This window comes from Drosophila serrata, unplaced genomic scaffold, assembly GCF_035046125.1.
Source record: "Drosophila serrata isolate PLE 108 unplaced genomic scaffold, ASM3504612v1 contig_240, whole genome shotgun sequence".
Classification (NCBI taxonomy): domain Eukaryota; kingdom Metazoa; phylum Arthropoda; class Insecta; order Diptera; family Drosophilidae; genus Drosophila; species Drosophila serrata.
In genome coordinates this window covers 5,225,540-5,467,934 of record NW_028257138.1, presented here as the reverse complement: position 1 = coordinate 5,467,934, position 242,395 = coordinate 5,225,540, and the positions used below count along the sequence as shown (strand labels likewise).

The window sequence follows — 242,395 nt, the reverse complement described above, 5'->3', positions numbered from 1 at the left end:
CACTTTTTATACATAAAGCGTATAAACTATTTTCTCTGGTTTTACAGACCAAACAATCTCTTAATTTAATTTACAATTTACAATTTAAATGTAAACTATAAATGGTTAAAAAAATGTATTACTTACAATTTTTTAAAGCTAAACATCTTATTTAATAAAAATGTATGATCCCTATTATACAGAACACATCAATGTTAACTATATATATTTTGATCCTAATCCAATGAAAATGTAAAATGGTACAATTATTTTTCTGACAAATGATTCTAAAACAGAACATTATTCCATTAAAAAAAGTATAAAAACCCCGAGTTAATTTATTTATATTTCCTTGTCATAAGTTTTCATAATACTTTTGCGTTTCTCTCATGTTGTTTTGAATAATTCAATAAAAAAGTGTGACGTCAATCGATTTATTTTGAAGCTCCTAAAAATTGTCTACATTTTGGTTTTCCTATATTTTTTTACGGTAGCTGAGGTTCGACCAGAAACCAGTTCTCTTCTGATAAATTTATAACTTTGATTTTGCTTAAATTATTTGCATATTATTTACATAATTGCCGTCTCGCTAAACAAAACAAAAGCATCTGCTTGATCACAATAATGTGAATCTTTAATCACTTTAGTTCTTTTGCTCTAGAAAGTGGATCAACAGTTTTAAAGTTATAGAAATTTAAATTTAATCAAAGAAAATAGAAATATTACGGTATACAGTTGAGACCGAAGGATAGAATTTGGATTTTGTGTTAACAGATTTAATAATATGTGTTTACATTAAAGAATATAATATTTTGATAGAAACATATTTATACCCATGGAGTCATTTCGGACCATATAAAGTATATATATCTGTAGGTATTAATGAACATTAAGTACCTCTGATCAGTAATTAGGTTGGATTAGTTAGTAACTCTCAACATTAAGTATCTATAAAAAGTAAGTAACTATGATCAGTAATTAACAATTCTAATCAAGTAACTATGGTCAGCAAGTATCAATGAACATTAAGTAACTATGATCAGTAATTAATTATGAACAGTAAGTAGCTATATCTAGTAATTATCAATAACAAGTAAGTATCAATGAACACTAGTAAACAATGACTTGCAACTTTTTTAACACAACACATGTCTGATACTTGGCCGGCAGCAGTCACTTCGTTCTGGGGATGTTAGAACTAGTTGGGAATCATATGCACAGAAGTGCGAGATTTGTTTTGGAACAAAGAGCAAGCTATTTGAATATAACTGTGGAGTTAATCTTTTATATAATTTTACTAGTATATAATTTGGAACATTCCGAATCGGTGGGCTATATATAAACATATATATAGCTGCCATAGGAACAATCGGACGATTTATAGAACTATGAACAGTAATTATTTATGATAAGTAAGTAACTCTGAACATTAAGTATCTATGAGCATTAATTAACTCTGAACAGAAAGTAACTATGATCAGTAATTAACTATTATTAAGTAACTATGATCAGGAAGTATCTATGACCAGTAAGTATGGATGATCAGTTACTAAATTTGAACACTAATAAACAATGACTTGCAAATTTTGTAACACAACACATTTCTGAGACTTGGCCGGCAGCAGTCACTTCGTTCCGGGGATGTTAGAACTAGTTGGGAATCATATGTACAGAAGTGCGAGATTTGTTTTGGAACAAAGAGCAAGCTATTTGAATGAAACTGTGGAGTTAATCTTCTATATAATTTTACTAGTATATAAATCGGAGCATGCCGAATCGGTGGGCTATATATATACATATATATAGCTGCCATAGGAATAATAGGACGATTTATAGAACTAGGACCAGTAATTAATTATGATCAGTAAGTAACTAAGAGCAGTAATTAACTTTGAACATTAAGTATCTATGAACATTAAGTAGCTCAGAACATTAAGTAACTATGATCAGTAATTATCTATTCTTATTAACTCTGAACAGTAAAAATGTATGACCAGTAAGTAGCAATATCTAGTAATTATCAATAACCAGTAAGTATCTATGAACACTAATAAACAATGACTTGCAACTTTTGTAACACAACACATTTCTGATACTTGGCCGGCAGCAGTCACTTCGTTCCGGGGACGTTAGAACTAGTTGGGAATCATATGCAAAGATGTGCGAGATTGGTTTTGGAAGAAATTTAAGAGCAAGCTAATTGAATGAAACTATGGAGGTATTCTTCTAAATAATTTTACTTGTATATAAATCGGAGCATGCCGAATTGGTGGACTATGTTATATATATACATATATATAGCTACAATAGGAACGATCGATAAATTTTTAGAACAACATATTATAACTTTTTTAGTTTTCTACAGATTTTCATTAAATTTGCTATATAGCCATTGAAAATCGGACTACTAGAAATATATATAATTTATATTATATTAATTCCTAGTGATCGAATTTCAATCTGCAAGGCTATACAAACTTTGGCGTGCCTAAGTTAGTTTCTTTATTTATATACACGTTTTATATAGACATTTTGTTGGCAAATCAATGCTTAAAAATGTCATAACTAAGCCAAAAAGGCCCTTATTTTAATTCTGAGAACTGTCCTATGCTAGTTTTTATTAGAATATTTAATCTGCATACTCAATTTGTATTTAAAAGAAATCTAAAATTTTGTCAAATTTTGGCAGTTGTAACAATGTAAATTTTTTTGGAAAAAAAAATGAAAAAAAAAATCGAATTTTTTTTTTTAACCAGAGAAGCTTGATCGACTCGTCCCTTCATCCTGATCAAGAATATATTTGACTTAGAGGGTCGGAAATGCTTCCTTCACTTAGTTTTAAGCTTCCGACTGAAACTATAATACCATTTCTTGAGTGGATATATATCTAAATTTTGTCTATAAATCAAATTTTAAAAATCTTATAACTTAGCCAAAAAGGCCTTAATTTAAATTCTGAAAACAGTCCTATGCTAGTTTTTGTTAGAATATTAAATCTGCATACTGAATTTTAATTTAAAAGGAATCAAAATTTTTGTCAATTTTTGGCAGTTGACAATGTAATTTTTTTTGGGAAAAAAATTGAAAAATAAAATTCGGAATTTTTTTTAACCAGACATAGCTAGATCGAGTCGTATCTTCATCCTGATCAAGAATATATATGATTTATAGGGTCGGAAATGCCTCCTTCAGTTATTTTTATGCTTCTGACTAAAATGATAATAACTTAAATGGGTATAAAAACTAATGAAGTCAATTGTGCTTCGTGAAATTATTACACCGAAAACTATTTACTAAATTCCAATATACTAAATGCTGTACACCAGTTTATTTTTTGTAATTCTGTATAAGCGAATACTTAATTTTAAATGTAAAAGATTTACTTTTAAGTCTTATCTAGGGCAATCAAGGACTACATAAATAAGGCATACATTATTATAATATTTTTAAAACACTCAATCAAATCTTAACAAACAAAATAGAGCTAGTAGATCACGAACTCATGTCGTGACAGATATTCAGCACACCGGTTTTATTGTGACAAAACTGAGATGCATTGATAATGTTTGTTACTAATTTGCAAACATATAATAAAGTTAACTGTTTAATTAACAGAAAATCTTTGTTTGACAGTATTAAATTTACCCGATTTTCAGAGTCAAATATACTTTCTAGTTCTAAAAACACACTAATACTTTGTAAGTTTTAAGTAAAAAGCAAACTAAGAAGGGGAAACAAGACTATAGCTATATTTTTGTATGAAAACGCACTTCATTGTTTCAGTTTTTTTAGTATTTTTTATTAATTATAAATATTAAAAAACTAATTCAGTAAAGAAATTCGCTGTCCTCAGTACTTATTTGCCAAAGGAACTGGAATTAGCAGTGGCACTGGCACTGGCGTTGCTGTTGCCTCCACGGGAGTTGGAACTGGCATTGGCATTAGCGTTGGCATTGGCATTACCACCTCCGAAGCCATTGCCCTGGGCGGTGGCTGCGGCATTAGCATTGGCATTGGAGTTGGAGTTGCCACCGAATCCACCTTGATTGCCTGGACGACCACCGAAGCCTCCTGGGCCACCGAATCCTCCCTGTGGTCCGCCTGGACCACCGAATCCTCCCTGTGGTCCGCCTGGACCACCGAATCCTCCCTGTGGTCCGCCTGGACCACCGAATCCGCCAGGTCCGCCTTGCTTATTGAATCCACCTGGACCGCCGCCGAATCCTTGGTTGCCTCCGAATCCTTGGTTCTGAGCCTGAGCCGAGGCTCCAGCGTTAGCACTGGAACCACCACCGAACTGAGGGGCAGCGGCGGCCACGGCCAGGACAACGGCGAGAACGACAAAGACCTTCATGCTGGATGCTGGATGCTGGATCTGCTACTCCGGACAAGTAACTGAGCTAACTTAGTAGCCATCGCCGCAGGGCCCGGCTTTTATATTAGCCAGACGGCCGGCAGACGCGGCCAGATGCCGAAAAAACAACACACACAGAAACTAGAAACCCGGTAAAAAATTAGCATGCAAACAATAGTCACTGCCGAAAAAATAAGGTTTGTTATATCGGGAGAATCTAGGCGCCAGAAAGAGCCCGATAGTGAGGCAATCAAATGCAATAGTCCGAGGAAAGTTTGCGAATGTCTTTAGACACCAACACGAGCCATATACGTGGTGGTTTCCTCTGAAACCGGTTTGACGCTATCAATATTTAAACGATTATTAATATTTGCGTTTATATTTCATTAAGTCTTTACCATTTTGGCAAAGTCACAGCGCGCTTTTGGCTGGGAAAAGACGATGTGATGGTAGTTAATTATCACAGCATCTTGACGGGGGTACTTTATTATAATATATGTACATATGTATAAATATGTCAATAATTTTCAATGATTCTACAAATAGAAGTACTTAAGGTATGAGTATAGATTGGGAATTCCCAGATAGCCGTTCCGGGTTTAAAAAACTACTAGAAAATCATCAGAAGTAAGCAGTATTAACTTTTAATATACAACAATTACATTTTTGTTATAGTTATACCTGTAATACCTAAAAAATAAAACTTGTATCGCCTCTATATGAATATTACAACTTGATTTCATTAGAACTCACAAACCTTGCCGAAATTAACACTTTTGAAAACGCTTCCTTGTTCTACTATCAATCCCAATTTATTCCATCCCATTTCATATACAAAATTCATATTTATTTTCCTGTAAAGCGTACACAAGCCCCTACAGAAATTAACATAATTTCCAGGCATATAGATAAAGGTTTGTTTTTTTGTTTGTTCCATCCAAACTACATTTGAAATGCAAATTAATTGGGAAATAAAAATGATAATTTAAGATGAGGACGTGCCTGAGGAGAAGTCGGGTCAATTCGATAAAATTCACCACACGTGTTATCACATCAGATCGGCTGACATTAGCTGGTTGCTATAGATATGCCGGTATATAGTGACAAGAGCGACATTATATGTAGTAATAAAATAATAATATATATTATAAACAACGAAAAATATTCTAGGAAAAAGAAGTCAAGAAGTTCTTGGATATTTTCCACACAGAAATAAAGAACAACGAATAAATAACAAGAAAGTATCAATGAACTTTATGTAACCATAATCAGTTATTAACTATGACCAGGAGGTATCTATGAACATAAAGTAACTATGAACATTAAGTATCTATGAGCATTAAGTAACTGTGAACAGTAAGTAATTATGATCAGTAATTAAATATTCTTATTAAGTATATATGATCAGTAATTAGTTATGACCAGTAAGTATGGATGATCAGTTACTACATTTGAACACTATTAAACAATGACTTGCAACTTTTGTAACACAACAAATTTCTGAGACTTGGCCGGCAGCAGTCACTTCGTTCCGGGGATGTTAGAACTAGTTGGGAATCATATGCACAGAAGTGCGAGACTTGTTTTGGAACAAAGAGCAACCTATTTGAATGAAACTGTGGAGTTAATCTTCTATATAATTTTACTAGTATATAAATCGGAGCATGCCGAATCGGTGGGCTATATATATACATATATATAGCTGCCATAGGAATAATAGGACGATTTATAGAACTAGGACCAGCAATTAATTATGATCAGTAAGTAACTAAGAGCAGTAATTTACTTTGCACATTAAGTATCTATGAACATTAAGTAGCTCAGAACATTAAGTAACTATGATCAGTAATTATCTATTCTTATTAACTCTGAACAGTAAAAAATTTATGACCAGTAAGTATCTTGAACAATAATAAACAATGACTTGCAACTTTTGTAACACAACACATTTCTGATACTTGTCCGGCAGCAGTCACATCGTTTTGGGGATGTTAGAACTAGTTGGGAATCATATGCACAGATGTACGACACTTGTTTTGGAACTAATTGAAGAGCAAGCTAATTGAATGAAACTATGGAGATAATCTTCTATATAATTTTAGTAGTATATAAATCGGAGCATGCCGAATCGGTGGGCTTTAGATATACATACATATATAAAGCTGCCATAAAGAAAATTATAAGATAAAAAATTATAACTTTTCCAGTTTTCAACAGATTTTCATCAATTTTTATGCTGAAGTTAGCTTCATTTCTTGTTTTAAATCAAGTTAAATTTGAGCAATGCTACTAGTCTATAATACATAAATCTAACTTCTACTTTTATAACTAAAGTTCTAAAGTTCTATTAATTGTTTAATTTTACAAATCATTGATAGATAACTATAAAAAGTTAATAACTGAGTAATTTAAGAACAATTTATTTTACTTACTTATATAAGAAGAAACCTAACAATTTTTCAACCATAAATTGCATGCACTCCATAAATGAAAACATCATTCAAATAAATGTGTCTTACTACTCTTTTATGGAAATATATTATTCTTTTATATAATAGATAAATATTATAAATAATATATAACCTATCTGTGTGATTATTAAATAACTTTGAATTATTCTATCTACCCCTCCCCGCAATATTAAACTTCTTTTCAGATTTTGTTTATGTTGTTTTTAATTTATTTATGTTTTATTCACAGTCATTTCTTATCGCTTAAATTCCTAATATGTATTTTTGTTTTGGTTTGGCTTAACCGCGGAATCCACCACCACCGCTTGAAGCAGAGGCTGAAGAGGATGCGGATGCTGAGCCACCGCCACCACGTCCACCGCCTCCAGCAGCCGACGCCGAGGACGAGGCCGAAGCAGAAGAGGAACCACCGCCGCCGCCGCCGCCACCGAATCCTGGACGTCCTCCAAAACCGGGTCCAAATCCACCGCCTCCTCCACGATTATAGCCACCAGGGCCGCCAAATCCAGGGCCACCGAATCCTGGACCACCGAATCCTGGACTGCCAAATCCTGGGCCACCGAATCCTGGGCGACCTCCGAATCCTGGACCGCCAAATCCTGGACCACCGAATCCTGGGCGACCTCCAAATCCTGGACCACCGAATCCTTGACGACCTCCACCGAATCCCTGGGCATTGGCATTAGCGTTGGCATTGGCGTTGGCATTGCCGCCGCCGAATTGTGGCAGGGCCGTTGCCACAGCCGCCAGAACGGAGAGCGCGATGAATAGTTTCATTTTGGGTTGTTGTCGCCTCGAGAGTGGTCCGAACACTTTGGTCCCTGCACCGCCGGCCGGCGGCTTTTATTCAGTTCCGCCTCGGGAAAGAGATTCGGTGATCGGCCATTTCGGTGATCCACCCTGAAGCGCGCACTATCTATCTATCTATCTGGCAGCAACAACAACGGATTACATACATATATTTATGGCCGGGCTCATTAGCAGGTTCGGAACGTACGAGATCGGCCGCAGGCCCTATACACTACACCGCCTAGACCCGGTCGGTGCAACCGGTTGATCTCACCTACGATCATCTCGAGCACCTCGGACAATCTACTGCTGCTGCCCGCATTCAGGTAAACAACAAACTATATATAAAATTACATATATATAATTATATAGCCAGACGTAGATGAGGCGCCAGTGATGTCATAGATCAACTAGTTTTGGAAGCACCAAGTCATAATTATTCCCAAAGGTATATTTCGGGTGTAGAAAAATATAAAAAGGAAGTTGTTTAATGGTATACGTTTTATAATGCAAGGTTTCTATAGATATATTTATAATACAAATTTATTTAATAACATTAGCTATTTTTCTGTGTGCCTTATTATCTTATGAGAAAATTAGGACATCGGTGTGCGGAAAAAGTTGGTTATTAATCCCTTAGGTAAAATATATCTTTAGGTTCTGGCAATCTACAATAAATATCCATTGCCTTTCGTTTAAAAATATCCGAATTCAATAAAAGAGTAAGATTACAGATTTATAGATTGATCTAAAATCTTTGGTTTAATTTACACCCAAAAACTCAGTAAATGTTCAATTTAAAAAGTGAATTTAAATCTTTTAATTAAAAATTTCAAGTTAGCTCCGGGAACTAGTTCGCCTTTGAGGCATCTCTGCCAAGCTAATAATTAAATTTCTCTATTGTATCTGAAGCAAATGACTGATTTAACTGTCCGCAAAATAATTTATGCTAAAATCATTTTCGATTGGACCTCAGTATTATAATTTATTTCTTTTTTTTCGCTACTCTCAACTTTTTATATGTTTGTTTGTTTGTTTATGATTTCCATAAAAGCCGCGTATAATTGATAATATTATAAAACGTGTATTTTGTCGAAATGTTAAATATTCTAATTAATACCGAAAGGCATGAAAATATAAAAACAAAAATCCAACAAACGAAATTTGTGATTCAAATTGGTTTGAAATGTGTTTTTACTTTTGAAGTAAGGATCTTTGAGTTGAACAGGTGTCAAGCTTTGAGGGGACTCCCAGTTTAGTGGGGCACATAAATATGCAACAGGGCATTGGAAAGTCTAATATATCCCCAAAGCCCGCATTATTCAAGACAAAATCCAGCCAAAACTGTATGACAAGCTGTATGTGCAACTATTTTTATTATTTCTGCCGACTTATATGCATAATTTAACGGCGTTTTTATACAGCTCAGTCTACATAGATCACGAATATAAACAGTAGCAGATCGGCAACGGTACTGAATGAGAATCTGTTTGTGAATAAAAATAATTATATTTAATAATAAAAGGCATTAAAAAAGTATTATAGTTCCTGAAATATACCGTAATTAAAGTACTGATTATGATAAAAATAAATATAGAGCATAAGAAATACATCCAAATAAATCTCAGGCGATTCCCCTAATGGTCTTGTAATTGTTTGCTAATTAACTAATTACCAAAAGAAGCCTGAGGTAATTACCAGTGGCTTGTCCTGCGACTTAAGCAGGTAAAGCATTGAAAACATAACACTGAGGTACCTAACTATCTTTTACAGGTAGGAATAGGAAATATAACTGATAAAATCGTTGACAGTCCAAAGCTGCTTAAAATTTGATGTGAATATTTTTTGTGCAACCTAAAAAAATCTTAAAATCTTCACATTAAATAGATATTAATTTAAATAAAGAACACTATTTTTTTTATTTTAAATTTTTTCAACAATTTTCTTTTACTTCAGACTTTCTTCAAACAATTACAAAATAACTTAAACTAATCACTAAATTAGGCGTTTATCCGTAGAAACCGCCGCCGCCGCCGGCAGCCGAGGCCGATGAAGAAGCTGAAGAGGATGCTGCTCCGCCGCCACCACTTGAGGCCGAGGAACTCGATGAAGCCGATGCTGCAGCACTTCCGCCGCCTCCACCAATGGGGACACCGCCTCCATACGGATTTCCGCCAAATGCGGCAATGGGACTTGGGCCATAACCACCATATGGGTTGCCTCCGAAGCCACCATAGGGGTTTCCGAATCCACCACCACCCCCATAGGGTCCATAACCTCCGCCTCCAAATCCTCCAGGTCCTCCAAATCCACCCCTAAAACGTCCGTGACCTCTAAATCCACCGGGACCCCTGAATCCGCCACCGAATCCTCCAGGTCCTCCGTAGAATTGAGGCACCGCCGAAGCAACGGCCACCAGCACGGCAAGAACAATGAGGGCCTTCATCACGATTCTCGATCTGGATTCTGTTTGCGATCACTGAGTTGTCTGGATTAGAACTGACGGACTCTCGCCGGACTGGCTATAGTATTTATACCGATTGTGATTGTATTAAATTGTATCCAAAAAAACAACAGAGCCGGAGAGTCAAAAAATGCGACAATTGAGACGAGACGAAACGAGATGATGGTGATAAATGGTTTTGGCAGATCACCTACCGATCACCTACCGGTTTTTACTTTATTATTTCAATCCAGTTGCTTTAAGATCTAATTACACAGAGCAACAAAAAAATGGAATTACACTTTTATAGAGCTTATTAAGAAACCAGAAAAAAATTATTAAAGTATAATAAATATTTTAGGGGAATTTCTCGGAGAATTTATAATTGTAATTTTGCTTTTAAAGGTGTCAGATATTAAGTGGTTTTTGTTAGAAGTTTTGTCTTTTTACATAATTAAACAAGACTTTTATTTATTATTTATATACTTTAAAAAGCAATTACCTTTTGTGAAAATAAATAAATGTATAAGTCAAAAGCCATATTTGATAAGGAAATAAATAGATAGAAAGGGTTCAAATACAACAATTTAAAAAGTTTACATTAAATTATATGTCCAAGTATTTACAAACTAAAATTCATTCATTAATATAAATTATTCAACATTTTAAAGAATACAATTTAAACCATAAATGTTATATTTAACCTTTTTAAAAACACATTAATACACTAATTGATCAATATTATGCTGCCTAGTGTCTTTGCCGGCTAGAATGGTGACTTTGTTTGCCGGGTGATTCCCCAAACTGGCTTCGATATTTGAAAACGCATAATTAACACCATTGGACGACCTACGCCCAGGTGCCCCAAGTGATGCGTGTGTTTATAATTGAGGATCACCGGAGTGTTTACAAAACCCATTCGGGGTCTGTGCTCTTCCTGATCTGCGTAGTTCCCCCTACTTACTCATCGCCATTTGATCTCTTCTAATGCCGATCATCTGACAAGTTCATCTTGAAGAGTTTATTCCCCTCGATCGTGTTTTGTTCGCCCCCAAAAGCGGTTTCAATGGCGTTGTTGTCAAACAAAAGATGCTCGTGTGGAGTGGATGGGGCAGTTTGAGCAGTTGGAGCAGGTGAAGGTGAGATCACTGGGCATTTCTCTGGGTTTCGCGATCTTTCTGCATGGAGAGGTGGCTCAGTTCAACCCAGAAAGTCTTCAGTCTACGATCGCTGAAGCTATATTTGTTGAGAGTCTAAAGTCCTAAGAGTGTTATTGAAATGATCCTTAAAATAGACGACTTTATTTGGCATCCCAATCTTCAGAAAGAAAGATTTTCATTATTGTAAAGTAAAAGAGAAAGCTTCAAGTGAATGTTGAAAATACATTAAAAAAAATACGATTGACATCAAAATCTACCCCATCAATCAATCTATAATCTATAAAAAGTAAAATAAATAATATAAAACCTTTATATCGAAACCATTCAACCTGAACTGGGATTTTTTCACTACTATAGCGAACAGTAGTTCTGTTTACCTCGATCAGTTTCGTTAAAGCAAATAATTCACACACGATTTTGCTAAACCAAGTGAGAGATATAGCCGGGAGAGTGAAATCTCCCATTCATGGCTATTTTAACTTTACACACTCACTCTGTGCATAATGATATGTTTGCATCGATCATTAGCGGGCCAAGAAAAAATCACTAGCCCTAATGATATACCTCTCTCAATTGTATTTGCAAAAACCCCACAATTCGGGGCTCGGGATTGGGTTCCATAACAATAAAGTCTCCCAAGCGCGAAGAACGAGATTTTTTTACAGATTCGTTGTTAATTAAGAAAACAACAAACAAATACAAATAGAAGAGAATATAGAATCTAAAAACCAGTTCTAGTGTCGTCATAGCACACATCGTTCCAGATGATATGTGACGAATTAGCGACTCATATCTGAAAGGGGTTTTCCAGGCCCCTGACTGTAAGTTGTGAAAAGTCAATTATCAATATAGTTCGGTGATTTTTTGTCGATAAAATTAGTCAGGGGAATCCTTAATTCGTAGATATTGCCTGTACTCTGGAACCTGGTGTGTAGTTTTATAAAATAAATTAATGAATTCGCCGGTGATTTGAATTTTGTTTACGTTTTTCGGTTTATGCAAAAAGTCGGTAACATAATCGCCTAATGGAACCGGTCGGTCGCCCTGGGGATCGTTTGTTTAATTTCTATACTCTTTTATTTATTATATTTCTTGCCAAATTAGTGATGATTTTATATAAGCCACCTGGGCTTTATGTAATTCTCCTTTGTGTGGCATGATTAATGGCCTTGAAATGGCGCAGCATCGAATGGGGATTAATAAACAAAAATTTTAATAACAACTTCCTTTATACTATTTCCCTGAATAAATAACCGAGAGTACTAGCTCTTGTAATGAACTGCAATTGCCAATATTTGTTTATTAAAATCCAACCAAATTGAAATAATTTGATGCTGACCAAAAACGAATATTATTCCATTAGCCAGGAGGTGGGAGCGGACCCTGACAACATCAAATATTATTTAAATGCCAACTAATGAACGTCATGTTAATTATGTAAACGCACACACACTCCCTCTGACCTGCAATCAATGCTTTGTAATATTTTTGCAGCATTTATCGTTATTGTTATTACCGTTTTTCCATAGTTTTCCCGCACAAATTGAAAAGCACCCATGCTCGGCGCCGAGGCAAACTTTTCAATTATGCGACCGCGGGGCTAATGAACAAAGCGATACATGACCGGCGTAAACCATCGTATGATATGCAATCTGAATTATTTAATTTTAATTAAAATACTGGGGATCGGACCCTGCATTTATGGTGTCTACTTTCTGGCTTCCATGAAGTGGCGAGGTATCGTTTTCCAGGGCGGCCGGAATGCTGCATACTTTGTGGCACCGCATCCACCTGAGCTGAGCCTGAACTGTGCGCTGAAATATGCACATTGGCACATTGATAAACATTTCACATTTACTTTATTTTATTGCCTAACATAAATTTGCTGCAAACAAAGGGGGGCTTGGTGCCCGGGCAATATTGTCAATCCAACAAAAGGCCAACAACTGTTGCAGCCAGAGAGAGCGACTCGATTCTCTTCTGTGGCAAACCGCCAACCGTCTGTTGGCCCAACTTCCGCTTTTCCGCTTTTATGTTGCAAAACTGCACCACAGGGGTTCATCGTCCTTGTGCAAATTGGTCTCGGAGTTTATTGCCGGGTCCAGACAACGGACTCGAGACTCTAGGAACAGCACTGCAAACAAAAACTATGTTAATTGAAGGAAGTCCAGGGTTCTAGATGATTTTCTACTTGAGTTAACCAATTAATTGAGGGATAATTTAGGCCCAAGTCTTTCCTAACCAATCCTCTTTATTAATATTTCCTTTAAGAAAAATTAAATCATATTAAATGTATATTTTCTCCTGTGCATAGAGCAGCATCTGCTGCTTTCCTTTGGCAATAAAACTGCACTTTCAGCCTCTGGCGAGGTCCTTCGTCCTGCGCTTGCTTAAGATTTCAATTTGTTGCCATTCTGTGTGTGCAACAATTTGCAATAGTAAAACTTTACCTAATGATAAATGTTTGTGGGGGACTCATAAAACTCCAGAAGAGAGCGGAGAGTCTGTCTTGGCCATTTAAGAGATTTATGTGGCCATGAGTGGCATCAATGTCTTCGTGGGGTTTTTGGGGGCTAATACAAGTCGCCCCGTAATAGGCCATTAATTTCGATGAAAAACTTTGCATGCCAGATTTTCCCTTTGAAAAACCACCAAAGTAGTGGAAAGTTTTCATCGCGGAATCTGTCGCGGTCGACAGCTGTTCAAAGGGTAAAGTGTGCACCATCAAGAAGATCACGTGACTTTCACACTTTTCACGTGGTTTCCTTATTAACAGTTTTCCCCGGAAAACTTTTAATGTTTCCCTGTCAAATTTATGGGGTATTTGCATACGATAAATTCAACCGGAAATGATTCTCACATATCTTGTTCTATTTACTTTTCTTTTTCCACAATTAGGGGTCAAAACTTTATTAAAATCTCGGGTAATACTTGGAAGCAATTGAGTGAGTTACAGCGAATGTTGACATCTCTATGGAAACTAGGATTAGCCATGGTAGCCACCGCCACCACCTGCACCTGCCGATGAGGTGGCTGTAGCGGTGGCGCTTGAGTGGGCGCTGCCACCTCCATATCCACCACCACCTCCTGGTCCGCCTCCGTATCCACCACCGCCGCCTCCAGGTCCGCCACCGTATCCGCCTCCATGGCCGCCGTGCTTGTGTCCGTGACCACCGCTGAAGCCGCCACCAAAGTGGCCACCTCCTGCTCCTCCTCCTCCTCCTCCTCCTAAGTGACCACCACCGAAGCCACCTCCAAGTCCGGGGCCTCCACCGATGAGACCGCCTCCTGAGTGACCTCCAAATCCAGGACCGCCTCCAATTCCGCCGCCACCTGAGTGACCTCCAGAATGTGCACCTCCTCCAGAGTGACCTCCACCGATTCCTCCTCCTGGTCCGAAGCCTCCACCGCCACCGCCACTGCCGCCTCCGTAGCCACCTCCCGGCTTGCCACCTCCATGGCCGCCGCCGCCGCCACCGCCACCAATTGCACCGGCCGACGAAGACGCAGAGCTGCCACCGCCTCCGATTCCTCCAAATCCAGGACCACCGGCACCTCCAGAATGACCACCTCCTATTCCACCGCCGCCGGAATGACCACCTCCAATTCCACCGCCTCCAGAATGGCCACCTCCGATTCCGTTGCCACCTAATCCGCCAGAATGACCTCCACCAATGGAGCCACCTCCTAAGAAGCCGCCACCGCCGCCGCCGCCGGAAACTAAGCCGCCACCTCCAGAATGAGCACCGCCTCCTGCATGAGCGCCACCTCCGAAGGGACCTCCTATGGATCCACCAGACAGGCCGCCATCGCCGCCATAGCCGCCTCCGAAATCGCCACCTCCAGCACCTCCATGTCCACCGCCATGTTTACCGGGTACAAGGCCACCGCCATCTATAGCTATAGCACCAGCTGACGCCGAGGACGAGGCTGATGCATGGCCACCACTTCCGCCTCCATAGCCGCCGCCTCCATAGCCTCCGGCAGAGGCCACTGCCACACAAACACTCAGCACTAAGAACAGACGCATCGGAACCTTTGCCACCACTTGGCACACTGACTGTGCTCCCTGGAGCTGCTCAGGCTTTTATAAGAGCAGTCGCAAAAAATAAAAAGTACAAATAATAGCGAAATGTTTGCGAAAATAAATTCGCAGAGCGCGAAAAAAAAAGAATAGCAACGGAGAGACAAGTCACGTTCCCAGTTCTGAGATCCCTTGGGTCAAGATCGGCAAAAAACTCAAAAAGCACTCTACTGCAGGTTAGTAATTAAAAATTAAATGAAAAATTTCAAATAAATATTAATTAAAGATCGTTTATTCCATTTATTCTAACTTTGATTAACTTGCATTAAAAATTAAAACAATAATAAAAGTTAAGTGCTATCAGACCTATTTCATTAAATTTCTCCAGTTCTGCTTAACAAGTTCAAACTATATTAAGGGACCCATTAAAAGTTGGTAATATATTGTAGCAGAGTGTTATTAGCTCCCGTGGGGAACAATAACGAGTTTTAACACATTTTAATGGGTTCGATTGTCTACAAATGCTGAACAAAAAACACACTATCCTCTCTCTAGGTAGAATTTGGTACTTTTGAAGGCAAGTTCTAGCAGCGGGGGATCAAGATACGCATCAAATGAAATGATCGATGGATCCAGTTAATGAAGATCAGGTAGGAAATCCCAAAATATTAAGAATAAAAAAACAAAATTGTATATAAACATGTTTAAAAACCAAATCCAATGAACAAGAGTATCTAGGCCTCGTCATCATCTATTATTTTTAATCACTGAATCTTATGTAAACAAATGTAATCATCATTTTGCTTTAGAATCAACTGCATTGACTCTTGGTTGGGCCAAGATTAGATTGAATTTCATTTAAATGATATGCGGTGGAGGCGTTCAATGGTTACGACAATGACCCTTAGGGTCTACGTCACTCCACAGCTTCTACTGATTAGAAAACAATCGTAACAGACCCACGGGCGATGATGATGATTATATAAAATTACTAAGCCCCTAAACATAAACATTGTAACGATTCATTTGCAAAATTAATTTTGGTTTTTAATAGTTTTAGTTAATAGTTCTATTCATTTAATATTCCAGCTTTTAATTTCTATACAAAGTTTATGACTTAATTGCAGTAATGCAAGTTGAAGCATTTCCGATTGCAATAATAAAAGTTATACTATAAGCTATTCTTTATTGTTTTAATTTATGATGATTTATTTATTTAATTCTCTCTGACATATTAGGTAATATGTATTTATAACCTGGGCTTCACAATACTCTTAAGTTCATAAATGTAAAAAGTAATTTAACCAAGGAATAGTCCTGCTCCTCGGTTAATGGAGCCCCCGATGTGAGCACCGCCGAATCCCAGTCCTGCAGTTCCGGAATTGCCGCTAAGGCTTAAACCATTTCCTCCGAGACTTGCACTACTCTTGTGATATCCATTGGATCCACCAAGGGAAATCGAATCAGCGTTAGATCCTAGAGTTGCAGAAGAACCTCCCAGCGATAGGGTTCCGGAACTAACCGGAGAAACCGGAGACAAAGCGGAGGCACCTGTTTCAGCCGCTTTTATCAATCCACCAGCTACTCCATGGGTCACAGAGACAGCTTCGTGGGCTCCTGTCAAGCCCAAAGATTCAGCCCCGGAGGATTCGATACTCAAATGTCCGGCGCTTATCTTATGAGATCCCATGTTAGAGCCAGAGGTTAAGGATCCTACAGTTCCAGTTGAACCTAGGGCCAAATGAAGCGATCCGGTAGAGGAACTAGAGTCCGTGGAGCCAGAAGATCCAATATTTAGATGACCCACGCCCGAAGATTCTTTCGAAGATCCTTTCGAAGAACCAGAGGTGTGCGATGCTCCGGAAGTGGTGGCCCCGGTAGTAGTTGCTCCGGAAGTAGCTCCGGAAGTCTTAATGTTCAGATGTCCGTGTGCAAGGGATGCAGTGCTGGAAGCAGTATGCAATGAACTGGATCCACTTGTTTCAGAAGCTTTGATATGCGAATGTCCGGCACTAGTCTTGGCAGAGCCAGCCTCCAGGGAGGCCGAAGAAGAACCAAATTTGGAGGATCCAGCACTTGATGCTACTTTGTAGTGCTCCGTCTTGATTTGGGCTGATCCTGATTGTTTGACTGCTTCAAGGGAAGCAGATCCAAAACCAGTGGATCCGCCAGTACTCAGATGTCCGGCAGATCCCGATCCAATGGATAGAGATCCGGAACCCTTTTTCGATGCACCGGAAATAGTACTGCCAGAGGACTCAACATTCAGATGTCCAGCAGTAATTTTGGCAGAGCCAGCCTCCAGGGAGGCCGAAGAAGAACCCATTTTGGAGGAACCAGCATCTCCAGAAGCTCCAATGCTCAGGTGTCCAAGGTTAGTTGATGGTACTTTGGAGTGCTCCGCCTTGATTTGGGCTGATCCAGATTGTTTGACAGCTTCAAGGGAAGCAGATCCGAAACCTATGGATCCGCCAGTACTCAGATGTCCGGCAAATTCCGATCCAATGGATAGAGATCCGGAACCCTTTTTCGATGCACCGGAAATAGTACTGCCAGAGGACTCAACATTTAGATGTCCAGCAGTAATTTTGGCAGAGCCAGCCTCCAGGGAGGCCGAAGAAGAACCAATTTTGGAGGAACCAGCATCTCCAGAAGCTCCAATGCTCAGGTGTCCAAGGTTAGTTGATGCTACTTTGTAGTGCTCCGTCTTAATTTGGGCTGATCCTGATTGTTTGACTGCTTCAAGGGAAGCAGATCCGAAACCTGTGGATCCGCCAGTACTCAGATGTCCGGCAGATCCCGATCCTATAGATGGAGATCCGGAACCCTTTTTCGATGAACCGGAAATAGTACTGCCAGAGGACTCAACATTCAGATGTCCAGCAGTAATTTTGGCAGAACCACCTGGCAGGGCAGCTGACCCGGAGCCAGTAGATAGAGATCCAGTACTAGCATGTCCTGCACTGATCTTGGCAGAGTCTGTCACGGAAGATCCAACGGAAGCTGATGAACTACTACCATGTCCGGCATTGCTCCAGCCCGTTGTGGAGCCAGTCTTTTCAGAGGTTTCAATGTTGAGGTGACCAGCTGTAGAAGCTGATCCTGTATTGTAGTGCAATGAGCCGGTTTCCGTGTTCCCAGTGGCTCCGATACTCAAGAGTCCGACTCCTAGAGAGGCTGAGCCAGAGTTGGTGGCTCCAGCGGTTTCAAGACTCACATGACCAGCTCCGGAGTTGGAATTTCCTGTAGAACCGATGCTTAAATGTCCTGCATGAGTGGATCCAGCTTCCGCTCCGGATGTTGCAGCTCCAATGAGACCGCTGACAACCTTATCTGCCTTCTGTGCACCCAACGAGGCCGCTTCAGCTCCCAGAGAGGCCGCAGTGGATGCTGTGGAGGTCACTGCATTGACTCCAGTACCTGCCACACCCAGGAGACCGTTAGTTGCTTGCTTCACCAACGATCCGGCAGATCCTGAGGAGTGCTAGCCGCTGGCCGAAAGGCCTCCCAATCCAATGGATGCTTCATTGGATCCTGCACCGCTGTAGCTACCGCCCAGATTCAGACCAGGCAGACTTCCTTGAACGCTGGAGGCACCTCCATTGCCTCCAAGTCCAATGCTTCCGCCACCAAAACCAAATCCAAAACCAGCGGAGGCCAGGGACACGCAGCCGGCAGTCAAGAGTAAAAGCAATCCCGTGGGAATCATTGTTTGAATGTCACTAACGGCTTTCCGAGAAAACACCAAGCTTATATAGAACCGAAAATACGCTTGACTAGATATCAAAAGACGTCATAACATTATACAGTTTAGCTTAAAAAATAGAAAGTCTTAAAATAAAATTCAAGGTAATGAAAAGTTACAAAACCTAAGTTGAACTACATCAAGAATTATGAACTCTATAACAAATATATATATTAAATATGACAAATAATAATTAATCTTTTTTGTATCTATACCTTAAATATATAAATAAAAGTTAAGGAGTTTCCACTGTTACCACTAATATTTGGTGACGTTTTTTTGTTAATTAATTCACGGCAAGAAGGAAAAACAAGTTCCTAAGCATTTATCAAACGGTTTTTTGCTTAGGTAAGATGGTTATTGGTTTGGGGGATTCACCTTTGTCTAAAAAAAACACGCGTGCTAAAGGTAGTCTAGCAAAATATTAAAATAAGTATTAAATTAAGGTCAATCAAATCTTGGTTTACCCTTACTTGATAAAAAGAATAAATATAATAAACAAAAAATAAGCTCAAAAATGTATAAATCTTTAAAGAAACTATCACAATTTTTTAACCCATTTTTTTATAAGAATATCATACAATATTTCTAGAAAAAGTTCAATATTATCTATGCTATTTATTATACAAATTTCCAGCTTAAGGTTAGAGTATTTCAAACTCGTTTTTATCATATTTATAATTTCCAAGTCTATAAATACTTTCAGAAATTAATTTGCTTAATCAAAGCTCGATAAAATTAGCAACGTTTTTACAGCTTCACCTTTCCCGTGGATCATTAATGTAACATTATTTAATGCTATGCATTCTCTTATATACTTGAATTATTATTTAGTGACAATAATAGAGATTTATATTTAAGTTCCCTTTGTTTCTTAAGCCCCTCTTAGATCCCAGATATGGATACAAAATTATATTTTCCACTCTCGGTGCAACGTGCACTTTGTTTTCGCCAACTCAGACACAGTTTTTCACTTAACTTGGCTTGCTGGTGTGCAGGAAAAGCGCAGCTCAGCTTCACAGAAATGCAAATACCAAATACCAAGACAATGTGGGCCGAATCCCAAGAAAGTCGAGTCGGATGAGGCAGCATCTAAGGACCGGGTGTCAGCTGGCTTGGCCCACTGGCATCTGCTGGGGGCAGCAAATGGAAAATTGTACTCGCAGGAAAGGAAATCTGCTTACAAATGCATGTATCTGCTGCTGTTGCGAAATCTGTTACGGCTTTTGTGGGGCGAAAGAAACACTTGACTTCCGCTTCCGCTGAAGTTTCGCCATGCATATTTCAAAATGCAAATACTCGCATATTCTCAGCAGTTAAAGCTAAGTACAAAGAAGCGAATAACTAAGTAAATATTGAATTTGGGGCAACTTGAGCTAATGGGATTTTTAATCTTTTGTTCCCCTTGATATGATAAGTGACAATCTCCTTACTTTCTTCGTTCTATATTTATTGTTAAATAAATACTTAAATTAAATTAAATTAAACATGTATTCCCTGCTATCTGAAACGGAAACCTCTCCTAGAACGATTAGATTCCTCTGGCGCATCCTCGGGCAGTTTTCCCAGGACCTGCAGCATCCTGCGGTAGAGCATCTTTCGCACATCTGTGGCCCAAAGGAAGTCCATGTGGTTGAACTCCTTCTGGGGCACCAGATACTTGCCCGTCACGTTGCCCAGGTCATCGCACATGGCTTCCACATCGTGGGGATGACACAGTAGGTCATTGGTGGAGTAGTAAACAAAAGTGGGCACCGTCACCTGGCTGAGGTTGTAACGCGGAGGCAGGTGTTCCCTATACAATTGCATATTCTTGTTGGAACTGTAGCTATATGGAGCAAAGCGACCGCTCTTGATGATCTGAATAAAGTGCTTCACCTGCTTGGCAGCCACTCCGGCGGGATAGTGTCCCAGAATCACAGGGAACATTTTCTGGAATAGATTTCAAAGGATATTCCAGACTGGAAATAAACTTTAAGGAGACTGCTTACCCTGTTAAACTCATTCCAATTACGACCCACGATTCCAAAGACTGCCTCGATGCACAGTCGCTCCGTTTCCTCGGTCATGCGGCACAGGAAACGGAACTCTCCATTGAACATCTCGCGTATGGAACTGCCCACAAGGCTCTAAATATATACAAATATATAAGAAATTAAGTAAAGAATTTAAATCCAAAAACTCACATTAAAATAAAGACTGATGGCTCTTATATAGGGATGATCCTCGGTCTCCTTGGCATACACAGCCGGTGCCATTGCCTGCATGGAGAGCACCTTCTCATTGTAAGCTGGCCGCATGGAGCACATCACAAAGAAGGAGGTGCAACCCTGCGAGTGGCCACCGTAATGCAACTTCGGAAACCCAGTGACCTTCAGCACATGGTCAATCATGGCGGGCAGGTCATACATCCCGATCTCGTGCCAACTAAAATCCCAGAACTTGGACTCGTCCGGATCCAGGGTGGTATGATTCCTCGAGTAGCGATTCCCACGCGCATTGCCCAGCCACACGTCGTAGTTGTGGTCGGCCAGCAAATAGGCTGCCAAGTGAGATCCGGCCGTTAGCACTTGGTCATTAATCACGAGGACAGAAAGAGGGAACTCACCCAGGCTAACATTGGGACCCATTACCACAAATCCCGCCGAGCTGTCCACGAGTCCGTGCTGAAGCAGGAAGGGCTGGGCTCCCTCCTTGCGGATGCGATGCAGGGTGAGTATGTAACCATCCTCGGTGGTCACATGATGCACCTCCGCCTCGTAGCCATACTTGGCGATTAATTTGTCCTGCATGAGATAGTCGATGACAGTAAGAGCACAGAGAAGAAATGGTAACAAGAAAGGTTTATAAGAGGTTTTTATTTCCCATAGTTAAGTTGTCTATCATTTTTAAAGAAAAATCTTGTAAATCAGGGTGTGAAATAATATTTAAAAAATATAATATATGGCAAAACCTCTCCCCTTTTTATGCTCAGTGCAATCATTAATCTTCTTACCACGCTAAGTGTGGAGTCCTGCTTAATGTTCTTGCGCTGCAATCGCTCCTCCAGAGTCTCATCCTCGACGCTCTCCTCCTCCTCTTCCTCCTCCTCCTCGTCCTCCTCATCCTCCTCGCCGCCTATCAACTGACCCTGTGTCCTGCTGATGAGCACACACAGGCCCAGGAGCAGGACCAACCGCATCCTTAGATTTTGGCGCATCTTTATGTGGCGGCTAAATTACGGAAAGTGAAACCACGGCGAGCTCTCTCTCAACCACAAGGCAACGCGACGCGAACTCAACTGAAGACTAATTCGAAAAACCTGTCAAAAACCAACGAACTTCTGCAGGGCTTGCAACAAAAAATAAAAGAAATAATACAAAAAAGAATGCCGAAATACGAAAAAACTTTCGATCAGACAACAACATTGCGCACTGTGACGTGTTACCTGCTTTTGTTTACCTTTTGATTGCGTTTTACGTTTTCGGCCAAGTTAATTAAATATGACCACGAAAAGGGGGAGGGAAGGGAGTGAGCAGGGAAAAGTTTTGTTTTGGGATGCGTTGGGCGTAATAATCAGAAAACCAGAAAACTTATCAAGTGCAAGAAGTACAGTGAAGCAACAATTTCGAGAGACTTTATCAGAGCTCCATTACAACATGTTCTGGTAGTTATCTATCTATCAGCTTTTATTGTCTTTAAATTAAGATTCCATTTCAAAAACCACATAAACTTTCCGCCAGACTGGCTTATAAAAATGTATATTTGGAAAGTTTTTCAATAAATATCAATAAAATATTAAACACAAATTTTAATTAACACATTTTCTTAGATCATAAAAAATAATCCCCATTTAGTAAGTGCGGCACCAAAACAATTCCATTAAGGTAATTATCATTCGTTGTCCTCTTTCAACCATCGAAATGGCTTAATAAGCCAAACCTTTTGTGGCCAAAAAAAAGCAGCGGCCACAAATGAATTTTTTGTTGGCCATCAAAAGAAAGTAAAAGTGTCGAGCCGTTGTTGTGCCGGCTGCCTTTTTGAATAATACATCTATATAATTTATACATATATATATTTTTTTAACGGCTTGGCATTACATAATTGGCACTTTGGCCGGCTGCCAAGGCAAATAAACCATTTCGCTGGCCGATTATTATTTTTTGTTTGATTTCTTTTGCTATCATTTCCATTTTAATGGGAACCTTTGATGACACCTTTTTTTTGTTTATTGTTTGGCGGTCATTCAATTACGTAGGGCAATCGACCCTCCAGAAATTGTTCCATTTGCTCGATTAATTTATCATTGACCAGGGTCTTTACATCACCGGAGATGAGAAAATCAAAGTGGTTGAATTTGGGGGAATTAATGCGCCTCACACCCTTCACAGACTTGAGCATCCGGGAATAGATCCCGTGGACACCTTCGGGAGTGGCAATGGCATCGGTTTCACCAAAATACAATATAATTGGTACCGTGATCTGGCTAATGTTATAGTTTATGGCTTCAATGCCTCGATATATCTGCATATTCTCGACGGGTCCAAAGTCATAGGAAATAAAGTCACCCGATTTCCAGATCTGTTGAAGATGACGTATCTCCCGGGCAGAACCGCCTTGCAGAAGATGTTCATAGTTGAAGGCTTCAAGGAGCTGTGGAAGATTATGTGTTAAATTAAAAATATATATAAGTTTTTAATATATATTTAAGTAAGTACCTTCTTATTGCTCTGGGCACTGCCTGCCAGCTGCTTTGTGTAATATTCACAGATATCCCGCTTACTTTGGCATATTTTTGGTAGATAGCCCGGAGGAAATATCTCCAATTGCTTCCTTTTTTGTCGTTTCTGAAGAAGTTAAAGTTAAAGAAAAGAATAATTACAATTAAAGATAGTTAATAATTACATATAAAAGTTAAATAAAGTTATATTTGGAAAGTGGTTATTTGTACTTCACTTTTCTTTCTTTAGCCCCGATTTGTAACTAAATATTTTCTTTTAAAGCTCTATTTAAAAGCTTCTTATTTTTGCATAGTATTTTTCCACAAGAATACAATCCACTCAGCTGATTTGTCTAGCTTTTCCTAAGCTTCAGATCCACTAAAATTATATTTTTAAATCGCCCCAGGGGGTTATCACCGAGTGAGTGTATTCGTTCTTTCCCCAAATAATCTCTCATACTCTCCAGCTCTCAATAGTTCCTTATCTCTATGTCGATGTCAAGCGATGTCAGCGGCATTATCACTTATACAGAGAAAAATAAATCATGTAACTAATCAAGAAATTGAATTTACAATTTAAATACATGATTATTTAATTATTACAGATATTAATGTTCAATTTAATAACCAAATAAATGTCAGGAAAAATTTTAATTTTCGTTTCCAAAACAAAATCAAAATGCTACATAAATTTTTAAGTATAACGAAGTAAATATTATTTCCAGTGTCTATCCCTGATCTCATCTCCGGAGCGGTCTCAATCCGAGACTCAGTCACCGCGCGATGTTCAGACTAAGCAATCGTTTTCCCGCCTTTCTGGGCGGTCTACGCCACGCCTCCTCCGCCGGCGAGGGTCAGCGGACCGCCCTTTATGACTTCCACGTGCAAAAAGGTGGAAAAATCGTCAACTTTGGAGGCTATGCTCTGCCCGTTCAGTACTCTGACCAGAGCATCATCGCCTCGCATTTATACACCCGCCAGGTGGGTTCCATCTTCGATGTGTCCCACATGCTCCAGACACGAGTCTTCGGCAAGGATGCGGCAGCCTGTTTGGAATCTGTCTGCACGGCGGACATCCTGGGCACTCCCAATGGCAGCGGCACCTTGACCGTTTTCACCAATCCAGCAGGCGGCATCCTGGATGATCTCATCGTGAACAAAGTTAGCGAGAAGGAGCTCTATGTGGTCTCCAATGCGGCAATGAAGCAGCAGGATATGGGCATCATGAGCGCAGCAGTGGTGAGTGGAGAGTGCAGTGTCCCTGGGAGAGCTCTCTTTTTAAATTCTTTTTTTTTTTCAGGACAACTTCAAAGCCCAGGGCAAGGATGTGACCATTGAGTTTCTCACTCCCACCGATCAATCCCTAGTGGCTGCTCAGGGACCCCAAGTGGCAGCCAATCTGGCCAAACTTCTGCCAAAGGATGCATCCCTGGAGCAACTCTACTTCATGACATCCTTCGTCACCACTCTGGCTGGTATTCCCAATGTACGGATCACAAGATGCGGCTATACTGGAGAGGATGGTGTGGAGATCTCCGTGGAATCCAACCAGGTTCGGCACCTCACCGAAGCCCTACTTGAGAGTGGCAATCTGAAGTTAGCTGGCCTGGGTGCCAGAGATTCACTAAGACTGGAGGCAGGTCTCTGTCTCTACGGCAGTGATATCGATGCCAAGACCACACCTGTGGAGGGAGCCCTCGCCTGGTTAGTGGCCAAGCGACGACGTGCTGCTCAAGATTTCCCAGGAGCTCAGGTGATCCTCAGTCAGCTGAAGGAAGGTGTGACACGAAGACGTGTGGGATTAAAAATGCTGGGAACTAAACCCCCACCAGCTCGCTCGGGAGTGGCCATCTTTAGCCAGGGTCAGCAGGTGGGTCAGGTGACCAGTGGCTGCCCCAGTCCCAGTGCGGGATATAATATAGCCATGGGCTATGTGACCGAGAACCTCAAGGCGCCCGGCACCAAAGTGGAGCTCAAGGTGCGGGATAAGCTCTACGAGGCCGAAATTGTGAAAATGCCATTTGTTAAAGCCAATTACTACAATAAGCCCAAGAAATAAATGTGAAGGGATAAATTTAGACCTTATAACTCTCTAAAAAACCCTAATTAACTAATTAATTAAATCATTTTATCTGCATTTACCTTGACAAACTTCATGAGATGCCGCACCTGGTTGGAGTCGAAGCGCACCTGTCGACGCAGTTTTGCCAGTGGTGCCAGGGCCTGCATCAGCCGGATGCGTTGATTGAATCGTGGATGCACCGAGCAGAGCACCAGGAAGGCATTGAAGGCCTAAGAGTAACATTTAGGAGGGAGTTCCTCACCTGTGACCCCTGAACAGCTCACCTGCGAGTGCCCAATTAGTAGGACTTGGCGTGGGTCCCTCTCTGGAGTTGGCTCTGGATCTCCCTCTACCTCTGACTCTGGATCTGTCGCTGTCGTTACCTCTGGCTCTGCCTCTGTTTCCATTTCCGCGGCATTTGGGTCTCCTCCTCCTGTTCGTCCTTTTGGCTGCTCTTCCCCACCTGTCACCACCGCCATGTGGTCAATTATGGCCGGTAAATCGTAGGCGCCGTGCTCGTGAAAGCTAAAGCGCCAGAATGCCGGCATCACGTCGGTCAAGTCGCTGTGCTGCCTTCCATATGGAGCCACGCCGCGCAGATTGGCCAGCCACACATCATAGCCGCGTTGATGCAGCTGAAAAGCTACACGGAAAATAAAAATATGTATCATAATCTTAACAGATAGGAAGGAAAAAATGAGAATCCATATAAACATTAAAATATATATTTTAGTTGAGAGTTTAATTCTTTAATAAGTCCCTAATCTAACAATTATTTTTTTGGTAAATTCAATGAATTCTGTATTTTTCTGAGTGCTTTCTCGCTTACCCAAACTCCGCTCTGGCCCCAGGCAGACCCATCCCAGCGAGGAGCCCAGCAATCCATGGACCAGGAGCACGGATTTAGCTTCCGGGCGTGGAAGCCGGTGTAACTGCAACTGATAGCCATCCGTGGTGGTTATATTGTGAACTTCATGGCTCACATTCAGGACCTCCAGCCAATCCAGCTAATGTTCACCAAAAGAAATTCTTTGTAAAATATTTAACTAATAAATAATATAAAGAATAATATAGAAAATACATCTATAAAGATAGGATTTTCTATTATAATTTCATATTCTATACAAGAATTTAGTGTCCTAAAATAAGGATGAGTGTCTCTTTTCCACTTGATTGACACTTGCCGTGTTCCATTTGAAACGAGACTCCGGCGGAGTGGCTCTACAGGGACACACAATGATTACGACTTGGATGGCGGTGATCCAGCCTAACTCATTCATTTTGGACATTCAACTGAACTGGTCTCATATGAGCACGAATTCACTAATTGCCCAGTTTCCCCCAGATTATCTTTCCACTTGACTAAACGACAGAAAATAAAATTTAAAAAGGGAAATTTGGACAAAGGGTGAGTTTACTTGGTACAAAGTTGCCTGTATTTTGGCTTGGTAAAGGTTATTAAAAAATAAATTCATATTTAAATAAATTCAACTTAAGAAATTACCATTTAATATTGGTTATATTTATATTCTGACTCAAACTCAAATACTTTTAACAATATTTCAGCAACCTCTTCTGGAATTTTTCTTCTCATATTTACAACCAATATAAAAAATACCCGCCAATGCAATTCGTAATTAAATAAAGCTTAACGGAAAGCTTAAATAAAATAGATTGAATAATGCCTGGGCGGCCGTATCCTGGCCAAAATCCTTATGGAAACGCTCACAATTAATTGCATTTCCCCCTTTATCACCCTGTAATATTCATACTCCAGAGGGGGAGGAGAATCCTGTTGCCATTGCAATTCAGGGGCAGACCACTTGCCGGTAGCATCGTTGTTTACTTATCGCTGGAAGAGATAACAATTGACTACGCAGACGGCTGAAGAACAACCAGGGAAAAAATCCCAGCGAACTTTATTAAAATTATGCACAAAAAACAAGAGGGGGAAACACAAAAAATCCGAATGAATAAAAGGGCAAAGAAAGCGAGGTCCAAATTAAATGGGAATCCAAAAACGTGAATGCAAAAAATACCCGCAAGGATTGTGGCAATGCGACTGGCAACAAAGGACACGCAATGCCCATTGGTGCTCCCGCTCCTCATCCTTCTCCTTCCCTTCGGAATAAGGACTCTGGCACCGACGGCATCTGTGTGCAGTCAACAGGATGCGAAAGTGCAGTCGATTAACGGAAGCGCACAAGGGTGCGAGATCCTCTGACGAGGGGGGGGTGTGGCAGGACGGCAGGACCTCAGGGGGGGGCGTGTCATGTCCGGCACTTGCATATGTATGAATTTTTATTAAATTTAATAAAGCTGCAATTATGCAATTTACTCGTGCTCGGTGCATTTGTCACGCCCACTGCTGCCCAGTGATGCCCAGAGAGTTGGAAATTAATTTGGCTGCGGTTACAACAGTCGCTGCGATCCGGGAAATTGGAATAAAAAAAAAACGCATTTGGCAAATTTATGAAACGTAGGCCAGACTTTAATGGGGTGAGCGGAAACTCAGTTTCACTATATACATATATTAATCTGAAGTTAATTTAATTCTTTAGTTTACATTTTATTCAAAAAGCATATTTCCTGTAGGATGTTCCTGAACTTCTGGTTTGAATTGAAAAATTCCTTATACATATTATAATTATTTATTTATTAAAAAGCTTATAAAATAATATTTCCTGGAGGATGTTTTTGAATTTATGGTAGAGAAATAATACCTATACTTTTATGACAAAAATTATTTAATATATAAATCAGGTCCTTTTATTTCTGTTAAAAAGCCCAAGCATTTGCATTAAAAAAATCCCTATACTTATAATAATTCTAAAATAATTAAATAGTTTACACAATATAATATAAATAATATATGTTTATAATTATCTCAATTTGCTCTCAGGCTCTTAGCATCTCACTCTCTCTCTCCCTCTCGTTTTCGTAATGCCTATTGCTAGAGCTACCTCCCTCTCTCCATCACTCTTCGCCGCCTCGACTCTCTAGAGAACTCTCTTTTGCGCTCTCTCTCACTTTCTCTGTTCTCTTCTCTCGGAGACTATAAATACAGAAGCTGCTGCCGCTCTGGCCTCATTCTGTCCGTGGCGTTCGCAGTGTTTACATCTCGAGTGATAGTGATAGTGATTACCTTTCAGCCCCATAAATATGACGTGGCCAAGGCAATACATTTAGATAACAAGGAAGAAGACTACTTTGATGCTTCGATCCCATTATTATGACGTGGCCAATGCAATTCTATACCAATGATTGATATATATTTTTATTTGTTATGATCGATTTAACATTAGAATCCGCAACCCAATTGATAACTGCAGGGGTATACACACGTCCTCTTCTCAAAGTAAGCTTCCTGTCTTGTTTATCTATCTAAAATGAATTAAACAAGAATCTCTTCCCTTTTATTTCCCCTTACAATTTAAGATATTTACAAGACAAATAATAATATTAAGTCTTTTCTCCATTTCATTTCCAATAACTTATCAATGACAAACCAAAGCCCAAACTTATTCCACATAAATACACCTCAAGTATTTAAATACAGGTGAAACACATCATCATTTCAAATTTCCAGCAATAAAATCGAACACAAATTACATGTATTTATCTGGTCTAATGACACTTTTTACGCCTCGTAAAACATGAGCCATAAATGGAAGCGAATCGAGCGAACTCAACGCCACGCATCAATTGACATTTTTGGCATTAAGCATTTTGGCATAAAGGTGGAATGGAGTCAATACAATGGGGCCAAACGACAACAATTCCGATAGAAAAATCATTACGACGAGTAAATAACAACGAGGTAAACAAGTTTGTGGCAAAAAATAAAAATAAATAAAGAAAAACAAGAAAGAACCCAGTACAATGGGACAACGGCAGGAGGTGAAAAATGAAAATAGTAATGAAAATGGCGGCAAACAAAAGTCAATCGTCAGTCGCAGTTGTTGTTGAGGGGAAATTGTCGAAAAATATTGAGAAAGAAATCGGCGGCATGAGACACTTTGTATTATTAAGCGACGACAGGTAGACAAATCAAAATGTGACTGCCTGACTGGTGGGGGGGGGGGTTTCCGTTTCCGCTCCAGTTCTCCGCCTCGGTTTCCGGTGGCTCGTGCCAACGCAAACACAACCGCGCCGAGAAATCAATGTAATTGACGAACTGACAGACTGCGTAAGTGAGTGAATGAATCGTGTCGTTTATTGTGGCAACAGCTTTTCACAAGGAGCTTCCTTTCCCGCGACTTTGTTTGTCTTTCAACTCGATTGCATGGCAACTTTTGGGCCTGCCCCACTCTTCTATATATATCTATTTTCTTTTTTCCCTGGTTTTTATTATTTCCTATGCCTCTGTGAATGTGAATGGCTTTCGAAATGTTTGCGTGCCATTTGTGTTGACAGTAAAAGCCGCTTAATGATTTCATTTTGGTTATAAATAGGATTTTTTCGGTCTGAATATGCAAAGGAGATGGGAGATGGGCCTAATGCTCACTTAGGGTAGGTCATGTTAAAAAAAAAAAGGGGGAAGCATACTTAGGGAAATGGTTAAGTGAAAAACCTAAAGTGCTCAATGGAAACTACAATAGCAAACACCTTAAAAAATAAAGAAATATATAAAAAAAATTAAGGGATTAAAGCCTCCTGAGCAAGTTTCACTTATAAAATCGATTTGAACTTCACTTCAACTTTTAAAAACTTGAAAAACCTTTCAATTCAATTTACGCTCAGCGCCTTGGTTAAAATATGAATAGAGCTAAAGCATCCATTAGTTAGCTTTTTTTGCAACACGGATCCGCCGAATTATGTGCGCCTTTTAAATAAACAAAACGTGAGTTTTCGAGCGGAATTAAAGCAAGTTTTAAAAGCAAATTTCCACCTTGCCAAGTCCGAGAGCTGGCAAAGATTCCACTGGCCTCGCAGCAGCACCAGCAACAAGGGCAAAGTTTTCACATTTTTGTTTAACATTTTCCAAATGCCTTTTTATCATTTTTTCCCCCTTTTTTTTTTTTTTTTTTTTTTTGTAACACTTTTAATGCATAATGGAATTAGTTAAATTTCTCTTTGCAGCGCAAACTTTCGCTGAACTTGCGCCAAAAAGTTAGCTTCCTGTTTTCCCCTTTTTTTTCCGGCAATGTTATGCGTTTCTGATGACGTTGTAGAAAACGTTTCCGTTTTTGGGATCTTGCTTGCAATGAAAACTTTTTAACTTAGAACCGACTCCCGCTCGAATTTTAATTAAAATATTTATGAATTTGTCTTTGAAAAGACAAGCTACATAGAAGAAAGGCAGCCGAGAGACGTGCTCGGGAGTATCTTGATTAGCTGGCAATCACAAAAGACCGGCCAAGGGAGGTAAATATAGGAAAGTCAGCTGCCAGAGATAAAATCCAGGCATCAATTGTAACTCAGAGTCGTTCATGTGGCCAACTTTCTGATTAAGAAAACAATGAAAATCAAGTCGAGCTATAACAATTTTTAATTATATACGCCACGAGGAACGTGCCCCTTTTGAATGAAATACTAGAATAAAGATTTCATTGTGATATCATTTTTGATTATGCTCATATGACACTACGTTGGATTTTATTTATTTTTCAATTTTATTTTATTTATATTTTACATTTATATAAAGAAATAATATTATATTTTACGCTGCTCTTTCATTAATAAAAGCAATAACTGTAGTGTCATACCCCCCTAATCAAGAAGAGAGATTTAATAACTTAACAAACTTGTTTGTAATTAAATTATGGCTAACACGTCACTGTTGAGATTTCTACAGAAACTATCAGTTACAAATATGCAAATTTCATCTCGGGAAATCCCCCTATATTACCAATAAAAGTCTAGACAATTGTGAGCTTACATATATTTCACACAAAATGAATAAAGCAACACCAGCAATTATTTATATTTGCATATTTATCATTGGAAGCCTAATAAATAATAATTATGGCCTTTATCTTGCTTTATTGTCTTGATTACGTTGTCAATCCGGGTTCTCTTACCGGTAAAAAATCAGTGAGTTTTAAGCAATTAGCAAAATGTTTATTGATTTTCATTAGACAAACAAGTGAAGCTTATTCTGAGATATTATTTGAATAAAACTCCTAAAAACAAGATTTATATTCCCGTTGATGTATAAAAGCCACCGCAACGCCATAAAATCAACCTAAAAGCAAATTAGTTGAACAACTGTTGAACGCCAATGGACCTGCTCCGGCATATTGAACATGGCCACCAAACAATTTGCATTTCTTTATGGCCATCGCAAGTATTTTTCAACCGAACTTCCAACGCAGCTTCCAACTACTACTCTGCTGCTGCTCGGTTGCCTGCTTTATGTCTTTCCATTATTGATGACTTAATTCCGGTTGATTTATTGAGGCCACAAACAGCCGGCCAGCGAGCTCAGTGAGCCATGTTTTGCACTGAAGCCACAACCAGGAGTCAGGACCTCGCCATTCTGCCATTTCGTATGCACACGTACGGCACAAATGGAACCACTCGATGTGATGGTGTGAGTACCCAAGCAGCTGTGTTGGCCTGGTCCAGACAAAACGAACGAACGTGTTTAATAAATAAGCCCAGTTAATATGGCGCAAAAGGTTGAATAGGAGCACAACCCATATATTTGCCAGGTTTAATCGTTTTTCTATGCTGGAAAAAAGTACGGAGAAATTATACTTGACAAATTAATATCACATTGATCTTGAATTGATAAATATTTGTATTTTTAAATAACTATATTAAATCGAAGAAATTCGTTTTCATTGAATCTAAATTTATCGATACTTTTATAAGACAATTTATTTTGACAAAAAAAGATTAAAAAACTCATAACTAAGCCTGATCAAGAATATTTATAACTTATAGGGTCGAAAGTGACTCCTACACTTAGTTTTAAGCTTCTGACTGAAACTAAAATACCATTCTTTGAGTCGATATTTGTCTATATTTTATATGACAATTTTGTATATAAATCAAATTTTAAAAATCTCATAACTTAGCCAAAAAGGCCTTAATTTAAATTCTGAAAGCTGTCCTATGCTAGTTTTTATTAGAATATTAAATGTGCATACTCAATTTTTATTTAAAAGAAATCTAAATTTTTGTCAATTTTTGGCAGTTGTGACAATGTAAATTTTTTGCTAAAAAAAATGAAGAAAAAAATCAACATTTTTTTTCTTGCCAGACATGGCTAAATCGACTCGGCTTTTCATCCTGATCAAGAATATATATGATTTATAGGGTCGGAAATGATTCCTTCACTTAGTTTTACACATCTGAATAAAATTTTAGTACCCTTCAAGGGTAGGCAAATAAATCTTCTGTGTAAACTATTAGTAATGCTTATATTTCTATTATTTCGATTTAATCTTCTCCATTTACTTTTGTAAAATATTTTATTTTCACAAAATACTAACTATAAATTAAAACTAACCAACGTTAATGCACATAGAAATTGGTTTTATTTCTTTTAATTTAATCCCATCAAACCATTTTAATTCCTATCCTTATTTTTCCCTCTGTAATCCAACTGCAGATACTTGGCATTGTCTGAGCAGTACTTACTTTTGCGTTACCCATCTCGGAGCATCGACCTCGTTGAATTGGCAACAGTTAATGATGTTAACAGAAGCTCGGAATGGCCAGCGGCACCCCCCCATGCATACTCAGACCGGTATCAGCATTGATCACTTGGCCAGGATGAAAAACGAGCTCCGATGTGGAGATGCGACCACAAAAGTTCCATCAGAATCAAGCTGGCGGCAGGAGGTGTAATCGAAACGAACTCCAACTCGATTTGTGCACGGTAATTAAAATTTAATCATTGGACATTAGTACTCGCATACCCATCGAGGTGGTGGTGGTGGTGCCTGTCTGGAAAAGGGGCGCTAAGCCCATGGAATGAAAGGGGTTCGGTGTAATGAGTGCCTGGCCCCCTTTGAAGGGCTTACACGCTCCGATATCTCCTGCATTCACTTTTGTGCTGCATACTTTCAGGCATGTAAATGCACACCTGCGTTTCCTTTGTGTGTGTGTGTGTGTTTTTGTGGATAAATGTTTGATTTAGAGGTTTGGGTTACTCATTTGTTTATTTGGCCGTTTGTTCCAGGTTACCAAGGTATTTAAGTCGCCACTGCCGCTTCGCTTCGGGCTTTTTAATAGATTTCTGCTAATGACATGCAATTAATTCTGCGGTTTTTCAGCCAGAAAGCATAAACTTTTGCTGAAAAATAATAATAAAAAATTAATGTAATGCATGTATGAGGGAAGTTACATGGGATCCATTAGGGAGATTACAATTATGATGTTTTTTTTCTTCTCAGTTAATTTATTTTGGAAAATTACAATGACTAGGTAGGTTCATTAATTGGAAAGTGAGAAGTGATATATCAGAAACAATTTAGCGATAAATATACAACTTACGATCAAAATATCGATACTAGATAGAAGAAAAGCTATCTATATTTTTCTCTCACATCGCAAACTATAAGCTATTACGATTTTTTAGAACTTTATGAATAGCCTTAATGTTATGTTAAATATTTATTGTCTTTAAAAAACACTGAGTGTTTAATTTGTAATGCATTGATTAATTTAATTCCTTGATTTAATATCTAATTAACTTTCAACTTCAAAAACACCCAATTAATTTCCTAGCTTCCACTTCCGAATCCAAAACCAACTCTTTTGCCACTGAACAGCCATCAGTTTTATCAAGAAATTGCATTTTCCGGGGATTACAAGCCCAATCCTTACAACAAAAAAGAGGGTTCAGCGGGCGGCACATGTGGCATTCATTTTCAACTTTTTTCTAACAACAAAGCTGGCTCAAACCCGATGTTTTGACCCAGGCCACAGAACACCAAACCCAAACACAACCCCAGAGTAGGAGATGAGGACAGTGAAATGGCCAGCGATGGCAATTAACTTTATAACATTTGCATTGCCCATGTGCATTGTCCCCTCTGCTGCACGCCAGTTGATTAATTGGAAATTGCGGTTAATGGTTGGTCAGATCCGAATCGGCATCGACAATGGTAGCATAAAGTTGGCCCCGAGGTCTAGACTTTTAATTAGACCCGGCAACTGCGCCTAGAAGAGTGCTCTACATGCAAAAAGTTTGCTGCCAAAAAAACTTTGTCACTTGTTATTGAATTTTTTTTGTACACTTTTTTGGTGCAAAAAAGTTGACAGATTTGCAGCGGAAAATTAACAACTTCCTTGCTGAGAAAAAAAAAACATATTCTTTTTTTTGGAGAGTAAACTTTATCCTGCGTAAAATCGAGTTAAGAAGTCGGAGAAAGTATGCAAGACTAAAAATGTGCTAGAAACTATGTACACGGAAGAGTTTTCATCGGGTTTTCCCGGCTGTCTCGGGTTACGGGTTACGGAAACTTAAAAAGTCGTAGACTTGTATGTCCTTTTTGACAGGGAAGGGAGACTCCTGTTGTGAGCCTACAAACAAACTGAGTTTGTTGGAAAATTAAGTTGGAAATGATGAGGACTTTCAGTTGTTTGCTTTCTACAAATGTTTTGCGGAGACTCTCAGGAATATGAGTATTGGTTGTATTTCTCAAAAGAATTTATCATATATTTTTGTATTACATAAAAGACAAACAAAAAATCATTGAAAAACCATTTGCTTTCGAATTTTGTGAAGCATAAATTAAATATGGAATATTTTATGTATTATTCAAGGATCTGCAATTTCAGCTTCCTGACTACTGATTACTTTATAATATTGACCCAGTTTCCCAGGCACTCATCACCTCCTCTTCGAGATCCTAATCAACCCATCTAAATGCCACTCATGTTCCAGAAGTGAGCTCAGCTGGCCATAGGCTCGGACCCAATTATCAGTTGTGATTTGAAAAGGCAGCAGAATAAATCGGTTGAATTTTTTATACACAAAAAATAAGGAAAACACATAAAAACCAATTGCCATATGCTCTTGATCTGACCGGACAGTTGACCCCAATAAATTGGAGACCGTAAAACAAGACCAGTTGGCAGGCGGGGAGCAAAGTTCACATGGATGGAGGTGGCGACCCTTTTGCCTTTGCCTTAAAACGCCTGTTGATTTATGCAAAAGGGGATTAGCACAGACCCCCTCCTGGATCGGGTATAAACACAACTTAACCGCAGACATAACATTTCAACTTGTTTTGCCAGAGCAAAGGCGTCTTCTGGAATTTTAAGCCCGAATATGCTTTTGAGCCGGGCATAAAAGAAGACAAATGAGCTAATTTTGCTGGCGGAAAGGATAACAGGATCAGGACATCGCCTTGGCCATAATAAATAGCGCACAAATGTGATATTTATATGCATTTCTTATACAGACGTAAGAGACGACGAAGCGGCGTTCGCCATAAATCTATTGGCGCATTATTACTCATACGCACTGTAGACGCTGTCTACCCTAATATATCAAGGCATTACCAGGGCCTTTATATTTCCAGGTCCTCCCCAGCATTCTTTTCCATCGTTATGGTGTGCCCTTTCATTCGAAATAAATGTACATTTATCTCGGCCCACAATGGCGGTGGAAAGGTTAAGCTATTTAAGTAAACTTAAAGAAATGTTGTCTTGGGATTTATGTCTTAAAATAAACTTTTAAAATAATTGAAATGATTTCGTAAGGTTTATATGTATTCCCATGATATCCTTAACAGTTGTGTGGCATACTAATTACCTGACATCGTTATTCCCCTTTGCCAGCTATTCCATAAGTAGACCGCGTTCGAGTCTCGGGATCTCTGTGTGCCAATTTAAAGTTGATTCCCTCGAACAGAGTCAAGAGCCATCAAAGGCCACTCTAAATTCCCCATTCCCGGTGCGGCATGACTTGGGATTTATGAACTCCATTTCGCATGTTCGCCATTGTGGAGATTAATTGCCTCAGCTCCTCCATATATGAATGTATGTGAAGCGCTTGCATTCGCTTCCCTCTGCGGCTTGTTGTTATCATTCAGCAGCAGCAGGCCATGTCCGGGAGCCGAAGCTTTTTGTTCTGGCCAACTGACAGGATGAAGGAGCCCTGAAGGAGTAGTAGCTGGGAAACAGAGCGATAGAAGCGACATCGACAGCCAGCAAAATGGAAGCTATGTTAAAGTCAAAAGCAGCATTCTACTGCGAATTCTCATTGAACTACAAAAAATATCCAGCACCAGAAAAGTATTTTAATATTCTTATATTAAAAACTAAATTTAAACGAAAAATACCTTACATTTTATCATGCCTTAAACTAAATAAATTTCCCACTTTATTTTCCATTCAATGATGATTTAATTAACTCAACTTTTTACAACTCCCAGACTCGGAAAAAGTTGTTAATATGGTCTCTGGGTGCATTATAGCCAATTAAATGAACCATAATTCCCAACTCCAGACGGGTGAGCAATGCAGGCTGCCTCATCATCGTAAAAAGCTTACCTCCTTCTTTCATCATTCTACTTAAACTTTTCGATGTGGTTTCCGCTCATTGTTGTTGTTGTTTTGAGGTTTTACTGTATTTTAATTGGCTTTTTATTGATTTTCAGCGAGTTAAGAACTGGGGGAAGTAGGGAGTTTCTAGGACCACAAAAGTAGGAAATAAACTTTATAAAAATGACTAAAGTGGGCCAACTTTGGTTGGGAAGCGGAAGTCATTGAACGTTAAATTTTTATAATAATTATTGCAGGTAAAAATAACTGGAAGTTACTTATCAGGGTTCCCCTTTTGATTAGACTAATTGTTAGTCATAATAATTATCTGATAAGCTGGTCTATATTTTTTATATTTAATGACTCTCAATGTTTTTTTTACGGATAAGATATGTACGTAAAGATTGGCCTGATAAAGTCCGGCAAAAGTTGAACGAAATCAGTCAGTAGCTTACCATGGCTTTAACCGCCAAAAGGTTGGTATTCCTCAGCGCTCTGCTCACATTTTCCTTGGCTGTAGGTCAAGTAAAAACCAGTTGTCCTAAGGGTTTTAGTTTCATAGGGGAAAAGTGCTATTATGTGTCTTATGAAAAGGTGGGAAATATATATTTTAGAAAAAAAGAAACCCATTTAATAGAATTTTCGCAGGCCAATTGGTTCAATGCTGATCGCAAGTGCCACAATTTGAACTCTTCACTGGTGATTTTCGACGACGACAAGGACAGGCAGCTGCTGACAGCCACTCTTAAGGTCCTGGGACTCCCCTTTGTCAACGGCTGGCAGGACTCCATTTGGACGGGACTCACATCTCTGGGTACTGATAGTAATTTCGTTCGCAATCGTAATGGCAAAGCCGTTACGTATACGCCCTGGTGTCCCAATCAACCGAACAGGATCAATCGAAAGGATTGCGTGGCCTATGCTAATTACAATGGCTTCGGTTACCACAATATCGAGTGCGAACTGTACGAGTTTCCTTTTGTCTGCGAAGCTAACACATTGGTCACCGAAAAGTATTTGTGTTTGAGGAAGGAACAATTCATAGAGGTTGACATAAATATCCCCTGAGTTGGTTATTTATGTATACGAATGTGTGTGATATAAAAAAGTAAGAAAATAAAAATTAAGTTTAGCTATAAAAAGTGAACTCTTTTCTAGTCGGTATTTCGCACTCCATACACAGGAAAACCATAGAAGGCCATAAACAAAAACCGGCGGCTAAGCCGATAAAAAATGTGTTGACGTTATGGCCAGGAGGAGAAGCGTACTTCGCAACAGGAGAGGCTAGATATCATAAGTCATATTCCCTCCTCTCAAATTTATGGCATTTATCGAGTAGCTCTCAAATTGGCTTGAGTTCTCACGAAAGAAATAAGGCATTTTCCTGGCCAAAGAAGAAGTGCAAGCAACAAAAGCTCATTAAAAGGAAAATGTTTTCGCTGCTACCAAAGTTGGGTAAATTGAGAAAATTCCATTGAAATGAAGAAAAGTTTCACTGCGAAGAAACAAAGCGAAATAAAACTCTTAGTCAAGGAAACTAACAAATATAAATCGCCCTTTTGTCCCCCCAAAAAAGAAACAGAGGACTCATTTAGGGGAATTACAATTGCAATCGCACTAGCACCTGTCCTGGTCATATTCATCCCCTGAGATTGGCGTGTCCCTGGCACTCATCCTGGCAATCAATCATTCAGTACAATTTTTATCCAAGCCAACTCCCAGCGCTTTCCTTTCACACCTGCCGCCCAAGTTAACCCCAGACTATTAATAAATTGTGTTTAATTAAATAAGAGCTGGCTGACTCTGTGCAAAGTACAAAAGTCTGACATTTTCCTTGGCAAATGCAAATCATTTTAATGCGATTAATTAATATGTGTAGCAGAGGCGGAACTTTCTGTGCCGCCTCAAAGAAAAGCGTAAAGCACACAAGTTGGAAATCATATTTCCCACCGCCCGTCGGTTCCGCTAATGGGCCAAAGAGAGAGCACACACACACACAGGCTGGTAAATTGGGTGCTAATTAAATTAAAAACAAAGTAAAAATAGTTTCACAGAGAAGTCAGCTTCCAGTTTTCTACTCCTCCTTCAAGGAGCGTATGCTTTTCGTGCTCCTCTTGTCCTGTAAATGAGCTTCAACTTGCTGTGCAAATAACGCGTGCTGCCAAGTTACCAAAGTGGAAACAGGCTGTAACTACATACAAATGCGTAATGCACACTGCAAGAAATTTTAATAGATATGTTACATTTAAAATAGCATAAAGATTAAAAGGATTTAATGTGCTAAAGTTAAGAATTTTTTCGAATGTTAGGTGTATTTTATAATACAAATTAAATTTATTAAACGAAACATTCCTCATAGCTCCTAATTTTCCCTAACAGTGTCCTTTAAGCTTTGCAAATCCTTAACCAAGGAAAACAATTTCGAATTAGATATGCGCATATGTTTTTGTGCAAATGGCAAGCAACTTAAAAACCAAAAAAAAAAGTAAGGGAAACACGACAAGAACAAACCCAAAAAACAAGCACTTCTGTGCAGTCTTCTCTGTCTCCAATCCTTTTCCTGCTCCCCTTCTTATCCTGTTTAGCTTGGAAGTAACCGCAAGGACCTCGGAGACGGAGTGATTGCAAACAGGATGAAAATGCAGCTAGCAAGACGAGAAAGCCAACAAACTGAAACGCTTGAGTCGAGTGCGATGGGGGGTAACGAGGGGGCACGAGGCAGGGGCAAAGGGCAACCGGAAACGGAAGTGCAAGAAGCTGCATAAGGCCCAGAACCAAGATGGAAACATGGAAGGAATCAGCTGCAGCGCAAGGCTAATGCAGCTGAGCTGCTTCTTAAGACAACCCTACACAATGAAAAAAATTTTAAAAATTTGATAAGCTAAATGACTATCCAAGTATTTAATGTTTTAATAAAATATATATATATATATATATTTTTTTTTTTGCAATATTAGATGTTTAAAGCCATTATTCTTTTGCTAGAATATTTTATTCCTAGTGGACTTTGATCTTCGATCCTTTAAAATGGTCATATAGACTACTAACTTATATTTTTTTAAGATCAACAATTTGTACTAGTATATTTATTTTATATTATTAATTCTTCTTAAAAAAACTTAAACTCTGTTTAGCCAATTTTTCTCTGTTTATAACCGTTTCTGGTTTTGTTTTTGCCTGAAGCATCCTCCAGATGCAAAGTAAATGCAAAACCACAGCAAATTATGTTGAGAGAAAGGTCGGAATCTGTTTTGGAGCGTTAGGTCTGCGATAAGGACGAGGTAGGATCCTTGGGACCTCCGGCGGAGCCTCTCAAGTGATTTTCCCCGAGTGAAGTGGAAGCCCTGAGCAGGTGTCTGTTTAACCATTATGTTTAGTTGCAGGCAATTTGTTCCTTGCCGTGTTTGCCAAGGTAAACTATTTTTACTATCCGGCTGCAGCTCAAAAATTTCACACAGTAGCTTCGGGCTGAAGGACACTAACTTACATAGTTGGGGATTTATTTGTGTTTTGTAACAGCAAATAAATATTTAATAAATAAAAAATGCATGTTTCCTCTTAAAAGGTCTTTCTTTTAAGCAAAAAATTATATTCAATATATAAACAAATATCTAAAAAATTGTTTAAATATGTTCCAACAAAATATTGAAAAACAAATTAAAAAAAATTCCTTTAAAATAATTTTCAACGACTTTAAAATTACTTAAGCATGCCTTAGTTATTTTATTTACTTTACAAGATATTGGAAAATGTCCAAAAATATATACTCATTCCATGCTGTCCAGTGTTGTGCTTATTTTCGAGAGCATTTTCCCAAAATGCTTGGCAGCAGGAGACCAAGCCAAGGAGAACTTTATTAAAATAGCACAAACAGAAACGGAACGAGGAGCCATTGCTCACAGCTCATCATGGAGCAGCGAGTACCGATGCTTGGAGGGACCCAGCTCCTTGAAGGTGGACTTGGCGGGGGTTGAATCCGGTGGCGGACTATCTGTTTTCTTCGTAAACTTGCTGAGAAAGTCATCAAGGAATTGCCTAAGTTTGCCCGGAATATAAAGATCTGAGAACTTGCCAAATGGAAACATAAACTGCAGCGAATCGATGGCTATAATCGGCAGATCCTTGGTGGTCTTGCCCAAGTGGTGCACCGAGTGCCCGAACAGAAGACCGTCCACAGTGGCAAAACTGAACTTGCCCCTCATGTCGGCCAGCTGCATCTGCACGATAGACTTGAAATCCTTGACGGACAGAAGATCATCTGGATGGTGGAAAAGAAGGAGAAGCGGTAGACCCTGCTCGATTAGCTCCTCGACGGTATGAAAGTCAATTTCCCGCACCAAAGGGACACAACGCTCCAGGATCCAGGGCTCCAGCTCATCCTTATTTAAGGCATTTCCCTGGAATGTTTCATCATGACCATGAGTACGGGTCACATCTGGCCGAAAGATCAGACTGGGCAGAACCGTGGGCACTGCCGATGGATTCCTTTCCCACATAATACCGACATGTTGATAGAAATCACAGTCGTTCCTGAAGCGATCCGCCAGACGCTCGAAAATTGCAATCACCGGATCTTCGTATTCCTCAAAATAAGCGATGATAGACCTTCGACTGGGATCAATGATGGCCAGATCCTTGGTTGATTCGAACTCCACAATCGGTGGACGGAGCTGCAACCGGACATAGGCCACCAGGGCCTCACTGGATCTCTTCCCGCGGAACTCGCGACGCAGAGGTTGTCCCCGATAGAAGAGACGCAACGTGGGCAGCTTCCGGATGTCATAGATCTGCGCCAGCATCGGTTCCTTGAAACAATCCACCTTTCCCAGCTGGACCTTACCCGGCTCGGGATACTGCATCTTAAGCATATTTCCTGCCTGTTCGAAAATGGGCGCCAGGCGATTGCTGAAGGGGCACCAATCTGCATAGAAGTTGAGGAACACCACTTCGTTGGACTGCAGCGTGTCATTGAGGTTCGCCTCATCGATCTGGGCCACACTCGAGGTGGCCGCGAGAATGCCCACAGAGTGCTCCAGCAGCAGGAGCAGCAAACTTACACCGAGAGTCAGCATGTCAGCAGCAGAAATTTAAACTTGTACTGACATCGGAAAGTCGGTGAACTTGGATGGGTTTTGGTCGGAAAAGCAATGTAAATGCCTTGATTATACGATTTTTATAAGGTAAATATGACTATGAAATTCAAGAAATATACATATATATGAGTACGGAGCAACTAAGGGGAAACAATTTTTAACTAATATCCGTTCTTTAAATACCTATAACATTTGGCAAAACATTCCTTACAAAGTAAAGTTCTCCTACATATCGATAACCATTTCGTAAATAACATTTTCCAAAGCAAAATCCACAAATATAACAGACAATTTCCAGAGAAAATATCAAACAGCTTTGCAGTCATTAAAGGGTTAAGTGTCGCCATATCGAGCTGCGAAAATGTCTAACGAAAATAAACAAGGCCAGGACATGGCCCGCTTCCTTCACTCCTTCGGGTAATCGTTTGGACCGGGTGCAAAAGGCTAAGCAAATATTTGCAGCGGCAACTTCGCAAATGAGCTTCAAGCCCAAAAGACAGAAGGCACACAGACACGATGAGGAGTTGTCGCCAGGATTTCAAAAGGACCTCAGCTCTGGCGGAAACGGAAACAACAACTTGCCCGCCTTCTCCACAAGCAAGGATGGATTGCCTGGAAAAGGGGAAGAGGAAGGGAATGTGGAAGGACGCCTGTGCCGTGGCTGCCATTTAATGACATTTTTGCGCCCATTTGAGCTTCCGGGCCTGCTGTCTGCCTGTCGATTTCAGCAATAATTTACTTAAGAAAAGTCTAAATATGTTCCACACCCTTCCTCACCCTTCCCCCTGATCATCCTTCTGGCTCTGGCAATTGTTTATTGCGTTTATCTCGTCCGTCTGGAGACGATAAAATGTTGTGAAAATCCAGCGACAATATCCAATAAATCGTTGTCCTTGCAAAAAGGGGTTTGTGGTCTGACCTTCACCGCTCAGAGCTCTCTCTTGTATTTGTGTGGTGCGTTTGTGTTGATTTTTGCCTCCCTGCTTTGCTTTTTTCAAAGGGTTTAATTGTCCTTTTTGTTTCGCTTTTGTGTTGACATACATAGGTGAGGAGCTGTGAGGAGGCTGTGTACAAAATAAAGGACTTACCCATATGCTCTTTGCTATATTATGAATGGCTTCGTTCGGTATTCATTGTATTTTCGGGGGTTAGGCCAACAAAAGTGTTAATTAACTTGTATAAATCAGTCGCCGCCGTTGAACTTGTGGATAGGCAGGACGAAGGTCGTAAATTCAAGTAGCGTTAGATTGAAAAGGGATCGAAAGGACTTGTCCTCTGTTTAATTGAGATGAAAGGATAAAATACTTTAAGCCGGGATGAGCCAATGTAAGAATTTATTATAACAGATTTTAAAGTTTTACACTTTTTTTATTAAGGTTTATTTCTGTTGATCAGTCTGTTTTAATTACTTCTCGACATAGGGATATTCCAACAGAGTTGAGACGCCGCACATGTTGCCTTTATTCCTGGCCAGCCTCATGTAACCATTTTCTCCCCAATTCAGTCCAAAGGAGGTTTTCAGGATCCAGTAGCTGCCATTTTTGCAATCCGTACCATAACCCACCACTAAAACAGGTAAGGTTAGGTTTTCCATATCCGATCTGCAATTCTCCTCATGGTAGATTCCTGATTTATATTCTAAGAAGGACTCGTGTTGGTTGTCTATGTGCGCCACCACGGGTCCAATGTTGTAAACAAGTTCGGTCAGTCGCTTCTCATCGGAATTGAGATAGGTCACAAGGAACTTCATCCTGCCAGCAGTGGAATTGGAATTGTAGCTACAATTTGATTGGACAGCACGATAGGGATATGATGCCTTGGAAGCGATGCCATGATCCCCAATATAATGAAAGGCATCGTTAGTCTTTCCTTAATGGCAACCATTGTTAGGATGCGGTGCACAGTCGATCAATTGCTGAGCTGATAGCTCCACCAGCTCGTGGTTATTAATCGCCGTGTGAGCCTCCAGAGCACCTACCACTGACATGGCCCAGCTGGCTTGGCACTCTCCCTGATTCTGGACAGGTGAGATATAACCATAATGGCGCCAATCTTTTTCATCCGTAATATACTCATAAAACTTGAAGGGGTCCGGGGATCCCAGATCCACCAAGAGCAGCAGGGAGAGTAGCTTTTGCATCCAAACGTAATCCATCGCAGTGATACAATTCGACAACTGATCAGTCTCAGAGAGTCCAAGCTTTTATAGCCCCGAACAGTGATAATGTCTTGTTATCATTTCAAGATGATTTATTTATGGCACTCTTCATTAAAATCAATAAATAATATATTTATTCGTTGATTAAAAATCGAAAAATTCAAACCAAGTCAAGTAATAAATGACAACATGATTGCCTTATCTTGCTAAATCATATTTATATATTTTTCTCAAACGGAGAAAGATTTTAAAATTCGTATCTTATTTAAGTTTTTTTTTTGATGAAGTAATCATTTCCCACCCTAGATATGATAAGATAGATATAGATATATTTTCTTGATCTGATTAAACATATTTTTTTTATGACACGCTTCATTAAAATCAATGTCTAAATAATATATTTTTCTGTCAATTAAAATTCTTAAAATTCAAACCAAGTAATTTATGCAAATTACAATTTTTTCCAATGAAACCTTAAGTTTAATATATTTATTTTTTCATTATATTCAAATGAATGAAACAAAATCTTTAAACTGAAGTGCCATTAAAAAATTCTTATCACCATTTCTGATAGACTTTCGCTTGAATATACATTTCCAATACAAGCCGTCAGTCTTAATCATCCTTCTACCTTTTCCCGCGAAACCTGCAGTAGCCACCACCATAAACCATAAACCATTCCTGGATGGCCAATAAATCGGCAAGCTGTAAATCTCAATAATGCGAGGCGGAGCCATTAAAAGTCAATGGAGAGCCGAGCGGAAAAAGAGCTTGTCAAAGCATCCGCATAATTCAGCCGAGACATTTCACGCCAACGCCCTCCGCGAAACCACCCACTAAAACCACCCCAAAAACCACCCACAAGGACGACCCAGCCTCAAACACCACCTCCTGAAGCCGCTGAGCCCTGGACTGAGCTCATAATTCTCGCGTTTCCTGACATCAGATTGAATTTTCGCCATGGATGCGACTTTCTGCCAAATGATAAATGCATTTTGGCGCCAAAACGATTTGTTGCGCGCACTTTTGCCGCATTGCGAATGCGACAATTTATGCGACTTTGTAATGCAATTCATAAGCTTCTCGTTACACTCTTGCATCTTGCATCCAAAAGTCACAATTTATCGTAGAGCCAAGTGGCCATTGCAATTGCCAATCCCAAACTGAAGAAGAACTCTTTTATATGTTAATCCAAATGTTATTTGCAATAAAAATCGGAATGGTCTGTTTGTCTAAGAGGTTATAGAGATTCATTTTTGCATTGATGATTTCCCGATTATAATTTCAGTAGTGATAAAATGAGCAATTCTTATAAGTTGAAGAAAATATTATTACCTGAAGAATGGTTCTTCAACTGAGTAACCACTTAAAGGATTTTTTAACAATATATTTCACACCATAACAATTTTTAGCAATTATATTTATAATTGTTTTTCTATATATTTTAAGCAAGCAATGATTTTCCAGAGACTAGTGATTTTTTTATTAGTGATCTAATGTGTTAATAATATAATATATGAATTATATGAATTCTGTTCCATTTGGTGATAAAATTTAGTTGGAATTTATTTTTTAAGAGATTTCTTTAACTTTGCGTTTTATTGTTTAATTAAAATGTGCCTAACTCAATGATAACTATAACATAGCTTTTAAAAATATATATTTGAAATAGGCACTAAGTAGAAACCAACATTAAGAGTGTTTAGCTCACAAGGCATCTTTCTGTATGACTTTATCCCTGTGTGCTGCCCATTTGCATCCTTCTTTCCATGTGGCCAGAATCCTTTCGCCGCCAGCATCCTTTGCTCCTTCCTGTGACAAGTTTAATTATTGCCATACTCCAAAACACAGGAGCACAGGCGCACTTCGGTTTTGTTTGCTCAGTCATTTAGCCAGTCGGTCGGTCGGATTGTCGTTCAACCAGTCTGTCAATGTTGACAGCATCGCGTCGCCATTGCCATCACTTCACGCCTCAATTGGCAGCCGGCGGGGCAAAAAGGGGCGGGGCATTAAAACAATTTTGTTAATTAAGTAGGAAAAATTGTTAGTTTATTTACTCGTCAACTTTGCCAGAGCCAAACATCTCACCCAACCCTCGCCCTCTCTCTTTCCCAATGGTGGGATCTTCCCGCTAAGTTTCAGAGTTTGCTCAAAAATTCTCAAGTGCACAATTAATTAGTAAAGTTAGGACAAAGGAGGGAAAGTGGGGAAAGGCTTTCAGCCTGGGCCAAAAACAAAAGCTCAGAGCAATTTTATACTCTCTTTCCTTGGAATTTATGGCCAATTTTGATTAGACTCGCTGAAAAGCATCGCAAGTTGATGCCAAGTTCTAAAACTATCTGTAAGTAGGCAGTAGCTTTTCCGATTATTTTCCAAGGAAATTGCTAGGAATTTACAAAGTGTGTGCATAGGAAAGAAATTGAAAATTGATTGGGACTTGCATAAGTAATAAGGAGGCTACAATGGAACTTTATTCTTGATTTGGTCTTTTGAAGGAGGCTTATTCGATTGTTTGCGAGAATATTAAATTGGGAGAAAATGTGAGCTCAAAGTTATTTTCTGAAATTGTGAAAAGAATTTAGATTAAAATGGAAATTTTTAATCTAGACATTTTTGGGAAAATTAAATATATTTTTGATAGGTAAACAAAAAGGTAATTTTATAGGGGCATACAAAACTCAGCAATATAATTTTAATATATTTAAATATAAAAGGAGGTGGAAAATAATAGGATTATAATATTAAATAGAGAATAGTAGAAGGAAATGTATTTTTATAATGGACCAAACAAAGCTCTTAGAGCTTTGGAAATTCAACAAACTGAATGAGCTTTATGTTAAGGCATTATTTTAACAGTTAGTGAATGTCACCACCATATACTGCTTGCTCAGTGGAGGAATATTACTGTTATTAATGTTTAAATAAAGTTAATTATTAGATTAATTAATTTAGCTTTAATTTCAGGTCCCAGATTAAAGAAGAAAATATTTTGCAGTAATATTATTTAACAACTTATACGTCTCTATGATAGGGTAAAAATAATGTATTTTATAAATCCATAATTCACTTTTATATCGTGTTGCATGTTTCCATATAACATTCTACCTTTAAAGCTATAAATAAATAAATCGAAAAATCATTATTTGAACTTGTATTTTTTAAATGTTTACAGGAAGTATCCGTTATGCTCCATAACTTGCAAATTTTACTCTGCACTCTAGCTACAAAATTGTTAAAAATATTTATTCGGTCATGCTTAATTAATTTGAAATGTGTTTAATTAGCGAAAGAAAAGGCAGCTTAAATCATTTAATTTGTAAACTGATTGATGGTTATTGCAAATGATATGGAAAACTTGTTTTTTTGCAACATTATTCATTCGGTGTGAATACTGAGGTAATTAGCCAGATGCCAATCGTAATTACAAAGCCCAATTAAAGGGCTTGATTTCGGCAGCCAAGACAATGCCTTCCAGGTGTAACAAAAACTAGTTCAGTATCACTGCAGTTTGGGAAAACCTTATGCAATTGCTTGTTGAGACATTAACAACAAAATGAAGTGAAAAACTAATTGGCTGAAACTAGCAACCATGAAAAGCCAAAGGAAAACTTAAAGAAGGGAAGTAATAGTTAACACCGTTGCCAAGAGACTCTTTTTAAATTTATTTACTTTTAACATTATAAAACAAAGTATAGCAGGCATGCTTCCCTTAATAAAATAATTCCAATAATTATGTATTATGTATTTTCCTAAGCAACAATGACAACCTTGGAAGCCACTATCTTGAACCTCTTTTTAAATAGAGCAACAACCTCTTGTTAAAGTTGTGGAAAACAATTGCGGCGACTCAGGTTTTTTGCTACTCACTGCAATGCGGTGTCGTTGTTTCGGTTTTCCTTTTCATTTGCATTCATTTTCCTTTCCACTGAATGGCTTTACTATATCAAAAAGCCATGAAAAGCGTCTTTCCTGCCTGCTACAGTTGACTTTAGCCCCGATTTGCGGTGTTGTAGGCCAACGAGCTCATTACTTTCAATCTATTAAATTAGTCGCCGACCCTACGATGTTTACTTTCGTTTGAGAAAATTGCCGCGGAAAAGTAGTTGATGTTTTCCGCAGTTGTGATCTTTTTCCTGACTTGTCGCTCTTTTTGTGGGCCTATGAACTCCCCTGGGTTCATCTGACCCTTAAATAATAAACCTAACTATTGTAACCTGGCCTTTAATTGACCCACTACATAGTGGAATTATTTATATTTAATTGGAAATGAAATGTGTGTCTTGTAATAACGTTTAACTTTCATAAGATCAATGCCACAACTTTTAACCAAATAATCGATACTTTTCACAATTTATTTCTCTGCTTTTATTGGGTGGAGCTTTTTAATTATTTTTATTTTTTATTGCCGTAGATGATGTTGCAGCCTGCAGGTGTCCTCATGTGGCAATCAATAGTTGTTTACAACTATATAGGCAATTGTGAAATTCCAATTAAAGAAACAAAACTGCAGAACACCTAAAACAAAATTTAAATATAGTTAAAGAAAATGTGAAAAGTTTATTAAATAAAATTAAAATCATCTATTTATAACCTCCTAATTTTATACCCTTCCAGGGTATTATAATTTCAGTCTGAAGCTCCCGAAGCAGTGAAGCAGTCATTTTCAACCCGATAAACTATATATATTCTTAATCAGCATAAACAGACGAATCTGTTTAGGCTTGTAGGAAAGGAAAATATTTTTTTTTTCAATTTTTTCAAAATTTTATAATTATTAAAATGGTCAAAAATTGATCAAAATTGAGTATGCAGATTTATTAACCTAATAAAAACTAACATGTGAAAGCTTTTCAATTTTAAATAAATACATTTTTGGCTTAGTTATGATGATTGAAAAGGGTAATTTTCTTTAAAAACAAAAATCATATAAAAATATTGAATTTAAATTGCTATAATGGACATTTTTAATGTTTTCTTGATGAAGTAATTATTTCCCACCCTATAAACCATATATATTCTTGATCAGAATAAAAAGCAGAATCATTTTAGCTGTGTTTAGAAAAAAAAATTTTTTTTTAATTTTTCCACAGTTTTTTGAAGGGGTTACATTGTTAAAATTGTTTAAAATGTATACAAAATTGATTTTTTTAAAATATCAATTTGAGTATGCAGATTTATTAACCTATTAAAAACTAGCACAGAACTGCTTTTCGTATCAAAAATAATTAATTTTTGGTTCAGTTATGAGTTTCTTAATAAAATTGCCATATAAAAATGTTAAATATTTTATGCTTATTTATAAACAATTTAGGATTCGATGGGTATATAAACTTTGGTTTACCAAAGTAGTTTTCTTTCTTGTTATATTGTTATATTTTTGCTATTATTATTATTATTTCTATTTTTCCAGTGTACTCGATCATATGGAAATCGGGGCTTCGGCTACACGCAATTTCTGTGGACATAAAACCGAAAAAAAAAGATGAAAACAAGTGACTATCTGCCTCGCCACAAAGCAATGTCACCCAATCCACGGCGATGGCGCCGGGTCGTTCGTGTCAATTTTCGGATATTTTCCATTCGTTTTCCATTTTCTTAGGCGGATGCAGCTTTTTGTAAAAGCTCTTTGCTGTCGGTGCGCCCCATAGTTTTATAGTTTTGGCACAAAACGATGCGAGTGTGGCGTTCAATTAGACTTACGCCTTCCATTTAACCCCATGTGGGGTTCGCAGCTCCGTGTTACGAATTTAAATGTGAACTTTATATGGCCAAAATGCTGCCCGGCCTTATCGGACTCTCACTGCTGACCCTACTTTCCCTGAATTCGCTCACGGACGCGTGTAAGTGGCAAAGATCGCGCCGGTGATAAGGAGTAGTGTATGTGATTTGGCTTCCACAATTTTATTTTGTTATAGCAAAAAACCACAGAGAGGCCTTGCAGTTCTTTTTGCGCAACGGAAATTTCGACCTGAATCCCCTCAACTGTCACATACTGTTGAGGGAAACGTGTCCCAAGAGATATATAGGATTTCAGCTATTTACAAGGTAAGTAGGAAAGCGAAAAGTGTGAAGAAATGTATCATAAAAGGTGATGTGATCTATGTTTAAATTGAAGAAAATAAATTAAGATCAGTGAAGTTATATTTAAATAAAAATAAATCTTAATAAAAAGAAAGGAAAATAAACTGAGAGACTGACGAAATTCCTTTTAAATAAATATGCAATTTAACAAGAATAAAAGTTGATTCAATAATTTATTATTACAGAGACAATTTTAGCTTATCTATAAGTACAACCTTCCTTTGTTCTTCACATTGTCAAACAATATCTGACGTAAACAATGATCATATCAACTTTTTATTTATTATACCTAAATATTAAATATTAACTGAGAGGTTGTATCATAAAATAAATTAAGGTTTTTGTGTCCTAATTCTTCCTTCCTAACTTCTATAAATCCTTATAGCTTAAGTTTAAATAAAACTACTTCACAACGTAACAGCTTTAACGTATTAAGCACATCAATTAAATGTAATTTTTCCAACAACTTCAAAGTTTATATCAACTATCAATGATGTAAAATGGAAATGAGTTAATATTTATGTTAAGACTCGCCTTTATTTTTTCCAATTTACAATATAATAAGTATTTATATGGCTAAATGCCTGTATTTTTCGTGCATTCCAATGAAATACTGAATGCATTTCTTAATAGCGCTTATATATATATTAATTTTTTTTAATATATGGGCAATTGCTCCACGCAAGCCTAGAAACACAATCCGATCTTTCACTTTTCTGCGCCCCAGATTGGGCTGATAAATCGTTTTAAAGTCATGCCAACTTCTTTTAGGCCTTTCCATTTCCAACTTGCCTTGAACCCCTCCCTAACGAGGTTATTGCGAAAGCAATTGGGCTTAAGTCAGTTACCAAAGAGAGAAAAATGGTTCAGCAAAAACAAAAGACTTAGGAAACGAACTTGCCGATTGTCGTCAGAGAAAAATTATAAGAATTTGCATTCCTATATAGCAAAAATGTTATGTAAATAACAAAAGCAGACACCATGAAGAAGCCAATGGCATTGAAATGAAAAAAAAAAACCAAACTCCCAACTCTCTGGAAAACTCATAATCAAAATCAGTGCAGCGTTGCGTGTGCCATGAGTTTTCATTTCACAGACGTCGCCTGCGAGGCAGACACAAAAACCGCCACAATGGCTGTTACAGAGCAACTCTATACTTATATATTATTTATTAGCCAAAGCTAATGATCGTTATAGAGTCGAACCGAAGCAAAGTCAAGGCAACAAGGCAACGGAGCTGGGACTGAACGCAATTCTATAGCCAGTTTTTTTGCAGTTGCTGCTGCTTGAGTTGCTAATATTGTTGCTGCTGCTGCTGTTGCTGCTGTTGCTGCTGTTGCTGCTGTTGCTGCTGCTGCTGCTGCTATTTTAGTTGCAATTTCTGCTGCTGCTGCTGCATTTTCTTTTGGTTGCGCATTTCACGCTTTTACAGCACATTTACAACGCGAAGCGCGAGTGTGCCAGACGTTGGTCTCCGCGTACCAAAAAAAAAAATTAAAATTGCTAATTTCAATGCAAAGGATTACGATGAAAGCGTTTAACAAAAACCAATGGATATCAATTAAGAAACATGTGAAGTCAGTGCCAGTTGTCAACTTAAACGCGACGACAAGTGGAGTGGAATCTGGTTTAAGAAACCAAAGAAATGTGAAAGGCAAATGAAAAACGAGAGCAGGAAGCCCGCGAGTCCTGGAAAAACTTAATAATTCAACGAATTGCGATTTCGCAACAATATAATTCGATTGGTGATCCGTAACAATTACTAATATTTTATTAAAGGAAATTCCAAAATGTGGAAATATATATAATAAAATCCCCATTTAATATATGAAAATCAATAATATGCGGCAACTAACTGAATATAAAGTAGTGTTGAAACAAACAAATAAATAAAACTAAAACAAGTTATAAAATGTATAAAAAGAAACGTGTCTAAATAAATAAAAGGAGATTATTTCATTTAGGCTTCCATCTAAAATTTAAACAAATTATATTAAAATATTTTAAAATAATCACAAACAAAAAATGAAATATCTTGTCGTGCTTTGCATATTCACAATATTCGCCAAAGGTACAAGAAAGCAGTGATTCAACACAAGAAAGAAATAAGAAGTCCTTGTTTCCTAATAAATATGGTGAAATTTTCATAGTTTCTGGTATTTCTTAAATTTACATAGACACGGTTAAAACCCATTCCACCTAAAAAATATGTTGTAAATTGTTTACAAAGGATGTTTAAAATTCGTATATACTATAACTAAACACGCCTAATTTTACCATGTTTTATTGGAATAAAGGAATAAATAAATAAACTAACTTCGGAAAGCCTAATTTTTATAACCTTGCAGTTTGAAATATAATTATACGATCAAATAGATAATCGACCATAACCAAGCTTAAAATATTTGCATTCTTTAAAAAGATGTTTAACGATATATTTGTATTAAAGTTTTTTATTAGAGATTTATAGGGCCGGAAATGACTCCTTCACTTAGTTTTTGGCTTCTGACTAAAATTATAATACCATTATTTGAGTCGATATTTATAGATGTTTTTATATGACAATTTCTTTGGAAAATAAAAATTTAAAAAGTTCATATCTCCACCGAAATAGCATTAGTTTTAATTCGAAAAGCTGCCCTATGTTACTTTTTGTTAGGTTAACAAATCTGCATACTCAATTAAAAAGTTAAAAAAATCAATATTTGTATCAATTTTTTATAAAGTTTTCAAAATTTTGAAAAAAAAAATAAATTTTACCCACACATAGCTAGATCGATTCGGATTTTAATGCTGATCAAGAATATATATAGTTTGTAGGGTCGGAAATTACTTCTTCGCTGAGTTTTAAGCTTCTGACTAAAATTAAAATACCCTGCAAGGGTATAAAATTACATAACAAAGGCTACAAGTATTAAGCCATAAAAAACAATACAATTTTAGATGCACAAACCCTGCTGCTAAACCAAAGGGATTGGAAAAATCTGCTCAACAGTGGAGCCCTGGACTTGAATGTCATGCGTTGTTTTTTACGCGACAAGAACTTTTGTCCCAGTCCCCATATCGATCACAGACTGTACACGCCGTAAGTTTGCCGAGAAAAAAGGCTCTTATTAATATTAAATAATTTTTAAACTTTATGCAAATATGTAAAAAGTATCATTAAATGGAGGCAATCAACTTTCTCTGAACGCTTTTGACACTTTCTTATAAACAAGGATAATTTATTACATTTCAAAAGCGATTATTAAAAATTCTTTATGGTTGCCTGCTCCGTGAAGAGAGTTTCCAAATCCCTGGCGATGAAAGTTCCTCCTCAGGTGTTAGGCAACTGGAACTGCTTACTCGGTTAGTGTGTCAACTGCCGGTGTATACTTTGTGCAACCAAAAGGATATATGCCGAAAAATAAGAGTGCATTTAATAGGCGGGCGGGCAACTTGTTTCGCAAAAACCGGCCACTGACCCACTAAGGTGCCAAGATGATGCGCCGAGAAAAGCAGACCGCCTCGGAGGAGAAGCCACATTGACCGCTAAACGTGGTTTAACGATGACATCAATTGGTTATTGCCAATTGGCAAATAAAAACTCTTAACAAATGTCGCCTGGAACAGGTAACCCGACTTGTCTGGGCAAGATCTTCCACCTCCGAGGATGAGCCAACTTTTGCAGCTGGTATTGACCATTTTTGGACTGTAGTCGAGCCATTGTTACGGTTACATGGAGTGTTTAAGATAATTACATGATGTTTGTTAACAGATTGATGGTTGTATAACAGCGGAAAATTACCGGATTGACACCTTCGTTCTGGGAAGAGGCTGATCGGGCTTTCTTTTGCAATTATTTAATGTCATTAAGTAGTACGGGGAAAGCAATTTTAACAAGTAGTATAAATTGTAATTTAATGAAATAATGATGAGGATTTTCTAAGAGGATTCTTCCAAGTTAATTATCTCTTTTTCATGGCAACTCCTTATCATATTTCTTGTTAAGCTAGGTGTATGTAGAAACTCATATATTGGACACCACAGCGAATTTCCCAATATGAAAGCCATCAGATACTGTTCTTTCTTTGGATTATTTGACGCACGAGAGGTTTCTCCGGTTTTATAGCCACTGGGAATGCCGGTTGTGCCATTTTAGCAGCAACAATAAAGTATCTGCTAAGAAATCAACATGAAACTAATTTTAAAGAAGATTAATTAAATTTATAATTCAGAAGACTTTTGTCTAGACTTTTTTTGCTTGTAACTTTTATCAGTTATATTTATAGATACCTTATCTTCCTTATAGCAATGGACCACGTCGAGGGATTGCTTTAAATGTAAAAAATCCATTAACTCTCTATCAGGGTGGTTTCAGCAAGCAGCGAGAAACAGTCTTTATTATCCATGGTTTCAATGGAACATCCATTGATATTCATCTGCAGTTCCTCAGGGACGGTAAGTTGGAAATTAACTTAAAGTTTATACAATAGTGTTACCCTTCTTCAGCCTACTTATCGCGTGACTTCAATGTTATCACCGTGGACTGGCGACCATTGAGTCGATATCCCTGCTACCTGCACTCGCTTATCAATACCCGGTTGACGGCCCAGTGTACTGCCCAGATCTATGCCTTCCTCACGCACTACGGCGCTGTGAGGGAACGGATCACCTGCGTGGGTCACTCACTGGGCGCCCACATCTGTGGGATGATCAGTAATCATCTGACGAAGAAACAATATCGCATTATTGGCCTTGATCCGGCAAGGCCGCTCATTGAGCGCAAGAAGAGCAATACATTCCGGTTATCGCATGATGATGCCAACGTCATCCAGGTGATCCACACCAATGCCGGGTATCTGGGCCAGGAGGACAACACTGGACACCTCAACTACTGCGTCAATGGGGGACGCGTGCAGCCATTCTGCCAGGGAAATACCATTAGTAAGATCTCAATGAATATATGTATAAGAAAACTAATTAGAAAACTAATTTCGATTGCAGGAAGATATCGATGCTCTCACTTTCTGAGTATCTGCTATTTGGCCACGGCCACCTTCAAGCACAAAAAATTCATGGGGGTTCCGTGCCCCAATGGCTGCGTAAATCTTACCGGACCGAAGCGTCTGCCTGTCAGTGGGAAGATCAATCCCTTCGAGTTTGCCTCTCTGCTGAGGGAGTACCACATAGGCAATGATGCCCCCGATGAGTGAGTCTCTAATATAAGAAAAAATAACATATGTAAATTATTTTTAATCAATTCACTTTCAGTGCCCGTGGCTGCATTTGCATCGATGTGCCGTATGCCAAACACTGTCCCTTTGTCAACGCCTAGGAGCCGGGTCTCGATGGGTCGTAATTGTATCATAATAAAAGCAAGAACTAAATACTACTTTAAAATATCTTGAGTATCTACAATGTCATGGTAACCGAAGGGCACACAGTCCTCTTGGGAAGTTCCATTATTTGGTTCCCTAGGCACCCAGTACAGGTAGGTAGTATCACCGCTCTTGGAAAACCGGAAATTGCGTCGATTTCCGTAGAAGTTGATACCAATCTAAAGGGAAAAGCGCCAACTACCAGCGAACGTTAGCCCCAAGCTCTTAAGGTATTCTGTCTTGATCTATTCTACTCATTGTCGAAAATCGCAAAATATCCTCCAAGCTTTCGACAGCACGATCTGCCACGTACCAGTTTTCCCAAAATAATATAATTTTTAGAATAAAAAATAAATAAAATAAATAAAAAAATGTCCAACATTTTTGTTTGTCCTGCGTTAGCTAGATCGATTCAGCTGTTGATGCTAATCAAGAATATATATGATTTAAAAGGTCGAAAATGTCTCCTTCACAGTTTTACAAGCTTTCTACTGAAACTATGATACTATTCATTGAGTCGATATTTATCTATATTTTATATGACAATTTTGTCCATAAATCCAATTTTAAAAATCTCATAACTTAGCCAAAAAAGCACTAATTTTAATTCTGAAAGCTGTCCTATGCTGGTTTTTATTAGAATATTTAATCTGCATACTCAATTTTAATTTAAAAGAAATATAAAATTTTGTCAAATTTTGGCAATTGTGATAATGTAAATTTTTTAGGAAAAAAATTGGAAAAAAAAATTAGAATATTTTTTTTTTAACCAGACATGTCTAGATCGACTCGGCTGTTCATTCTGATCAAGAATATATATGATTTATAGGATCGGAAATGCCTCCTTCACTTAGTTTTAAGCTTCTGACTGAAACTATAATGTAATTTCTTTAGTCGATATTTATCTATATTTTATATGACAATTTTGTCCATATATCAAATTTTAAAAATCTCATAACTTACCCAAAAAAGCACTAATTTTAATTCTGAAAGCTGTCCTATGCTGGTTTTTATTAGAATATTAAATCTGCATACTTAATTTTAATTTAAACGAAATATAAAATTTTGTAAAATTTTGGCAATTGTGATAATGTAAATTTTTTTTTTTTTTTAAATTGGAAAAAAAAATCAAAATTTTTTTGTATCCAGACATGGCTAGACTGACTCGGCTGTTCATCCTGATCAAGAATATATATGATTTATAGGGTCGGAAATGACTCCTTCACTTAGTTTTAAGCTTCTGACTGAAACTATAATATAATTTCTTTAGTCGATATTTATCTATATTTTATATGACAATTTTGTCTATAAATCAAATTTTAAAAATCTCATAACTTAGAAAAAAAGGTCCTAATTTTAAATCTGAAAGCTGTTCTATGCTGGTTTTTATTAGAATATCAAATCTGCATACCCAATTTTTATTTAAAAGAAATCTAAAATTTTGTCAAATTTTGGCAGTGACAATGTAAATTTTTTGAGAGAAAAAAAATGAAAAAAAAAATTGAATATTTTTTTGAACCAGACACGGCTAGATCGACTCGTCTGTTTATGCTGAACAAGAATATATATGATTTATAGGGTCGGAAATGACTCCTTCACTTAGTTTTAAGCTTCCGACTGAAACTATACCATTTTTAAGTCGATATTTATCTATATTTTATATGACAATTTTGTCTATAAATCAAATGTTAAAAATCTCATAACTTAGCCAAAAAGGCCCTAATTTTAAATCTGAAAGCTGTTCTATGCTGGTTTTTATTAGAATATCAAATCTGCATACTCAATTTTAATTTAAAAGAAATATAAAATGTTGTCAAATTTTGGCAATTGTGATAATGTAAATTTTTTTGGAAAAAAATGGGAAAAAAAATTCGAATTTTTTTTTTTATACAGACATGTCTAGATTAACTCGGCTGTTTATCCTGATCAAGAATATATATGATTTATAGGGTCGGAAATGACTCCTTCACTTAGTTTTAAGCTTCCGACTGAAACTATACCATTTTTAAGTCGATATTTATCTATATTTTATATGACAATTTTGTCTATAAATCAAATGTTAAAAATCTCATAACTTAGCCAAAAAGGCCCTAATTTTAAATCTGAAAGCTGTTCTATGCTGGTTTTTATTAGAATATCAAATCTGCATACCCAATTTTTATTAAAAAGAAATCTAAAATTTTATCAAATTTTGGCAATTGTGATAATGTAAATTTTTTGGGAAAAAAATATCGAATTTTTTTTTTTATCCAGACATGGCTCGACTGACTCGGCTGTTCATCCTGATCAAGAATATGTATGATTTATAGAATCGGAAATGACTCCTTCACATTTTTACAAGCTTCTAATCTAGGATCGTGATTAAAATAAATATCTGGTGTTGTGTATGTTTGTTACCCGTTTTCGAATTTATTGAAGGGTATGATTAGGGTAAGAACAACTAAAATAATTAACATTCTTTTATTCGGGTGAATTATTTATTGGCTGCAATACTAATTTAGTATTTAAAAATAATTATTTATATATTTTATTTCTATGAACAAAGAACCTAAGATTACTCTTAAAAGCATCATTATCTGATGGCTATTACCATTCATAGTTTTGTTATTGTGCTGGAAAACAATTTACATTTTCAATGTTTTTCATGTACAAAAACTCTATTTTTAAAAACTTGAATCCACATTTTTCCAGCTAGACTTCTTTTACTGCGGCTTCTTGGCCAGTACTTGGACCCTTTCCAGAAGCTGCGCTCGCTTTTTGCCGCCCTGGGCCAAAATCTTTTGCAGCAACTTGAGCTCCTTGGGGCTACTGCTGCCGGCCTCCTCCTCCAATTGCGTCACATAGCTGACCAGTTGCTTCTCAAACTCCTTTGCAGACGCATTATTATCCTTGAAGGCGGTTTCGAGTCGTCGGAACTGTTCGGCGAGTAGGTTGAGGATTTGTACCCGTCGGAAGCTGCGTGTCTTCTTTACGTTCAAATGGGAGGCCAGAAGAGCGGCCAGGGGAGCTACTCCCCGCCAGTTGTCGGCCTGGAAGAGAGCCTCGAAGCTGACTAGGGAGAGGGTAGTTCGCCGGTTGGCAACCCACAGATCCAAGAGTTTAACCAGCAGAGGCCACACAACACTTTCCTTGGGATTGTCGGCGCCGGACGCCTGGACCACCAGGTAGGCGAAGCATTTATTCCTCCACACGGTGACCTCGCCCTTGGCCTTGCGAGTGGGCTGCTGCTTGCCGGATGCCTCTTGCTTCTCTTCGTCGGGCTGTTCCTCCTCGCCTATGGCCAGCAGCTGTTCAATGTCCTCCAAAATGGGAGTCTTATCCTGGTTGGGTTCGAAGGCAATGTTCTTGGTTAGCAGCTTCTTAAGCAACTTTGTGCTGGCTTCGCGCAGCGACTGCAGTTTGGTATCGGCGCAAGAGTGGCGGTACACCTGGAAGACGCAGATCAGCGCGTCCAAGATAACAGCTTGCGTTGGCTTCTCGTTGGCATAGAGCTCCACGAGGTCTAAAGCACGAATGCGGAAGTGCAGTAGGCTGGTGCTATCGATGCGTTCTGATTTCGTAGGCAATTGCTTGGCCTGCAGCTTGGCCGACTTTGGTCGGCGCAATTGGAAGGCATTCTCCAAGGCTGCGTTAATGCGCTGGCCCTTTTCCTCGCTGACATCGTTCCAATCGACGCTGCTGGCGTCATCCTCATCGGCCTCGCCATTGTCGATCAGAGCTAGGCGAACACGTTCACGGATTTGGTCCAAACGGGACTCCTCATCATCATCATCATCCTCATCTTCATCCTCGTCTTCTTCCTCATCCTCCTCGTCTGATTCATCGCTGGAGTCAGCTTCTGCCTCCTGTTCCTCCTCCATTTCCTCATCGCTGTCCTCTTCGGCTTCGTCCTTCTTGCTCAGCGGATTCATGTTCATGTTGAGCACTTGCAAAATTTGCTCTAGATTACCGTGCTCCAAGTGGGGAATCAACGGAATGGCCACGAGATTGACCAACTCCCGCCAGTAGTGACCTGTTTGGAGCAATAACTGCAGCAGCACGTCTGTCAACACATCCTGCCATTGGAGTTCATCACCATCTTGAGTCTTCTTCTTCTTGTTGCTCTTCTCCAGGGCATTCTTCCGGCAGATGATCAGATCCTCCACTACGGATACCGGCAGCGGACTCTTTGTGCACAACGCCAGTGATACGAACAAGATCAGAGCCTCAAATGTTTGACCTACAATGTCTGTCTCCTCGGCGGGCTTTGCTAGTAGTTTCTCCACCTGCTTCCAAGCCTTTTGCAGCGCCTCTTCTCGTGGTGAACGCAATTTGTTCTCGGTTTCCGGCTTGGTCAATTGCTTGTTGAGAAAGCCCAAATGCTTTTGCAGCAGCTGGCACAGCGCTGTTAGGCTGGAGCATTTGTGCAGCAGGGAACCCATGAAGATCTCCTCACAGCGAGCGGAGCACTGCCGACTGAAGGAGCTGGCCTGGCTGGGCAGACAGGGTTCGTGGCTAGCATCCAAATGGAACAGCCCGGCGAGCATTAGGTGACGCAACTGCTTCTGCCGCCATTTCGTCTCCTGGTCCAGTTTTGTGTGATGCAGAATGAAGTGCATCTGGTTAAGGCAGTGCTCACGGCTCACCCTGTCCTCATCCTCCAGAGTGCCCAACAGATTGCTGTAATGATCGTAGAGCTTCTGCAGACCCTCGGCATCCAATTGATTAATTAACTGCTGAGTGAAGCGTGGCATACTGATAAGAGAGTCAAACTGCAGCCTCTGTTCCAGAAACTTGAGGAGCAGCAGCAGCTTGATGTCTCCATTCTGCAGCTGCTTTTCGTAGCTGATAATCAGGGATCCCTCGAACTTAAAGCAAATCTCACGCAGTTCCTTTTGTGATGGCTTCCGGGCCTCGCTTCTGTCCGCCTTCACGGACGAGAGTTCCTGCAGCAGGAATTTTAGGCAGGTGGGGGTAAATAGATCCAATATTGGCTGTTCGTCCTTGTCCTTATAGCTGAGAAGTATGTTGGCCAGTACTTGAAGGACACATGCCTTAGCTGCATTCAGCTTCAGCGGCTGTTTGGAGTCAGCAAACTGTTGCCACGCGGAGAGCATCTCCTTGCCGCCGGCTGCCAGAAATTTTGCCAATCTTGCATAGACACCATCATTGTGGATTGTCGAGCCCGCGAGATAAAGCTCAAAGAGCTGTCCAAACTGTGGTTTCTTGGGCCACAGACTGGCCAGCAGTTCGTCGCGTCCCAAAATCGAGGGATAGGTTAAATGCACGGTCAACAGAAGGTCACATGTGTTTAATTTGAGGCCGCTGCTCAGAGGCTTGTCCAGTTGCGGCTTCAAGAGCGGCCACACGTACTCCTCAAAGGTGTCAACGGGCAACTAAGGAAATTAGCAGATTAATAAATTTTATGAGGCAGGCAAAGATTATGGTACCCACTTTCTTAAAGGACTCAACCAGAATGTCAACGCACATGGAGACCAAATACTCGCGGCCTTTGAGATGAGCCGCCAGGATTTGGTAGACCGCTGTCACCAGCTTAGGCGAAGACTCGGCAAACTGCGGCGTCTGCAGGATACACACGGCAGTAACCAACTGACCCACAGCGGCTAGAGAGTCCTCCTTGCCCTTTTGCTGGCTTCCAACGGCGAGATCCCTCTTCAGAATATTGAGCACCTCCATTGCATCAAGGCCCGGCACGGCGCTAAGGATGCAAAGGATGTAGCTGGAAGCTAAGGCTACTGCCTCCAGATCATCGGCTCCCGTGGAACGGATCAAGCGCTTCAAAACATAACAACAGGTGGCCGTGCGCTGTGAAAAACAGAAAATTAGCCATAGTCAAATCTATGTAACTATATAGGTACTTGTTGATCATTGGTGTCATCCCGGAGCAGAACCACCAACGAATTTATCGTTTTTTGGGAGAGGGTGCTGTTTTGAAGCCGCTTGAACACTGGAAACACCGCTTTGTTAATATCGGACAACTTGAGGCCATTGTTTGGCGTGTTGTTCTCTTTCTCCACCTCGGGCTCCTCCGTCTTCTTCTTCTTCTGTTCCTTGGACAACTTGGCTATCTTTGCCGGGTGCTCAGCTTCGCCTCCATCGTCTTCGGACTTGACTGTTTTTGGTCTTTTCCGCTCCGCCTTGTCCTTTGTCTTGCCCGCCACACCATTGGTTAGGTTTTTAGCCGCCTTGATCTTCATAGTTTAGTGGCAAATTGAACTTAATTAAAATAATTCTGGAGCTCGGAATCTGCTCTCCCGTTCGAAGAATGGAGCACGTTTTCCGCAGGCAGCGTGTTTTCAAAACACATTAGCGATGGCACACGGTGCTAGTGGTGGGCGATATCTATTGAATGGTGACCAGTTGAACACGATAATTAAATTAATTAAATTTGATTTCTAAGTTTATTCAAAATTGTATGCTGTTTTTGTAGTTCAACCCTAAATAAATAAAATGTCATATTATTAATTACCAAGATCTACAATTAAGATATTATTTTAAATAATTTTAAATTCAATGTGCAGATAAATGCGTCATTAAAACAAACACTAAAAAGAGATTAAAATTTATTTAATTTATTTTTGTCATCTTTAAACGAATTAATTTTCAACAAATTATTAAATAAAAATATAGAATATATCGAAATGAAATATGCGATGTCTTTAAAATATCCTATAGAATGGTATAGAACATAAGCCAGCAATTGCCAAAATCAATATATTTCCAATAAAATTTAAATATATAAAGCAGATTTACTAACATAAAAAAAAGCTAACACTGAACTAAACCTTTTTTTAAATTAAGTTTTTTCTAAACTTAGATTTGCAGAAAAAATTATTTATAAAAGAAACAATAAGTGCCAAGTACAGCATAAACAAGCCAATGTTAACCAAAATATTTACATTTATTTCGATTCAAAAATATTATCAAAATTTCTTAATATAAAATATTCACATAATATTTAATTAAAGTTTACACATTTTAAAAAATGAATTTCCCAATTTTTCGGGATAAAACATTAATGGTGTCGGTGTTTACAAAAACTAGTTTTTTTATAATTAAATTTTATTTTTTATATTAATAGAAAACTTTAACTTTTTTTAAGTGCATAAAATCGATGTTACCGTCGGTAGTAATTACGGATGGTATTTTTTGGACCACTGAAAACGGTCACACTACTTTTCTCATCTGCAAAATATTTATAATTAAGGCCATAAAAACGTTGATTAAATCTTAATATATTGTCATGGGTTGCAAACCTCAGAATCTGTTCTCCCGGTCGAAGAATAGAGCACGTTTACCACAGGCAGCGTGTTTTTGCACACATTAGCGATGGTACACGGTGCTAGTGGTGGTCGATATCTATCGAATGGTGACCAGGTCAACACGATAATTAAATTAATTAAATTTGATTTCTTAGTTTATTTAATATTGTATGCTGTTTTTGTAATTTAACGTTAAATATTTAAAAGGTTATATTATTAATTACCAAGATCTACAATTAAGTTATTTTTCTAAATAATTTTAAGTTCGATGTGCAGATAAATGCAAAATAAAAAACAAACACTAAACAGAGATTAATTCTTATTTAACTTATTTTTGTCATCTTTAAACATTGAATTTTCAACAAATTATTAAATAAAAATATAGAATATATCGAATTGAAATACGCGATGTCTTCAAAATTTCTTGTACAATGGTATAGAACAAAAGCCGTAAATTGTCAAAATCAATATATTTCCAATAAAATTTAAATATATAACGCAGATTTATTAACTTAATAAAAAGCTAACACTTAACTAAACCCTTTTTGAAATTAAGTTTTTTCTAAACTTAGATTGCCGAAAAAATTATTTATAAAAAAACAATAAGTACCTATATACTGCATTTACAGCAAAAACAAGCCAACATATTTACATATATTTCGATTCCAAAATATTATCCAAATTACTTAATAAGAAATATTCACATAATTTTTAAATAAATTTTACACATTTAAAAAAATTAATATTCCGATTTTTCGGGATAAAATATTGATGGCGTCGGCGTTTTCAGAAAAATATTTTTAATTATTTAATAATTTTTTTTTTATATGAATAGAAAACTTTAACTTTTTTTAAGTGCATAAAATCAATGTTACCGTCGGTAATTTTTACTGCAGGTATTTTTTGTACCAATGGAAACGGTCAAACTGCTTTTCTCATCTGCAAAATATTTACAATTAGGACAACAAAAACGTTTATTAAACTTAAAATACTGTCATGGGATGCGATGGTGGAACCATTCCTAGGCGCGATGAGCTGGTGCGCGTAAAGCAGAAGCCTGAGCAGGTACGAAAAATTCCCCTGAAACCCCTTCACACGCCTGACTAATATGCGCACTATGTAGAAAGACAAAGATGCAGAGAGGGAGTTCCGCTGGCGTCACTGTACCTTGACACAGCAGAGCCTCCAGGAGCCAATAGCCATGTGCGGCATGGGCAGACTCTACTCCAAGCAGAGCGTCATCGAGCGGTTGTTGGAAAAGGAGAAGATGCCAGAGACGGCCTCGCACGTAAAGAGCCTGAAAGACATCCGCCAGTTGCAGCTCACTCCTAATCCTGCCTTTACGGAGGAAGACAAGACGGAAGGTCTACTGGATACACGCCATTCGCCGTACATCTGCAAGCTGATCGGCCTGGAAATGTCGGGCAAGTTCAGGTTCGTGGCCCTATGGAGCTGTGGATGCGTGATGTCTGAGCGCGCCCTGAAGCAAATCAAGGGGAATGCGGCCAGTACATGTCCCCTGTGCCAGGCGCCATACAGCGTCGAGGATGTGGTGGTTCTTAACGGCAACGATGAGGATCTCGAGCTGATGAGAGTCAAGATGGAAATGCGTGCCGCCAAACGGAAGTCAAAATCAAAGAAGGACAAGAAGGAGTCTAAGAAGACAGAGATCAAAACAGAGCCCCAAGAGGAGACCGAGGAGCCGGCGCCCTCCACATCCAAGAGCATAGCATTGGAGAAGCCCACTACCAGCTCGAAAATCAAGGCTGTGGCAAATCCCAAGCGACTGGGCGCCGTCAACGCCATGCAAGATCCCGAACTCAAGCGTTTGAAGAGCGATTTCAGCGTGGCCAAAGATCCAAAGGCCAGCGACGTCTACAAATCGTTATTTACCTCCCACAAGACGGAGAAAGAGCAGGAACGTGCTCACTGGGTCACTTACAACCCTTTTTACAATTAGTTTAGTGTCTAGATTGTAGCTTAGGTTTAGATTGCTGTTTCCCTTCAGTCAGTCTAGGGAGTTGTCCTTGTATAGCTGGATCGTATAAAACTAACACAGATTTGAGTAAAATAAAACCCGACAATGTTTCGATCAGCTTACCAAAAGGGATTTCTCACCGTGTTCTACAGCGTGGGTAGCTCTCCCCTGGACAACTGGTCATCCTACGTGAGTATACCAAGCTAGTCTTTACTACCCAGTGTCACTAAAAAGGTTTCCCGGCGATGCAGACCAAAAATGGGTACATTAAACGCATCTATGATGAGGATATTAAGTCCCTGGTGCTCGAGATAATGGGCTCTAACGTGTCCACTACATTTATACACTGTCCTAGCGAGTGCAAGCAGCAGCTGGGTATTAAGCTGCCCTTTCTGGTGCTCCTCATCAAGAATATGCACAAGTATTTTTGCTTCGAAGTCAAGGTAAGCTGACAAGGCACTTATTTTTAGGATTTGGAAGGGTTTATGGTTTTTTTATAATTCTCAGATCCAAGACGATCAGCGCTTCATGCGTCGTTTCCGCGTGTCCAACTTCCAGAGCAAGACTTCCGTGAAGCCATTCTGCACCGCCATGCCGATGGGCATGTCACCGGGCTGGAATCAGATTCAGTTCAATCTGGCTGACTTTACGCGCCGTGCCTACGGGTCCAACTACCTGGAGACAGTCTCCCTGCAGGTGCACGCCAACGTGCGCATCCGACGCATATATTTTGCCGACAAGCTCTACACAGAGGCGGAGCTCCCTAATGATTACCGTCTGTTGGGCAAGCCCAAGGACTTTAAGAAGCCGGAGAAGCAGTTCAAGGTTCAGGCCAGCGCCCGTCCGCCGTCCCCGTTGAATACAGCCCGCGGTGAGTCAGGCCCAGTGAAGGCTGAGAAATCTGACGGCGCTCCTGCATCCGAGCCGGCTACAGAAGCGTACAGCGAGCCGGAGCCAGTGTTGCAGAAGGCGCCCTCACCACCACCGCCAGCCTCAGAGCCAGAGCCTGCTGCCGCACCTGCCGCAGAGGAGCCAGCTCCCCAAACGGAGCCCACTGAGGCAACCGAGGCCTACTACTAAAAGTTATTGTTTCTATGTTATTGTTAATTTTCATTGCGTTGACAGAGACTGGAAGTGGGCAGTGGACGACATGCTTAAAAAATTTCTAGTCAAAGACAATAAAACGTCGAATTAAACCCGCGTGGACTCTGAACCGAAATAGTTGCTTTTGATTTTGTAATCTCCTGGATTCGGGATCCAGGATTTACCGTCACAACAAATCTTTATTTTAACCCTCTTTGACTCTAAACAAAATTGTTTTTGTTACATTGGGAATTTGCTAAAATATCTTAATTACAATAAGCCAGCTCAGTTATTCCGAGCTCTTATCCGTGGCCATCGCCAGCATATCCGCATCGATGTTCTTGAGTGCATTGTGGTACTCGGTTATCTCCAGCGCCTCCCACTCGGCCTTGAAGGCCGCCTTCGGGTCCTGGGGCATGGTCATTGCAGCGCCAGTCATGGCATCTGCCTGGGCCTGGGTCTGATCGGCGTGGTTGTTCTCGCCGAGGACAAGTGTGTAGATGGAGCGCAGACCGAAAACATTAAGGAAGTACCAGGAGGCTGAGGAGACCCAGGCGGCGTCCAGAGAGGCTAGCTCCACACCCCGCTGCAGCATGGGCTTAAAGCGCAGAGTCAGCGGGAAGGGGACCTTGGTGGTGACGAAACCCGAGAACATCCAGTTGATCCAGCCGCCGATGATCACCATGGGCAAGACGTTGATGAAGTTGCCCTTGACCATGTCCGTAAGCATGGCGCTTGAGTTCTGGGCCGCTGGCGCTCGCTTTTGGGTCTTGAAGTAGCCGGTCTCCTCGTTGTTGAAGTAGTTCTTTCGCATGGAGAAGCTTTGGGCGCTCAGATACTTGCCATTCTCGCGCAGCAGTCGCGCCCGGATCATCGCTTGGCTATGGAGGACAGTCATTACTCCAACTGCCCTTTGAACGGCAATCGGTCCACTCACCTGTCCTGGATCTGGGTGATCTCCGCCTTCTTCTGTGTGGATATCAGAATGGAGACATAGTGGCGCACAATGCCCACCAGGAATGTGATCAGCACGATGGGCAGAAACACCCACACGCGGATGTCCGGGTCAATCAGCAGTTCGGTCATATTTTAATTGATTAATAAAATTTTCCAATTTTTTTCACCCCAGTTTCCAGCTGTAATCAATGTGGCCGTCTGCTTTTCCGCCTTAAATGCCGCTTCGCGAATAGTGCGAATCAGCGCTTTCAGGCAGCAAACGCATTATCTAACACTAGCAGAAGAACCAAGTTTGTGCATTTTCAAACACTAGAAACTGAATGTAAATCTTTGAGCGACGCTAGCCGGAAAAAATCTCAAAGGATTTCCTCGTACTACCATAGCCATGGACGCTCCCATCTCGCCGGCGCCCACCCCGAATCCGCCCACAGAGGCTGCCAAGGAGCAGAACTGTTCCAACAACACTCAACAGGCCACCACAGTCGCTACGCCGGGAGCAGCAGCAACCGGAGCCACTGCCGTCCAGTCCGCTACCGTGTCAACACCCGCGGCCCAGCAGCAACAACAGCAGCCGCCCGCCAAAAAGGTCAGCGGGGAGACCAGTTCGCTGCCCACGCGACAGTACCTGGACCAGACTGTGGCCCCCGTCCTGCTCCATGGCCTGCAGGCGCTTGCTCGTGAGCGGCCAACGGATCCCATTCAATTTCTAGCCTCCTACCTGCTGAAGCACAGCAACGGCTGCGAGGAGAACAACGGAACTGTGGCGGAGAACAACCCATAGGCTCTTCATTCCTCTCCCTCCTTTTCTTCATTAGGTGTGTAAGTGATTGTGTGCAGAAATAAACGTTTAAAATTAGTATATAATCGCAAAAACACACACAATCTATGTAAGTAATTCCAGAGTCCCGCCTCCTAGGCGGTTATGGGGTAGCCCCAAGGATCCAGCTTCGAATTGAGCAGCTCCAGCGAGGCGTCCGCAATCTTGGCCATCAAGTCGGCCAGCTTGTGCTTCGTATAGACTTTGTACAATTGCCGTTTTCTGCAGGCTATCTCATCTGCCAGTCGCACGCAGCCGGCATAGTCGCGCGTCTTAAACATTACGTCGTGCAGCAGAAGTGTGACCTCAGGGATGCAGTTGGAACGCAGCTGCTCCATTTGCATCTGTCGTTGCTCCCAGTTTAGTTGCTTGGCGTTCTCCGGCTCCTGAGGAAGGAAGGGATCTACCAGCCATCCCTTTTCCGGGAAGAGCAGGATATTGTACAGAGCTTCCTTGGTTTCTGCAGAGATGAGAAAAAAGATGTAAATGTGTGTAGAGGGTGTTTCTAGAAATGGAACTTACGCTTGGCATGCTCCTGGACCTTGTGTTCCCAGCGCTGGACTTCGGTTCTGTAGGCCTGCTCCTTGCGCTCGTTGGCCATGCGCTCCGTAAAGTTGTCCTGCGCTGAAGAGGGCACCAGCGTCGGCGACTTCTTCGGTTTGTTCAGCTGCATGTGATTCCACTCCATGTAGCTGTCGATGCCCGTCAAGTAGACTTTGTAGCACAGGTACTCCTTCAGGCTGCACTCCTCGCGAGGCGGAACATTGTCCATCGAGCTGTAGATGTTCACCACGTCTTGGACCACATCACCGGGCACTTTACGGAATGTCTGGCGCATGCACTCCACCTTGTTGCATGCCAGATATATGCGCATCATGGCATTGGCCTGCCACAACAGCTCGCCACGCTGCTCTCGCAGCGAGACGAGCCACTCCAGGGCCGAGATCTTGCGCTGATCCTCGACCGAGATCTCGCCAGACGGCGGTTCACCCAATTCCCCGAGCGAGATATGAGTACGTCGAACGTTCTCTACTGTGATTCGTGTGATTTCCTGGACATCGAGGCCGGACTGCAAGGCGGCATCCAGAGCCAACTCCCGCGCCCGCTTTTCCTCCACCTGCTGCAGGTAGCGCGAATATAGCTGAACCTGCAAGGGATTCGAAAGGGTGGCAGCATAGAAGGCTATCAAGTGGGGATCTCCCCGCTCAATCAACGCCTCCACATAGGAGCCGATTATTTTCTCCGCCAGTCTATCCTGATCCACGCGACCGATCTGACGTAAAAAGAGCACGATGTGCGCCATAAAACGCAGCTGGTGCGGCTGCAACTGGCCGGCAGCTTCTTCTAGCCAGCGCACCATGTGCTGCAGCAGCTCGCCACAGGTGTCCAGGATTAAGTGGCGTTGGATGACACCCATTTGACTCTTGGCGAAATCCCTCACGGACGCATCCTTGGCCACGCTCAGCTCCTCGAATATTTGCTCCATGGTCATCTTGCTGTTCCAATAATCATCGGGCATCGGTTGGTAGCGCTTCCCGCAACAGCCCCGGACCTCGGACTCTACACGCAGATCTATCTGCACCTTGAGATGGGCCCATAGCAGGTCGTGCCAGTTGTTGCGCAGCAGGGACTTAAGGGAGCCCAGGTGGCCGCAGAAAGCGCCAGCCGTGGCCCGAGTGTACTCGTCGTATCTGCTGGAATCGGCCATGAGCCAGGCACACCGCTTCCATATATCCCTCCTCGGATTGCCCATGATGGGCAGCTTTTCCCGGACGACCGAGCTACTCTCCTGAAAGTTTGGATCCTCGTGGAGGCGCCAACCCTCCAGAATGGCGACACGCCAAGTCTGACCGTAGTGTTTGCATAGCCTTAGTCCATCGTCCACTCGTCCCGACCGGATGGCCATAAAGATGGCTCGGGAAAGGCGAGCATTGTCCTCCTCGTCGACGGCGTGCAGTGGACGCTTCTCGCGAATGGGTGCGTCTGGATCCAGGTGCTGTACGATCTCATTACCGCGGCCAAAGGCGGCGCCCTGCAGGTTCTTTAGCTCGAAGAGTGTATTCTCCCAGGCCATCATGCGGTGACTGTGTAGCGGGTTTTCCTGCTCCCCGGGCTCATGGCTGGCCTCCAGCCAGTCTACCACCAGCTGGTACTCCCTCAGTGTGGCATTGATCTCGTACAGTTGTTCGACCACCGCTTTCTCGCTGCCGCCAAGGGTGGGGCCGTCCTGCATCTCGTCGTCCGCCTGGTTTTCCGTTTGCAGCAGAACGCGATCTTTGAATAGAGCGAAGAGCAGACGCCATGTATAGATCTCCTGGCGCAGCCATGCCAGGATGGACTGGCGCTGTTTGGCGCCTTGTGTCCCACCCATGCCGCGCTCAATTTCCAGCTCCAGCTGCTCGGCGGCGCCGCCACACGCCATCATCAGTCCCTGGATCACGTCGAAGGTCTCCGGGCCGCCACTGTGCGACAGCAAAACTTCAAAGAATTGTGGGAACAGCACATCAACACGGCCCATGCCACGGTCCATGTCATCTCCGGTATCCTCGATCATCGATCTGTCATCCATGGCCGCATCACTGCGTTCCTGGAGGAGTAGCGAATGCGACAGGTTCTGCATGCCGCTGGAGCTGTTGAGCGTGGTGCGCAACAGGCCGCTGCGGCTGCTTATCGGGAACGGACTGGCCATTGCTCACCTGCAGTACCTTTTGTCTCTCTTTAATCTCTTTAACATGAATTAAAGCAAATAATAAGAAAATTAAGAGGCTGGTAAAATGCCGGGACGCGTGCTAGAGTGCCCGTTGCTTTTTTAGTTTATAATATCAAAGTGTAACGAACAAGGCGCCAGAATATTTGGTCTTGATGTCTTGCGTTGCCAGACTTTTCGGCGTCTTAACCCTCTATTGCATAAGCATAGAAATAATTAAAAAATCATTTTTTGTATGTAAAAAAGTATGTATTTACGCGAAAATGATATAAATTAAACTTGTTATTCTGGGACGTAGTTTGGTGGAAAAAAATTATGGCTTCCTAAGTGTTTTCATATAATAGTCAATATTGTGCCTACCCAGAGCCAAGTTATCCTTGCAATGTAATATAATTTTAGTCCGATATTTGCAATTCCGTGAAAAATGCATTTTCGATAATATAAAGTATATATATTCTTGATCAGCATCAACAGCCGAGTTGATCATCGTCATAATTATATATAATAATTATAACATTTTAGTTTTAACATATTTTCATAAAATTTGATATATAGGCATTTTGTATTGTTCTAGAATTTCGGTTTTAATTTTATGAAAATCGGAAATATCATATTGCTGTAACAGAAACGACAACATATTTTCATCAAATTATATATAGACGTTTTGTATTATTTTAGAATATTGTTTTTAATTTTTTGAAAATCGAACATTAATAGTAACGTTTGAGAATTAATACAAACGAACATTAACCTTTTCAATATATATACATATATATTTTATATTTTTATTTTAGGTAAACTTAAAAAAAAAAAGAAAATTGGAAGACTATATAATAATAGCTCCCATAAAAACTATCCCTTAATGTACAAGAAGATGGAGAAATTATTTTATTTTTTTTTGTATTATAAATAAATTAGAAAATTGTCCAAATAATAAAGGGTTAAGTGATTGAAATGAAAAGCCATAAATGGCTTTGTGTGCGGTAGAGGGTTAATACACCCGATTGTTTTGCATGATACTATGCTGTCATGCAGAAGCACTCGTCTCATCGTGCAAAGACCTCCTGCAACATAAAATATTTTTCTTTTATTTGTTGTAACCAACGCGGGGACGCTTGTAATTGTAATTCTGTAATTGCAATGCGCGGCCCTTATTTAATGCGCAGCACCACATTCGCCCCGAATTCCGGGATTAATTTAAAGCTTAATTTAGGCTCTAATTCACGGAAACAAACAAACTTGTTTATATTTTTATTTTTTGTTTGAACGACGCGCATGAAATGGAAGAAAGTTGAAATGTAGAGAGAAAAACAAACAAATTACAAGAGTACGAAACCTGAGCAACAGAAAAGTGATATAATAACTTATAACAAATAAACTGGAGAATATCCTGTGAAACACTCACCCAAGGTAAGTAAGGACAGGACATTGATTGATTTTTCGCCCCGCACTCTAGCTTTTTATTATAGAGAAAATGTTAATATACTTGTTTCCTTTTTTTTTGTGTATCAGCCTTTTGCCAAGATGGCCGTGCAGCTTACGCAAAGCTACCACCACCTTCCCTTGACGATTACACCGATCCTGGGAGGGCAGGCACAGCAGATCCACCCGCAGCAGCAACATGTCCTGCATCCGGCCCCTAATCCGCCGCAGCCTCAGCCGCCGGATCTTACCTTCCACTGCATGTGCTGTGCCGAGTTCTTTGTCCATCCGGTGGCCCTGTACCAGCACATGAACGCCCTGCATCCGAACGAGCCGTCGAGCGAGGAGCGTCGCCGGCGGGAGCGGGAGGAGGAGGAGGCGGCTGCAGCCGGAGCTGACGAGGGCGAGGACTATAGCTGGATCTTTGAGCCAGTGTGCGAGCTGGCCGAGGAGGGTGGCAGCGACTCCTCTTCGGATGAGGACAGCAGCGATTCGTCCGAGGATGACGACGACGACGATGAGGACAACAACAGCAGCTCGGATGATGACGATGATGACAGCAGCTCCAGTTCAAGTTCGAGCAACTCCAGCTCAACGGGCACCAGTTCGGAGGCCGCCACCAGCAGCAACTCCAACCCGCAAATGCAGCCACAGCAGATGCATCCCATGCATGGCTTAATGGCCGGTCCGGTGCCCAACGAGTTTCACCTGCAAATGGCCGATCCACGGGAGTCCACCTCGATTATCATGCTGCAGCCGTCGCTGAGCATTACGCCGGTGAACCAGCCGCTGCCGATACCACAAATGCCGCCAACGGTGGTACCTTTACAGCCACTGCTGGGACCGGACTCCATCCATACCCCCATAAAGCGAAGGCGTGGACGACGAAGCAAGGCAAACGTGATGACACCGGCATTGGCCATCGATCCAGCGCTGAATGCAACGAATCCTGCGGCCCAGAAATGCTTCCAGTGCACGCACTGCGAGGCAAGCTTTCCGAATGCCGGTGATCTTTCCAAGCACGTCCGGTCGCACATCACCAACAAGCCGTTCCAGTGCTCCATTTGCCAGAAGACCTTTACGCACATCGGTAGCCTGAACACGCACATTCGCATTCACAGCGGCGAGAAGCCATACAAGTGCGAGCTGTGTCCCAAGGCCTTTACGCAGTCCAGCAGCCTGATGGTGCACATGCGCTCCCACTCGGTGCGCAAGCCCCATCAGTGTGTGGAGTGCGACAAGGGATTCATTAACTACAGTTCGCTGCTGCTCCACCAGAAGACGCATGCTGCGCCCACGGAGACGTTCACGTGTCCGGAATGCGAGCGGGAGTTTAAGGCAGAGGCGCTACTCGACGAGCACATGCGCATGCATACTCAGGAGCTGGTGTATCAGTGTGCCATCTGTCGCGAGGCCTTCCGCGCTAGCTCCGAGCTGGTGCAGCACATGAAGAACCACATGGGCGAGAAGCCATTCACCTGCTCCATCTGCGATCGCTCGTTCACGCAGTCGGGCAGCCTGAACATCCACATGCGCATTCACACCGGCGAGAAACCCTTTCAGTGCAAACTATGTGACAAGTGCTTTACGCAGGCCTCCAGTCTGAGCGTCCACATGAAGATCCATGCCGGTGAGAAACCCTATCCCTGTCCGATCTGTGGCAAATCCTACAGCCAGCAGGCGTACCTCAACAAGCACATCCAGGCGCATCAGGCAGCAGCGGCGGCGGCGTCGGCGGCGGCCTCCTCCTCTTCCTCATCACCACCGGGATTGTTGATCGCCAAGCAGGAGCCGCATGAAACCTTGGTCTGCATTGTCTGTGGCTCACTGCATGCAGATGCCACGGCTCTGGCCACTCATGTGACCAGCCAGCATGCAGCTCTACTAGACACGATGAAGCAATGTCCGGGCGGTGAAGCTCTCCAGTCGGAGGGCAAGTTCAGCCAGGAGGAACAACAGGCTTACATGCAGCGGGTCCAAACCGTTTTGTTGCAAATGAATCAGGAGCAGCAGCAACAGCAGCAAACCATATTGCTCACTCCGCAGCAGCAGTTGCCATCTATGGACTCTACAGGCGAGGACGAAGAAGAGCCCGAAGAAGTCGAGGATCCCGAAGAGGAGGAGGAGGAGGAAAACGAGGATGAAGATGTAACTCCAGAGAATGAGGCCGAAGCTGAAGTTAAGGCTGAGGTTGAGGCTGAGGAGGAAGAACAAAAGCCTATAATAAATCTGAGGGACTCCATACTCGGTCCGCAGGAGGAGCCGCTGTTCATGGACTCGGACATGTATTACGAGGACTTTGCCGACATGGACGTGGGCTGCCAGGAGGAGGTGTTCGGCGACTATGTCCTGAAGGAGGAGGAGGTCTATACCCAGGAGCTCATCTAGATTTAAGCACTAAGTTTGGCCATTCAAGCATCTCAAAGGGAAGGTCAAAGGTTTCGTTTAACCTTGTCAAATTAGCCTTCCTTTTTAATTTTATTTAGTTTCTTCACAATGTTCCTGTTATGCACACAATTCCCCGTCACTAGACAACCAAAAGAAGAGTCCGGGGAATGCTCCAAAAAATCTCAAACAGTTTACAAGTTTTAATTTAAGATTGATGTGCACTTCTTTTGGATTGATAAATCCGATAAGTTATACACACTGTAAAGCAAATCCATAGTGTTAACCTGACATAACAACCTGCGATGAAATAGTTTACAAACATTTACTAGAAATATTTACACAAAACAGTTGATATTTTATTGCCTAATGTTAAGATTAAGATGAGATTTCTGGAGCATTCCTCCTCGGTCCCCCCGTTTTATTCCTAAGAATCCCAGCAAAATTCCACATTCGACTCTCATATCACGTTCCCGATTATCTTTTAAAGATATTCTATTTTTTTGCTAGTATTAAGTCCTTTTATCTGCGCTGCTCATTTTACATCCCATAAGGGGAACCCCTAGGCCTTGTTAAAACTCGCAAGGTTCCCTCAATTACACAACGCGTAATTTTTCCAAATGGCCTGAAAAGAGATTACATTAATCGTTATATTAAAAAAAAAAAAAACAAAAGAAGAGTGTTTTATTTGCTAGAGAATGGAAGGACATTTTGTTTTCCTTTAAAGTTCCTCGGAGATCACAAGTCAAGGGATATTTTTGAAATATGATTTAAGATTTAATCTGCAAACACACAAATCATTAAATTCTAGTAAATGTACCAGCTGGCGACGCTGCATTCCGAGTGGGTTCATTGAGGTCCAACGAGGGATCCGTTTCCGCCACGCCAAACATCCCGGACAACAGATAACCGCCTGCCATCATGTCATCTGACTCTAGTTTCTCCGGCGGAGCGATCAGGACATCATCACCCTGGTAGACATACGGCAGCCGGAGGATCCAGTAGGCGCTCTGCGAGAGGCGGGGTGGAACGATGCTGCCCAAGGTGAAGGTGTACTTGCCCTTACCCACGCACACCTTGGGATCCACGATGATATTAACGGGCGCCTTGGGGGTGACCACATGGATGCGCATCAACTGAGCCAGATAGTTGATTTGGGAGCGGCACGGGCAGGGATAGTAGAGCGGCATGTTATTGTGCACCACCTTGCTGCAGGTGTCTCGCTCAATATCCGCTCCACCTCGTAGCACGCGATCCGGGGCGCACATCATGAAGCGATGGCCGCGCGAGCACTCGTACTCCATGCCGACAAAGATCTTGAGGGACAGGCGATCGCCCTGCTTCTTCCAGCGCTGTTGTTTCTTGCCGGGATGCTGATGGTGATGATGTTGCTGCTGCTGCTGTTGCTTGGGAGCATGGACCAGTCTCAGTTGGACATCCCAGGGCAGAAGGAAGTTTGCACCAGACAGGAAGCCACTCTGAAAGTGCTCTTGAAGGCCGGTATTATGACTGTAGATGGAGCTGGGACCCACGCAGGCTAGCGACCAGCTGGGAAACAGTGGCAATAGCCCAAAATTGCTGACCGTGTGTACCAAGCCCGGCAGATATTCTGTGGTGGACGTGGAGCAAGTATTTGGTGGTGGAGCGGTAGACTCCTCGCGCACCTCTTTCTTGGCTGCCGGCTCCTTGAGCTGGAGCACCAGTTCATTCTCCGTATCGCCGCTGGAGGTGCCGCTACTCGTGGATTCCTGCTCCGAGTTTGACAGATCGGCAGAGCTGCCCTGGGATTCGTTTAAAGAGGCTCCAAAGCCGGCAATTGACATGTTTAGATCGGAACCAAAGGTAGGCGAAAGGTTCTGGCCGCAGTCGGAGGCCTTCTTCTCCTCCTCTGGCTTCTCGGAATCCTCCTGTCCGTCCTCCTCCTCCTCATCACCCTCAGCCTCGTCATTTTCATCATCATCGTCATCGTCCTGCTGAGGACCACCACTCTTGCCCGTGAGCAACATGGGAAACGCTGCCTCAAAAGCAGCCGCTCGATAATCGCTGACGGAGGGCTCGAAGATGGGAAACTGATACTGCTTCACCTTTACGCAGAGATTGCACATCTTGGCTATGTGCTCGTAGTACTCGTAGTTGGCCTGTCGCAGAGTGAACGGATCCTCTCGCCGTCCCTGGGTGCGGCCACAGTTGCAGGTGGATATGTGAACCACACCGCTTTTGTGCTTCTCGTGCGCCACATCTTTGGGCAGTGTGCAGGGATTGGAGCGCAGGCTGAGCAGCTCGCACTGCTGCCGCCCGTCCTGCCAGTGCTTCTGGCAGATGGCAGCCAACTTGGCTAGGGCAGCCTTGACCGGCGGTCCTCGTCCTTCCTCGCCGAAGGCTAAGGTAGCGTCTGCCAGGAGTTGCTTGTGCGTGGCGCTGCCGTAGATGCTGGGGGCTGCTTGCTTATAGGCGGCGATGCCTTTCTTAAGGCCCAAATCGCACAGATGAGCCCAGAATTTCTTTTCGAAATTTAAACTGTCCTCGAAGCTGTTGAGAAAGGTTTTGTATTCCTCGTTGCCAGTCTCATGAGTGCTTGGATTCTTGGCATTCTCCACCAGCAACTGGTACAGCATGGCCATGCATTCGTGCCAATCCTTGAAATTAAGCAGCTGGAAATGTCCTTGCTGGGACTGCTGCTTGAAGGAGCCCTCGTCAAAGCAGCCTTGCTGGGCATCCTGTACGTGGCGCTGCAGGAAGTGCCACACTGTGTGCTCTTTTCTGTACTGCTGTTCCTCCAGGGCCTTCTCATCGATAAACCGGCCATAGGGCTTGACAAAGCCGTCAAAGGGCGCCAGATCGAGAATCTCTTGATCTTCCTCTTCCTCCCTTGTGTCCGGCTTGTACATGACCAGATTGAGGCACTCGATGGCCTTGAGCAGCTTGTCCGTATGTTGCTCCTCGTGGGCGTTGAAAAAGACGAACTGCTTGTTGTTGGGCAGCGCCATCAGCGACTTTGTGCTGCTTTTTGTCACGATGTTATGGTGGCGCAACAGCTCATAGATACAGTCCTCCGTCTGGAATTCGAAGGCGGACACACGGTCACGCGTCGTCTCCTCGTCCTGTGGGTAATTCTCGAATAGGAACAGTATCCTCGGTGTGCACAGGCGCGATTTGTCGCCCATCCTAGTTGCCGCAATGCCCTTCAGCATGCTGGGCAAAAACTGCAAGAGATGCTGCTCCCGGGCGAACTTCAGCAGCTGGAACACGGTGACCAAGGAGGGATCAAAGCTCTGACCGGTTTCCACATAGACCACAATGTGACACGCATGCAGGGCCAGTAGCACCATGCGCACAAACTGGCAACGCATCCTCTCGTAGAAGCTGTCAAAGTCAAAGGGGCTATCGGTATCCTCCATGGAGGCATCTATCATCTTGCTTAGGACCGCCTCGTCGTATGTCGTCTCGAAGTGGAGCAGCAAGCTTGAGGTGCCCGGTTTATAGTAGCACTGCACCTGCCCATCCTGGGGTGTGTGCTCCAAAGGTGGTTCCATGCCAAAGGCCTGCATCTTATTAGCTTGATCGCCTTTGGACCGGCCGACGATGCCGACCACAACCAGCGAGTTCCGCAGCTTCTGCAGCTCTTGGCTGAAACGAGTGGAGGGTTAAGTATTGTTTTTTGTGTAATCTTCTTCCTAATCTCGATCTTACGCCACATTTTCAGGTATATCCGGGTAAGTCCAGGTGTAATAGTCCTTCATGCTCGCGTTTGTTTACGTTTTGATTTGTCTGGCGTTAGGGATTTTTCTGCTACAGTGTACATAGTTGGTCATACTGCTTCCATGTTTTGTTTTATCTAATCAGCTGTTTGGAACCATACCCGATCAGCTGTTAAAGTGCTGCCAACTTGCTGTAACTTCATTGTTTGATTCATTTTTGCTATTAATTATTTGTTTTTAATTTTTGAAAATGTTGTTTACATCCGGAAAGTTGTCCGTGCTTCGTGTGGCAAATTTAGCACCGAAGGGCTTACATTACGTGAAAAGAACTCCTACAATTCAAGCCTTTCATATGACTGCAAGAAAGCAGCACAACTACATAGCTGCAGCACAAAAAATACATATTCCAATTAAAGTCGATACTGTAACTGAAACCAGCCGCTTTTTACCCCAGCAGCGTCATCGTGACCAGATATCCACAGCGTTCCTGGCTCCTCTCTCGACCAGAGCCCTTTATAACAGTGCGCCAGCAGAGCAGTTTTTCACATACGATCCAAAGTTCACTATCGAAAGTCAAGACAAGGCCTTTTCCCTTCAACGCCGCAGCTATAGCACAAAATCGGAACCAATGCAACCGGTACCCACATCCGCAACGGCTACGTCTTCAACATCGTCATCATCCCCATCATCTTCATCAGTAGATGCCCAAAATGGTGACAAATTAAGCAAAAAAGAGCAGCTAAAGCGGGCATTTAAGGATTATGGAGCTACCATAGTAGCCTTTCATGTGGGAATATCCTTGATTTCCCTTGGAGGCTTCTATGCACTTGTCTCGAGCGGCATAAACTTTGTGCCTGTTCTGGAAATGCTTGGAATTGCGTCGTCGGCAATCGCAGAGAAAGTGGCCACAGGAAGCACTTTTGTTGTGGCCTATGCCGTTCACAAGGTATTTGCTCCTGTCAGGATAAGCATAACGCTCGGATCCACTCCATTTATAGTCCGCTATCTGCGATCTAAGGGATTCATGAAGCCAAAACCCCAAGGCAAATAGATGGAACTGGGAAATCTTTGATGGTTAATTGATTTAAAATCGATTTTATATATATCAAAATATTGTTTACTTTTTGGTTATCCCAAATAGTATGAACTTAAATTAATTTCGATAACCATTTGTATTTGCTTTAAACAATCCCCTTAATAATTATTTGATACTATTCCAATACCCTTAATTGATTATATCAAGATATCAGATATGTTAATAAAACACTCAACGCAAATATGTTGACTAAAGCAACCAAGATTTTATTATTGTAAACTTTTCATTTGCGATTTATAATTATTTTCCTTAAGCTTTTCATTACAGCTTCTCCGCTTTTTAGCGCGTGTGTGCTTGTTGTGTGTGGATTATCCTTTTTAAATGAGAATTATGTGCATGATTAAATATAAATGCTTAATTTGCTTAATTAATTGTTTTATGCGTTCCTTGTTTATGGTTGTAATAATGGAATAATGCGGTGATTAATTGGTTTTTACTAGTACATGCAAATAGCATTTGATTTGTTTGAAGAAGTTTCTAATACTTGCGTAGTTCCGATAGAGAGTTCTGGAAAGTCTACTGGTGAGTGTGCTAAAACGGTATTACATATCTGATCTGATCTGCCGATCCTTTGATCCTCTATTGAGCACATTTAAAATACTATACGTTTGGGTTTTCGATAGCTAGATGCTTTTAGATACTACTACAAAGAGTTGTAGATTTCGTGGAGTGAAGAAGAAGTTTTGATGCTTTTCCGAAGATATTTACAAATTCTAGTTGGGTTTTTGAGACTCGGCTAATACAATTTTATTTACAACTATTGTGGTGAGATTTGTTGTGTTTTTTAAGATAACGCTGTCGTAGAGCTGGAAAATTATATAGATATATAAAGATTTCAAGTCGTCAATTCACTCTTTTCCAGCTCTAATTATTCATTGATTTCTAATCTCTTGATTATTTCAAGAGACCATCGTGTTGGTTGTGTAATCTGTGTTTAAAATTCCTTTTTTGCCAGGCTTTACTGTATTTCTGTTATCCTTTTTCCATTATTCTCTTTGTACTTGCTAACTGCGCATACAAGTCCTTCCTCCTCCACGTTTTTGGCAGTGAACCTGAGCTTTCATCTTTGTCTGGTGATCGCACACATTTTACTTACAAATTTTGTTTCTTTGTTTTTTTTTTTTTTTTTTTTAACAATTGCTACATGACATTCTCGGGGTTTATATAGTTTAGTTTTGGGTGATTAAATGAAGCACACACAGTTTGCAAAAGAACAACCAGAAAGTCACTAGGGGGAGCTCAAATCTCCTCCTTTAAAAAAATGGAGCTAACTACACAGGATTTTGTATTCCATTTTCCATTCACAAAGGTAGCCATATCATCGTGTGTGTTTGTGTTTTATTATTATTAAAAGGTATCATCACAAAATTGATGAAGTATATTAATGCTTTCTCGATATTATACCATAAGCTTAGGGCTAACGTGTTCAGGGTAGCTTAAATTAGGTTTAACTTCAAATTAGTCGGGCTAACAACTAAAGTCCTTGAAAAAAAAACTCAACATAAGTAGGAGGAAATAGGTTAAGGTCAAAGACTTGCGAACTAAACTCCTTTTGTGTTCCAAGCTAAACTTAATTCTCTAGTTATTATTATGTATATTGTTTATCGGCATATTATATGTAGCTGAATGATCAATGATCTCTTGTATGATGAGGACATTTACAACGTTTTTGCGCGGTCCAGAAGATCGCTGATGAACTTCGATATGTCCGATTGCGGGCGTTTGCAGACTGACAATAATCTCTGTAAAAATATAACAAGATTTTAGTAAAGATATATTAAAAATAGTACTTATAATAAACTTACAATAAGATGAGATCTCCTTATATCATCTGTGTCCATATCCAGTATCTCATCAATGTCCACATCGATGGCCTCGCTCTGTTGTTAATTAATTATTAAATATAATAAATTAATTTTTTCATATATGATAATACTCACTGGTGGATCGAACAGCTTCTGCAGCTCATCGTACAGCCACATCTCCACGGCCAGACGCTTCCGGATGAGGCTCATCTGGTGCGATCCATACTTGGCCGTGAGGAACTTCTCCCGTCGCTCCTTGACCTCGGCACCCTTCTCATTGAAGTTGACCCGCAGGTTCGTCCGGTTGGGCGAACGCTCACAATCGTTCATCTGTTCCAGGCCGCACTGCATCGTTGATTGAACTTTAATTCGCGCTAGCTTTCCTGCCTTTTAATTAATTGGCGTGGCCTGCAATTGAGGGAAAAACAGTTGTGGAAATTGAGACACAAGTGAGCTGGATTGGCCACAGTATTGTGTAATTAAATTAAATTAAATTTAACTTTAACCGCATGTAATGGTGTGGGTTAACTCTGACTGCTGAACTTTCCCAATGTGCGTCACCCGCACTCATTTCTCCAGCTTCAAGACCCGTTTTTGGGCCCTGGAGGCCTACTCCAATCCCGCATCCGTGACTCACCGTCCCTCCCTTCTGCGCTCTGAATCATACATTCCATTGTGTGTATATATCTTATATATAAATGTTAGATGTGTATAGTTTATCTATGTCCAGGAATAACGACGACATGCAAGCCACACACCGAACAGGAATAATTGCTCACGTGTCACTCATCCTGCTCCTATCGCCTCCTCTATCTGCCAACTACACTATATACTATACTATATATATATAATGTATATATTGTCTGTGTGCGGACATTTGCCGCGTTTAACAGTTAATTAAATTAATGTGTAATGGATGCCAGTCGGATTTCTGATTTCTGACATTTGGCTTTTGGCCCATTTCAGTTGCGGGAAATCAGTTTTGACATACGAGCTTTGTAAGTGTGTACTTTTTTTTATTTAGGTAACTGACAGTATAGAGGGTAAGGGTTTATTTAACAGGGAAACTTTCACTGGGTTTTTTGTTATTCCCTTCCAGCGAATTATAATTATAGTCAGAAGCCTGTAACGATGTGAAGGAGTCATTTCCGACCCCATAAATATTATATTCATGATCAGCATAAAAAGCTGAGTCGATTTAGCTATGTCCGACAAAATCTTATTTTTTTCAAATTTTTGAAATTTTAATAAGGGGTTACATCGTTAAAATTGTCAAAATTTGATAAAAATTAAAAAAATTGGTAATATTTATATTGAGTATGCAGATTCATTAACCGAATAAAAACTAACATAAGACAGGTCTCCGATTTAAAATTAAGGCTTTTTTTTTTAGCTTAGTTATGATGGTTGAAAAGGGTGATTTTTTTTAAAAAGAAAATCATATAAAAATATGGAATTTAAATCCCTATTATGGACATTTGTTAGGTTTTATTGATGAAGTAATCGTTTCCGACACTATAAACTTTAAAAATATTTGAAAAAAATTAACTTCTTTTAAATTTAAGATTGAATATGCAGATTTGTTATATTTGAAACTAACATATGACAGGTTTCCAAATTGAAATTAATGCCTTTTTGGCTTATTTATGGGTTTTTTAAACTTTGATTTATCGTAAAAATTGTCATATAAAATATTTAAAAGAATGCGAAGATTTTTAACTTAGTTCTGATTGATTTCCGGTTCAATTCCATAATTCGATTGGAAACAACAAAGGCTTATAAACTTCGAGTTCCCGAAGTTTGTTTACTTTTATAATTTTTAGGCATTCATAGACTAAACAAAAATAATAATATTTTCAACCTTTAAAAACCATTTAATGATAAAATGAAACCAAGTTTTTTTTTAAATATTTCAAGAAACTAATAATATAACATTGGAAATAATATAAATTCCTCTTTGAGAAACTCTGACACATTCCCCGAAAAACACTGAGACCCAAATATTGACTGTACATATTATTTATAAACATATTCCAATCCGAGTGACACTTTTTGGCATTTTCCCCCAACAAAAAAAAAAAGAAATAAATAAAACAAAGGTTATCCTAGACCCATTCCCCTTCGAATGTCAATAGCAACAGGGGCCGTGGTGCCAGGCACCGAGAGGAGGTGGAGAACTTTAACACCTGTCCGCCCCACAGGGAGTTCCCACCCCCCAAAACACACACCCCACACACACCGAGTGTATCCTTGATCCAGTAACACACCGAACCCCAAAAATCTGAACCTTGATTTTTCCAATTTTGCCCCGAAAAAAAGTTAACAAACTCGATTCACTCTCGTTCTCGGTCTGCACTAAAAACGAAATTGAATTGCAAATACCTCTGGCACTCGTCGAGTATTGAAATAGTTTTTGGTTATATATTGTTGTTTTTTCTTCTGTGATTTTCTGCTATATAGTTTTTTGATTTTTTTTGTTGTTGTTCATTTCGAAATCTTGCAGGCCATGTGGCAAGCGGCAGGCAACAATTGCAACCAAAGCACAACACATTAAGGCACTCTCCGGTGGAGAGTTTTCCGCATTCGCGGCTGAAAATACAACAAGAAAAACAATGCACATAATTTTCACACAACAACTGAATTTTTTCTAGCCCGTGCGAAATCTGATACCAGATTTACTCAAGAGCCATAAGCAATTATGAAACCGGCGTTTAACTTGTCACTTGCATGTCGGCCCCGAAGAACTGGAGTCCCAAGAGAGAGAGATTTGTAATATGACCAGAGGAGTCCGAGGAGGGGTTCTTGGGGTTCTATTTCCAAAAGCAGTCAGCTCTTTTCCGAGGGCTTTGGCCCGGAAATTACCCTAAACGAAGTTAATTGTGTGGATCCGTTTGGCCTACAACTAACAATTCACAACTGGCTACTGGCTGCGGGGGACAACACTCCTACGGGCATGGAGATTGCTTTGAGACATGAGATACCATTTATGGAGACCAAAGATACCGGGGAAAAAGAGGTCAAAAAAGACTCTTTTAAACTCTATAAAAGATCTGGAAATATAAATTTTAAACTCTATAGATTATGATATTTTCAGTATATATTTATTGAGATTTATTGAATTATAAAGAGATTTTTTAATACCTTGAATTTATTATTATTTCCTTTAATTTAATTTAATCTAAGAACTCTTTGTTATTTTCAAAATACCCCTTGAAGTTAGGGTAACACCTTGCTTTATAAACAATTTACAACAAAAATTTCCCCACGTTTGTTTATGAAATTGTTTTCGTAGAGCCAACGGTAATTGTGGGATCTAATGAATTATGTTGCCCTCAACAAGAAAGTTATCTTAGGAATTTCCACACAGATTTTCCCAACCAAAAAAAAAAACAAGAAAAACGAGACCAAAAACTATTTGACCGTAGAGTTGCAGGGAGAGGGTGGAAAACTATATACCTTTATATATTGCTTGCCACATCTAACGTTGGCAATTTTGCATAAATATCATGTTGAAATTGCCTACGGCAATGCGGCAACAACATGCAACATGTTGCATGTGCATCGAAGGCCGAAGGTAACTGCGAATAGGCTTAGTGTACTCCCCCTTTTTCAGATGGCAACGTTGCAGAACACCTTCCGGTATCAAGGCAGAATAGTTCCCATCAGAAAATATGGTTAATAATAGTTGGGTTTTCAGTTAATTTTTAGAGATTTCTTTATTTTAAATCGTAAAATAAACCCTTACACTTATTACCATTTCAAAACTATTTTAATCGATTTTTCTCTGTATTTTCCAATGGACTATACAAATTACTAACAATTTGGCTTCACTCTCCTTCACCTTTCGGGTTTGCGAAAGGAAATTAGTGCGACAGTGTGGTCAGTAGGAAAAACCATTAGATAGATACGGATTGGCCTGCATGCAATTGCAATTTTCGGAATAGTTTCATGCATTTCAAATGGCTTCAATGCCGGGACAAAGAAGGCTCTCATCAATTTATATCCCCAGTTCGAATTAAAAATGTAAATTGACATTTCCCTCCTGCAACTAAACCTGCACCTGGACATACTATATATCACTTCTACTATCGAGAATGAAATGTCAATCGTAAATATTTCAGTGAGGACATAGAATGGAAACTCTGCTTGTATCTCTCTCCCCAGAGTTCAAATTGATTCAATGAACTCAATTTAGGAGCCAAAAAAAAAAAAAATCATTTATCCATTAGATGCGGCTAATCAGATTTTTTTTTGTGTTACAAAAAATTCAATTAATAAACGTAAATTTGATGAGCCATAAAACGAAAAAACTCAAGTCAGAGAACGAGAGCAGGCCTAATTTGCTTCACCTTCAGATCAGGCAAACTCAAAAAAACAAATTGATTTTTAAAGACCCTGCCATTTGGTACATTTATGGATAAATGTAAATCGAATGTGTCGCAATTCCCCAAAATGGGGAATAAATACATACATTTATCGCTTTTGGACTGACGCCAAATGCTGAGTGCCGGAGTGCGGAAAGTTCATGTTAATTTTCAAGGTAATTATAGCTTAATTATACATTTTATGTTTCTTCTGCCAATCGCCCTATATGGCCATTGCTATAAAACACTTTTGTCAAGCACTTAAAACTTATTTGAAAAATTAAAAATGCTTTTTGAACGATTGCCAACGAGATGAGAAATGTTTTGGCAAAACTGTTGAAATAGCTATTGAAATAATTCTCTCATTTTGATGACAAATATATTTAGATATACTTAAACTGGGCTAATGGTGATTTCGATTTCTATTTTTATTTTATTTTTTGGTCACTAAAAATCTCCTAATTTACATTCAAGAGAGAGAGAATAAATAATATCCAGACTCAAACCGAAAAATCAAGTTCATTGGGGCCTAAGCATGGCATTAACCTATATTCGAAGAAAGGTGGGATCAGCTTTTGAACATTTCTGAAAAATCTTCCATTCAAGCCCAAAAATTTTCCCAAGCATAGAGGGAAAAAGTGAAATGTGACGCTTTTATGCTAAAAGGCCTAAAAATAAGGCTTACAAAAGGGCCAGCGTTTGTTTATGCAAATGCTTTATGATTCGCGGGCTGTGAAATCCCCCAGAAAAAATATAAAGTCCAAAAGCAGAATTCGAAATTTTATTTTTGGGGAACAAGAAACCACCGAAAACCAGTTTTAGAAAGAAACTTAGGCTCAACATTTCATTGATATATGTAAGAGGGTGAGATCGAAGCTCTTGGTATCAGCTCTGCCCCTATCAATTTACGTTGTAAGTATATTAAATATATTGTTTATTAATCACGTTATTCAACCCTGCTGAGCTTATCAGCCAGACAAAAATCATAAACAATAAATTGTTATTTGAATTGCTGCCTCATTTAAATAAGCCGACGAGGCATTGCATAAGCCAGCTGTCAATGATTCATGCACTTGAAAACTTGAAACCAAATCGAAATATATAATTAATATATATTTTAGAGAGAACTTAGCACTTGGTCTTTGATTGATTGACGGGGATGGATGAGGTCCCAGCCCCCTTTTTGGACACGCGTCGCACATTGATAGCTCGTTAATGCCTCAAGAATTCGTATTGTTAAACAAATTTCTAAAATTTAAGTCTAAGAAATTACCTGAAAGGGGAATTAATCAAAAGCAGGTAGAAGAATTCATAGAATGAACATATAAGCAAGCCACAGCTGGCATTGATAATTAAAATAAATCGGCTAATTAAAGCTAACAATTGTGCTGCAGCCATAAAAATATTTCCAGCTATAAATTTGTTTAGAACATAAACCAAAACTGACATTAATTGAATTTGCTGAACACATTCAGTTCTGGGTAATTCAGTCTAGAAAACCAATGAATACAATGCTTGACTAGCAGTTCAATTGGAAAGAAAAATGTTGAAAAATTTCCAGACTTAAATTAAAAGCAGATACACAGATACTCAGATACTCAGATACATAGATACAGATACGAAACAGAAGTTGTTGACGCGTAAAAAACAAAATGCTGGCCAAGTTGGAGGGCAAACTCTCGGGTTCCCGGATTGAGCAATCAATCCGGAGTTATGTTCGGTGACTCACAAAGGGGAGAGGAGGTAAACTTTTTCTTGCCTGTAATATTCAAAAGTTAATTTGGCTTATTGTTTATTCATTTTGGTCAGCCCCTTTTCAGGTCCGGCAAAAAAATGACCAAATAAATTGTTATGAGGGCCCTCGACTTCGGCTACCTTATGGATAAATAATTACAAGTGAAAACACCTACGATATTCACGAGTGTAGTTTTGGCCATTAGGGTTCGTTGACCTTAAAGCAGGGCAACTTGGAGCCTCATCTCATATTCTCTGGTCAGTTGCCAAAACGGAATTGTCATGGCAAAAATGAAACACAGCATTTATTTTAGACGGGGCAAAAAAGTTTTCCAGCATAAATTACCATTACCTTTGGCAAATGTTTGCACAAAGTATATATATTCGAAGTCCTCGAGTAAAGTCAGTTGGCGGTCTACTTGACATGGTTTCCGAGTCGGGGAAAAAATCAAATAAAAATACAATGGCCTAAACTGTTATTCGCTGGCTAATATATTGTTTACGCAATGTTTTTGTCGTTCTTGGTCGCCAAGAGATTGCGTCACGGCGGCTTTGAGAAAAATTCTTCGGTTCCGGAGGTGAGAAATCTCGGTGAATCTTTATAAATAGATGCCATTTCTCAGGCAGATTGACCGACATTTCGCTAAACAAAAATATATATATATATTGTGGAAATATATCCAAGATATATACATATAAGAAACAAATGACAAATCGCTTGCATTATATCGTTTAGCTTTTAATAGGTCCTAAAACATTATTATTTATAGAAGACGACTCATTTTTATGACAGCAGATAAAAAAACTAATATTTATGGATTAGTTTGGTTTGGGAAAACTTAATAAAATGCAGGAAATATAGCATTTTGCCAGTAGAAATGAATCATAGAAAAACAAGTGGAGAAAATATTTAATTATTTCTGACAGGGTTTCCCTAAACAATACTAAATGAATAAGCAAAAATATAAAAATAAACAAGAACATTAGAGAAATGTTTATTATTTTTAGACTTTTTCTAATCAGTAAATATTTGTAGTAATAAAATTCCTAGAATTTATAAACACAGCAACATTTTTTGTTCCAGAATTTAGTAAACCAACTGAAAAAAAACAATAATTAAAAGTTTATAAATAATTTCCTGGTATTGTTTAAAACAAAAACCCTAAACCCACATCCGTTTTGAGAAAATTCTGGGAAAACCCAATCGCTTATCTGTTTGCTCCCACTAACAGGCATTCGTGTAGTATATGTTATGTATCTTTCGATTTCCTGTTGATGTTAGATGGTAAATCACCCAAATGTTTACCCCATGGATGTGGCTTCAAAGGGACTGGGACCGAGACTGGTTTTTAATATCATAATGCCCCTTTCTCGGGAGCTCGCTCCTCCACTTTTTTGCTGTTATCAGGAGCCACCGAACTCCCAGACAACGCAGAAATCGATAATGTAAGCACACCGCTCGCATTTCAAAGTCACAAAGGCCAAGGGAGATGTGGCGGCTGATGGGTGTGCGGTGTGTGTGTGGGTTGTGTGTGTTGTGGAGGTGTTTCGGGGCAGTGCACTGAAAGCAGAACCAAAAGAGCAATCAACAAATATGTGTACTTGCATATTTACGTCTGACTGCGTGTCAATACAAAAAAAATGTCTATAAATAACAAAGGCAAATAAGTGATAAATCGAGCGATAGAAAGCGGGTGTAAAATGGGGAGGAAGGAGGTGGAAAATCATGGAAATCACACGACTAATGTACATATGTACATCACATATTTATTTATGATTGCCTTGAGCGTTATATGTACATAGAACGGTAATGTTAATGGAAGCAAGTTCTCGGGCAGCGCCAAAGTCATAAAATCATCAGGCACACAAAACTCCATATTGCTCTAGCGAGGCTGCACTGGAAGAAAAAACTATTTAGAGAAAATTTGTATATATTTTTTCTATAAAAAATATTTGTTTCACTTTAAAGTTTTTCATTTTCTAATGCAGTCTTTATTTAAGTAATGTATGATATATATGAGAAGTTCTTATTCCCAAGTGAAGTTTAAAAACTAGCTTTTCATTTTTGTTTTAAGGCTTTTCTAGAGTTTTTTTTATTAAGGCTTATCTTAAATTTATTGTAGATATAAGAACCATTTTGTGTAATATTTTTCTCAGTGAAAACTAGTGCGTTTTTCTGGGCAACTGGCACACACTATCGCTCAGATCCATAAAAGATGCAACGAACTGCGAACATTGGCACAATGGACGCCCTCTATCAATACACACACAACACACACACAACACACACACAACACACACACTGAGTGTGAACGTTTCTATATATAATTGTGTTTACAAGTGGAGTTTTATAGCTGCAATCACATTACACATACGCCGCGTTGGCCCTGTCTATTAACAGCTGTCGGCGGCAGTGGGTTAGAGTTCAATGAATCCATGATTTTACCATGTATTTGCTCAGATTGTGATTATTTTCTAGAGAAGTCATAGAGCTTACATCTAAATAACAAATGCAAGTTAAAGTCACTTCACACTTTATGAATTTATTAGCCTAGAACAATAATTTCTAATTAAAATCACAATCAATATAAGCGGGCATTAAGCGATTTTGTTTATATTTCCGCTTTGAGTTGTCATTTAAATGGCTTTTGAAAATCACTGGCAGTTTTCCCAAGTCAAAGGCACACACAATCATTTATCATTATTTGTATGAATTAGCCATAAATCATTTAAATTGTTCGAAATGCAGTTCATTCAATTGAACGTCTATCGGTGATATATCTTTGTATCTTTCAATCTTTCTTGCTTGATTTTCGCCTTTGGCTGTCGTTACTTTTTAATTTTTTGAACGAGCTTTTAATACATTTCCGTTGCGAGATATAAATTTGGTGTATCTGCAGATAACATTTATGCCAAACACGTAGATATGTCTAGAAGTGACAAAACGGAGAGAAAAACCCAACAGAATATGTCGTGAAATTGCTTATTAATCTTTTTGACGAAATCACGACATTTGAGAAGTTACGTTTCGAGTTTTTCTAACGAATTCGTTTATGCCACAACGAGATAGAGAGATACAAAGATACATAGATACATTGTTTGTTATTCTTTTTGGGTTTATTTTTAGCCAGACCACAGGATGTTTGCAAATGTTCAGTTTCGGTTTTAATTTATGACCATTTGGCATTAAAACATACAGCACTTTGCTCGGGTTCAAGTTCGTGTGTGTTTCGTGTGATGGAAACTCTTGTGGCGACCTTCGCCGGCAAGAAGACAAAGCGCTGCTAATCCCCCTCCATCTGAGCCAGCTGAGAGCCCGGTTTTGGGCCGTAAAGTGAGTAAATAAGCAGGCAGGCACAACAAGTATCTCAAAATTGATTTTCTGCAGGAGAATGTCTCGAGTCATGGCTAAACAATGGAACTAAAGACAGCGTAATGAGTCAAAGATACATTTGCCTATCGGTATCGCTAACTGTATCTGTATCTGTATCTCAGCCATTGCACCCTGTATCTGTATCGATTGAGGAAAGGCGAGAAAAAAGCAAAATATGTAAACATGTCAGAATCAAGCGTCGTCGTCGTCGTGTGTCCAATACTCAATGTATCTTGTATCTGTATCTCGTGGCGTGTTGTTTGTTTTTTTGTGATTAGACACAGGCGGCCGCAGAAATGTTATGACTGCGAATAAAACCAGGTTACAAAACGCAGCAGACACAACATAAAGGAAATTACGAGTCCGACACACATCGAATGCTGCTGCTGCTCTTGGTTTTTTATGCTGCGAAAATGCGGGCTTAACTCGTATAAATAATGTATCCGCAGACACCAGCAAAAGACGCGTTGCAATTGCATCCCATAATAAAAAAACACTGTGGGCTGGGCTGCGACGTCTGCGATTGATAAAAAGTCAATTAAACTGAATTACATTCTCGCACACTTGAAGAAAGTTGTGTCTGTTGGCGAACAAAGGATAAGGATTTTTCATTCAGTAAAAGTTTTGTGAACGAAGAAGCTTTAACTTAATTTTACTAAAATTTAATAGAATTTTTAGAATACTAAGAAATCCCTTATATAGAAACATGTTCAAATGCTTTACCATGTATTATCTCATAACTTTAGAAGCCCACTTTAAATCTCACTTTATTTTCCAGCTTATATATTCCCCTAAAGTGTTTATCACCTAGGAATGCAAATAACTCTGTTTAAATATTGACTCCTACTCATATTACTTGCCACCGAATTGACACAATTTCCTGGCTTTTTCCCTGTGTAACTAGCTCTTGTTAATGCTAATGTTTGCCAACTAATTTGAACGCTCAGACTCAAAGCACCTTCTGTGTTTGTTTGATTTAGCTGCCTAACACGAGATCTCCGTCTGGAGGAATGCTAATCCCAATTCAGGCTCGTCTCGCTGGCTGTGTTCTAGCCCAAAAACCCACCTCCTACCTCCTACCACCACCCACTTCCATATCCATTCCCTCTCCTCCCTGGCCAGTGGAAGCGTGAAGCGCAGTTGCGTTTTTCGTTACGTTCCGCTGGATGCGTGGCAAGTAGCGACCACCCTTCGCTGCCAATAAAAGAGTTTTCATATACATGTACTTATATGAAGTTGTAAAATAGGCGAAATACTCGCACAGATAAAAATAAAAACGCAAACGAGGCAGCAGCAACCACTGCATAAAATTCCACAGCTCGACACGCACACCCAGAGCTGCTGCAGGTTTTCAGCTTCTGCTTCTGTGCCGCAATGTCTGCGGCTGGAAGTGGTAGCCCGGCAATCGGAATGGGAATGGGAATGGGTATGTACGGGATGGGATGGTGGCAGGAGCAGGGACGGACAGGCTCTAGTAACGAAACTGGCACTGGGACTGGGACTGGACAGGTGGCTGCCACGGGCACGCTCCTCCTGGAGGCTTGACCAGCTGAAGTCAATCGACCCGATCGACGGGTATTCAAGCACTTGGAGAAAAAGTAGTGGGAAAGAGGGAATTTGACTAGAAAATATAGAGTATTTCAGCCTAGAACAAAGGAGGCTTTTAACTAGAATCTCTTAGTCCAGAAAATATTATCTAGAACCAGGGAAAACATGGCTTTTAAATTTATTTAAGATGTCAATTGCTTTCTAAACTAAATATAGAATATAAAATATATTATTTCAAATTTTTTATATATAATTAAAAACTTCGATTTCAGTGTAAACCCAAGAAAGAAAAACCAACATAGACCAAAACTATTTTCCGGTTCTCAGCACCAATGAAAGTTCTGTCTGGAAAACAGCTTTTTCTTGCATATTTCTTTTAACAAATTTTCAACTTAATTTGAAAAATGACTAAACATTAATTGAAAACTGATCACATAAATAGTAAACTAAATTTAGTGAATTCCCTAGTTAATTTCTGCAATTAATTTGTGGGTAAGGAAAGGCCTGGAAAATGATAGTTCATTGATAAACATTAAACGTCAGGTGTTTTTTACAGCTCCTAGTAAAAGTCAATGTTTGAGATTCGATAAGAAGTTATTAATGATTGTCCAAGTACATATATAGTTTATAGACCCATTTCACTGACTCATTAAGAGTGTAAATTTAAGTATGTCTATGGGCTTTTTGTTTGTCAATTAAAAAAACGATTCATTGTCTTGAATAACTCACAGAGTTTTAGCTGAAATAACTCTCTAATTAAGAGAGGTATCTATAGTATTAGAGATTGTTTTTAAGCCTTTATTACTTTTACTTATTTTTTTTTTTTATACACATACTCTAAGTTTACTCTATTTCATATTAAATATTTTAATTATATAATATTTAAAGTCACTAAATTCTTATACACTCCATCATATGTAAAGTTTTAATAGAAAGTAAAAAGAATTATTTTCCTGGAAAATCACCAAACTAAAAGCATTTTACCTAATATCTTTACCCTTTGGTATTTAAACAAGTTCCTTTTTAATTTCTTAATATTTAAATAACATTTACTTTTGGCAGATTTCCAGCGATGAACTCGACTTTTTTCCAGCGGTAATTATTTGGCTTAATTGCTCTGTTCCTAGTTCTCGACTGCAAAAATTTCACTTGCCGAGATTTTGAATTTATTTTTTTCTTATTTTGAGGTGGCTGGTGCCGCTTTAGGATTTTCCACTTTTCCGCTGCTGCTGCTGCTGCTGCGACTTTCTGCTCAATGAGATTTTCATTTGCACGAGAGCACAATGAGGGCGAAAAACACTCACACACACACGACGGCAACGACAACGACGACGCTCGAGCGGTTTGTTTAACTGTTTGTTTATCAGGCAGCGGCCGAAACGATTCGCCGGAGTTAGGGGGCCAAGAAGTATCTTCAACACTGAACTGAACTGAACTGAGCTGAACTAGAGCCAAGCACGCGCAGCCGGTGAGCACCAATGTAAGACTGAATCCGCAGACGGAAAAGTATCTGCCGGATACACACAATGCCGGTACGAGCTTAACAGAGTCCACTCAAAGTTCTCTCTCTCGCTGTTAATGCTCTCGGACTGTGTGTGTGTGAGTGTATGTTGATGTGCCCGCTGATTTGTGGAGAACTGGGGTGCGATTAATGATCAGCCGCAGCAGCTGACCAGGCCAATATGTCGAGCTTCGGTGATTCCAGTTACCAGCTACCTGTGAGCACCTTCACCGTGTATTTCCTACATAACATACATATATATTCCTCATCGCTAGATAGGCCCAAGCTGCGATCTGTAAATTTATTGACTTGCCATTCGGCTTTGAACCATCGTAAAATTCTATTTATAGTATCCAAGCTACCTTCTGTCAGATCCGAATCGGTTCTAGATGGGAGCCCGTGGAGTCACGCCTCAATCAAAATTAGTTTTTAGGGTTTTTATACCCTTGCTGGGTATTATGATTTTAGTCAGAAGCTTAAAACTTAGTGAAGGAGTCATTTCCGACCCTATAAATCATATATATTCTTGATCAGCATCAACAGCCGAGTCGATCTAGCCATGTCTGGTTAAAAAGAAAAATTCGATTGTTTTTGTCAATTTTTTTCTCAAAATATTTACATTATCACAATTACCAAAATTTGACAAAATTTTAGGTTTCTTTTAAATTAAAATTGAGTATGCAGATTTATTATTCTAATAAAATCTAGCATAGGACAGCTTTCAGAATTAAAATTAAAGCCTTTTTTTGCTAAGTTATGAGATTTTTAAAATTTGATTTATAGACCAAATTGTCATATAAAATATAGACTCAAAGAATGGTATTATAGTTTCAATCGGAAGCTTAAAACTAAGTGAAGGAGTCATTTCCGACCCTATAAATCATATATATTCTTGATCAGGATGAACAGCCGGTTCGATCTAGCCATGTCTGGTTAAAAAGAAAAATTCGAATTTTTTTTTTCAATTTTTTTCTCAAAATATTTACATTATCACAATTGCCAAAATTTGACAAAATTTTAGATTTCTTTTTAATAAAAATTGAGTATGCAGATTTAATATTCTAATAAAAACTAGCATAGGACAGCTTTCAGAATTAAAATTAAAGCCTTTTTTTGCTAAGTTATGAGATTTTTAAAATTTGATTTATAGACCAAATTGTCATATAAAATATAGACTCAAAGAATGGTATTATAGTTTCAATCGGAAGCTTAAACCTAAGTGAAGGAGTCATTTCCGCCCCTATAAATCATATATATTCTTGATCAGGATAAACAGCCGAGTCGATCTAGTCATGTTTGGTTAAAAAAAAATTTTGAAGATTTTTTTTGAATTTTTTTTTCAAATAATTTACATTATTACAATTGCCAAAATTTGACAAAATTTTAGATTTCTTTTTAATAAAAATTGAGTATGCAGATTTAATATTCTAATAAAAACTAGCATAGGACAGCTTTCACAATTAAAACTAAGGCCTTTTTGGCTAAGTTATGAGATTTTTAACATTTATAGACCAAATTGTCATATAAAATATAGATAAACATCGACTCAAAGAATGGTATTATAAGTCTAGTCAAATGCTTGTACCGCTTGAAGGAGTTATTTCCGACCCTATAAATTATACATATATATTCGTGATCAGCATGTATAGCTTAATCAATCTAGCTATGTCCGGCAAAAATTTTTTTTTAATATTTTAACAATCTTTTTAAGGGGTCAAAAATTGATAAAAATTTTATTTATTTTTAAATGGTATATTAAATATGCAGATTTATTATCCAAATAAATACTAACATTGAACAGCTTTCTGAATTAAATTTAATCATTTTTTGGCTTAGCTATGAGATTTTTAAGCTTTGATTTGTCGAATAAACTGTCATAAAAATATCGAAATGCGAATATTTGAAGATTAGTTCCATTCCATAATTAAATTGCAAACTTGCAAGGGTATATCAACTACGGCTCAACGAAGTTAGGTTCCCTTTTTGCTTTTTTCTACACTTAATTAAATTATCAAAGCTATATAAAAAGAGCTTGTGACCGAAAAGATATCAAGAGAAGATGATGAAAACATATTAAAATAAATGCAGAAAATAGAAAAATAAATGGAAAATGACTTTACAAATTTAAAATTAATTTACAAAATGAATAAAATATAGTTACTATAACATTAGTATCAATAGGTAAATCATACAAATTCCAAAAAATATTACGGGAGTTTCCCAAGGTTTAAAAATAAAATAAAAATCACAACTTAAATATTAAAACCAGCTATAATAAAATAAAAATCATGGCTTAAATATTAAAATCAGCTATAATAGTTTATACTTATATTAGAATATAAATTTCATTCATTATTAATATTATGGCTTCCAAAATAATCCCAAAATAATGAACGCATATCCCAAAAGGTAGGCTATGTTTTTTGTTAACTCTTCTATGGTTTGTGCATTGCACTACTTATTTATGGTTTTTTCCAGTAAAACATGGCAACCTTTCTAAAACTTTATACATCATTTTCAAATGCTAACAGCATGTAATAGAGTGTTCACTGTACACCGGCGGCGACAAATGTCACGCTTTTGAGCACTGACAGCCGCTGAGCTTAGAATGCGCCGCCGACTGCAACGGCAGCAAGCAGAGAGAGAGAGAGAGAGAGACAGAGAGAAAGAGAGAGAAAGAGAGCTAAAGAAAGTAGGCAGCGGCAGGCCAAACTGGTCAGAATTTACAGTTGAAGCGGAGCGGAAAGGAGCTGCATGGAAAGCGGCGATAAAAAGCACAGCAGCCATAGCCATAGCCATTGACCATAAACTTGAAAACCCAACAGAGGGCCAGCTAACAGCGGGTGAGAGCAACAGAGCTGTTAGGGTGACTGAGTTAGACTGTTAGCCGGCTGTTAAGCAACTGCCAATTATGCGCGGACTTAACAAAATGTGACAGACGTCGCTCAAGCGGCCAAGAAGCGAGCACAAAGCATTTAAGAAAATCAATAAATAAATATTTGAGAAGCGGATGTTAAGCCTGATGTCTTAAGTCTTAATTGCACTCGCTCGCTCGGAGACTTTTGGTTGACAACGAAAGGCAATAGATATTTATGTCCCCTGGCGGTTGCTCCCTCACAGCTTCTCTCTGTTCTTCATTTTAAATATTAAAGTTAACCTCTCGTAAGAGTGTGTTGCATAAGATACGACATGAGGCTGGCTAACACTGCGTATGCTTAATTTGGGGAATCCTTAAATATTCAATTGGGCCAAGGGAAAGAATCCAACTTTGACCCTCTGCATGGGGCGGGCGTCTTTGTTTCTGGCCAAATCGTTGAACTCAAAGTTCAAGAGTTCATCTCGTGGCAGCATCTGCCTCTTGCCTTCTTAGCCATGTTTATGGCCCCTTGTTGCGCATTTATTGTGTGGTTAAGCCAGTCTTCCAGTCCAGAAAAAAAATAACCGAAAAAAATTGGCACTCGAGGGTTCCTTGACGTGTCTCCGGGATGAGAGATTCGCCTTTATGCTCTCCATTAATTCCATTTGGCCACCCTGTCTGTCTCCTCACAAAAGCGAAAATTGGTTTAATAGTCGCTGTCTGAGCATTTGAAAGTATTTTCTTTGTTTTTCTTTATTTTCTTGATTTTTTTTAGCATATAATTAATGATTAGTTGGGTCAGTTCATCAAGTCCCTGGCGTTTTCAGGGGCTTGGCTTTACGCATCATTATTTGGCCCGTTCATTACCTCTTTTATGTTTTGTGGAAAGATCGTTAAAGAAGTGTGAGAGAAGTGTGTTTACAGACTTAATGACTCAAAACTTATAAAGGTTTTTATTTAGAGCTATAAATAGAAATTTTAATCAAATATTTTTATATCTTTCATTTACTCACGTAGTTTTCATTACATGTTAACTAGTTTTTAAACTTTTTACACATTTTTTCTATTATTAGAGCTGATTTCATTTTCTCAAGAAGTCTATTCTTTAAGCCCCGTCAAGATTCTTGTTTTTCTTTCACACATTTCGCTGTTATGTGAAACGGTTAATCCAAGGTCTTTTAATGCTTTATTATGTAAACGAGCCAAGCAAGCATTTTATTTTTCTTTTACTTAATGTCACAAGCTCAATAAAATTATCTATGGCTGCTTTAATTAAAGTTACTTTGGCCCAACCAAGTTCTAAGCCATATTTATGCTGAGCTAAAAGGGCAGTGGCTTAGATTATCTTCTTATCAAGGGGGGTTTTGCTTTAACGAAATATTTTGTTAGGTGAAAATATATACAAGTATTCTAAGAACCCCCTTAGCTCCGCCTCTGGCCTTACCACAGCTCGTATATCTTGCTAGCCAAGTTTGCTGTTCAGCTTTTGGTAGGAACTACATGGCCAAGAGATTCATTCACTCATTCATTCATTCCAAATGCTGCTTGTTGAGCTTTTGTGTGTCTAAATGGGAAGGAATTTAAACACAGAATTAAGCTGGAAAAAGGTAACAAATTTTCTAGTAAAAAAAAAGAAATCTAAAACACGTTTTATCACCCGGCAAGGCCGCACAAAATTCGAGCCACCAGACGAAGTCCAGGTCGCAGCACCTGGCAACTGATGAAGACCACGTCTTGTGCGCCTCTCAGTCATTCCCCCCTGGAAAAGCTACCCCCCTATACACAGAAATTAAATTTAAGGATCAAGATAATATCTTTTTTCTTTGGAGAACAATTTCACATTTTATACTGACATTTCTGGGACTTATTAATAAATTTAAAAAATTTTACAATACTTGCTCATCTTCCAAATCTTTCTTAGAGCAAAAGGTATATATTTCTTATATTTTATAGACAACCAAAATTAGTTTTTTAATAAATTTCTACCTCAAATTAATTATCCTTTATTCACTCATCATTTAATACAACATTTTTCGCTGTCTATTCATCTCATTGAGGTCTCTCCCTTCTTTGTGGTTCGTCTGGCGAAATTTCCATTTCGTTAAATGCAGAGAATTTACGAGTTTTCTGGCTGCACGTGCACCACATGTCCTTTCCGTCCGAAATGCTTTACGAGTCTGTGCCATCGTCCTTTCGCCGGCGTGGGTTTGGATTTTTTGGGGGAATTTTCTAAATTTTTCTTTCTCTCCCCGACTTGAATGTTATTGAACTTTGGCGTCTCGACGTCTGTGACAGAAGCGAATAAGTTTTTCGGATAACGCAAATAAATTTTAAGCAGTCCCCAAGGACTATGGCCGAAATAACTAAACAGAAATATACAAATCCAAGGAATATACGTACTACTACTACATTTGTGTCAATAACCCTTATTAGGGGAAAAGCACAAAACTCCCACAAGTCATGCAAGCTCATGCAATTTTCTCGGAAAATTGTCGACAACGACATTCTGCAAATTCCATTTGGCAGACACAAGTTTTTCCCTTGAAAAATAACCTAAAGTTCTCCTTCGATAATTGCTTAAAAAGTGTTGCAATTAGAGGAAAAGAAGCTTCTGCTTCTAATGGTTTTTGTTGTGCTTCTAAAAATAAATGCAAATCACCTTTTAGTGGGATGTTATCACCAGGGGGAAAAAAAACACCCAACCAGATACCCTTTCGGTACCACATGCCACGCCCTCGTCTCCACCAGGATCCCCTTTGTCCTTCATTAAAAGCATTAACATTGCCAGTGGGGGAGAAAAAAAATAGCAAAAAAGTGAACTAAAGATGCAATTTAAACGATGCTGTTGTCCACTTAGTTTAAGGACATGCGAGGAGTGGCTAAGGCTAAGGATTAGTTAAATATTTGTTTATATTTGTTTATATTGCACTAGAAAAACATTTTTTTTTTGTATATTCTTGTACTATTATAAACCTATTTAATGTTTTCTTTGGTTTGGCTTTGAGACTAAACTTTTCGGATGAGAATTCTTTGTACAGCTAAATAATTACAGCGGTTTATGATGGAATTTTAGATTATACACTTAAAGATCGATGTTTCTTCACGTTATTTTATTCTTATATATATAATATTTAAAATTTAATACATAATTAAGACATATATAATATAATTCCTATATTAAATAGGTGCCTGAAATTACAGGCTATCAAATAGTCGACTACATTGATGTTTCTCCATGTTACTTTATACTTATATATATAATATTTAAAATTAAATACATACTTAAGATATAATTCCTATATTTAATAGGTGCCTAAAATTACAGGCTATCAAATAGTCGACTACATATACCCACACACCACATGCACTCCATGGGCGTGTGTTTTTTGCGGGGATGCCTGTGGGTGGTGTGTGTCCTATTCTCCAGCTCACGCTGCCCACTTGACTGGCTTGGGTGACGTGACTCCCTGAAATATGCAATGGGTTTTTGTTATGTTGCTACCAGACTTTCGCATTTCGCCCACTTTACGGCTCCGAATGGCATTTTCCCCCCAACCAACCCCTTCTTGGCCTGAAGGGGTTGCACATTCGCCGCTTTTGTTTGGACTTTTGTGCAGCGTCGTCGCTTGGGTGTTTTAATGGGTAGCTCCCAGTCCGGGGGGCAGCGGGTGCTTAGCGCTTTATTTTCATTAACATTTTGCAAGTCGCCTCTTTGGATTGCTTTAATTTACAGCGGTGGTGTGGGGAGGGGGGGAGGACAAAGCGGCGCATGCGTCGAGGGAGCTGTAAGCTAACAGAGTCCCCTCCTGGAATTAGCACGTTTGGAATTTCCTAGGTGTAATGATAGGTTTTGGCAGAGAGCAGTGCTTGACAATGATATGGTATTGTACATATATATCTAAATGACACTTTCTTTGGGGTGTACAGTTTCGAAAAAAGGTGGCAAAATGCGAATTAAATTCGATTAAGCATCGTGGGAGGGAAAAGGAGAAACACTCCCTCTATGTACCTTTTAGTTCCTTCCTATCCTCCTCCTTCAACCGCTATTAAATTATTAAAGCCACTGTCGACACAAAAAACAAGGAAAAGGTAAAAGCTTTTTATCGATTTTCATAGAAGCACAGAGAGGAAAAATGTTATATATTTAAGATTGGAATTTAAAATATCAAAAAAAGTGTTCTTAATAGAAAATTGTTCATAGTTTTATAAGGTTAATTGTTAAGAATATTATTAGGTATTTATGTAAGGCAAACAAATTGTATTTAAACTAGCAAAATACATAGACATTCATCGATTTCAGCTGTTGATTCTAATCAATAATGATTAGTTTTACAAGCTTCCGACTAAACTTATAATACCATTCTTTGAGTCGATATTTATATATATTTGATATGACAATTTTGTCTATAAATAAAATTTTAAAAAACTCATAACTAAGCTAAAAATGCATTAATTTTAATTCGGAAACCTTCCCTATGCTAGTTTTTATTAGGGCAGCAAAACTGCATACTCAATTTAAATTGTTAAAAAATTAAAATTTTTGATGATTTTTAATTTTTGACGATGTAAACCCAAAAAAAAAATATTCAAAATTTTGAAAAAAATTAAATTTTTATCGGACATGGCTAGATCGACTCGGTTGTTGATGCTGATCAAGAATATATATGGTTTATGGGGTAGGAAATGGCCCCTTTATCAAGAAAATGTGAAAAATGTCCTTTATAGGGACTTTTTATCAATATTTTTATGTGTATATATCTTTTTAAAGAAAATCACCCTCTTTTAAATGTCATAGCTAAGCCAAAAATGCATTAATTTCAAAATCAAAATCGTTCCTATGTTAGTTTTTAATACGTTAACAAATCTGCATACTCAATTTTAAATTTAAGAAAATTGAAATTTTTACCAATTTTTGATAATAAAATTTTGAAAAAATTGTCAAAAAAATTTGTTCTTTTCTATATGCCCAGAAAGATTCGCCTGTTCATGCTGATCAAGAATATATATGATATATAAGGTCGGAAATGACTCCTTCCTTTTAAGCTTTTGACTAGAATTATAATCCACTGCAATATGCAATATTAATATTTTTCTCTCTCTGTACCCCATGTTTGCGGTTTTCCAATGCAAACCCTATTAAAAGAGACCCCAGTGAAAGAGCCGGGTCGACATCCTCGGCTTTTATTGTTGTTCCAAATTGACAATATAGAAACATTACAAGGTTCGCAAGGTTGGGGTTGAAAGCGGCAACATATGGTGGCTTCCAGGCGAGAGAGAGAGAGAGCGCAGAGAGCTTTCACTTTCCAGTGAAAAACATATGGGAGAGTAAAGCCCTTTCGTGGAAAATACACCCCAGAATATAGCCACCTTTATCGATAACAGCCACCCCCATCATCAGCTGATAACAAAAGCTTTCCCGATATCTGTGGGTGAAAAAGCTGTAAGGAGAAAGTTCATAAATTTCCTGAACACTTCCATTGGTTTACATTTTTGGCCAATTTTCTGTCATCTTCTAATATGAATATTAATTAAAAATATAAAACAAAACAACTGCAAATCAGTGAACAATTTTAAGGTAGGGAAAGTCCTAGGCTTTAATTATTTCAAGGCGTTGAAGTGTGAACAAAGGTAAAGTGTGTGTGCGGAAGAGGAAAAGTTCAAAAATCAATAAGCGTGTAAAATTTGTAAACACGACAAGCCCTCGACCAGCCTCTCTGGGTCTCTTTCTCTCTCCCCCGGGAACCACCCCCATTTCCCCCGGTGAACTGTGACCGCCAGCTGCCCAAATATAAAAATCATAAGAAATAAAAGAAAGGCTTCGGGCGTGAACGTAAAAACCACAGAAAAAACCCATTAACTTTCGAGATGATGGCCATTTACGTGCTCCTACTGACAATGATGATCGCTGGAGCAACGGCCACCGCAGAGCAGGTGGAGTATCTGGATACACATCCGCGGCAATCTTCACCAGCGGATCACCGCCTAAGCAAGCGCATGGATCTGGAGGTGTGCATAGGTGAGATATTCCAGCCAATTCTTAAACAATTCTTAACTATAAACCTCCTCCCCCTCTTAGGCCACTTTGATGTCCACAAAAACACCATAATACGCACTGGGGAATCCCAGGCAATTGGCGGCAAGTATCTCCAGGGCCTCGAGCTGGACACCATCGAGGAATGCGAGCGTCTGTGCTGCGAGACGGATGCCTGCGATGTGTACATTTTTGAGCGGAAAACCGGTGGCTACTGCTATCTCTTCGAGTGCGGTCCACCGGAGAACTTCCATTGCAAGTTCACGCGGCACTCGAACTACACGAGCGCCGTGTTGACTCCACAGGCCAGGCAGACCAGCGAGGTGGCCAGCACTCCACGTCCACAGCTGCCGCACATACCCAGCAACAATGTCTCGCAGCAGGAATGGGAGCTGAGCAACCTCAAGTTAAAACCGGAAGCGAGGGACAAGCCCTCGGTGGCCTCGTCAGTGGTGGCTCCCACTGGGTCGGTGGGATCTGGATCTGGAGTGGGTGTGGCCCAGGCCCAAGCAATTAACCCAGTTCAAAGTGGTGAGTTGTGGCTGTGATACTCTGGGATTTGTGGGGTATATAGGGATCTCTTGAAGGGAGTATTAACTTTTATATAAAAAGAGCTGTAAACTCCGGGGTATATCATAGTCGGTTACCTTCTTTGTTGCTAACTTTTCTCGATTTCAGTTCCCATTGCGCATTGTAGCCGCTTCCAGTTTACCTGCCACTCGGGCGAATGCATTGCGGTGTACAATGCCTGTGATGGGATTCCCCAGTGCGAAGATGGCAGCGACGAGGGACCGGAAGTAAGTTCACCCTCCCCTAGAAGCGATCATTGTTTAAATCCACTAACTAACCCAATTTTCAGTGCGATACCGTATCATCAAGTGCCACGAAATCGAGTGGCAGCAGCAACAGCGTGGAGCCCGTGAAGCCAATGGTGCAGCAATATGTACCTGTGCAGAACGTGCAGCAGCAATTGCAGGTTGCCGCCCAACAACAGCAGCAGCAGCAGCAGCAGCAGCAACAGCCGCAACATGTCATTGTTCTGGGACCACCGCCACCGCCGCCACCACCACCGCCCATGGTCAACAATCGCGAAGATGCCGCTGCCTGGGCCAACCGCAAGATGATTACCGAGGGGCAACAGCAGCAGCAACTACAGCCACAGCAGCAATTGCAACAGCAGCAGCAGCAGCAGCAGCAACAAGGAGGAAGCATAAGCACAGGTAAATATATATTAAAAACTCGTTAGTGAATAAAACTTCAAATTAAAATGGGAAGAAGCAAAGACAAACTTAACTGAATTTCAAATTATACATATTCTAGAGTAAAAAAGAACAAACTTAGAACCTAATCTAACCTAATCTAGAAACTAATATGATTTATAAGAAATGATATAAAGCTGTGTCTCCTTGGTTTTAAAATTTAAAATTAGACTAAATTTTAAACCCTCATTTATTTCAACTATATTTCTCAAATGTTCCCTCAAGTTAACGCTATAAATTTTAAAACATATCTGACTCAGATTAAGTGACTATGTCTTTCGCCTTAGACTTTCCTCATTGTACTTTTAACATTTTAATTAAAGTCGATTGGATGTCCACCAGCAATTAGAGCCTGAGCCACTGACAAAACTAAAAAATTAAGTAAATATTTATGAGGGAAAGGAACCGATCCCGGGAGGAGCCTCTGGCGCGACATTAGCACACAAATTGGAGCCATTGGAGCGCACGCAATAATCGCACTGCCTTTCCCTGAGCTCACATAAGCTTTTCTTCTGGGAAAATCGCAAATTGCCCATCAGTTTTCATTGTGAGAAAAGGGGTGGGGCGACAGGGTCTGCCGTCGCTCAAAATTGATTTACGGATGTGGTGTAGGGTGCAGAGTGTAGAGTGTGTAGTATGCGCGTTGTCTACTCGTAATTAATTCAATTAGCTGTGCGTTAAGCTGGGAGACACACTTCTTACTTCCTTGTGTCGCCTTCCAATCTCTTTTGCAGATGAGCAGAGCCACATCTTCAGTCACAAAGGCGGCCTCCAATTGCAGCCACCGTCAGCGAATGTCCAGGTTCAGGGACAGCAGGCACAGGGAGGAGGAGCAGCAACTGTCCAGCAAGTTCAGGGGCAATCAACACCGCTCCAAGTGTCTGCCTATGACAACAATCAAGCCATGTACGGGATGTCGTTACCACGATCCGGTATGTATGTGTCCCAGCAGCAGCAGCAGCAGACACCACAGAATCCCCTGCAGCAACTCCAGGCAGCGTCCTCTGGCCAGCAAATGCCACCAAATGTGGTATGGCCCCAACAGCAGCAGCAGCAGCAGCAGCAACAGCAACAAACGTTGCCGGTGCAACAGCAGCCGCAGCAACAACAGGTCTATGCTGCAGTTGCTCCAGCTCCGTCAGTTCAGCATCAAACGGTGGCCATGCTGCCAGTCCTGAATGCTGCACCAGCTCAGGGCAAAAACCAGGCTCCTTCTGCTGATGGGGATTACGAGGATTACGATGAAGAAACCTACACAGAGGCTCCGAAGAAGGTAGGTAGATAAAACCCTTATCCCCTCAATGTTTTAACCCTTTTAATCAATAGAAGCAACACAAGCACAAGAAAGTCAAGGCCAAAACGGCTAAGGATCCCATTGAACTGGCCTTGGAGCAGAATAAGCAACAGCAGGAGACAGCTGCGGCGGCATCACTGCCATCGGCAGCCCTGCTCGTACCCGTTTCCGCCGTGCACGAGCAGTACAAGATGATACACGAGAACCTGGCGATGGAGTTCCGGGACCATGACGGCCATTCGGAGCGTCCTGGCGGAGCTGTGCTCTCGCTGACACTGGGCCTGCTGGTCACTGCCGCCTTGGCCATTCTCATTGGCTGCCGGATGCGGACGGTTAGCCGGAGGGCACGACGTTTGGGCGGCAAGACGCCCTATTCCCAGGAGGCCGACTTTCTGGTCAATGGCATGTACCTCTAAGGGAGGACACGGGGTCGGGAACGTGGGGGATTGGCCAAGATTTTTGTTGTTCCACAATCTGCGGAGCGGGGAGCGTACATATTATAAATATTTATGATGTATTAAGTGTAATTAAAAACATATTTTATATAAACAAACATACCAATGTATATCGAATAAAATTTAAATTAAATTATTTACGAGGATTTTTAATATGGTTTATAAGAGCATCCTAATATCCTGTCAAGAACATGTAGTTGCATTGGGTAAGCAATCTTAATGCAATTTCTGCTAAACATAAAACATATAAAAAATACCCAGCTTTAAGAATTTTCCATTATTTTTTATTTAAGATCATTTTCCATCCTCGATTTCAGTTTCTTTTTGTTTACGAAAAAACTTACAATTAGTTTTCAGTTTTATTTTTTTGTTATGCAATTTCAGTTTTTCTCTTGGATGTGACAATTTTTTAGTCATTAAAACTACAACATAATAGGAAGTTGGTTTGTTTATATATTTTCGCTTTCTGTTGTTTTCTTTTTATAGATCAGCTCCATACTCTCTGCTTCCATTACAAGCCCAAAATCAATGTTAATGCTCATACACAGTTGATTTCTAAAAATTAATTTGGCCAAAAAAACTAATTTCAAACGCTTACAGATATCACATTAAGAAATTAAACCGAATCAAATTTTAATATATATAAATAACAAAAGCTTGTATATTTTCGATTTGGAATTTGGAATAAGTTTTGTCTTAAGTTTTGTATACATAGATTTATTTCGTTTTCCACTCCACAGTTTTAGTCTTTTGTTGTTGAGAATATTTTTTGTTTTTTGCTGTGGCCAGTTTCCCTTTTTGTTTGTTTTGCGATTGAGAAAATATCGTTTATGAAGTTTGATGCCCTGACGTTGTTGGTTGTGTGTTATCAATATATATATATATAATTTTTTTTTTTTGTTACAAGTATTATGCATTAAAATAGGCTTTCTCTTTACTTGTTAGCTCCATTTTTCACCTAACACTGTACACATATAATGTAAACTAGTTGTATTCTATTTAATTATGCAGTTGAATAGTTTATATTTAAATGTGTCAATATGTGCAATTTACGATGCAATTTCTTGTCGAAAGTGTCTCACCGCCTTCGCTCGTGTCAATGTTTTACGTTTGCTAAGCGATCTAAAAACATAACGCAATTATCTCCAAATATTAGATTTTTTTTACAATTCTTGTGTATAAACTCGATATATAAATATGAACGGGGATCATGATCGACCATTTGCCTGGCTGTTGACTGCTGCTCTTCTGTACGTGTTATGGTAATTGTTACTGTTAATTTAATAGTTAGCGTAGTTTAATATATATTTTTATAAAATAGGCTTCCTCCTTAGCAAGATGCGAATTTTCGTTTCTGTTGTTGCAGTTTTCGGTAGATTGTGGTACATGTACGAAGCCAGATCTTACGCATCATGTTGCGTACCTGTTTAGGCATTTTAAAAAATCTATATTGCTGCAATTGGTTTAATTACAATATGTGCGAGACTCACCTTTTTGTCCAGAGACGCGCAATTCGATCATGCTCCTCTCGATTTTGTAAATATTGCGTGGCAATACTGCCCACCAGCGGATCGGCTGTAAATTATGATGAAATTATGTTTTAAAGATTACGAAATATTGAGTTATATCTATAATTAACATTCCTAAGTAATAAACCCTTCATTTTCCCTTCCTTACCTGGATTACAGTCTGTGAGCAGGGAGCAAATTGACAGCAACACCTTTGATATGGTCAGCGCCGGCGACCAGTTGTCCTTGAGTATGTCCAGGCAGATAACGCCCTGGCTATTGATATTACAGTGATAGATGCGCGTACGGAACGTGACTTTGGGCGGCTTGAAGGGATATTCCGGCGAGAAGTGTATGTCGAGGAAGAACACTCCGCCCTCATAGACGGAGCCCGGTGGTCCCAGGATGGTCGACACCCATTCGTACAGATTGTCACCCTTTGGCCCGGCACTGCAATTGGGAGGCGGGTCTAGTGTGATCTCCGCCAGCTCCTTTTGTATGCGCTTGGCCGAGGTGCCCAAAGCCTTGGATATCCTTGGCGTGGGCTTAGTGTCCTTGCGCGGCTCATCACCGCCGCCAGCGTTGCTGCCAGAGGCACCACCATTGGCATTCGCTCCACGGCCACCACGAGCAGGCGTCGTGGCGGCAGCGGCTGTGGTTTGATTGGTGTTGCTGGCATTGCTGGTCGCTGTGCTGGGTGCGCTGGCATTGGAGCTAGCACTGGAGGTGGCCACCTCGGTGGCACTGCCTGCGGCTGGCGTTGAAGACATGACTATGATATAATTCGGAGTGGCTGTAACGGGAGAGATTTGATCAATTAGTTACAGGGCTTTACTTTTTCAGTGACCTGCCTTGATGGGCAGTGAAAATTGGACTGTAACCATAGATTTCTGTGGCTGCTTTGATTATTTATATACTGAATTATTAAAAAAATCCAGAAGGGAAAATTCCTCTTATAAAAGAACACTCTTTTAGCTCTACAGAACTCGGCTGATTGTAATTGTAAATGTCTGAAACTTTAGATTCTGTAAACTAAAGATCTCTATGATCTCTATTAGATTGGGAGGAAATTGTATAATTACTAATAACTTAGTTATTTTTTTTATAAACAAATGCCAGAAACATGGATTCTACCGTTGTATATTTTTATTTAATGGATAAATTAAATCAAAGTATTATTTCTTTGAGGTCTATATTAGTCCCCATTGTTTACCAATGTAAACTCTAAAGGCCTTCGTTTACATGTGACCCGTTGAGCCCCACAGGGTCCTTGACCTGATTTGCAGCTCAAAAAGAGAGGAGTTCAGAGTGGAGCCTACTCGACTTTGTTTTTGGCATCAGCGGCGCGCAGGGGTTTGCCTTTTTTCGCACTAACGCACACACTTTTTTATTGGCCTGGGGCAGCGGCCATTTTGGCAAAAACCCTTCGACGAAGCGGAAGAGGGGCTATCCGGGGGGGCTACTACGTTGGACCTGGGTATTCCGATGACCCTGGAACGGCTATAAGGTTCCATACATGCGGAAAACTGACTTTCAGCTGCAGACGGAGCTGCATGCGGCAAAAAATCAATCGGCAGTAGACATTTGCAAAACGCGTTGCCGCCGCCGCCGCCGACGATGATGATGCCGCCGCTGCTCCTCGCGCTGTCCCCTGCCTGCAGCTTGATTGCACAATTTCGCGGAACGGAGTGCGGACGATTAATCAGAGCAATGCTCACCGACTTTCCACTGATACACACCTCGTTGTCGCAGTTAATTTCGCTTTTTTCTATCACAACACTTGCGAAAACGTCTCGCTCGCCTTAGTCGCCTGCAGCTGCCCTCTCGCTCGCACTCGTACGCCTTCGGCCTTCGCTGTGGGTGGGCGTGCAGCTCCTATCCTGCTCTGCTCGCGTCTTCCGTGCCGGGCGGTACGTGGGCGTGTGTCGCGACAAAATTGGCACCTTCGAGGGCGTCTTTATTTGCTTAAAATCGGACTTTGCAAATTTGATTTTGGAAAAAGCCGTCTTTATCTTGAATTCAGAGTGACCGCGTCGCGACGGTTTAAATATGCCGTTGAAAATACCACTAAGTGTGCGAAATATACCAAATAGTGTATAAGATAAAACTATCGATAGCGCGGAAACCGGCCTCTACAATCTGGCAACTCATACGACAATTTGTAGCTATTTTACCATTAGAGCCAACGTTTTTCTACTTAATGGAAACTCAGGTGACATTTCTAGAATTTTGACAATATTTTTCAAAATATAATATTCTTGCATTAAGGAGCTCCACCTTAAATCCAAAATTTGGAATCTAATGTAGGTTTTTAGTTAAAAATAATACACAGGTCTTTAAATTTTACAATATTTACTTGAAACTTATCTCGTATTTTCATTTTTTCTAAAAAAAATAGGTTTACTTGATTTCCACGTCCTCCGATACCGCCTTGCGCGACTTGAAAACGCGCACCGAGTTGTCGGCGCCGCCAGAGATGATGTACTTCGGGTTGGACCAGTCAATGTCAAGGACCTTTTCGCCATGGCCCAGCAAATCGTAGAGCGGAGCCTTGGGACTTCTGCAATCCCACAGCTTATTCTGGTTGTCGTAGGCGCCAGAGACAAAGAGGAACTCCTCCGTGGTGGACCACATGACGGTCTGCACCCAGGCATTGTGTCCGAGGTAAGTGTTGCGTACCACAGATCCCTCTGAAAAGGCAAATCAAAATCATTTTACTTCGACTTCATGGATAAGAATGCAGAAAGCTGATCCTACGGTTCGTTCTGGCATCGTAGAGCCTCAGATTCTTGTCCGCGGAGGCCGTCAATATCAGGCGATTCAGCTTGGAGTAGCTGGCATCGAAGATGGACTTGTTGGTGGATATCTCGGTCTTGATGCCCTCGAGGCTCAGGTCCCAGACCTTCAGTGTGTGATCCCAGCTACCGGTGAGCAGCGTAGAGGCATCCATCCACTGGACGGCTGAGATGCTCTCTCGATGTCCCTGCAGAGTCATTTTTGGCGTCTGTAAAGGATATAAAGTTTAGCAAGAACATCAAGATAGAAAATCCCATTCAATACGCACCCTCACACCGCTCTCCTTCATCCGCTTGGACGTGCCCTCGGCGGAGTCTTCCAGCTCGGCGGACCACACCTTAAGCATGGTGTCCCAGGAGCCTGTGGCGAATCGCTGGCCATCAGGACTCACGCTCACACTGTCGACGCCACGCTCGTGACCCTTGCATACGGACACGCACTCGACCGAATTGGCGGCCACGTTCCATTGCCACAGCATGGCCGTCTGATCCTGAGAGGTGGACACAAAGCGACCGTTCTCCTCGTCCAGCGATATCCAGTCCACTGCCTTAATGGGCGCCGTGTGGCCGGGAATGGTGAGGATGTGCTTTCCCTTGTTGGTCCAGATATTCAGTGTGTTATCGTAGCATCCGCTGAGGATCCACTTGCCGCTAGCCTTCACAGCCGACACCCAGTCGTCGTGGAGCAGGCAATCCTGTGGCTCTGGCGCCGGAAAACGCTCCACATACTCGATCTCAATGGCATCCTCGAAGCTGATGGCCTTCTCCCGCAAGTGATCGCAAAGCCGGCCGCGCAGGTACTCGTCGAAAACCAAGAAGTCGAAGTCCACGACGGCGCCATCCTTTTGCTGAAGCAACGCGTTGACAAATGTGTTTAGTTCAACGGTGGCAACGGTTCCATCGATGGCGTACGGCACATCCGGTACCGCATAACTGGAGAGATACTAATGTAGTGACAGTTTCATTCACATATCTGATGGATACCTACTGTTCCTGTTTGGTTTTGAGGTGCACCTGCACCTGCCCCTCGCCGTTTTCCACATCCATCGCCGGGCCCACGTGCGTTTTCCCTAAGCGGCGCTTGTTTTACCCGCAGATCAGCGCTTGAGCCGCAACTGGTACTGCCTCTTGTGCCGTCAGTTCTAAGGATTCCTGAGTGGTTAAACCACGTAGTAACACAGCTTATTTGTAGTTTTTATAAAGTTTACAAAAAGCGTGTGTTTTTAAAAGAGCGAATTAGAGATGCAATAACGTCGATGGTCTCAAGAGATTTTTGGAGTTGCCATGCTTTGATAAAGTGGCCACAACTTGTCTAGTATTATCGATACAATCGATATTTAAAAAATACTATTAAGTATTTCATTACAGCTGGTCACACATAAATGCCACTTCAAAATAGGCAGTTAAATTAAAAAACGCAGTCATCTTCCAAAGTAACCGATTTTGACAATCTTGTATTTGATGTATAATATGTATTATATAAACTTTATTTCTTGCTGAATGTATCTTACATTTAAATTAATCAAGTAATAATACACTTATTTTGAACTATATAAAGAGCTATTATAAAACTTATTAAGTCCTTGCAGGGTATTATAATTTTAGTCAGAAGCTGGTTACGGTGTGAAGGAGTCATTTCCGACCTCATAAATCATATATATTCTTGATCAGCATCAAAAGCCGAGTCGATTTAGCTATGTTCGACGAATTTTTTTTTTTTTTTTTTTAAATTTCGAAAATTTTGTTATAATCGTAAAAAGTTGATTGCATTTTTAATTTTTAAACATTTTTTATTGAGTATGCAGATTTGTTAACCTAATAAAAACTTACATAGAAAAGCTTTCCGATTGGAAATTAATGCTTTTTTGGCTTAGTTATGAGATATTACAATTTTAAAATGTCATAAAAATTTTCAAATAAAAATATCAATAAATATCGATTTAAAGAACGCAAATATTTGTTACTAAGTTATAATTAATTTCCGATTTAATTATATAATTCAGTATAAATAAACTTGCGTTGTCAGAACGTAGTTTCCATTCTTGTTTAGGTTTCAAATTGCCTCAAAATAAAGCTGAACATTTGATCCAAACAATAAAACTGTTCCATTCTGCTGCAACATTAATATAATAGCTAAAACTTATAATAATTAAAAAAACATATGAGCTAAATATTGCATATTTGATAATTAAAGATTTTTTGCAAGCCAACCAGGCGCCGATGGCGATGCCGATGATTTGCTGTAATTTGGTTTCTCGCTCTCGGACTTCCCTCCCGTTTGCTCGTCTTACGCAAAAACGGAAAAATAAAAAACGACCAGCCGTGGCAGCAATTTGTAAATGACTCTTCAAAGACTGGTAATTGTTAATCTGTTATGTTTCTTCTTTTTTGATTTTGGCTATTAATACGTACCAGATGGCACCTGAAAGACCACTTTTGTGGCTAACTGCGCACTGGAAGGTTAAATGCCACTTGACATTTCCGAAGTGGCGCTTAACCTTCGCATTAAAATTGGACAAATGCCCAAGAAATGAATTTCCAATACAAAAAAAAAGAGTAGTTACCTTTATGGGTCGCTGGGATATTAAGCTGGAAGTAATATCGCTGTAAATGTTTTTTTTTTTGTGTTTTTTGCTGAATAAAAACCAGAAACGAGGCGAAATGGAATATGAAAGAGCTAAAGAGCTGAGGCTGAAGCTTTCCAGATTTTCGGGGCTTCCAGCGACAGAGCTACGGCGCAGCGCAGCCCCGAGCTGTCAGCTTATAAAAAAGGCACGGCGCCTGCGCAGCCGAAACATTACAACAAACGCCGCGCGCAAGGTAAGACAGGCTCGATTCGATAGCTCGATAACTCCTAAAGCTGTCTCCTTCGAAAGCAGAGATCATCTCCGTATAAAAAAAAACCCGCTAAACTAATTAAGATGAAAGTGTTCGCGCTGTGCTCTATGCTCGCCCTCCTGCTGGCCGGTGCCCAGTCCCTGCCCCAGGGTCGTGAAGGTGCCGCCTACACAAATGAGGCTATCCGGCAGGCGCAGCAGACGCTGCTCATTCCCAAGGATGCCCAGATCCAGAATGTCCAGGAGGGCATCGAGCTGGGTGCATACGAGCAGATACCCGGCAACCAGCGCATCAATCTCTTCGAGATCCTGGGCGATCAGGTGCCCTCCGAGGTGATAAACAACCTGCAGTCCCAGGTCGATCAGATCGGTCGCAACTGAGGTCATAGGTTAAACTCAATGCATTCTTCATTGCACACACACCACACACTCATTGTTAAGTTTCTCGGTAATAAATGTAAAGAAAAAAGAAATATCACTATCCATATTTAATCGAAGCGTTTCTGTATTTTCGAAAGCGAAAGTGATCCTCCCCCGAGAAACCAGTTGGTTCCTCTGCAAACTCTCCTCGATCGGATTGGATCGCAGTGATTTATTTCGCTTTTTTATTTTGTGGCCTTTTCCTAATGCTCTTTGCCAGACTTTCTCCTCGATGCTGCTGCTGTGCGCATACTGATTAAGCATAAAATCGTTGGTAGGTTGGTTTGTTGTATCCTCAACCTTGTTATGTAAGCTACTGGACAGTGCGCACTGAGCGCACTGCGGTTCATTGCGATGTAACCCGAGTCACTTAGCCCCCGGCAGCTCTTGGCCTGGGTCGTGATGCAACAGTTGTCGTCGTTGAAGCCGTCGATTGTTGGTTGCTTCGTTCGGTTTGTTTATTTAATTTCTTGGTAATTGCCGCCTCATGCACTCGCATGTGTAATGAGGGATACGATCCGGGGGCAGAGGCGTGGCAGATGCTGGTTGCGCAACCAGCGGTTAGGACCGGTGTCCATAGGGCCCAGATTACCTGGATTTTTACACGTATTTAGGCTCCCTTAAATATAATGAAATATCTCTTAAAAACTCACACACAACTTTGCTCTAGAATTACCTCATTTTTATTTCATAATTCATACATTTTAAAATGAGCTTGATACTAAATTAACTCTAGTTAAAGTATTTCCATAATGTAAGTTTAGTTTGTTTCGCAAAAAATCGGTGTGTTTCGTGAGAGTGTGTGCATGATCATCGCCTAAATAAATTATGTTCATAATAGTATTTATTTATTAACTAAAGAATGACTGCTTTTCACTTTTGACACTTTGCTTTTGAAATCCTTCCCTCATTCAATGTCAAGTTTAAATTAGTTAAATTTTATATAAATTACGGTTTTAAATGTAGAAGTAATTGTAATTAGCTTTAAATTAAAACTTTGTCATATTCAGTCTAAACTTCAAAGCTTTTCAAATCAAAGAGGACTAAATAGTAGTTTGCATTTGCATTTTTAAAAATAAATCACCGCCAGAGCGAATAGTTAATGCTTTTCAAATCATCGATCGTAAGAAATAAATTACAAATTAAATAAAATCATGATGAGATAAAACAACATAAAAATTTCTCTTCTTACTCGATGAATTTCGATTGTGGATTTGGATGAATGTCTTGTTGGATGTGCACTTAGATCGATGTATATATAAATATATAGAAATATATAACTAGGCAATACGGATTGCCGGATAATGAAACATTTCGTTATTGCATTTGGGGGGCCCAGCTATGATTATGTTCGTAGGTCGATAAATTCAGATGGTCTTCTATGCAGTCTATGGAAATGATCATCTTCAAAGGATGCTCCTCCTCTCCCCCTTTCTGGCTACTTAACCTAACTCTGTCGCTCGCTTGAATGGTTGGATTTGATTTTTGTTGCGTTTCCAAGTTACTAGGCTTTGCGGCAGGGCTGCTCCCCCAGAGCACCCGGTGACCTCCAGATTGTGAGTCCTCGGTTGCTCTATGTGGGCAGCTCTGCTTTATGGTGTATTTATATACAATAAAGGCTTGATCTTCTCCTGCGGCGTCTTCTGCTCAATATATCCGCTGGAGATAGAGGCGTCCCAGTGGCAAAGCCCTTTCCACGAAACTCTTTTCGGCCCTCGCCGAGGACTTGTCCACCGAACTGGTCCTGGCCACCGACTCTGGACTCTCGTCCAGCTTCAAGCTCTCGGCATCGGCCTTGGGATCCACACCGCCCACCTGACCCGCTCCCGAGCCCAGCTCATCAATATCCAGGGCGGAAACCGGCATGGTCTTGGGCGTAACGGGTTCACGGTCTCGAATCTCGCCACTGCCCAGATCCACCTCTTCGTCTGTTTCATTCCTGGCAATCTTCTCCAGCTGCTGCAGATCACTGCCATTCTGGATGCGTGTCTCGCCGGATATATCCTCGCCACTGTACATCAGTAGCGGCACCAGGACGCTCTTCTCCCGTACGGATGAGGCGGCCACCATCATGTTATCCGTTGTAGAGGATTTCTCCTGGTAGAGATCAAAGTCACCGCCACCGCTACCGCCGCCGCTACCACTGCCATCCAGAGTTGTGTCGGGCGTGAGTTTTACACGGTTGGCATCCATCTCAAAGGGACTGGTTATGCTCCTGGGCTCATCATTCTCGGGCTCGGCAATATCTTCCAGCTCAACCAAGGGAAAGTTGACATCGCGCAGACTAAAGTCATCACCGGGCAGCGAGGGATACGCGGGATTTGACTCCACCTGGGGTACATCATCCTCCACATCCATGTGGTGGGTGGAGCTCAGTGGCGGCATCTCACTGCTCACAGCTGCCGGAGCCTCTGTGCTGATCTCGGTCTCTGTTTTGGTAATGTTGCCAGCGGATGATGAAACCTCCTCCTGGCTGACTTTTGGCGGTGCATCTGTGGTCATCTTATTGGAGCCGGTTCCAGGTCCCTCTGTGGTCGAGATGATGTGATAGATGTTGTCGCTTCCAGCCGTATCTGGTTCCAGTTCCCCATCCGAAGACTCAACTAGGGAATCCCTGAATCCATTTTGGATAAACAGACCGGCATTCAGAGGCACTGCCTCCTCATAGTTCCTGGTGCTCGATACCGAGCCCATTCCTGGTCCCTCTGTGGTGTACTCCCGCTTGATGTTCACCTTGCTGGGATCGCTCTCCGCCAGCGTCTGCAGTCCCTCGGCATTGTAGGTGACCAGTGGCTTCACCTGTTGCTCCACAATGTTGCTGCTGCTCGTGGCCAGCGGTCGTTCGATGTAGCCCACGGAGGCGATAAGCTTTAAGCTCTCACTGCTGCCAGAGCCACCTGGAAGTGCTTTGGGGTTGCTGTCTTGGCTGCTCAGCGTTGGTGTTGCTCCAGTGACCGTTGGAGTTGGAGTTGGAGCTGCTGCAGGTGGCACCGGTGACATGGCTGCTGCGGAAGTTGTACTAACAGCCGGCGGAGTACTCATGGCAGCCGAGGGAGTTGTTGCCGTGGCAGTGGTACTCTCCAAAGATCCTACTGTTGTGGTTGATCCAGGTCCATCGGTAGTTGCCAGCACCTTCCGAGTGGGTATCATCGATGGCTTGGCCTTGTTGTCATCGGTTATCCGGATCTCTGTCGGCTTGGTTATCTCCTTGATGGTGATGTTCCAGTTGAAGCCCGCTGGCTGAGCCTGGGGAGCTGGTCTCTGGGTGGTTGAAGTGCTGCTGCTCATGACTTCGCCTACTAGAGGATTATTGTCCAGAACTGGTAAGAGAAGTTAAGATTAAAGAAAAAAACGAAAGGTCATTTGGTGGCGGAACTCACTGGGACAATTGTCGTACTCCGGACAGCAGCGCCCGGGCACATATTTGGGCATGCAGTCGTCACGCCGGAAACAGGTCACCGAGCTGCAAACAATATCGCCGCCTGCAAAAATAAATTGAGTGTGTTTTTTTAGGTAAAAAGTGTTGGACCAGCAGTGTGGAAAATCAAGGCAAATAGTTGGGAAACAGGTGCAAAAATAATACTTTAATTAAAAACAAAAATTGGTTTAAATGTTTACATAGATTTTTAAGCAAATATATGAACAGTTTAAGGGGGAAAAAAGAGTATAAACTCCACATTTAACCTTAATTACTTAGAAATCTTACAATATCTATTGAAAACCATAAATAATAAACAAATAGCTTCCATAAACTCTAAAATCCCAATTAAACCATGTCACAGTGTATCCCCTAATTAACCCGATGTCTAATTTTCCTACTCACCTTTGCAGTAGCACACGGTGCACGGCGTGTCCGGATCAACCAATTTATAACCATTGGCATAAGTTTTGCCATCCTTTTCGCAATCTGCGGGCCAGGAAGAGGTCAGAGAGACAGAGTGAGTGAGCATGGAGAAGGGGATTTGCATAAATGCATCCAAACCGGAGGCATCCTGGTCGGGTGTGGGCACTTACCGCATTTATAATCGGGACAGCAGTGTCCTGTGCGCTGGATGGCTCGGCAGTTGGCCTTCTTCTCGCACCGCCTGGCGGAGTCCGCCACCCAGGCTCCATCGTGCAGGCACTGGCCTATAAAAAATTCGTGGAGAGACAGAGGGTAAGAGTGGGAGTTTAGCTTAGTTTAGTTTCGGGAGAAGAAGCACCACGCGGAGGATTAGTTTTCGGGGGCTCTTACCCTGAGGCTGCTGCTGTTCGGCCAGCGATTCCGTGGTGCTGCTTCCGGAGCCGCTGAAGCTGGAGCTTGGCGTGACCGCGACCGTGACGATTGTGGAGGAGGCACTGCTGTTACTCTCAATGGCGGGCACTGTGGAAAAAAAGAAGAAAAAACACGGAAGCAAAGCCGAGTGTGAAATAGGAGAGGGCAGAAAGTCAACAAAAGGCCATTGAGAAGAATGCGGCACTGGCAGAAAATTATAGGTAAGTTTGTCTTATAATTAAGGATAGAAAAATGAAAGAAATATAAAAGTTTAAAATACTATTTAATGAAAGAGAATGTATCCAAGCTAATTTAACATAAGATTTTCTTCATTATACCCATCTCTCTGTTAATATTTTCCTATTAAATTTCTCCCAAACTTCTCTTAAGAAATTAATGATTAAATTTACACCAGAGTTTCTCCCTAAAGTCTTAATAAATTAGGTCCTTGAATTAGATTATCACTACTGGTTTTAAGGAATGTGACCAGGAGGGATATATGTATAAATATTCCCCAACTAAAAGCTGTGACTGTGTGTTTCTTTAATGAAAAGGAAATGCAAATTGCCCAGCTCCAGCTTTAATTTACACTTGTAATTGGATTATTTTTTGTTTTTCTTCTTTTTTTTTATTATTTTCCAGAGTGTAAAAGGGACAGCGGCAAATGTCCTTTGGCCTCCTGGCTCCCTGTCAGTCGGTACATATTTGAATGAATGACATTTTGATAACAGTTGTTTGTTGTTCCTGTTGCTCCTGCTGCTCCTGCTGCTCCTGCTGGTGCTGGTGCTTCCAACTGGGCAAGGTAAAATGCTATCAAAATACGGCAAAGTTAAATGAGTTTAGTTTTAGTTTGGCTTTTTTGTTTGCCCAGTTTGAGGCGACTCCCAATTGGGACGAAAACCAGCGGCAAAGCCGAAACCGAAACCGAAAACTGACAAAAGAGGAGCACAAGATGGAGTGCCAGTCGCTTTGTCTACGCTCCTTGATTGTCCAGTTTGGCGAATAATTCCGATTGACAAGAGCCTTGTCTGAGCCGAAAAAACATTTTCCATTTCCCATACCCCATACCCCCCCTCTCCCAGGAAAATTGTCTTACTTAAAGACTTCTGTTTGTGAGAGAGCCTTGTTGTCACTTGGCTATGAAAAATGATTAAATATGTGCGAGCATTAATCATGCGCCCCGTGCTCCGGTTTTATTGTGGGTGAGCTCCTGCTGGCCATCCTTTATTTCGAGTCCCCTCATAAACTGGAGCTATGTTTACACACACTCCACACACACTCCCACACACACATCCCTCACTAAATTGTTTTCCTAGCACTCATTAAGGAAACTGCATATGCTGCTCACTTTAGTGTTTTGTTGTTTGGTTTTATTTTGGCATTCGAGTTGGGGGAATGAACTCAACAGAGTCGATTTAGTTTAAAATTAAGTTTATTTTTATAGGGGAAAATTTGGTAAAAGTTATTCGGATTTAGGTAAGTATTTAAGGTATTTAATTTAAACTTATTTTCGTTATATTTAACTTTTACCAAAAGGTTGGGTTTTCTAATTTCAGTTTGATTGAATTGTTGGGATAAAAATAGTTGTGTGTTAACTAAGTTTTCTTGATGATTGCTGTATAAAATATATATTTTTTATATAATTAAAATCTGTTCCTTATACCTTTAAGAAAATCTCTTATGTCCAAAGCATTTAAAATGGGGAATATTAAATAATTTAGTGCTTTAAAATATTTGCCGCAAACTAGTTATATCAAAGATGGCATTGATTCTATATTTATGACTTATTTAAAACTTAAAATTGCATCGCAAATAAAATTTTAAAATTTTTTAACTCGTTCAGATATTATAATTTCAGTCAGAAGACTGTAATGATGTGAAGGAGTCATTTCCGACCTTATAAACTATATATATTCTTGATCTGCATCAACAACCGAGTCAAACTAGCTATATCCGGAAAACAAAATTTTTGAAATTTTTTTCATAAAAAATTTAAAAAATCAACCAAAATTTAGATTTTTTTACTTTTCAAATTGAGTATGCAGTTTTATTGTCATAATAAAAACTAGCATAGGAAAGGTTTCCGAATTCAAATTAATGGATTTTTGCCTGAGTTATGAGTTTCTTAAAATTTGATTTATGGACAAAATTGTCATATAAAAAAAGATAAATATTGACTCAACGTTTAGTCGGAAGCTTGTAAAACTGTGAAGGAGCCATTTCCGACCCCATAAATCATATATATTCTTGATCAGCATCAATAGCTGAATCGATCTAACTATGTTCAGAGGAAAAAAATTTTTTTGAAAATGTTGTCCATTTTTGCAAAAAAAGATAATGGGTTACATCATTAAAATTGTCAAAAATCGACAAAAAATTATTTTTTAAATTGAGTATGCAGTTTTGTTGTCCTAATAAAAACTAACATTGGAAAGGTTTCCGAATTGAAATTAATGCATTTTTGGCTTAGTTATGCTCAAGTGTATATTGAAACCCACGATCCTATGACTAAAAGCAAGAGTAACTAACTTCCGCCTCCCTTTATTTCTTATTTTGTATAAAAACTTAATCTATTTATAATTACATTCTTTTTCTACCATCTCCATTAAGCTTAGAATTTTTCAGTTATTGTTTTGAGTTTCTTTTGCCGCTTTCCTTTCAGCAAAAAATAAGCTGAAATCATGTTTAACCGTCTTCTATGACTCTCATTTTTAGACTTTATAAAGCGTTTTTTATGTGGATTTTTTTTGTTTTCTTTTTGTTTGTGGCTCGTTATGCAATACAGACAGTGAGTGCCACACACATGTCTGAAATCCGAAACGCTGCAATTAGTAGAACAGCTTCCCGTTTTGCGCTCTGTTTTCATTGTGGAACGCAGCGCTAATTCTACGACTTGCCATTGTCTCTGGGGGCCTCACTTATTCTGTTTCTCTTACTATATTTTTTTGTCTGTTTTGCCTAATTTTTGGCTAGCCAACACGTTTCAAATGAGCAGAATTATTATGCACATTATGTGGAGCAAGCTGACATTTGTCTGCGACTCGACTCGCGGCTCAGATTACGTATACGCCACCGCGAGATTTCGTCGTGATGCTGAAAGTTCTGTAATCACTGACAATAAATTGTCCCCTGCGAAATTGCATTGTAAATTCGCTTTTGATTGTTTTCCAGAGAAAAGCAAACACAGCACAGAGAAGTTATTATGTAAATGTGAGGTAAACGGTTGCCGCCGCTGGCTGTTGTCTGATTCATGCCCATAAATTGCATTGATTCTAAATTAATGTTGGTTTATTTTTGTCGTGATAAATGATAAGCACAACTTCGAGGCAATTGTAATAAACAAACGAAAAGAAATGACTTTCAGGGAGAGGAGTCACTTTGGACTGGGATCTTATCAGGGAGGAAGCCATTAAGATCATCGTTGGCTTTGGTGCAAATTTTTGACAGCAGCCGCCCTTGTGAGCCCTACTATTAATAACACTTAACACCCATTGATAAATACGATGCCCAAGGCCGCAAAACCCAACAGCAACAACAAATCATCCCGAAATCATCGCGGAAATTGTGGAAAATTGTCTCGCTCCGGCCCAAAGCCCACACACTTCATAAACTGAACTACTCAACTTTAGCCGAAGGGAACCAAAGAGAGAGAGAATGTTTTCCATCATTATTACATTTTCACCAAGTGGCTTTTTCCTCTTTCTTGGAATTTCCTTCAAGCGTTTAAATCCTTGCGGGGACTTGGGGCTCTTAAGCAGTTTGCGGTTAGTTAGATAGAAAATGCGCTAGTTTGACATGACTTCTGCTCAGCCGAATGCAATAAAGAAATTCTTAGCCCATGAATCGTAAGTGTAATTGCTATTTTATCGGGGTAAAGTTGCCCAAGTCAGCGAACTGTGAAATTATAGCTCATCCCGAAAGGGATAACATTAACAGGAAGAGTTAAATAAGTCACTTTATGACAGCATGACTATATAAACTTTAAGTCATATTAATAAAGCCTAAGAAAAGTGTTTTGATGGAAAGTTACAGAAAATAAATGCTGGGGGTTCTTAACTAAATTTGCATACAAATTGCAATGTAAAAATTTGGATTTATATATCGAAATTTTAAATATTAAATTCAGTATCAAATACAGCAACCACCCTTGCTAGATTTTAGGTATTCTTATAATTATTATAATAAAAATATAAGCATCTTGTCAATATATTATAAACATCTCCAACCATTAATTAGGCAAACATTGTGACTATGAATTCGCATAAATTATGAGTTGGTAAGTCATTATTATAAGATATAATATTATATTATTTATTTTACTAGCTGGCAATCCGATCGTCTCCGCTTGCATGTCACAAAAACTAAACTCCAAATTGGTAACAAGAATATGCCGTCATGCTTATAGACAGCATTATATATATATATAGATATATACTACCGAATCCCCATCCATGATAATTCCATTGTTTCCATGGGGAATTTCAGCGGAAACCGAGAAACCAGCAGCGCGTAAGTCAGGCAGTTGTGAATGCGATTTCAAATCGACGCTTAAATGCCATTCAAAACGAAAGCAAAAACAATAATAAAAACAATCAAAATAAGGCAGAGGGGTAGGCCAGGGGGAGGGGGGGCTGACAAGCGGACAAATGACAACAAATGAGCTTTTCAAGTGTTCTGCCCTCGGTTCTGGCCATGTTCTCCCGCTTCTGGACAAAGATGATAAATGAGGCGACGCCCAGAGAGAGAGGCCTTTGTCTCAAAACAACAAACTCATCGCGAAAAAAAATGGAAGGTAAATATCTGAGACAACAAATTATATGGTTAAATGGCAGGTGATATGCACAAAGCCAGGAGGTGAAACCAATCAAAAGTTTAACAATTTAATCCGCATGGAGAGGAACAACATATGGCTTAAGGGAAATAATGAATATATTGAATATATTATGCATTCCAGCCAATTTGGTTAAGTTTAACTTTGCTTCTATGGGGAAACTTAAGTTCAAAGCTGGCAAAACTTTGTTATGACCTCAAAAACTAATCTAAAGTGTTGAAAATAATTATAAGTTGCATAATCGAGAACAATAAGTACTTGAAGCAATAAAAATCAAAGCAAAAGGAAAAGTTGAAAATAAATTATAGGTAAATTTCCCTTTCAGCTGTTGATTTCTGTTTTATTATTTAAATGTATATTATTCTCCACCTTCTTGATTACATTAAAAATAACAAATCGCTGAGTAAACCAATAGAATAAACATTAAATTAGTTTACACAAATGATTACTAAAACCCAAGTGGCAAACACCTGTTTGTCTGTCATGTAATATCCAGTTCAGGTAGTATCTTTGTTACTACAATGTAAGTAATGTAAAGTATCTGAAAAGCTTGCAGCATGTGCTAAGCTGAGGGCCTTATCAAATTATCAGGGCGGACGTGTGAAATGCAATAGTAACATTGTAATTCACAGAACCAAAGTACCAGCCGTAAAGCATTTGCGTGTTTGCATATCGTAACCAACTGTAGTAATCCCCATTCCATCTATGTTCGAAGCGGCTATTTAAATTAATAATGACAGTGGGAGCTGTAGGAGGAGGACACAGTGACCACCGCCCTTCGTCGCCTCATCCGACTGTCATTAGGGCCGAGCTTGGACACAGGATTCTCCCCCCGGTAAGCCCAGGGAGATGGAGCCAGGCCTAATTGTGGCAATTTGTGTAATCACATATCGGCATGTGCACTGGCATCACACATTGGCAGATACATTTCACAATGCCATAGATTACACCCTGGGATTTATTTCAGTAGGCAAATTCAATGGCCCATAATTACTTTTGACCAATCAGATGTCAGCTAAATAAAGATGAATCACTACACTACTTAGATGAAAATCCTAATCAATTCTAATTAAGACATCTTTTGTTTGTAATTTCAATGTAATAAACTGATTAAATCTTGGTTAAGGAAACATCAATGGTAGTCTAATTTAAGATTAACTTGTGGTCAATGTATTAATAATAATAAACTATTAAATTTTACAGGAATTAATCACACAAAGTACATATTTCAGGCCTACAGGGTACTTTAAAGTTATGCAGCATGGCTTTAACCCTCTCAAATTCATGGCTGTAATCAGTATTGGCATTGTCTTAAAGATACAATTTTAGGCTTTAGTACCATATTGCTCATAAGCCATGTTGGTGGTTAAAATAAATTAAAGATTGCATTTGTTGGTTGCATAACCGACACTCTTAGATCAAAGCCCTTGCCAAAGTCAAAGTCAAAGCCAACTCCTCGTTTGTTGTAACCAAATGCTGGTCTTAAGCTTTATTCAATTTGCTTAGCTTTTTGTCATAAGCCCTATCCCTTTCTTCTGAAACAAAAAAAAAAGAGGAAAAATAAAAATAGAGTTGAGATTGGCGTTAAAGTGTAACACTCCATAAAACAGATGCCCCGCCGGAACGTGACCACAATATAATTACCCGCAGCTCGCCGACAGAGCCCAGTTCGCGCCACTTGTTGGCCAGGTCTTCTCACAATCCGTTGTTGTTTTTGTTTTTGTTGGTCTTTAAAAGCTAATTTACATGCCGGCTTCCAGTCTCTAGGCCGGCCATCCGTCGAAAGTAAAAGTTTTTTAACACTTTTCATTTTAGAAGTTGCTGCTGCTACTGCTGCTGGCCGGCACGTGTGTGAGTCTCGGTCTCGGTTTTGGGCCATTGTGTTTGCCTTTCGCATTAGGCCAAAAGAGGATGATGTTTATACGCTCAAGTGGCAGCTGGCAGTTGGCCTTCTTTCTGGCTTTAACAATTGGCCGATCGTTACAGCATAGGTTTTCTGTTACATGTTTGCCCCTCCTCGTTTCCCTCTCATTTCAAGTTTCTTTGGTTTATTTTGATAAGATCTTAGCGGTGGGGCCTTATGTGGGTCATATTTTGATTAGAGATTTTCTCGATAATTGTCGTGGTTTTATGGGGTATTATTTGTACATTTAATTGGGTTTAGATGAGGTAATATTATGATGTTAATTTGAGTTTAATAGAAGGTAGAGGTAATGGGGAATATATTTAAATTTTTAAACATATTTTATCATCTTAGAAACTTAATTTATAAAGCTTAGATAAATCAAATTATTAGTCTATTATGAGCAAAACTTTACTTGCATTCCCTTTACTATTTCCCTACTTAAAGTTCATAGTAAACACCCAATTAACTACCTTTCTTGGCTTATGCATTAGCCAATGACGATGATTCAACCCCAAAAAGGCAACCTTGCTGTTCTGGTCTATTCCGCCCTAAACCCTATCAAAACAGCAACAGTTTCGTTAGAGGCAAAAGCAAACAACAACAGCCAAGGGGGAAACACCAGAAACCCAGAGCTCAGAGCCCAGAACCAAGAACCCACAATTACATGACCAGCAATCCGCAAAACTCATCCGACTTCCCACAACGGACTATGTCGAGTCAGGGGTTCCAGGACCAGGACTAGGACCAACAACCAATTCCTGTATTCCGCTCTTGACCACTTAAAGCCGCTTTAAGCCCCCCCTTCCTGGTACAGAAATATGTGCCAGTTCATATTCGGTCTTTCTCCACTCCTCACCATTTTTTTTTTCGATGAACTTCCTTGGGGACTAATTTTCCGATTTCACACACAATTTTACACACAAGTTTTCGGCAGTAAGTTTTGCCAGATTTTCTGCTGCTGCTGCTGTTGCTCCTGTTGTTGTTACCCATTTGACCTGCCATCGAAGTCAAGTCGAAGTTCGAAGCTCTGTTTCTCTGTTTGTCCTGTCTGAGGTTTGTTGTCCTTACACACAGTATCCTGCCCCCCGAATTATTATTCTTATTGTTGCATCTGAAGCACGTATTATGACAGTTAGTTGTGGGCCGGAGTTGCTGCCAAAGTTTGTATTTTATATTTGTGGCCGGTACCCTGATTGTTGGCTTTCAGTGTTAAAGACTGGGCTCTTAAAGGGGCTATAAAGAGTAGAATTTTGATGAATATATTTTTGATTTGTAAAATACGAGTTTAAATTAAGAAATACCATTTCCATTTCTTTATAGACCTTATCAGAAGTTCCCTAAAAACTCCTTAGCTTCTTGAAACACTAATAAATCTACAACGAAGTCCAATAAAAAAGGCTCTACCAGAAAATAAACTTCTCAACGATCTAGTTCCAATAATTTCTGGCAAAGTTATGGCCCAAACTTTATAGAATTACCTGGTGGAACACTTGTAAGTAAATGCCAGGCACGAGTTGGAGTTCTTTACCGTTTGCATATGCCAAAAGTATATATTCGCTTTTATGGCCAGACGTGACTACTCGGCATAGTTATGGCGCCAAAGTCTGACGGAACTTTAAATTACAAAAATATATGTATTTTTATATATAACATATTTCCTCTTTTTTTTCGGCTTCAAATCCCAATGGTTTATCCCGTGGTGTTTGTATTGAAAATCTATAGAAAATACAAACGAAAAAAATATTCTTGATGGCTGTGGGGGGAAACTTTTGGCTAGGATTAAGCCACGTAAATGCTTGAATAATGTGAACAGATTTAACTTTTGCCATTGTGGAAAAGTTTTGGTGGAAAGAGAAGAAGTCCTAGAGGAAGCTACATAGTTCTTTTCTCTCCGACAGGTTAATAAAATGGCAAATTGAATGCGCTGCCAGTCGGCGGGCCCGATAAGCTGATAACAGCTGGAGACCTGATAACGATGATCATAATGTATCCGTTTTACCTTTACCATGTCGCTTTTCGATTTTTTTTTTTTTTGCTCTTTGTTCTTCCTTTCTTTCCGGCTTTTTATCCTCTTTTGTGGGACTTCTTTCCTTTTGACCAAAGGCGACAATTTGTTGGCGTTTTTTTACGACTGCCAAGTGGCGTTAAATTAACGGGCGCGGAAAAAGGTGGAAAAGCATCTGCTTTTGTGACCCGCATTTTATTTTATGCTGTTTTGATTTTTCCCTTGCCTTCCAGCTTCCTTTTTTTTACATTTTTTCTCTGTTCTGTTGTCGTAAGACTCCATTAAACAATTCAATTAAGCCGCCAGGGAAGGGGCAGGGACAGCTGTTGTCTTTAAAATGTCAAGCTGGACATAATGCGGGTGCCACATCCTACTACTCTTTTCCCATTGCCTGAATTAAAACATTTTATGCAAATTTTATTTTTTTTTTTTTAGCGCCACTTTCCGAGTTCTTCTCGCATTTTATTCAGCGACCTCTGGCTTTTGCTGTTTGCCAAACGCTTAAAGTATTTACTTTAATTTAATGGCTAAATCGAAAACAAGAAACTCGGCAATTAAAATCGCCGACGCCTAAAAGCTGGCAACAGTCACAAAAATAAGGAGAGGCAGAAACGGAAATTAAAATATTTCCGGTTTACTGGAAAGTTTTTCTTTTTTTCGAAGAGAGAAAAAAGGGGAGCAGAAAATCCAACTGACTTGGGCCTATGGTAATGCTAATTGAAGTTGAATTGTCTGGTGGAAATTTAGGAGTTTCTTTTTGACCATAATAATTTATGTAGTGTAAGGAAAAGGGTATTGGTAAGTATAAAAGGGAAGAAAGGGATTTAAGTTGTTTCTATATAAAATAAAATGAAATTTAAAGAGTAATTAAAAGAATAAAGGATACAATTTGAGGAACGATAGTTACTTATTTATTTCCATACTTGGTAGTTTTAGTATTTTATTATTTGGAAAGCTTTGAGTTCCTTTTTTTACTAAACTAAAGTTTTCCTAATCTCTCGTCTTTATTGATGACTTCTGATCTAATATTATGGCATTATGCCTGATGGATCTCCAGTGGTTGTCATTGCATATAAATGCCTGATAAATAGTTGCCGCTGTTTCAGGGGGCATGGCCATGCGCCGTAAAATTGCACCAACGCTGCGTATACGCAATATCCCGAAGCGCAGATGGGTGAAGAAGACTCCGCAGACTCAACTTGGCCAAGAAAGTTATGACAAGGATTTATGAAGTATGCATTAAAAATGAGCAGCTATTTGCCGTTTTGCTTAAAGTTGCTTCAAGTTTCAAGCTTAAAGCTGTGAGGGAAAATTAAATAAAATAAAGGGTCGCAAAAAATCACAGCCAGCTTCGCCTTGAAGACGTTTGCCATTCCCACGCGGATCGGATGTTGGGGAAACAGCAAGAGAAACATTGTCGTGTGTGCATGTGTCTCTCTGTCTGTCTCTCTGTCTGTCTGTTGCCTGTTTGTTTGCCGCTTGTTGTTTGTCCCGTTTTGTTTGCATACAAATTCTTCAGACGACAGCCGGAGATGCCGCCACATGTGTTTGCAGAGGCAACAGGCAACCAGCGCCCAAGGAGTTGAGTTGAGTTGAGTTGAGTTGTCTCCCGGGCTGGATCGTGTCTCCCTGTGGAGTGTTCCTGCTACGTGCCACCACCTTAACTGTGCATATAAAAATTCGCATATAAATCAGCGACACATTCGCCTCAGCACCGCCCTTTTTTCGCTTATCCCTCCACACATTCAGTGTGTTCTCTGTGTGTGCCATCTGTAAACATATCGTTATTTATCCATTTACCCCGTTCCACGTGACGGCTTTTAGTGTAACAATATGTGGGTTTTCCCTGGCTTGCACAGGATGCGAGTTAATAGGAGCACATGATGTGGTGGTCCCAGAGCAGAGACTGACACTGGCTGGTCGAAAGTCAATCAGTTTCTAAGGAATTGTTGGAATTACAAAGGGGGACACAACAAGATCCGAGAGGATATTACATTTTAAGGGGAAAAGTGGTAAAATTTAGGTTAAAATTTCCTAGAGAAAGAGTGCGAAATGTTCATTAATTTAATCATTTAAATAAGCTTTAAAAATATTAAGAAATCCCCTTTTAAATTCCATTTTATATCCTCTTTTGCTTAACAGAGTAAAACTTATGAATTACCAGAATCCCAGTTCCCTCTTATATATGCACCCCACATATTTTTTATTGTATTTTATATTCCTCTTCCCCCCAACTAAATGCATTTTCCTATTTATAAGCAGCTTCCGTTTTCCCCTCCTGATGACAGCTCCCATTTGGCCCGGTAACCTGTCCCATTTAAGCCATTCTCGAAACTATTATAAAGACACTCTCCTTTTTTTTTGTGGCACACTTCTCATGAATATAAATGCAGTGCTTTGCCCGCATTTACTGCTTATTTTTTTCGTAGCTCTCATTATCTGTATTTTTATATATAGTACACACAAAACACATGATGAGCTCGATTTTCTTTTCATTTTCGTAATAGCACTCTGACAATTTTCATGCGAACTGGCAACAATTTTTCACCGTCAGGCGGCTGCGGCTGTGGCAGCAAATCCGACGACGAAGGATGCAGGGACCTTATGCAAGGACAGGAACTTGAGAGCAGGAAACAGGAAGAGCAGCGTATCCCCAGCATCTCTGGCTTTCCTCCATCCTCTTCTGGCTACGTGACGTCTTTCTCTCGAGACGTCACAAGATTTATTGTATGCAGGTTATGTATGCTTTGCCAGGGTGTAAATATGCAAATCGGTTTCTTTTTTTCCTTTCTTTTCTTTATTTTTTTTGTGGCACTCTGACGACTTTTTCGCAGCAACTGAAATGTGCTTAAAATTTGTAAAATTGTAGTTCATTTTTATATGCTGTCGAATACTGTGCTTTCCTTTGTTTTCCCTTCACTGTTTTCCCCCTTTTCACCTTGGCAATTGTCCTGGGGCCTCAGGATGGCAGCTGCACACGGAATACCAACAGGGTTTTTTCTCCCCTACGACTTAGTTTGATTTGGCTTGGCCAGATTTCCCTCAACTACACACGGTGGGGGGAGGGGGATCCCCGGAATGCATCCATTTCTTATTGTAGTCCCCTTGTACCCTCTGTTTGTCTTTCGGTTTGTTTTTCCACTCCTAACAAGGCTTTGAGTGCCATTTTCTGGTTTGACTTTTGGTTTATGGTCGAGCACCATTTTCAGGTTAATAAAAACGAGCCTGTTAAAAAAGAAAAAGCCTCTTTATCCTTAATACTCTATGTCCTTTTTTATGTGGGCGGAAAACCTTAGTTTTTTTTCAGTTATTTTAAGGTTACTTAAAGGTATGTCTGCTTTAGTTTTCGGTTGAAAGTTTATTATTTTTTCTGCTTCTGTCAACCCGATTTTTAATTGAAAGAAATTCGAAAGTGAATTAAATCAATAAGAAAACATAAAATCCAGAAATGTAAGTGAATTTTAATGGTCAACTCTCTTCTTTTTTATCTTCACAGGTATTCCTTGCGAATTAAAACCTTTTATGGCAATCCGTGGCCGTGTCTCACTTAATTGAAAATTAAAAAGGTTGCACATAAAAAATTAAAATTAATTTCGTGCCGTTTGACCAAAATCAATTTGACCCTATTGTTCAGAAGGCACAAGCAGGTAGGGTTTTTTTTTTTTGTTGGGCCTAACTCCTTTTTAATTCAAGTCCTGAAATCCTCATTTAAGCGAGCCTGGGTTTGTTTAAAAATGCATACTAGGCCACATACCGCTCTTTTGTGGTCAGGAATCTTTCCAACTTTTTATGCTGGGACAGCGCTGAACTTGAACGTGGCCAGCAGGGGAGGGAGTGGGGGAAAAATCCCAAGGGGGAGGACGTGTAAAATGGCCAGCGAAAATTGCAGCTGCCAAGCAAACACATGGAAAAACCACAGCAGCCACTTCCGCGAGTGCCAGTCCGGGGAAGCCCCGGGATTCCGCAGCCGCTCTTCCTTGCCTCCCTCATGATGATGCCTCATTTGGCGGCTCGTTGTGGCACAGAGCGACGGAAAAAACCAACAAAATAATTGGAATAGTCGACTACAAGATACTCTCTATTGGAGAATATTTTTTAAGAATTTCAAAATTGCTTTAAGAATATAAAATAAGTGTTTTAGGAGATTCATTACTTGCCTAATCCTGGTAGATCTCAAGAAACAAGTGTTCTTATTCTTGGTGATACATTAAGAATATCTTATAGATAGAGAGAAAAAAACCCCTTAAAAATAATATAATATTCCAAATGGCATTCCAAGAAATTGATTTATTTAAATAACTTTTGTATTAATAATTTTCTAGCACAACTTGTTCATAGACAAATAGTTCCCCTTCATTAACCTGACTGAAACAACAACGGCAGAGTTAGCAAAAATGTTTAAACAGCTGGTAAAAGACAAAGGACAAAAAGGACATGGCCACCCACACAAATACCCCTATATGGGGCTTCGGGGGTAAACGTGAAACGCGAACAAACCGTCGGGAAACACAAAATCTGACGCCTAAACGCAGCTTAGCGATTAAAGCGCTTTTCAAATTTTGGCCTCTGCTGGATTTTTAAGCGAGCCAAGCTGGCTAACATTTTGTTTTTCCGCTCTCACCCACAACCCACCATCACCACCGTCCTGGCCATGTTTGCTTTGGCTTGAAGCGCTCTTGGGGCCATGCGAGGAGTAGTGTTAATTTCCCTATAAACTGCAGCGAAAAGTTTATTTTCGGTTCGTTGTTTTCGCTTCCACAACTGCAGGCTTTGAGGCATCTCTGCGGTTTGTGGATAGGTCCTTTGGGAATAGGAAAATAGCAGAAAAGGATATGCAAGTACTTGGAAAATAGAGCGTGGGAGTAAACTAATTGAGGTGACAACTTTGTTTATTATTTATTAGGATTGTATAAATTTATTTGGGGTTTATTTAGGTGCTGCAAATCGCAAGCAAGAATATTTGAAGCTGTCACAATTAATAATAAATATTATTAAGATAGTTTAAATTATCTAGTTAAGTTTTATAATTTGATTACACCCAAATAAAACTAGTTTTGATGTCTTTAAAAATATATAAATTTAATACCCATTTTGCTGACTGAATTACTGACTACATTTCCATCTATGTTTAAAGAGCTATCTTATTTCCTGAATTTAATTAATCTTCCCCATTTTTTGTTCAACATTCAATTTGTGTGTTTTTTATCTATAGCTATGTACAGCTCTCAACACAAAAATGAGTAGAAAAAAGTGTCCTAGAAGCTTAAAAAGGAAAGGATGTCACAGTCACAGCTTGCGACACATAGCCAATCTTGTTGCTAAATTGTTAAATAAATCAAAATCCGAAATCTCCGAGAGGAGAGAGAGGGAGAACCTCAAGCCGAAATGGCGCGACAAGTGCCAATTGCAAGGACATCTCCCAGGATCAGAGTGGGTGGGGGCAATGACTGTTATTGATGTGCTTTTAATTGAGGCTTGTATGTGTGTGTGTCAGTGTCTGAGTCTGCAATATGCAATGTGTATGTATGTCGTCCTGTTGCCTGTCCAATCACTTGCCTCATAACGGAATTTTATTAGCTTTTTTGTCGTTTCTTGCCTGAAATGCAACACTTACCGGCAACAGTAGCCAACGACGTGTGGGCCATGCAAATGGTTAGAGCCAAAAGCGTCAGAAGGCTGATGGGTTCCCACCTCCGACGGCCTCGTCTCTGCTGGTTATTATTGCATTTTTTCCTGGACATCTGCAGCAGATCTGTGCTCAGCTGGGAGTTTTCCGAATGCTTCTCTGTTCTGTGCATTTCTGGAGCTGGAAAATGGGGAAAATGGGAAAGCGGAACATTAGCCATGAAATTACTTTAAGTTTGTCCCCTTTAAATAGTTTTATTGATTTCCTTTCTTCTAATTTATGCTCAAGTCCTGCTGCTACATCAGCCAAAAAAACTTTGAAAATTAAAAAATATGTCTGAGAAAAAGTTTGAGCCAAAGAAGAGAGAAAAAAGGAAAGAGTTCAAGGGGTCAAGGCGAGCTGTAACTAAAAGTACTAATTGAAAAAAGACTTCTGCTTAATAATACTTAAACTCAAACTCATGCAAATTAATGAAATTATTACGTGTGTTAAGTGAGTGAGATAATACGAGTTTTGGCACTTCTCCGATACATATATATTTTTAGCCATATTTCAACCTAGCTTCATTTTGGCTTTTAGATTATAATAACTAAAGTGTTTTCAAACAAAAAATAAAAAAAAGAATTGACCATATATTTAAATAATTCAAGCTTCAGCCAGCCGAAACCGAAATAATTTGCATTTATTAAGTTTTCGCAAACGACTGAATACACTCGTTCGTTCTCCCAAACACACAATAAAGATGTTAAGCATTTTATGTTAAGTGATTTATGTCAAATATGCCATGAATATTTCATGTCAACATAATTTGGTTAACGGTTAACATATTATTGGTAGTAACATGCGGTATGCGAGATGCTTAATTCGATAAAGCGCCAGCTTTCGATCGCATAAAATTACCTCTTGTCTGTCAAGGGGCGTGTTCTTTATGTTAATTCACAAATTGTCCAGATGAAAGATAGTTATACATATATATATATATATATATATATAAATATAATAAAGCTATTAGCATACGGATGAAACTGTAAAACGAATAGAACAATGCAAAAATATTGTACAATTTGAGGCAAATTAAATATTAATTAGTGTGGCGTGTGCATAAAAGTTAATTAATGATTTTTTACGCCCTAGGTGTTAATAATTAATGAGCATGAGTAGCGTTTCTACTCTCTCTCTCCTCTTTACTCTGTGTTGATTTACGGATAATTAAGCTCTGATTGCAAATAATATGCACAATAAATAAATAAATAATCAATCAGTTGGCGGGCATCAAATATGTGGGAATCTTTTTTAAAACATTTGTGGAGCAGTTACTACGGTTGAATAATGATTACATAAAAGTAAGTTCTGATATGTAGAATCATAGTTTCCTTGATTTTTATGTGCCAAGTTGGGTTTACTTCATTTCTCAGTTCAGCCTCTCTTGGCTTAGATAACAGTTCCTTTGCTTCCAAAATTGGTATTTCTTTTTATTTATTTTTTTCTTTTAGAAGTGGTATTAGCAAAAATCGAGTATATAACAAAATATTTCACTAAAATGTCGAATAGCTATGGTAAGTTGTGGGTATATAATCCCCAAGAAAGCTAAATTGTGTAGCGTATTTTTACCAGGACCTGGACCTGGAGCCTATATGCTGCCCAGCTGCTTTGGCCAAAAAGGACCGCGATACTCCTTCGGCCAGAGAATTGATAGCAAGAAGCATGAGAAAGTCGGTCCTGGACCGGCGGCCTATAGAATCGATAAGGTCACCCGGTTTGGCAAGTCCGAGGGCCTGCAGTTCTCCATTCTGGACAGGAAACCCCTCAAGAAACCCATACCCATCAAGTTCTATTGAGCTGAATTTTACCCTAAATGTGGATGCTTTAGATCTTGAGGGGATTTAAATACATTGAGATTATTTTGTGAGATTCTGCTGGCGCCCAAGTGACTGTCAAATAAATTAATGTAAACTTGGGCTTATAGACAACCGAAGAGCTTAAACCCTTTGTCAAAAGATACACCGATTTGTTGTAATTAATCCCCCTTTTGCATTGACATACAATTTACCACTGACAATGGGTGCCATGGAAACTTGACCATGGAATAACTAATCGCCGTTTCCCTTTGGAGACTCTGCAATTAATTCGATGACGCATTCAAATGCATATATCGATGGCAGGAGGTGGGAATAATCATGGACTTTGTGGTGTGTCGAGTATTGATACACAATGCGGCGACAAACCACTTGTTGGCCCTGCAGAAAGCCTTTTTGGCCCCGGGAAGGACGTCCTCCATGTCGAGGGCTTAGAGAGGGCCACTTCAGTGGGCTTTGTGAATGCAGGACTGGACTGGAGTACGTGGCTCTGTAATGAAGACGCCGGTGGCGAGCAGGCAGCTCTCTTAAGTAACTCACTTGGTCGACCCAAGGAGGAGCAGCTTCTGGCATCTCTAAGCGAAAGCCTGTTATTTTCCCCGCTGCTTGTAATAATCACACAGTAAACAGGCACCGGTCAGCAGACGCGACTCGGGAATGGAATTGAGAATGAGGGGTACACAGGGAAAAATATCCTTCAGTCTGATATTTTACAAAATAAGAGTAAACAGTTTTCCATCCTTATCAGTTAAAAAATACTTCAAAGAGAAATTATAACTTTAATTAATAATAAGCCTCCCCTTAGAATTTTATATGCATATATGATAAGCCCGGCTCTCGTTCTCTCTTTCTCTTGCTCTCTCTCGCTCCCTCTTTCAGTAGCTCTATCGTTATCGCTGCCTCTGCATCTCTAGAGATACCCCTTTCTCTCCCGCTCTCACTTTCTCTGCTCTCTTTGCTCGGACACTATAAATAGAGCCGCTGCTATTCCGCTGACCTCATTCTGTCCGTGGCGTCTGCAGTGTTTACATCTCGAGTGATAGTGATAGTGATAGTGATTACCTTTCGGCACCATAAATATGACGTGGCCATTGATAATCATCTGTATAACTAGGAGGAAGACTACTTTGATACTTCGACCCAATAAATATGACGTGGCCCAAGTAATGCATCTGGATAACCTGGAAGAAGACTACTTTGATACTACCCATCGATGTCTAATTAAAGAAGAAGAAGAAGCAACTGCGGTAAGTCCTATGCATGAAAATTATATCTTATACATATATTATATTTTTTACCCTTACGATAATTTCAAAACTGATCTTGATTTTGGATCCAACTTTTGTTACATTATTTTACCCTTGCTGGGTATTATAATTTCAGTCAGAAGCTTGCAAAATAGTGAAGGAGTAATTTCCAACCCTATAAATCATATATGTTCTTGATCAGAATTAACAGCTGTTTTGATCTAGGCATGTTTGGTAAAAAAATAAATTTTCATAATTTTTTCAAAATTTTATAAGGGGTTACATCTTTAAAATTGAAATTATATCTTTAAAATAAGAATGTAGCTTTGTTAACCTAATAAAGACTAGCATAGAAAGGCTTTCCGTGTTAAATTTAATGCAATTTTGGCTTAGTTATGATTATTTTAAAACCTTGATTTACCCAAAAAATGAACCTATCAACATATAGATTTTTTCTTGATTGCCAGAGATCTATAAATTTATGTTAAAAATCAAAATCTTAATCAATAAATTATTATTGTTATGATTGATTTCAGATTCAAACCCATGATTCTATAGGTCACTGCAAGGGTAACACATATTTCGGCTTCTTGAAGTTTGTTTCCTTTCTCTTTAGGAAGTATTTTATATGTAAGTTAAGTAAGTTAGAAAGTTTTCCCCAGTGCACTGGACTTTATCGTGAGAATGGGCAACAGAGAGCCAAAGAAAGGAAAGGGCTTTGGACTAACTGAGACTGCCATCCAGGGATCCCTTGGCCCTTTCCACCACCATGGGTTCAGTTGTAATTGCAACGTCAACGTAAATGCAAGGCACTGGGCACTGGCACTGGCGGCGACTCAGGAATTTCACGGATGTGCGATGTGCGTGCATTTTGCAGATGCCCCCAGTCCAAGTCTCAGTCCCAGTCCCAGTTCCAGTCCCAGTCCCAGTCCCTTTCCTCCTCTCTATTCCCGCCCAGACTGACCACTGGAGCTGGACATCACGTATTCGCACAGACACACAGGCAGGAACGCGGGCATTTGATTGCATTTTCGCTGCAGGATTGGGTGGAGTTTCGATGGGGCAGGGGCAACACGGGAACTTGGACCACTTTGGGAACACTGCCCCCTTTTTCCGCCCGAAGATTTATCTGTGCGCGTTTATTTTAATGTTACGTTCTGGCATCTTTGCTCATTTTTGCCTCACTTCGAGGTTTGGGTTATACTCTTTCGAGGGAAAGGTAACTTGACTTTCTAAGAAACTTTAAAACCAATATTGTTTCGATCTATTTATCTAGGTAGTAAATATTAAAGAGCTTGTCATTAGAGATTCATAAAAGGTACAATTTTATTAAAGTTTTACTAAGAGAGACTTCTGGACTTCTTTACATGAAATCAAATATTTTTTAAATTATATATTTATTCACATTTTTCAAGAATTACCATAAGCTTTCCTCAGTTTACGGTATTCCCTTGCTATCACACATTAAATATACTTTAAAGAACCCCTTAAAAATATATTTCCATTTAGTTTTCAAACCATAATAAATCCAAATTTCAAAAGAGCATCCATCTAATCCCAGCCAGAATTGTGTAGAGTAATTGCCGACGTCTTGTTTAGTTTTCGCCTTGGTTAAGCAGCCTCTTTCAATGCATTGGCCACTGGGATGTCTTTGTCTTTATGAAGCCATAGCCAGGCTGCACAAGCCGCATCATCATCTTGGACGGGCATCCTCGTCCACATCCACATCCACATTCCCATTCCGCATCCTCGATGGCGTGCCATTGCTTAACGTGGTACGTTGACCGCTCGGAATGTTGATTCATCTTCTTCTGGGTTATAACTGCTGCCAGCTCCCCTTCTTTTCTTTTTTTTTTACAACTCCACTTGCTCTTTTATGTCAATCAGCAGCTTGGCATGCTCGACCAAGCTCCAGCTCCTTGGCAGCCATCTCCTCGTTTATGGGCCATCATCGTCATCGTCATCGCATTGGCTGCATCTATTTTTAGTGGTGCTCTTGGTCTATTCTATTCCTGACTCGTTCAGTATGTTAGATCCCCATGTTTGAGCTCTCTCTCACTCTCTATTATCCCCATAATAAGCGAAAATTGCCCTTAAGTGGCCGGCATATAATGCATTCCCTTTATTTTTAGCACGATCTTGGCCCATCGTCGGGTCTGTCTGCCATCCCAGTTACATGAATAATTGCCAGTTAGGTTCGCAGCTCCGCATGATCGGAGTGGATAATTGTAAATGGGCATAGAACTTAATTGCATTTAAATGCATGGGGCAGGTGTGGCCACTTCGAGTGCTACTGCCACTGAAAAGTGGCCAAAGAAATTCTGAATAAAGTTCTGCAAAGCGAACGAAAGGTACTTGGTGGAAAGATATATGTAAGATTTAAATATTAATCTAAATTATATCTAGCCTTACATTTATATACTTCTCCAATGAACTCCCATATAAACCAAGCTTAAACCTTAAACAATTTCCCAAAACCCTCCTCATCATATCAAGGTATTTCGTTGGCCAACTGCCATTAGCAATTCAGGCAATCAATGAAACCTTTTTGGCAAAACAACATAATATACATATACATATACAAATATATATATTTGTAACAAAAGCTATACATTTGTGGGTAATGTTAATTTGACAGCCGTCGGCAATTGGTTTCCATCGAACTGACAAACACACGCAGGCTGATTGAAGGGTCATCGCAGGGTTGAATGGGAAGTCGAGGAAGTCGATGTGATGACCTCACACGCACTCATTGGCTTTATTTATTCTATTTCCGATTTTAATTGATAATACGGGGCTGCTGAGCAGGTATTGCTGAATCAAATTGCTGTTGTCTTTTGTGTGTAACCTCCCCTTGATTAGCCATAATCGACCCTGTTCCATGCACGTGACTTGTTTAAGTGATTTGCTAAAAAATATATATATTTTTCGCTCATTTAATATGTACGAATGTGGGTTTTACCAAAATTGGGGAAAATTGTGCACCTCTATAATATATATCTAATTCGAATAAAACTATTAACTTGTTATGCTTTTCCAATTCCAAACTGACCCAATTTGACGCCAGAAACATCGAGAACTCCTAAAAATTGAGTTTATTTTCGCCATGTTCGCTTGGCCATAACATTTTGCGGTTACCTTAACTCTAGTCATCCAAAAATGATAGCCATAAAGCCTCTCTGCTGTAAGTCATCGGTTGGCCAGCTTAAACTAAGCCATCGCATCAAAACTTTTCAAGAATTTAAGACCCATTTAATGTGAGTCAAAAAGTCAATAAACCCAAGCGCGCGTCTTCGCCTTCCTGCTGTTCAGCAAAAACAAAAAATATAATAAAGGAACAAAAACATAAAGAAAAATAAAGAGAAAAAGCCAAAAACAAGATGAGAAAACAAAAGTGGAGCAACAAAAACCTGTCACGTACAACAAAAGTGCATTCACATTTTGAAAGTCAAAGCGGGATGGCGAACTTTTAATGTATCATCATCGATGGGGAGCAGCATCCCTGTTGCGTCGACAGATACACTCAGGGAAAAACAGGTAGAAATTTATAGATTTAATCAAAAAGGAAGTGAAATAAATATATACATAAATTCTTAATTAACTTGACTTTTATTAAGAACTTTATTTATTAACAAATTAAGAAAGTAGAGCTTAGCAGGAAGTAAAGAAAAGTAAGAGGATTACGATTGTCGGAAAGTATGGAATATTTATCATATCAATGGGGCAGTTTTTCCTTATAAATATTTAATCTATTTTATTGTTAATTTTGATTTATTTTCCTTATTTCCTTTTCTTAAATATTTCTAATCAATTTAATCCAAGTGTACTGACACATTTCTATCTTAAAGCTGTATGCCCGCAACAACTTTCCTTGTTGGCCAAAGACAAATTCAGTCAATTACTTCATTATGCGTTGAGGTTTTTGGGTTCGTCTGGCTGCCTTCAGTCTTGGGTATCCTCCTGCCTCCTGCCTCCTGCCTCCTGCCATCCTGTCCCCGTCTCTGAATTCAATTCCGTCTCCTTGGGGAGGAGGCGAGGAAGGAAAAGGTCCTTTCTCGGCTGTCTGACTGCTGTCGTCTGTCATCAGGTGAAAGGCAAATAAAACGTCAATTTGTATCGCCAGTTGTGTCCTTTTCCTTATTATTCATATGCATATTACACACATTCGGAATTTATTCATGCCTTGCCAGGGGAACCTTTTATGTCAATAATCATTTACATGTTTATCTAATTTGGACGGAGATTTTTCCTCCGTCTCTGTGGCAGCTTCAACTTGAACTTGGAGTGAAATTCACTTATTGCCCGCCAAAAGTGGGCCACGACACAGATACTATATACACCGATCTCTCAGATACAAATCGTTTCCTCTGCCAATAAAACGAGTTGCTGCAGGAGGGAAGTTGTAAAGCAACCGAAAAATAAAGAAAAAATGAATATACATATAAAAACCGACCCAATGCCAATGAAACGAGCAACTTTTGTCGGTGTGTTGGCCGCCTGTCATCGCAAGTGTTGTGGCAGCAATTATTGCTATTTCCGTATGCGAATTTTCATTTTGACAGTCCCGAATGCCAACAGCAACTGCACGTCGCATAGAGGATATATCCTGAATTATTCTTGGTTGGCTGACTGCACACACTGCCTGAAATCAATAAATTTTCGTATGGGAAAAGAGACTCTTTAATTCATAGAAACAAGCCTGATATTAATGGAGACTTTGTACATACGATAAAGAGGGATATATTCTAGCACTAGACAATCTTTTGAAAAACAAAACATTCTTTCAAATGGGTAGGCTATGCATTCTTTAAGATTTTTCTAAAGTTCAAAGAATTTTTCAACACCATCTAGTATATATCTTATTAAATAAGATATAGTATCTTATTTTGAACAAGTCAACTAACTCAAGACTATAACTCTATCGCGGGGGGAGCGTGTGTGTCTGTGTCAGTGCCACGTTACGTTCTTGACATTATGTTTAAAATGTTTGCTCTACATTTTGGCAAATAGCCGCAGCTCAACATCAGCTTTCAGCTTCGACAGTCTCTAATAGCCAGGCCAAGAAGGGCTGCCTGCCGGCGGAATCCGTGGGTCGTTCACCGGGAACGGGTAGCTTTTCGGGGAGGACTGTCTAAACGCCTTTGAATTTTGCGCTGATTTGACACAAAAATTTGACGTAAAGTAGTTGACGCTCAGCCGCTTTGTAGTCAAAATGCAAATTGTGCATGAATATTTACCCCTCGGCCTGCCCTTCCACCAACAAAAGGTTTTTGTTTACGCTTGTTTTGCTATAACTACAATTTCGGGAATACACCCTTGGGGGGAAGAGGTAAAGTTTTCCGCCTTCTTTGGGTATCCTGTTATAAATTTCGTATCCAGCAGATACTTACAACAGTTTTGTGGCACTTTGCCTACATGTGGATGCCATGGAAACAGGAATACTCCAAGTGAGGCAGAGTGTGGGAAAATGGGCACCGAAAATCAACAACTTGTATTGCAGAGAATTCGCCTTACTTTGGTAAAAGTTTCAGGCTGGAAAAACTTTACTGCAAGTAATGATTGTCAAAAGAATTCGATACTGGAAAAAAAGGACTTTTAACTTACAGACCAAAAATTGCTGGTCTCAAAATACTTGATTAATTTGTTTGTTATTAATAATCTCTATCTGGAAAGGTCTAAAAGTTTTAACTGGTTTTATTTTTAAATTTGCTAAACCTTTTTAAAACCTTTCAAAATTATTCTTCCTGAAACTTCCAACCTTTTCTTTAGAGTCTTCTCTATATCTGACGCTGGAGTCCACACAGATCTTTCTTATTATATATCTTATTATACATCTTAATCTCCCCTATATATATATATCTAACGTCTTCCCCTGACATTGATTAACCAAAATATCACGCCTTGGCGCTAATTGAACATTTAGCTTAATGGGAAAACATAAATTGTCGAATATGTTTAGCACAAGGCGAAGCCCTCATAAAGTGGAGACTAAACCAGGTTCCCCCAAGAGCAGCCCTGTATTATTTGTGTTTTTATAGTGCCAGTGATTAATGTTCGCAATAAATAGTATAGGCGAGAAAAACCCGAAACTAAATACGGATGAGTCAAGTGGGATTGCCGATCGATATTCAATATCATTTCATTTCACAATGAGGCCGCAAAATGCGAAATCATTTTTAAACGCATTTCGGAATTGTTGAGGGCGCCTGGTTGGGCTTTTTAAATATTTTTAAAATTAATTAAAACTACACGTACGTGGCGAAGGCTGGTCGCCTTTTATTGGAATATTTCTGTTCAATGGCGGTCACGTGTGATTAGATGCGCATTTTTTTGACCAGAGATGATCTAAGCTGACAAAATTTCCAAAAAATTTAATAAAATGCCCATCTTATTCTGGTCGATGTTATTATTATGATTTTCGTTTGAGCAGAAATATGGGTAAACAGGTTCCCACAGAAACAATATAAACAAAGTCTCGGCTCGAGTCACCTGTGAATATGTTTATGAATTTCAAGCGAAACGAAATAAATCGTTTGTAAAAGTTGCAGAATTTTTTTTCGCAACTGTGAATAAGGGTTTCCCGCCAGACTCTCTCTCTTCAGAAAAAAATAATTTATATAATATATTTATTCAAGATGCGTCAGCCACAAAATACTTCAAGGGGCGACCGGAAATTGGATGGTTAAGTCATCAGCGAAGCAATAATAACTTCGTTTGTTAATTGTTTACCTTGTTGAGTGGCAGCTTGTTTCAAAATGGCACTTTTAATATGCATTAAATATATATGTATAACGAACGGTAGGGTAAGCCAATAAGGTAATAAATTGAATTTATTTGAAGTTGTTCATTGATTTTATGCTTGTTTTTCTTTCATTAAAAGTTTTGCATTTATTTATTTATATTTTGCTGGGCCACGCAGTGACCAAAAAAATATATGTATATATTTCACCTTTATTGGGATTAAGCAAACATATTCATGAAGTTCAAGTGAATCGAGCAGTTGGGTTTTTTTCTTTTTTTGTCAAAGTCAGTAGTGACGTAGAGAAAAAAAAATTAAATACGTTTCCTGGTAACCAATGTGCAACAAACTAATTGATTTAATATTTAGTGAGCGAAAAAATGCCCGAGAGTGAATCAATTTCTCGCCTATTTATTCACGGGGATTAAATGCTCATAACTCGTTTATGTTTTCACTTTTTACGAGATGAGCAATTAAAGGAAAATTACATGTAGGCAGCCAAAGCTAATTTCTGCTGGTTTTTACTGCTGGATATGCTTAGTCTTTTATTTATTATTTTTTGAGGCACTCTACGTAAGAGGTTTGTGCTTTGGTTTTGGTTTTGGTTTCGGTTTTCAAAAGTGCCCATTACTTAGCCATGCAGACCGTGTTTCTGTAGCCACGCAATTTGTGCAAAATGCTGGAAGCAACTGGCGACGCTCAATTCAAATTCAACTCATCTGGCATTTCATTCATAAAAATTCACAAATATATTTGTATTTTTTGAAGATGTGTACGAGTTGGATTTTGGCATTTATTTTATCGTTCGTCTGCACTACTTTAAATGGGTCCACGTGCCGGGTTTGTGGGCGAGGAGCGTCAGGGTTAGCCGCGGTAATGAGCATTGTTAAAATGCGTTAAATGATTTTTTGCATTTAGCCACTTTGGCTTTTGTGGTCTTTGCCTTGTCTTGGCCGCTTTTGCAAGCCATTTTTGCACTTTGCCTTTTAATATTTGCCCACTGCCACCTTCTTTATTTATTATGACTATTTTCTGTTTGTTTTTCACTCTAAACTGGCCAGCAGGAAGTTCCAGCCATAAGGTGGGGTTCTTAGACAAATATATTTGATATATATTCTTAGTAGAGTATTACTAAGACAATGTTAAATAAATATAAATCACCTGAAATGCACACATTTAAAACTCAAACTTAATAGATACATTAAAGCTCTTGGGGTAGAACGTCTAGAGTGACCTCATTTCAGGCCATAGAGTATAAATCATATTCCATATTATTGTTTTGCAAGGTGTTTGGCACACGTGAAAGATATATACTGTCGCATTAAGGCGAGAAAACACATCGCTGGACTATCATCAACACGCGACGTTGTCCGAGCATATTGCTTAATCTCACGTAACAGAAATTATTCTATAATAATTCTCGGAGCTACGCGGTCGGACAAAAGATTTCGCATGCATTTAGATGTCTGATTTATATTTATTTGTGTGTGCATATATGCTATATGCCACTTGAACAACTCATCTAAATGGACCATCCTTAACCTTGAACCTGCAGAGATGCGGACAAAAGTTAATAATTTAAGTCAACTAATTGCGAGCCATAATAAACCAAAGTGTATTAATGGGCGCCAGACAAGCTGCGAAAATTTTCTATAATCGCCGTGGGGCTCTTTGCTTAATTTGCAAAGAATCCCCGAGTGAATGTGCCAAAAATTGAGGAAAAAGATTTCAGATTTCAATACAATAGCTGTCGGAATTAACACACCATTATAGAGAAGCTGTCAAATGCAAAAGAAAAAAAAGAGGAGAAAAACCCACAAGAAAAGTTCACAAGCCACGGCTAAAAAGGCAGACACGCGTGGCTCGCCATTTGTTTATTGTTGATTTAGTTGTTGGATCTGATGTATATATAGTTGTAGTTGGATATATAGCCCGGCAACAATGCCATTAAGCTTAATGTTTATTATCTATACAACAAGCCTACATGGAAACATGAAACATGAAACAAAAAACGGTCGGGAAAAAATTGTGACAAGTAGCAATGAACCTTGTAAGGTCTGGGCTGCTGTGCCACCGAATGGCATTATTCCATCTGCCCCACACATCGCTCTATGGCAATGGCAACGGCAACGCCAAGTCTCATAAATTTTGAATACATTTCAAACACCTGTAATCGTAAAAATCAGCATTTAGACGACAGTCAAAAAATGCAGACAGTGCACGACACATAACACATTGAAATAAAGAGCAAAATGTGATAATAGACGCGCTTCAAAGAGCTTGTCAGGTGTGTGTATATATATACAAATATATATATCGCATAGTTAACTATTGAACAGGTAACTGAACTATGTTTATAAAGCGAAACAATCTTTGAATCACCAATATTTTTAATCAAAAAAATTGTGCTAACAGCTACTCAGATTTAAAAGGAACCCAAGGGTAATATATATTTATTAGCTAAAGTGATTTTTCAAGAAAACTGATCACAAACAAATCACAGGGTTAGCCAAGTTTATTTAAAGCTAGGAAGAAAATTGTAAGGGTATTTTACTTTGATTTTTATGTAAAGCAAATTAAAGTCCGCTTTCTAGTTATAGCTTTAACATACAATATACATGTTGAGAGCATTTTATGTATTATATGAATTTTATATTTATATTTATATTTTATTATTATACTAAATTTTTTTTTATATATTTTTTTAATGGAATTTAAATAAAACTACTCTTTTTTTTTGCTCTGGATTAATTTATATTTTTTCTTACACAAACTCATTATGTTTGCCGGTTAACCACCAGATCATTTTATTTGAATTAAGTTTTCTTCGAAACTTTTATCTTAATTAATTTAATTAAAAAACAAGCTTTTTTTAATTGCCTGATTTCTTTTCCCCACAACCCTATATTTACTCCCCATTAATATGTATATTTTTGGCGCATTTTCCCCCTCTGTTTTCTTTGCAGACTGAAAATCACCAAGCTAAAGCCAAACAAATTTGAAATTTCTTGTTCAATAATTTCACTCTTGGCAACCGACAGTCAACAACTTGTGTATTAGTTTCATTTTCGTTGTTATTGTAATTTATGAAAAGTGTCTCCTAGTTTGTTGTAACTAACACCCGTACAGTACTTACATTTCGAGCCGAAATAAAAAATATTTCGCGCTTTTTATATAGATATTTTTTTGGATTATCGGCGACGCCGAAGAGTTGCTGCCTCGCTTTTGGCCTTACCCACGTTTCTTGCGTTTTCTTTTGCGTTTTTTATTTTATTTTTATTTATATATTTCTTCTTTTTTGTTTTCTGTATTTTTTTTAGATATGTATATACCATAGGTACATGTTATGTTTTAGTGCTTTTCCAATTTCTTATTCACTTCATGTCCGCGACCGCACACAGACACACACGCACAGCAGTAGCAGTAGTTGTATTGTAGGGCTCGTCCCGCTTACGGAGTACGCACTGTGTGTGCGCCGAGCTTGTTATTGGCCGATTTTAGCCGATTTTTAGAGACGATTTTAGCCGCGATTTTCAGCCGCGCCGTCAACGTTGAGCGCTCGAAATCTCGTTACTAACTAAAATAAACGAAGCGCGGGTCCGACACAAAAAATCGACATCAGAGCTGCGATGTTTGCCTTTGGTTGTTGTTGGTAACCAAGCTCTCTCGCACACACACACACTCGGCACACTAGGCACACACACTGAATGCACGCCTCAGCTTCGAACGGCGGCAAGTTCAAGTCGCAATGTTAGGCTTGAGCGGCGATGGCAGATCGGCGACTTAACAGCAGGTTTTTAGATAGTTTCATTTTTAAATTTAGTCAGTAAGAAGATTTGACTAGCTTATAGGATTTTTATAATTTTTTTTGATCAGTTAAAAATGAGGTATTACTAAGATTATATTGAATTTTATAGCAAGGGTTTTATTCTATTATAGTGTAAAAAGCAGTGAAGGAGTCATTTTCGACCCCATAAATCATATATATTCTTGATCAGCATCAACAGCTGAATCGATCTAGGCATCTTAGGCAAAAATAATTTTTTTTTTTTTCAATTTTTTCAAAATTTTATAAGAAGAAAATTTTATCGTTAAAATTGTCAAAAATTTGAAAATAAAATAAATTTTTTTAAATTTTATATTGAGTATGCAGATTTATTAACCAAATAAAAACTAGCATAGGAAAGCTTTCCGATTTAAAATTAATGTATTTTTGGCATAGTTATGAATGATTTTCTGAATATTTAAGACTAGGCATAATGTCTCAGTTACCAAGAAAATATTACTATGGTGATGTTACTGTATAGTATTTCGAACATTTAAAATGCTAAGAATCTAAGAACCTAAGTTATATATATATTATATATATATATATATATATATATATATATATATATATTAAATGACTGAGTTAAGGCCCAAAGTTGTACAACCTCATTAAAATATAACCTTAAATATATTTTTATATATTTTTTTTATTGCAAATATTTAATTTATAAATGAACTATTCTTGGCTTTTTTACCTCCAACTGAGGCAACACTGAGCTTGAGCCGGCTACGTCGGCGCCCCATATAAGTTCGAATCGAACTTAGCAGCCCCAAGATCGAAGGCAAAAGTGGCAAGCCGGCAAAAAAAATTATTAAGTTGCTGTTGCTGAATTATTGGCAACATGTTGCTTCCGTTGGATATCGCTAATCATATATCCAAATTAATATATTTTAATTTAATTTCCTACATGCTTGTAATTTATTCAATATTTTATTCACATTTTATAGAAGCATTTTCAACCCAATATTTAACTTTTAAGCCCCGTTTGATTTTGGCATATTTCAAAGGAATATTTCGACAAGTCCTTGGCCAGAATATTAAAAATTCCAGCTTCCCCGCTGGCTGTCGACTTTGCACCTTGGTGGATTTTATAGACCATTTTTTTTGTGGTTTTAATATTTTTTTTGTTTTGTTTTTGTTTTTTTTTCTCTTCTCAACTTTTTGTTGCCAACGGCAAAGTGAAGCTGTGCCGATGACGTCTGTGTCGATTTTTCCCGAACTCGTTTGCTTACTCACACACTCGGAATTATGTCAGGAATGTTGGTGGGACCCGCCCCGGCCATCCAAAACGTCCAAAGATCCAAACATCCAAACGGTGGTTGTTGTGGCCGTCTGAGATTGCCCGAAAGTCGGTTGATTAATTTCGGAATCGAGAGTGTACACACGACGAGAAAATAAGCAGCTAATTTTAAGGGAAATACTTAGGGAATTTATCAAATTTGTTGCCTACCTGAGCTTAAGTCAGTTTAAAGCGGGTTAAATTAGTAATAAGTAACACATGTTTTTTTTAAATAAATATATATATTTTCATATACTATAAGCCCTTCATGGTGACTAATAACGCCTTGTGTTTTTCTGCTAATAAATTTTAAACATTTTAAAAGGTTTTTGTTTGACAAATCATCATAAAGAGCTAAAAACGTTTCTGACATAACAACTTTCTGTCCCACTATTTGTCATAGTTATTTTTAATAATGGATGTAATAATATTATTTTTCCAAGTGTACAATGCAGTGTGTATGGAGCAGAGTGGGCCCAAAAGCCGGTTAACTTATTAGAGTAACATTTTTGGTCACTTGGAAGGCGCGTGCCAAAGTCTCTCTGCTTTCAAAGTTCATCACCTTCCGGAGAGGGAGAACTGCATTCCATTGGGTTAATCGGGGCTTATCCCGCTCAATTAACCCCTGGCTGACTCACGTTTCTTGGGGCCACAAGATCAGGTGATTCCGATGCCTCTTAACAAAAAAAAAAAAAAAACCCCAATAAGCCATTGACACCAGTTTACGACAATTTCTGCAGAGTTTTACAATCGCTTTTCTGGTTTGCTAAAAGCCAACTCAAGACTTTTTATTTTTATGTTTCGGTCAGCATGTCCACTTACCTTGTCACCTTTAACGTAAAGAAATAATCCAGAAACAGCAGAAATATATTTTTATACTTATTTCGCCACGCGACTTTATCAATTTCTCTGAATTTGCATTCAGCTAATCCCGGGAATGATAATGCAAGACAGCAAAAGGTCAGTGAAACCTGGAAATCGTATTTAATTTCACGTGCCTCCGAAAAGAAAATTAATATATTTATGAAAAATTATTAATTTTTGAAGTATATGCAGTATTTTTAAAGTGATGAAATATTTGTATAATTTACTACAGTAAATCATATGTAAAATAGAAAATCAAATCAAAATACAAAATATATTTTATTTGTTAACCTTTCTTCCTTCAAAGATTCTAAACTGCAGTTAAACCTAAACAATTTTGCACCAAAATGTCTTGATTAAACCCCTTGATTTCGATTTCCTTAGCAATATCTTTCAGTTTCCTGAGTATCTGCCATTGACATATGTCAAAACCTGAAATATGAGCCTGGGTCGAGTTGATTGAAAGAGATACGCGTGCTCTATCCTAAAAAAAAAGTTAGAAAAAATGCGGGAAAAATGTCAATCAGAAGTCAAACCGCGAGTTCTCACTGCTGTAGAAATTTCCGCTAAAAAAAATACATAAAACAAGGGGTATTCTAAATGAAACGTAAAGAAACTTAACATTATATCGACTTAGATAATACTTCAGAAGTCTGATTATTTCAGTTTTCCAGGAGGAAATTTTATATATTATAATGATGTTGTATATCAAGGATTTGTTTTGAAATCCAAGTCCCAAAGACCCAATGCTCTCCAACAAAAATGGGTGTTTTAAATACAAGTGTTATATATTTTTCCCCATCAGAAGTATAAATATTTTGTTTAAATCTCTAGAGTTTCCCCCACGTAGAGTCTGCCCTATATAATTTCCGGCATTTTGGCCATAAAAACAAATAAACAGGAATATAAAAAGGCAAAAACAAATATGGCACTTTGATGGACAATTCTCCATCCATATGGCGCAAATACCCGCACACCCTACAAATGTATACATGTACACGACGAACAAGTCAAACAGAAGCCCGCCGAGCACTCACAATTCAATTTCAGCATTGAAATCAGATACTCCCGAGAGGGGGGAGGGAGGTAGGGAGGCAGGAAGGTAGCCAGGTGGGTTAGGTGGTTAGGTGAACCCCTTCGGTAGGAGTCAGACTGCTGTAGATGTTTAGAATTTCGCACAAGGTACAAATCTGTTAACGCTTTGAAACCGCAGACAGCCACCGGAATGTTGGCGCAGCCACAGAGCCATATCTCTAGTTCCGAGATGCACAGGGGCCTGAGATAACAAATTACTTTAAATAACGAAAAATTACCAGAAAAACATATTGTGTTATTTTTTTATTTTAAAATTTGAAAGGTCGTACGAAGTATTTGTGTTTTACTTAAGTTGTTTTTCCTGTCTTTACTTACCTAGAACTTGAAATATTTGAAGTTATAAAAAAGTCTAAGGGTTTCAATTTGTAATAATATCAAATTAAATGAATCAAACCTATATTATCAACATTTCTCTGTAAAATTGTTTTAATTAATATTTTGAGACTGTATATTAATTTATATTGTATCTCTTTATACAGAATTAAGATCAATTAACTAGCATTAGCTTCATGTTTATTCCATTTAATCAAAACTTTAAGACTGTACATTTATCAACTGATTTCCGTATTTAAACTAAATCTCAATTAAGACAATTTTTCAATACTTAAAACCACTGTACTTACCGCTTTTCCCTCTAAACAAAAGCTTTATGCCAAATCCGGAAGGTAAAACTATAAGATTTAATTTTTTTTGTTGTGTTAAGTTTGGCATTGTCTAGCTGATATTATTCCCTTTTCGTAGAATTGAACAAGTCGCGGAAAAGAAAATCTATGGAAAGGGAAATGAGTATTTATTTAATAAATTGCATTTTCTGCACAATTTGCCAATCGAAATCAATTGGCTGTCGTTTGCGTTCCATTTTCCCTTTTAGCCAATTTAAGCCGCTTAGCCGGCTGCCGTCTCAGGCTTGGAAATTGCTTTCGTTCCCCCTTTTTTTTTTATTAGTGTTAACAAACTGATGGATTTCGGATTCATTTATTTGAAATATATTTTAACATTTAGATTTAGATTTTGATTTCTGATTTGATTTGTACAGTAGAATCAATAATAAAATTGAATTGATTTAAATATTCTTCATATGTATAAGTAATGAACAAAGCGACAATATTTAATAGCATTTAAATATGGAAGAAATAAAAGTTAAATGTCTTGGTATTCTTCAGTTACGGGGAGTTAATAATCCCAGTTCCTCATATTTTGATTAGTGCTAGGATATTAATCCCTTTTACGGCTGCGATGCCATGCGGATCCTGGCGGTGGCCCTCGACTTTGTGTGTATCTCAGCCGTTCGCAGCGTGATTCCAAAGATGTCCTCGTGGTAGCGACTCTCGTCCTAACAAGAAAATGTTTATATATATACTATATATAAAAAAAAGAGCAACACAAAGTATGTAGATTTGCTGACATCAAATGTGTTTACATTGTTTTGCAACAAAATCGCTCATACGCCGTGTGTGGCTGCGGGGAGGAAGCCCTTCGTCACTATCGGTATTTATGACCCCAGCTTCACTATAAACCGCTCAGGAAGGATACTTACCCGCAATGTTAGCAAAAATGTCTCAACTTCCGCCTCGGTTTTCTGCTCCTTGCCGGCAATGCACTTCCTGTCAAGGATAAAAAACCGAGCATAAGTATAGAAAAAGAAATGTGCTGGGAATATAAAGGAAAGCTAGGAAAAACAGTTTATTTATTTGACGCTCTAAGATATTTATAGCAATCTCTGGGATGATAAAAAACACTTGTTTATGATTTAAAGTATGTTTTTTGGAGAGTATTAAAAGTAACCAAGTTGGACAACGTTTACTGGCAAACTTTGGGGGTAAATAATCAAGATATAATTACTATAAATAAATAAGCATATCAATTCTTAAACCTTTGTTCAGCTTCATAATTAACAGAATATAAATTAAGGAAAATTATCACTTGTAATTAGCAAACAGCTGCGAAACTGAAACTGGTCATCTGCTTTATTATCTGCCTTGGTTTCAATTAAACTAAACCGCTTATGATTACGAGTAACGAGTCGGTCCCCTTTGAAATGCCCCCCCTGAAGGACCAAAGCCATTATGCAATATCCTGTGTGGGAGACGCCAGCCCTTATTTCACAATAAGGCACTTAATCAGGAGCTTTGAAAGAATTCCAACCAGAGGATGGTGGAGGCAGGAAATACATATATAAAGCCAAACGATGGCAAAATACCTGACCGTCCGGGGGGCATTAGGAAGCCGTAAATTCCCAGCTGGGAAAATCGGTGGAAAAGCAAATGTGAGGAAAAAAAAGGGGAGCAACTCACAAAGGCAATCAAACTAAGGGCAAAACTATGAGGAGATGTTAAGGGGCAAACCTTACCTGATGGTCTGGTACACATGCTCGGCCATTGTGACATCGCCGCAGACGTAGATGTGGCCCCGATCCTGGACAATCAGCTGGTACAACGAATCAAATTCCTGCTCAATCAGGTCCTGCACATATGTCTGCAATGCACAATGCGTAGTCGTTGTGGAATCAGAAAAGCAAATCATTTGTTTAAGCGTTACAGAGAAAAGAACATTGACATTGATTGGTCAATCAATATGAGAAATTAAGAAAAAGATTGCAGGAGAGATTGATTAAACTACAAATCTTTTATACATATCGAGAAATAGAAAGAGAGAGTCTTAAAATACAAAATATGGGTTTGACAGGGGTTTCCAGCTTTAAGAGCCATGATAACGGCATACATATTTTTATAAAAATAATTTATAATATATTTCTTAGGGTTAATAATAGTTTTAAAATGATTCTAAACAACACATTTCTTGTGAAATTTTTTTCTCTGTAAATAGCAAACTTTCCTTCAGTTAACCCGAAAAAACGAGGGGCAAAGTTTTCATTTTCTTTCACCGAAACTCACCTTTGGAATGGCCGGCTCCCTGGACAGTGCCAGAAAAACTCGATTCAGGATCTGGTCCTTCTCCAGCTGTGCCTTCTCCTCGGCATACAGGTCCACATCCCTATTGCGGCAGCCAAAGAAGAGCCACATCTTGGGCAGAGGTGCCACGGGGTCCAGTTCTCGCAACACCTGAAACTCCTGCCAAAAGGAGCGAAAGGGAGCAATGCCCGTGCCAGGTCCAATTAGGATGATGGGACGACTCCGGTCGCTGGGCAGATGGAAGCCCAGGGCGCTGCGCACGAACATGAAGAGCTCGTCGTCCGCCCGCAGTCCCGAGAGATAGTTGGAGCAGACGCCATAGCGTTCATCACCATCTCCGTCCTCCGAGCGATACTTCACAATGGCCACCGTCAGGTGGATCTCATCACTGACCCGACGCGGGGACGAGGAGATGGAGTAGAAGCGCGGCTGCAGGGGCGTCAGGTGGGCCAGCAACAGAGGCGCCGGTGGACGACAGGAGGGGAACTCCTCCAGAACGTCCAACAGGTGGGGCAGTCGCCAATGACGCCAGTCCTCATAGGCTGAGGAATCGTTCACCAGCAGCTCCAGTCGCTCCCGGTCCGCCGCATCCTCGCAGAAACCCGCCAGCAGGGTGAGCAGCTGTCTCGATGGCGGCGTGGTCAGGTCAAAGAACCGCACCAGGAGGTTCCTTAGGCTATCTGGCGGAATCTTGTCATGCGGCTCCCAGCACTTGAAGATGCCATTCGAGGTCTGCTTCTCCTTCAGCAGCTGCAGCTGCAACACCTCATCGGGATTATCCACACCCGCCAAGCGATCAATGAGACCGTCCACCAGCTGGTTTCGATTGGCCGGAAAGATGCCCACATGGTCGCCGGGCTCATAATCCAACCCCGGAGCACAGATCTCCAGCAGCATTGTGGTCTTGGCCCCCTCGCTCAGCCGGGTCAGGTTATGGGGCTGCGCCTTGATCTTGCAACAGTGCACCTTCTTGTTGTGATACTTGGAGAGGCTGCTGTCCAAAGAACCCTTGCTGGGAGCCGGCACCAACCTTACCGTGTTTACTGTCAGGGATTCGTTTTGCAGGGCAAGTGAGGCATCCGTGAGACTCTCCTCTGGATCCAGGCAGAAGGTTTCACAAGCAAGCTAGAAACGGAATATGGGATATAATATGAATTATAAAGCAGAACATAATAATAATAGAAATATAAAGGTTCAAGAACAGATAAAACATACAGTGCGTATACGTAATTTTGACACTAGACCAAACCCGTTACGTATACGCACTGTTGACTCTGCTTTATGCATTATCCTAGAAACATATATAGTTGATTTGATATATAAAACATAATAGTAATAGAAATAGAAACAATAAGTAAATCTGGCAAGGATCTGGTTCAGAATATAACATACGCTGCGTATACGTAATCTTGGTACTAGTCCAAACCCGTTGCGTATACGCTTTGTCTGCTTCATACATCATTCTAGAAACATTGCATACACAGATTCCCCAGGAAGTCTGTCACTCTACTGTCCACTCACCTTAAACACCTCGGGTGCCCATTTCCGGAAGGACTGCTCCTGGCCACACATCTCATCTCCGTAGGCCACCTTCAGCAGCCTCTCGCCACCCAGCTCCCCGAGTATGTTGTCCACATACTGTCCGAATGCACAGAAATTGGGATAGGCCGAGGAGCCGAGGGCAAAGACAGCGAAGCGGACATTGGACAAGGGGCCGAAGGTCTCCTCGGTGAAGGTGTCCGAGGTGGAGCCCCGCAGCGAGTCCCAGCGGTCAATGCGCTTCACCTGTTGCAGTGGCAGCTTCATGAACTCCTGCCGCGAGCTGGCCTTCATGAAGGACTTTGAGGAGCCAATGCTGAAACAATAAAGGGAGCAACAAAAAAACAGTCAGAGATGGCAGAAGATATTTCGAATTAAATAATTAATTAACTTTTGATGGATTTTTTTTCTCCTAGATTAAAAATTAAAAAACTTAATGGCCCGATTGTGGCATCTCAGTGCGGCGACAGCCTCAAAGTATGCAGCGCCTCATTCAGTTGTATTTTTGTACTTTTCTTTTTTGCTTCTTTTGGAAAACAAGCCCAGAAGAACACTCAAATTAAAATGGGGCTTGTTAGGAGGAATATATGTCTCAGGCCCTTGGCTGTGCCGCTGCTCAGTTTCATATTTCACAAAAGACCGGGCCGGGTAACAAAGGGCTTGGAGGGAGCGCAGCAGCAGCAGCAGAAGAAGGCGTGGTCAAGGGCGCCACAGGATCTAAACAATGGACAAAACACGCCAAAGGAGGCAACAATAAAGGAAGAAAAGCAGCGGCTGACAGCAAAGCATTTATTACGCTTGTCATTGGGATGTAGCAGAGAAATGTACAAAAACTGCCAAAATAAAATGAGCACACAAAGTAGGAGCAAGTTGCCGGGGAGGAGGGGATGAGGACTGGGGGACTCGTATCCAGTGTGGGGCAGCAGCAATTCACTAAAAAAACGTAATCATCCGCTCGTCAGCAGCTCGTCAGTGCGAGGTCCCTCGCAGCGTGTGAGCTGATGCCTTTTCCTCGGCTGTAAAACTGCAGTTTTCCCTCTTGGAAAAACCACCCGCTTGAGTGATGATTCAACAATGAACAGTGGCAGTTTTTAACGAAACCCAAGAACCGACGAAAAATCCGCTTTGGGCCCACAGACCGACCGAGACAGCAATGCCAACTGCAGCTGGCCATGGCCTTAGTCCGTTGCCGTTCTCTGGGCCATCTTGATGGCTCCTTTTAGCCAGATAGACAGAGAAAGATAGAGATGGAGAGTTTCCAGTTCCATTGTGCGTTTAAAACTATTTGAGCTCCTGCTGCTCAGCTTGGCTTTGGGTCAAAGTTTATGGCTTTACCGGGGTCGTCGTCGTCGTAAAAACCTGTTGCCACGGGCTCAGGACTTCAGGACTACGGAGGACTCAGTACCCATCACGAGTGGCTGGCACGGAGCTTACAAGTTGTAAGAGCTTGTTAACAGCCAGTGATGGAGCAGACACTGCCAGGGATTATGGCCATGATGAGGCCACTACTACTACTACAACTGGGAAAGGAATATTAAATTATGTCATTACTCCTTAGACAGCTGCATTATAGTCCAAGATGTTCCTGAATTTAAACCACTTGGTTCAGTTTTGGTTCAAATTGATTTTAGCTTCGCAAACTCATCAAGGGTTAGGTTATTATGATTTAACCTTAACCAACAGCAACTCGATGCAGTTGCTTGATAAATTAAGCTTAAGGGATAATTAATTTATGCATCTACAGGAGAATATATTGCATTTCAGCAGAAAAAACAAATAAATACGGAAGGCAAACAAATATATAGATGGAAGGTTGAAAGTTCTTAGTTGCAACAAATATTATTCAAAGAGATTGAGTAGCTTTAAGTGATTAAAAAACTATAATTTAAAAGATATAAACCAATCCAACAGCTCATATTACAATCATTGTATTTATTTCCTTATCACCCATAATCCCACACATTCTTCAACCATTGTAATCCCATTCCAAACTCCTTTGCCAGGACATGTGCAATTCATGAAGACAACAATAAGGACAATTCAACGCTCCGGCAATCACGGCAAGTTTTAAGCTGAGTGACGCCTATCAACTAAATCGCACTATCCTTAGAAAGGATGAGCAGGAGCAACAGGAGGAGGAGGTGCTGGCAAAAGGACTTGGCAAACAAACAGACAATCGGGTCGCAGGATCCCTTTTTGCCTCTCACTTCCTCCTGCGGCAACAGCCCTAAAAGTGCAGCAATGCGTGAAAAGAGTGTTGTAATTTACAGGTGTACTGCCGTCAGTGGCAGGTGGCAGGTGGCAGAGCGAAAGCGAAAGCGCTGGGAAAAGGGGATCAGCAAGGAGGGATATTTGGCCAGACTGAGTATCCTGGACTGGCGGCATAATTAAAAAGCTGCCAGGCTGCGCGCAGCGAATTGGCTGTAGTTTTTTTGTGCTTAAGCACTGTTAGAAATAAATCTTAGAGGGCTGGAAAATTAATTTTTAAATCCAATATAGATGAAAGTTGGGAAGGAAATGAAGAAAACATTTTAAATATATGCTAAATAACTGTAGAATATTCTTTTAAATATTATTAAATTATTATACCCTTTTAAGGTATCATCATTTTAGTCAGAAGCTTGTTACGGTGTGAAGGAATCATTTTTGATCATTTTATAATCCATATATATTCTTGATCAGCATACACAGCCGAATCAATCTAGCTGTGTCCGGTAAAGATTTATTTCTTTTCAAAATTTTATAATTTATGTATAATTTTATACATCGTTAAAATTGTAAACGTTTGATAAAAATTTTAATTTTAAATTGAGTATGCAGATCAATTAACCTAAGAAAAACAAACATAGGACAGCTTTCCGATTTAAAATGAATACGTTTTTATCTTAGTTATGAAATTTTAAAACTCGGATTTGTTGAATAAATTGTCATATACAAAATTCTCTAAATATTCAATTGATGGGTACATTTTAAGCTCAGTTATGATTAATTTCCAGTACTATCATACAATTTAATTGTAAACAGCAAGGGTATATAAGCTTCGACATCCCGAAGTTAGGTTTCTATCTTGTATTTCAGAAAACTGTAACCTTCTACATTAGCACCATCATCCGTTGCTCTGCGAATCTTTTCTTTATTGATTTTTAGAGTTTCCATACTAAACTCTCAGAATCTATTAATTTATTTCTAAAATAAACTTCAACTTGAACTGTTTTGTAAGTTAATTTTTGATTCTCCCAGTGTATCCTACCCGTACCCATTAATTTGCCAAGTAACCTAAAAGCTTGAAGGGCCGCTTTTTTGTTTTTCGCATTTAGTTTTCGTTGGATTTTTCTTTTTTTCCCGTATTTATTCTGACTGCACTTGAGTCAAGTGGCGCTCTAACCAAGCAAGTTGTACTTGCAATTATTTGTGTGTGTGAAGGGCCACTGAATAGAGATAGATGCGGAGCATTTTTTGCAACCATTTCACTCGAGTGTTTGACCCCCGCCGACTGACTACTCATTATGCAAAGTGAAGTAATTGCGAGCTGATGGCACTGACGTCATCAGAGCGAAAACTTTGATAGAGAACGAAGACACACTTGATGACGTCGAGGGCGGGATAAGTGCCCCCCTCCCCTTCGCTATGGGTGCAGTTTACAGGCAACAGGATGCGGATGTCAGGTGCTCACATCGTATCACATAAAAACACAAACACACGCACATACACAGAACACAACACAACCAAGGACTACACCTACCCACACACACCTGTCGCAGGTGACACTTAAGGGCACACACCCGCACACTGAGAGGCGTTGATGGCATAATGGACTGCAATTAAGTGAGCCTGAGCTGACAGTCACTTGAGTCAAAGCAGGGCAAGGCCAGGATGCTGGTATGTTGTGTCTTTTTGCAGATTTTTAAGAATTCCAACCATAGAAAGAAAGTGGAGACGAAATTAAGTGCCAATCTGGCATCAAGAAGTCACTGCTTCAATTTTCACTCCGAAACTATTTGAAAACTATTAAGCAACTATTTGAGTTTCAGCTTCAGCATTTCGGGAAAAGTTTTTACCAGCAAGCGTTGAGCTTTAAAATTAAATCAATTGAGGCAAACAATTAACAGCAAAGCAATTTCCGAAGCGACAAAATGCCTCGGGGAAAAAAGGGAGAAAAAGCAAATACACGAGGCAAAGCTCACTCGAGCGTTTAAGCAGCCAAAAGAAGGTCCTTCAGCAGCAGGAGCAGTCAGGATCCAGCTCAGACTCACATGAAGTTGCTGTTGATGCCTCTCCCCGAAGCGATTTCGGTATCGAGCTCAACAGCTTGTTTCTTTAAATTGCTCATACGCAGCGTGGGACAAGGCTCATACTCATTCCCCAAATGCTGCCTCGGCAGAAACTGTGCAGGCGCCGAAATTTCGATTAAGGAGAGTGCTTTAATTTTTTGTACAAATAGCAAAGAGCTTAGACAAAATATTGCACAAAAATGTCAAGGGCTTTAGTAATATATTTGTGAAATCACTAAAAAGGTTTAAAAGTACTTTTACTTTTACTTACTTTTTAACCCGGACAATGCTAGAACGATTCGGCTGTTGATGCTGATCAGGAATATATATGGTTTATGGTTTATCTCCTTTAACAAGCTTCTGTTAAAAATTATAATACCTTGCAAGGGTATAAAAATAGCTAAAAATCTATCAGAGTTGCATCGAATATTCGATACTTGTAACAATTAATCATAAACCCAATGGCAGAAGGCATCCAATTAACGCACATTTCGGCTCGATTTCTGCGAAAAGCTTCCGCCTAAATAAACCCGAGCTCTTTTAACAACAAAACACACAATGGGATCGTATGAAAGAAGTAATAAATCAAATTAATTGGTTTTAACAGCAGACAAAAAGAGTGAAAGCTCTCCTTAGGGGGAAGGAGCTACCCACTCGACATCCTGGCTAATGATTATAATAAATACAAATTAATAAACATTCAGTAAACAGCACGCACAATTATGTCGGATCAGAGATTCCCGGCCATTATTTTTCAATTAAAGTATCTCCCTTATCGTCAAAGCGGCCGCAGGACATTTTTTTAAGGCCTCCTGACTCCTGTAATTTGTTATCGAATTGGCTTCCATCCGTTGGGGGGCGGAGTGGGAGGGTAAGCTCCTCGAGGACTCGCCATATGAATTTTCAATTTCATTTTCAACAGGCAGCTCGCAACTCACAGCTTGTTCGGGTATAAATTTAGCTCGTGTGTGCGAGTGAGTGTGCCCCAAGTTGTCAAAGTTGTCAAGCGGAAATCCCCCTAACATCATAAAAACCCTCCACAGACATACGTGAGGGAAAATATCGAAATAACAAAATTATTGTTATTGTTTTTTTTTTCCTGTTTGAAGCAGGGCAGAGGAGAGGGGAAATTGCGCGGATTTGTCAGCTCTCTCAAGCGGCACGCACTTAAGTGCGTCGTGTCTTTATCCTTTTGTGTGCGGGCATGTGTTCCATTGGGCACATCAAGGATGTGTGTGTAATTTTAAAGCTCCTGACACGCATACAGGCAGCAGAATATGTGAGACGACGGCCAATTAATAATACAAAAATGCCAAATATGTGTCAGCAATAATGTGACTCGAGACAAGAATACCCAGAAATCGAATAAGGAGAGACACAAGGAGCATGTCCTAGGGGGGAATCTTATAAAACATGGGTTAAGTATTCAAAATGAAAATTATTTAGGGTTTTTAATTAAGCGATAATCTTATAGAAGTCTTGAAAATAATTAAATAACAAACATAATTAAAAAATCTTATTCAAATTTTAAGGCAGGTACTCAAACTCTTGAGAGCTCTTACCAAAATATTTGCGAAAACCTTTCAAATAAACAAATAAAGTTTAAAATATTAACCTTTTACCATATACATATAAGGTAAAAGCCATAGATTTTGAAATATTTCTCCTACTCGATTCCTTTTTGTGGCATCCTTTTGCAAGTCAATTTCTTTTAATAAAAAATAATTAATTAATCCGACTTGTGTGTGCTTCCCCACAAGGGATTAAAATCTGGCTGCGTGTTCCCCCCACAAGGAATGCAATAAAAATTGATATACAAAGATGGCCACCACAGGACAACCGGCAGGACCATTTGCATAAGCTGGAAATTCAAAATGAAAGAAAACTTGCTTAAAAAGCAATTTAGCTGCGGCTCCTGGTCGCTCTTCGCCTCTGATGCAGTACAAAAAAAATTGATTTATTCGAAATTTATGCAAGAACCCAACAAGACCAAGGGAAAAGTGTATTTATTGACTCACCTGGAGTCCTGCAATCCATGCTCGCCCGACTCCTGGACACGCATCGCATACAATTCCTGCGAGAAGAGCTGCGGATACAAAAAGTTAAAGGTCGTTAGGAGGCGGTACTCTCTCGTGGCCTAATCCATTAATTAGCTTGATATGATCTGGGGGGGAGTCTTGAACTTACCTCGCCATTTTCGGGGGGATCTCCGTTGCCAAAGGTGGAGGCCACAACAATTAACAAGGCCTCGTGCTCAATGGAGGATATATCGTAGTCGGACATGCAATATATCTAAATGAATAAACAATTTACCGCCTTAGCATTGCGTATTATGTACTTTTTCCATCTTCCTTCCATTCTTTCCCTATTTTTCTTTTTTTTCTGCTAGGACAGACACTTTTGTGGTCATTATATCCTGGCTCACGCATCCCACCAATCTCAATACCCGAAAGCTGGCCTAATGAGCCCCAGGCTCCTTCGAGCCAGTATCCTGTAGTTTGTCGCAGGTGTTTGCAGCTTATCTTATTTCGCCAGCCTTTTTACTCACACGACGAGAAGCTGCTCCTCCGGAACTGGACACTACCCACAAGCCGGTGCCAGCCACAAAAAAGTGTAAAAGTAAATTTCGGTTTTATGCTAATTTGTCTCATGTGGCCACGCTGGCCTTTGCACATTGGCCTAAGGTCGCAGGTTAAGTAGGGGGCAGAGAACCCCAAATGGGACTAATTTTAGAAGTAGGTTAGAACGCTTTATAATGTCAAATTAGGCCTGTCATTTGGCCATATGAAATATGTCGGGTCCGGAGCTCATTTCGGGGGTTTTATTTGCTTAAATTTGAAGAAGAATGGGGAAACTATGGTGTGTGTTTGCTGGGTATTTTAAATCTAGCTTAAGTTGTTGGAAAAGTTCTTCTTATGGGTACGAGGAAGGTTCTATTATATTACATATTTTCTGACTTAAAAGTATATGTTTTTCCTCTGTTATATTCCCACTCACCTGTGCATTAAATGCATGTCCCAGCAGCTCACACAATTGCTTGGCATATTGCTCCGATTTACCAGTTTCGGTGGCATACAATACCGTGGCCTTGATGCGCTTCGACAAAGCCCTTCCAAATAGCTTCGATGTAAATTTCACAGCCCTGCAACAAGATAGAGAGAGAGAGTCAAGAGTGTTTATTGGTCAAAGATTTAAGGCCAAGACTAAAGCCAGTTAAAGCTGCGTCAGCCGCACCCAAGCCGTCATCATCATTAGACTCATAAGCCTTGATGCCGGGGGGAAAAGGGCCAAAACAATCCATAGAACAGAGTACATAGAACATGGAACATAACGGTCGCCGGCTGATATAGCCACTTTGATTGACACGACATGTAATTGGAAAATTGTCTACGACTCGAAGCATACATTGATTATTGTTGTAAGGACCCCAGCACATGGTTAGTCAATAATCAAATGGGAGGAAAATCGCATAAGCATAAGCATAAGTATAAGCACTTTATTGCATAAAGGCTGGCGACTAGCATTGCACCCTTTTTGCACGCCTTTGCCATTTAAGGCAAAGTCGCATAAAATTTTATGCATACTGCAAAGGCACTGGGAAAACAAAGAAAAGGGGGTAAGTGGGTTTTCCTCGGCGAGAACAAGTGAGTGGAGAAAAGCCTTCTGTTGCTGCTTCAACGCCAGACATCGCTGATGTGCTTCCATTTTCTTTACTATTTCGTCTTTACTCTTATTCTGTGATTTTCATACCCTTTGTTGTAGGATATTAAATAAATACAAGCTGCAGGTGAATTGGGATAATTAATAAGTATTAGGTAACTATTTTATATTTATCCTTTAAGTAGTTGTATATAAATTGAAGGTGATTTTTATACTTAAACTCAGATTTCAAGGTTCTTGAATTTAACTCAATTGTATTGCTATTCAATAGAAAGTCTCTTTCGAAATGGAAAACTGCATTATAATGTTTATAAATTACTAAGAATCTTCTATCAACAAACACATTATATATCCCTAAAATATCCAAATATTAATTTTTTCTATCATAACCTGATTCCCTATAAAGTATTCTCCACTTCGGATTCCTGTCCTGAACATTCGTATTTATTATTTTTATTTGGAAAGCCATTGTTTCCTCTTCTCTTCCTGCTCCTGACGGGGCACTATTTTTTGGGATAAGAGGCCAAATGGATGCTTATAGGCAGTTTAAATGTAATTCAATATGTCTGGCACTCCCCTCCACTTGGCAGGAGCAGGACTATCTCCTCTTTTCCTCAACGAACTTCACACGCATTACGCTGCACACTTTTGTGCGAGGACATGAATATAATTTCATTTTCATAAAGTTGTCGATGTCAGCGCTGATTTAATTCCATTTCATCTCATCAGTGCTAAGAGGCGCGGCGCGTGCTGAAACAATTAAACTTAATTATGTCGGCAGGCTGTCAGTCTCCAGCGGGATATATGTACATATATCCAGAACAGAGAGTATATATCCATATAAATGCGTAAATACTCGTGCATGTGTGATTTTTCAGTGGCATTTCCCACCCACCATTTAAGCATATTGATAAAAAGTTTCGCACTCGAAGGGACTTGACTCGATTTAATGAAAACTTCCCATTCGCAACAATTTTAATTGATAACTTTTTAATGAATTTCGGCCTGGCCATTTTGCAGTTGTTCGCGGAAAGGACTGATTGCAGTAAATTAAAATTAATTAGCTCAGTTGGAAATATGGCCGCGTGGACAACGGCATTAATATGTAACGATTTAAAGTGCGGTCGTTAAATAATCATCATCATCATTACCCTGAACGGCTCATTTAACAGCAATTTTCAGGTGGCATTTACGAATGTTTTTGCTGTATTTTTTCCCCTGTTTTTCCCTGAGTTTTTCTCTCCGCCATAATTGTGTGATTGATTTTATTTGTCATAGGACCCACAACCGCAACTGTTTGTTCGATTAATTGATGAATGGCCGAAAAGAGGTGTAAGGATAAAAGGCCACAGATTTGCATAAGCTTATGGTTTTTTGCTTCATTTGGTTCATAGCTGTTTTGAATTTAATTAAATAAAATATAGAGTATGCACTCTATTCCGCAATAACTTTCCATTTTGTTCACTTAAAATCTACATATTTAATGTGGCTGAAAAAACTATGGTAATTAAATGGAGAGCTTAATAAAATGAAGATATGGAAAGTTGAAATAAAGCAATGAAAAATTAAATTCTGATGATAACTTTTTATACTACAAAGGTGTTCACAGCTAAAACTCTGTATAATAACTTTAAATAATTTTTTGCAATGATTCTCAATTTAGCCCTTCAAGAACCAAGCCTGATAAATTTATACAACCCAATATTTCTCAATTTAGGCTGCTTTAAATTTACATATTTAATGGCTCCACAGGCATTGCTAGACACAATTTACCTTTACCTGTTTCAGGGGCGAAACTAAGATTTAAATGTCTTAAATTTTACCTCGAATAAAATAAAGCCGTCAAATTTGCATAACAATCAACCTCAGTGGCAAACATATGTGTGTACGCTCTAAACCCATAAACCCATCTCCCCACAGGAGATACCGGCTAGAAAAAGGAGGAGCTGGAGCTGGATGCCTTGTCCCCGGCGAATAACATTTAAAATAACAATAACGAGGACCACAAAAACACGATGCAATGTTCCAAATTTTCCAAGCGACTTGATAACACTGGGAACGAGGAACGACGAGGAACCGGAGCAGGAGCACGGATCCAACCCCGTGGCCATAAACCACAATCCATGTAATCTACTTAAAAGCTAATCCCTGCTGATGCCGTCATGTGACACGCTCGCACAACGAGCCAACAGGAGGACAGCCCCACGCCCATGGACAATTACGCGGGGGAGGAGCAGAGCCATACGTGAGTCAGGGATAGGAGTAAGGATATACCAGGAGCAGGAACATCATCAGCCGGAAGCAAAGGTCGCCGCCTCGCCTCGCCTCGCAACGCCACGTTAACAGTAAGCGGTGCCTGTAAGTACTTACCTAGCGATTTGTTTGAAATTGAATTTACGTCTTGGCTTCTTGCCCTTGCTCTCGCCGCGTCCCTTCTTCCAGATGTGAGTGCGCCAGGCGGGATCCTGGTATTCGAACGAGGGCTTCAGGTAGTACAGCGCCATCTCCTGGTGGAACACCGGCGTGATGGAGCCCGACAGCGGCGGCACGATCCAAATCCAATCAGCGGGACAGCCATTCCTGGGCACAAAACAAAACAAAAAAGCAGAGAGTCCTTTCGGGTAAGTAATTGTTTGTAATTGACGAGTGGGCGGAATCCTTTGGCCCCATTCATCGGGGTCTGGAGACGGTCTGCTGGCATTCAGTAAATGCAAATGGCTGCCATTTGAAATATGGCCAAGGGTATTTTTAGTGGCCCAAATGGGAGATTAACGTTAAGTGACTTAATTGTGACCGCTGCCCCCCACCGGCTGTTGCCATAAAAATAGACACGTGGCTTAGGCTTTTGATTTAGTGTTTTGCCCCAGAAGGTGAAGGTTGAAGTTGAAGGATATTTAAATGCTCAAATATTTACAAATTTAATTTAGAGAAGATAGCCAACAAATGTGTTTTGTTTGTTCTGACTAAAAAAGGATCTATTAAACAGGATAATAGGTAGTATCTTTACCTATTATCCTGTTTAATAGATCCTTTTTTATTAATTTTAATAATAGTTTTAGATTGAAAATATAAAATACTATAAAAAAAGTAACTAAAAATAGTCACATCAATTAATTTACCTACAAAAAATATATTTTATGCTGGTCAATTAATTAAATTTGTAGCGAAAAAATATAAACAAAAGCTTAAAAGGAATTTAACTAATGTTACAAAAAACTGTTTGTGTTATTAAATATTTACAAACAACCTACACTTTGTTATGATAAATCTCGCTGGGCAAACTCTTTAACGAAACCATAAACAAATATATAAAAAAATGTGATATATTAATTTTTGTGTTAAGCCGAAGCCCCGCGCTCTTTGACATCCTTTGGAGGCCACCTCCTCCTCCTCCTCCCTTTCGAATGTTGGCAAAAGTTTGACATATTGTGCGGCATTTATGTGTCTCGTGTGCACTTTACATAAACGCTGGCGACAGCAAATTGGAAACAATAAATTTATTTTTGCACCTGCAAAGAGTGAATGTTTGTGTGTGTGTGTGCTCTTTGGGCCAAGTCAAATAAAACACGTTAAGCCATAAACATGCGACTGGGATATGTCATAAATGCAAACTCAACTGGGCCATAAACAAACACACACACACACACAAACACCGGCGTGCAAATAGCGCCCACAGGAAACGGAAATGGATATGAATACGCAGGATACACGTCCATAATCACCGATCAGGACTTGGACTCACCTCAGCTTTGACTCATTCTCGAAATGCTTCATAAAGCTCTCGCTGGCCGTGTGGTGATCCACAATAGTCACATTGCGACTCTGATACGAATGCAGCACCGCGATGTTCATCTCCACGACGGCCTTATCCTTCCACAAGGACGTCGGTGTCCGAGTGTCCAGGTTCATTTTCAGCGCCACTGTCTGGGGATTTGGATTTAAAAATATGTAAAAAAAACAATTCTGTTAGTGTCTACTAATTGGAAATAGATGGGATCTGCACTATTTTCGATTATAGGCATTTCAAAATTTGTGGCCAAAATTTAATAATTACAGCCCCCAGGCTTTTCTCACACATCGGCGGCGGCAACATCATCATCATCATCAGACTGTTGACCGGACATCAATTATAGATTTGACCGCAGGCCATTGAATATTATGTTATGGAGTGGAACCCATTCTGGTTAACCAGCCAAATGACTTTAAAACTGGGAAATAGCTTCTGTTTAAGGGGAATTATAATTTTAAGTGTATGGAATATTAGTAAAGTTTTTTATTTATTTACTTTAATAGATGGTTCAAGCAAACTCTGACAGGCAAGTATGACATGCATTTCCCTAGTACTTCTCTAATGGCAATTTCATGCTGTTGAAAGGCTAATTAAATAGGTAATTAAATCACATAACGATAGATCGAATTTTAACTGCATTTATTTCCATGTTATCATCAGGTAAGTAAAATGTGCAATAATTCCCCCTCAAAGCAGCTTAAAGCCGTTGTGCCACCTTCTTAAGTGCTCTTAACCAGTTTGCAGCATCATTGCCTCCCTTTTTGCCACATTGTTGCTGGCGGGGTAAAAAGAATTCCGGGAACAAAAAGTGCTTTATGCGAGGACAGCAGGAATGATAAAGGCGGGACTGGCTCCGCCTCCATCTTCTCATTCCGCATATTATGTGGCCTCATAATGAAATAAGCGCCACATAGCGCGACAACGGCGACAAAGGCGAGCACATCAAGGACATTCGGCAAGGACAATGTCAAGGGGAAGCGGATACCCCGGAGATATCAATACGGGAATTACTATATTTTATATATACTATACATTCAGGAGAAGCTGCTCTTTACAACTTACCTCCAGCATATTGCGGCGATTTGTGTCGCATAAATTCCGGCAGCCAATCTCCGTGGACATGTACCAGCCACTGAATGTGGTGGCCGTAAACTGGATGCCGCCCACATCGAACAGCATACTGGACACGGCGGGCAGGGCGTACCATCGTAGTCCCAGCTCTGTGAACCATTCGAATCTGCAACGAGAAGAGCAAGGTTGGGAATAGTTGTGGGTAGTTTAAACACTCCTCCTTTTTTTGGGCACATTTTGGTTTGATATTTCAGAGAACGACGGCCACGCGATTGTGGATGCAAATCCATTGGCTATATCCACATGTCAACCCTTGGCCAGCTGATGTTCGTCTCTGACATAAGCTTGACCGGGGTTTTTTAAGGTAATGAAAATCATAGCATTTAAGGTGGAAAAAAATTATATGCTATTTTTAAAACAGGGATAATTTTTAAAATTAAACACAGGGCTAGACATTTCCTTATCTAGAACTACGTATATTTAATTATTTTTAGGTATACTTCTAGTAGTTATCTACATATTACTATTGGTTCTATGATTTATGTACAACAAGCTATACTAATATATTATTTAATTAATAAACTATATTAATTCCAGTAATTATCTACATGAACTCTACAGCTTCTACTAATGATCTATGTTCTAAAAATCTATTTTCTAACTATCTATTTTAACAATTATGCCATTTATTAACTAAGCCGCAAAACTATATTATAACAATTATTATTACGTTACATTTTTCCAAACAATGAATTTTTAGGTACATTTTACTTAAAATATTTCTATACCTTAACATTTTTGATGCAAATTTTCCCTGCAAGTGTATAGAAATTTCGGGTTCCTGAAATAAGCCTTCTTATTTTCTTTAAGTTATAAATCAACGCACATTTTCTCTTTAAACATCATTAATACTATACTTCCCACAAATAAATATTCTCTTAAAATAAGTTATAGCCAAGAGACACGTTTTCACGTAAATTGGGCCTTGACAAAAAGCAGATTGACCGGAGACTTCTTATACATAATAATTGAATAATAATTATTATTAATATGGGAATTATGAGTGCAAAAAACCAACGTAATTATGGGTCAACGAATTTATAGTTTTTGAATAAACTTTAAGCATTATTTTTCACGTTTTTATAAAGTATTTATATAGTATATAAAGTATTTAAGCTTTAGTCCAGTCACAATTCCAACAAACTGCAACCATGAAGACATGGATCGTTCTACTCGCTTTAATAGCCTTTCTTGACCAATCAATGGGTCAAACCCAACGGACAAGGATTACTCGGAATAGAAACCACCAAAAAACAGTTAAAAGTATTAAGCAAATGATGGCCAATACAGGTGCCAGATATATTCCGGCAGCCAGAAGACAATCAGTGGCCACAGAGATCCTGGGAAACGATGATAACTTGGAGTACTTTGGTGAAATATCAGTTGGGACACCGCCCCAAGTTTTCAATGTGATTTTTGATACAGGATCGTCCACCTTGTGGTTCCCAAGTGTTAACTGCTTGACTTGCAGTCCCCAAAGGATGTATAATTCCAGTGCCTCCAGTTCGTATGTTCCGGAGGGACATAACTTTTCCATTCCCTACGGAAGTGGGAGTCTAAAGGGATTCTTCTCCATTGATACTGTCCGCATGTCAGGCTTGACTGTCAAGTCTCAGGTGTTTGGTGAGTCCACCTCAGAGACGGATTCATTCTCCGGCATGGGAATCCTGGGACTGGCCTTCAACGATCTCAACTTCGGCATAAACACACTGTGGGACAACATGATTGAGCAGAAGTTGGTCAGGCATCCGGTGTTCTCCTTCTACCTCAGTCGCAAAGGAACCTCTGACTTTGGCGGTGAAGTCATCTGGGGTGGCATTGACCATCGGATCTACAGCGGCTACCTCACCTACGTGCCGGTCTCTATGCCTGAATATTGGCAGTTCACCGTGAACTCCGTGGATATTGGTAGGGAGTACGGAGACCGAGTTTGCACGGGATGCCAGGCCATCGCTGACACTGGCACCAGTTTACTTGTGGTTCCAGAGCCTGCCTACCGGAAGATCAATCTTCTCTTGAATGCCACCGATGATGGAGATGGCTTGGCCTTTGTGCCCTGCAAAAGTGTTTGTTATCTGCCCGATGTCTATCTGGATATTGGTGGTACTATCTTCACTCTGACGCCTAAGGACTATATCATCAGAGCAAAAAGTAATGGGCGGCCTGTGTGCGTTTCTGGCTTTGAGTATCTGCAGGGAAATCTTTACTGGATTCTGGGCGATATCTTCATAGGCAAGTTCTACACGGTGTTTGATATGGGCAATGACAGGATTGGCTTCGCTGAGGTCAACGAGGAACCAAGGTTTGATACGGGGTACTATTTATAAAAAGTGGAATTATTTCTGTATTTTAAATAAATAAATACATGGTTTTAAAGTCGTATTTTCTAGAGCCAGAATATACTTTATGACCTTTGAATTTTATTTCAAAAGGGTTCTTTTTTTAAGAGTTTTACGGAATTAGTTGTATCAATAACAAATCAATTTAATAAAAAACATTCTGCTTAGCAACTGTCTTAATTTCTTGCCTAATATATTTCGTAAGAAAAAATTATGTTTTCTCTTAAATAAAGCTAACCCCAGACTAAATGTTTAATGCATATTTTTAACCTAACCAAACGAAGTCAGCTCCCAGGTTTATGTGATGACAAATCCACTGCAAACACAGCTGAATTTTTACAATTAATTAAGACAAACAACAAATGCTCTGATACTCTTTTATGTCTATATTTTTAGTGACTAAAAATGGATTTTGATAACGTCATTAAAGTGCCAGACCCTTTGGCAAATGGAAAGTTTTGGCGTTATTTTTGGCCGCGTGTAAACATTGAAGTATGGGAAACAATTCTATTTAAATTCCACAACCTCTTCGAGTTTAGTACCATTTGAATTCTATCCGCAGAGATATGAAGCTGTTGTTGATCGTCTTAATAGCTCTGGTCGGGATTGGCCAGTCGGCTGCCGAGCTGAAGCGTCTGCAGCTCCATGCCAACAGTAACTTCACCAGGACCCATGGCAGCGTAAAGGCACAGAAGACCCTGCTGGCAGGCAAGTACTCCTTTTTAGTGGAGGCCACCACCAGTTTCTCCTCCTCCGCTACGAAGACCACCGAAACCCTGCACAACTATGCTGACAGCGAGTACTACGGCCTGATTAGTCTGGGAACTCCCAAGCAGAACTTCAACATTCTGTTTGATACTGGATCCTCCAATCTCTGGGTGCCGAGCTCCAAGTGTCCAAAGTCAAACACCGCTTGCCAGAAGCACAACAAGTACAACTCGGCCAAGTCCAGCACCTACAAGGAGAATGGTGAATCGTTTGCCATTCAGTATGGAACGGGCAGTCTGTCCGGCTTCCTCTCCACGGATACCCTGAGCTGGGCTGGCATCGAGGTCAAGGATCAGACATTTGGCGAGGCCATGACTGAACCGGGAAGCACCTTTGTAGTTGCTCACTTTGCTGGCATCCTGGGTCTGGCCTACAAGTCGATAGCCGAGGATGGAGTACCAACCGTGTTCGACAACATGATTTCCCAGAACCTGCTAGACGAACCCATCATCTCATTCTATCTCAAGCGCGATGGAACTGCCGTGCAAGGCGGTGAGGTTATCCTGGGGGGAGTTGACTCTAGTCTCTACACCGGCAGCCTCACCTGGGTGCCCGTCTCCAAGAAGGCCTACTGGCAGTTCACCGTCACTCACATCAAGAGCGAAGGAGTGGTGCTTTGTTCTGGATGCCAGGCTATTGCCGATACAGGAACCTCCTTAATCGTGGTCCCGCTGGGGGCCTTTAGGAAGATCGTTTGGTTGCTAGGTGCATCAACCAATAGTGCTGGCGAGGCCTTTGTCCCTTGTGGACGCCTTGCATCCTTGGCCAAAATCAATCTGGACATTGGTGGAACCATCTTCACCCTGGCCCCCAGGGATTACGTGGTTAAGCTGACGGAGAATGGCAGAACCTACTGCATGCTGGCCTTTACCTATATGTCGGGGAACAGTCTGTGGATCCTGGGGGATGTGTTTATAGGCAAATTCTACACGGCATTCGACAAGGGTGATAACCGAATTGGTTTCGCCAGAGTTGCTGATTATTGAACGAGTTTATTTCCATGTTGTTTTTTGGAGCAGCCAACTTTTTAAATAAATAATATAAAGAATAAAGCATACAATGTATGAAAACTTAAATTTTTACTTAAACAAAACATGGTTTAAGAATAAAAACAACTTTGTATCTTAACTTATAGAGCATGTTGTGTCTTCCGGGGAAAATTAGAAAATAAATCATTTGATTTCCCCTGAATAAACATCACTTGGCATGTGTAAAATCTGCATTTATGGATGCATCTCCCTCTGGTCTACTCACTTGGGATGACTCAGCGGCACTTCCAATATCAATTCCGGCGGGTAATCAAAGTAGTCCGGATCATGACCGTTGGCCGATACCACCAACGGCAGTATGTCCCACTCGGTGCCCTTGCTCTTCCATCCCAGCTTGGTGCAGACCTGATGGATAGAGATGGGATTGGACATCAAATAAATGTGAATCGGAATCGAAAATCGACATGAGGCCGCTGGCGGCGGCGGACATAAAAAGTGACATGTGTAAAAATAAATGGAGATACTTTCGTATTGGCCTGCCTAGCTTGGTTTATATGCAAATACATTGGGGCGAGGGCGGTATTTGTGGAGTTTGCTGAACCCACTGCCAATCCCGCATATGCCACCCATTCCGTGGCAACATCTGCTGCCGCATTTGTGCCCTCGTATTTATTGACAGCTTTGTTGTTTGTTCGGTTTTTGCGTATTTAAAAAGAGATTTATTACAACGAGTTATAGAGCGAACTTGCTGGCAGCCTCTCTGGGGCTTTTCCAACTTGTTGGTTCGACAAAGGTCGCATCCGTCGGATAGCCCACACTTCCCGGAAAACGATGGAGGAGACAGATTTAAAAGGCAGGCCGCCAGGCTGGCAGCAATTGCGGCGTGTAAATATTGTGATGGCTGAGGAAAAATGTATTTATGCGAGTGCGATATGTAAATTGATAGCTGGATTATGCCACGGCAGCATGTGTAATAAATAAGGCCGAATGTATTTTGGACCTGGCCGAAACGTGCTCGAGTCGAGTATATAATTGGCAGTTGAAATGGACAAGAAAAGGTGGAATAAATCCCACCCATGACCGTGTATACATATATTTAATTATGATAAAAAACTGTCAAATAAACGGAGTTTCTTTAATGTTCAAAATTGTTGTATACCTCTAATTAAATCAATACTTTTAAAGGTCTATAGTTTTTATTATGTTATATAAGGCCTACGATTCTTATTTGAAATCTTCGTAAAGTAAAGACTTACCTCTGTAAATTCCAGGTTCATGGGATCCCCAATAATTTTTCCATCTGCCTGCTTATAGCCAGCATATGATATTAACTGATTATTCCAAATGCGATAATCGTGTTTGGCATCTGTGCGTTGGGGAAATATCGTGATGGCCGATCTGGGAGAATAACAAAAAGATGCAATCAATTTATGCGCCAAATCAAAACATTAACAATTTTCTGCGAACAGCGTTAAAGTTCGTACAAAGTTCAATCGGAAACTTTTCCGAAACAACGCTTTCCCTTCTAATCTGCATGAAAAGTCAGAAGTGCAATTTCGAGTGGAGGGAATGGAATGATTTTTGGATGGCGCCTGAAATATTCATGGCAACAAATTGGCACTCCTCTCTCGATTCGGCCAATTAGTAGGGCAAAAACATAATTTGCCAATCATTTTCCGCAAACACATCCACGAACGTACTGACGCCTGCCGCGCTTTCGAGTAGATTATTGGAAAATTTGAAATTATGAGCCAGAGAGCATACATACATATGTATATTTGGGAATATATTGAAAATTATGTACAGCTCTAGTTGCGATTAGCGAGTAACTAAAAATTCTCTGTGTTCCATAATTATTATAAGCCAGGCAATTAAGCCGGACTGGGAAATGTGCAAAATATAATGAGTATTGTGAGTGTTAATTGTTCAAGGGAAATGTGTTTCCAATCAGCAAATATACATACTTATTACAGCTTTTTGTTCTGAATATTAATATTTTTAATCTTAATTTTAAAGCTAGACCTTACCTCAGGTTGCCTTTATTTGTGGCATATTTAATGTGGTTGCAAATGGCCTCAAACATGCCGCTCGTAGTGGTCACATAACGACAATCAAATACCTATGGAAACAACGCAAAACATACATATATAGAAACATTAAGCATTAAATTGTTCTTTCCCCCAAGGGGAGCTTTTCATGTGAAAATTCAGCTTAAAATCTGGCTTCTGGCAGCCAGTTAGAAAATATAAAATCAACGGTATTTGCTGTGCACAAAACTAAGAGTCAAAACAATTGTTTTTTCATGAATTTTAAGTGCCAGTGTGGGGGAGGGAGGAGGCTCTAGAGCTGTCCAACGGGGCGTATGATAAATGTGACATAAATTTCTATGTAACTTCCACATTTGCTTTGTTTTCTGGCATGAGGTCGCTTTAATAGAGCGAGAGTGAGTGGGGACAGTTGTTCACAACTTGTTCATACATTGAAACCCTTTTTCAATTATTACGCTTCAATAAATTTTTTCAGCAATATTTCAGCTTTTCACTCTCGATTCCCCTTAGCCCTGTTTTATCTCCTGCTGGCTGGGCCTTTACAATTGTTTTTTTCACACCTGCTTTTGTGGCTTTTACCTATTTTTTGGGGATCTGAACTGGACTAGAGCCAGAGTCCTTAGAGTTGGCTTTATGGGATTTCTGTGTGGCAGCCGACACTCGAAACTGGGAATTCATTTTCTGGCTTCCAAGGAAGCGACCCGGGTGTGCCCCTCTTCATTCGATTTTCTGCTGTGTTGGTTTCTGGCCTTGTTTTTGTTGTCATCGTCCCAAGGGGGCGTTGCCAATGTAAAACGAGTTTCCTAATTAAGTTTGGAAAGCGGTCGAAACCGAAAACCCTTTTTAAGTGCTTTGCCCACACATATCTCATTTCATTTAAAGCAAAGTTTTCCACACCCATTTTTTTTATTCTCTTCTATGAAAAAACATGTTTAAGTGGTATTGGATAACTTTTGCCGGCTCTTTTTTAATTTAATGAAATATCACATGATAAAGTTAAATTATGTAGGAAAAGGGAAAATGTTTTTACTGAATGTAACATTATGAAAGCATAGCAGAGGCTTTTGTTCTCTAAAAGAGAGGGAAGTCGAGTCTTTAGGTATGTTTTTTATACAAATTATTATTAAGTATACAAAGTTTGGAACGGAAAACTTTGTTTTGTGGAAAAAAAACAGCGAAATAATAATCCTTCTTAGGCATACAAATCTAAATTATACATATTAAAAATATTGGAATATATATTATTAAAAAAAACTATGGCCAAAGGAAAAATTAATTAACAATTGCAAGCTGCAAGGGTATATATACTTCAGCTTCCCGAAGTTAGTTAACTTTAGTGCTAAATTTCTCAAAAATTCACGCGAAAAGCATACACTTGTTTCGTCATATATCTTCATATATAATTTGCTTGGCAAGTCACACACATTGAAGGTGACTTTAGTGTCACCTTTCCTTACTTGTCTCCTGGAAAATTTGTTTTCTTCTCCTCCTCCTTCTTTCCTCCTAAAAGTTCTCAGTTTCCCCTAATATATACACGCAAGTCATTCAAATGGAAATGCAAATCTGTTCACACATTGCCAGGCGCAGACACACAGCCAACTATACTGCTGATCATCATTATAATTTGTATTTGTGTATATACTACCCCCTAGGAGGAGGAATATTTCTTTTTTGGTTAAATTAAAATTTACGAGGATTTGCATTTCAAATGACTGCTCTTTGTTTCTTGTCTAGCTTGATTCCCTTCCCTGCTCTGACTTCTTGTCGCGCCTCCGACATTTGTTTTGGTAGAAGAAGGCATAAATCCAGAATAATGTGGCAGAGACATAAGCACACATATTATATGTATATATCTGTGATTTGTGCTCTGACAAATTTGCTTGACTATTTCGTTGAATTGCACACATTTAAGCCCTGATGAATTGTTATCATATTTTGTGCTGGATGATGATAGCTGAGCTGAGAGAGGTCATGAACTAAGTTGAGGCACCCTGATAAATCGATGTCGTATGCTTTTGTTAAATGTAGCTTGGTTTTCTTTTAGATAAATATCACATATTCCTGAATATTGGAGTATATTCCAGGATTTTCAAGGACCCACCTGCAGCTTGGACCACTGTATCCGGCCAATGCAACGTGAAGAATTGCGCCAGGCCAATTTGGCTCCGTAAATCAGCTCGGTTTCTGTGAGCTGATAATGGCCCGTGGCCTCGATGCTTTGGCGCACCTGTTTCCATCGCGTTTCGTGGGCGGTGGATGATGTACTGCAACCGAGATAAAGGATAACAAAAGTCACTCGTAGCATGATTAATTATATATGCAGAAAAACCCAAACCATTTCGAAAAAAAACCTGTTGATGAAACGGGCTCTAAGAATAATGGTTATGATAGCATTAATTAAAGCTTTGCCCTGTTAAATGCTAATTAAATTTACTCCACCCAACTCACCGCTTTATCGAGGTAAAGTATTGCTCCAAAAAGTCCTTGGCATGCTCCAGGATCAGGTCCGTCTTGCGAGCCTCCACCGCCGCATTTCCAATGTGCATAATGCTGCCCGTACAGGTGGCCTTCGAGCAGGAAAGGATCTGCGGATGAACAAACAAATAAGTCATCAACTTGACAATGAAAACAGTTTGTGCCGCTGCCTTATTTTTTGACAGCTTTAATTAAAGAAACATAATTGCTCATTTAGGTAATTAAATTTTTATTGGCAATTCCCCTGCAGGGCTGCCAAGGAAAACGAGAAGTTGGCAGATAGAGGGACAGATAGAGAGCAACAATGCCAGCAAAGATGAAAATGAAATTAATATAAAAAAAGAAGAAGCAAGGAAAATGAAGGGACAAAAAACAGAGGTATAAGCAAAAGTCCTGGAATCAGCAGAGCTCTCCATTCGGAGGGAAAACGTTTAAAAAGCATTTCACTGTCAATTGCGGATGCTGCCTCCCACTGCCTGTCCTCCTCAGCTTTTCTTTCCTGTGAACGCTTTTCCCCCGTAACGTAAGCCAGCAGCTTCTTGTGTTTTTTTTTTATGATGCGTGTCGTTGTAATTTTCATTTGCACTCCCTCTCGACGCACCTCAGCTTTTCCTTTACCTGTCTCGGTTTATTTTCCCGACGGTTTAATTTACTCAACGCCGCACTCTCTCTTCCCCTCTCTAGGCAAGACGACACTACAATCCACCCAAGACACCCGCGGTCATAATTAGTTTGTTTTTCCAGGCAGTTTAGCTCTTGAATTGGCTTAGCCAAGTGCGGCATAAAAACCGCTCAAGTGTCGCAGAGTCTAACTAAAAAATTTCATGCCGCGTTGCTGCTGCAATTATGTCACTCATACGCAGTGTGTGCCACAGAATCAGCAGCAACTTGGCGAAGTTTACGAGACAATTCCTTGCTAAATTGCGGGGTAGAAGTTGATGGTAAAAGGAGTAAGTCAACTGTTGGAGGATTAGGTGATGAAGTGAGCTCCAAGAAATTAAGTGGATTAAAGGGGGAAACGATTGAGTTGTCGACTGTTCAGTCTATTTAAGGGGAATAGCTAAAGTTATGTCTATATAAGCTCTGTAAGTTAAGTTATTAAAAGCATAAATAAAAAGATTGTTTGTGTTTGAATTATTTGAATAAGAAATCTTAAATAAAAATTAAATAGAAATCCTGAAAAGCAATTTAACATTTTGGTATTTTATATGAGTAATTCTTTGAGTCGATATTTACCTAAATTTAATGTCACAATTTTGATTATAAATAAAATTTTAAAAATAAAAACCCATAAAACCCCACTCGAAAATGACTCCTTCACAGAACTACAATCTTCTGACTGAACCTACAATACCATTGTTTAGTCGATATTTCCCTATATTTTATATACCAATTTTGTTAATAACTCAAATTTAAAAAAGTCATAACTCTGCCAAAAATGCATTAATTTCAATTCGGAAACCTTTCCTATGCTATTTTTTATTAGGGCAATAAAACTGCATACTTAGTTTAGAATCTAATTTTTTTGTCGATTTTTGACAATTTTAATGATGTAACAACCCCTTATCTTTTTTTGCAAAAATGGACAACATTTTCAAAAAATTTTTTTCCTCGGAACATAGTTAGATCGATTCACCTGTTGATGCTGATCAAGAATATATATGATTTATGGGGTCGGAAATGGCTCCTTCACAGTTTTACAATCTTCCGACTAAACGTTGAGTCAATATATATCTTTATTTTATATGGCAATTTTGTCTTTTAACCAAATTTTAAGAAATTCACAACAACCAAAAATGCATTAATTTCAATTCGGAAACCTTTTCTATATTAGTTTTTATTATGGCAACAAAAATGCATACTCAGTTTACTCGGAAATAAGTCCTTCACAGAACTACAAGCTTCTGACTGAACCTATAATACCATTGTTTTAGTCGATATTTCCCTATATTTTATATACCAATTTTGTTAATAACTCAAATTTAAAAAAGCCATAACTCTGCCAAAAATGCATTAATTTCAATTCGGAAACCTTTCCTATGCCAGTTTTTATTAGGGCAACAAAACTGCATACTCAATTTAAAATCTAAATTTTTGTCGATTTTTGACAATTTTAATGATGTAACCTCTTATCTTTTTTTGCAAAAATGGACAAAATTTTCAAAAAAATTTTTTCCTCTGAACATAGTTAGATCGATTCAGCTGTTGATGCTGATCAAGAATATATATGATTTATGGGGTCGGAAATGGCTCCTTCACAGTTTTACAAGCTTCCGACTAAACGTTGAGTCAATATATATCTTTATTTTATATGGCAATTTTGTCTTTTAACCAAATTTTAAGAAATTCACAACAACCAAAAATGCATTAATTTCAATTCGGAAACCTTTTCTATATTAGTTTTTATTATGGCAACAAAAATGCATACTCAGTTTACTCGGAAATAAGTCCTTCACAGAACTACAAGCTTCTGACTGAACCTATAATACCATTGTTTTAGTCGATATTTCCCTATATTTTATATACCAATTTTGTTAATAACTCAAAGTTAAAAAAGTCATAACTCTGCCAAAAATACATTAATTTCAATTCGGAAACCTTTCCTATGCCAGTTTTTAGTAGGGCAACAAAACTGCATACTCAATTTAAAATCTAATTTTTTGTCGATTTTTGACAATTTTAATGATGTAACCCCTTATCTTTTTTTGCAAAAATTGACAAAATTTTCAAAAATGTTTTTCCTCCGAACATAGTTAGTTCGATTCAGCTGTTGATGCTGATCAAGAATATATATGATTTATGGGGTCGGAAATGGCTCCTTCACAGTTTTACAAGCTTCCGACTAAACGTATAGTCAATATTTATCTTTATTTTATATGGCAATTTTGTCTTTAAACCAAATTTTAGGAAATTCACAACTCAACCAAAAATGCACTAATTTCAATTCGGAAACCTTTCCTATGTTAGTTTTTATTATGGCAACAAAAATGCATACTCAGTTTACTCGGAAATAAGTCCTTCACAGAACTACAAGCTTCTGACTGAACCTATAATACCATTGTTTTAGTCGATATTTCCCTATATTTTATATACCAATTTTGTTAATAATTCAAAGTTAAAAAAGTCATAACTTTGCCAAAAATGCATTAATTTCAATTCGGAAACCTTTCCTATGCCAGTTTTTATTAGGGCAACAAAACTGCATACTTAGTTGAAAATCTAGTTTTTTGTCGATTTTTGACAATCTTTTTTTGCAAAAATGGACAAAATTTTCAAAAAATGTTTTTCCTCCGAACATAGTTAGATCGATTCAGCTGTTGATGCTGATCAAGAATATATATGATTTATGGGGTCGGAAATGGCTCCTTCACAGTTTTACAAGCTTCCGACTAAACGTTGAGTCAATATTTATCTTTATTTTATATGGCAATTTTGTCTTTAAACCAAATTTTAAGAAATTCACAACTCAACCAAAAATGCATTAATTTCAATTCGGAAACCTTTCCTATGTTAGTTTTTATTATGGCAACAAAAATGCATACTCAGTTCACACGGAAATAAGTCCTTCACAGAACTACAAGCTTCTGACTGAACCTATAATACCATTGTTTTAGTCGATATTTCCCTATATTTTATATACCAATTTTGTTAATAACTCAAATTTAAAAAAAAAAGTCATAACTCGGCCAAAAATGCATTAATTTCAATTCGGAAACCTTTCCTATGCCAGTTTTTATTAGGGCAACAAAACTGCATACTCAATTTAAAATCTAATTTTTTGTCGATTTTTGACAATTTTAATGATGTAACCCCTTATCTTTTTTTGCAAAAATGGACAAAATTTTCAAAAAAATTTTTTCCTCTGAACATAGTTAGATCGATTCAGCTGTTGATGCTGATCAAGAATACATATGATTTATGGGGTCGGAAATGGCTCCTTCACAGTTTTACAAGCTTCCGACTAAACGTTGAGTCAATATTTATCTTTATTTTATATGGCAATTTTGTCTTTAAACCAAATTTTAAGAAATTCACAACTCAACCAAAAATGCATTAATTTCAATTCGGAAACCTTTTTTATATTAGTTTTTATTATGGCAACAAAAATGCATACTCAGTTCACACGAAAATAAGTCCTTCACAGAACTACAAGCTTCCGACTGAACCTATAATACCATTGTTTTAGTCGATATTTCTCTATATTATATATACCAATTTTGTTAATAACTCAAATTTAAAAAAGTCATAACTCTGCCAAAAATGCATTAATTTCAATTCGGAAACCTTTCGTATGCCAGTTTTTATTAGGGCAACAAAACTGCATACTCAATTTAAAATCTAATGTTTTGTCGATTTTTGACAATTTTAATGATGTAACCCCTTATCTTTTTTTGCAAAAATGGACAAAATTTTCAAAAAATGTTTTTCCTCCGAACATAGTTAGATCGATTCAGCTGTTGATGCTGATCAAGAATATATATGATTTATGGGGTCGGAAATGGCTCCTTCACAGTTTTACAAGCTTCCGACTAAACGTTGAGTCAATACTTATCTTTATTTTATATGGCAATTTTGTCTTTAAACCAAATTTTAAGAAATTCAAAACTCAACCAAAAATGCATTAATTTCAATTCGGAAACCTTTCCTATGTTAGTTTTTATTATGGCAACAAAAATGCATACTCAGTTCACACGGAAATAAGTCCTTCACAGAACTACAAGCTTCCGACTGAACCTATAATACCATTGTTTTAGTCGATATTTCCCTATATTTTATATACCAATTTTGTTAATAACTCAAATTTAAAAAAGTCATAACTCTGCCAAAAATGCATTAATTTCAATTCGGAAACCTTTCCTATGTTAGTTTTTATTATGGCAACAAAAATTCATACTCAGTTCACACGGAAATAAGTCCTTCACAGAACTACAAGCTTCCGACTGAACCTATAATACCATTGTTTTAGTCGATATTTCCCTATATTTTATATACCAATTTTGTTAATAACTCAAATTTAAAAAAGCCATAACTCTGCCAAAAATGCATTAATTGCAATTCGGAAACCTTTCCTATGCCTGTTTTTATTAGGGCAACAAAACTGCATACTCAATTTAAAATCTAATTTTTTGTCGATTTTTGACAATTTTAATGATGTAACCCCTTATCTTTTTTGCAAAAATGGACAAAATTTTCAAAAAATTTGTTTCCTCTGAACATAGTTAGATCGATTCAGCTGTTGATGCTGATCAAGAATATATATGATTTATGGGGTCGGAAATGGCTCCTTCACAGTTTTACAAGCTTCCGACAAAACGTTGAGTCAATATTTATCTTTATTTTATATGGCAATATTGTCTTTAAACCAAATTTTAAGAAATTCACAACTCAACCAAAAATGCATTAATTTCAATTCGGAAACCTTTCCTATGTTAGTTTTTATTATGGCAACAAAAATGCATACTCAGTTCACACGGAAATAAGTCCTTCACAGAACTACAAGCTTCCGACTGAACCTATAATACCATTGTTTTAGTCGATATTTCCCTATATTTTATATACCAATTTTGTTAATAACTCAAATTTAAAAAAGCCATAACTCTGCCAAAAATGCATTAATTTCAATTCGGAAACCTTTCCTATGCCAGTTTTTATTAGGGCAACAAAACTGCATACTCAATTTAAAATCTAATTTTTTGTCGATTTTTGACAATTTTAATGATGTAACCCCTTATCTTTTTTGCAAAAATGGACAAAATTTTCAAAAAATTTGTTTCCTCTGAACATAGTTAGATCGATTCAGCTGTTGATGCTGATCAAGAATATATATGATTTATGGGGTCGGAAATGGCTCCTTCACAGTTTTACAAGCTTCCGACAAAACGTTGAGTCAATATTTATCTTTATTTTATATGGCAATATTGTCTTTAAACCAAATTTTAAGAAATTCACAACTAAACCAAAAATGCATTAATTTCAATTCGGAAACCTTTCCTATGTTAGTTTTTATTATGGCAACAAAAACGCATACTCAGTTCACACGGAAATAAGTCCTTCACAGAACTACAAGCTTCCGACTGAACCTATAATACCATTGTTTTAGTCGATATTTCCCTATATTTTATATACCAATTTTGTTAATAACTCAAATTTAAAAAAGCCATAACTCTGCCAAAAATGCATTAATTGCAATTCGGAAACCTTTCCTATGCCTGTTTTTATTAGGGCAACAAAACTGCATACTCAATTTAAAATCTAAATTTTTGTCGATTTTTGACAATTTTAATGATGTAACCCCTTATCTTTTTTGCAAAAATGGACAAAATTTTCAAAAAATTTGTTTCCTCTGAACATAGTTAGATCGATTCAGCTGTTGATGCTGATCAAGAATATATATGATTTATGGGGTCGGAAATGGCTCCTTCACAGTTTTACAAGCTTCCGACAAAACGTTGAGTCAATATTTATCTTTATTTTATATGGCAATATTGTCTTTAAACCAAATTTTAAGAAATTCACAACTCAACCAAAAATGCATTAATTTCAATTCGGAAACCTTTCCTATGTTAGTTTTTATTATGGCAGCAAAAATGCATACTCAGTTCACACGGAAATAAGTCCTTCACAGAACTACAAGCTTCCGACTGAACCTATAATACCATTGTTTTAGTCGATATTTCCCTATATTTTATATACCAATTTTGTTAATAACTCAAATTTAAAAAAGTCATAACTCTGCCAAAAATGCATTAATTTCAATTCGGAAACCTTTCCTATGTTAGTTTTTATTATGGCAGCAAAAATGCATACTCAGTTCACACGGAAATAAGTCCTTCACAGAACTACAAGCTTCCGACTGAACCTATAATACCATTGTTTTAGTCGATATTTCCCTATATTTTATATACCAATTTTGTTAATAACTCAAATTTAAAAAAGTCATAACTCTGCCAAAAATGCATTAATTTCAATTCGGAAACCTTTCCTATGTTAGTTTTTATTATGGCAACAAAAATGCATACTCAGTTCACACGGAAATAAGTCCTTCACAGAACTACAAGCTTCCGACTGAACCTATAATACCATTGTTTTAGTCGATATTTCCCTATATTTTATATACCAATTTTGTTAATAACTCAAATTTAAAAAAGCCATAACTCTGCCAAAAATGCATTAATTTCAATTCGGAAACCTTTCCTATGCCAGTTTTTATTAGGGCAACAAAACTGCATACTCAATTTAAAATCTAATGTTTTGTCGATTTTTGACAATTTTAATGATGTAACCCCTTATCTTTTTTGCAAAAATGGACAAAATTTTCAAAAAATTTGTTTCCTCTGAACATAGTTAGATCGATTCAGCTGTTGATGCTGATCAAGAATATATATGATTTATGGGGTCGGAAATGGCTCCTTCACAGTTTTACAAGCTTCCGACAAAACGTTGAGTCAATATTTATCTTTATTTTATATGGCAATATTGTCTTTAAACCAAATTTTAAGAAATTCACAACTCAACCAAAAATGCATTAATTTCAATTCGGAAACCTTTCCTATGTTAGTTTTTATTATGGCAACAAAAATGCATACTCAGTTCACACGGAAATAAGTCCTTCACAGAACTACAAGCTTCCGACTGAACCTATAATACCATTGTTTTAGTCGATATTTCCCTATATTTTATATACCAATTTTGTTAATAACTCAAATTTAAAAAAGCCATAACTCTGCCAAAAATGCATTAATTTCAATTCGGAAACCTTTCCTATGCCAGTTTTTATTAGGGCAACAAAACTGCATACTCAATTTAAAATCTAATTTTTTGTCGATTTTTGACAATTTTAATGATGTAACCCCTTATCTTTTTTGCAAAAATGGACAAAATTTTCAAAAAATTTGTTTCCTCTGAACATAGTTAGATCGATTCAGCTGTTGATGCTGATCAAGAATATATATGATTTATGGGGTCGGAAATGGCTCCTTCACAGTTTTACAAGCTTCCGACAAAACGTTGAGTCAATATTTATCTTTATTTTATATGGCAATATTGTCTTTAAACCAAATTTTAAGAAATTCACAACTCAACCAAAAATGCATTAATTTCAATTCGGAAACCTTTCCTATGTTAGTTTTTATTATGGCAACAAAAATGCATACTCAGTTCACACGGAAATAAGTCCTTCACAGAACTACAAGCTTCCGACTGAACCTATAATACCATTGTTTTAGTCGATATTTCCCTATATTTTATATACCAATTTTGTTAATAAGTCAAATTTAAAAAAGTCATAACTCTGCCAAAAATGCATTAATTTCAATTCGGAAACCTTTCCTATGCCAGTTTTTATTAGGGCAACAAAACTGCATACTCAATTTAAAATCTAATTTTTTGTCGATTTTTGACAATTTTAATGATGTAACCCCTTATCTTTTTTGCAAAAATGGACAAAATTTTCAAAAAAAATTGTTTCCTCTGAACATAGTTAGATCGATTCAGCTGTTGATGCTGATCAAGAATATATATGATTTATGGGGTCGGAAATGGCTCCTTCACAGTTTTACAAGCTTCCGACTAAACGTTGAGTCAATATTTATCTTTATTTTATATGGCAATTTTGTCTTTAAACCAAATTTTAAGAAATTCACAACTCAACCAAAAATGCATTAATTTCAATTCGGAAACCTTTTCTATATTAGTTTTTATTATGGCAACAAAAATGAATACTCAGTTTACTCGGAAATAAGTCCTTCACAGAACTACAAGCTTCTGACTGAACCTATAATACCATTGTTTTAGTCGATATTTCCCTATATTTTATATACCAATTTTGTTAATAAGTCAAATTTAAAAAAGTCATAACTCTGCCAAAAATGCATTAATTTCAATTCGGAAACCTTTCCTATGCCAGTTTTTATTAGAGCAACAAAATTGCATACTTAGTTGAAAATCTAATTTTTTGTCGATTTTTGACAATTTTAATGATGTAACCCCTTATCTTTTTTGCAAAAATGGACAAAATTTTCAAAAAATTTGTTTCCTCTGAACATAGTTAGATCGATTCAGCTGTTGATGCTGATCAAGAATATATATGATTTATGGGGTCGGAAATGGCTCCTTCACAGTTTTACAAGCTTCTGACAAAACGTTGAGTCAATATTTATCTTTATTTTATATGGCAATATTGTCTTTAAACCAAATTTTAAGAAATTCACAACTCAACCAAAAATGCATTAATTTCAATTCGGAAACCTTTCCTATGTTAGTTTTTATTATGGCAACAAAAATGCATACTCAGTTCACACGGAAATAAGTCCTTCACAGAACTACAAGCTTCCGACTGAACCTATAATACCATTGTTTTAGTCGATATTTCCCTATATTTTATATACCAATTTTGTTAATAAGTCAAATTTAAAAAAGTCATAACTCTGCCAAAAATGCATTAATTTCAATTCGGAAACCTTTCCTATGCCAGTTTTTATTAGGGCAACAAAACTGCATACTCAATTTAAAATCTAATTTTTTGTCGATTTTTGACAATTTTAATGATGTAACCCCTTATCTTTTTTTGCAAAAATGGACAAAATTTTCAAAAAATTTGTTTCCTCTGAACATAGTTAGATCGATTCAGCTGTTGATGCTGATCAAGAATATATATGATTTATGGGGTCGGAAATGGCTCCTTCACAGTTTTACAAGCTTCCGACTAAACGTTGAGTCAATATTTATCTTTATTTTATATGGCAATTTTGTCTTTAAACCAAATTTTAAGAAATTCACAACTCAACCAAAAATGCATTAATTTCAATTCGGAAACCTTTCCTATGTTAGTTTTTATTATGGCAACAAAAATGCATACTCAGTTCACACGGAAATAAGTCCTTCACAGAACTACAAGCTTCCGACTGAACCTATAATACCATTGTTTTAGTCGATATTTCCCTATATTTTATATACCAATTTTGTTAATAAGTCAAATTTAAAAAAGTCATAACTCTGCCAAAAATGCATTAATTTCAATTCGGAAACCTTTCCTATGCCAGTTTTTATTAGGGCAACAAAACTGCATACTCAATTTAAAATCTAATTTTTTGTCGATTTTTGACAATTTTAATGATGTAACCCCTTATCTTTTTTGCAAAAATGGACAAAATTTTCAAAAAATTTGTTTCCTCTGAACATAGTTAGATCGATTCAGCTGTTGATGCTGATCAAGAATATATATGATTTATGGGGTCGGAAATGGCTCCTTCACAGTTTTACAAGCTTCCGACTAAACGTTGAGTCAATATTTATCTTTATTTTATATGGCAATTTTGTCTTTAAACCAAATTTTAAGAAATTCACAACTCAACCAAAAATGCATTAATTTCAATTCGGAAACCTTTTCTATATTAGTTTTTATTATGGCAACAAAAATGAATACTCAGTTTACTCGGAAATAAGTCCTTCACAGAACTACAAGCTTCTGACTGAACCTATAATACCATTGTTTTAGTCGATATTTCCCTATATTTTATATACCAATTTTGTTAATAAGTCAAATTTAAAAAAGTCATAACTCTGCCAAAAATGCATTAATTTCAATTCGGAAACCTTTCCTATGCCAGTTTTTATTAGAGCAACAAAATTGCATACTTAGTTGAAAATCTAATTTTTTGTCGATTTTTGACAATTTTAATGATGTAACCCCTTATCTTTTTTGCAAAAATGGACAAAATTTTCAAAAAATTTGTTTCCTCTGAACATAGTTAGATCGATTCAGCTGTTGATGCTGATCAAGAATATATATGATTTATGGGGTCGGAAATGGCTCCTTCACAGTTTTACAAGCTTCCGACAAAACGTTGAGTCAATATTTATCTTTATTTTATATGGCAATATTGTCTTTAAACCAAATTTTAAGAAATTCACAACTCAACCAAAAATGCATTAATTTCAATTCGGAAACCTTTCCTATGTTAGTTTTTATTATGGCAACAAAAATGCATACTCAGTTCACACGGAAATAAGTCCTTCACAGAACTACAAGCTTCCGACTGAACCTATAATACCATTGTTTTAGTCGATATTTCCCTATATTTTATATACCAATTTTGTTAATAAGTCAAATTTAAAAAAGTCATAACTCTGCCAAAAATGCATTAATTTCAATTCGGAAACCTTTCCTATGCCAGTTTTTATTAGGGCAACAAAACTGCATACTCAATTTAAAATCTAATTTTTTGTCGATTTTTGACAATTTTAATGATGTAACCCCTTATCTTTTTTTGCAAAAATGGACAAAATTTTCAAAAAATTTGTTTCCTCTGAACATAGTTAGATCGATTCAGCTGTTGATGCTGATCAAGAATATATATGATTTATGGGGTCGGAAATGGCTCCTTCACAGTTTTACAAGCTTCCGACTAAACGTTGAGTCAATATTTATCTTTATTTTATATGGCAATTTTGTCTTTAAACCAAATTTTAAGAAATTCACAACTCAACCAAAAATGCATTAATTTCAATTCGGAAACCTTTTCTATATTAGTTTTTATTATGGCAACAAAAATGAATACTCAGTTTACTCGGAAATAAGTCCTTCACAGAACTACAAGCTTCTGACTGAACCTATAATACCATTGTTTTAGTCGATATTTCCCTATATTTTATATACCAATTTTGTTAATAAGTCAAATTTAAAAAAGTCATAACTCTGCCAAAAATGCATTAATTTCAATTCGGAAACCTTTCCTATGCCAGTTTTTATTAGAGCAACAAAATTGCATACTTAGTTGAAAATCTAATTTTTTGTCGATTTTTGACAATTTTAATGATGTAACCCCTTATCTTTTTTGCAAAAATGGACAAAATTTTCAAAAAATTTGTTTCCTCTGAACATAGTTAGATCGATTCAGCTGTTGATGCTGATCAAGAATATATATGATTTATGGGGTCGGAAATGGCTCCTTCACAGTTTTACAAGCTTCCGACAAAACGTTGAGTCAATATTTATCTTTATTTTATATGGCAATATTGTCTTTAAACCAAATTTTAAGAAATTCACAACTCAACCAAAAATGCATTAATTTCAATTCGGAAACCTTTCCTATGTTAGTTTTTATTATGGCAACAAAAATGCATACTCAGTTCACACGGAAATAAGTCCTTCACAGAACTACAAGCTTCCGACTGAACCTATAATACCATTGTTTTAGTCGATATTTCCCTATATTTTATATACCAATTTTGTTAATAACTCAAATTTAAAAAAGCCATAACTCTGCCAAAAATGCATTAATTTCAATTCGGAAACCTTTCCTATGCCAGTTTTTATTAGGGCAACAAAACTGCATACTCAATTTAAAATCTAATTTTTTGTCGATTTTTGACAATTTTAATGATGTAACCCCTTATCTTTTTTTGCAAAAATGGACAAAATTTTCAAAAAATGTTTTTCCTCCGAACATAGTTAGATCGATTCAGCTGTTGATGCTGATCAAGAATATATATGATTTATGGGGTCGGAAATGGCTCCTTCACAGTTTTACAAGCTTCCGACTAAACGTTGAGTCAATATTTATCTTTATTTTATATGGCAATTTTGTCTTTAAACCAAATTTTAAGAAATTCACAACTCAACCAAAAATGCATTAATTTCAATTCGGAAACCTTTTCTATATTAGTTTTTATTATGGCAACAAAAATGCATACTCAGTTTACTCGGAAATAAGTCCTTCACAGAACTACAAGCTTCTGACTGAACCTATAATACCATTGTTTTAGTCGATATTTCCCTATATTTTATATACCAATTTTGTTAATAAGTCAAATTTAAAAAAGTCATAACTCTGCCAAAAATGCATTAATTTCAATTCGGAAACCTTTCCTATGCCAGTTTTTATTAGAGCAACAAAATTGCATACTTAGTTGAAAATCTAATTTTTTGTCGATTTTTGACAATTTTAATGATGTAACCCCTTATCTTTTTTTGCAAAAATGGACAAAATTTTCAAAAAATGTTTTTCCTCCGAACATAGTTAGATCGATTCAGCTGTTGATGCTGATCAAGAATATATATGATTTATGGGGTCGGAAATGGCTCCTTCACAGTTTTACAAGCTTCCGACTAAACGTTGAGTCAATATTTATCTTTATTTTATATGGCAATTTTGTCTTTAAACCAAATTTTAAGAAATTCACAACTCAACCAAAAATGCATTAATTTCAATTCGGAAACCTTTTTTATATTAGTTTTTATTATGGCAACAAAAATGCATACTCAGTTCACACGAAAATAAGTCCTTCACAGAACTACAAGCTTCCGACTGAACCTATAATACCATTGTTTTAGTCGATATTTCCCTATATTATATATACCAATTTTGTTAATAACTCAAATTTAAAAAAGTCATAACTCTGCCAAAAATGCATTAATTTCAATTCGGAAACCTTTCCTATGCCAGTTTTTATTAGAGCAACAAAATTGCATACTTAGTTGAAAATCTAATTTTTTGTCGATTTTTGACAATTTTAATGATGTAACCCCTTATCTTTTTTTGCAAAAATGGACAAAATTTTCAAAAAATGTTTTTCCTCCGAACATAGTTAGATCGATTCAGCTGTTGATGCTGATCAAGAATATATATGATTTATGGGGTCGGAAATGGCTCCTTCACAGTTTTACAAGCTTCCGACTAAACGTTGAGTCAATATTTATCTTTATTTTATATGGCAATTTTGTCTTTAAACCAAATTTTAAGAAATTCACAACTCAACCAAAAATGCATTAATTTCAATTCGGAAACCTTTTCTATATTAGTTTTTATTATGGCAACAAAAATGCATACTCAGTTTACTCGGAAATAAGTCCTTCACAGAACTACAAGCTTCTGACTGAACCTATAATACCATTGTTTTAGTCGATATTTCCCTATATTTTATATACCAATTTTGTTAATAACTCAAATTTAAAAAGTTCTAACTCTGCCAAAAATGCATTAATTTCAATTCGGAAACCTTTCCTATGCCAGTTTTTATTAGGGCAACAAAACTGCATACTCAATTTAAAATCTAATTTTTTGTCGATTTTTGACAATTTTAATGATGTAACCCCTTATCTTTTTTTGCAAAAATGGACAAAATTTTCAAAAAATGTTTTTCCTCCGAACATAGTTAGATCGATTCAGCTGTTGATGCTGATCAAGAATATATATGATTTATGGGGTCGGAAATGGCTCCTTCACAGTTTTACAAGCTTCCGACTAAACGTTGAGTCAATATTTATCTTTATTTTATATGGCAATTTTGTCTTTAAACCAAATTTTAAGAAATTCACAACTCAACCAAAAATGCATTAATTTCAATTCGGAAACCTTTCCTATGTTAGTTTTTATTATGGCAACAAAAATGCATACTCAGTTTACTCGGAAATAAGTCCTTCACAGAACTACAAGCTTCTGACTGAACCTATAATACCATTGTTTTAGTCGATATTTCCCTATATTTTATATACCAATTTTGTTAATAACTCAAATTTAAAAAAGTTCTAACTCTGCCAAAAATGGATTAATTTCAATTCGGAAACCTTTCCTATGCCAGTTTTTATTAGGGCATCAACTGCATACTCAATTTAAAATCTAAATTTTTGTCGATTTTTGACAATTTTAATGATGTAACCCCTTATCTTTTTTTGCAAAAATGGACAAAATTTTCAAAAAATGTTTTTCCTCCGAACATAGTTAGATCGATTCAGCTGTTGATGCTGATCAAGAATATATATGATTTATGGGGTCGGAAATGGCTCCTTCACAGTTTTACAAGCTTCCGACTAAACGTTGAGTCAATATTTATCTTTATTTTATATGGCAATTTTGTCTTTAAACCAAATTTTAAGAAATTCACAACTCAACCAAAAATGCATTAATTTCAATTCGGAAACCTTTCCTATGTTAGTTTTTATTATGGCAACAAAAATGCATACTCAGTTTACTCGGAAATAAGTCCTTCACAGAACTACAAGCTTCTGACTGAACCTATAATACCATTGTTTTAGTCGATATTTCCCTATATTTTATATACCAATTTTGTTAATAAGTCAAATTTAAAAAAGTCATAACTCTGCCAAAAATGCATTAATTTCAATTCGGAAACCTTTCCTATGCCAGTTTTTATTAGAGCAACAAAATTGCATACTCAATTTAAAATCTAATTTTTTGTCGATTTTTGAAAATTTTAATGATGTAACCCCTTATCTTTTTTTGCAAAAATGGACAAAATTTTCAAAAAAAATTGTTTCCTCTGAACATAGTTAGATCGATTCAGCTGTTGATGCTGATCAAGAATATATATGATTTATGGGGTCGGAAATGGCTCCTTCACAGTTTTACAAGCTTCCGACTAAACGTTGAGTCAATATATATCTTTATTTTATATGGCAATTTTGTCTTTTAACCAAATTTTAAGAAATTCACAACTCAACCAAAAATGCATTAATTTCAATTTGGAAACCTTTCCTATGTTAGTTTTTATTATGGCAACAAAAATGCATACTCAGTTTACTCGGAAATAAGTCCTTCACAGAACTACAAGCTTCTGACTGAACCTATAATACCATTGTTTTAGTCGATATTTCCCTATATTTTATATACCAATTTTGTTAATAACTCAAATTTAAAAAAGTCATAACTCTGCCAAAAATGCATTAATTTCAATTCGGAAACCTTTCCTATGCCAGTTTTTATTAGGGCAACAAAACTGCATACTCAATTTAAAATCTAATTTTTTGTCGATTTTTGACAATTTTTATGATGTAACCCCTTATCTTTTTTTGCAAAAATGGACAAAATTTTCAAAAAATGTTTTTCCTCCGAACATAGTTAGATCGATTCAGCTGTTGATGCTGATCAAGAATATATATGATTTATGGGGTCGGAAATGGCTCCTTCACAGTTTTACAAGCTTCCGACTAAACGTTGAGTCAATATTTCCCTATATTTTATATACCAATTTTGTTAATAACTCAAATTTAAAAAAGTCATAACTCTGCCAAAAATGCATTAATTTCAATTCGGAAACCTTTCCTATGTTAGTTTTTATTATGGCAACAAAAATGCGTACTCAGTTCACACGGAAATAAGTCCTTTACAGAACTACAAGCTTCCGACTGAACCTATAATACCATTGTTTTAGTCGATATTTCCCTATATTTTATATACCAATTTTGTTAATAACTCAAATTTAAAAAAGCCATAACTCTGCCAAAAATGCATTAATTTCAATTCGGAAACCTTTCCTATGCCAGGGCAACAAAACTGCATACTCAATTTAAAATCTAAATTTTTGTCGATTTTTGACAATTTTAATGATGTAACCCCTTATCTTTTTTTGCAAAAATGGACAACATTTTCAAAAAAATTTTTCTCTGAACATAGTTAGATCGATTCAGCTGTTGATGCTGATCAAGAATATATATGATTTATGGGGTCGGAAATGGCTCCTTCACAGTTTTACAAGCTTCCGACTAAACGTTGAGTCAATATATATCTTTATTTTATATGGCAATTTTGTCTTTTAACCAAATTTTAAGAAATTCACAACTCAACCAAAAATGCATTAATTTCAATTTGGAAACCTTTCCTATGTTAGTTTTTATTATGGCAACAAAAATGCATACTCAGTTCACACGGAAATAAGTCCTTCACAGAACTACAAGCTTCCGACTGAACCTATAATACCATTGTTTTAGTCGATATTTCCCTATATTTTATATACCAATTTTGTTAATAACTCAAATTTAAAAAAGTCATAACTCTGCCAAAAATGCATTAATTTCAATTCGGAAACCTTTCCTATGCCAGTTTTTATTAGGGCAACAAAACTGCATACTAAATTTAAAATCTAAATTTTTGTCGATTTTTGACAATTTTAATGATGTAACCCCTTATCTTTTTTTGCAAAAATGGACAAAATTTTCAAAAAAAAAATTTTCCTCTGAACATAGTTAGATCGATTCAGCTGTTGATGCTGATCAAGAATATATATGATTTATGGGGTCGGAAATGGCTCCTTCACAGTTTTACAAGCTTCCGACTAAACGTTGAGTCAATATTTATCTTTATTTTATATGGCAATTTTGTCTTTAAACCAAATTTTAAGAAATTCACAACTCAACCAAAAATGCATTAATTTCAATTTGGAAACCTTTCCTATGTTAGTTTTTATTATGGCAACAAAAATGCATACTCAGTTCACACGGAAATAAGTCCTTCACAGAACTACAAGCTTCCGACTGAACCTATAATACCATTGTTTTAGTCGATATTTCCCTATATTTTATATACCAATTTTGTTAATAACTCAAATTTAAAACAGTCATAACTCTGCCAAAAATGCATTAATTTCAATTCGGAAACCTCGCCTATGCCAGTTTTTATTTGGGCAACAAAACTGCATACTTAGTTGAAAATCTAATTTTTTGTCGATTTTTGACAATTTTAATGATGTAACCCCTTATCTTTTTTTGCAAAAATGGACAAAATTTTCAAAAAATTTTTTTCCTCTGAACATAGTTAGATCGATTCAGCTGTTGATGCTGATCAAGAATATATATGATTTATGGGGGCGGAAATGGCTCCTTCACAGTTTTACAAGCTTCCGACTAAACGTTGAGTCAATATTTATTTTTATTTTATATGGCAATTTTGTCTTTAAACTAAATTTTAAGAAATTCATAACTCAATTAAAAATGGATTAATTTCAATGCGGAAAGGCAAAAAAATCTAAATTTTTATAGATTTTTGATAATTTTAATTTATGTTTGCAAAACGATGTGTACCTTTCAACCGGAGATACATAGGTAGATCGAAATGTTCTATATAGCTTATTATATTTAAGAGATTTTTGTTAAATTTAATTAACAGCCTGCCAAACAACTAAACCCACATAGTATTTTCCGCCCACAAACTAAATCAGAAACGTTGTTAGAATGTTAAGGCCCTCAAAAACTAACCACCTTTGCTGGCAGCACACACGTTAAGGTAATAAAAGTGGTAATGGCTGTAAAAGTGGTAAGAGCATTAAAAGTTGCACAAAAGCAATACCAGTCACAAGTCGAGACCAAAAGAGAGGAAAAATCTAAGGATTAGACTGCAAATGGACCCAGAGGTCTCACTTTCCGGAAAGTCACATTAATTTCAATGCTTTTCTCTCTTCTCGTCGGGACTCGTCAACCGCTGCAGCCACAATAAACTGCAGTTGCAACTTAAAGCCACACACATTGCATTGTGTGCGTAGAACAAAAATGCAGAAGGCAGAATACAGAATGCAGCCCGCATAAACTTTACCAATTTTCACTCAACTGCGCAGCACTAATTTATGCAACACAAGGAGGCAGAGCTGGTGGCAGGAACAAGGCCCCGAAACAAGAGCAACTTATACCCAACGACAGCACACATGACAAGAATTTGTTATTTAGCAACTCAATGATGCCGAAGAGAGGAGAAGGCGGTGTTATTATAAGCCAGATTTACTGACTCGAAGGAAAAATAATGATTATTTTTCATGGAAAAAGAATCACGCGGGCTTTCAGTTTAAGAAAATAAATTCTTTTTTTCGGCGGGAATGCAAATAATTGCCAGCGCGCGACTGGTTAGCACTCAAAGTTGTCCAAAATTGTTTTATGTAAATATAAACAGAAGCGGAGCTGCTGCTGCTGCCGGAACCGGAAATTGTTGCAGCTGCAGAGCGTCACATAAATACAATACATATATATACAAGTACATATATATATATATGTATATATATAGAGGAGGCAAGGCTTTGAAAGTTTCTGGCGTGTAAGTTTGGTTTTCCTAGGGCCACGTGCCGCCCCAAACTCCTTTCCTGCCAGCGGCATTGCACCTCCATTCCCCCCAAAAAGGACTTCCACTTCGCGCCAAATTTGTTCTTTTTTCCGCCTTTTTCAGTGTTTGCAGCTGAATTATGAAAGACTGCAAGGGGAACAGGGGAGCAAGTGCTCTTGGGGAGCACTGTGCTTCATATCCGGTCAACAACGAACTGAAAATGCACTTGAACTACAAATAAATTTCATAGAAATAAACAAAAAATATTGAGTGGGTTACTTCGAATGATATTTTCCTGAAATTAAAGAACAAAACTCAATAACTTCAAATAAATATAGGAAAACGGATTGTAAGCCACCTCTAGGAAGTTCTAGAAGCAATACAATCAATATTAAAAATATAATAAATATGAAATTGTTACCCCCCACAAGTCCATTCCCATTTATTTTCCTGTAAAACCCACGTTGCAGCCAATTTGTGTTTCGGTTGAAAACCATTGGCACAAGCTTCCCAAGACGCCTTTTCCCATGGCCCTTGAAGGAATTCAAATATTAACTGCATTCAGTGGCAGTTAAGTTTGTTTTGCCACTTGTGCCTCACCTTTTGGCAACGAAATTGAAATTGCAATTGCAATTGCAAGGCAACGGGCGTGCACACAAATTAAATGAAAATGCTCTGTCTGTCTGTGGTAATGAAAAATGCAGGGAAAATATTTGCCCGAAAAGTTTTTCGGCAAAGTCGAGAAGAGCATGATATTAACACGAAAACCAAGTAAATAATAAAATGCTTAAAGCCACCGCTCCGGGAGCACCGTGGTGAAGCCAAGCCTTGAGGTTTGAGGGATGGATGGATTGGGCAGCATCCTTGCAACAACTTGGCGGCAGTAAAGTTTTATTAACTCCAGCAGCATCCCTGGAGCTCAGCGAACCGAAGGACTTCTCCCACATGCTTAAGACACTAAATCCCTGGTGTTAAATGCCCTCGATGTAAACTTAAATTGCCGCCAGTCGTCAGTCCATCGTTTAAGCAAAGCTTCGTTATTATAATTACCTGAGAGAGACGGAGGAGTGCCAGGGAGCAATTTGCATGTTGTTCGAGTACTTAAATAAAATGGCAAGCTGGTGCAAATATAATATTTTTGCATTGCATAATTTTGCGCACATTAAAAGGTAGTGTAAGTGGAGAGGGGCTACAGCGCCAAGGGGAAATGAAATTTGATTGTGAAAAAGGATTCGTAGCGCCATTTCCGTTTGTTGGCGTTGATGCTGACTTAATTAGCATAGAAACTGTAACTGTAACTATAACTAGAACTGGAGCTGGAACTGGGACTGAAACTGGGTCTGGGGAGTGTTCCTGGCAGGACCTCTTCCTGGACTAATTGAGGTTAGGTGTCCAACTTTAAAGCGACTTCTGACTTCTGACTGGCGCTTATGCAATTTGCAGCCGGGACCCAAAAACACCCCAAGTGGTGTCGGCTTAATGAGGTTCAAATCACCGGCGCTGCCGAGTCAGTTTTGGCCAACTTAGTTGGCCTTCTACGCGAAAGGTGTGCCAATTAAATTATGCAGATTGTGGCCTAAAGCCACCTCCGCATGCATTTGCTTAATGAGCCTGCCGCATATTCGAGCATTGATATACATTAAATATTTAAGGGGATATTAAGCACAGGAAATGTAAGAACTATATCAATTCCAACTGTAATTTGCATATGAAATTAATCCGAAATTATGACACATTTAAGGAAAGTAGGTTCTATACTCTTCCGCTTTCCAGACCCAAAAAAGAAACCCTTGAATATCATAATATTTCAAGTTCTATGTAAGAAATACTTGTAAAAAACTCCAACTTCAGTCACTTTATTACGATGAGAAAACTTTTGTCGGCTGGCAAACGAAAAAAGAGAGCAGTCCGGTGCCTTTTATTTAATCCAACAAACAGCCGGGGCACGCACTCGCATTTGGGCCAACTTTTGCATAAGGAAACTGCTGTAAAACGTTCCAATTGCCGGCAAGGACTGGTAGAAATTATATAATCAAAAGGAACGACCTTATAATACCTAGCAAGAATTTTTAAAAATATTAATACGTATAGAAAGAAGTTGTAAATTAGCCTATGATTCAATCTGATTAAGTTGAATTTTTCAATGTTTAGAATTTAAGTTTCAACTGGTATAATATCCATATATCCATATCTAACCAGGTTAGATCCCAATGACTCTGTTTACCTTGTTATAAACATCAAGCGACTTAGAGGAACAAGGCGTAATTTATACCTAGATTGGAGTCATAGTTGGTTATAGCCACATAATAAGGTAGTCCTTCTTGAAAACCAATATTCCTCATTTGTTTTCAAACCGCTGGGTATTACCAACAGCCAAACAAATAAACAAAAGGGACCCACATGCAGTCACACAAACAATTACATGGTCGGCTAACAGCGTCATGAGCATTAAATAACTCCAACAAGTATGCAATGCTTCTCGGATCCTTGCTCCTTGCTCCTTGCTCCCAGGATCCCTCCTTTCTACGCATACCGAGAACTCAAACTTTTTGCTCTTAGCCAGAAGTAAGTCTGGGTGGATGCTGAGAATTGTTTTACTGCCCTTTTATTGCAACCCAGCTCGTGCACGCACAGCTAGCTGGCTCTCCCCGGCGGCCACGTGCAGTGGGGCTAATTATAGCCAGGATTCGGCAGGATTCGTGACTCACCTCGCGACCCTTGCAGTGCAGCGTGTCGTAGACCTCGGGCCTGCCCTCGATGTTCTTCAGTCGCATCGGCTTGCGCATCAGCAGGCTGCGTCCCTCGTCGTCCAGGTGCATAAAGCTGCAATTCGGAGGCAAGATGAATAAATGGTGGCTAAAGCAGGTGGCAAGTGGGGAGTAGCTAGTGGCAAGTGGCTAGTGGCAGGTGAAAAGTTACCGCTAAGACAGAGAAGCTTTGCACTTTATTCGCGCAATTTGTCTCAAAGTATTTATTTAAAGGAACGTTTCTCTGACTCCCTAAGCTGCGTCTCTGTCGAGAAATAACTCAGCTGCTGGAGCTTGACTTGAATAATCCCTACTGCTTATAACATTCATGTCTCTAAAGTGGCTACACAGCTAGTGTTATCCCTTTTATTTACATTAATATTTATTTATAGATTTTTCCATTATTTGATTTTGTTTAAATAAATATTTATTATTTGTCTTAGATCAATTTAATTGTTAATACGGTCACCATATTCCTTAAGTTATTGTCTGTCAATATAGAAATATATGGGCTAAATTGGGCAAATAAATATTTCTGAAATCCTTTTTTGCGTAAGTTGCAGGGTTCCATAATTTTAGTAAGAAGCTAATAACAATGTGAAGGAGTCATTTCCGACCCCATAAATCATATATATACTTGATCAGCATCAACAGCTGAATCGATCTAACTATGTTTAGAGGAAACAAATTTTTTGAAAATTTTGTCCAATTTTTGCAAAAAAAAGATAAGGGGTTACATCATTAAAATTGTCAAAAATCGACAAAAATTTAGATTTTAAATTGAGTATGCATTTTTGTTGCCATAATAAAAACTAACATAGGAAAGGTATCCGAATTGAAATTAATGCATTTTTGGCTTAGTTATGCGATTTTTAAACTTTGATTTGTGGAAAAATTTGTCCATGAAAATATACCCTTAACTTACAAAAGAGATTTCCCCATTTCCCACAACGGAATTCTACCCTGCGTAACCACAGAAAACTTGTCATGTTTCTAACGAGAACTACTTCAGCTTAGTCTTTAGTCCTTTCGTTATCCTTTCACACTCCCCCGAGCAATTTATCACCTTTAGCCAGCACACTTGTATCTGCTGTATCCTTGATAAATGTGGTTCTTACCTGCCGGCACGCGACCGATAATCCTGTGACATTTTCCTCGGCTGCTGTTGGTTTTTGGGTGAGGGCGAAAGTTCTCGGGAACTTTTCCCCGACGCCGTGCCGCTGCCCGAGGCAGTGCATCCTGCCGCCTGGCCACTCGAGTCGAGCTCAACGACGATGCTGGTGTTGGTGCCACGACGTTCGCGAATCGGCGGCGATGATGCCGCCGAGATGCTGGCTCTCTTGTGGTGCTTCAATGGCGTGCCGCCACTTGACGAGGCGCCTCCACCACCAGCAGCAGCAGCTGCAGCTGCACCAGAGGTGGCTGCTCCTCCAGCATGGTCCACTTCATGGCAAGGCGAAGAGTCGCCACCGGCGGTCAAGGGTCCATTGCCATTCACTGTCGGGACTTGAGCTTTGATTTTTCTGCTATTTTGTTGCTGTGCAGCCTTTAGATGCTGCTGCTGTTGCAGTTGCTGCTGTTGTTGCTGTTGCTGTTGCTGCTGTTGCTGCTGTTGCTGCTGCTGTTGCAGCTGTGCCTGCTGTTGCTGCTGTGCATTTGGCGTCCTTTTGATGGTCACAAAGCGCAGGTTCTCCAATATCGATGTGAAATGCTGCGACATCTTGTCCAGGGACCTCCACTTGGTCCTCGGTCTCTCCCCTTTGGCTGATTGCTTGCCTCGTTTATTTAGAAGCCAACAGCCAACAGGTGAACAAACCACTTGGACAATCTCCTGTCCACCGAAGTTTTTTGATTAAATTCTGTTCTGAAAAACTTTGTGCGGTTTCTCTCTTTCTTTTTTTTCGGGAGACACGCTCAATTGGTTCACTGTGGATGAAAAAGTTTAGAACAGAAAGTTGTATAAATATAAAGGGAAACTTTAAATAATATACAGGTGTTATGAGCAGTTTAAATCGAGCAAATGACTCTAGTTGAGCAGAGTTTGTCTTTCTTGTTTTACACTTATATACTTTCTTCTGATTCACAGGTGTTCTTCCCAGTTAAAGCTTTTAAATAAGGCTAAGAAAGAGTAGAGTACATCAGCAACTTAACCATAAATTAATCTTAATATTGTTAAACAAATCAGTTAAATGATACATTTAAATATAAATATATTTATAATAAAGAGCATATTTCACTTAGTCTAAGCATTATCTTGGCCTTAGGAACCTTCCATTCACCGAATGTCATCAGACATCATCTGTGGCTGTGAGGCTTAACCTGCTCCTTGGCTTTTCCTGGCATCCACTCAAAATGCCTGAGAGCACCACAGAAAGGAAAACAATAAAAGGACAACCAACTCAGCTGGCTTTTAGCTACAAAAATAGACTTATGCACTCAGAGGCAGTCGGGCAATTAATTGATTGATTGATTAGGCAAGGCGAAGAGGCATAAAAGCACACAGGCAAGTTAAACCATATTAAAACAAAATAAACCGAAAATTGCGGTCATTATTTTGATTTGCCTTTGAGCACACAAACCGAGAAAACAAAGCAAAAACCCGAGCAAACAAACAATGAGGCTGTAATTAGAAGGCGAGATAGCATTTCATTTGGCATTCTCTGTGTGTGCCATCAAAGCGAATGAATTCGAATGATTCGGCATTTGATTTCGAATTTTAATGTGCGTCGAGAGTGCTCATTGAACTCGAATCGACAGGCAGGACATAGAAGGGTTGGGCAGGATCCAGGGTCATGATGATGTCCCCTGTCAACTGCAGCCGTCAGTTTCAAATTACCATTGAGTCTTTTGTAACATTTTAATAGGCAAATATTTGGAATGAAAATGTTTATTTGCACTTGATAAACCTTAGCTTACAATGTTATTATTTTATATATAAACACAAACACAAAGCCTTGAAAAATACTCTTGTTATGGCTGTGTATAGAATCATTTAATGAGAACCTTTAAGTTTAAATTTAATTAAGACTAAAACAATTATAATATATTCAGACATTTCTTTAAAATTTCCACATTTTTTCCAGCTTCTAGAAAAGCCAACGCACTGATGCCTAACAAATGAACGAGCCGCGAGGGCAAATGGTTTTTCCTGAGAAACAAAAAATAAAGGAGGGAAGCAGCCGCATCTGGTGCCCGGAAAAACAGCGTGAAAATTGGCTGCAGAATGAATGATTAAACCCTTCCGAAAGAAAGGGTTCAGCAGATGTTGTCTGCAACTTTTCCAGCTGTAATCAGCTGCCGCCTTCTCCATGGGTTTAGCGGAGTGTATAAATAGCTCTCGCCTGCCCGACAAATTAAAGGTAAACTAATTGAATTTTCATAGAGCGGTAAGGACTTCGTCACTTTTTGATTAAGAAAATTTATTGCGAGTCTGGCGGAGCTCCCCGCGCCGTAATTCTGGTCTGGTTTTGCGGTTTTGCAGCAGCAAATTGCCATAAAGATGCTTTTAATTGCTACAAATGTACATTCTGCCAGCAGCAAGCTCCGGATCTTCCTGGGTCTGCCTTTCATTTCCGCATGCTTTCCTTCGCTTTTCCCGGCTTAATCAGCCTTGGAGGCAAATATATATACATATATACATAAAACTGCTGCCAACTTCCCTGGAGTACCACAGAGAAAGTGGTGGCGGTGCCCCTGAGTTATAGTTGCGGCGATTTGTTGTTCGTCAGTCCCAGTTGATTTAAAATCTAATGAGCTGAGTGGTATTTAAATGGGATAGAGCAATAATCCCCAAGACGCAGCCAGAAAGATGTTTTACAGTAATTGTTAAAAATAAATAATAAAGCAAGCCATTAAAAGGGGGCTTTTGTTTTTTACTTGGTAAGAAAGATGCTCCAAAGAATTATTACTCATACGCAACGAGGGACCTTTAGGCTTAAAGGAAACTTTGGCACACAGAATTGGAACACCTAAGATAATTACTATTTTTATATATTTAAATTTAATTTTAATTTACTTTAAAGAAAGAAAAAGCTCTTTAATTTAAGTTTAATGTTTTCAGTCATAACATTATTACTCATACGCAGTGTTGCACATATATAATGCAGTTATTTATTAACCTGATAAAAACTAACTTGGGAATGCTTTCCGAATCAAAATTAATGCATTTTTGGCATTTTTAAACTTTGCTTTGTCGAATAAAAATATCAACTAATATCGTTTCGAAATTGTGAATATTTTATGGTTAGTTATTATTTATATTCGATATTATTGTATTGCAATCTCTAAGAGCATATAAACTTCCTTTTTCCTTGTTTTGTTTACTTTAATATACAATAAAAAAAAAAAATTAAATTAAATAAATAATAGCATCAACAAACTAAACCCTATATTTTCTTATTTATGTATTCTTTTTTTAATGGTATAAAGTTAGATCCCCAAAATGATTCTTAAACCAAAAGAAAATTTCTGCAAAGATTTCCCAAATATGTCATAAATATTTATCCTAACATAAAAGACTCACACATCGAACTTCATATTGAGCCCCTGGCCAGGACTTAACGCAGATCCTCTGGCGACGGCCCAATTCAATCACATCCTTTACCCCGGCAACAAGGGGAAAATCTCAGCTTTCCTGCGCCGCTCTCAACACTTCAGCTGCGGCGGAACTCCTCATCGCCCCGTTTTAAATCCAATCAATTGCTTTAAAATAAACCCTTGAACAAAATCAAAAGCAAAACCGTAACAACGGCAGTCGTCGCTGAATGCTTTTCGTATTATCTCAAATGACAACACAGAGCGGCGTGAAAAAAAGAGGAAAACCGAAAGGAAATCGTACAATTGGAAGACAAAGGCAAACAGTGTAAAAAAAGCGAAGGCAAGTGCTGTGCCAAGCACAATGCAAAACAGTAAAAAAGAACGACAGAAAAAACTGGAAACTGAAAACCAGCAAATCTGTTAAGAAAAACCATTTAAATGGGAGACACAACACGGGTGGGTACAATGCGAATGTGGTTTCCCCCCACAGCCCACGCAGGTGCCAAGGAGAAAGGGCATAGACTACTTGTGGTCAAGTACGAAGCATGACCAGAATGAGAGTAGGATTTGGCAGGCTCTTCAGGAGCAGCTCCCATTTCCCAGGACAATAATGCAAACGTGAAGGTCATAATTCAAGCCATTTTCCTAAGTGGCAAATCAACTAATTTAACGAACTTTTAGCCGTTTTTTTATTAATGGTGCGGAATATAAAATGCTTATTATCTCTGTGAGTAATTAGGCTTAGAAATAAAACGTTTTTTTACAGTAGAGATAGAGCTCATAATTAGTTTCACTTGAATACATTTTTTTGTTAGGTTTGCCTAAGTTCAAATGGGCTTTAAAACACAGAAATATTTTATGTCGCAATAATTTAAATATTATAAGTGGAAACAATTTATTTACATTTTTATTTTGTATTCATGAAACTACAAATTTTTAAGGAATAAGATAGAAAAGCAAGCTAAATAAATATATTTCAATAACTGACTCTGTTTTCTTTGAATAAATTCAATAACCTCACAAGGCTCAACATTTCTTAACTTTTCATCTTAGCACACAAATTTTCACAAGGATTTCTTGAGAACTCACTTTTTCTGATATCCGGCTGAGCTCCCATAAATTGATCCTGCCTTAAATAACTTGTACTCGTTGGTCAAAATTTATTTTATGCTAATGCTAAAATATCCCCGAGTCAGCTACGATACATTTATGAAATGAAAGGCGGATCCGCCTCTCGGTAAATAACACATAATTTTTGAAAGATATACTCGTAAAAAAAAAGTGAAGAAAATCCAGTGGCTATCCCTTTGGTTTTGCTCCGCAAAAAGGTAAACAAGTTTTATTCCCCCCTCAAATGCTGACTAACCAGCTTTGGATTTCCATATGAAAGGGATAGCCCTGTGAAGGATTTTATGCCTTTGAAAAGGATTGCTTTTGGGAACATCAAGTGTGCTACCCCACACATCCTTAAGCAAGTGCGTAAGTGTATAAAATATTCACACATAATGTTGCAAAATTTATATTCCTGACGTCCTTTGTAATGTCAGCCTCAGCTGCGGTTCACATTTTGATAGTCAATATTGAATATTTATTTATTGTTATTTGAAAACATACCAAGCGCTGCAAAATATTCATGTTTTAATGTATGTGTGTTGCGGGGAAGATTGAAGTTCAATTGAAAGGTTTGTTGCTGGAAAATTGACTTACAAGGGAAACCTGTCTGAATAATGAATAAGTCCATCAAAGGAGATCGCGATGCATTTATTAATGTTTTAAAGCACCATTATAATAGCTTTTTTATCCAAACATTAGATAAGTAGTTCGAGAAAGAGCCTCTCTTTGCGGCCGGATGACTTTCAATGGCTTACTGCATTACACAAATGGCCAGGCCAAAACGTCAGCAAACATTATAATTTTTCTAATAACAAAATGGAGAAAACTGGCGTAGCGTGGCCTGGCCTTGGGGCGACCGGAAAGATGGGACGACGACTTGTCAACCGTTTGACATCGGCAGATGCGACAGCGCCACCGGAAGTTGGCATCCTCCTGCCGTCCCTGCCTGGGGAAAAGTTTCTCCTCGACGGGAGTCAATTTTGATGTTATTTTTTACTGCTAATTGTTTTTCAATTTATGTCGCACAAATTGTGTTATGGAAAGTATTTTGCAGCTTTTCCTGCTAAAGAGTTGATTGCCATAACTCTAGCGACCCTTAATTACTTAATGGTTGTATCGAGTTTCCAAATGTTCTAGCTCAAGTTTTTTTTGTTTGAAGGGTTTTATTAAAGATTAATTTCCATTAATTATTTGCAATTTTGAATAGGCACTCAAGTGATTTATTTAATTGCAAGTTAACTTCATTGTGAAGTCTCCGTGACATTAATCAAATCTCTGCTGGGATTAGGAGTAGGCTTCATCCATCGACTTGACTGATTATTGTGGTTCGTTAATTACTCAATAATTTTAGGGTTGAATACTTTTTGTTTATCGTCAAATGATTTCCATTTAAAATTTCAAATAAATCATAGCCTACAATTACTGAGAAGTTTATAGAAATGAATTAATTTGTGATGTAAATTACTCGGAGTCTTTTCAACTTCACATTTATTATTTAAAAACCTTCTAGTAAAAATTTAGTTTCTTGGTGATTAATTAAAAGAAGGTAAGCGTATTTGAATCATTTCCACATGATTTCCTTTGTTGGGTCGATTTGCTTAAGGTGTGTGTCAGTTTTTAAATTATATTATTAAATGAGCACTACATTTTTCACACTTACACTTTATCGAGACAATTTTTACATGACAATTTTGTGCACAAAAAAAGTTTTAAAATTCCATAACTAAGTCAAAAATGCTTTAATTTTAAATCGAAATGCTTTCCTATGTTAGGTTTTATCTGGTTTAAAAAGCTGCATACTCTATTTAAATTTTTAAAAAATTTATTTTTTTGTATATTTTTGACAATTTTAACGATGTAACCCCTTATCTTTTTTTGCAAAAATGAAAAAAATTTCCAAAAAATTTGTTTAGTCTGGACATTGCGAGTTCAATTCAGCTGTTAATTCTGATCAAGAATATATATGATTTAAAGGGTCGGAAATGCATTAATTTCAATTCGAAAATCATTCCCATGTACGTTTTTATCAGGTTAATAAATCTGCATACTCGGTTTAAAATTTAAAAAAATTATATTTTTTGTCAAATTTATAAACAAAAATTCAAATTTTTTTCAACCGGACATGGCTAGATAAACTCGGCTGTTTATGCTGATCAAGAATATATATAATTTATAGGGTCGGAAATGACTCCTTCACAACTTTACAAGTCTTTGACTAAAATTAAAATACCTTCCAATTATACCTTTTAGTTGCTACTTCGATTTAAAAAACTAAAAGAATTCAGTTCGTTGCTTATATTAAAGGTATCCAAATTATTTTATAGTAAATTCAACTGAACTCCACCTTTCTGTGCTCAATTTGATTATTTAAATTAATTACAAGTTTATTAAATCCAAGACCGTTTTCCCACACACACACACCTCAATAGTTATATTTCCGTATACAACTTTAGTTAAAGCCACTTCACTCACAAATGGTTTATAGATTTATTTGATTTTCTATCTGCTTTTTATAATCTTGGTTTGGTCCGTTCAATTTCTGGGTTTTAGGCGATCCATGGAACTCGAATGCCGCGCGTTGACTGGAGCTAAGGCCGCAACGCAGCATCCTTAAATAGCGGCTGAACCTCGGTCCAGCATCCGGTAGGCGTTGCTGAAAAGCTCACCAACAAGCTCCAACTGGATTGTGTCCTGGATAAAGCTCCATCCTGAGCAAGGACGTCCTTCTGCTGAAAGTGAAATTTCGCCCAGAGACCAAATTAAACACCAGTTGCATTCCTTTTATTATGTATTTGTTTACGTTTTTAAAGCGGGATATTTGGATGCGGTCTCGCTTCTCATGCCTATGGGCTCTCGCAGGATTTTATTTATTTGCAAGATGGATTTGCTTTTAAAGACTTGAATTCTTTTCGATTACTTTGTTCCAACATTCAAGAAAACTAAAAATAATTTTAACAATTAAACTTAGCCTAGGAAGATACCTACTAATCCCTAAACATACATAATAAGAAGAGTTTAGTTTCTGGTCAAACTTCCTCTTTCTATCTCTCTCTCTATTTAGATTAAAAAAATAATAGAGAATTCATGATCTTAGCGCCAATTGCTAATGTTAAATCCCGACGACTTAAATTTTGTATACAGCTTGTTGCTTATTTAGTGACGAATTAAAATTGGAAGAGCTTACAAATGTCGCACAGATGTTTGAAGGTGATTTCTCGGCTTCCTTTTCGGCTGATTGGATGTATGGTTGCTCATCCCTCGGGTTGTGGTCTCTCTGCCTTTGGTGTTCCACAGATGGTTATAAAGCGGCTCTGGATGATTGTTGCTGGCTCGTTCTCGTTGATTGACGATTGTTGTGGAAGTGATGTTTGTATATAGTTTATATACAGGTATACAATAGAGAGACAGAACATTAGTATAATCTTTTTTGGAAATAATTTAAATAAGACAACAAACATTAAGACTAAATCTTACAACTAGTTTAAAAATGAAATGAATGAAGGGGGGCGTATAAATGTACGATGAGTTGAGTAATAACCACACAACGAAACACAGCACACACAGCACTTGGGCTCTTGCAATTTCGTGTTGGCATCTGGTTTTATGTTTGTCTATAGGTTTTATATTATTTCATGTTAGTTTTGTGAGTGTTCGCGGTTTAGTGGAGTTCTTGTTATTGAGGGTCTTGTTGTGGCGATTTCACTGGCGGTCTGGACATTGATTCATTGAGGGTGTTTTCTGGTGGTGGGTAAGGTTTTTTTGATTGATTTTAAACGAGTATTTTGGGTGTCTTGCAGGCATCTCCTATGTAGATATAGGACATTGATTATGGGCTGCCGATTTTCTAAAGAAGAGGTTAAAAGACGAAAGTATTCCGCATCAATCATTCCAACTAGTAGAACAGATATTATCGAAGATCCTTTTTTGTCCACAATACTGGTAGCTGTAGTGTAGTATCCTTTAGTATTCCAATTGATCCTTGTTATAAATCCAGCAGTTAAAATAATTAAAGTTGATTTAAATGTAGTTTTTGGCCGTGTTTTACTTTCGCAGAGCATGCTGATCCTTGCGAAGCACCGAAGACAGGTCCTGTAGTAGCGAATAATTTATAGAGGGGAAAATCGACTGCTTGAAAATATTCACTCCCTAACTAACTAACGCATAGAATTCGCGACCACTAAAATAACCTATAAGAATATATGTACAATTTGGTTAAAAAGGGGGACAGGCAATATCCACGGTATTCCGCCATATAGATAGCTAGCAACGTGAGGTATACAATCAAATTGTTTGCAGCTGATCTGCTTGGTGTGAAAGTCACACATCAAATGGCAATGGCAGCGGCATTTTTACAATCGACTTGCGCGCCATTTGCGACATAAGGCAAACTGAAGGTGTCGAGCCACTCTTTGCACTTTTCTGAACTATCAAAAGCCAGGATATTGGAAATATAATCAACGCTAATGTTGGGACGATAGCTGTAAGAGATAAGTACATTAACAAAAATTATCACAGAGAATTAAGGTTTCAACTTACGATTTAATAATGACTCGCAGAGCAGTCTTGCGCTCTCGTTCGAGGAACCACTCAATCATATGGCCCGACATGAGCGGCGCCGACTTGTAAAGGGAAAACAGTTTACAGTAGTTGCCCAACGACCAAGCCGAACGGAACTCTAAAGCGTGGGCAATGACTGGGGTCACGCGCTGATCAGCCGTAATCGAACGCAGGACAGTTGTTATGTCTGCAAGTAGAGGAGAGGTTTTGTCTTGTTTAGTTTCGAATTAGAAATGGCAGCGCAAGAGCCAACTTACCCAAGGTATTCTTTGTAAATATATAGTATAGTATGCGATAGGCGGTAAACTCCAAGGAATTGGCACTCTGGCCCCCGAGCTCAGCGTAGAGCATCTTCAATTGCGTCTGGCATTGGTTGAACTCCTCATGGTCGCCCTTCTCCATGGCAATGCGGGCATGCGTCTCGTACACCTCCACTGTAAACTGATCGCGAATACCTTGGACCTAAGTAACAATAATACAAAGTTAGCATTCAGAATATTTTGTCGAGATACTGTTTGCACTTACAGTCAAATCCTGCCTGATGGACTTAAGCTGATCACACGCGTAGTGATAATCATGATTGACACGCCATTTGCTCTTCACGTTGGCCAACGAATGGGTCAGCACCTCGACTGGCCGCACTTCCGACGGCGACGGCGCCTTGGTCAGGCGAAGGAAAGACTTTTCTAATTCCCTACAAGAACCTACAATATGCAAATCGAGAAGATCTAAGTTGCCCGTGTCCTCGTAGAAGGCAGAGCGATGTTGCTGCTGCTGCTGTTGCTGCTGCTGCATCATCTTCTTCTTATTCTTGGCCGTGGTGAGACCAAACGGTGAGCTTGCAATGGCGACGACAGATTTCTTTGCCGAGCCGGAGCCCTGCTGTGAGAAACGTGCCGCCCGCTGTTGCAAGCGCGCTGTGTCATCATCAACGGCTCCGCCCACGGACGATTGATTGGAGTAAAAGTGTGGTGGCTTCTTTTTCGCCTGACCACCGGCGGCCGCTGCTGCTGCGGCGGCGGCAGCCCGCTTCCCCTTCTTCATCAGAATTTTTTGCTGCTTTCGCGAGAGATTGGCGGTCAATGGTATGAAATTCAAGGAATCATTTGAGCCCGATTTGCGAATAACCTTACGCGTCGGAGGACTGCTGGCATCACTGCTGCGGGAACGCGACCGAGAGCGGGAACGTGGGGAGCGGGAACGCGAACGAGACCGGGAACGCGAATACCGCTGCTTCTTATTCGAGTATTTCGAGGAACTCAACGAAGATGCCGGCGAACTGCAAAGAAATAACAGGTTTATCTATCAAATCCAGTTTTTCAACGGGGATTGGGTAACTTACCGCGAACGACTCCTGGAGTACCTGGACGACGACGAGCGGCGGTTGTTTGAACCGTAGTTAGATGCGGCTTTGTTGAATTGATTTCCGCCTTTTTGCTTGAAAGCATTCACAATACCCGAGGAGCCCTTGCTGCCTGTCGGCGGTGTCTTTTCCTGCTGCTGCTCGCGATGATCACGGTCCCTCTCCTGCTGTTCCATCTTCTTTTGGAAGTAGTTGCTACGCTGCGGCTGCGACGGCGCAACATTGCTCAGCACCACATCGATGCCATCCCGCTCGCTGTGCACCGTCGGCATCACCTCGTTGTCCCAGTCCCGCGTCCACAGTTCATTTCGATTGGCAGCGGCTATAATCTTGCCCTTGAGACAAATGTCAATCTGATCCTTGTCAAGGTCCGTGTTGCACTTGGAGTAGCAACGGGCCACATACTGGTTAAGGGAATCGGGCCACGAGTCGTTGGTGGCCATTTGCAAGGTGCTGGGACGCTTAAATGTGGATCCGGATGCAGATGCAGCTGGGGCTTGGGGAGCCGCCGATTGATGTGGCTGCTGCTGCTGATGCTGGGGAGGATGTGACTGAGGTGGCTCAGTGGGCGCAACTATGGACAGCGGCAGTGGCGGCGGCGGCTTGCTCAAGTCGGGCGTGACCAGCACGCCTACATCGGTGGCGCTAATGATGGGCGGTGGTGGAGCTATGGGTGTGGTGTGATTGGTAAATGGATTGCTATATGCTGTTTGCTCATAGCTCTTGTTTATCTTGTTGTTATTACGCTTGCGCTTCTTTTTGTTGTTGTTGTTGTTGTTGTACATTTGCTGGGTCTGTTGTTGGTGCTGCTGCTGCTGCTGTTGTTGGTGTATTTGTTGGTTGTGCTGCTGTTGGAGCTGCTGCTGTTGATGTTGCTGTTGCTGTTGCAGGGGGTTGGGCGCATTGGCCAAACGCTTTTGATTTAAATTCAAATTAAATCGTATTCCCCCGAAATTCTTTTGCTGCTGCTGCTGCTGTTGCTGCTGCTTGTTCATGTTGCTGCCAGCGGGCTGGCCGCCTTTGGGCGGAGGCGGTGGCGGCGGACCTGTAGGCAATGGTGGCGGGGCAGCCAGCGCATTGCTGAAGCCTGGCGGCGCATTAGACGCACTCACAGTCGAGGTTACCTGCTGCTGCTGTTGCTGCTGGTAGCGCATGCAGTATTGGTAGTACTGCTGATATTGTTGCTGGTAGGCGGCAGCATTTTGGTTGGCATACCAGTAGTTCCATTGCTGGGCCAGGGCTGCGGAATTCCCACCCTGCTGCTGCTGCTGTTGTTGTTGTTGTTGCTGCTGCTGCATTTCTTGCAGCTGCGGTATAAGAGGCGGCGGTGCACTCATTGCATCGGACATGCTACCACTTCCTCACTCTCTCTCACTCGCTTTGTTTTGTGTTTTTTGTTTACTTTCTGTTACCTGAACTTACCTTTGTTTTTGTTTTCAATTGCGTTTCTGCTAATTCTTCGCTCTGTCGCCCTAAAATTACACATGCAGAGTAGAAAAAATGTGCGTTCATTAATTCCCTGTTCTGGGTGCACCTCATGTGTCGATGTGTGTGTATGTGCTGGCATGTGACGCCATTTTCTTTTTCCGTACCTATTTGTGGCCTCCGAGACGAACTCGCTTCAGTTTTCCTTTTGATTAACTCTTTTGACGCTGAATAACTATTAACGGCATACACGTAACTGCTTGCGCACGAATTCACACGGGGAAAATATGTTGGCAAACTTTTATTACGAAAAAAAACACCCAGAACACGTCTGAACAAAATGAAATTAATTTTTTTTCTCATACGACAGTGCTGGAAAACTTCAGAAACAAACAAGCTCGAACTGGCAAGTGCTGCCAGCTTAGCTATGAAATACGAAAAGCTTTTGAAGTTTGCAACTAGCTTATAGCACCTAGCACTTTTACTTTTTTCGCTTTATTTCGAAATTTTAAACGTGAAAACGTAACAAATTTGGGATCGCGAGAGCAACAAATCAACTAATTTGTATTTCAAAGATACAAAAATCCCAAAGATACAAAAGTATCTATCGGATCGAGAAGTTGGTATAGTTTTGGTATATTTTCAGAGAAGAAGTTGGTATAAATAGTATTATTTGTGACGGTGTAATCTATCGATAATTTTGCGGCCACACTGAAACTATCTTATCACAAAATTTTTTGTGGTGTACGTTCGTGGTCTCGTGGTTGTCTCTGTTCCTCTGCGTTTCGCATACACTCTATAACTCAAGCTCATCCAAAGTAAGTATAGCTTGCTTAAGACAGCCCCCGCCCGCCGACCGCCGCCAGGAGACCCCCTGAAATCTTCCAAAAACGGGGTAATTTGGATTTTGCAGTGCTAGTGATTTCATAACCTCGAAACGAAAAAAAATTGCAAGTACACACGCGCATGAACGCTAAAGGGCCGCTGGCTCAGCTCGGTGACGAAAAAGACTAAATGATTATCAAGCCGATTGGGGGAGTGTTCGAAACTATAATTAATTGATAAAAACTCGGTGAATATACTGCCGGCCATCGAATATACACTCACATCCGCACACGCACACCAACGCAGGTACAGTTCATTGGCAGCTGCCGGCAAATGGAAAGCAAGAGAAAAAAAATGAAAAAAGTGCCTGGCGAAAATGTCTGATGTTACGTAACACGAATCGCTCTCGTTTAAATTGTTTTGATCAATTCTGCTCGTTATCACGTTGTTGCTTTGTTGCTCTGCAAACATCAATATACTCTTCACCCGTTCTTTATCGCCGTTTGTTGTTTGCGGTCATGTGAGGTGTGTGGGAGGTTGGCTTAGTTGCACCTTAGTTAGTTATAGGTGGTAGTTTTAGCAGTGACGTCACCGGAAAATCAATACCCTTTTTTGCGTGTGACACCTTTTTGTGTTCTGTTTGGGCTGTTAATCGATTTCCCCAATGGTGTTATGCAACTGGCGAAAATTTTCTACCCCTTCTCCGCCTGCTTGTCAAGGTCATCAGGAGATTCATTTTCATTTGGACCGGAAAATAATATCCATTCGGCGATGATCACAGGTTACATCACCTGACATCGTGTTCTGGGCCTCTTCTTTGTTGTTGGCCATTTCCCTGTATTTTTGGCTGTTGGCCATAATGACTTGTGTGTCTGCCTGCCCTGCTGCTCGGCGCTTTTCATAATTTTCCGCCTTGGAACGGCGTGCGCTAGGCATAGGACCATGTTCAATATTCGCAGCACGACTGTTTCTCGCATTCCTGACGTCACACGGAAATAGAAACGAAGACGAAGCTAGACCAAAGCGGAGGCTGTAAATGTGCAGTTAGCTTCTGTGTCAATGATCGCTTCACTGCCTAGCAAGACTGACCAGCAATTAATGCCAGCACAAGTACGGAACGTAAACAGACGGTGGTGAGGGGGAGGCCTATGGACTGGGCACTATCGTGGCCATAAAAGATATGAAATAGTTACAGTCATGGAAGTGACAGGCAACTTGAAGCGGGAATTAGATGCAAAAACACTAATCTAGAAGGAAATCATCGGTCACAATAAAAACTTTTAATTTCCACTTCGTAAAAAATTAAACAACATAAAAATCTTTCTGTTTTAATAAACTTAATTAAATCAAATGTTTAAAAATTATTGTAATACAAAATTTGTTGTTAACGTTATTAAAACTTAAATCCGTTTTCCGAATTAAAAACAAAGCATTTTTGGCTTAGTTATGATAGATTTTAAATTTGGCTCCTGATCCAAGGATATATAACCTTCACCTTCCCGAATTTATCTTTCTTAATTATTTTAAATAAAATCTTAAGGAAATATTCCCCAAAAAAGTATCTTTTTTAAATGTAATATATAGAAACTTGAATTTACAAAATGCAAAATTATATTTTGTATCTGAAAGATATCAAATTCTGACACTAGTGATCATAGTAGCAATATGAAGAACGTCAATCTAATTTACGCTTTCTTGAAACACTTAACCTAAAAATACAAAGATACTTATTATTTCAAATCTGGACTAGAAATATTTGTGTAAAATGGTAGAGACAGAAGATTACGTTCCTCGAGAGTGGACATATAGTATGTTAAAGGAGGAGCTGCGACGGAGCTGTCAAAATGTCGTGGTAAATGTCAGGGTTTGTGAATGGAGAGGCGCCTTGCCACGAACTCGGACGTAGTTCAGTCGTCTCTGCTTCTATTTTTTCCCCACTTTTCCGCTTCACTTTCTCTTGGCCCAGACGCGTGCAATGACCCCCTCGCCGAATCATTGGCGACTTTTCCGCACCGCGGCTGGCAACTCTGGCCTGTTCAAGGCAGACACACACTAATTTAAATTGATTTATTTACTCTCGCTGCAAGAAATTGACATTTAGCCAAAAGTGAACAAAGAATATGGCCCCTGAAAAACGTTTCCCTGTTCAGTTTTCACTTTTCCTCGGCGGCCAATAGATCACTGCGATTTTGGTAATACGAAAAATGTAAATAATCATTATGTTGCTGATAAGATTGGAAGCCTAAACCTCCATGCCTCATATATGTTATCTATTGTTGCGCGCAATAATCGACCTGGCGAGCGAAATGATTTCGCAATAAGTAGCCCCATCTTTCACATGTATCGATTATTCACAAACTAATTTACGACGCGTTCTATTCGTTTCCAGATGGCTCCTCCATCATACAGCGATTTGGGCAAGCAGGCTCGCGACATCTTCAGCAAAGGCTACAACTTTGGCCTGTGGAAGCTCGATCTGAAGACCAAGACCTCGTCGGGCATCGAGTTCAACACAGCCGGACACTCCAACCAGGAGTCGGGCAAGGTCTTCGGTTCCCTGGAGACCAAGTACAAGGTCAAGGACTATGGCCTGACCCTCACTGAGAAGTGGAACACGGACAACACTCTGTTCACCGAGGTCGCTGTCCAGGATCAGCTGCTCGAGGGTCTGAAGCTCTCCCTGGAGGGTAACTTTGCCCCCCAGTCTGGGTAAATGTCTAACTATAGAATTAGCTATTAGATGAATGGTTTTGTTTATTTATTTCTTACCAACAAACAGAAACAAGAGCGGCAAGTTCAAGGTGGCCTACGGCCATGAGAACGTCAAGGCTGATTCCGATGTCAACATTGATCTGAAGGGCCCCTTGATCAACGCCTCTGCCGTGCTGGGCTACCAGGGATGGTTGGCCGGCTACCAGAGCGCCTTTGACACACAGCAGTCCAAGCTGACCACCAACAACTTCGCCCTTGGCTATGCCACCAAGGACTTTGTCTTGCACACAGCTGTGTAAGTATTAACTACGACATGTTGGACCTCGATCGGTCTGTATTAATCAGTGTTTCCATCAATCAATTAGCAACGATGGCCAGGAGTTCAGCGGCTCCATCTTCCAGCGCACTTCGGACAAGCTGGATGTGGGTGTGCAGCTGTCGTGGGCCAGCGGCACCAGCAACACCAAGTTCGCCATCGGCGCCAAATATCAGCTGGACGATGATGCCAGCGTGCGCGCCAAGGTGAACAACGCTAGCCAGGTTGGATTGGGCTACCAGCAGAAGCTGCGCGATGGCATCACTCTGACCTTGTCCACGCTGGTCGATGGCAAGAACTTCAATGCCGGCGGCCACAAGATCGGTGTTGGTCTGGAGCTGGAGGCCTAAGTCGATGCTTTCCCGCGCCAGTCGAGGAATCTTTGAACTTGTCTAACATCCCCACACGCCCAACAACAACAACAGCAGAAACAGCAATAGCAAAAGTGCAGTAACAACAAGAACAACAAATAAAAGTGAAAAGATATTCTATAAACTAAAAAACAATCACACAGTCAAACTATAATGAGAATCTTCACATCTTAACGAGTAGACCCAGACCCTGCCGCCCGAATTTGCAGAGAACACCGGAGACACTGCCAACAAAAATGATGCAAGGGGAATGGGGGTGGATCTACCACAACGGGTCAGTCAGTCCGCAGTCCACAGTCCGTCGCCGTTGGATGTAGCTTTGTTTAGTGCATTGAAAATTAGCAAATTTTGTTGTTGGCAAAATACTACAAATACATTTACCTATTAAACAAAACTAAAGAATCTAATATTGTGTTGCTGAAATGGAACTGCATTTGTATAATTTAGTTGCTTCCTTTTAGGGCTTGCCCCACATCTTCGTTTGGTGGCCAGATCAAAGCACACAATTCACAAACACACCACAATCATTATTAATCCTTTAACTTTTCGTTGTGCATTTACATGAAAAATAAATCGAAAAGAAGAAATTCGAACGATGACAGCGTTTGGGTCAAGTGGGAATATATATCTTTCTAATTTAAGCCTTAGTATAAGTAGGATCCTTCTGTCTGAACCTGAAAACTAAATTCTATAAATAGGAACCCGTGCACTTACATTCGACATAGCTTCCACATAATTAACTTACACATCACACTGCCGTTCACCGAATTCAAAAACTATTTGGCAGAATTAGACAAAAATTTTCGGTGAATCGAGCCAGTTTGAAGTGTAGAAATTAAAAATTTTGGGTCAATATAAACCTTACCATCTGTTTATTCCGCTAACGATGGGTGAACAAAAAGTCCCCTCATATCCCGAACTGGGCAAGCTGGCCCGTGATCTGTTCAGGCGCGGCTATCATCCGGGAATCTGGCAGATTGAGACCAAGACCCTGACCAGTTCAGGCATTGAGCTCTTGTCCTCTGGCTTCGCCAACCACGATAACACCAAGGTTAATGGCATGCTGCAGAGCAAGTATAAGATGGAAGACCAGGGCCTGACACTCAGTGAGGGATGGAATACGGATAAATGGCTATTTGGCGAGATCATGCATAAGGACAAGTTGGCCGAGGGCTTGACGTTGGCCCTGGCGGGCAGGTACCAGCCGGCATTCAAGTGTGTTCCTCTTATATCTCTTCCTTGAATGTTTAACAATTCGTTTATTCACTTAATCAACAGCGAACTTGAAGGTAAATTCAAGGTGGGATTTGTCCAGGAAAAGTTCCACATTCTGGCTGATACGGGTCTACACTCGCAGCCTATTCTGAATGCATCGTTGGTGGTGGCCCAAGACGAGTTCCTTGGTGGCGTGGGATGCGAATTCGACATATCCAACGTCAATTTCAGCGGCTGGAAGGTGGCTCTGGGCTATGCTAAAGAACCGGCCACCGTTCATGCCGAACTGTAAGTGTGAATAAGGGTAGCATTATCGTATCTTACCTCTTTTGATTTTAAATGATCTCTTAACTTCCCAGGCGGAACGGTGGTTCCTGGCTGGCCTCACTCTTCTACAAGGTGAATGATCAAATCGACGCGGCTGTCGAGATCGCCAGAGCAGCCATTCTTAGAACCGCTCGTAATGAAGAAAATCCCGAGGGTCAACAAGAAGAAGTTGAGGTGGGCGGAACTACGACCGTCAGTCTGGGCATGATCTATCACGTGGATGAGAACGCCCTCATCCGTGCCAAGGTCAACAGTGCGAAGGAGTTGGGCTTGGGCTACGAACAGAAATTCGGAGAGGGAATCACTGCTTCCATTTCGGCGGTCCTTGACTTTGGCAGCTTTTCGTCTGGTAACCACAGGTTTGGTGTGGGCGTGGCTCTGCAATGCTAACTTCGTTAATGGTTTCTAATTCCAAATTGGTTAATATTACAATAAAATATAAGTATAAAGGCAAACATAACATTCGCTTGTTTAAATCTCTTAATAAGACAAGAAAAAATACAAAAGACTCTGTTAAGCTGTATATCTCATTTAAATGAGTAACAAAATAGTTATACCATTCCTTTTATGGTTTATACCATAGAAAGTATATATATTCTTGATCAGCTTTAACAGCCGACTCAAACGGTCCGATACCTTTTAGTCATTGAGTTTTAGAAAATATAACTTAGTACTGATTAGGTTTCTTGTCTACAAACTGAAATGTAAAATCTTTCTAAAATATATAATTATTTTCATTTTTTGCTACCAAATTTGTATGTATTTCTGGACCAAATCTCTTAAAGATGCAGAAATTCTTGGACCGGTTGCAGGACTTCTTCCGGTGCAACAGGTGGAAGAGTCAAGTAGCCGGGAAAAATGAAGGAGCTTGTTGCCAAGGGGAACCGTCAATGGAAAATCCGAGAGAAATACTTCCGCCGCCTGTGTTGGAGGGCGAGATGCCTACATACTTTCATGTGGGTGTTCTGGCGAAGTTGTCTCTCCTCGATGGCTACAAGAACGGTGTGTGGAGGCTGCAGACCACCACGAGGACGGAGAACGATCTCTATCTGAGCGGCTTTGGCGGTGGCTATCCGTTGATAACCAACGCCTGTGGCGGCATGGAGGTGTTACAAGAGATGGGTCCCTACCATGCCTCCCTCTGCTGGCTAACTGATCAGGAGTTCCTGTCCGACGTCGGTGTACAAGGAGTGGCCTTTGGCGGGCAATGGATATCCGTCTGCAAGTTGGGAGCTGCCAACATGGCTGACGAGTACATTTGAGTTTCATTCTTCTAGTCCTCTAACTGACGATAGTTGTTTTCCAGATGGCAATTCACCGGCAAGTTGAAATGTGGTTTTGATCGCAATCCCGTAAAGGTGGAACTAGAAATACCCATTTACCGGCAACCCCTTTTCAAGGGCTACCTTATGTTGGCTCCAGCCAAACACTTCCTGTTGGGCTACCGAACGGTCTTTGACTTAGGGGTCAGGAAGTTCGGCATGCACGCCTTTTGCATGGGCTTTGATAACCAGACCACAGAAGTGGCCCTCAAGTTGTACGTGGTCCTCCGTTCAAATTTTCTGTTCACTTAACCGACCTACTATACTTTAGAGAGAATTTCAATCAGCTTCGAGGTTCGATCTTCCAACGCCTTGGTGAAAATTGGGCATTTGCCCTAAAGACGGACTTGTATGGCAACGTGGGTCAGAAGAACTTCCATATTGGGTGCCAGTACGAATGGGAACCGGGCTCTCTGATTAAGGCCAAAATTACGGGAGATGCTCGTTTGGGTTTCATCTACCAGCGGAAACTTAGCAAAGGCATTGAGGTTCTTTTTAACTGCTGCTTTGATGGAAAAGACCCACTCAATGGAGACATTAGGCTGGGCGCTGCGTGGTACTTTAATGTATAGACGATTGTTTACAATTTAAATTTTGGTTTAGGTGGTTCCAAAGTCTTTTGTAAATCCTGTTAAAACCATTTTGATAATAAATAAAACGTTAGGTCTTTCTTAAAACAAAATTCTATGAGTTTCACTTACCCTTAGTATAAGGATCTTGACAGGAGACTAGTTACCTGTTGTCAAATATACTTTCAAACAGTCCAAATTCAAAATTTATTTTAATTAAATTTTTTTTTTTTTTTTCAATGTCAACGCCTATGTCAAAATTCCGTAACTTTTTCCGGATTCGCCGGCGGCGCCCTTCTTCGAAGAAGAAGGAGCCACCTAAGGAGGATAATAAGACTGAACCCGTCGAACAAGAATCTGAGACCCCAAAGATTAATCCAGTTGATCCGGAGGTAATACCAACTCCGCTAGAGGAAGGCCAGAAGGCGAGCTATTTCCATGTGGGCGGCTGTGCCAAGGAGTGTCTCCTGCAGGGATTCAAGCTTGGTGTTTGGCAGCTCATTTGCACCACCATTACAAACAATGATTACCATCTGAGCACCTTTGGCGAAGCCTATCCGGAGGCAAGGGACGTCTTTGGGGGAGTTGAGGTGTTCAAGGAGATCGGCAACTTCACGTTGGCCCAGAGTTGGTTGACACCCCGTGAATTTCTGACGGAGCTTACGTTGAATTCCGGTTCCTCCTATGGCGCCATCCAGACGTCAATACTCACGAAGGACGAGTGAGTTCTGGCAACGAGGTTACTAGTTTCGGATATCATAATGCTTATGTTTTTTCCCCAGAGTCACATTCAAAGGCAAGCTAAAGTGCGGCTTTGAACTAAGTCCATTAAAAGTGGAACTGGTGGTGCCCTTTTATAAAGAGCCACATGTCATGGGTTACGTGGTTGCGGCGCCTGTGGAAAACTGTCTGGTTGGCTATCGCACAGTGTACAATCTCGAGGAGAGGGCCTTCGACATGCACGCCCTCTGCCTGGGCTATTACAATGGCAACACGGAGGTCGGACTCAAACTGTAGGTTTTCGTTGGTGCTGAAGAGGAGAGGGTAAATAATTATAATATAATTAACAATAATTATCTTGTAGGGAGAATTTTAAAAACTTGCGAGGCTCGATTTTTCAACGGATCAGCGAGAGCTGGGCCTTGGCCTTAAAAGCTAACCTGTACAGTTCGGAAAATCTCAAGCAAGTATCAGTCGGTGGACAGTACGACTTTGGGAATGGAACGCTGCTAAAGGTCAGGCTTAGAGAAGACTCGAGGATTGGGGTTGTCTATCAAGGGAAAGTAAGCGAAAACCTTCATGTTATGTATCATGTGGGTTTCGATTTGGCGGATCCGATCGGTGGAGCTCACAAGATGGGCGCTTCTTTGGAATTTCAATGCTAGACCACCGATAACTTTGTGTCATTTTGTAATGTTGTGCTCCAGGTTGGATACATGTAAAAGTCACGTTGAAGTGCAATATTATATGGGAGAGCACAATAGCTTAATTGCGGAATCCAGTTGCCAGTACAATTTCAACAAAACTGATGACAATAAATAAATTTTGTTGTGTTTCACAAAAGAACGTTTTTATCCACTTGCAGGGTAATATAATTTTAGTCGGAAGCTTGTTAATCTGTGAAGGAGTCATTTCCGACCCCATAAATCATATATATTCTTGATCAGCATCAACAGCTGAATCGATCTAGCTATGTCCGGAGGAAATAACATTTTAACATTTTTTCGATTTTTGCAAAAAAAGATTGGGTTACATCATTAAAATTGTCAAAAATCGAAAAAAAATTTGATTTTAAATTGAGTATGCAGTTTTGTTGCCCTAATAAAAAGTAGAATAGGAAAGGTTTCCGAACTTAAATTAATGCACTTTTGGCTGAGTTATAAGTTTCTTAAAATTTAATTTATAGACAAAATAATCATATAAAATAAAGATTAATATCGACTCAAAGAATGATATTATAAGTTTAGTTTCCATTCTTGTTTTTATTTCTTCTGAGGAAGCATCCTCATTGAAATTAAAAACTCGATAATAGATAAACTAATTAAACTTATATCTAGCAGAATTGTAGTAATTTTATGTAAGGTGATTTTATACAACTACCACCACTAGCCACTATTTTTCAAAATAAAAAACTACTTTCCCGCGAAACAGTTCTATTAATAATTCTATTAAATCGATGAGATCCATTTCGATGAGAGAGCTTTTTGTGCCCGTGGTGAATGCTGAAAGTTTCTTTTATGCCTTTTGTTTACTTTTAATTATCAAGGGTTTTTAACATTTTTTTCTCGTTTTAAAAATACGTGTTGTAACGGTCCAAATAAATACTGTGGTGCCATAGAAAGTAGTTAATTAACTCAATCACTACTTGACAGCAATTGATTTTTTTTAGGTACACATGGACCTATTTTAAGAACTCCCAGCAGCCGCTCCACCCGACCGCATCCCATGGCATCAGAGCATCAGTCGGTGTAATGTGCATTGCGAGTGTAGCGACAGCATGTTGAAGGCTCGTCTGGAGCAGGACGCCGTCTTCGGACGCTGCCTGGCCACCGCGTCGTCCGTGCGTCGCGGGGATCTGGTTCTGGAGGAGCTGCCCTTCGCTCGGGGCCCGAAACGGGACAGCGGCATCGTGTGCCTCGGTTGCTACCAGTTCCTGCAGTTCGGCGAGGATGGCGATTCCCTGGATCGCTGCGAGATCTGCGATTGGCCACTATGCGCATCGTGTGCCGGTGGGGATGACGCCACCGATCATAGCAACGAATGCGAGATCTTCTCCGCCGCACGTGTCACTTTCGCCGGGAATGTGAGCGACGATGGCGTCTGTACGCAATTAGATTGCATAACACCATTGAGGTTAGTTCGTTGGGACTCCAGCGGGGGATCGGGGGCCGGACTACCTGTCAAAACATTGGTTTCTGGGAATATATTAGTTTTGGCAGAATGTGCGCATTTCTGGCAAAGGGGTTGGCGGACTGTGGGCAGGCAAATAACGAAAGATCAGGGGAGACGACGACCAAGGAGGCTGCAGAGGTGCGAGGAAGAAGATAGAAGGCGGAGGCAATGCGGCTGCTGGCGTAGATCAAAAGACAACACTAAAGTGCAGGGAACAGTGGTGGGATTGGACATAGAATCCATTAAAATATACAATTTTATCTATTCCGTAGTAAATATAAATTACAAATACCTTTTATAAACCCTATACATAAAGACCTCAAGGGGCATTCTTAATTTTTGGCCATGATCTTAAACATTATCTTGTATTTGTAATTATTAAATTTACTTTACTATATGGAGAACACCGTTCAATATATATTTTAAAAAGTACAATTAATACCTTATGATTACTGCTATAATATGCAACGTATTTTATAGCACAAAATTTGCTAACAAAATTAAAAAACTTGTTCCGACTTTGCATTAAAAATACTCAATTATAAAAAGCTAATATGCCCTCTTAATTGCATGTACCTATTTCTTTATATTTATGTTCTATATACGTATTCCGTATATTTATTTAATCCATAGCATATTTGAATTAAAATTAAATGGAAATAGAACTTGAGAGCCTCAACAACCCAGGAGAAATATATATAATTGAGTAGGGTGGACCTATAATTTAATAACAAGTTTAATTAAATAATTCTATTTAATCTTATTTTTGTATTTTGATTATAGTGAAATTCTTTTACTAAATAAACACGTTTACTAAACTTTTCAACGAAAATTCGTCTAATGCCATGCATAAGAAAAATAAATTACGTATCGTGACCACTGTGCCCGTAAATATTAATGCTTGATGTCCGAGGCAGACCAAGATGTTGCTATCTAGCTAGATGGCAGATGCCATAAACTGTGGCCGTGCCAGTCAGCGAAATGACATCGACGCCAACGCTACCGGTGAATCGCACATCGGTGCAATGGAGTCCCGTCTGCGGACGCTATCTGGTGGCCCAGGGGCCGGTGGCAGGTCATGGTCTGCTGATCGAGGAGTTGCCATTTGCCCTGGGACCGAAGTGTAATGGACCTGTGGTTTGTCTGGGCTGCTACGAATCGGATCCTGACCTGTGCACCGAATGTGGTTGGCCGCTGTGCGAGGAGTGCTCCCGAATCCAGGATAATCATCATTCCAAACAGGAGTGCCGGGTATTCCAAGATGCTCGTGCTCGATTCTTTAACCTGCCCAAGGGGAGCAACCACTGTCCCCAGCTGGACTGCATTATGCCGCTCAGGTGAAGAACCCGGCGGCGAGTGGTACAGAAATAGACCCAGCCATCTGTAAATCTGGGGGGTCCACTGTGTAATCTTTAGATTAAAATCGCCTATCTGTCAAATCTCAAAATATTTAGTATAGAGTTAAAGATATTTTAAGTATTACACTTATAATTTTTTATCTTGATAGGCTAATACCTTCATTTTGTAATTTCCATCCGTATTTCTGTGATTTCCAGGGTTCTTTTGGCCAAGGAGGCGAATCCGGCGAGATGGGACAGCGAAGTGGCCCCCATGGAGCATCACGAGGAGGAGCGTAAACAGGATGCAGACTTGTGGCATGCGGATCGCGTGAACATTGCTCAGTATTTGCGGGGTCCCTGCAAGCTGGCCTCTCGATTCAGTGAGGAGCTAATTATGCAGGTGGTGGGAGTCCTAGAGGTGAACGCCTTTGAGGCCAGGACTTCGAGGGGCTATCCATTGAGGTGTCTGTATCCGTACACTGGCATTCTGGCCCACAACTGTGTGCCGAACACATCGAGGAGCATCTATCCCAGCGAGGGGTTTAAGTAAGTATCTAGGAATTATCTCTATCTGCAAAGCATTCCAAGTAAATAATGAATATTCTATTCACAGAATTCGCCTGCGAGCTATGGTGGATCTGGAGGAAGGTCAGCCCCTGCATCACAGCTACACCTACACCTTGGATGGCTCCGCTCAGAGGCAAAACCATCTACGGCAGGGGAAGTACTTTGTCTGCCAATGCGATCGCTGCCTGGATCCCACCGAACTGGAGACGCACTTCTCCAGCCTGAAGTGCGGACAGTGTGCCGAGGGTTACCAAGTCCCCTGGCAGCCTACGGGTGAGTAGAATGCCGAAGTTAGAAATGTATCCAATTTATATACAAATATTTCCTCCACCAGAGTCCGATACCAGTTGGAACTGCAGCACCTGTGGCGCTATCACAAGCAATCCGGAGGTTCAGGCAATGTTACAATCTCTGCAATCGGAGGTTAATACCGTCCAAGCCTTGGATATGGGCCCAAAGCGTCTGGAGGAGGCCGAACGTTTGCTGCGCAAGTACAAGTCCCTGCTGCATCCGATGCACTACATCGCCACGGGGTTAAGGCAGCTGCTTATCGAGATGTATGGACGGGTGCAGGGCTACGAAATGGTCCAGTTGCCAGATCACCAGCTGGAGCGCAAGGCACAACTATGTCGCGAGGTGCTGCAAGTGCTGAACTCCTTTGAACCTGGCCTGAGTCGCACACGCGCAATGAATCTGTACGAGATGCACGTTCCGCTGGTTCTGCTGGCCAAAAGCGGTTTCATAGCCAACAAACTGAAGGGTGGCGAGCTACGTGCCCGGCTTGTCGATGCCATCGATCTGCTGAAAGAGTGCGTGGAGATCCTGGAGTTCGAGGACCAAAGTTCACAGGAGGGCGTGCTCTGTGGAGTGGCCAAGCAGGCGCTGAAACAACTGAGCCTGAGTGTTGAGGGCCTGGGAAGTGAGCTCGATTGAACGTATTTACTTATGCATATCAGATAGCTTTATTGGAAAAACTGTTCAAGTGGGGCAATCTCTTTCGGATGGTGGTGGTGTTACATTGAATAACTCTTTAGTGCTTGAAGGTCCAAAAAGAACAATAAACTACAACTTAAAATCGATTACAATTATTACAAACTATTACTGCACACAGTTTTGATTTGGTATTAATACGCGTCTACTATTGGATCGTAAATCGTAAATGCTTACTTACACCCTAAGCTTGGTATGCAGTTTTGAGATTTTCCCATGTCTCAAATCAGAATATTTTCGCTTAATCGGATACTGGTAAAAAATACCCCGGCTGGCCGAAGATCTATCCTTCCTATCGGCGTACAAAAATGCTCTACGTCTGCATGCAAATTCCCTATAAAATATCCAAGTTTCTTTTGAGTATGCTCTCCCTGCTCCTTTCTCCTCATCCCTGCTTCCTTTATATTTATAATTTCAAAATGATTATAAACTAAAGCATAAATTAAGTTGGAATCTGCACTATAATACACACAATACGCAATACGAATCGAGTTTTAAGGGCTGAGTAAAAAAAATGGAAATCACACTTTGTTTAAAAACTAAAAACATTCTTGCCGGGCTCCCTCCTCAGCAGGCACACAATAAACACAAGGACAACAGATAATAATAAATACTTCCGGACCCTAGACCTCGTGGCTCAGCAGCGGCGTGTCGTGGTAGCGGGAGGCGTGATTCAAGCTAGTGCAGGGCAGTAGCCATAGGCCCGGATGGCCGCGTCCAAAGACATCGGCCAAGAGCTGGTACTTGCGCCGGTTGGGTCGGTAGGTGCCCTTCTGCTGTATCGCTTCCACGGCCGTCTCGTCGTACAGAATAGCGTGTAGCTGGTCCACCATGATGGCTGTTACGAACAGGCCAAACAGAGCGGAGACCAGCAAGAGGATGACGGAATGAATCCTGGAAGGGGAAATGTATTCCCTTATTTGTAGTCACATATAGCCTCCCCACGAGCAGCCGACAACGCACGTTGCATACAGATAAGTTAAACCCAAATAGGACTGTATATATACTCACATTCGAACCTGGGTCTCGATCACATTCTGGTTGCATTCATCGCAGGGCCACACCCACGAGGAGACAATCAGTCCAATAGAGTAAAGCGATAGCAGGGCCACGTATATGAGGAACTGCAGGAAGTACTTCTGGTTGCGCTCACCCACGCAGTTGTTGATCCATGGACAGTGATGATCCATGCGCCGAATGCAGCGTTTGCAGATGCGACAGTGGTGGGCTCGCGGCGGGCGGTATGTCTCACAACGGGTGCACACGGTCCATTCGCTGCTGTGGCCGTTGCCCGATGGATTGTTCTTGTTATTGGTGGTGTGCAGGTCGGAAAAGTCCAGACGATTAGCGGGCAGGGGCACGATTCCGGGATCAGAGAACACGGCCTTGGCATGCGACATGGCCAGCAGGAAGACCACGGTGTTGAAAAGCACCACATGGAAGGACATCCAGAGGCTGATGGTGACAATGGAATACCGATCAATGGATGTGACTTGATAAGTGATTAGCGATTACTCACCTGCCCGGCATAGTGGTCAATATGATCCAGCGGATGACCACATAGTCCGCGTACAAAACTGCGCCGTAGGTGACCACCAAGCAGGCGATGCCGCAGGGATCGCGTATGAAGACCATTGCTGTGACGTCCACTAGGTCTGCACTATTGTTTTTAATTATTTGACTTTTCCTCCTCTCTTTTTAATTCAATTAGAAACCGAAGGGGCTGATTTCCGTCGCCCCTCCCCCTGCGACAAATCGAGGGGCGAAAAATAACAATTGTTGCTGTACTCCCTACGGCTTGTCTGGGGGCTCACGATCCGCTCCAGTGGGCTGCGGGCTTATTGCTGGTGGGGACGCGTCGGCTGCCGCACTATCCGCACTCGATATGTGTGAATAAAACGCAAATCAAGCGTTTCATTGACTTTTAGGGTTTATTTTACGCTTGGAAATTTCATTTATTTATTTAGTGTGACCGTTGCCCAGAAGGGCGTAAAAACCGCACTGTGCACTCTACACTGAAAATATTCCGCCATCAAGGGATTTCACTACATCATTATAAATTTAAAAATGTAATTAAGAAAATAATTTACTTTAACTGTTTTTATTAAAAATACACTCGTAATAATATAAAAAATCTGAAAAGTGTTACTGTCTCAGTTCTTGACCTGGTTTTCCTTGCCCCGCTGCTGCGCCTCGAGCTGACGGGCCCTCTCGGCCATTCCCTCCTTGACCCAAGGATGTGTCATCACGGCAACCAAGCCAATTCGGTTCTGGAGACGCAGCAGCTGTAAATTAAAAGCGACATACGTTAGTTACTGTATTATATTATAGTAAAGTTGCTCTTACCCCCGATATGAGCTCCTTGCTGCCCTTGGACAAATGCGAGGGATAGTGGATCTCCAGTCGCCGGATCTTATTGTAGGTGCTCTCCGTGCTGTTCGACTCGAAGGGCGCGCAGCCCACGAGGAACTCGTAGCAGAGGATACCGAGGCACCACTGATCCACCGAATCGTCGTAGGATGAGTTGTTTACCATCTCTGGTGGCAGATAATCAAGGGTTCCGCATAGAGTGCGTCGCTTGTTGTTGGGCGTGTGGGCCGACCATCCAAAGTCGGCTAGCTTTAGGTCGTCAGTGCTAGTCAGCAGAATGTTCTCCGGCTTCAGATCGCGATGAATAACATTATTCAGGTGGCAATAGTTCAGGGCATTGGCCACCTGGTATGTGTACTTTGCCGACCTCGGTTCGTCGAAGCGGTGATTGGGCGCAGAACGCAGATGCTTGTAGACCTCTCCGCCGGAGGCTATCTCAAGCGCCAGGTAAATGCGGCTCTCGTCGTGGAACCAGGTCAGCAGGCGCAAGATGTTGGGGTGCTTCAGACGTGACTGGATCTCGATCTCGCGCAGCACTTGCCGCTGCACGTTGCCCTTGCGCAGCTCCTCCTTGAACATAATCTTCATGGCCACCAAAAAGTGTGAGTGGCGCTCGCGGGCCAAGTAGACGCGCCCAAACTTGCCACGCCCCAAGTGGGCGCCCATCTCAAAGTCACGGGCAGTCCATTCGTACCTGTGTATGTGTGCAAATCAATGAATTCTGGTTACTTTACTTTTCAAAGCTCCTAAATACTTACGGTTTGCCGTAGGCGTCGTGAGACAACATCTTGAGGCACATTTTGTTGACCGGCTCCTGGTAATCCTCGGGCACATTGCTTAGCAGTTGCGGCAGGTGGGTGCGGTTGGCATGTTTTTGACGGGGCTGCGTCATGGCGCTATAATACCAACGGAAATATTGAGGAAAACAATAATATTATATATTTTTCGACGGCGTCCCTTTGATTTGCGCGTTTTTTTTCGAATGCTGATATTAGTGTGACCGACTGTCACTAATGACAAAATCAGCTGTTAACAGAAATTGACTTAGATCCAGGTGTCTAAAACAAATCTTCAAAAAATATATATGGTATATGTGTTTAACCACAACTTACTTACGTTTATTCAAAACTAAAAAGAATTAATTCTGTAATGATTAAGAAACGCAAAATTGTAAGAAAACGAAACTGACCTATCGGTTTAAATTTTTTGCAAGACGACAACCCTATCCATAGGTCGAGCCCCTGGCGTTTCGCGTCAACCTACCAACTGGGCACACTCGCCATTAGTCATTTTTTTACACAATAAACGTAAATTTAGCGAATTTAAAATCGTTTTCCTGGCCCCTCTTAAGCTTTTCTTCAATCTTCGTTTGCCCGCTAGCCGTTAAAATAACGCGCAAAAGGATATCGCAGGGAAAAACTGGAACGGAGACGTCTCTTTGTCGCCTAGACGCACCGAAAATCGATAGCCCGAGTAAAAACAAAAGGGAAATAATCTGGACAAAGTGCGAACGGGGGATTGGCTGGACTAGAGATTGGATAAACACCAACGCACCGCAGCTTGTTTGCAAATAGCGCAGCAGCATGGGTATCTTCGGGCAGTCGTCGCCTTTCGATGCCGACGTGGGTAAGTAATTTATTGATAGCGGCGTAGAAGAATGCGATGCATTTCCAATTGGAATGGATGGCTGGCTGCATTTCATAGTTTTCTATTCTTATCGGCGGACTTTTGCCCCCTTTTGCGCGTAGTTTCCTATCCATTCTTCGCTTCATCTAATTAACCAAACAGACAACAAAGGAAGTCATGTGAGAGGGATGCTGTGCGCAGCTGTGCCTTGCGTCCGTTGACCCTTCTTCTTGTTGGAGTTTTTCGGCTGGCAGTCGCTGACCTTGAGTGACGTAGCACCACCACCTCCCCCTCCCGTAATGCAATTTGTATTGATTTTTTTTATTGTTCCAATCAGCGCCTTATCTTCACTTTTCAATATGAGTCACCGCCAGCGATAAGCTAATTCCGTTCTTTGTGTTGTTCTAAACTCATAGAAAAGGCCACCAGCGAGACGAACACCAACGATGACTGGACACTGATCTTGGATGTGTGCGATAAAGTAACCACAAATCCGCGTTTGTCCAAGGATTGCCTGAAGGCGGTGATGCGGCGCATGGGCCACTCCGATCCGCACGTGGTGATGCAGGCCATTACGCTTCTGGACGCTCTGTCCAGCAACTGTGGCAAGCCGTTCCACCTGGAGGTTGCCTCTCGAGACTTTGAAACGGAGTTCCGCCGGCTGCTGGCCAAAGCGCAGCCGAAGGTTTCTCTGGTGAGTACCAAGCTTCACCATCCCGATCTGTAAATAACCCTTATTTCCTCATAGAAAATGCGGCAAGTCCTGAAGAACTGGGTTGAGAACGACTACAAAAACGATCGGGAGCTGGAACTGATACCCGCTCTCTACACCAAGCTGCGTATGGAGCGCTACGATTTTAGAAATTTGGGTGACGAGAGCAGCAAGTCTGTGGCCGAAAAGGCTGCCGCCTTGCCCAAGGATCCGAATGTGGTCAGCAGCCAGCAGGAAGAGGACGACATTGCCAAGGCCATCGAACTGTCTCTCAAGGAGAACAAGGGAAGTCCCAAGACTGGAAGTGGAGCTGTTACCAGCTCCAGCACCGCCAGTGCCTATCCCTCTTTGTATCCTTCATTCGGAGGAGGCAATGCCGTGGCATCCTCTGCGCCGAGCGATGCCAGCAACGCCACTCCAGCACCGGAGCCAAGAAAGGTGCGGGCCCTGTACGACTTCGAGGCGGCGGAGGAGAACGAACTGACCTTCTTCTCGGGAGAGATTATCCATGTAATGGACGACAGCGATCCGAACTGGTGGAAGGGTTTCAATCAGCGCGGCGAGGGTCTCTTTCCCTCTAACTTTGTCACTGCCGATCTTTCCGTAGATCCCGAGCGCTTGGATATCAATCAGCAGCATAAGTCGGCCGCCGCTGCCGCCGGACAAAGGGAGTTGGATTCGGCTGCAGCTTTGCAGCTAAAGACTGAAGCGGCCGTCGCTGCTGCCGCCGCTCAGCCTGTGGAGATCGACGAGTCGAAGATCGATAGGCTTCTGCATCTGCTCCATGAGGCGAATCCCGAGGATCCGTCACAGGACAGCGACGAGATGCTGCGGCTGGAGCAGGAGGTCCATCAGATGGGTCCGTTGATAGACGCAGAGTTGGAACGCGTCGACCGCAAGCATGCCCAGCTGACTCAGTTGTCTAGCGACCTCGTGGATGCCATCAATCTATACCATACGCTGATGCGGGACGATCGAGCTGCGGCGGGACAGTTTGCGGCAGCAGCGGGTGGGTTTATGCCCGGAATGGCTCCTGGATTTCTGGGAGCAGCTCTCTACGGAGCACCTGGCTATCCCGCAGCTGGCGGTTTTCCTACGGCCCAAAACTACCCCGGCATGCATTCGCTACCATATGGTCCAGCTCCAGCGGCACCAGCTGGCCCGGGTGGAGCTTCAAGTGGTTATTTGGCACAGGGACAGGTGCCAATGCCGTATCAAAATGGACATGCCCCGCAGATGAATTGTAAGTAGTCTTAAAAACTATCTTTAATAAGATAATATAACACTCTCTTTTGAATACCCTTTCAGCTTTGCCACCCCACCTGGCCCAACCCTCAGCTGCTGCACCCGTGCCCCAGCCCCTCTATAATGCCCAGCCCACGGCCGTGCCCAATACACAACAGCAGCTGCCACAGCAGCATCCCCAGCAGCCACCGCAACCGCATCCTCAACAGCATCCACAACAGCCACCGCAACAGCATCCACAGCAGCCTAGCTATCACATGGATCCGCAGACACAGTTCCCACAAGCTCCACCCGCAATGCAACAGCCGCAGCAACAGCAGCAGCCGGCAGCTCCCCATGTCTACATGTCGCCGCAGCATCAACAGCCACCGCCGCCTCCGCAGGGATACCAGCCTGGACCAAATTTGTATGCGGCCAACGGATCGTCTACCGTCAATCCACAGAGCTACATGTCTCCGCAGCAGCAGCAGCAGCATCCACCACCACATGATCAGTTTAGTCAGCTTCACCAGCAGATGGCCGCCATGTCCATGGCTGGGGGCCCGCCCGTTGGGCCAGCTCCCGGCGGCTATCACATGCAGAACGATGCCGTCAAAAATAACATTCCTATTTACCAGCAGCAGCGGTAAAACTGCAGCAATAAAAATCAAGCCCTTCACTTGGTGTTAGCCCAAAAAAAAAAAAAAAAACGAAACCTTCAGTCAGTCAAAAGGATGAGAAAGTGTTAATTTCGGACAGCTTGTCGATGAGATGAAGTTGTCGAATCTCTACTATGTATATTCTGTGAGCCACGAGCAAAGCAATCGCGTCAGTGAACCAAAAACCCCAAAATATGAATGAGAGAGAAGCCAAATTAATTTTTAAAATCAAAGTGTCCCTTTATATTTTTTGTTCTTTTTAATATTTTTTGGGCAGAATTTTGTGTACCCCAAACAGCAGCATATATTTTTAAAATTTGGAATGAAGGTAAACACACAAGGGGATATGATATACCATATAAATATTCTATATTCAACACACGTATAACTTTGTATGTAAGCAAGGAGAGAATAACTATTATGTATTATGTTTATTGTACGGATCATGATCAGATCTGATAAAGAAAAGTAACGAAGCGAATCACATTCATTAAAATCATTCAATTAAATTTAAAAGTTAAATCTTTTATTGTACCCGAGTGCGCAGCTTAATGCATCGCTTGATGTAGTGAGCCTCATCGATCTTGTCCAGTAACTGGAGACGCAGGTGAACGATTTGCTGGCGTTGACGGAACTCCGTTTTGGTTAGATTCGGGGCATTCAGCCAGGAGAGCACGGTTTGGCAGGTGTCTTTACGCTTAGGCTGAGAAGCATTACACGCGTCCATGGTGCAGGCAAGTTGAAGTTGCACGGGTAACTGCAGTTGCTCTTCTCTATTGGGAAGTCATTGGGCAGCCTGTTTATATCGACTTTGCCTGTAGTGAACTGCTCACCAAGCATTAATGGCTTTGTTAAACTTTGGAGTTAAGAATAATGAAAGTTTCTTTAGAGTTTGTTGATTTAAAAGGTGTGATTCACAGAAAGAATGGGGATGTTTTATACACTTGACAGGTTACGTATACGTAATTTAAGGCAAAGCGGCATTGCGTATACGACTAGTTGGACCTGCGGCACTCTAATTAAATGAATAAAGTTGTGACTACTAAAGGTAAATCTACAACATGCCGATCACTTTTCCACTTTCATTCATGTTAGTGCATTTTTTTCCATATCTAATCCCAAAATATATCAAAACCATTTCCTTGCCACATGCCAGTGTCTCTCCGCATGCCAGGCTAACATGCAACAATTCAGCAGCAAAATTCCCATTCTGCGCTCAATGGCACTGAAATCCTGTGAAATAAACTGTCAAAATGTGAGACAGTCTGAGCCTGGTAAATAGAAAATGTCAATAAATGCGGAATGTCAGCAACAGAGGTAGCAAAAGCAAAACGAAAACAAGCCAGGAGGCGATGATGGGCGGCGGCAGGTTATGCAAATATTTGTTGCAGTTTCTGCCTAACTGCGAAAATGTCAACAAATGCATGAAGTATTTTTTAAATTAATTGATTTTGTTGCGATTGCCGTGAGAAAAGCACCTGCACACACACATGCACACACGCCCTTGGGCAAAGTGCCATTGTGCAATGGTGCCTTGGTGATGCCTTTGTGGAGCAGCAGCGCAGCTTCCGTTCGTCGTCAACTTTGATGCCTCGCCTTGCTCAGTTTCGTTCTCGATTTGATTATTCCGCCGGGTGATTTGCATTTTGTGCCGTGCTCCGTTGCATCCTTCGAGTCGGATGGCATTAATCAGAAACAACTGGCTCAAGGACGGACCCAGCATCCCGCTACGTATCTGTCTGTCTGCCAGTCTCCCGAGTTGGCCTGCTTTTTTTTTCGTTCTCTCCCAGCACTTGGCAATAAAATCAAATGATGCGGGCATCGTAAAGCTTCGCGCCTTTCGCGTTTTCTATGTATGCCTGTCTGTGTGTCGTAAAAGTCTACACGTTACCGTCATTACGTTATGTATCGTATTGCCATTTTTGTCCCCGGCTCGGTAAATCCCCGGACTATAGAACCGCGAACCTTGTGGCCCCATGGAGCATGGCTTTCTGGCCGCCGCTTTGTGGCTGTTAAAGCGGCATAAATGATTCTCGCCTCGCTCCTTTTGCTTTTCCTGCTGCAAATGACTCAAAATATTTTTTTCCGCCATGTGCAAAATCGGTGAAAATCTAATAATAAAAAAAAAATTGTTTGAAAAACCCAAAGTGCGGAGATATGGGGCAGAGAAAAAATATTTATGGCTATTTGCTTTTGATATTTATTCAATGGTCTATTGTTCGCCGATAAGCTGTGAATAGTTTTTGTTTTCTTCCTCCCATTTTTTTATTTATTTTCTCGCCGTTGTTTAGTCAACAGTTAGTTAAGGTCGGAAAAATGCGGAATATTTGAGGGATAAAAAATAAATGTGAAGGATGCCGAGTAGAGCATTGATCTAAATTGCTAAATGGTTTAGTTTTAAAAGATTTTTTAAAAAGCGGATACAGTAGAACTTTAATTTCTCCTTTTTATCCTCTCTCAAGTATTTGTAAATATGTTTTTTTATTGAAAATACCAAAGAGTTTTCACAATTCCTTGACATTTGAGAAATTGTGTGAGCTCTACTTCGATTTGCACTCTTTTCCTCAACCAATGTGCAATTTTCCGAGCATATGTAAGTGGCATGTGGACTGAGAAAAGCTATTTATTATTTCGTGCATTTTCCACAAGGTCATGATGCATTTGCTCTTGGAATTTGGCGCTTATTTTTTTAAGTTTTTCTTTATATTTTCAATTGCTGTTAACAGTAAGCTTAACTTATGTTTTATGCATTTATTTTAAGTAAGTAAATTCCTTTATTTTCTGAATTTTATTAAACTTAAAGCCGAGCTGTTCCCAAAAGGACGAATACTTAAGCTAAGGCGTGCAGAAAATTTGCATACTCTCTTTGTTCGGTATTCTCGTGCCTTGTCTTATTTATTTATTTTTTGTTGTGCTTAAATTTCGCACAACACACATTGGGCTCTGGCACATTCCATGTACTTACCTTGTGCCACTCGAGTTTATCATGCATTAATTAACGATTCAATCCAACTTCCATCGCAGCATCTCTCTTGAGTCGTGCGAACGGCGAGCACACAAACTCGAGCAGATGGCTTGCACTGCATTTGGATAAGTTGTACTTGAGCACACTACAAATAACCAGGCAATGGGTATAGTATATAGTGGATGGGCACTGGTGATGCCAAGGTACTAACTTTCTTTTTGTGGGAAACTAAGGGTACAAATAATACACAAGTCCTGAAGGAAGTAGTACCTTTTGGAACCAAATTCTGATGTGGCAAGGTTCAGCAGCAGTTTGCTCAGTAAGGATATAAAGGTTTGAGATACTCCCTGATGTTCCACTTAAATAATACCTTTTCTTATCCTGAACAATTAAATCTAGTAGCATCAAAGGTACACTACCTGCTGAGGTACACCATCTCTATGCCCCACTGGGTGGCGGAAGGTCCTTGGTTGTGCCGCGTGTGTGTTCTAAATCACAAACACTGACACACACTCGTCCACGCAGCTGCATATTGACTTCCGCTGGGGTTGGGCGCGTGATTGAGCCAATGAGTGATTGGAGAGCTGTGAATGATTGAAGGCCTTTGTCTGAGTGTAATTTAATTAAACAAATCAAAGTTGTGCGACAGAGTGTGGGGAAAGCGGCGGTATGGAAGAGGAGTGTTTTTCTGTTAATTGAAAATGCGTTCAGCGAACGCGAACAAATATGCAGACAGCTTCGAGGGTTGGGTGATGTTTTCCCCCCATGTTTTTCTCGTTTTTCCTGGGCCTTAAATAATTAACGGGGAAATTCGCACACACACACACATACACACACTCGCTCGACCGCGAGGCAGAGCCGCCTTTTAGGCGGTTTATTATTTCACATTTTGTGTGAATTTGTGTTTTGTAATTGTGTTTGTTGGCGCTGGTTCTATTTGTGTTTAATTATTTGCACCAGCACCTCGACAAAAATGTTATAAATATCAAATACTTGCGCATGGCGAGCTTTTTTTCAGCTTCCGGTTGAGGAGTGCTCCGCAAAAATGCCCGAAATTAAATGTGTATTTATTCACTCATATACATATGTATATATAATGTACTTGAGCACTTTGTTTTATTACATTCATTTTAGTCAAAAGCTTGTAACGATGTGAAGCACCTATTTCCGACCCCATAAATCATATATATTCTTGATCAGCATCAACAGCTGAATCGATCTAACTATGTTCAGATTAAAAAAAAAATTTTGAAAATTTTTTCGATATTTGTCAAAAATCGACAAAAATTTATATTTTAAATTGAGTATGCAGTTTTATTGCCCTAATAAAAACTAGCATAGGAAAGGTTTCCGAATTGAAATTAATGAATTTTTGGGTTAGTTATAAGTTTTTTTAGTTTTGTTTTGTGCTAAAAATTGACATACAAAAATCTCGAAAAATATTGATTTAAGAATGCGACATTTTTAAGTTAATCTTTAAGAGTATATAAGTTTCGGTTTTTTGTTAAAAATTACAAGCATTTAAACAGTTTTTTATTTCAATGCAAATAAAAACGAGAAGAAAACTTCGCTAGAATGGGAAAAATATTTGGGAAATCTTTAACACATATTTAAATTTTAAAAGTTTTAAAAAAACAAACTATATTTTTAGTTTTTTTGTCTGCCTCTGCACTATTTTCCTTCTTCCATATTTTATTTATATGTAAATTTGAAAATAAATTAATAATAATTATAAAAAGTGTCACTTTACATTTTTCAAGTCGTTAACGTTTCTGAATAACTTTCGCTTTGTCTTGGGCCAGTGTCCTGTGCTATCCTGGGAAAGCGACGAAGCCTAACCCATTTACCGAACACGATAACTTGGCTTTGATGCATTCGGGCCACTTGCAGCTGCCGTTGACACATTTTCCGCACACACACACACATCCATATACGAGCCAGTCATTAGGAGAGTGATGAAAACAAAAGAATTAGCTGAGCTCTCTCGGCATGGGTCCTTGCAGGACGAGCCGCTTTATTGAAAACTTATTCGCCAGCAGCAGCAGCAGGGCTGCAATTAACAACAACAGCAGCACAGTTTGATGCACTAGGAAACGGAGATGGAGATGGAGATGGAGATGAAGATGGAGATGGAGACGGAGACCCAGGCCGAGATGGAGATGGCAACAAAGTGGATTTAATGCCGAAAGGGTCCAAGCACAAGGCAAGTAAGTTTTATGCAAATTGCATGTAGCATAGACCCAGCGGACGGGGCGCAAAAAAGATAAATTACTTTTAAAGTGCGCAGAGGCAGAAATTGTCTCAGTACTTTTTCTACGGAATTCTCAGAGCAACCGTCTGGCTCCCGGCTACTGTGGATTCCTCATCCTTGCATTCCATATACGATATATACCCGTACTGCTTGATCGGCCCGAAATGCAAATGGTTCTCTGGGCTTCCGGACAACTCCCGGACTTTGGATGATGACTTTCTGATTTGCTTCGGCAAAACAGAAACAAGTTTTTCCCAGCCCCCCCTCTCGAAAATATCCAAGTTTTTAGATAGTTTTGCCTTTTGGGCTTTTCTGTTTTGCCAGCTTGTATATTATTTGTTAATTGATATGTCGCAAAAAGTTTATGCCATGTGTGTGTCGAAGGAGGAGGCAACTGCATTTGTTGTTAAACTTTGTAATGCCCGAATCATTGCAAAGCTTTTAAAAATAGCCAACGTTTTCCTGGTTCACCAACATCTCTAGACTTTGATTGGGAAATTCACCAAAATTGGTTTAGGAAAACTAATGGAACTTACTTTGCTTTCAACCGCAAAAGCAATTTATTAGCACTGAGCTTGAAAACTAATTTTAGCTCTGAGAAAACTCTAAAATACAATACAACACATATAAGAAATTGATAAAATGTTTGTATTTAATAGCCCCATGTATTTACTTATATTTATAATAAAACCTTTGCAAATTTAAATATTTAAAGAAGAGTTAAAGTCCTTACTAATATTTATCCCAAGTGCATCTTAAAGTAATCACTTTATAATTTCCCATATGCCCCAGGAGCAGGAATAATCCAATTGTGCGAAGCCAGAGGAACGCCTTTTTGTTCAAAAAGTTATTGGACATGGAACTCCTGGCAGGGAGTCCTGGCAAGGGTTTTTATGTCGAGTTCAGCAGAAACCAAGGCGAAATGCTGGGACCACAGTTGCACCTGGGTCCAACTTAGTCGTGCCCGGGCATCGTTGGTTTGTTTAACTATTTTCTATTCATTTATGCATTTTGCTAATAAAAATTTCGTTTTTGCTTAACTAAGTGAAACGAAAAGGTTAAAGGGACTTTAGAGGAAGCGACCGAACGAACAATGGGAGCGCAAGGAGTCCAAGTCAGAGTCCGAGTCCTTTATCTCGGCCGACTGTTTTTTTGTTCGCTCAAGCCTTTCCACAGGACAGTGGGCCCTGCCTACACGGGACTGTGCAGGACTGTACAGTTATGATAGTCATCAGTTTTGGGTATTATTTTCGGCTGCCAGACTCTGGTCCTGGCACTGTACATCCGTTTTTTGGTAACCGTCGTTGTCTTCTTGCCGCCTAGATAACATTTCCGTCATTCCCTTTTTGTTGCTCCTTTCTGGTTCCTGTTTGTTTGCAAACATTTTTTAAATTGTTTGCTGTAATTTGTTTCCGGACCCGGGACAATAACAACAAGACCAGCAACAACATGAAATAAAATAAAAAAAGATATAGGCAAATGGCCGGGGTCCTTGCGCCATTTTTGGCAGTCGCTGCCGCCGTGGGTGTTTGTGTTGGCCACGCCCGGAACGTACTAGCAATATTTGCAGCATTCGTTTTGTGTGTTTTATGATTAAAAAATTATAATTTCGATATTTGTCTGACGCCGACGACGTCGTCTTGCTCAGCACGTTTCATTTTGTGTCGTCCTGGCACGGCGACAGCTGTATGTTGGGGATGTATCGAAAGGATATGAGAGGGTATCCTTTTCTATATATATATATTGACATAAATATTAAGCATAATATTATATAAACTATAACATTAATTTTGATATATCGCATGTATAAATATTGAAATTATCGCTCAATACATTAAAAACATGAGGTATCCTTTTCCGATTATATTACAGATATATATCAAACAGAATATCAACTCCCTATAATATATATAATATTTTCTAACATCCCAAATATACTATATGTACCCCTTTTACCCACCAATTAATCGTGTCAATAGTTGGTATCCTCTACTAACAAAATTATTTTCCCTGGCCCAAATCTACCACCTTTCTGCACGTTCCCGTGACTTTTATTAGTTTGACTTTTTCTGTCCAGGATTTATTGGGGAAATTCGTAAATACATGTCTGTGCCAATGTTTTACAGCTGTCACAGAAATGCCTCATTCAAGCGGGGAATAAAAAATATATTTGTTTGGGTTTCCCTCCTTCTTCTCCTCAGCCTCTCAATTATTAACAATTAAATCGGGTTTAAATTTTGGCAATTAAAAGTATGTTAGTTTAAACTGGGTAATAGTTGTAATTTATTTATGTTTTGTTTTTAATTAAATTGCGCAAATGAAATATCAATAGCAAAGTTAGTTTAGAGCTGTTGCCACTCTGTATGCTTTGAAAGAATTTAATTTCCTTTATTTACATAAACTTGTAATTGCTTTAAATATAATTTAGCCTAAACATTGACGTCATTCACTGTTAATATCTATAAGAATAACAACTTGAAATAAAAGTTTGGCCTCGTGCTGCCTTCAAAAGCTATCCAAAGTCACGTAGCGCACTGACTCAACACGAAAATTATAATTAAATATAAAAAAAAATAAACATTATCTCATAATATCTAGTTTAAAAATAGTTAAATTGAAGGCTTAGCCAAAATTTAATTAATTTCCCAATTAAATTATACTGAAAACCATAAAAATCTGTATTTAATTTCATTTTGCAAACAATTTTTCAGCTTGATTTCAACGGATTCAGTTGCAATTCGTGCTTGGCTTATGTACGTCATTAAAAATCACAGAACCGACTCGCGGCACATCACGTAGAAGTGTTTGGAATGGTTTTCAGTTTGAAATTGCACTTGCTTTTGAATAGACGTGAATCCAACTGGGAGAACATTTCGGAAATATATACATACCAACAACGATGAGTTATTTTTTGCATTTCAAGCTGCTCGTCCTGTGCTGCTTTTGCCTCCATCGCTCCCAGTCCTTGTCACAAAACGGTGTCCTGTTCCTGGGCAAAACCCCTTCGTGGGAGGACGACCTGGACTGGAGCCAGGTCAACTGGCGGCTGGTTGTGCCCTGGCTGATGCAGCGCCAGGAGCTGCGCTTCTGCGTGGCCCTTGCCAGGTTCGACGAGCGCCTGCTCCAGGGCACCACCTGTGGTCCGCTGATGGCGAACAAGCCGCTTATGGCCAGCTGCGACATTGGAAACATCGAGGATCTGACCATGACCATGCGGTATGCCTTTGGCGAACTGCTCTTCGATACCAGCCGCCGGTGTCGTCCTGGCCTGGAGCTTTTCGGGGTTCGGTGCCGGCGAAGGGCATGAGTTTTTGAGAGTTTTCAAAGGGAAGCAAAGACTTTGGTTTAATATTACTGGGTAGTCTTACAAATTTAAGTATTTTTTTAAGTCTGTGTATATTTAAAAGAGTTGAGACAAGTTGTAATTGAAATAAAATAAGAGACGAAGTAACTATGATTAGTAGGAATTAATTAGCATTGAGTATCTATGGCCAGTAAGTATTTAGGGAAATTAAGTAAATTTGAACAGTAAGTATCAATGACCACAAAGTAACTATGATCTGTAATTAACTATGATCGGAAAGTAACTCTGAATATTAAGTACCTATGAACATTAAGTAACTCTGAACAGTGAGTATCTATGACCATTAAGTATCTATGACCAGAAAGTATGTATGATTAGTAGCTAACTTTGAACACTAATAAACAATGACTTGCAACTTTTGTTACAAAACACATTTCTGAGACTTGGCCGGCAGAAGTCACTTCGTTCCGGGGATGTTAGAACCAGTTGGGAATCATATGCACAAATGTGCGTAAGTAACTATGACCAGTAAGTAACTCTGAACAGTGAGTATCTATGACCATTAAGTATCTATGACCAGTAAGTATCTACGACCAGTAAGTAACTATGATCAATAAGTATGAATGAACATTAAGTAACTCTGAACAGAAAGTATCTATGACCAGTATGTAACTATATCAGCAAGTATCTGAAGTATCTAAAAGTAGGAGTAAGTATCTAAGTATGTAAAGGGGACCATGGCAATAAAGAAATAAATTGGAATAGAAAGTCTAGACCAAGGCCTGATCCCACCAACAGCTTCATACATAATATAAATGTCATGGTTAAGACTTACCGCAGTAAAGGACACGTCATTGTTTACTTCCTTCCAGTGTAGTGACCAATAATCCAAGAGAACTTCTTCCTGGTCATCCAGATGTTTTGCATTGGCCACGTCATATTTTTGAGGTCGAAGGCTGATCACTTGCACTATCACTATCGATGTGAACACTAGGTACCCCTAGGACAGACTGAGGCGCGCGCGACCTCAGCGCCTCTATTTATAGTCCCCGAGGAAAGAGAAGAGAAGAGAAAGTGAGTGTGAGTGCGCGGGAGAGGAGTTACCTCTAGAGATCAACATAAAGCGAGAGACATAGAGAAAGAGGGGGAGAGCCAATAAGTAACTTCGAGCCGTAAGTAACTCTGGACAGTAAGTATCTTTGACCAGGAAGTATCTATGAGCAGTAAGTATGGATGATCAGTTATTAACTTTGAACACTAATAAACAATGACTTGCAACTTTTGTAACACAACACATTTCTAAGGCATGGATGGAAGCAGTCACTTCGTTCCGGGGATGTTTGAACCAGTTGGGAATCATATGATATGATGATTTACTATAATCAGTGAGTATCTATGAGCAGTAAGTAACTCTAAACAGTAAGTATCTATGACCTGTAAGTAACTACGGTCAGTGAGTAACTATGAACATTAAGTAAATATGAGCAGTTATTAACTATGATCAGTGAGTATCTATGAGCAGCAAGTAACTCTGAACAGTAAGTATGTATGATCAGTAACTAACTTTGAACACTAATAAACAATGACTTGCAACTTTTGTAACACAACACATATCTGATACTTGGCTGGCAGAAGTCACTTCGTTCCGGGGATGTTAGAACTAGTTGGGAATCATATGCACAGGTGTGCGAGATTTGATTGGAACAAATTAAAGAGCAAGCTACTAAAAGTATGGAGTTAGTCTTTTTTGTAATTTCACAAGTATATAAATCGGAGCTTGCCGAATCGGTGGACTATATATATACATATATACAGCTGCCAATCGGGAAATTTAAATTAAATTATAACTTCTCTGATTTTCATCAAATTTTATATATAGCCATTATATAGTAATCTAAAATTTGTAAAATTTAATGAATATCTGACTACTATATCATATGATATATGCAGCTGCTATACAAAATAAAGAGAAAAATGCAAAATACTTTTAATGCTGATCAAGAATATATATGATTTATGAGGGCAGAAGTGACTCCTACGCTGATTAAAAATATATAATTGCCTCTGCAAGGGTTTATTTTAATACTTCTTATGAATTATTTTTGAATTAATAACCGTCCTATTTAATTAATAATTATTGCATGAACAATTTTATTAAATGGTTAATTGGTTAATTCATTAAATATTTGTTATATATTTAAGTTTTAGAAATATATTTCTTTATTCCTGTGAATCAATAAATAACTTCACACTTATTTTAGTATTAACATTGATTTAGACAACATAGAATTCCACTTATTCTAAAACTTATAACGCATTATCTCTCCTATAAAATCATTTTGCAAACGAAAACATGCAAACTTGATTAACGCCTTGGCAGTTTCCTATTTTTGGTCCTTTATCAACCCAGTAATTGTACTCATTTCATCTCCTAAGTGCATTGCTAATTCACTTTATTGAGTCATTTTTCATCGTTGGCTCTGTCCCCCTGCCAGTGTCATTTCAATGTGTCAATAAAAATCAAAAGGGGAGAGCTTCACTCTTCAGCCTGTGCTGGCACATCCTGGCTCGCTAACTGGGTGAAGGACTGAGAGTCCAAGAGAAGAACGAGAAGGAGGAGGACCAGTCCAGTTCGTCCATCCTCCTGACAAATGGCGATTATAATTTGTAAAATGCGCCCATCTTGTTGTCCCCCGCCTCCGATATGTTCGACTTGTGGCCTAGTTGTTGCCTGTCGGCCAGCATTTTTTCCCCACTCCCCATTTTCCATTTCCCATTTCCTTTCACTCTTACCCCCCATTTCTGTTTCAGTTGCAATTCCTCTGTTCTCGGATTCAGTTTAGTTCATGGCAATTGTTGTTGCAATTAGCAGAGGCACAACTGATGGCTTCAATGGCAAAAAATCACATTGCAAATGGGTCCAGGATGGGGTGGCTGTAGCTGGGATAATGCCTTATTGTTGCTTCTGTTAATTACCGGACAGTGTTTAAGCGTTCGGCATCCATGGAGATTTTTCCGAGATGGAAACATCAATGCTGTTCAAGCAGCTTCTCCCCAAAGGCCTTCGATCGATTTTGGGTGACACCTTTTGGATAGATGGAAAGAGTTCGGAAACTCTTCGGCGCAGTTGTCAGCAAAAATAATTTGTTTTCTAAACTGTTTTGGAAGGGAAATTAAATTTAGAGAAATTTAACCTGAAATTCTGTACATTAAACTTAATTTTAGAAAACCTTTTCTTACATTTGATGATTTTTTTAGCCAATTTCTTTTACCCTTTTGCTCCTCAAACTGTTCGTTCTTTAAACGTTTATCTGCCACTTTCAAGGACTCTTCAAACGGCAGCTGCCCCGCCCAAATTATGGCCAACGTTAGCTACACAACATGCGAAAAGCTAAATGTAAATTAATGAATTGTTTAAAGCACTTAAAATATTTACGCTCAAAGCAAGTGGATGAGTGCCGGCCACGCCTTCAATCCAGGAGAAGCTGGAAACGCGAACGGAGTGCCCACCAACCAATGAATATGCAAACGATTCCACCACCCAGGTCCACGTCCGCCCTCTCCGAGAGCCCAAGTTCGTTAAAAACGCAGCATAAGGTCAAGGGGATTATGCTGGGGCCAAGAGCGAATAGGCGGAGGAAGGACACTGACCTAAGGATAAATATTTCCACAGAAAAATATAAATACAATTGAAATTTAGGATTATTTTCAGAGGAATTTGAGAAGTATCTATCCAAAGATATTTCTAGTTAAAATATACAATTGCTTTTAAGCTCTTGTTTAGTCTTTTTATTTAGTATTTCTGCACCACGGTGCGTATACGCAATGCTGTTGTCGAACGGTCATTAAGGCGGCGAATAGAGAGCTGAGCTCGCTGTTTGCACAACGAGCAACAAGGACACTACTGGCAACAGCTTGTCCTGTCCCGGCCGTAGTCCTGCGCTGAACTGCTGACTGTTAATGTGCAGACCCCTCAGAACCCTCTGATCCCTCCCCTCTCCATTGCTGTAAAATATGCATAAACAAATGAAACGAACTGACTTTGCTACTTGCTCCGGCTGCCGCTTTTGATGCGATGCAGATGCAGTTTCCACCCCGTCCTGCCCTTCGACCAAGTTCAGTTGGAGTAATTAAATTTTGCTCGAAATTCCTTGAATTTCCTTCTTTGATTTCGAATGAGCTCGGATTCGCTTGGATTCGCTCGGATTTCCCCAGATTTCCCGCCTTATTTGCATTGAAAAAGTGAAAAATCTATTAATGGCAAGGGGATGGTAATAATTTATGCGGCCTTCGGTCGCTCTCTCTCTATCTCTCAGGTCAAATGTCTTCAACTTCAATTCCTGGTAAATGAGATCGAGTCAGATTGCAATCACAGCCCGAAAGCCAGCGAAAAGTTCCCTCTTTGCATGTCCTGTGATTGCGGCAAAGGACACAACAAGCTGGTGAACCTGCAAACTGGAAGCAAATTGATTGCATTATCGAAGAGAAACTTGGCGAATGAGCGACGTGGGAGAAGACAAAGGAATCGAACCATAAAAGTTCGTTGCTTTCTCGCAAACATATTTAAGGATGCCCCAGGACACTGGCGCACTTGTACGAACAATAATAATAATGGAACGAATAAAGGGGGTTCCAAAGCAACCGACGAAAATGTTTCAAACGGGTTTGGAAAATTATTTTGATTCAGGGTTCGATGAAGAATTTTGGGTATAGAAGAGGTCCTTATAATCTGTATATCCTTGCAAGGTATTCTAATTTTAGTTGGAAGGT

General features: G+C 39.6%; 37 protein-coding genes, 2 long non-coding RNA genes and 4 pseudogenes across 58 annotated transcripts; 21 read left to right on the top strand and 22 right to left on the bottom strand.

Annotated features, from left to right (window-relative positions):
* Positions 1-3,756: 3,756 nt before the first annotated feature.
* Positions 3,757-4,398, bottom strand: LOC110183466 (uncharacterized). Its single transcript, XM_020951747.2, has one exon. The coding sequence runs from the start codon at positions 4,331-4,333 to the stop codon at positions 3,836-3,838; it is 498 nt and encodes a 165-aa protein (XP_020807406.2). The 5' UTR covers positions 4,334-4,398; the 3' UTR covers positions 3,757-3,835.
* Positions 4,399-6,990: 2,592 nt separating this feature from the next.
* On the bottom strand, positions 6,991-15,271 carry LOC110183436 (uncharacterized). The gene is given in 6 exon segments (XM_086831147.1): positions 6,991-7,638; positions 7,641-7,688; positions 7,691-7,716; positions 9,616-10,059; positions 13,241-13,330; positions 14,185-15,271. Coding segments are annotated over 6 exon segments (2,205 nt in total). The 5' UTR covers positions 15,227-15,271; the 3' UTR covers positions 6,991-7,083.
* A 1,133-nt stretch (positions 15,272-16,404) lies between these two features.
* LOC110183446 (uncharacterized) lies at positions 16,405-18,929 on the bottom strand. Its single transcript, XM_020951726.2, has one exon. The coding sequence runs from the start codon at positions 18,927-18,929 to the stop codon at positions 18,705-18,707; it is 225 nt and encodes a 74-aa protein (XP_020807385.2). The 3' UTR covers positions 16,405-18,704.
* A 1,536-nt stretch (positions 18,930-20,465) lies between these two features.
* Lip1 (Lipase 1) lies at positions 20,466-21,775 on the bottom strand. The gene is made up of 4 exons (XM_020951718.2): positions 21,574-21,775; positions 21,152-21,507; positions 20,957-21,094; positions 20,466-20,897 (listed from the first exon to the last, which is right to left on the bottom strand). The coding sequence occupies exons 1-4, from the start codon at positions 21,755-21,757 to the stop codon at positions 20,466-20,468; spliced, it is 1,110 nt and encodes a 369-aa protein (XP_020807377.2). The 5' UTR covers positions 21,758-21,775.
* An 897-nt stretch (positions 21,776-22,672) lies between these two features.
* Lip2 (Lipase 2) lies at positions 22,673-27,006 on the bottom strand. Its single transcript, XM_086831146.1, has 7 exons — positions 26,896-27,006; positions 26,556-26,733; positions 26,190-26,369; positions 26,011-26,093; positions 25,807-25,956; positions 23,663-23,791; positions 22,673-23,597 (listed from the first exon to the last, which is right to left on the bottom strand). The coding sequence occupies exons 1-7, from the start codon at positions 27,004-27,006 to the stop codon at positions 23,187-23,189; spliced, it is 1,242 nt and encodes a 413-aa protein (XP_086687272.1). The 3' UTR covers positions 22,673-23,186.
* LOC110183431 (aminomethyltransferase, mitochondrial) lies at positions 24,391-26,471 on the top strand. Its single transcript, XM_020951712.2, has 2 exons — positions 24,391-24,903; positions 24,965-26,471. Exons 1-2 carry the CDS (start codon positions 24,448-24,450, stop codon positions 25,721-25,723), a joined length of 1,215 nt encoding a protein of 404 aa, XP_020807371.2. The 5' UTR covers positions 24,391-24,447; the 3' UTR covers positions 25,724-26,471.
* Positions 27,007-28,815: 1,809 nt separating the features above from the next.
* Positions 28,816-35,748, top strand: LOC147644002 (uncharacterized). 3 transcript variants are annotated; one of them, XR_015271206.1, is made up of 3 exons: positions 28,816-29,084; positions 33,288-33,557; positions 35,571-35,748. It is a non-coding gene; the product is annotated as an uncharacterized LOC147644002 (long non-coding RNA). The 3 variants fall into 3 exon arrangements; XR_015271205.1 differs by lacking the exon at positions 28,816-29,084 and adding an exon at positions 30,145-32,261; XR_015271204.1 differs by lacking the exons at positions 28,816-29,084; positions 35,571-35,748 and adding exons at positions 30,145-32,261; positions 33,861-34,008.
* Positions 35,749-37,594: 1,846 nt separating this feature from the next.
* On the top strand, positions 37,595-40,089 carry LOC110183440 (C-type lectin 33A). Its single transcript, XM_020951720.2, has 2 exons — positions 37,595-37,768; positions 37,823-40,089. The coding sequence occupies exons 1-2, from the start codon at positions 37,631-37,633 to the stop codon at positions 38,240-38,242; spliced, it is 558 nt and encodes a 185-aa protein (XP_020807379.2). The 5' UTR covers positions 37,595-37,630; the 3' UTR covers positions 38,243-40,089.
* A 981-nt stretch (positions 40,090-41,070) lies between these two features.
* On the bottom strand, positions 41,071-42,246 carry LOC110183441 (endoplasmic reticulum resident protein 44 pseudogene; annotated as a pseudogene).
* A 1,368-nt stretch (positions 42,247-43,614) lies between these two features.
* LOC147644001 (cathepsin L-like pseudogene) lies at positions 43,615-44,017 on the bottom strand (annotated as a pseudogene). The gene has a single exon (XR_015271275.1). The product of XR_015271275.1 is annotated as a cathepsin L-like pseudogene (transcript).
* LOC110183442 (cathepsin R-like) lies at positions 43,615-44,422 on the bottom strand. Its single transcript, XM_020951721.2, has one exon. It carries the CDS (start codon positions 44,420-44,422, stop codon positions 44,138-44,140), a length of 285 nt encoding a protein of 94 aa, XP_020807380.2. The 3' UTR covers positions 43,615-44,137.
* A 5,413-nt stretch (positions 44,423-49,835) lies between these two features.
* Positions 49,836-55,870, top strand: LOC110183474 (lipase member H-A). 2 transcript variants are annotated; one of them, XM_020951752.2, is made up of 6 exons: positions 49,836-50,265; positions 50,341-50,470; positions 54,798-54,946; positions 54,998-55,432; positions 55,493-55,697; positions 55,760-55,870. In XM_020951752.2, the coding sequence occupies exons 1-6, from the start codon at positions 50,190-50,192 to the stop codon at positions 55,821-55,823; spliced, it is 1,059 nt and encodes a 352-aa protein (XP_020807411.1). In that variant the 5' UTR covers positions 49,836-50,189; the 3' UTR covers positions 55,824-55,870. The 2 variants fall into 2 exon arrangements, with proteins under 2 accessions (XP_020807411.1, XP_020807413.1); XM_020951754.2 differs by lacking the exons at positions 49,836-50,265; positions 50,341-50,470 and adding exons at positions 51,940-52,577; positions 53,450-53,591.
* A 2,454-nt stretch (positions 55,871-58,324) lies between these two features.
* On the bottom strand, positions 58,325-62,202 carry Mybbp1A (MYB binding protein 1a). Its single transcript, XM_020951678.2, has 3 exons — positions 61,725-62,202; positions 61,300-61,671; positions 58,325-61,241 (listed from the first exon to the last, which is right to left on the bottom strand). Exons 1-3 carry the CDS (start codon positions 62,061-62,063, stop codon positions 58,569-58,571), a joined length of 3,384 nt encoding a protein of 1,127 aa, XP_020807337.2. The 5' UTR covers positions 62,064-62,202; the 3' UTR covers positions 58,325-58,568.
* Positions 62,203-63,995: 1,793 nt separating this feature from the next.
* Positions 63,996-65,228, top strand: LOC110183413 (replication termination factor 2). Its single transcript, XM_020951690.2, has 2 exons — positions 63,996-64,193; positions 64,252-65,228. The coding sequence occupies exons 1-2, from the start codon at positions 64,125-64,127 to the stop codon at positions 65,086-65,088; spliced, it is 906 nt and encodes a 301-aa protein (XP_020807349.2). The 5' UTR covers positions 63,996-64,124; the 3' UTR covers positions 65,089-65,228.
* On the top strand, positions 64,261-66,325 carry LOC110183414 (uncharacterized). Its single transcript, XM_020951691.2, has 3 exons — positions 64,261-65,295; positions 65,358-65,549; positions 65,614-66,325. The coding sequence occupies exons 1-3, from the start codon at positions 65,212-65,214 to the stop codon at positions 66,184-66,186; spliced, it is 849 nt and encodes a 282-aa protein (XP_020807350.2). The 5' UTR covers positions 64,261-65,211; the 3' UTR covers positions 66,187-66,325.
* A 7-nt stretch (positions 66,326-66,332) lies between these two features.
* Positions 66,333-67,426, bottom strand: EMC3 (ER membrane protein complex subunit 3). Its single transcript, XM_020951692.2, has 2 exons — positions 67,127-67,426; positions 66,333-67,070 (listed from the first exon to the last, which is right to left on the bottom strand). Exons 1-2 carry the CDS (start codon positions 67,273-67,275, stop codon positions 66,479-66,481), a joined length of 741 nt encoding a protein of 246 aa, XP_020807351.1. The 5' UTR covers positions 67,276-67,426; the 3' UTR covers positions 66,333-66,478.
* On the top strand, positions 67,416-68,019 carry Dpy-30L1 (Dpy-30-like 1). Its single transcript, XM_020951693.2, has one exon. The coding sequence runs from the start codon at positions 67,532-67,534 to the stop codon at positions 67,925-67,927; it is 396 nt and encodes a 131-aa protein (XP_020807352.2). The 5' UTR covers positions 67,416-67,531; the 3' UTR covers positions 67,928-68,019.
* Positions 67,989-70,788, bottom strand: Nup107 (nuclear pore complex protein Nup107). The gene is made up of 2 exons (XM_020951688.2): positions 68,486-70,788; positions 67,989-68,423 (listed from the first exon to the last, which is right to left on the bottom strand). The coding sequence occupies exons 1-2, from the start codon at positions 70,650-70,652 to the stop codon at positions 68,059-68,061; spliced, it is 2,532 nt and encodes an 843-aa protein (XP_020807347.2). The 5' UTR covers positions 70,653-70,788; the 3' UTR covers positions 67,989-68,058.
* Positions 70,789-71,718: 930 nt separating this feature from the next.
* LOC110183408 (uncharacterized) lies at positions 71,719-75,151 on the top strand. Its single transcript, XM_020951685.2, has 2 exons — positions 71,719-72,080; positions 72,183-75,151. Exon 2 carries the CDS (start codon positions 72,195-72,197, stop codon positions 74,478-74,480), a length of 2,286 nt encoding a protein of 761 aa, XP_020807344.2. The 5' UTR covers positions 71,719-72,080; positions 72,183-72,194; the 3' UTR covers positions 74,481-75,151.
* On the bottom strand, positions 75,126-78,306 carry LOC110183427 (nonsense-mediated mRNA decay factor SMG8). Its single transcript, XM_020951709.2, has 2 exons — positions 78,168-78,306; positions 75,126-78,104 (listed from the first exon to the last, which is right to left on the bottom strand). The coding sequence occupies exons 1-2, from the start codon at positions 78,215-78,217 to the stop codon at positions 75,278-75,280; spliced, it is 2,877 nt and encodes a 958-aa protein (XP_020807368.2). The 5' UTR covers positions 78,218-78,306; the 3' UTR covers positions 75,126-75,277.
* Positions 78,307-78,425: 119 nt separating this feature from the next.
* On the top strand, positions 78,426-79,469 carry LOC110183429 (uncharacterized). The gene has a single exon (XM_020951710.2). It carries the CDS (start codon positions 78,426-78,428, stop codon positions 79,224-79,226), a length of 801 nt encoding a protein of 266 aa, XP_020807369.2. The 3' UTR covers positions 79,227-79,469.
* Positions 79,470-80,592: 1,123 nt separating this feature from the next.
* Positions 80,593-93,610, bottom strand: LOC110183430 (protein phosphatase 1 regulatory subunit 14B). Its single transcript, XM_020951711.2, has 4 exons — positions 93,149-93,610; positions 81,212-81,484; positions 81,077-81,151; positions 80,593-81,013 (listed from the first exon to the last, which is right to left on the bottom strand). Exons 2-4 carry the CDS (start codon positions 81,425-81,427, stop codon positions 80,930-80,932), a joined length of 375 nt encoding a protein of 124 aa, XP_020807370.1. The 5' UTR covers positions 81,428-81,484; positions 93,149-93,610; the 3' UTR covers positions 80,593-80,929.
* A 7,986-nt stretch (positions 93,611-101,596) lies between these two features.
* LOC110183404 (uncharacterized) lies at positions 101,597-105,628 on the top strand. The gene is made up of 6 exons (XM_020951679.2): positions 101,597-102,469; positions 102,530-103,015; positions 103,163-103,281; positions 103,344-103,704; positions 104,478-105,016; positions 105,070-105,628. Exons 1-6 carry the CDS (start codon positions 102,319-102,321, stop codon positions 105,451-105,453), a joined length of 2,040 nt encoding a protein of 679 aa, XP_020807338.2. The 5' UTR covers positions 101,597-102,318; the 3' UTR covers positions 105,454-105,628.
* A 126-nt stretch (positions 105,629-105,754) lies between these two features.
* On the bottom strand, positions 105,755-109,302 carry Ubc2 (ubiquitin conjugating enzyme 2). 5 transcript variants are annotated; one of them, XM_020951681.2, is made up of 4 exons: positions 108,740-109,302; positions 107,170-107,793; positions 106,983-107,067; positions 105,755-106,915 (listed from the first exon to the last, which is right to left on the bottom strand). In XM_020951681.2, exons 2-4 carry the CDS (start codon positions 107,768-107,770, stop codon positions 106,903-106,905), a joined length of 699 nt encoding a protein of 232 aa, XP_020807340.1. In that variant the 5' UTR covers positions 107,771-107,793; positions 108,740-109,302; the 3' UTR covers positions 105,755-106,902. The 5 variants fall into 5 exon arrangements, with proteins under 5 accessions (XP_020807340.1, XP_086686907.1, XP_086686909.1 ...); XM_086830781.1 differs by having other exon boundaries at positions 108,719-109,069; XM_086830783.1 differs by having other exon boundaries at positions 108,214-108,740.
* Positions 109,303-109,335: 33 nt separating this feature from the next.
* On the bottom strand, positions 109,336-111,080 carry LOC110183405 (ribosome biogenesis protein WDR12 homolog). Its single transcript, XM_020951680.2, has 4 exons — positions 110,784-111,080; positions 110,065-110,728; positions 109,758-110,004; positions 109,336-109,690 (listed from the first exon to the last, which is right to left on the bottom strand). Exons 1-4 carry the CDS (start codon positions 110,840-110,842, stop codon positions 109,401-109,403), a joined length of 1,260 nt encoding a protein of 419 aa, XP_020807339.2. The 5' UTR covers positions 110,843-111,080; the 3' UTR covers positions 109,336-109,400.
* Positions 111,081-112,435: 1,355 nt separating this feature from the next.
* Positions 112,436-113,105, top strand: LOC110183407 (uncharacterized). The gene is made up of 2 exons (XM_020951684.2): positions 112,436-112,615; positions 112,675-113,105. Exons 1-2 carry the CDS (start codon positions 112,457-112,459, stop codon positions 113,011-113,013), a joined length of 498 nt encoding a protein of 165 aa, XP_020807343.2. The 5' UTR covers positions 112,436-112,456; the 3' UTR covers positions 113,014-113,105.
* Positions 113,106-113,712: 607 nt separating this feature from the next.
* LOC110183455 (uncharacterized) lies at positions 113,713-145,297 on the bottom strand. Its single transcript, XM_020951735.2, has 7 exons — positions 144,654-145,297; positions 131,664-131,855; positions 117,287-117,415; positions 117,067-117,180; positions 116,876-116,959; positions 116,433-116,534; positions 113,713-116,372 (listed from the first exon to the last, which is right to left on the bottom strand). Exons 2-7 carry the CDS (start codon positions 131,845-131,847, stop codon positions 114,700-114,702), a joined length of 2,286 nt encoding a protein of 761 aa, XP_020807394.2. The 5' UTR covers positions 131,848-131,855; positions 144,654-145,297; the 3' UTR covers positions 113,713-114,699.
* LOC110183456 (uncharacterized) lies at positions 132,963-133,676 on the top strand. Its single transcript, XM_020951737.2, has 2 exons — positions 132,963-133,231; positions 133,290-133,676. Exons 1-2 carry the CDS (start codon positions 133,216-133,218, stop codon positions 133,511-133,513), a joined length of 240 nt encoding a protein of 79 aa, XP_020807396.2. The 5' UTR covers positions 132,963-133,215; the 3' UTR covers positions 133,514-133,676.
* A 4,246-nt stretch (positions 145,298-149,543) lies between the features above and the next one.
* On the bottom strand, positions 149,544-204,339 carry Nos (Nitric oxide synthase). Of its 2 annotated transcripts, none has more exons than XM_020951742.2 (19): positions 204,145-204,339; positions 197,193-198,000; positions 196,036-196,150; positions 174,480-174,616; positions 174,133-174,295; positions 172,011-172,102; positions 171,240-171,381; positions 170,249-170,388; positions 165,819-165,993; positions 164,709-164,890; positions 163,337-163,546; positions 160,304-160,448; positions 159,494-159,598; positions 159,325-159,392; positions 153,018-153,351; positions 151,479-152,621; positions 150,935-151,059; positions 150,122-150,188; positions 149,544-149,917 (listed from the first exon to the last, which is right to left on the bottom strand). In XM_020951742.2, exons 2-19 carry the CDS (start codon positions 197,792-197,794, stop codon positions 149,810-149,812), a joined length of 4,053 nt encoding a protein of 1,350 aa, XP_020807401.2. In that variant the 5' UTR covers positions 197,795-198,000; positions 204,145-204,339; the 3' UTR covers positions 149,544-149,809. The 2 variants fall into 2 exon arrangements, with proteins under 2 accessions (XP_020807401.2, XP_086686898.1); XM_086830772.1 differs by having other exon boundaries at positions 204,068-204,308.
* LOC110183463 (cathepsin D pseudogene) lies at positions 166,033-168,310 on the top strand (annotated as a pseudogene). Its single transcript, XR_015271200.1, has one exon. The product of XR_015271200.1 is annotated as a cathepsin D pseudogene (transcript).
* LOC110183464 (lysosomal aspartic protease) lies at positions 168,793-169,980 on the top strand. Its single transcript, XM_020951745.2, has one exon. It carries the CDS (start codon positions 168,793-168,795, stop codon positions 169,978-169,980), a length of 1,188 nt encoding a protein of 395 aa, XP_020807404.2.
* A 159-nt stretch (positions 204,340-204,498) lies between the features above and the next one.
* Positions 204,499-209,656, bottom strand: LOC110183485 (uncharacterized). Of its 2 annotated transcripts, XR_015271199.1 has the most exons (7): positions 209,236-209,656; positions 207,623-209,115; positions 206,806-207,559; positions 206,538-206,742; positions 206,260-206,467; positions 204,725-206,201; positions 204,499-204,662 (listed from the first exon to the last, which is right to left on the bottom strand). XR_015271199.1 is itself a non-coding variant. In XM_020951765.2 (6 exons), exons 2-6 carry the CDS (start codon positions 208,990-208,992, stop codon positions 206,048-206,050), a joined length of 2,691 nt encoding a protein of 896 aa, XP_020807424.2. In that variant the 5' UTR covers positions 208,993-209,115; positions 209,236-209,656; the 3' UTR covers positions 204,499-206,047. The 2 variants fall into 2 exon arrangements, 1 of the variants encoding a protein (XP_020807424.2); XM_020951765.2 differs by having other exon boundaries at positions 204,499-206,201.
* Positions 209,657-209,793: 137 nt separating this feature from the next.
* Positions 209,794-213,686, top strand: porin (voltage dependent anion channel porin). 5 transcript variants are annotated; one of them, XM_020951767.2, is made up of 4 exons: positions 209,794-209,886; positions 212,283-212,602; positions 212,673-212,900; positions 212,971-213,686. In XM_020951767.2, the coding sequence occupies exons 2-4, from the start codon at positions 212,283-212,285 to the stop codon at positions 213,269-213,271; spliced, it is 849 nt and encodes a 282-aa protein (XP_020807426.1). In that variant the 5' UTR covers positions 209,794-209,886; the 3' UTR covers positions 213,272-213,686. The 5 variants fall into 5 exon arrangements, with proteins under 5 accessions (XP_020807426.1, XP_020807427.1, XP_086686904.1 ...); XM_020951768.2 differs by having other exon boundaries at positions 209,794-210,199; XM_086830778.1 differs by lacking the exon at positions 209,794-209,886 and adding an exon at positions 210,444-212,099.
* A 232-nt stretch (positions 213,687-213,918) lies between these two features.
* On the top strand, positions 213,919-215,294 carry Porin2 (voltage dependent anion channel 2). The gene is made up of 3 exons (XM_020951770.2): positions 213,919-214,507; positions 214,571-214,795; positions 214,867-215,294. The coding sequence occupies exons 1-3, from the start codon at positions 214,179-214,181 to the stop codon at positions 215,222-215,224; spliced, it is 912 nt and encodes a 303-aa protein (XP_020807429.2). The 5' UTR covers positions 213,919-214,178; the 3' UTR covers positions 215,225-215,294.
* Positions 215,295-215,537: 243 nt separating this feature from the next.
* Positions 215,538-216,838, top strand: LOC110183424 (voltage-dependent anion-selective channel). The gene is made up of 3 exons (XM_020951703.2): positions 215,538-216,086; positions 216,141-216,371; positions 216,428-216,838. Exons 1-3 carry the CDS (start codon positions 215,620-215,622, stop codon positions 216,726-216,728), a joined length of 999 nt encoding a protein of 332 aa, XP_020807362.2. The 5' UTR covers positions 215,538-215,619; the 3' UTR covers positions 216,729-216,838.
* LOC147644000 (uncharacterized) lies at positions 216,700-216,987 on the bottom strand. The gene is made up of 2 exons (XR_015271202.1): positions 216,858-216,987; positions 216,700-216,784 (listed from the first exon to the last, which is right to left on the bottom strand). It is a non-coding gene; the product is annotated as an uncharacterized LOC147644000 (long non-coding RNA).
* LOC110183423 (voltage-dependent anion-selective channel-like) lies at positions 216,863-218,288 on the top strand. Its single transcript, XM_020951702.2, has 3 exons — positions 216,863-217,446; positions 217,508-217,738; positions 217,810-218,288. The coding sequence occupies exons 1-3, from the start codon at positions 216,965-216,967 to the stop codon at positions 218,108-218,110; spliced, it is 1,014 nt and encodes a 337-aa protein (XP_020807361.2). The 5' UTR covers positions 216,863-216,964; the 3' UTR covers positions 218,111-218,288.
* A 590-nt stretch (positions 218,289-218,878) lies between these two features.
* Positions 218,879-222,603, top strand: SmydA-3 (SET and MYND domain containing, arthropod-specific, member 3). Of its 3 annotated transcripts, XM_086830775.1 has the most exons (5): positions 218,943-219,054; positions 219,115-219,578; positions 221,174-221,503; positions 221,571-221,797; positions 221,859-222,603. In XM_086830775.1, exons 2-5 carry the CDS (start codon positions 219,223-219,225, stop codon positions 222,455-222,457), a joined length of 1,512 nt encoding a protein of 503 aa, XP_086686901.1. In that variant the 5' UTR covers positions 218,943-219,054; positions 219,115-219,222; the 3' UTR covers positions 222,458-222,603. The 3 variants fall into 3 exon arrangements, with proteins under 3 accessions (XP_020807391.2, XP_086686901.1, XP_020807392.2); XM_020951732.2 differs by having other exon boundaries at positions 218,879-219,578; XM_020951733.2 differs by lacking the exons at positions 218,943-219,054; positions 219,115-219,578 and adding an exon at positions 219,898-220,954.
* Dnz1 (DNZDHHC/NEW1 zinc finger protein 11) lies at positions 222,463-224,542 on the bottom strand. The gene is made up of 3 exons (XM_020951734.2): positions 224,034-224,542; positions 223,526-223,969; positions 222,463-223,408 (listed from the first exon to the last, which is right to left on the bottom strand). Exons 1-3 carry the CDS (start codon positions 224,147-224,149, stop codon positions 223,138-223,140), a joined length of 831 nt encoding a protein of 276 aa, XP_020807393.1. The 5' UTR covers positions 224,150-224,542; the 3' UTR covers positions 222,463-223,137.
* A 57-nt stretch (positions 224,543-224,599) lies between these two features.
* On the bottom strand, positions 224,600-226,413 carry aurB (aurora kinase B). The gene is made up of 4 exons (XM_086830777.1): positions 226,001-226,413; positions 225,643-225,942; positions 224,861-225,578; positions 224,600-224,799 (listed from the first exon to the last, which is right to left on the bottom strand). The coding sequence occupies exons 2-4, from the start codon at positions 225,774-225,776 to the stop codon at positions 224,668-224,670; spliced, it is 984 nt and encodes a 327-aa protein (XP_086686903.1). The 5' UTR covers positions 225,777-225,942; positions 226,001-226,413; the 3' UTR covers positions 224,600-224,667.
* Stam (signal transducing adaptor molecule) lies at positions 226,126-229,621 on the top strand. 2 transcript variants are annotated; one of them, XM_020951730.2, is made up of 4 exons: positions 226,126-226,510; positions 226,927-227,204; positions 227,259-228,465; positions 228,531-229,621. In XM_020951730.2, the coding sequence occupies exons 1-4, from the start codon at positions 226,468-226,470 to the stop codon at positions 229,094-229,096; spliced, it is 2,094 nt and encodes a 697-aa protein (XP_020807389.2). In that variant the 5' UTR covers positions 226,126-226,467; the 3' UTR covers positions 229,097-229,621. The 2 variants fall into 2 exon arrangements, with proteins under 2 accessions (XP_020807389.2, XP_086686899.1); XM_086830773.1 differs by lacking the exon at positions 226,126-226,510 and adding an exon at positions 226,633-226,777 and having other exon boundaries at positions 226,848-227,204.
* LOC147643999 (uncharacterized) lies at positions 229,518-229,945 on the bottom strand (annotated as a pseudogene). Its single transcript, XR_015271201.1, has one exon. The product of XR_015271201.1 is annotated as an uncharacterized LOC147643999 (transcript).
* Positions 229,946-237,146: 7,201 nt separating this feature from the next.
* On the top strand, positions 237,147-237,770 carry LOC110183473 (uncharacterized). The gene has a single exon (XM_020951751.2). The coding sequence runs from the start codon at positions 237,221-237,223 to the stop codon at positions 237,626-237,628; it is 408 nt and encodes a 135-aa protein (XP_020807410.2). The 5' UTR covers positions 237,147-237,220; the 3' UTR covers positions 237,629-237,770.
* The last annotated feature ends 4,625 nt before the right edge of the window (positions 237,771-242,395 follow it).

Bases quoted from the DNA above. Each gene is read 5' to 3' on its own strand.
- SmydA-3 (XM_020951732.2), top strand. From the start codon at position 219,223: ATGTTGAAGGCTCGTCTGGAGCAGGACGCCGTCTTCGGACGCTGCCTG. The intron at 219,579-221,173 runs GTTAGTTCGTTG...TGTGATTTCCAG, and splicing joins GATTGCATAACACCATTGAG to GGTTCTTTTGGCCAAGGAGG. The intron at 221,504-221,570 runs GTAAGTATCTAG...TTCTATTCACAG, and splicing joins TATCCCAGCGAGGGGTTTAA to AATTCGCCTGCGAGCTATGG.
- Ubc2 (XM_086830780.1), bottom strand. From the start codon at position 108,555: ATGCAGCTCCGTCTGCAGCTGAAAGTCAGTTTTCCGCATGTATGGAAC. The intron at 107,794-108,473 runs GTCCAACGTAGT...CTCCCGTTACAG, and splicing joins AGGGTCATCGGAATACCCAG to CCACTCCGAATTATATCATA. The intron at 107,068-107,169 runs GTAAGGAAGGGA...CATAATTTACAG, and splicing joins GCTCACAGACTGTAATCCAG to CCGATCCGCTGGTGGGCAGT.
- LOC110183427 (XM_020951709.2), bottom strand. From the start codon at position 78,217: ATGAAGGACTATTACACCTGGACTTACCCGGATATACCTGAAAATGTG. The intron at 78,105-78,167 runs GTAAGATCGAGA...CACTCGTTTCAG, and splicing joins GATATACCTGAAAATGTGGC to CCAAGAGCTGCAGAAGCTGC.
- LOC110183424 (XM_020951703.2), top strand. From the start codon at position 215,620: ATGCAGAAATTCTTGGACCGGTTGCAGGACTTCTTCCGGTGCAACAGG. The intron at 216,087-216,140 runs GTACATTTGAGT...GTTGTTTTCCAG, and splicing joins GCTGCCAACATGGCTGACGA to ATGGCAATTCACCGGCAAGT. The intron at 216,372-216,427 runs GTACGTGGTCCT...ACTATACTTTAG, and splicing joins ACAGAAGTGGCCCTCAAGTT to AGAGAATTTCAATCAGCTTC.
- LOC110183407 (XM_020951684.2), top strand. From the start codon at position 112,457: ATGGAATATGAAAGAGCTAAAGAGCTGAGGCTGAAGCTTTCCAGATTT. The intron at 112,616-112,674 runs GTAAGACAGGCT...CTTCGAAAGCAG, and splicing joins CAACAAACGCCGCGCGCAAG to AGATCATCTCCGTATAAAAA.
- LOC110183405 (XM_020951680.2), bottom strand. From the start codon at position 110,842: ATGGATGTGGAAAACGGCGAGGGGCAGGTGCAGGTGCACCTCAAAACC. The intron at 110,729-110,783 runs GTAGGTATCCAT...GTATCTCTCCAG, and splicing joins CTCAAAACCAAACAGGAACA to TTATGCGGTACCGGATGTGC. The intron at 109,691-109,757 runs GTAGGATCAGCT...TTGCCTTTTCAG, and splicing joins CTACGATGCCAGAACGAACC to AGGGATCTGTGGTACGCAAC.
- LOC110183429 (XM_020951710.2), top strand. From the start codon at position 78,426: ATGTTGTTTACATCCGGAAAGTTGTCCGTGCTTCGTGTGGCAAATTTA.
- Dpy-30L1 (XM_020951693.2), top strand. From the start codon at position 67,532: ATGGACGCTCCCATCTCGCCGGCGCCCACCCCGAATCCGCCCACAGAG.
- LOC110183408 (XM_020951685.2), top strand. From the start codon at position 72,195: ATGGCCGTGCAGCTTACGCAAAGCTACCACCACCTTCCCTTGACGATT.
- LOC110183423 (XM_020951702.2), top strand. From the start codon at position 216,965: ATGTCAACGCCTATGTCAAAATTCCGTAACTTTTTCCGGATTCGCCGG. The intron at 217,447-217,507 runs GTGAGTTCTGGC...TTTTTTCCCCAG, and splicing joins TCAATACTCACGAAGGACGA to AGTCACATTCAAAGGCAAGC. The intron at 217,739-217,809 runs GTAGGTTTTCGT...ATTATCTTGTAG, and splicing joins ACGGAGGTCGGACTCAAACT to GGAGAATTTTAAAAACTTGC.
- LOC110183413 (XM_020951690.2), top strand. From the start codon at position 64,125: ATGGGATGCGATGGTGGAACCATTCCTAGGCGCGATGAGCTGGTGCGC. The intron at 64,194-64,251 runs GTACGAAAAATT...CGCACTATGTAG, and splicing joins TAAAGCAGAAGCCTGAGCAG to AAAGACAAAGATGCAGAGAG.
- LOC110183430 (XM_020951711.2), bottom strand. From the start codon at position 81,427: ATGCAGTGCGGCCTGGAACAGATGAACGATTGTGAGCGTTCGCCCAAC. The intron at 81,152-81,211 runs GTGAGTATTATC...AATTAACAACAG, and splicing joins AGAAGCTGTTCGATCCACCA to AGCGAGGCCATCGATGTGGA. The intron at 81,014-81,076 runs GTAAGTTTATTA...ATATTTTTACAG, and splicing joins TAAGGAGATCTCATCTTATT to AGATTATTGTCAGTCTGCAA.
- LOC110183446 (XM_020951726.2), bottom strand. From the start codon at position 18,929: ATGATTCCCACGGGATTGCTTTTACTCTTGACTGCCGGCTGCGTGTCC.
- LOC110183455 (XM_020951735.2), bottom strand. From the start codon at position 131,847: ATGCACAGAACAGAGAAGCATTCGGAAAACTCCCAGCTGAGCACAGAT. The intron at 117,181-117,286 runs GTAAGAGCCCCC...AATTTTTTATAG, and splicing joins CGAACAGCAGCAGCCTCAGG to GCCAGTGCCTGCACGATGGA. The intron at 116,373-116,432 runs GTGAGTTCCGCC...TTCTCTTACCAG, and splicing joins GGAGTACGACAATTGTCCCA to TTCTGGACAATAATCCTCTA.
- LOC110183466 (XM_020951747.2), bottom strand. From the start codon at position 4,333: ATGAAGGTCTTTGTCGTTCTCGCCGTTGTCCTGGCCGTGGCCGCCGCT.
- EMC3 (XM_020951692.2), bottom strand. From the start codon at position 67,275: ATGACCGAACTGCTGATTGACCCGGACATCCGCGTGTGGGTGTTTCTG. The intron at 67,071-67,126 runs GTGAGTGGACCG...TGTCCTCCATAG, and splicing joins ATCACCCAGATCCAGGACAG to CCAAGCGATGATCCGGGCGC.
- aurB (XM_086830777.1), bottom strand. From the start codon at position 225,776: ATGACGCAGCCCCGTCAAAAACATGCCAACCGCACCCACCTGCCGCAA. The intron at 225,579-225,642 runs GTAAGTATTTAG...ACACATACACAG, and splicing joins CACGACGCCTACGGCAAACC to GTACGAATGGACTGCCCGTG. The intron at 224,800-224,860 runs GTAAGAGCAACT...TTTAATTTACAG, and splicing joins GCAAGGAGCTCATATCGGGG to CTGCTGCGTCTCCAGAACCG.
- LOC110183440 (XM_020951720.2), top strand. From the start codon at position 37,631: ATGGCTTTAACCGCCAAAAGGTTGGTATTCCTCAGCGCTCTGCTCACA. The intron at 37,769-37,822 runs GTGGGAAATATA...GAATTTTCGCAG, and splicing joins ATTATGTGTCTTATGAAAAG to GCCAATTGGTTCAATGCTGA.
- Nup107 (XM_020951688.2), bottom strand. From the start codon at position 70,652: ATGGCCAGTCCGTTCCCGATAAGCAGCCGCAGCGGCCTGTTGCGCACC. The intron at 68,424-68,485 runs GTAAGTTCCATT...TCATCTCTGCAG, and splicing joins GGTCCAGGAGCATGCCAAGC to AAACCAAGGAAGCTCTGTAC.
- LOC110183474 (XM_020951752.2), top strand. From the start codon at position 50,190: ATGGCCAAAATGCTGCCCGGCCTTATCGGACTCTCACTGCTGACCCTA. The intron at 55,433-55,492 runs GTAAGATCTCAA...TTTCGATTGCAG, and splicing joins CTGCCAGGGAAATACCATTA to GAAGATATCGATGCTCTCAC. The intron at 55,698-55,759 runs GTGAGTCTCTAA...ATTCACTTTCAG, and splicing joins GGCAATGATGCCCCCGATGA to TGCCCGTGGCTGCATTTGCA.
- Lip2 (XM_086831146.1), bottom strand. From the start codon at position 27,006: ATGAATGAGTTAGGCTGGATCACCGCCATCCAAGTCGTAATCATTGTG. The intron at 25,957-26,010 runs GTGAGCTGTTCA...TGTTACTCTTAG, and splicing joins TACTAATTGGGCACTCGCAG to GCCTTCAATGCCTTCCTGGT. The intron at 23,792-25,806 runs GTAAATGCAGAT...TAACTTCTTCAG, and splicing joins ATCTCATGAAGTTTGTCAAG to AAACGACAAAAAAGGAAGCA.
- Lip1 (XM_020951718.2), bottom strand. From the start codon at position 21,757: ATGCAGGACAAATTAATCGCCAAGTATGGCTACGAGGCGGAGGTGCAT. The intron at 21,095-21,151 runs GTGAGTTTTTGG...GTATATATTTAG, and splicing joins CCATCAGTCTTTATTTTAAT to AGCCTTGTGGGCAGTTCCAT. The intron at 20,898-20,956 runs GTAAGCAGTCTC...AATCTATTCCAG, and splicing joins ATTGGAATGAGTTTAACAGG to AAAATGTTCCCTGTGATTCT.
- porin (XM_020951766.2), top strand. From the start codon at position 211,659: ATGGTAGAGACAGAAGATTACGTTCCTCGAGAGTGGACATATAGTATG. The intron at 211,746-212,282 runs GTAAATGTCAGG...ATTCGTTTCCAG, and splicing joins GGAGCTGTCAAAATGTCGTG to ATGGCTCCTCCATCATACAG. The intron at 212,603-212,672 runs GTAAATGTCTAA...ACCAACAAACAG, and splicing joins AACTTTGCCCCCCAGTCTGG to AAACAAGAGCGGCAAGTTCA.
- Dnz1 (XM_020951734.2), bottom strand. From the start codon at position 224,149: ATGGTCTTCATACGCGATCCCTGCGGCATCGCCTGCTTGGTGGTCACC. The intron at 223,970-224,033 runs GTGAGTAATCGC...TGTCACCATCAG, and splicing joins TTGACCACTATGCCGGGCAG to CCTCTGGATGTCCTTCCATG. The intron at 223,409-223,525 runs GTGAGTATATAT...TTCCCCTTCCAG, and splicing joins ATCGAGACCCAGGTTCGAAT to GATTCATTCCGTCATCCTCT.
- Nos (XM_020951742.2), bottom strand. From the start codon at position 197,794: ATGTCGCAGCATTTCACATCGATATTGGAGAACCTGCGCTTTGTGACC. The intron at 159,393-159,493 runs GTAAGTTCAAGA...TTGTATCCGCAG, and splicing joins ATCCCCCCGAAAATGGCGAG to CTCTTCTCGCAGGAATTGTA. The intron at 151,060-151,478 runs GTGAGTTTCGGT...TGTGCATTGCAG, and splicing joins GGGAGCCGGCCATTCCAAAG to ACATATGTGCAGGACCTGAT.
- LOC110183414 (XM_020951691.2), top strand. From the start codon at position 65,212: ATGTTTCGATCAGCTTACCAAAAGGGATTTCTCACCGTGTTCTACAGC. The intron at 65,296-65,357 runs GTGAGTATACCA...CCGGCGATGCAG, and splicing joins TGGACAACTGGTCATCCTAC to ACCAAAAATGGGTACATTAA. The intron at 65,550-65,613 runs GTAAGCTGACAA...TATAATTCTCAG, and splicing joins ATTTTTGCTTCGAAGTCAAG to ATCCAAGACGATCAGCGCTT.
- LOC110183431 (XM_020951712.2), top strand. From the start codon at position 24,448: ATGTTCAGACTAAGCAATCGTTTTCCCGCCTTTCTGGGCGGTCTACGC. The intron at 24,904-24,964 runs GTGAGTGGAGAG...TTTTTTTTTCAG, and splicing joins GCATCATGAGCGCAGCAGTG to GACAACTTCAAAGCCCAGGG.
- LOC110183404 (XM_020951679.2), top strand. From the start codon at position 102,319: ATGATGGCCATTTACGTGCTCCTACTGACAATGATGATCGCTGGAGCA. The intron at 103,016-103,162 runs GTGAGTTGTGGC...TCTCGATTTCAG, and splicing joins AATTAACCCAGTTCAAAGTG to TTCCCATTGCGCATTGTAGC. The intron at 105,017-105,069 runs GTAGGTAGATAA...TTTAATCAATAG, and splicing joins ACACAGAGGCTCCGAAGAAG to AAGCAACACAAGCACAAGAA.
- LOC110183464 (XM_020951745.2), top strand. From the start codon at position 168,793: ATGAAGCTGTTGTTGATCGTCTTAATAGCTCTGGTCGGGATTGGCCAG.
- LOC110183442 (XM_020951721.2), bottom strand. From the start codon at position 44,422: ATGGATTACGTTTGGATGCAAAAGCTACTCTCCCTGCTGCTCTTGGTG.
- LOC110183473 (XM_020951751.2), top strand. From the start codon at position 237,221: ATGAGTTATTTTTTGCATTTCAAGCTGCTCGTCCTGTGCTGCTTTTGC.
- Stam (XM_020951730.2), top strand. From the start codon at position 226,468: ATGGGTATCTTCGGGCAGTCGTCGCCTTTCGATGCCGACGTGG. The intron at 226,511-226,926 runs GTAAGTAATTTA...CTAAACTCATAG, and splicing joins GCCTTTCGATGCCGACGTGG to AAAAGGCCACCAGCGAGACG. The intron at 227,205-227,258 runs GTGAGTACCAAG...ATTTCCTCATAG, and splicing joins CGCAGCCGAAGGTTTCTCTG to AAAATGCGGCAAGTCCTGAA.
- Porin2 (XM_020951770.2), top strand. From the start codon at position 214,179: ATGGGTGAACAAAAAGTCCCCTCATATCCCGAACTGGGCAAGCTGGCC. The intron at 214,508-214,570 runs GTGTGTTCCTCT...CTTAATCAACAG, and splicing joins AGGTACCAGCCGGCATTCAA to CGAACTTGAAGGTAAATTCA. The intron at 214,796-214,866 runs GTAAGTGTGAAT...TTAACTTCCCAG, and splicing joins GCCACCGTTCATGCCGAACT to GCGGAACGGTGGTTCCTGGC.
- LOC110183485 (XM_020951765.2), bottom strand. From the start codon at position 208,992: ATGTCCGATGCAATGAGTGCACCGCCGCCTCTTATACCGCAGCTGCAA. The intron at 206,468-206,537 runs GTAAGTTGGCTC...CTCTACTTGCAG, and splicing joins ATTTACAAAGAATACCTTGG to ACATAACAACTGTCCTGCGT. The intron at 206,202-206,259 runs GTAAGTTGAAAC...TATCTCTTACAG, and splicing joins CTGCGAGTCATTATTAAATC to CTATCGTCCCAACATTAGCG.
- Mybbp1A (XM_020951678.2), bottom strand. From the start codon at position 62,063: ATGAAGATCAAGGCGGCTAAAAACCTAACCAATGGTGTGGCGGGCAAG. The intron at 61,672-61,724 runs GTACCTATATAG...TGTTTTTCACAG, and splicing joins ATGACACCAATGATCAACAA to CGCACGGCCACCTGTTGTTA. The intron at 61,242-61,299 runs GTGGGTACCATA...TAATTTCCTTAG, and splicing joins TGGTTGAGTCCTTTAAGAAA to TTGCCCGTTGACACCTTTGA.